Below are 242,546 nucleotides of genomic sequence, written 5' to 3' on the forward strand. Positions count from 1 at the left end.
TTCAAGGGAGAAAATGGACTGAATCCTGTGTCGTGGTGCTGCATCTTTAGAATTATTCACATTATTTTAAGTGTACTTAAAAGAATATTCCCATGTGTACATTGAGACATGGTTTGCTGACTGTAATCGTTCGTTCTGTTCATTCTGGCTAATAAAAGAACACCCTAAGATTTCTAGCACAAAGTTTCTCCTTCCTTTGCTTCCAGACAGTGTCCCCATGCTGAGCTGTGATGGAGGAAATTCATACTAAACAGACTGAACCTTTGGAAGGTCTCAGACTTCTGAAGCCTCATGTTCATTTCAGTATTAATTAACAATGTGTTTTTTCACAGAACAAGGACTGTGGATTTTGTCCCCTCTACCTTACGTTGACAGTGCATTAGAGGGGGTCTCTTCATGGCCTGTATGGACAGGTGAAAGAATTACAGCCAGAAAAACAGATGCAGTGTTCTTATGGGCACATGACTATTGTTGATGACAAACCTGAAGAAATGTGAATCCTTTAAAGCAATTTTTCAGCTTCCAGTCATAATCATGCCTGTTTTGTCCTTTAATATGAACTAAATATAAAATCTAATACATTTAAATGCGCATGAGTAAACATTGTGAAGAGAGGGGTCAGAGGTCAAGGGTCATCACACCACAGCCTGAGAGCTAGAGTTGGGTGTCAGTGTCAGCTATCAGTCAGCAAATCCTCAGTTGCTGGGCAGCCTCTCTACCTTATTAAAGTTCCTCTCCCGGCATTGTTTAAACCCCTAAAAACTCATCTCTGTTTTCATCAAACATGCATGTCACATCTTTTTCTCTGTAAAAAAACAAACAAAAATCCCTTCATGCCTTACATTGGCTTTGATGTAACTCTACACATTTGCCTTCATGTAGTATGCATGGATGTAAGTAGGCCCAGCTTCTGTCTCCACCCACCCCTCCACCACTCGCCTGCAGCTTCGACTCTGCTCATCAAACTCACAAACCTCATCAGCGGCTTAGCTGTCTGACAAAGTGTTTTGAGTAACAGCCCAACACCCCCAAGCATTATCAGATGTCCTGTCAGCGTTTGACATGAATCATCATGTAACTTGGCAGGCTAACGTTGGCTAACATTATCTAGCACACTGCAGATTTGTTTGGACACAGTCAACGGATAAACCATGAGAAAAATAAACTTACCAACACGATGGCTTGTTCTCACTGTGTCTCCTGGATAAATGGATGGAACATGTTGGGCTTCAGTAGAAGTTTTGAGGCAAACTTTTTACGAACCTTCTGCAACTTTGCAACCAAAAACAGAACACGTCTCTGGCATCATAGCCTCGGCCTGCAAATTGATGGGATTTGTCACATATGACACTCTGTCAGTTTGTGAGACTGTCATTGGTCCACTGCAGTTCCAATCTGGATATGTTAACAAGGTTAAAAACTTGATTTTCATTGGAGCAGGATCTTTAAAGCAGTGAGTGAAAGTGGACATATGACAGTCCACTGATCTGTGGATGCTTGTATTCTGAGATTAGATGAAACACTGCGATCTCTGATGATTAGCAGGAACAAGTCAACTGCACTTTCTCTGTGATCCTGCAAAAAGATTTTCGAAATGTTCTAGTATATGAAGATCAGGAATAACTCATCCACATGCACTGATCCAAAACACTTTGAAACTCCACTGATGAATAATGGATATTTTGTGCAACAAGGAACTAAAATAGTTGTAAGGAATCTGTCATTTTAAGAAAAACAGAGACTGACAAGAGACAGAAAGGGGAACTTAAAAGTCTATAAAAATGCACTTTTATGGATTAGTTTTAATAGGATTAGTTCCTGCCCTATTTTCTCTGGTTTGATATCTTGTTTTTTAATTAAAAAAAAAAAAAACTTTATACAATTCTCCCCATACATATTTCAGATTTTTCTGTCTTGCATCAATGTTAAACTCTTACGAAGATCAAGACACTTCGAAACATTTAATTTTCTGTCAGTTTGGAGAGTCATGGGAGGAGATGATGGTGGACAGTTTAATGGAGAAGATCAGATGAAGTCGATATGATTCAGTGAGAGCCGCTGTAACCGGAGCGGTCACAGTTGGCCACCAGCACAGGCTGCCTGTCTGTTGAAGTGACACTGGATACAGGACAGGACAGCCTTTGTACAGGCCTGCAGTGACACCACTGCAGCGTCCTCAGAGAGGATTGACAGCGGGACAGAAACTCTCTCCTGGCCTGTCCCGTCTCACTTCAGCTGATGAGCACAACCTGATAGGGTTCAGAAAACACTTTGAGGGGGTGCTGCCTGATATCAGCTAGCCAGCCGTTCAGCCGACAGCAAGCGAGCCGAGATCCTGGTGACAAGAGGCTTTCATATCTGTCCTGGGGAGTGTACGCAGCTCTTCACACATAACACACATACAGCACACCCACATGTGTGTGTGTGTATGTGTATGTGTGGATTTTTCTCAGGCTCAGAGATGGCGAGGCTTTGTAGTACATGTGTTGCTTTTCACAGGATCCAGGTGGAAGGGTGTAAAGAAACCGTCTGATCAAATGTTCAGACATCAGTATGAACTGAAACAAACTGAGGGAGATCATCGCAAAGTGCTAAACTTGAACATTCAGTATCATTTCTCTGCCTTGGTTGCATTGAGGATGTGGTTGGTTTAGGATTGCAGCCCTCCCAAGCTCTTTACACCTGGGCCAGTGTTTGTGAGGAGCAGTCTTTTCACCAGCCATTAGACTAATTGAACAATTATGATCTTAAGTGAAAGACAACACTCAGGTGGTCTCCAACACTCAATTAGTCTCAAATCTGTCCCAATTATCACATGGTTTGTAAAGTGATCTCTTTGCTTTTGTCTTGTTACGCGCTGTAGTTTAAGTTAGGGGCTTAGATCACATGGTTTCTTTTCCCAAATGTGCACATAATGAAGATTCAGGCCTGAACATTATATAAACGTTCACTAATCCTCTGCAGCTGAATCCCCATTAAGGGAAGATGAAAGAGTGACATTTGACTGGAAAGATTTTCTGTGCATTTAATCCTGGCAATTACAACCAATTTAGTTTTAAAGCACTGCAGCAGGCTGGTAGTTATTTCTTTGACCTTGGAGTCCCAAACGCAAGGTCGTCAATCAAATTAGCCAGGTTCGTTGTATTTCAAGCTCCTCTGGGTTTTAAAAGCATGCTCAGGGACACAGCGTAAAATGAGCAGAAAACAAAATAACAACAATAAACGGGCAGATTCCCAAACAGAACACAGGAGAGAGATGGCTCCTGCATGACAATTTACAAGCCAGCATTGTACCTTATTATGCCAGGCAAACCAATCAAAATCCACATGAATGTGAATGACATTTCATTTGCTCAGTGAAATTCAAAATCTAGGTTGATTGATCACCTGTCTGCATTTTAGCTTCCACTGCTCAATCTTTCCTTTAACACATAAAAGGAGAAGGAAGCGGAAGACAGCGCATTAGCATGTGGCAAACATTTAAAGTCAATGCAGCATGTCACACAGACTGACTGTTACAGCTGTGTTCTGTATGCATATTAAATTCCTCCCGCCATAACATCCCATTTCCATCAATTATGTGAGAGGTGCTGTTGCTTTTCCTTGCTGATACTGTACATCAGCACTCATTCTCATCTAACTCTGGTTGCATAGGCACACAGGACATCTGAAAAGCAGCATTCTTTGAGACGCAAATATTTGAGTGTCTCTTTGAGTTAGAGTAACAGTGGGTGTTGCACACTTTGCATATGTGTTGTGTGTGTTTTTCTTGGGGCTTCTTGCACTGAATTACTTTAGTTGAAGACAGCTGAAGCTTTTCATACATGAACTGCAGGCTGAAAAGCTGCAGGCAAATTAGTTTTGCAGTCATCACGTTCAGAATAAGCATAAATGTACAAAAATCCATAAAGTTGATGAAGTAAAATATTAAATATATTGTGTTTGTGCTGTTTCCATTGAGCATATGTCAAAAAAGATTAACAAGTTATCAATTTAGGTTTTACAAAGCATCCCAACGTTAATTGGGATCGAGGTTGGAGCAAACACTTTCTAATTTACACATCCAGACTCAAAGCAACATGATCATTCCTGCCACCTGATTGTTCAATATTCACCCTCTTTTGGCTCTGTTCTTGGTCTCTACCAGCTCCTGAGGGAAACATCTGGCTTTTGCTGCTAAATGCTCCACTGTGTTCATCAGATAGTGTTTAACTGTGTCAATCTGCTGTTTGGTGCTGTGCTGTAGTGTGCAGTGGGTTTTTAGAGCTCAGGGAACAGCTGCCTGTTGTGACTGAAAACATCACCATGAGAGCAGTGAGAGTGAACCAAACAGCAAAGCTGCATCCAGACAGCTAAACAACGAGATGAAACTCACTCGAAAGCTGTTGTGGACTGCTAGTGAAAATTTGGGCAACTTTCTGCATCATTTGAGTGGTTTCAGAAGTTACTGTGATTGAGACTGACAGGGCACTGAGTTCAGCACGCACAGTGATTTATAACTGACTGTCAAAACAAAATGTCATTTCAGACAACTTCTTTCCTGTTCAAATAATTAAAGGTTACAAGATCATAGCTCTGTGATAAAGGCTTTGTAGAAGTCTGTTCTTATAAATTTCCCTTTTCTTCAAATAAGAGTTTGATGTTTGAATAAAAGTGAAAGCCCCTCCTCTCACAGAGGCTGGCTGTCTAAATACAAAACAATTCCAGATTCATTATGTTAGATGTATCAGAGGTGCATTCAAAGAGGAGATGATTTTTTACTTTCTCTGTGATGTGTTGTTTGTCCACGATGATTTGATGATTTGCAGGTTAAAACAGCCAGATGTCTTAATTAAAGCTTTGCTGAATTTGGTTGAAAAGTGAAAGCAGCCATCTGGCGGCTTATTCTTTCCAAAGCACGGAAAAGATTACATTTCAGTGTGAATCGTGCTAATTTGTCATTAAACTGCTGTTAAATAACAGTTATAGCTAATCAAGACCTCCAAACATCTTTTGCTTTTCAACCAAATTTCGGTTTACAGTTTTGACTTAGGTGATCTTTTTAATATGAAAAATCACCAAATCAGTGCCTACATTCATCTGGAAACATTCTTGGTGTTTAAAATTTCCTTCGAAGCGATTTTCACATGTGATCCTAAATTTGAGGATTAATGAAAAGACTAGAAATGATGCTCCTTCATCATCACTTCAACCCAAGATCTACCTTCCTAGAACTGCAGATTAGCATACGTGAAATCAGTTCTGGTGGAAAGGAAAGCTAGAGGAGGCTGTGAGGGAGCTGTTCAGAGTGTTAATGAAGAACTGCTTCAGTCCAAACAAAACTCTAAGAGAAAGGCACAGCTGAACATGAATGGAGAGTATTAAGTTGTATTCGTTTTGCTACAGCAGTTGTTCGACAAGCTTTCTCGAGTTAAAACTATTGACCCACCGCTGTAGACAGCACCAATGATGCAATGACTCCCTGCATTAGTCTTGTTCGTCTTTATGTTGCTAATGTGCAACATCAATTTTTCATGTCTCATGTCTCCTATGAAATATATGATCATCAAAACACTGCAAATGAGGTGCAAGTAGAAATAATTAAAGAAGCTTCATAAAATGTTTAAAGGCAGAGGGACACTTTTCCTTTTGATATGCATCTATAATATTTCCATTTATATTATTATTTCATTATTAGTAAGATTAGTCACAAGCCAATTAACAAAGGAATGTGCCATCAAAAATAGTTGATAACAGCTCTTGAAAATAGTCTATGAAACAATCACAATTTAAAACATGTATTTCTAATGATGATATATTGATTTAGCAGCACCTGGATCCAAAGTTTAGCAGTCAATCCCTGCCTTAAACATGAGAGCTGAAGTGGTAATGCAATCAAATCTTATGTTTCACGCTGCATTTTAATCAAGCTGAAGGCGGATGAGTCGACTCTGGACAGACAGACAGTACTTTCAGTGCAGTCACAACAGTTGAGGTGGTTCAGTCAGTTTCTCAGGATGACCTCTGGAGGTCTCACTGTGGAAGTAGTCTGCCAGAGGGCCTGGAAACGCCTCAGGGTCCCCCAGGAGGAGCTGGAGGACGTGGCTGGGCGAAGACCATTCTGGCTGCTGTGCTGCTTCTGCAACCCACACCTGAATAAGCTGCAGACCACAGTTAGATTGTTATTTTGCTATAGCTGCAGTAAAGTGAATGGTTTTGAAACTGGCCAGGTTGTGCTTTTTTGAAAGCAAAACTTACTTGCAAAGCTAACTGCAAATAGAAGTTTTGTTTTTGAATATTCATTTCCTGTAGGTGCATGCTTTTGTGTGTAACTTATAATGTTTTAAGTGACTCTCAAGACTGTTGGATCCTTGAAAGTTACCAACGCAGATGAAAAGCAGGTGGGTGCCAGTGAGAACATCTTTTTTATTTTTAGCTGACAACAAGGCCATGAAATCTTGATGAGAAGTTTTGGTTACCAGGGACCATTTCTGTAAAGAGACAACTAAATGGCCGCGTGTATCTGTCGCCTGGATATGGCCAGTCACATCCAAGGCAGCATCCTCGCTGTGAATATTCTTTGTGGAAAGATGGTGCCTTTGATTCAGATGTGAAAACACAGCCAAGCTTTAGATCTTTTCTATTGACTTCTTTGGTTTCAGCCTCTCTTTCACCCACTCTGAATCCTACACACACACACACACACACACACACACACACACACACACACACACACACACACAGACACACACACCTACACACACACACACACACACACACACACACACACACACACACACACACACACACACACACACCATCATCATCATTTTATCCTTGGGATTTAGAGGTGACAGTTCCATTTACCCCATGGAGAGTGTTGGACAGTCTTCAACCATTTCCATCTATTTTGATGAGCAGAATGAAGTGACATGCCTCCATGGAAATTTGCTGAGAAATAAGCATTATTCTGCAGGATTCTTAATTGAATAGTAGAAACACTGCATACATTTAATGCCAAACATGTGCAAAACAGACACATTCAGATTTATGCAGCACCATGTAATGCTGATGCAGCAAAGAAAGGGTTTCATAAAATCACACGTGGCAGTTCTGGCTATCTGAAACTCATTATTAAATATATAAATAGTTACATTTCCAACCTATTTTTTCCCCCATAAAATGTTCTTTATTTGAAATATTTTGCCATCAAAGCTTATCTTGCAGGCCAGGAGGACTTTAATCAGAGGAGGTGTCACATGTTTTTTTCAGTGGCTATCTTGCGTGGGAACGGCTCCTCAGATATTCCCTTAATGTTAGTTATTTCATCAGACCATCACTTGCCAGCTTTTAGATGCAAAACCGAAATTCCAGCAGCACACACCCACATCTAACAGAGAACCAAATGAGATGGAGATGACATGCAGCAAAAATGTGACCCACTATGCCCCTGGGAAAAACACAAAACACTCAGACTGAAGACTGGTGAGATGCTCTATATCTATCTGCATTCCATTACTCACTCACACACACACACACACACACACACACACACACACACACACACACACACACACACACACACACACACACACACACACACACACACACTCACACACACACACACGCACGTGCCTCCGTTGCACTAGTCCCATAACTGTCATTAGAGGATACCAGCAGCATTGGCCACCCAGCTGGCAGATCAATATGCTGGCAGCCTCTGGCCCGCAGAACATAATAGTGTCATCAGTGGAAGCTGCAATCAATGCTGATAGAAGAACAGTGATTACAAGCTCAGTGTAATACTTTCTACTCTGCCACTGAGAATCCGCAGTAAAGCAGATAAAGATGAGGTTAATTGCCTTTCTCAAACACACCTTGAGCAGTGCTGCTAAGGAGGGCTCAATGATCTTTTCTGCCAGGTTTTACAAGCCAGTCTGCTCATCTACTGTAAACTGGCGAGGTCTCTATTTAAGAGCCAACACATCCTGATTTGGCCAAGTCACCTGCAGACAAATTGAAGCCTGTGCTGAAAAAGCTAAATGAAGTGTCATCCTTTACTTTCCAAGTCAGCAGCAGTATTGTTTACTGTATTGTCTTAATCCTTTAAACTTATCACTAAATCAGATATTTTCTTCAGAATAGAATTTTACCCTGGGATATCTTATACTGTTGAAAAATCATCCTGTGGTGTCAGTTTTTACACCTGGGTACTCCTTTAGCATAATTTTTCAACGTGCACAAAAGTCCAACACACTTTTATAGACAGCTCGTTCTCAGTCCTAAAGCATCAAATGACGTAGTATAAAGATCAAGAAAGGTGTGGTTGGATGGGTCAAACACAGGACTTTCACCCAGGAAACCAGAGTTTGTGTCCTGTGTGAAACCAAAAGGGAAGGTTGACTTCTCTTGTAAGTGAAGTAACTTAATGTACGTAAATGACTAACATACTTACTTTAGCTAACGTTGGCCATCTTGATCCTGTCCGTAACAGTGTTTTAAAGAGGAGTCTTTGTTGATTGCTTAGTCAGTGCACAAGCAGTACTGAGAAGACTCTGTTGTTTGGTCTAGGGGATTTAATTAATTTTGGCTGTTGCAGGTATTAACAGGCCACCTTGAATGACTTGGTTGCAAGCAGCAGTAGGGGATGCTGCCCTCGCATGAACCCCAGTGAGCTCAGCTTGCTCTCTGCAGTCACTCCAGTCGTTCAGGGATGCCTGCACTTGCCACATGGCTGGGCCAGCTCGCTCCGGTCGTCTTCTTGGTTTGTTTCACTTCATTTAGGTTGACAAATAGACGCAGACAAGCACTAAACCAAAACCTTTGAGGAAAAGCATGACAGTATCATGAATAATGACAGGTCATTTTCCAGCTTGATGTTTTTAGGTTAATTAGTTTATTTTAAGCTCTTGTTTGTTGTAAATAATACAAGAATAAATTCTTTAATGGTACATAACTATCTAGAACCTGCTGAGCTCAGTAATGGACCACAGTCTTGTTTTTGAGAGATTAGAACCTTGAGTGACAAAAGACAGAATCTCATTTCAATAAGTACATTTTTAAGTAAGTTCCTGTTTATTGATAGACGAAGAAATCAAGCTTTTATTTAAGTAAAACTACCCAAACCAGTGTTAGAATACTTGTGGCAACGAGTGAGTACAGAACTAGTGACATGTGCCAAGATGGAATAGACTTGTGCCTAATGAGTGCAGTCAATGAATCTTTGATTGAGTCAGCAAGTCAGGAGTCTTCCTCTGTCAGGGCGACTGGGAGTCTTCCTGATGTGCAATTGCACGCAGATGAGAAATCACAACACAGCCTAGCCATCATGCACACACGCACGCACACACACACACACACACACACACACACACACACACACACACACACACACACACACACACACACACACACACACACACACACACACACACACACAGTCTTCAAGCAAAAAGCAAAGGGTGAAATGCTAATTAATAATACATGGCTTTGCTTATGGGAATGCCTGCAAATTAGCATACATCACTCAATGCCCTGAAGGTACTGCCGGCAATCGCGTGCCACTGTACATGCAACATGCAGCCCAACACAATGTAATTAAACTTGTTGAACATGTACCCTCTGCCAGCAATTGTATTTAACCAGAAGCTGTGTCAACTCACTGGAAGACAATCTGTTCAAGTAGAGTTGATCCTGACAAATTGAGTGTGATCTACATGCCTTTGTTTGCAGAATGTGACAGTAATCTCACCCTCAACCTCCTGATGAATCTGAGGAACAAGACAAGACACAGAAGAAACACACTGTCCTCAGTTAAAGGTCGGAATCCTCATTTTGGCTTCACTCTATTACAATAAACTTGAGGTGATGCTGTTCAGTTTTCAAGGTCTTGGGGGGGTTTGACTGGGTAGGGAAGTCGTGCTTCTCTTCGTGCCCCTCAGTTATGAAGGGGAAGCATTTGTTGCTGAATTAATAAATGTTTGTTGGTGACTGGTGATAGAGATTTGATAGATAATTCCAGAAGAACCTCAGAGATTTATAGAGATTTATCAACACATCATTATGCCTAAACTACTGTAGGTCATTTGCTCCCAAATCGACCTTTAAACCGTATGTCATATATATTAAAGTCATATATATGTGATATATGGAGAGTAGAAGCAATATAACACCTCCATCATCACCTGGCTAACGTCATGAAACAGTTACCATTTGCTTGGGTTTAGGCACAAAAACTACTTGGTTGGTTTCAGGCAGCAAAAATATTTAGGTCAAGGAAAAGACTGTGGTTTGGGTTAAATGTACTTTATGTAACTTAAATACATTAACAAAACTAAAAATGTCAAGATTGTTTCACGGTTTCATAAGGGACATGATCAGCGGTCTCCTGGGTTTGTTTTGAGGCTTCCTTCCACCCCAGGACAACATGTTGGACAGTTTGGGACAGTGTTTGATTTGGTGATTTTCTCTGTATTCTTCTTCAGGTTAACAAGTCACACTGACAGATGGTGTGACGTGACTGACAGAGAGAGCTGTTGTGTGTGATTTTCTGCCAAGCTGGGTCTCCTCTAGCGCCATCATGAGGCCGACACTCTGTGACATGTCAGCCTGACAGAAAGTTGCAATGACCCGGGGCGTTACATTGTATTCTACCTTTCTGACAGATTTAAATAGGATTTACTTGAGGCACTTCCAGAAGATGTTCTATATGTGTGTGTGTGTGTGTGTGTGTGTGTGTGTGTGTGTGTGTGTGTGTGTGTGTGTGTGTGTGTGTGTGTGTGTGTGTGTGTCTCCAGGGAGCTCAGGAGGGCAGGTTTCCATGCATGGTGCTACTGGCCCTCACTTGTGTGGAAATTGTTGTGGCACGCCATGCAGCTACAGGAATGCCTCTCTATGGTGCCCTGTTTGACTGGCAGCTCTGCCTCACATCCAAACACACACATGCACACAAACACATACACATATCCCACCTGCAACACAAAGCTGTCCTGACAGGTCCAGACCCCCAGGACAACAGCATCTAAGGGATGCATGTCGAAGTAAAAATAAAAGTGTGCTGCTGTCATTTTTATTTTATTTTATTTTTTGTATTTCTATTTATGTCTATAATTCAGATTGCATATTTTAGATATTCAGAATATGCATGGGGCTGATTAAACAAGTGGGCATCAGCCAATCAGTGTTTGTTCATCTTCAATATGACACATGTGATGCAGATTGTTTGACTGACAGTTAATGGTAATTGTTGTCTGTGGGAAGTCATCATGAATTCACCCGACTACAACACTGTGATTAGATTCTCCAGAGTGTCTGTATTAATGTGATCTTTAATGTCCCATTGGTCTGCTGCTGAACACTTCAATCCTCTGACATTTATTGGAGAGAAAATGATTCGATTCAAAGATATTGATTGTCTGCACAAAATGCAGCTTTAATCTACAGCTTATATTAGCTATTCAAATCAATGAGAAAATGACACATTGTGCAAACATGATTCACTTGCATGTGAAGGCACATGGCTGGACAGATATACATCGACAAGCCTGACTTTCCTCCACACATAACCTGAGGAAATAACCAAATCATTCAAGAGCAAAGTGACTATAGAACAGCCTCCGAATCTACTCCCCTTAGTGGATATTTCATCAGCAACATGCGACTCAGGAAATGAACTCAAGTGGTTTCTTTTTAAATACAGATTACATTAGAAGATTTGGCATCTGTAAGCGAGGAGCTATCATGATAAATCCGAGGTGGGGAACATCTGGCCTCCAGGATGTCAGCAGCCCAAGAGGCATTTCATGAATACAAAAACAGCAACTCAGAAATAAACAAACTATGTAAACAGAATAATTCTCAAGACAGCATTTTTGTTTTATCTTATAAAAGAAAATAACATAAAATAGTTGATTACCATGTCCTTCCGGTTTGTCCCTGAATGCAACACACTCTGTTGCAGTTATGTTTCATGAAATGTATCATGGTGACTGTCAAGAAAAGAAAAGTAGATGCTGCATGTCACGACTATTTGTGCTGAAATCGAAGACGAGCCAGTGTGCCTCAATTAGTTTGTGTTGTGGACGAGCTTGCACTGGTGACAAAGGATCTTAAGTTTCAGTAAACATGCTAAACTGGATGAGCAGCAAGCAGAAGATAAGATTATAATAAAAAAAGGAGAGGGAGAAATGCACTTTGGTAAAGTTAACACTCTTTGGCGACGTTTGCGTGCCCAACAAGCAGCTTTCACAGACCACATTCTGACACAGACAGTGAAGTGTGAAGTGCCGTGCTGCTGCTGCAGAGCTGCTCACACTGGGCAAGGTACAGTAAAACTGAAAAGCTGTAGCAAGAGAACTGGAAAGACGAAACACTGTGCATTCAGAACAAAAGCCTGCTATGACGTCTGAATATGCTGGTCACTGCAATCATTTTTGTCATAATCATAAGGAAATCATAGAATGTCAACACTGGTTTAGTGAGGCTAAAAAAACCCTGTTACATAAATTTCATACACCCTGTCATAATGTCCACCTAATGACATTAATGATGACTGGGACATGGAATGTGTGACCGTGAACCAGCATGGACAATATGAGGAAACTGAAGCAGCCAAATGGAATTCAGCCATCATTCATTTTATGTTATTTACTCCTGTGCTTTTCCTACTGGTAGAGGACACTGCACACTGGCAGCACCAACTGGTAAAATCCAGTAATTGTTTAGAATATTGAACTTTCATTCTCACCAGTCAAAGGCACATGACACGAAAAAAAAAAAAAAAAATCTATTGGTGAGTCTGCACTTATGATTTCTGTCTATACACCACAGTTTCTTTGGGGTGTTCTGGCCCACTTTTGATTCAGGCTTGTACCACATCTCCTGCACATCTATATGTGTAACAAATACTTTGTTATACACAATAATTTGTCACTATAATTACCTATTTGCATTCCTAGCTGTATACTGTATACGTTGCTGTAGCTGTCATTAGAAAACACTGACTAAACAGTGAGGTTGAAAGTTCAATCCTGCCCTTGAAAACCGCATTTCAGAAAACATATTTATGTTCTCAGACTTATAAATTTCCCACAGACGCAGAGGATGTTATTTAACTATTTTCACAGGCTGCACTGAAACTGAATGAAACAGTGTATGAAAAAAGCACCTCATATGCAAAACTGATGTTAGTGCCCCTTTAAAATCATAGTGAAATCATTTTTTAAAAATCAAAAAAAGAGCAAACATGTAGACCCTGATCTCTTCTCGGTGCATTCAGACTCAGATAAACAGATGTAATTTACCTTAAAAGGAAGCATCAGCACCACTTGTAAAGGCTTGCTTGTAGATGTGCAGGTAATGATGCAGGTAATAATCCTGCAAGCAGTTGCTGATTAAACATGAAAAACTGAGATCATATTTATTTTATGCTCCATGTTTGTTCTCATGAGTGTTGTCTTTGATAAGCTGAGGAAGTGATTTAATTTTCCTGACTGAGGCTTTTTTGTGTGTATCCATGCATTTATGTGTCCATGCATATGTCTAAACACATGTAGCTATACTTGTGGGTATGTAGGCTGCACTGGGTGAGGTGTGGAGAGCCAGGAATCTTACTCCCGCTTTCACTAAACATCATATGCAAAATTCACTCCGGTAATGAGAGCATGGTCGGCTTCATGGAAGTTGAAGGAGACTGTTTTTCAGCCTGAGAAAATTAAGAGGCAAAAAATATTTTATTAATGTGCCATTAAAAATTGATTCATGTTCATTACTTTCTATGATAACTTTGCTCCACTTTGTATGCAGAAAGGAATTTCATTTCCTCCAAGGAAAGAGGTATTAGTGGTTTGATGCTCTAAGTGCTAAATATTCTTTATCCAGAGATGGCTGAATTAGGTCCAGAGTAAGAAATCTGCCAATCAGTACTGCTTTAATAATAGTGCTGGAGAAGCACTGATGCGTGCATGAACAAATAATATACAATGTTGCGTACCATAAAGGTTTGATAAATGCGTCCAAATATATGGAGGATTTAAAATGTCTCAGTAAAAACAAATGTATGCATTTGTGTCAGAATTAAATGGAAGTTTGTTATTGAGCATGTCAGGAGGTGCAATTGGAACATATGTTGGATGTGACCCTTACGTTATGTAGAGGAGGGATTTTTCAGCTGAACTGAAAGTTTTTTGCTGCTACTGAGGCGGCAGATATAACAACTGTTAGGTTGCTTAGTGAGCACAAAACAACATGTACTGTTGAGGAGTTTATTTAGCAACGGCTAACACTCACAGCATACCTGTCCCGTACTCTGTAACTCTGCATACAAACTTCTTCTTCTCCCTGTGTCTCCTCCTATCTGCTCTACATAGTCACACGCTGACGCCTGCTGGTGAGGAAGGATAGCGATAATAACAAAGCACAACTGTAACCTACATACATTAAACTTGTAAACTTGTACTTGTAGACACAACAACAACCTGCTCATTCGGACGTCGTTCTACTCTAAAAACCAAATGAAAGCATACACAAGTATGGAGGGATACAACTTTTTTGTTAGTGGTCGGGTCCACGACCTCTGTACTGAGGTGCTCTGGGATGACTGTCGTTTAGTTTGTGCTCAGGTGAGTAGCTTTAAATTTCCTGTGGTTTAACCTAGCAACAAACGCTTGGTAGGTTAACCACTTGCAAGGGTCTGGTGATACGCCACAAAAGACGTGGATCATCGTGAAACAATGGAGAAGTCATTGCAGTCCATTTCAATTGCATGGCAGGCTTGGCTCCTCCCAACTGCCCACAGTTAATAAGACATTTTTCTCTTGATTTTTCAGTCAATTTTGTGCATTTTTCATCCTTGTGAACAAAAAATCTTTGGTACCCAAATAAAGTTTGTCATGGTTTCTCGGTATAATCGATTTCAACAACAGAAAACAACGCAAAACACGCCACAATAAAAAAGTGACGTGATGTCATAGGCATACAACCTATTAGCATTTTAAGGCATATGTTGCACTCCTCATGTTCTCCCAGTCACTCTGGTTTGATTTGACCCCCTTGTGCACATTTTACAGATGCTGTTGCTCAGAAACCCGTCTACACACCTCTTCACTGTGTTTTCTAGGTTGTGGTTTCATTTTAACAAGCATGGAAAATTGATGTCACAATGAAAAGCAATTAAATGATTAAAGACTACAAGCTAAATAACTGTCCTTAACATCATCATATCTGTATCGTGTATTTAATTTTATTTCTTTGTTTCCTTATTCAGGCCTTCTAAATCTTCCATACAACTCACCCTAAGATAACCTCAAAAGTGATATTGCACACTACATACATACACTAAGGATGGTATCTGTATGGAACATAGAGAGCCTGCACATTTCCCCTTGGAATGTAAACGCTGCTACTGGCACACAGTACTTTAGCAAAGCTCCTTAAATCACTCTCTAATTCTCTCGGTCCTGGAGAAGAGCAGCAACACATATTTTCTATGCATAGTAGGAATGCATAAGGGACTCATGCCGGATTTGTTGGGTTTTGTCCCAGATCCAGGCATTCTTTTCTCACTGCTTTTCTTATGTTTGCTCCCTCTCATGGCTCAAACTGGCTGCGAGTGTTCACAATTGTGAGGGTAGAAGAGCTGGGAAAATGAATAAAGATTCCAAACTCACCTTAGCTCCAGTCCTCAAAATAATTCTCCCCCTTTTCTTTCAAAGCCGGAGACAGAACTGCACCAACCCCCACAAATATCCCTGGCTCAGATGTTTTCCAGCCTGCAGGCTCCAACTCCTCTTCGTCGCCCTTATCACGCTCAGGTAGAAGATTAGAGATGATCTGATTCCATCTCTGGAAACCACACTTCTCTAGATCAAAAGGATACCTACACATCAGGTATAATTTGGGCAGTTGCGAGGCTACAACGTGAAATAGGATTAAAGTGGATCCAAGCAATAAGGCTTGGTCCTCAGCCATCCCAACTTAAAGTGGTTTTTATTCCAAAAAGCTAAAAGGGAAAAGTTTCATGAAATGAATCAGTAGAAATATACTGCTCCAGACTAACCCTTGCAGTCGTAAGATGTTGTGATTGATGGCTCTGCTTAAAAAGGTGTCATTGACAAATTGATGAATGCAGTCAGATCCTTCAGTGTGTTAAGAGAATTTTAACGACCCCTCAGAGGTCAGTACAGATACCTCAGTAACACTCTGCCTTCTTTCCCTACACGCCTCCTCATGCAGAAACCAAGCTGGGACCCTTTCCCATTTACATTCTATTATTCAGATTTTAAAAGAGTGAATTAATGAGTCTTGCTTCGTGATGGGACGCTGTTGTCTGCATAGTTTAATTAGAATAATCTATCTTCATGGGTCAGGACACATGGAGTCCAAGCCTGCTGGAATGTTTCACTGAAAAATGTAATGTAAGGAGCTCCACAGGAGTGAATGGGAGACATGCAGAGGCTTCATAATGACACAGACCACCTCTGGATCAGCCATAGGTCACTTATACAGCACATCGGTCAGTATTATGACAATCCTGTTTGACACAACCAAACTAAGGATTACATCTGCGTTTGTTGTGTTGTGGTTCATTTGTTCTCAAAGGGCTGATATATTCTAGCACCTGTGAGAAAACCGTCAAATTCAACAGCAGTCAAATAGATCCTTTTCACAGCAGTACCTCCATGTGCACAGCCACAGGTTTAATGGACTCCCAGAGGAGTAAAAGCTTAGTTTGTTATGTGACTCTCCTGAGATGGAAAACAAATTGTGTATTATATGTGAATAACAATGAATGATTTTAAAACACGCAAGCTGTGTTTTAGGAAATAACCTTAAGTGCGGCAGATAAAATTGGCAGAACTTGGGACAGGAGACAGTAAGACATAAACTCCTTTGGTGAAATAACCAATTACAGTACTAATGACCTAATTATTATGGATTAAATATTTCGAACACTGTATGCCATTTAAACAAAAATAAGAGAACTGTGCTGCCTTGGTTGTTTTATGTGTGGTGATTGTGCCCTCTGCTTTTTCCATCTTCAAGTTGGTTTTTAACATTAATTACAGTGAATATAATAACCTATTATACTGTAGAGACATGGACGGTACCTTTATTGTGAACTCGATAAAAATAACACAATAACAGCAGCACCATACAAAGCAGAGCTTGTGAAGTTGCAAGTGTCCTTTATTCTTTTCTCAGACACATAGAGCACATAACCCAGAGCACAAGGGGACTAGAGGGTGTATGAGGTGGACCTGTGATGAAGGAGAAACGACCGGTCCAAAGCAACGTTTGGACAGAAATGTTGTCACTCAGGCTTAGCAAAGCAATTCGGTGGAGATTTTTTTTCTTTTGTTTTTTTTGCTGTTGTTGTTTTTGTTTTTTTGTTTGACTTGCAATAACAAATCATACGTGCACTTCTTATTTGCAATATCAAAAAACACATTTCTATAAATCGTTGTTAATGTTGTCGGTGGTGGAGCCTCTCACATCAGCTGGCGGCTCTGACATCAGCCAGCGACAGTGCGTTCTCAGTCCGTGAAGTTTCGTGATGATTTTTTTCCCTCATCCTCTACAGTACAAATCTCCAGCTCTATGTTCACGTGATTCCAGCTGTCAGTGAACACAGATGTCTCTGCAACAGGAGTCGAAGCTACGTTTTGATCGAACGCGGTTCTGCAGCTGACAGAGCACTGAAAATTACAGCAGAAGAAATCACCTCAACTGTAAACAGATAGTAATTACAAATTAATTTGATCCACAACAGTTATATATTATTCATTTCTAAGTTTCCTCATAGTTCTCATGTATACAACACTGGCTTTAAAGTCAACATCTTTGATTTCTTTACATGACATGTAAGAAAAAAGAATGCTACATTAGCTTCGAATAAGATATATGTATATATAGATATATATAAAGCTGAATTACCCTTTGAAACACTCCACAATAACACTTGTCTTTTTGTGAAACCATTGCAGTCCATTTGACCATATCTACCAACACATTCTACAAGGCTCTAAAGTGGAATGGATTCAGTACATGTGAATGTTCGACTCTCAACAGCAGTGTTAAATTTCACGAAAGCAACCAGTTACACCTCCCTGAGATGAAGAACACACTGAAATGAAAGCATGTTACCTAGAGAAAATATTTCTAAGCCTATAACACGGACCACATACAGTCGACTGTATCGGTTGCATTATACAGCAAAAGAAGTTTTTTCATTAGTGGAAATAATATAATAATATCTGTTTAAACGTCATTTTCTGTCTTGGTTTATGGAGTCTAAAATTTGTAGCATTGGGTATCGTTTCTGTTACAATGACAATGCCCTCACTGACGTAACCGCTGAGATCCAGGAGCGCAGTGCAATTACTAGAACAAATTGGGGTAAGAAACCTGAGCAGTCTGATGATTAGTCCGCTTGTCAGCAGTTTAGCCAGATTACCTAAACCACTTCACCTGGAGGTAAAACTGAAGGTGAGCACACCCATGATGTCAGCAATAATCCCTCACTGCACAGAAGAAAAGCTGTGCACCAACAAAGACCAGTAGGTACTACTGTGAGGACGAAGCTCGCAGCTGATTCACATTCCAGCCCTCACCGATGGCCATGAACTTTAGGTAACGACAGGCAGAATGATATATAAGTGGCTAAAATGTGTTTCCTTGGGTTGAGAAGGGCTCAGGATCCTTCTGGATGCCCTTAAGGACTGACGACTGGGAACAAGGATATCTGTGGTACCTTGTTTAGCCTGTTGCCACTGTGACCTGGACCCATGCAAGGAAATGAATGTGCAGTGTGTGGATGGAGCCTGCGTAATAATTCACTGTTGGTTTGCTGTCTGATCAGCTGACTGCTTGTATTTCTTGCCTTGTCAGACCTCTTTTTAGCAATGTTGTGGCATTCCCAGATCTCAGCAATAACTTGGTGAATGCAGTGTTATTATCACTGATAAGAATGTTGCCTAAAACCAAGAAGTTAATAAATCAGAATTATCCTTTGAAAGCTTTAAAAATGATCTTTTCTTCCAGAGTAGATGCACACGCATCATATTAATTCTGCTAGTCTCCCTTTCAGAGCCACAGACAGAAGTAATTTACTGTTCAGTACAGTCCATACAAGTTAATACCATTACAAGGTACAGTAAAAGAATCCCTCCAGCGTCATTATTGCCATCAACCCCTTTAAGCTGCAAGGGGATTTAGCTCCACTGCAAGCATGTATGCAATAAAAGCCTCATAGATGAGTTGCACTGTACAGTACCGTACAGAATCTGGGGGTTAAGAGAACGATCTACTCATACTTAAAGCCCACAATGCTAAGTAATGTATATCCTCTTTTGATTACAAATAAATACAGTACACTCTGTTTCATTCAAGTAAAAGCAAACAGAAAGAGTTAAAAACAATCCTCATATTCTCGAGTCAAAAAGCCACTTACAGTACTGAGCATCCTGTGGAAAATAAAGTAGAATTTAGTCCATGCATTTTTAGAAAGGCTGCCGTGTACCACATCCACTTTAATGCTCTCAGGCTGTCAGTGGATAAAAAACACAGTACACAGCTGCAGTGGAATGTCAAAGCTCAATGATTTGAGAGTGGCCAGCAATGCAGAAAAACTGTTTAAACTGTAGTGTATACCGACAGGTGAGAGTTGATGCAGTGTAGGGTGTTAGAAAAAAAAATCTCTTATTTTCCTCCTTGTCAGGGTGGCCGAAACAGACAGAATGAAAGGCTGGAGAGAGTGAGGGAGAAATTGAAATGATGTGGAGGAGAGCAGAAGCAGGGCAGAGGCAGAAAAAGCAGGGCAAGCTGACCACAGCTTGTCTGACATCAATCCAATAGTTGGTTTTTATCTTCGTCCCACGCTCACTGGACGCATATCTGATTCTTCAGACTGGTGGAGAAAGACAAAGAACAAGACAAGAGAAAGGAGAGGGTCAGGTTTATCAGGAATATACTGAAAAGCTCATATTCCCAGCTAAATCTGCAACAAGCAAACGCTGGCTTTGACCATCATGCCTTCATATTGTATGTTGTGTGCATGTGGTGGTACAGCTTAATGGGAACAATCAGATGATCCACCACATCCATCTGGTCCATCTTTGACCTGTATGACTTGCTGCAGTTGAGTGAGCAGTTGCATTAGATAATCTAGTCAAGCAGTGGGCATGCAACCTGTTTCCTCATCAGGCTTCTCATTTCTTACTCCATCTGATTGCCTTGTAGTGATGTCAACATGTTCCCAGATCACGTCGGTTACTTTGGGGAATAAAATGTTATCATAACAGAAATGATGAAAAAAAACAAACAAACTGCAAAAGTAAGAGCCTAATTGTAATAAAGCAGAATTATCATTTAAATGGTGATGGTTTGTCTAGTGCGTGCAGACATTTGAAAATGCAGCTCAAACTGCAGTTTAAAGAATTCGACCATGACTCAATTTCAGAGATGTCCTGCCAAGAAAAAAAACTATCGCCATGTTAGGAAATGCCCAAAAGGACATGCACCAGTGTGTACATTAAAGTAACATAGCAGGACATTTCATTTCAGCTAACAGATCCCCATTAATCCTCCACACTGGACCTTCAAAAATAGTAGTCACATCAGAAATGGTTTATCTTTGCAACATTGACTCGTAATGCTTTGGTGGCATGTCAGATCAGAATATGCTTATACGTGTTATTCTGGAGGACAGCTGCAATTGTATATTTTGTTAATTATAATTATAATCTATATTTAATTTATGTTGAAATCTTAGTGTTGTTTCAGGGTGATCTGTGTATGGCTCGGCACATCACTGTGAGTCAAAAAATAGGACTTGGATCAATTTCCCAGCTGCAGATGGCGATTGATGTTTTCATATTTGGCCTGCAATGTATTTTAGCTACAAGTGTCTGCATGCAGGGTTAGTCCCTCTCTGATGTGCCCCCAAACAAACACTCACAGGACACTTGTAGGCTGACCTTTAGAAAGCTGACAGCTATTCTGCAAAATGAACAAATTGCTGCAGGTGAGTGGCTGCATTAATTAGTAAAGTATATTGTTCCATTTCTCATGGAAAATAAAATTAAATAACCTCAAGGGAAAAACAAAATCTCCCCCTCCTTTCAAGACTCAATTATAATTGAGTAAAAACCTGAAGTGACTCTTAGTGGGGATTAGTTTTGGCAGTCTTATTCAGAGCAGTGATCCATTATTCTCAAAAGAAAAGACCTCAAGCTTTTTGGATGGATTGAAAAATCCTAATCGTAATTACAATTATACATATCAGCAATATGATATGAGCGTAATCAATAAGGTTAGCACAGCAGCGAGGACAGCAACAGGTTGCTGATTTTCTTTTTCCCTTTATGACAGTTTTATTGCACCATCCCTCTTCTTCTCTCCTGACACCCGATGTCAAAAGGTTGCCCTGTTGTTATGTTATTGAATGAGATGATGATGAGCAGGAACATGTATGGCCTCATCTCTCCTTAGCTAGTAGAACTCACTACTCAATCGCTCAACCCATGGATGACTGTGTCAAGACAAGCCAATGGCTGTTTTATCTCATATACACTATAAACAGTATCACCAGTGCGCCTGTGGTTTAATGGCTCAGACAGAAATAAATGGAGAGGAAACCTGCAGTGTGCCCCAGTGAGGATACACAGTGACAGTGTAACCAGGAACATGACAGCTTGACAGTTGGCATTGTTTTTGCCGCTTTATTTTTACTTCACATAATCAATGCAGTTTCCTCTGTGGGTGAAGTGGGAATTGCATGCTGTCTTCAGGTGAACTAAGCATAATAACCACAGTCTGCTCTGTAAAAGGAACATCCCGCTGTGTGTGTCCCGCAAGGACAAAACAGCTCTGACACAACAAACTGTCACGCTTATTTTACCGGAGAGCTTGATGTGGCAGAACGCACCAGTGCAGCACATTATACCGTCAGACACATACCTATACACACAAGATACTTTGATTTACTGAACTGAACCTAGCTAATAGACTTTCTAACCTTTACCTTTAAGAAAGACGCCATGCAGTTGTCACAAAAATGTAGGTGTTAAGACGCCACAGCATACGAATCCTTCATATGGCTCCAGTACAGAGGCATAAAAAGTGTAATAAACACGGCTTTCAATGCAACTTTATTCACTCTGCACAACTCCCTGCTTTAAACGCAGATGTAACTCAGAGAAAGAAAGTTAATAAAAGTGGTGGAAACTTTGCAATCCTCTTTTTATCTTTCTGTTATCTTAAAAAAAAAATTACTGTACTTTTGCTCCACTTGTCTGACTTTCTGGAAACTAAAGCACTATCACCTTTTTCTTGCTGGAGTGGATTTACATCTGATTATATTTTACTTGTGTGGTTCTTGGCCAGCTTTGTTTTTTCCTTTTAATGTTTTCCATTATTGTGCAGAAATACAAAATAAACCCTATGTTTTTATTGAATGTATTTACTTTGTGACAGTTTAGTTACTGAAACACAATGTAATTACAATTTTTATGATCAAAAAAATTGATCTCTTTTTTTATTATATCGGATTCAAAACTGGGAATTGATAAGAACCAGAAACGCTGCATAGAATCCAACTGGAATCCATGAAGTTCAGATGAAAGGCAGCCCTGCTTTTGTCCCACAGAAAACCATATTTTCAGTTAAATGAAAATCTCACCGACTGTCAAACTATCACAGCAAACAAAAGGCAGGTGCTATGTGTTGTAATCTCAGTTCAGCGTTAAGATGGTGATGCACTGAGTAGGTGCAGTGCTGGGCTCCTGACAAAGCTGTCAGGTTACACAGTGTTTCCATCAGCCTCTGCTCTATCTCCATTCCAGCTGACAGGTATGCACGCTCCACCAACCCTCCTGACTCTACAATAGTTTCCCCTTAATGATGTGAGGAACAGCAACATTTTCTGACTGGATTCAGAGTTTGTATGTATGGAATTTTCAATAATTCATAGATGTGTGGAGAAGCGTAAAAGGTCGTGTGGAAGTCTGTCATAAGGATATACTGGTATGCGTGGTTTATGCGTGTGCATGTTTGGATTGTGCCTGAGAACTCATTCAGGTCTTTGCTTGGACGCTTACAGCTGTGCTAATCAATATTTCACATTAATAGTGGGTCAAATGACTATGCGTACTGTGAAAGGAGTTGCCCATAGTGATGAACCTGAGCTGACCCAACTTGCAGTTCCCCATCTGAGCTTTTGAGTATCGTTCTGCTCATTGTTCAGATTTAACAGCCCACAGTTTGTTTGATTCCCACTGCTTTTATCAACCGAGTTCCCAGTGGCACACTGCATTCACAGAAAAGCTCTGGTAAACCCACTGTACACGACCAGCTCAGCACCAAACAACAGACAGAAAATTAGCATGGCGAGCATAGTGGAGCATTTAGCAGCTAAAGAGCCTGATATTTCCCTCAGGAGTTGGTGGAGAGTAAAAACAGAACCAAAGAGAGAGTGAACATTGGACTCACCAGGTAGATGGAAACACAACTCCAAATGAATATTAATATTCCTCTGTGTTTGCCGGATGTGTAGATACACTTCTGCTTGAGTTTTATCTATGTAAGTCTCTTATCTTGCACTCCTCTCTGTGTATGCAATGTTTCTACAAAGGAAAACTGTCAAATGTCCTTGAGGACACAGACACACATCGATGCATCTTTCTACCCTCACAGTTTGTAAAGTTAAGCTCAGCTGGGGGATACAGGCATATACCTACATGTATACTTAAAGAGCAAAAAAAAAAAACAACTTCAAGTGTAAATCAGGATTTTAACACACACACACACACACACACACACACACACACACACACACACACACACACACACACACACACACACACACACACACACACGATAACAGAAGATTTAATAGGTAGTCTTATGAGCCTACTTACCATAAAAGTCTAAAATCTCTGTGTCACCATCACACATGCACAGATATCTTTCTCTCTCAACATTCTTTATATTGGAAATGAGGTGGGTTAGGGTGATATTAAAATGGACAGGCTTTGAAAGACAGAATGTACAGAGCAAAAATAGTAGAAACAACCTTAAGACGTCATGAAAAAAGGCTTAAAATGGGGAAAAATGCACATTCTGAGAATTACAGTAATGGATTGCTTCCATTATATATTCTGCTTTAATTTGAGGGGCTTTCTGTGTCATTCATCAGTGTGAATGTACAGTCAATCTCACGCTTTACATTGCTGTAAAACCTGTCTTAATTATGGTGCTTTCAGGATTTGGTGGAATCTCTTCTTTTCATAATTCCACAGCAATGTATTTTCCCCTTCAAGGCATCATTACATTTCATCCATTCTCCATCTGACACCACATTCACTTTGACATAACACAGTTGGCATACCCCTGTTAAAACATAGCATGCTTCAAATATGAAGGTCTCAGGAGCAGAGATCAAATCTGTCTAATTTAGCATCTCATTACACCAGTGAGCAATCTTACAGCCGACAGCTGGATCACAAGCCACCTTTATGACCTGTTCTTACATTCATCTTGTTTGTGTAGCTAACATGGCCCGGAGTCGAAGAGGCTGCCTTGTAAACACCGGGTCAGAGGGTTGATCCCTCAGCAGTCACTGTGTTCTACCCTGTTCACCTCTAGTGGGCTCAAAATATCAGATACACTCACCACTAAGCCACAGCAAATAATGTGTTTTCATACTAGTTGGATTTATGTGCGTCTGAAAGTCCCTTGTTGGCTTCGAGCACAGATATGCTCTCTGTGTACTTTCATTTTCATGATAACCAGGACTGTTTGAAATGTAAAAATTATTTGCTGTAAACGGCTGTATTTAAGATTTATGATGGGTGATATAAATGCACACAGACAGAAAATAAATAAAATGAATTGCATTAAAATTCTGAAGGTGTCAAAATTATGACATAAAAATATGATCTAGCTATCTGTGAAATGTGTGTGGTCCAATACCTACAATCCATATTACTTACAAAAGCATTACAACCAGTAAATACAATAAGAAACTATTCACAACAGCAATAGAGGCCTGACTGCAGCCTTTTCATCCACTTAAAGGGAGTGAGATACAAGCAAACCAATGACCATGCAGAGGAAGGGTTACAGCCTAGTGTGTCCTTAAGTAAGCAAATTCAAAGTCAGAAAGAAGAGTCAAAATCTAACTTTACTCGTTTGATGAGCCGATGTAATTGACTCCATATGAAGTCTTGTAATTGCAGAGCAGTTAGAAAGATGGCAGGGATTAATGTTAGAGGAGCCACACGTAAACTGTCTATCTGTGAAGCACTTCACTCCATTAAATTTACGTTGACAGCGCCATGCACATTATGTACTATGATAAACACTGATGTACAGCTTTACAATTGTTATTTGGAATCAATGAGGGTAAGTGTGATTTTATGCTGCATTCACTGGAGACAGGAACTGCCCTTGGCAAACACTTGCTTGTAACAGAAACTGTTTCGCTGTTGACTTCAGCAGAATCTCTTTGCCAGGATGGAGCTTTTCCAGATGCTTTTGTTGATGATGTTCTTTTTTTATGACCACATTTCTCTGTGAAGCAGCCATCCTCACCTCAGTACAGTAAAAACATCCAAGCACAACAGAAGCAAACAATAAATGATCTCTGGATTATTATATGAGGCGATAGACAGACAAACACACGTTGCATCATGTGTTAGCTTGTTCACTTGCGAAAGCGTATAGCATGTATTCTTTAGTTAGCAGTTTCTCTCCCATTTTACTTGAATGCCTCACTTGGTGAAACTGACAAATCCAATCAAACATGCATACAGGCAGACAGACGACTGATCTGCTGATAGGGAGAAGAGGTGCGTGTAAGCCTCTCTTCAACAGTGTCCAGAACGACAGCATTGTGGCAGGTCTGATAGGGTTAATGAACTTTAATACACAGCACTGTAACCGTGCCAGCTCACATTAGAAAGCCAGACGATGACTGGTTGGGTTTAATACCATGCATTTACTGCAGACTGGATACGTCTTATCACTTTCATGGTTGTTTTCATGACTTATCAAACTCAGTGGCACAGCCTTTATGGGCACTTTTGATGTCAACAGAAAGCTTAGTGACGAGCGGTGTTTAATAAAATGATTATCATTTCTTAAGCTACTGGTGCTCGGTGAGAGTGGGAGAGGTATAATGTGTTAACTGGCTTATTCATGGCAGCAGGAATGCTCTGTCACAGCAAATGAAATGTTCACGCTAACAACTCAAGGAAGATTTTAAAGAGTATGACCTGTAGCCAGGTTATTCTCCGCATGTAAAAACACTTGATGCCAGTCAGAAAAACCAAATTCCTATAAGCAAGTCAGACACATTGAATACTTTTGCATGTGTGTGCTGTGACTCTTCACTTTAGCCACCTCTGGGTGACAGAGGAAGCAATGATTATTTATTAAACTCCTCTCCAGCGCAGCATGGTGTCTCACACATTACTAATGAGCACTTTGAATAGATTAATCAGTCATGTGAGAGCACCGAGAAAAACATCTGAAGGCCTTCTCGGTGCGAGCAGCAAGTGTAGATTCAGTTGCCGAACTCAGGAAACAGATTTTTGTCAGAGTATCTGAAATCCTTGCCGCTGTTTGCCTTCCTCTCCATCAAAATGTCAGCGCTCAAATATGCATCCTCCCTAGACTGACAGCAGGACAGGCTTTTAAAGACGCTCGGGGATGATACATGGCCTCAAGCCCAGCCTTTAAATCCTACTGCTCCACACACACAGATTTAAAGTCAAGAGTAAAATTTTTCAAAGCTACTGTATATCAAGGCTCCCAGCTTTCCTCTTAAGGCAAAGAAGGGTCTCATAAGTAATTCACAGTGCAGTCGGTGTAGGTTACACAGCAGCAAGACCCCCAACAGCCCAGAGAAACCACACCACCTAACTGCATCAAGTCCTCCAACATGGCAACTCTGCAACTTATGTATTCTTGTGGCGTGTGACAAATTGTGTCAGCACATTACTCAAGTGAAGCATTTTTCATGCATAATTCATCCTGGAGCCTACATTCCACATGGACATTTTCAAATCCCTTTGAAGTTAATTCCCTCTCCGTGATAAACAGGCCCGCTCGCCTCGGCTGTGTTGCAGCTTATGATTGTCTGTGTCGTCTGTGTTGGGGGAAGTCACCTGTCCGAAACAATTTTACTGTACAGTACTGGAGTGCTGGAGAGATTTACATCTAATAATCCACCATGCAGAAAAGCAGAAAAAAGCCTCCTGAGTACTTTGATGTGTTTGTACATTTAAGGAAAATTCAAGGATAATTTAACATCTGTTACACCACACACACACACACACACACACACACACACACACACACACACACACACACACACACACACACACACACACACACACTATTCTGATGATGAATCACGAACAGCATTGGGCTTGCCAATGATTTTAAAGGGGACAAGTGGGCGTAGGGAGGACAGGTAGTCTCAGTCACAGTGGCTTGCTCTCTTTCAAACCCTGTGCATCTATGCTTTCTATGTGGATATGGACTGGCCCTCTTTGACAGCAAAAGATGATTTTTAATTATAAAACACAGAGCAAAGTGGGAATATGTCATTACCCACCGTTGAATGACAGGGCATTAAATGAACTAAGGTTGGCATCAGTATCAGCAGACTCTGGGGAGAAAGAGAAGAAAGCAGGTGAAGGCACTACCCCCACTTGGAAGTTGACAATTGCCTCCTCTGTAGCCAACTGGGTCCCTGAGTTATCGCTCAGTGCACCAGGGAATTAATCAGTGGCTTGACGATGGGGGAAATGAGGCTGAATAATAAAAGGCATTACGATCCCTCTCTGTGGTGTTGCTTCCTTTGTCCTTTGTCATCCCCAGCCCATGATAATTTTATGCCTGGGGTCTTCTCTTGTCATCAATACCCACCTACCCTGCACACATAAAGTGGTTTGTAAAAATCCCTTCACTGAGCAGCTAATGGGTGCAAGGTGTAGAAATGGCCCAGCCCTTCACAAAGCTCCTGCTGTGCATTGTTGTAAATCACACAGCCATTACATGGGAGATGAGTGCTGAGAAAATATGGGCGCTGAAAATTCCCCCTGCCTCAGCCCAGGCTGTTTTCTGCTTCAGCTCACAATGCACTGTACATGCTCAATATTTAGCCTCCCAGCATCCTCAGAAGCACTGGTGCTCCAAATCATTTCCCACAGCGCTCCACTGATGAGATCATTTCAAAAACACTGTCTCCCCAAGCTGCATTTCTTCTCTTACCATTTTCAATGTGAGATGAAGTTGTTCACTGAAGATTATCATTCAGTAGCTCACGGGAAGAGGATAGTGTCATTTTTCTGGCCAAGCACTTGCAGTTGTCTGCATTATGTGGCTGCATGACAGCAGAAGGCAAGGCAAGAAACAAACTTTACTAGAACTTCCATACTCCAAAATCCTGTAGGTACAAACACTGCATTCAGGTTTCTGGACCCTGCCACTCTGTGATGCTTTATAGGAAAGAAGCAGAGTAGGATTTCACTCCAGTCATTCCCTGTGGGGAGCAAATGTCCATATCTGACATCATCTTCAAAAACAGGTCTCAATTTGTGGGAATACGACATTCTTTCCAGTTGCAGTTTTCTGAAGTACGATTGTAAATCATCTCATCACCACGGCAGAATCAGCGCCATCTTATGAGAACATGGCTAAGAATTATTCCAACAGCATAATCGCCAGCTCCTGGCACGAGCCTCACAGATGCCAAAAGTAATAATTCACTTGGCTGGCCTCATCAATTCATAAGGAACAGATGTAAATACATTGGATTATGAAAGCAGCATGCTGGTTTTTATCACTGACAGTAAGAATTTGACATTTTAACTTAGTCAACACAGATGACAAATTGCCTTTGCACGGTGTGACAGACAGAGGGGAGCTTGGATAGAAAATGAAAAAGAAAAACTCAGTAACCTTCACTTCCATAATCCATAATGTTGATCAATGAGTCTTTTTTCAAAGAGAACATATTTCAGTTCATACAGCCACATAGCGCACAATATACTCCAGCCGCTCCTCATGGTAAAATGCTTAAATTCTGAATTTCTAAAAATACAGTTAAATGTCTCAGTGGGTCTATGCAGAGAAGGGTGTCATATATGGAAAACACACCCCCCAAATCTCAACATTGAATGGATTAGTGCATCAGCTGCACTGTTGATCTGTCTCTTGTCGAGAGGCAGGTAAAAACTCTGCAGTGTAAACCCCACAAATGTCTTTCACTCATTCCCAGTTGTTGCAATTGATCCAGCCAAGATACAGCATAATCTCAATGTGTTAGCATCGAGCTAACAGACAATATGCTAGTTATTTATATGTTAAAATGATTCATGAATCGGAGTGGAGCAAGGAGGTAGTGCGCGTGCCTCACAGCAAGAAGGTTGCCTGTTTGATCCCTGGGCGGGGCCTTTCTGTGCGAAGTTTGCATGTTCTTCCCGTGCATGCGTGGGTTCTCTCCGGGTACCCCGGCTTCCTCCCACAGACCAAAAACATGCTCATTAGGTTAATTGATGACTATAGGCCCCTAGGTGTGAGTGTGAGTGTGAATGGTTGTTTGTCTTGTGTGTTGCCCTGCGATCGACTGGCGACCGGTCCAGGGTGTACCCCGCCTCTCGCCCACTGACAGCTGGGATAGGCTCCAGCCCCCCTACAACCCCCAAAGGGATAGTCGGGTATAGAAAATGGATGGATGGATGGATTCATGAATCAAAAGAATCACAATACTTAAGAGAATCTAATGTTTTTCCCCAAGCAGCCTACTTACTGTACGAGTGACTCATCACCTGAAAGCACCATTACACATGACCAGCATTTGGGTGACTCAAAACCACAAAAGAAGTTTGTCCTCTAAAGGGAAAGCCCCATTTCTCTGTGACATGGGAGTGACCTGTTGCAGTTATGATATATTTGATCTTGAAATGCCAATTTTGACAGAAGAACAGGACAAATAGGACACAGTTTACTCTCCCAAGGATGCCCCAATAGCCATTTTGTTTCCATGTCTAAATAAGCAGCATTCAGTTTCCCAGAAGAGACTGCAGCCTCTCAGCAGCTGTATCAGCCAGTGCAGTCAACAAACGCTTGCAGCTGAACCTTGCTTGCTTTTGAACAGACAGAGTAAATACGTTGGCTGAATCACAATGAGAGGAACTGTCAAGGTTTATTAAAGAGTGTTCTTTAATGCTTTGAAGTTGTGATCATTTGTATGTGCATGTTTTACTTGTTTGAACTAGGTTGAATGGAAGGGAAGAATCATGCTGCTGGTGATGTCGATTTGTGGCAGGCAGGATGGAGCCTCAAGGGGCTGATTGCTCCCCAGGCTAGCCTCTCACATTGACTACCACGCCTGAGAGAACAGTAAAAGAAGACTGTGGAGAGACCTGTCAATGGCACCCAAAGGAATTCTCCATTGCTGGGTTGCTGCAGTGTGGCTGCCAATTATAGTCAATGAGTGGCAATTCACTGAAAAACAACATGCATTCGAGAGACTTTCAGAATTAGAAAGCTGACTGTGTGAAACTACGTTAACAGCACATTAATATTTGTAAAATGGAGAAAAGCAAATTGGATTGTGATAGCACAGCACTGTTGTTTAGCAGCGACCATGAGAGTTTGACATTTCAATGTATTCAACCTCAGCCAGATGACAAATTGCCTCAAGCTACAGTGTGACAGACAGACGACAGCTTCCCATTCTTTGACTGGAGATATAAAAATCAAAATGAACAACTTTGTTTGAAAAGCTCTGTCCCATGCAGAGAGTTGCTGTTTATTTTTAGAAGTGAAAGCACTAACTTTAGCCGATGTGTAACTTTTTTTGTATTCATCATTAGTGAGGACAAAGCTCTGAATAAATATGTCACTGTGTTTGAGTCACAAGCATTTAAAGTGGAAAATATGCTTAGAATACTTGAATTTATGACTGTTTTCATGATAAAAATGGAAGTGAATTCCCCTTTTGGGAGCAAAGAATCTTCTATCCAGCATAACAATATGAATTGTCTTGAGAAGCGAGCCACAGATAACCTGCCAGTAAATTGGGTACAGGGAATGAGCAATGCAGAACAATTGTGAGGAAATGTCATGAGGCTGAGCTGAAGTGGAGAATCCGTATGCTTGCCTCCGTGCTGCCATGGGCCTGTTTCTAAAAGAGGCATGTGTGACATGTAAGTATTGGGTGCTAAAGTGGACAAATGAGAGCCACTTGTTCCTTTTTCTGGCCATGGAGAAGAGACACAAGGCACTGCAGGGGAGAAGCAGGTAGGTATGCATCCAGGCTCTGCCATTACAATATCACATTCTGTTTCATGTCTCTCTGGTGAGCGTGGCGCAAACTAGCACAATAAACACAATAAATCGTGTTGCTCCTGTCAGAGTACAACCAGCTGATTTTAACCTAGCTGAGTACAATATCATTTTACAGCATGTTCTCCTGATGTAGCGAGGACACAGCATGAGTCAGAGTATAGCACCCTGCACATAATCATGTCATGTCCCCAGTCACACCACCATATTGCATTAAAGTGACACCATGAAATGAAACACAGTGCCTTCCTAGTATTTATTTTTAGCTCAGCTAACGCTGTGGCTCTTAGCATGACAAAGTTCTGACAATGGTCTGTCAGAACTGAAACATCCAGAAATATCTTAAAAACCATTTGATGGATTGCCGTGGAACTTTGGACAGACAATGAAGGTTCCCAGAGAGCGAATCCTGCTGATTTTGGTGATCCGCCGATGCTTCCTTTAGTACCATCGTGAGGTTGAAGTTTGTGTTTTGTATTGAAATATCTCAACTCTTTGATGGATTGTCTTGGAATTTGGCTTACATGGTGCCCAAAGGATGAACCGTAATGGCTTTGGTGAAAGCCTGGCTTCTCCTTTAGTACCACAAGCATGTCAAAAATGTCCCTTATCTGGTTAACTATCGCAACGTCAACACTTTGACACATTTTTGATGGACTTAATGAACTGCCAAAGTACATGGCACATCACACTATAGTTTTCACTGCTGCAGACTGTCTGAGTGATCAGGAAAAATCTCTGCCCTCATGCTGTCATGAGTATGTGTTACGATGATGACCAATAGCATTGTGATGGTACACAATATTTGTTTATATCAGGCTGTGAAGGCACACAGTGAAGGCATTTTGACCATACGTTGAAATCCTGTATTCTCCACAGCTGCGTATGATTGCACATCTGCAGAGACAAACACTCCAGTAGAGAAGGACTTGCCATCCTGTCTGTTTTTGTCTTGTTCTGCTATTCACTTATTCAGGTGATGATGCTGTAGTTGACATTTTGTGGTGTGTTTCCACAGACATACCCAACTTCAGCTGAACAATGTCACCACACTTTCAGACTAATGCATCATCCATTTTCATTGTAACTAACCCGGGACAATCACAATGCTTCATACAGTGGATCTAAATGTCACAGGAGGATCCTTCGGCAGTTCATTATAAGGTTACTTCCTGTAAAACAGAGCTGACAGATTTAATGGTTTAGCAATCGTGCTAAAATCACATACAACTATGTGTATGTGCTACTATCACAATATCCTATGGTTGGCGTGTTTGTTTCCATATCACACTGAGGCCACTTGAGAAGGACGGTCTCAGCTGTTTGGTCAGTAGCAGTGTTTGACTGACAGCTTTCACAGCAGCCCAGACTGACTGCACTAACCAGACAAACGCATCAGAGTTTGTTTTGACTGAACATCATCAAACAGCCTCACAGAGGCCCAAGCAAGGCAGCAAGTGCTGTGTGATCAAACAGGTTGGTGATATTTTGAATTCCATTCAAGGCAATGTTTTGCATGAACTGATGAGATACAGCATTCGTAGTATGCACATCAGTCAGAGTGGCTAATTGTTATTAGATGGAGGCAAATTTTCTGGAGGCATTAATAATCTATGACTTACCATTCCCTGAGTATTTTTCCAAATGAGTGGTTTACTGTCACAATACGCCAGAGAGACTTAAAATCTCACATCTAGCTGGTAAGAAATTCTTCACAAAAGTGATTTATCAGGCTTTCTGCTGGCAGGGTCGAGGCATTCAACTTCAACGAGCCAAAAGTGTTTTTCACAAATGAAGGATTCATCTTCACTGTTGTGTGGCTGAAATTATACAGCTCGGTTTTTAACAGTTTTCAAGTGCCCAAAGGTCTGGAAAGCAAACCAGCAGTGAGAAAAACAATACATCTACAGCCGCATTGCTTTTCCACAACAGTAGCCTCAGATGAATATGTGTCAGACTTGCAAGGGTAAGAATACTAAATACAGTATCTTCAGGTATTGACTCTGACCAGCACAGTTATACTGCACAGAGCTTTGGAAACAAACCCGCAACTGCTGTGTGAAATGTGCAACAGATTGCTATCAGCCGTGAAGACACATGTGGCTAATCAGTTTCTGGGGCCAATCAGCATGGTTGGATCTAAAGCCCATTTGTATGCACGTGTGTCTGTGCTCATGCATGTATGATAACACACACACCTAGTGGCCCTGATGGATGGCTATCCTGGGAAGAAGCGATGGCACAATAATTACACTGTCAGCTTGATTTGACCTATTGATAGCAGCCGAGTCTGAATACACTACAGGATTGCTCATAGTAACAAGCAATTTGTCTTGTATCAAGTTTCAAAGTGATACTTTGAGCAAGAAAAAGAGCAATTGAAATTGATTCAATTGGAGAGGAATGTGGAAATGAATTTTTAAGAGGAACGGAGACTGCTAAGGGAACAAGTGTCACTTGCATTCTGGTAACAATTTACAAATATCCAAACACAAAAGACTGTGTTTCACGTTAAAACAAAGTGGCTGAGTCTTGCTAGTTGAGCTCTTACTCCACTATGCTGTAGAAACAAATTTTCTGTCTTTATATCCATGAAATATAATGAATGAATTAATTACAAATTTAAGCTTTATAGTTCTATGGATGTCATTTTTCTGTGTTGCCGTATGATGCAGGAGAACCTTTGGCCGTCCTGGTTAATCCATTTTATGGTAAGGTCATGCATGTTATTAAAGACACATTATTACAAAAAGATACATCAGCACACCTTATTAAAAAGACAAGCTGTGCAGTACTTTTACAACCCGACATGTGGCTTGAAATGCTGAATCACTTTATCTGTTGGACCTTTGTCAGAGAAGCTTGCACATTTGAAATATGGGAGGCCATTGAACCTCGCCATTAATTAGAAAGTAAATGTGTACCAGGAGAGGACTTTGCTTATTTTCCAATGTTTTTGGAACATTAGTCATGAATGTTAGTTGTTATCAGCTCTCTGAACAACATTAGCTAGCTCTGTTACCTGGTGATGCTGGAGGAAGTTCCTGATGTATTATGAGAACTGAAGCGTTCCAACACTCCCACTCATTCCAGTGACGATGTTGTACACTGAACCCAAACACTGGGTGACTGAAATCACTGACACTTGCTTTCAGTTTCAGTTGAGATGACGCATCAAGTTGCACGACTTGTTACTAGCCAGTGTAGATGTACAACAAGAGTTACATATGTAACTCTGTATGCAGCTGTGTGGTGAGCCTTATGCTGCAGAATGGCTGCCATGCACTGCCCAGGCTGGTGCTACACTTTGGTGGTGGTTGAGATGAGCTTCCCCGCTTCACTGAAGTGCTTAGAGCATCACAATGTAATCCATGATTACGGTTCTGTGAAATCTGGGTGGCCCTCACAAGATGTATTTTGGCATTAAAATCAACTAAGATGTCAACAAAAAACTAAAAGTAAACAAAGATTTAGAAAGTACTGCCTGGAAAACCATGGTGGTATCATCCACTGAAGAATGCTTGAGCTTCCCAAGCCTGCTGAAGGCGGTCATGTTCACTGTCAGTGTCAGTTGGCAGTAATCTGAGAGACTACCTGTTGGCTTGTCTGTATGTATCGCATTGTATGTGCTTGGTTGTTGTGAAATATGTGAATATTCAGTCTTGAGTATTTGCTTCTCTTTTCCCCTTAGTTAACACTGACCAGTCACACCAGTCGAGCGTCTCTTGACTTCACTGCTGCACTCAGCACTGAGCTCCTCCTCTCCTCCTTGGCTGGGGACCACAGAAAGGCGCTTGGCTATTTTTGGGTGTACTGTAATGCTCCAACAAAGTCAAAAAAGATAAAAGCTACTTTAGGTTTTTTAGGAAAGAGCAGAGGTGAAAGCACCAGCATGTACAGTGTGTGTGTGTGTGTGTGTGTGTGTGTGTGTGTGTGTGTGGGGGGGGGGGGGGGGGGGGGGGGGGGCTTCTTTATGTAAAGTCCATCAGGTTATACTTTCCTGCTTTGGATGCCAACAGCAAGTCAGCTGGTTTAAGCATCGGGGTTGTTGTACTGATGTAGCTGGCTTGTTAAAGGAGCATCGATCACACTTCTCATTAGTACACCTGTCATGAAGGGGCAATTTGTTCCCCTCCTGAGTCAAAAATTGAATTTCCTCATCACTTCCCTGCCCTTAGTTCATCTTAGCAAAGAGCAGCATCTTGTGCTCTTGTTTCCTGGTTTGGAGTACATCGGTGTGACCCTCTTCATATTGATGTGACATAATCAGACCTACGCACGCACTCAGACACAGACACAATCCAACCTTACCTAACCTGATGCACCATGCAGATGATAACGCGAATGGATAAAGATTTCAGTAAGAGCAGAAATCAACGGACTGTAAAGATGTGAGGATAATTGTGATTGTTCCGACTGCGAATGTGATTTCAAATGTGAAGTCTTTCTCTAAGTTCAATTCAAGGCTTGTATTGGTGGTCTAAACATTGATGAATGCGTTACAGCTTCGTTTAAAGCCAACAACAAACTTATCGTGTTTTCACATGAAAAGAATTAGCTAAAATAATTCACTTGCTTTTCGATGATGTCCTGTGTTCTTTTCCCCCAATGCAATGACTTTAAGCATTAACACATTATGACTGCGCAAAGTCATTACAGTGAACGTGTCCAATTACACATCCAACAGACAAGCAGCAACACTGGCTTTCACTTGGAGTTTTTCGTCCGACCACCCACCAAATTCCAATATTCAAGTTCAGCTCTGAAATACTTCTCATATCAAATTCTTATGCATAAATTTACTGCAGTACAAACACAGTAAAAGTGGTGTTATATTGTGCAGTCTGTTTGGTAAATGGTCACAAGTATTTCATTGTAATAGGACACAGATTATTAACTTTGTGTTAATAATGGGGTTTGATGAGCCTCATTGAACTTTTGCTAATAGCTCTACAGTGTTGGATAGATTCAGAAATCACACAAAATCTTTCACTTTTTAGGGTCTCAGAAAAACACAAAGTGCTTGATAACATGAACAGATGTGGTGACTGAGGACAGACAGTCACTGCTGGCTGCTGATGCTACAGCTGAAGCGGGTGCCAGGCCTGACAGAATGGACTACAGTACAATAAGCATGCTTTAGAAGCATTGAGAAATCATGCTAAGAAAAAATATCACATTGAAGCCATCAATGGCAAAGCTAATGGCTTACTACTGAAAAGACTGTGACAAGAGAAGGTAAAGAAGACAAGGACAGACTGAGGAGTAACTGAAAGCAGAAATTAATTCCTGGCAACACCACTGGCTGCTCTCCCCCAGCTCCTGAGGGAAATATCTGACTCTTTACTGCTAAATTCCCCCCATGTTCACCAGCTAGCCGGTAACTTTTTCTCCCATTTAATACTGGACAAGTAGCCGTGGATGGTTTTTAAAGCTTTTATGCTGAAAACAGCAGCTACCTGCATCCGCAAATGACCATGATGAGAACAATGAAACTGAAACCAACACAGTACAGCTGCATGCTGTAAAACCAACAGAGCTGAAGATGCTAAATGTTCCACAGAGCTGATGGGAACTGGACTATCTGTGGTTTCATCCACACGACCCCTGTTACATTACACTTACTCATTTAGTCCATTGTTAATATAGAAAAAAAATACTGTATTATTAGTGCAGCTATAACTTCTAAGAGTACGATGCTAGTTGTAAACATTTACCAATTTGAATTAACTGGATAAAGACTCACCACTTTGCTTTTTTGAATGGCAAAAAGTCAACACTCCACTCTAAGTTTCCAATATTTAAAATTATGCAGGGTGGTGTTTTTCTTCCACAAAACCGTCTTTGGCTAAGTGTAAATTGCACTGCAGCATGGACATCAGGCAGGAGTGAGGCCAGCAAAGAGCTCTTTTTTTTTTTTAGAGCTTGGTCAAATCATAGAGTCATTATTAATCATATCATCATTATTATCATTATTTTCTTTTAAAAAATACAAGTTATACAACAACAGGTTTTCCAATTTCCACTCCTTATTCTAAGGATTAGATAGACTGTAGAGGCTGCTGTGTAATTCCTTTCCAGTCCTGTAGTGAGACTGGACACCAGGCGCATTAAACATCATCATCAGCCCCTCTCTGGAGTTTTTAAAAACAGATAAGCCTTTCTTGTCTGCGTGTAAACTGCAGCAAATGTCCTAAATAGACCCGAGGCAGCGTTATGGGATATGTGGATGAAATCAGGCTGGTTAGGGTGGAGGTGCAGGCTTGGGGGGTCACGTGTGGTCTGAATTCCCTGCAAGAGCTGTGCCCTTCTCTGTGTAGGGTGTGTGTGCGCAGTGATATGATGAGATCTGCATGGAAACCCAGTGCCTTTGACAAGGCATTGCAGGCATCCGTGACTGAAGCATGGGGCTGTTAAACGGCATGTCACGTCTCCTGATGCCAGCATCCCTGTGGATGTGTGCAGCCAGAATCTGGCCAACAGGGGGAATTAATTCCAGGACATGCACCGTGTAAGCCCCAACTATTCACACCTACTGCCCAGGGCCCCAGCAAAACCCTCACAGTTTACAGTTCTCTTGTTCCTACTGAAACTGCTTGAGGTCAAAGAAGACGCCAAGAAAATGAAAGAATAAATAAGCGCACATGGGCCTGTGGTTTGAGTTGAGAAGAAAAACAAAGTCAAGCCAAAACACTTTACACGTTCCATCTTTGAAGGACATGAACCCCCCTGAAATCACACATCATCATGTCAGTTGCTGCTAGCTGTTTTCATGTGACTCTTCCTGTCGAGTGACCACAACAATACCAGAATTTAACTCTTTTCTCTTAAAACTTTTCTCAACTCATTTCTTTCATCAAGACAAACCAAGTATTCAGCATCAGCCTTTGCATCAACATTTGGGCCTTTTTGATCCCTGCAGTGCCTGTACCCTCATTACATAAATACCCCGTCATCATGACATCTGATAGATGGGATGGCTTCATGGAACTGCAGATGTGACCTGACTGCAGAGCAAACACACGGGCTGTGGTGGATCTCTAACTGTATGTATGAATCTGTACAGGATACATTGATGCTGTCAAGGTTATTAGCTTTGGACACTTTCCTGCTTGCATGCTAACTAGTTTGAACATCCCCTCAATCAAAACATGTGGTCTTCAGGGATAGGTGGGCTTTTTTTTGGTAATACACTTAAATTTGCTGTCTTGCAGACAGTTAGTTGAGAAGATTGATGTAACTCTCATGTCTGTCAGCTAAATACAACCACAGAGCCGGGAGACTGTTAGCTGGAAACAGTGAAACACGTAGCCTAGCTCTGTCCAAAGGTAAAATCCTACCAGCACCCCTAAAGCTCTCCGATTAACACGTTATATCCTATTTGTTGAATGCAAATGTGTCTTGTGTAGTCAGTCTATTGTAGCTGCTATGTTGTACATTTTCTTCTAAATGCAAATGTGTATATATTTAATCAAATAATGATTTCTATCTGTCTGTCGAATGGGTATTTAGCGTACTTAGCATGAACTGCTTCAACAAGATTAAGAATACAATATCAGACTGTGAAGTGGAAACAAAACAACAATCTTATTTTTTTTGCTATGTGTTTATGTCTTATCATGTGTTATTATGTGTTTTATAATTTTAAAAAAGATAAGGACTGAACAGAAGGGACTCAAATACATTGCAAAAGCAGTGTTCACTTTATTACCAGTCCCATTTGTTTGGGAAAACTTGTAGATTTGTTTAATGGTGCTTGAATTTTCAAAAGCTTCATGCAGTTATTCATTTAAGATACCTGTTGTGACTACCAGGGGACGAGCTGTGTGCAGCTTTAAATGAGCTTTTGTTTTATAGCTTCTTTCTAGACAGTGGAGAGTGAGCTCCAGCAGGCTGTGTGTTTGTAGTGACTGCACTGTAAGAGCTTGTTGATTCTCAGACTGAGATTACAGCAGCCTGTGGGTGTCTACAGTGTAAAAGCAGGAAAAGGCTCAATTAGAGACTTTTCCTTAAAAGTGTCGACTGAAGTTAAATCGCAAAATGAACTCACAGGATCCCTTCAGCAAAATGAGCCTGTCTGAAATGTCTGTCTCAGCAATGCGATTCTCTACAATACTATACTCATACAATGCATAATGAACTGTATCTGAAGTGCATTTTCCTTAAAAAACACAGGATTTCAAGGACACAATAAGAAAACAACATAATTTTGTGCCAAAAATGAAGTGTTGCATTTAGCATTTAGCACTGCAGCATTAATAGTTAAAAGGGGAGATTAGCTCTGTTGCAGCAGTGAACAGCAGCGTGATCCACTCACTTGTTTTGGTGCTTGGAGCCTTGCAGATGTGCATGGTACTGTGCCACCGAGTTCAGTGTGACGCTGCAGACTTCACAGGTATAGCTCCGTTTCAGACCTGGAATCAAAACAGAAAATATACTAAATGAACAACTACGGGACAGCTCAAAAACACTGCCTGCTTTTCATCCACGTTGTACAGTGAGGAATGGAAATAAATATCTGACATTTCCACATCATTATACAATAGACAAATTTTCATTCTCCTGCATGCAATCAATACAGAATCCATCAAATCCGGACATTCCTCCTGCACAAACATTTCGTCCATGGAGATGCATTTCTTACTGTAGCTGAGTATTCCTGTGTGTTTTCAACACAGCCAAAGCTAATAGAGGCAGATGGTGATGGAGTGGAAAAAATCAATTTGAACTAGACAGACAATGAAATGTCATGCATTTCAAATCCCAAGGAAATAAATTTCACCGCTGAATCTGAAAACTAGTACTTGAGACACTTCTGTTTCCAGGGTTTTTGCAGGTAGAGGAGTGTTTATATACACATTTTGTAATACACTTGAACATTTTATCAATGCGCCAAGGATGACTGATGGCTGTCCAATCCAACCTCAAGCTTGGCATTAAGCCTGTACTCAGACATCAGCTTTTATGCTGTTTTCAGTTATTACAATTCATCCTGGAGGAAAAATTAATGTCTGTATCAAAGTCAATGGCAACCCATCCAATAGCTGTGGAGACAAATCAGAAATGTGAACCTCATGATTGTGCTGGAGGAAAAGTCAGGAGATCTGTTCGTCATTGCCACCCAAAAAGCCATGTATTGAAATCATTCCTTAACTTCAGCTTAATTGAATCCCAAAAAATAGGAAAAGTCGCAAAAGTCATAGTTTAGAATAAAGAATTCACACAATCTCACCAGGCCACAGACAGTACCTGAGACCTTGAGGTGTCTGAGTTATTAGGAATAACCACAATTTTAAAAAGCTGTCTAAGTTCTTCAAAAGCATTCATTAACAATGTCCTCAGTGTCTGTGATTGTACATACTGAGTGGATACTGAGTCAGCGCCCTGTTGCTGCAAATTATAAGCCCCCTGTATAATCGCTGTCATGTTGTACTAATCTTATTGTGGTATGAAAAATGGCCGTCTTCATTGCCTCGCTCTTACAATTGAGTTAACTCCTCCATAAATATGCCTCAGAGCAAAAGGCCAGGAAAAAATAAATGTCACCCTGCACTCATTGAATCACATTTCCATATCCTCTTCAATCAAAATTCCCCCATGAATGATCATTTAGTCTAAATCGTCACACCAAGGAACGAGCGGCTGAGTCTCAGAAAGGTATTTCCTTCTTTCAGGCCAGTGGCAGGCAATGTCTAAAATTTGCCATTCGATCACAACTTACTTCTCAGAAGTTGATGTCAGCTGTTTCCTGCTAACGTTTTGATGGAGGGCAATATTCCCCTGAGAGAGAGGGGCAAATCTCTCCCTTTCACTTTCCTCCTGATAAGCTGTACAATAACCACTCTGTCAGTCGGCCGCCACCAGGATTGAGATTTCAATTTTGCGCCGTCGTCCCCAGACGCAGTCATGAGCTGACATGAAAGTTCTGCAGCAGGCAGCGAGGGTCTGCTCTGCAGTGGCCCTTTGACAGCTTGCTTCTCAAACAATTTTTGAAAGGGTGAACGATTATACAGCGGCCCCGGTATCCATCACTGCCAGCCACCTGCGGCTCTTCCCTCATGGCGCTGCCTTGCATGAGCGATGAAGCACCGGGAGCCTTCGGGCCCTTGCACTGCTTCCCCTCGATCACCTTTACTTCCTACTTTCTGAGGCATCACCAGCGAGTCATTGGGGACTCGTTTGTTTTGGTTAACTTGTCCCTTAGCTGAGAAAAGAGAGGCAGCTCAGGAGAGCATGCAGAAGAAGAAGAATGTGCCCTGCGGTCTCATTTATTTGGGTTAAGTTGGAATTGCATAAAACCAGAGCAAAAGGTTGTGGAGGTGATGCATGCAGAGGAAAATGTTAACTGATTTCTTTTATCTTCATTTGATTTTAAAGTCACAGAGGAGACTTTTAAGAAAGTAGCCAATGGGTAAACTACAAAAAAACAAGAAAATGCCAAAGGAATATGAGTGAATGTAATGAGAATCTGCTCATTTCAGCCCCTCATTTAACTGACTTTTGTGTGCTGGGTCTGTATTTTCAGAACATCCTAAGGCTAAAAGTAGCTCAATGTGCTGAGCTGGGAGCGGCGTGTCACCTGCAATAAATAATTGAATAAATAAATGAAGCAGATTTCATGGCCATTGCAGGATCAACTGGTGATATATCCTCCAGGTTACTGAAGCCATGTGCAGTTTATATTAAAGTTAATATCATATTAAAAATGTGAAAATATTAGATGGAATCGAATTTGAGTTATAAACGAATCTGTATTGAGTTTGTATATGATTGTGGACTATGTATATTTAGATATGTATTGCATCGTATGAGAAACAACCAAAAGCCCCCTTCACTTTACAAGCACCAGTGAAAAGTTAATAAAGCACAATCCAATCTCATAGAAAGCTCATAGAACATGATAACTGGCACATTGGTCTGTACATTGGCTCACCAATAAGCCAGAGATTGGGGTGAGTTGAGTTATTTCATTTGCTCTGCAGTAAATCTCTGGTTGTCTCTCAGCTAATTGAGACCTATTGCCTGAGCCGTTGGGAGGGGACATGGTGGCGGTATGACTGAGTGTAGTCCTCTGTGTGTGGACTGTTTATGAGCAGGAAAAAGGTGGTGCAGGTCCAGGGTTCATGCTAAATTAACCAGCAGCCATCTGCCCCACTCAGATGGTGCAAGTTTAGCTCATTCCCTCCCTGATTGCAGCAGGGCGCCCAGGCTGAAAAAGCATATGCTAAATCTGAATCTGCATGAAACAAATAGTTTGTGACTGTGAGAGATATTGTAATGAATTGCTTTGTGAAATGGACTTTCACAATGGAATCGTCACTCAAAAGTGTTTTCAACCCCTTCAAGCAATAAAACAAGCATGCTCACCCAATCATGAATAAGATTGGTGTCTGAAATTGGATTCAGGTAGGAAATGGGCAGTCAGTGAAGACATTATATCTTGATGAGAAGAGGCACTAGCTGGAAACAAATGGCTGGCCTTCTGCTGGCCCAATCTAGTGTTTAAAGTGAACCAGTTAGTGACAGACTTTGCCCTGAGTTTCCACTTGAGGAGGACCTCGTGGTACTTTGCCAGTCTCTGCCATTAGCAGGTCTATTTAGGGTCAGGGGGAGTGTCAAATATAACACACAGACAAGAGCAACAGCTTGAGAGCTGCAACTGAAGGGACCTATAGAAGGAGAAGAAGTGAGAAAGAGGGAGACGACGTGCTGAATCACACATGCCAGAAATGCAGCTGTATTAATGGCAATGATGGAGTCTGGAAAACAGAATTTGTCTGTCAGGTGTTTCACAGGCGAGACTGCTGTCTGAATTTAGTGTTTTGGAGTGAGCACTGACATTAAAGGGAGAAAGAACGAGGAAGCGGCTCCATCTATGAGAACAGGACTGAAGGTCGAGTTCATGGTATCAAGAGGTCAGGTAAGCTCAGGTCACTCAGCCAGGTTGAAACAGTCCTATCTACAGTGTTGCACCTGCACACTTAAACTACAGCACTATCTGTGCTGTCAAACTACATTATGGTTAAAGCCCCATCGCAAACACCTTCTTTTTAGTGTAATATGACATGCCTAACACAGAACAGCTCATGTCCTCGATCCCTGCTGAATACAGACATGATCCCACTCTCTGCTGAATGGTAACTTTGCAGCTTACTATCAAGAAGTCGAAGTGATACTGAAGCCTTTTTCTTCTTGAATATTTGTTTTTTTCCCCTTCATTTTTAAAAGGATTATGCCTGTAACTGTGTCTGGTGAGTTTAGAGCTATAACAGAGCTATAACCACGATTGGACACAACCAGTTCCAAATGTGGTGAATTGAGCCAGGTTTTGTGTCGGCGGACAACCAAAATGGTCATTTGCAGAATGATGTGAGTGAGTTGTAAAATACCTTTTATATTTCAATAAAAATCAATAAAACCACACAAAGTACTCAAAAAACGATTCATCTGTTAATAAATGGCCACTGTGAATATAGAGAATGGAGATAAGGCAACGCTAACACAAAGAGACGAACATTGTTTGCTCAATGGAAACCTGCTGCTTTGCCTGAGCCCAGCAGAGTGGCAATGTTACTGGCTAAAATGTCTGTCAGTCGTCCCTCCTGAATGAAACTAAAGATCACTGGCAAGAACATAAAAGTAATCCGAGGTCTTATAGATTTTTCTCAAGGATAAAACATTCATGACACTTAAAGCTTTGGGGGGTTTTGTTCATCGGACTCTTATGATGAAAACAGTTTGGACTTCAGAGTAACTTACATCTGTCCTCACAGACAGTGAAAAGGGTCAGTTTTGCTTTATACTGTTTGCACTGCTGTCATAAATCAAGAAACTGTTGCACTGCTGGAAGCGTGAGGCCACATCACATGAAGGACGTGTGTTTGTACAGAGCATATCTGTACTTTGTTAAGCTGCACCTACTGTAGTTAATAAAAGGAGTTAAATTATATATTATCATCTAAATTCAACATTAATTATGAATTTTTCACACTATTTCTGCTAATTTTCACACAACTCCCACAATCTTTCTCTCGTGCTGTGCTGACAAAGAAAGGCCCCGTCCCTGCCCTGAATAAACCGTGGTGCTTCTTTAGATTAATCATGCTCTCTTAGCACTGAATTAATCGCGCTAAGCTCCATAAACTTCTCTTGTGTCAGTGCTTTTTAATAATATTCAACAGGAGGACGGTGACTTGGGCCAGCTGGCTGCTCATACCTCAGTGTTTTTTCTTCACTGTTTGTGCTTCTCAGTTCTGTACTGACCCACTGCCCTGTCGCTCTGTGCTGTTTTTTTGGAACAATCAGATCATTTAAGGTGCTTTCAGCTGAAGTGGCTGCTTGACTCGCTGACATCCACTTTAGTTATCAAAACCAGGGCAGGTGTCTCCAAAAGCTAAGAGGTACAGTCAGTGAGAGATGGACATGGAGAGTGTTTCAAGTGTTTCCAAGCAGACTTCACAGCAGCTTAATTTCACAGCCAATGAGACTGCTGGAAGATGATGTCACTCTACATTTCAGACTTAAAGCTCAGAAGGGGAGGTGTTGGCAACAAATGCATGGACTGTTCAGTATCAGTAAATTGTTTGTTGCACACTGTTCTTAAATAACATTGCTCTCAACATGAATACATCCCTCCCGTCCATGTACAGAGCTTCCTCCCTGTACTGGAGCAGAGCCGCCTCACCAGGAGAAGCACTTGGTGAATATGTGCCGGTCATTCTGGATCCATCTTCAGGGCCTGATGCACCAGACACAGAGCAGACATGAAGCATGATGAACTGTTGAAACTGCAGTTTAACTGAGTTTATGTTTCCTTTTTTTTTTTTTTTACATTCATTTAACAAATTGCCAGCTATGCTCCCAGAGAACACAGCGATGTTTGATTGTATTTCGTCCAAAGGAAAGGGCTGAGCAATTTATTGATTTCATATTGAAATCTTGATTTGAAAGCATGCAATTTTCCAATGTGAAGAGCTGTGGTTATCATTAGGCCAATAACACAAATAACAGCTGTAGTGTGTGTTTAAGCCAGCAACTGTTGATTTCAACAACTATAATGAGAATTGTGGGTGACAAATGTACTCACTGCAGTTCATTGATGCTAATAGAGTTCCAAAGTGGGAGAAGCTATTTTGGGTGCCCCTGATTGTGAAAGTTAAAGCCCCATTCATTTTTCCCATAGACAATATCACATACTCACAGTGTGATCAGGGTTAAGCACATTGCATCCGCTTTGCTGACAGTCTTCTGATTAACCTATTTCTATGAACAGATGTTCCCACACATGAAGAGCACTCAGCCTCTCCTGCAGTCGTCTGACTGGCCACTAAGCAACTAAGTATGACACCAGAATAATGGAGCTCAACAAAGGACAGCTGGACCATTGATCATATTGACTGGTAGGCACCTGTGTATTTGTAACACACATGGCTTTGAATAATGGAGCTCCTTGGTCATGGTCTCTGTGTTCATGAGGATGGGAGTACTTTTGTGTAGAGCTAATAGTTCTGTTTGTTACATTTAATTCTCCCTTTTTGCTGCCATTGCAATACTTTGTGAATGATCGAATGTCATTGGCAGCAGAACACTGAAACAGGAACTATGCGTTTGGAACCACAGGGGGTAAACAACACACAGCAATTTGTCAAGTTTCTAATTAAATTAAAAGTATGATGTTGATGTGGCACACTTATCAACAAGGAAACGGAAAAATGGCATGTCATGTTGCCGACCCCTGACCTATATGTGACCAGCCACGAGAAATCAGCAACAACTCTCCGGGGGGGGCATTTTGAGTTATTTACGGATTCTGAAAGTGTAGTTTCTAAGCTTTCCAACGATGTCCAATGCATGGAAATCTGAAAATATTTGAAGAAGATGTGGCAATTTGAATGTAGGCACTCCTCAAACTAGTTTTTTTGAGAAATGTAGCCTGAAAGATTCTCACCTACCAGGGGAGCCAGGTAACACAGTGCTGCTCACTGCATCTCATTTACATAAGTCCAACCCCCTAACCATTCTTCAAACTATTGTAGGAAAATATGAAAATCACTAATTTAAAAAAAAAAAAATCGATTTTTCTTTGTTTATACAAAGAAACATCCTGTGTTTCTATGTTAAGTAACATTGAGGATATCACTTAAAGTAAACAATAAAATGGGAAAACACTTCCAGAAACAGCACCTCCTCCCACTTTGCAACTCTATTCTGTAAGTTGATGAAACAACAACAACAACAAAAAAAACTGTATGCAAGTGTCTGTATATTCACCCTCAGCCATGAATAAACAGAGTGCATTTATACAGTATATGTCTCTTTTACAATTGCCCACTCTGTAGAGCTTTAATGTCTGAAAAAACAAGCTGCAGGCTGCCTTTTGCTGTCCAAAAAGACCAACAGAGCGCTGAGTCTTCTCCTGCACAAACAGGTGATCACCTCACGTCAATGTGAGACAGGTAGCGGTGGCTCAGTAGCTGTTGGAGCTTCCAGAATGTCTTGTTACAGACCAGGATCCTGTTTGTAACAATCTCTCTGAAAAGTTTAAAGCATTTTCTAAGAGTGTTCTGCGAAGGCTCTTCAATTTCTGCATGCGTTTCCTAAAGCAGCACTTCAGAGCGAGTGTGCACACACACTGTTAAGAGCTTCTTAAAGTCGGCTGGTGCTGAAATACACTTTGAAGCAGCTTCACATTTTTAACTGTCTGAACGCTGCGCTTTAAGTTAAAAATACATACATCACAAAGGCTAAAGAAAGAAAGAAACACAAAGAAATGTTCTATACTTGGAGTTATCAGTAAGAAAATGAAACTTAATGTGCAGTAAACAGCCTACATCTTTCTGCTAGATGCCCTTTATAATTCATGTTACTGGGTGGAATAATCTCAGACAAATGCATATGGAGCAAGTGTGCAACACTTTGTTCCTACTCTCAGGCCTGTTCCCAGTGATCAGCACCTCACTACAGCCGAGGTGTGTGTCTCTGGTTGTAAGATGTGCAAAAACAATAAATACTTCAATAAATCATGTCGTTTTTGGCACCTCTTGAAACACGAGGCAGGGACACATGCCCGCAGCAGAGAGGATCTAAACTCACTCTGCCCACAGTGAAGCTGTGGGCACGATACAAGGATGGAAAATGTGCACCTGTTGTAACCAACTAATCAATCTAACACCTTTGGATGGCATGAATATATTTGAATATTGAGTAATGTTATGTATACCAGTCATGTAAAATCTTAAAATATGTCGGCTAAAGAGATCACTTTTTCTATAGAGAGAAAGAATTTCGGTGCTTTATTATTGTTTGAACATCCACCTCATCTTGTTTGAGGCCCACATACATTTAACAATCACACCAGTCAGTTGTCATCATACAGAAACGGGAGTCACAGACAAATGAGGCAGTAAAAACAAAGAGAAGCTGACCCTCGCATCAAACAGCATCTGTTGGTGCCAGCATGCTTTCTTGCTGCACTGTATAGAACATACAGACCCAAACTCTGTGAAATAAACTGACTCGTAGCTGTAACACAGTCTGCAGCAAAGATTGGATCATCTTGAGAAGGCTGCTATTCTGTCAAAGCCTTTTAAAATCACTCCAATCATTTGCTGAACTTGTCAGAATAGTAAAGAAGTCAGAAAGTCAGACTCAATATGTGCCTTCAGATTAAAACAAACATGTTAAACGTTAACAGCCTGAAAATAGTACTTCAAATGGCTGCTCCCAATTGCAATACACAGTTAGCACATTAATTTGTCCTGCGCTCTTGTCTACTTTGCATTATTAAATACATAAAACCATCCTCTCTGGCAAGAAATTAGACTGCTAGTGGATGTATCTCATGTCTGCTGGTGTTGGAAATCACATTAGGTAAAGTACACAGCCTATGTAAGAATGATTAATAAAACAAAGGAGATGATTTAGGCATTTAGGCATATTTTATGATTCAGTGTTCACTGATAGAGACTAAACAGCAAACAGCACAGCTAAAATTACTCTAAATGAGATCAAAGTTGAGTGTGTATAATGTCAAACTACTGCAAAGTTAATGCTGGGCTTCAGACCAGCCATAATGTTTCTGACGTCCAAGGAATCGCAAAGACAACAGCAAACATTGAGAGTCGCCTGAACCGAGCTGCCTGCTGTCTGTTCCTGTCAGGTATCAGAGGGTAAAGCTGGGATGCTTTTTCACTCAGACACTCCCACCATTGAAGCAGAACAGATGAAGAGGCTGCAGCTCCTGTTTCATTTCGCTGCTGCATGGAGACAGAATGTAGGAAGATAAAAGAGTCTATGTCTGATGTTTCAGCCTCATTATATCCCCATACAATAAAGAGAATTAAATAGCAATCATCTCTCTGTATTCCTCCAGTTTCAAGATGACTAACTAATCTCTACGTGCCATCAGTATCCAGTCCTATGCGAGAGAAATACTCTTGTTTAGAATGACACTCCATCCTAAATCTATGCTTTTAGCTTTCAACCTTACAGGACATGAATGTTTGATACTCAAAAGACTTAAGCTTAAGTATAAACCAAATCTGCAAGACAGAAGCAGTGGTTTTCAGAAAGTTTACAGTATTAGGTAAGCACTGATGTATAGTAGTAGTTACTTACCATCAGTGCAGCCCATCCAGTACTATTATCAAGACCAGTATCAATAAAATCCTAACTAAAGCCATCCATACTAAAGTACAACATCAATGTCAAGAAGGCCTACAGTATGTCAAAAAAGACCTTAATCTTTATCATTTACAGTATATTGGGTTCACATGGTCAGTAAAGTTGTGCTTAATCAAATCACAACAGAATCATTTATTTGAGGAAACCCTGGAGCGGAGTGGTGTTATTCCAGATTAAAAGTGATTTAATGGAATGGGAACTTGGAAGCGACATGCTTGTGGGAAAATGTGGGGAACAGCATTTTTTTTTTTTTTGGCACTGGGACCACAGGTTACTCCAAGAATGTTTACATTTGGATGACGGACTTTGCTTTAAAATGTAGTAATTCTATGCACCAGTAAATAAGGTTCCACAGAGTGATGTATATTGGTTTTAAATAGGGTTTGTATCTGCAGAGACCCTGAGCTGAGGTATCAGAATCAGTATGAGAAGAGACAGAGTTGGATTGGTGCAACCCAAGTAAGAAACACTACTGAACTAAAAGCTCAGTGATAATAAATATCTATAAAACATGCTGATTCGCAAGTAAAACTGCACATTTGTCTTCATTTCAGGAAAAATTAACGCAATTATCTTTGAGGAAAAGACATCATCACCATCACAGCCATAACCAGGGAAAAGTCCATATTATTGCAATTCTGCAAACATTACAGTCCTCACTGTTACAGCAAATGAAACATCTCATCTCCCCAATATTCACTGCAAGCTTTGAACAGAATGAGCATCAGGAATGAGAGGAAATCTGACTCCTTGCTTATTGGACACTGCAAACTCTACAGCGATGAGCAGCGAAATGTGAAACTTTGACCAAAATAAATTAAAGCCATTTGCACGAGCGCAGGTGAGCAGTTACATTTGCAGTATGCTGCAAAGTATTTTCTCACACAGTTTGGCGAATACACATACCTCTGCATCATTTCTGTATCTACAGATAGCTCTAAAACTTTTAAAGACCCCCTTTCAAAGAATGTTTTTTCATCATGTGGTGGTCAGAGCTGCAGTAAGAGCTGGGTGGGCAGCAGCTTCATGTGACCCCTGAAGTGCCTTCTTATCCACAAGTCAAACACAGGAACAGTGGGACGTTAATGGCCAGCCCATGCGTTTGCTTTCTTTCCGTGGCTGCACAGTGCTGTATACACAACAACAATATGCTGCTGAATATTTCATCACATGGCAATCTCCAGAGCCAGACTGCACATTTTCTCAGCAAGTTGAAAAGCGCGCGAGGACCCTGCTGGAAGTTGAGGAGAGGGAATCAGAGGACGGGCAAGCAGAGGACGAAGGGAAGAGACAAACTCAGCAAAAAGGAGATGAAGAAAGATGAAAAGAAGAGCACTCCCAGTCCTCCAGCTGCAGCGTCTCCTGGCTCTCCTCTCTGTCCCAACTGCCTGGCTGCCCTCGATGCCTGCTGCGGTCCCATTCTCTTCTCCACAGGCTCACAGTGCTGGTTTTGCCTGATAGGATGATTTGCCACTTCATTACTAATTGATAATCACCGGAGAGAAATACTCATTAGCCCAAGTGCTGAATAGTGCAGCGAGCATGCTGACATTTTCAGCCTCTTCATAATGACGGTGTTGATGTTGGCGAATCTGTCTCCTCCTTGCAAAGTGTAAAAAAGTTGAAGTCAAACATGAAGATGGCTTTAGGTTAGATGGAGAGGTGGAGCAGGAACCTCTGAACAACCCAGAGTTTTGCTCCCAGCAACACCAGCTTTACTCCAAACCTTTAGTGATTTTGTTTTTGAGATCAATGCTTTCTCATTTCACATATTTCAGTCCCAATCAACCAATCAGGACCATCAAAGTCTGATGACATTGTGGGGTTCTCACCTTGTGTCAATAAATCTAAAATGAGATAATCTGAAAATAAATTCAGTTTGAAATGTCCCTTAAAAAACGATAAAGCTAATGACAGAAAATTGAATAGCTCCCTTGGCCCATTAGCATGCACTTTTGAGGTCCATAACCTCAGCTCAGTTTCCCATCTGCTGTCACGTTGCACACAGTGACAGGCTTCAATATCAAATCACAAGGTAAAAATGACACCTGTGGAACATCAGTCAGGCTTTAGCCTGCACTGCACAGCCAATCTGGTAAAAACCTGCATGTTTTTAGTCCATAGCCTTTTGGTTTTAAATTCTGGCACATCATGAAAAGTCATGATGCTTTGACTGTTCCTAATCCTGCTGCACACACTGGACAGCCACCTGGATCACACTGAACAAAAAGTGTGAATCTGATCATTAAGAGACAAGATCTGAGGAAGTCATACTGTAACAAACACCTTTTCAATATGATTTTTAAATTGTGCATGTTTAGATTTGAGTTATTACTGTAGGAAGAAGTGGTGTTTATGAAGTTTATGATAAATTGTGTCAATTGGGAGACAGCTTGGGAGCACACACACACACACACACACACACACACACACACACACACACACACACACACACACACACACACACTGTATGCATGAATATGTGCACAGATTTATGTTCAACCATATGTACAAAAGAAGAAAAAATCAGCATCATATTAAACTATAATACCGAGCAATGATAAGTACTGCATACTTGCATAAGTACTGTAAATGTACTGTATCTGAAAAAGACATCATGTACTCAAAAGCTCAGCAGCCAACCACTCATTTTGCCCTCAACCAGCCACAGTGCACCTATGGGCATAAAGAACCAATCAGCCTGTAGTTAGGGGTCCGTATCCAATCATCTGTGAGGACTTGTTTCTCCCATTCGTTGTGGTCACGCACTGATGCCCTTTACAACACCTCTGGGCTCCCTCTGCTCTTCTGGCAGCCGGCCCTCCACCAGCTGGAATAATATTGTGTAATTGTTATTGACATATTGTGACTGGGAGAGGATAAGCAAGAACGTTCTCTCCTCCTCTGTTAAATTAACAGCTTGTGACACACTGGTGGAGTGCAGAAGGAGTCAAGCTGACAGCTCCAGCCAAGTGGGCTGCCTTTCACTTCAACAGTGGAGGACTTAGAAATCATCTGAATTCTTTCCAAATGTAACTCTGCTCCCTATCCCTGATCAATACTACACATGTCACATTATTGACTACAGTGTCTGAAAAGTGATTAGAAGAATTAGCACTTAACCATCTTTTATATAAAATTCTACTTGTTCTCTGACAGCAACCCACTGTCAGAAAGACATATAATTATTACAGACCCCTAAGCCTCACACTGCATTTTAGCTTCTTTCAGCTCATTATTTTGGTTTTACAGCCCATAACTTTACTGTTTTGGTTCAGTCTCATTAACTGCATGTCCAGCTGGTTCAGTGAAAAATAGCTCTAATAACCCAACAGTCAGCGGCCTGTTCAGTACCAAACAGCAGACAGACAAAGTTACCAAGTAGCTGGTGGAGCACTTAACAGCTACAGAGCCAGATATTTTTCTCAGAAGTTAGTGGAGACCAAAAATGAGGTACAATGAGAATTCAGAAATGAGCCTGACTTCATTTGACTGACTTTATTTTTATCCAAAGGGGGGGAAAAGTGCACTCGTGTGCACTTTATGCATTCTTCATTTTCTGTTGTTGGTATGTGTCCTCTGCTCAGCCCCAAACGTGTTTTTGAATATCTGCAGTCTTGCCATGCCTATATGTATGAAGAATGTACAGGAACAGAAAATGTCTAAAAGCCTTCACATTTCATGAAGACACTTCCCCCAGCAAAACTTTTGCTTAATAACAAATAATGAGATATGTCATCGAGCCCTGGGGGAGCTGACAGGACAGAGGTCAGGGTCAGCCAATGAACAGCACCCCTGGAGCCTGTAGGGTATCAGGGTCTTGCTTAAGGACACTTCAGCTTGCTTCAGCTTCAGTCTGCCTGCTGACAAAGCGCTTGAATCATGAAGATCTTTCTATTATTGGATATTTCTCCTACCACTAGGTCAGTGCCTGTCCATTGATGCATGTTATGTTGTGGATGAGAAGCTTTAGGGTCAATAGGACTCTATATCATTACTTAACACCTTGCCATGGCTGCCGTCACTGACATAAGTTTGAGTGTGACACAGCCATTGGCACTGGGACATAACAGAGACAGCTGTCCTGGACATTGAGACCTAGGGCCCAAAGAGCTTGGCAAAGAATCAATATTAGGCTGTCATTTTCGTCTTATAAGACGTATATTTTGGTGCTAACTGCTCCCCCTTAAACCCGACGTCTAAACCTGGAAATGGCCACACTGCAGCCTTACACTAAATGCATATGAGTATAAACCAAATTCTGTGATGTGCTTCATATTAATAAGTCATTAAAACCATTTAAAAGAAGCATGAATCTGATTTAAAATGCGCTGAAAATTATATTACAGCAATCAAAATCTAAAAAGTGCTTCATGACTTCAGCAGTGTTCTGTACCTTTCATCTCTCCCATATCCAGGGTCTTGCCCAGCTGCTCCAGCAGATCTGCTCTGGCAGCGTTCTTCTTGTGCTTTTTGCCATCATAATGTTGCTGAGCCATGCCTGGGTTGTTGAACCAGGCGTTGCATAGCTGGCAGTAACGGTCCGAGTCGCGGCGCTGTCGCGGGGAGGTCATGGGAGAAGTTTCTGGGGAGCTCTTTACAGGACTGGGAGATGCCTCTGAGAGAAAAACAACAAAACACAAGGGTGAGGTTCAGTCAAATCAAACAGGGTTTGGTGTTTAAATGTGTACCAAATTTGATAAACAAACAATGGTCATAAGTTGATGTAACCCCCCCCCAAGGAAAAGATAATAAGACATTGACAAGGACAGCTTCTTGTTTGAATACATACAATTCATCAGGTGATCTATAAGCTCCACTCTCAGTGTCTTTTGTTGGCTTGTGAGAGTCCATCCTCCTCTTGCAATGTTTATGTGAATATGACAGATTATGCTATTTTATATTTTATGCAGTGCTTTTATCCAATAAAATAATGCTTCAGGAGAAAATAGCTTTACTGTGTAGTGCTTTAAAATCCGTTGTTTAAAAGTGAGTTATGGTAGCAATATTTTTAGGTTTTTTGATGAGTATGCAGAGCACTAATGGCAAGTCAACACAGCCTAAAAACACAAGGTGGCTTTTTAAAGTAGGGATTTGTAGCCAGTGGACAGAGGACAATCTAAGGGCTTTAATGAGCACTGATCAGCAGCGATGTAACAATGACTGCGGCCCTGCTAGTGCAGCCCTCTGAATAACAGGCTGTTATCTCCATTAAATGCCTGAAGAGGAAAACCTAAATTCTACTTGGCAAATGGATTAAAGAGCCTGCTCTCCTCGTGGCTACCCACTTGGGCCTTCATGCATGGATGACAGCATTAACCCTGAACGAGCGCTCCCCGACACAAAACAGCACTATCAACTTAATCAGTTTTAACACTCCAGCGCTCGGCCCACCCTGAGTCAACATTTAGTGTTGTACCATTATGTCCCATTTCACCAGTCAACATTATAAAGCGGCAGCTCTCAAACCTTTAACTCTTCCTTCAGTGAGTCAGAGCTGAGATACAGGCACAGCAGAGTTCACATTTGCATTATATTCTACATTCAGTACTTGGTTGATGCTCTCCTCCACAGCAGCTGGCTATTATGTAGGATTTGAATCTGCACTTTGTGGTTATAGGGTGACCTCTCCAACTAATAGGCCAATGTAAACTGTCAGACTTAATTTAATCCCTGTAGTCCCCATTGCAAGGAGGTCAGAGGTCAGTTACAGAAAAGAAGCCGGAAGCTGTTTTGGATATAATGCGTTTCTCAAAGCACAGTAGCTTTTAGAGATCATGTAAGAATCTGGCCTATACTTCAGCAGCTGAATCCAAGGACTCACAGTTGCCAACCCAACAGTGCGAGACCCACCAGCACCTTTGATCATCAGTTAGAAAACTACAGTTGGTGGCTTGACATGCATTATTATACAGTAGCATTAAGCTAACTATGGAGCTAGTGCCTGAAGGAGGTTAGTTAATCTTAGGATTAAGGAAAGACAGAAAGCAGAGGGAAGCAGCTAGCCAAGCTTTTTCCAGATTTTCCAAATATCCCTCTAAAACTCACTAATTCACAATTTCTATTTCATTTGTGGTAACTGTCACTGTCTGACTGCTGACAGTCACGGCACATAAGTCCCTAAAGCTACAACTTTGTTTGCATACAGATTAAACCAACAAGTAACTAACATATTAATTAGTGTGAGCTTTTGATGTCCTGGTAGGCATATTAGGAGACATAATTTTGGAGTGAGCCAGGCTGGCTGTTTCCCCTACTTTCAGTCTTCATGTTAAGATAATTGACATATAAATAAACCTACAACAAATTAGAAATGTCCTGCCAGCATTCCCATCCTGTGTTATTGTCTTGTAGTGACCTATGAGCAACTGAGTTGCCAGTTTTACAATATTTCCAGACTGCTTCGCAATCACATGAGAAAATGCAATCAGCATCAATCTTAGAACAGCTAAATGACAATACCACCTCACTGAGTCTTTGCGGGTTATCAAAACACTTGCAGTGTCCTCTAACATTAATTTGCTGTACTGACGTTAGACAACACTTGAGCGACCCTCATGACTGCGTCTGTGCCTTTTGCAGTGCAGATTCAAAATGTGTGGCTTACTGAGGCTTGGCTACTCAAAAGCATGCTATGGATATTAGCAATCTGAAACAAGTCAGGACCAACACGTACAAAAAATGTCTATTTGGTACTTCTCGGCTTGACTCTGTTAAAAAGCCATTTGTAGTCAATAAACACCAACAATTTAAGAGCTCTAGCGTATACACTGGGGTCCCATCACATTCAAGCAAACACTTAAGGCTTTAAAGTGAAGCAGAAATGACAAGAAGAAGCCGAAACAAGCCTTTTACATAAAACTACATGACAGCATGAAATCATTTGAATGTGCTTGTGCAACCCATATCTTCTTGAAATTCAGTTTACGGACTACAAATTTGGAAGACCAAATACATTATAACAAGGACATAATGCCAGCCAAATTATGTATTTTATCAACATAACAAACACTTTTTATGAACGTACCTGCAACCTCACAAAATGTTCATACTGAAGGTATCTGCAGAATGTTCCCAAGCTGTTCCATTTGTTTCCCTGCAACATTTCATGATGCATGAAAGCAGTTATATTGATATTTTGAGCTTTGAGCTTGAGCCAAAACTATGTGTTCTGCAGAACTGAGGGGACCTGCAGAGAAAGTCTTGCAACCACTTTTGTGAACATCTTGGACTGGAATACATCTTGAAGATAGAATAAGCATATGGAAAATGCAGATCAGAGGATTTATTGTTCAGATCTCTTGTGTTAAAGATGGCCGAGAAGTTGAGAGGAAATGAGAAGCAAAGAAGTGAAACTCGGCCAAACGCTTTCCTGCAAATACTCAGGAATTAAAGGCGCATGATTACAAGACCGAAGCAAAGATCATTTGTCATCATCAGTGCCATGACCTTGCTGTACAGCATCCTCCTCCAGCAAAAAGTAATCACACTGATATAATATTCTAACTGCTCGTATGTCACAGTGTCCCGGTCATTTGACTCGCAGACCACCAGTTTTACCTAAAGAATTGCGGTTATGAGGTGGCAGACTCCTCATTCATAACAGGCTGTGTTATTGCAGGATGGCTCTCCAGTCTCATAGATAACCCAGCAGGCACATAAAGGAACCAAACCCTTTCCTCCCATTTAGTGCATCATTAGAGCCACACTGTTTAACACCCCTCTGTGCTTTGATTGAGGGTTCAGCTCAGTTCAGAAGGCGGGGCTCGTAGCCATCGCCAAGAGGCAGATGGTGTCGACTCGGTGTGGCACCTGCTGCGTAAAAGGACACTTTAAACTCTGTGAAAAGGCCCTCGCTTCTCTACATTATGGGTTTAAGTGTGAGAGAGATAAAAATGTGCCTTATTTTGCTGCACAGAGAAGAATTCATGAGCTCTGGACACACACTGCTAAGCACTGAGAACACACCAAAAGCCACTCTGAGAGGATTGCAGCTTTTTCCTGAAGCCATACAATTTTTTTTGACATTGATGTCTGAGAAAAACATTTTTGGGGAGAATCAACAGTACACCAGGGTATGAATCATCCAGGCCTGATGGTCTTGATTTATCATCATCAAGTCAAGGAGACAGTACACATGCCACATTTCATAATGGCAGCCATGTAGCTGGTTAGTCAGAGGACACGCACGCACGCACACACAAACTGCAGCATTGTATTGGCCTGATAAGCTCTCTGCTGTCTGACCAAATGTGAGGGTGAAGGGTCCTGCCTGTTGGTTCAGATTGTAAAGAGGAGGAGAGGCTGAAGGAAGCTAGCTCACAGTCTCACAATACAGCAATGCACCTCTTCACTTTCAGCTGAGAGTTCATACAATTTTGCAACAGAAGAGCTAATGTTAAATTTATTTAAAGGGTTTAACCGAAGTGGGTATTTTGCAAATTTTGGATCAAAACTTCTTTCGTCGCTGCACTTACCTTTGCATCCATGCGAATGCACTAAAAATTTCATGATTGTGAACATCACATCACTTTACAGAGGGACAACATTTGTCACTGGAGGAAAAGTCAGGGGAAAGCACTGTGAGAACTATTTATGGGATATTTAAGCAATACATCACGACAGGCTACGCGTCAGGCCGAAGAACACCCCTTAGCTGTGGTATAATGAGCGTATATCACGGACTGGAGTGATGTATTGCTTTTATAAAATGGTTACCAATAATGGCAATATGAAAGAGGAATACAGAATAATTTTCATGTAGTTTTTATTAAACAGAAATACGTATTATCTAATGAAATAGCCCCACTGTGAAAAAAATAGTCCCACCTCTCCGTACGTTAGCTCTGCATGTCGTCTCTTCCTCGCCTTTTTTCAGGAGAAAGTCACTGCTCAATCAACTCTACCATTGCTAACCCTATCTGGAGGTGAAAGTTAACCTTAAACATGTGAGTTCAACTAATTTAGTATATTTGTTAACGTTGTCAAAACACCGCAGCAACTTTTTGCTACCTACTGTAACAATTTGTTGTCATGGATACATTGTTGCTTCTCTTACAATCAGCTCCGTAACGTAAACATGCGAGGCCCCCCCGCAGTTAACTATGAGTGAGTGGTCCGGACGAATCCACCCAAAACCTCAATGAATGAGAGTTTTTTTTTAGCTTTGAGTGATCACTGACTTTATTAAGCCGACTATATGTGACATCGCGGCAGGCACCTGGAGACACAGCAGCGGCATCTGAATATCGTGACTTTAAAAGCACCAAATTACTTGCTTTAACAAATTTTGTTAGTAAATAATGTAAAGAATTGTAAAATATCATTTCCATGAGGCTGTTCAATCAGACAGTGACAGATCACCCTATAAAGCCCTAAGTATCATAGTCGCTGTCAAGTTGGTTGTTGTCATGGAAACATTGTTGCTTCCCTGAAGAGGAGCGATATGCTGTGATAAGGATTTTTAGAACAGTAGCTGTGGTATACGCTCATTATATCATGGTTAACAGCCAATCAGATTGGCGGATTTCACCTTTATGTTTTATAACTGTGGGTGCCTGACACAGTGCAGTACAGAATGACGCAGGTTTCATCAGTGGTTCTAAAGACTGTTGCAGGTGATAGAGCTTCCCCGTCCTTCAGTGGAGACATTTTCTATGGCAGTAATTAGTCATATTGAAATCACTTAGTTTGTCTCCAGGGAGATGCATACCACTCCTGTTGGATGAAAAGCTTACATTTCAAAAGGCAGCTTTACATAAACAGCCATATTTTTACATTCACGCAAATGCATTTTTAAACTACAGTATGGAGCAGCATTTGGGCTTTAGTGATGAGGAGGTTAAAATAAATGGGACTTGTGAGGTTTCGGGATTGCTCTGCTGCTTGGACTTATTGCTGCTCTGCGTAGCTCTTCTGTTGGCTCCGTCAGTAAAGCTAATTCTAATGGATTTATTCAGCTCTTTTATTTGTCCTGTTTTGTGTTTTAAGAGGGAGTTTGTGTGAAGATTTAGCCCATCATTGATCAGCCTCTGAATGACAGAAAACTAAAAATCCATTAGTAGTGGATTAGAGCATGTCACTATTTTAGAGCACTGAGATGTGTTTAATAGCCAAATCCCCTCCTTGCATACAGACAGAGAAGCGGTGCAAAGTAGAGCTATTTAGCATGAACAGAGTTATAAATCTGAGGCGATTCAGGGTCTGTGAGGAGAGGGGATCAAAGTGCTCTGAATCCATGCAGTTATCTCTTCCTACAATGCTCCCATTTGGGCTTTCTACTCAACACACTCTGCTCTGCCTGCATGTACGACTCAGGAAACGCAACATCTTCTCATATTTTCATTTTGTGTCTGAGGAGGAGTCTCTGCAAACTGTGCAGGTCACAGAAAGCAAACAAACAAAAGATCTCCATCTCTGAGATTTATTACTATCTGTAAGGTTGAAGTCCTACAAAGCTGAGCTTGAACTGCAGACTATTTATCCTTCAAACTCTGGAAAGCTGGGAAACAAGGGGGATTTTTACTAAGCCTGGTGCACATTACTCTCAGGGGTGCGAATGTGTTTTGCACCCCCACAATTTCTCAATTTAGTGTTCTGCATTTTAGGTATTTAGCGTTGTTTAATTAGATTTAATGCCAGCCAGTTTTGCCACATGTTGCATATATCTGGAAAGTATAGCGACAGACAGCAAAAGAAACTCTTTTCTGCTGTTGAACTTGGAACATTGGCTGAAGAAATGACACTTTTGGTTGAGGTGACATTATCAGACTATTTAACTAATACTGCTTCTCATAAAGACTTCTTCTTGTGGGATAAATGCATGCTTGAAGTACAGAAAGTGTCATTTCTTTAACCAATTCCATCATGCCAAGCTGTGAGTGTGGCTAAAAGGCACTTTCATAATACATTTATGGTGAAAATGATGAAATAGAAGAAACACATTAATATAACCTACCTCATAATTTGCTCATTCTTATGCCAGTCAAACCTTCATTCTACCACAGATTTTATTCCATCTCTGTTCCCAGCACCATTATTCCAGTTACTCTACAATTACAGTAGTGTAAAAGCTGCTGCACTGCACCAGAATGTCAGCAAAATATGAAAATATTAAGACTGAGGCAGCCAATTAGATGGTTTGAACAGCATGGAACCAGGAGTGGGCAATTTAAAAATACTGTGACGCTTTAAATGTTACTGTTATGATTCATACACTTTAATTTCTATTTAACTGTCCACACACTGAGACATTTAGAGTCATCAGATAATCGTCTCTACCATGGTCACGTTACCATATGAACATTTTAACTGCAGATTTCTCCAAATCACTTCCAGTAAATCAGTGCAGGGAAAATATATCTCCACATTAAGCTGCAGATGTTACAGGAAGTGACATTCATGGCAGCTACTGCGCTTACAGCCCAGACGATTGGAAAGAGGCCAGAATGTGGAAATGATGCTTAGCCAGACCATGTGAGGGCATGCAAATACACGTGGCTGATTATATAAAAATACTAATGATATATTAACATTCATTCAGCCCGTGCTCGAAAATAGAATCTGAATAACAATTGCAGCACATTGCAACACTGTCAGTCGATTTTCAGATTAAAATGCATGCAGACGAGCTCGTACTATGTGGGTCACTGAAAATATTCACTGCGCCTGAGTAAAAGGGCACAGAGGGGTTATTTGTTAGTGTATAGAGGCGGTGTGTGATACAGTAGCTGAGGATACAGCCTGTAGGAACAACATTAAACATTTATATCAACTATCAGATGAAATTCTTGCATGTTCGGAAAGTTAATTTGAAATTCAGAACAACAGCTTGGCAGGGCTTCTCAACACTAGGAATTCAGTTTGATGACGGTGCATTTCTGAAATGTTCATCATGGGTTTTGGCTGGAGCTTGCGTGGACCCAAAAGGATGATGAACACCGTCTGTTCAAGGAGGAAAAAAGCAGTTTACGAGGCTCTCCCGTGACAACAGAAATTCTGTATATTCTCATCAGTGTTTGTTGAGGCTTTTGTTTCAACAGCCGCACAAGCAAGGATCTTTGGTATTTGTGGTGAATGAGGAAAAAAAATGTTCGGCAAGCTCAAGTTTTTGCAACTGTATAGCGGCTGAAGGCAGGCTGGAACGGCAGCACGTCCCCAGAGGCAGGCGGATCAACAGAGGAACTCGGCCAGTTTGCTGACGTTACTTATGTAGAAATCAATAGCCCGGGCCTGCCGGTGCCCTGGATTTATCTTCCTGACATTTTCTATTTGTGACAGATCTGGGTGCCTGAACAGTAGAGGTGCCCTAAACAACCGTTTACGTGGAGAGCAGCTCCTTTATTACGATTGGAATGTGGATCGTTTGCACAAGTGCAACACATTGAACCTTTTACTGACAGACTTTTTCTCATTATGAATCTTCTGATGGAATATTTGCAAGTAATATCTGCATTAGTGTTGAGACAGAGAACAATAAAGATCGCTTTTATCGTATTAGGCGTCAACAGATTATCAGTTAAAAATCATCATTTCAAAACTGGCTGTAATGCAGCCGCCTCTCTCTGTCTGGAGTCACCACTCTGTAGCCTTGCTCAATGTCTGATTGGTCACATATCATGAGTAATAGTCCATCAATACTGAAGGCAACTGTGCCACAGACGGGAAGAGCCTGGAGCTGCCCAGGTGAGCGAGTGGAGCTGTGTGTCAAAGTGAAGGCAGCACAGATTGCCGAAGTTGCAATAAACATCACAATCTTATGATCTATTTATATGACGATAAGCATGGCCGGTTCCCCACTTGCCACTGAAAATGGCCGAAGTCACAGCCTACGGGATGTCACTCAATGAAGGCGAAAGCGACGGCTTTTAAATCAGACACTCTTCTGCCAGAGTCCCTGAATAATGCACTTTGTTACTGTGATATACAGTGATATACCCTCATCCGTTCCAAGTGAGCACGCCTTCACTGAAGTCTCTGCAATTTATGAGATGAACAGAAGTCTGAGGAGCAACTCTGCTTCCTGCACCACAACCTGCTGCTGCTGCTGCTGCTGCTGCTGCTGCTGCTGCTGGACTGGGACCACTACCTGACGACAGGGAGCTCAAGAAGAAAGACTCAAATTTCAGCACAAACGATGCACTTTTTTAAACATAATGTTGAAAAGTTCTCTTTTGCAGTATTTAATTGAATATAATGCTTAAAGTACATAAACTATTAATACCACAGTGTGCCATCAAAATATATGTCAAGCAGCAAAAGTGAAAGTGCAGAATGGCCCATTTCAGAATCATATTATGTTACTGCAGTTGCAGTTTGAGGCGTTTCCTCTGTCAAAGGATCCATGAGAAGTGTTGAATAATTGTACTTTTTGAAATTCTTACTGATGAAAATCTAAAGTTAATGGAATCAGGCACAAAAGCTGGGTATCAGCAACTGCAATCCACAAAATAAAACATGTTTTCGTCTACTGTGTCTGTTACACATTATGCAGGAAGAGGCTCCTCAGCAGTTTGCTGGGTGTCAGTGAGATTGATGGCAGTGTCTCCCCCTCTTTGGGCTGGGACGGAGCTGCCTCTGTTCTGAACCATTGGCCACAGATGGCATGCTTAATGGCCGTGTCTGTCACTGACATGTGGCAAAGAGAGCAAATAGCAAAAGGGCGCTGTCTAGGCTCTACACCACCAGACTCCAATCTGATTGCTAGAAAGTAAAGCATGAATGCAATCAAACAGTGTCAAAGTTGTCTAAAGCTAAAGCCAAAGTATCTCTCACTATTGATAAATTACTAGATATACTGGTAACCAAAGCATCAGTTTGGAGGAAAACATTTGTCCTGGGTGCTTCCAAATAACTGTCTGCTGGATCTGGTGAGTGATCTTCTTGAAAGAGTCCTCTATAAACATTTATTTTTTGAAAAATTCCTTACACTAATTCATATGGGCACCTTGAGACTTCATTTAAATGTCACACTAATCACTACCCTTTGAACATTGTCATATTAGTTCATTTTTTTCATACCTGTCATAGTTTTTCTGTAACCACATAGAGTTAGTTTGATTTTTTTGTGAAGCTTCACAGTTGACCAATGCTCACAATAAACAAAAATTCAATAATACCGAGCCCCAAACTTTCCTCCCTGAAAATACATTTCTAAATAAATGATATACCTCTATTCTAACCTCTTAAGAGAAAAACATGGGAAAAACAAGACTGCTGCTTTAATACACACAAGAAAGAAGCAAAACAATGTGCATATTACGTGCATGTATACAGCATTGTTTAGTATAATGTGAAAATAGCTTTGGCCTTCAGTAGTTCAGCCATTAATTGAAAAGGAACGCTGTATTGAGAATTAATAAAAACTTCAGCTCAGTCAGCCTCTGTTTCGATCTCTCCCTAAGAGCATAAATATTTCAACCAGCCAATGCAAGAGCTGAGTGAGATCGATACAAACCCTGGGAATAAAGAAGAACAGAGCCCACAGGTGGGCTGCAAATGCAGCAGCAGGATGGTGCAACATCTTGGTGAACATTTGGTTGTGACGATTGTGCAGCCGACAGCGTCCCAGAGTACAGAGCTGCTTGAGGTTTCCAGCAAAATCGGATGAAAATTAAAGCCCTTATTGTCATTTCCTTCACTCCTCTTTCAGGTGTCCAAAAGAGATAAAACTAAGTTTCCATTTGGCTGCAATAGTGCAAAATAGTGTTGTTTAGTATTTGGCCTGAACTAGCTCTCCAGACTTTACACCTTCTGTCCTACTTTCTATGCTAAAATGCTTTTCTGGTGCTGCTGCAGAGAAAGGAATTATGCTATTCTTTTCAGAGATTTCAAGGATTTGTTTGACAAACATTAACTCAAGACAAGAGCTTTGCGCGCTAATCTAATGATTCAATCCGAGCACTTTTGAGGGAAAATGGCTGCGGTGGCTGAGGCAATGCTAATGCAGGATAAATTCAGGATGGTTCAACAATGGGAGACTTCAGATAATACCACTATAAAAATGCACTGCCTTATCAGTCAACAGAAAACTTCCAACAAATTAAAAGGAAAGTAGTGGTGAGAGATGTCTGAGAGCACAAAGTACAACAACAAAGCTGTGAAGTGCATATAAATGACTCGGCCAACTGGAGCCAACGAGCCACAGTAAACAAAGCTCAAGGCTGATCTATTCACATCCACACTGCTCACTGTGGACTCAGGTGTTGGGCTCCAGAACAATCTGAAAATACAATGTTTGCTATATTTCTCATTGGCTGTTTCCCCTGTGATCTTCACTCATTATTCTCACACAACTGCCAATTTGTAAGTAGATTCAAGGTGAGCAGCTGTCAGCAGATTACAGCAGCAGCACACTTGAATCACCCCAAGGTAAAGCGCAGTTGGTGATTAAATCTAAATAGCACACGCATAGACACACATGGGCTCTGGGAAAACCAGCCAACCGCTCCAGCTTGTTGGGCTGCTGTTAGTAAGATGTAATTGGCCCCAAAAAACACGACGTGCAACATTTTCATAAATATGAACACGAGTCTACAGCCACGCTAGCAGCTCTGTGAGGCTGTACTTAGACACAGCAGTGCTTTGGGGTAAACGACAACATCAGCATGCTAACAACGTGCTATAGTTTAGCATGAATAATGCATCATGTTCATAGTCTTAGCATACTAACATTTACTTATTAACACTAAAAACAATGGAGGCCCATGGGATTGTCATTAGTTTTGAACCAAATTCCATGGCAATCAATCAAATAGTTGTTCAGATGTCAACCTCATAACAGTGTTAGAGGAAAAACCAGGGGTTCGCCAAAGTCGGTGCGACACATCATCTTGGAACCATAATATCTGTAAAACCTTTTTGCCAACTCACACAGGGTAAGTGAAAACTTGACCAGCTGGTAGCCCCAGAGGAAAAGTCAGAAGATCATCAAAGCTCTTAGGATTTCTTCCTTGGCGCACTATGAATGCCTGTACCAAACTACATGGCAATCCATATAAAAAGTGTTCAGATATTAAAGCTTGCACCAAAAGGAAGCGATAGGTCCACTTCAGGCAGAAGTAACTGTTAGGTCGCTTAGGTCTGAGTTTCAAGCAGATGAGTGATGCTGTCCTCTCAGATTGTTTCATTTCAACAGTTTAAAGAGGCCAACAGAAGGAAAACTGTGCTGCTTTTTAGTAGGCAATAAACATCATTTGTATAGCAGACATGTTTTTTTTTTTTTTCTCTGTGTTGGTAAACATCCTGTGATACCTCAGATTTATCTGGGGGGGGGTTAGGAATGAGTAGTGTTGACTCAGAAAGTATGCAATACCACAGCACATGACATTTGGAAAATTGGTCTTATTTCCCACGAAAGGTTACAATCCAGCAGCGATGTTGATGAGTGTTTGCACACACTGCATCATTCAGCTTCTGTCTTTACTTTGATTCTTAGTTGACTTTGCCGGAGAGTGCAGTAGGAGAAAGGATGGTGCTCTCTGTGAGCTCAAAAGTAATGGTGGAGGCAGGGCAGTATGAGGGCAGAGACTGAAAGAGGATTGGAGACAGACACAGTAAATTGGCAACTGACCATCTAAAATGATAATCTTAATGGAAGCGATGTGTAAATGTCAGACCAAGGTGACCGGGTGTTCCCATACTCTTGGAAAATTCCAGCATGTCATGAGCTGTTTGTTGTTCTTTTTCCACTCAAAACAGGGTGAGTTTTCCCAAAGGAGGCCTGCTAACTTATGATTTTAATGTCAACACCACTGGGTTGTGTCCAGATGCGATTAGTACTGCAGGATTTGAATAAATACGCTTCCTATACTGTAGTACATGTACTGCTTCATTACTTCCATTAATTACTCAGGTTACATGTCATAAACATTCCAATTTGATCTAACAGGCAAAGTGTCTTTAGTTGATAAACTGCATACATATAAACTGAGATTGTAGAACAAAGGGGGAATTATTCTCACGGGACAGAGGCTGTGCAGAATTCACACATAAAATGATGCTAACAAAACAAGATATAATGTGTTAATTAGTGAGCTTTAAAGGTGCAGCTAAAGGTTACCTTTGGACAGAGCCAGGGAGCTTTACCCCCCGCTTCCAGTCTGAGCTAACCAGCTGGCGGCTGAAGCTTCATGGCCCTATTTACCACACCGACATCAGAGTGGTGTCAATCCTCTCATCCTCTGTAACTAGCTGTAAGACAGCCAATAAGCATACTAGGAAACTATTTCCTTAAAGTAAAATTGTTTCCATGTGCTAGTATAGCTTTGAGAAAATTTATGATAGATACAAAATAAGGGTGTAATTTACACTACTCACTCTAAAATGTGTGATGTTAGCAGAGAAAAGACTCAAAACAGAGCACGAGTGCACAAACAACTGGAGTAAAAGTGTCCCACCTTTGGGCTCCTGCAGTATATTCTGACCCTGCCACCACCTCTGTGTGTATGGTGTTTCACAGCACTGAATCAAGACAGCGCACTTGCACATTAATATATAAACGAGACAATATCAGACACTGGCAATGCTACTTGTGAGCAGTCCAACTGAGGAACAACAGTGGGAGAGATGAGGGGAGGACACACTGAGTGTGAACCGAGAGCTTCATATTTATTTCAAATCAGCTACGAGGTTCTACTCCACTTCACACGTACATAACAACACCATCAAACATTATCATTAACACATATGACATCCTGTGTCTCATCACTTACTTATTTTTCTTCCCAATAATAAATCTCTGTTGGACATATTTAGCTCCTCTATCATTTGTACCCACAATGCATTTTTAACAGGGGCTATACCTTTGGTTGTGATGGCAGGCTGCTCTCCCAGTAGTAGTTTTAGCCTCTTGGCGTGGATTTTACCCTGGTAGTGTGACTGTGCCACCACTGCTGAGGTGAAGGACATGTTACACAGTGTGCAGCATTTATTCTTGTCCACGTCGCCCTCGTCGCTGCCCTGAAGAAACACACAGTAATATCTTATCAATGATACATCAAAGAATCTTGAATACCTATCTTTTAAAACATGATTCAAAGCATTGCTGTACAAGCAAGACAGCTGCACACTGAACACATCACTACTTGTGCGCTACAGAAGAGGGGAGGGGCGCAACACTCCTCCCCTTAAGTGTTTGCATCCCGGTGGGATGCAAATGGAGTCGACTCTGTGTTAGAAGGGCTGATAGTGGGGCCAGAACAGCCAATGGTGGACCGCTCCCTGAGCCTCCATCTGTGCAAGCTGCACCAAAACCCATTATCCTCAGAGAGTGCGGAGGATGCAGAGTGGCGCGCCAGAGATGGATGCTACTGTTTGTACTGAGAAGTGAGAGGGACGAGGGGAAAACAATGCCTCACCAGGCAGGCCGGGTCAAGGGAGGGCTGATATTCAGAGTGGAGGAAGAGAAGTGGCAAGTGAACTCCACGACCTCGTTCAGATGTCTGCTCCTCTGCCTGCTGCACTCTAGCAGATACAGTCAGCAGACAGCGGGCCTGAGCATGGAGAAGTGTGTGTGCGTGTCTTTCACTTGAATTGTCTCAGCTTGAGACAAACTGAGATAATGAGCCCATTCACCTTCATGATACACATACCTCTAACACTAACAGTGGACTCTGTTATGTTTTTGTTAATGTAGCGAGAGGGCGAGACTGATGTGCTTGGATTGAAGCTGATAGCCCATGTTTTGAATTTTTAACATTATTGAAATCAGACAGAAATCTTTTTTTATAGGGTCTTTGAGTATATGTTATTTCTCTTCTGTTTTAAACCTGCTTCACAGCACGCAATGGATCAACCAATCAACTTGCTTGTCCTGCAGACCCACTCATGTTTGAGGTGTGCACATCAGCTCCGCAAGCCTCTGCAGCCTGTGGTTACCCTCAGCCATAGGCTTGCAGAGACATTCGCATGTGTCTTCACAGAGGCATAATTCCAGCTTAGATGGTGTTCCAAAAATATGTACAAAAAACTTAAATGGCAAAATGGAACAATATGCTGTAGTAGTGTTATGATTTTGTAGCCATACTTACGGTCACTCACAATGAATTCTAATGTAATCAAGGTCGATTTACCTCATTTGTTAACTAACAGTGGTCTAATTCCGTGTTAACACATGTATCTATCGTTGCTGTCAAAAATCATTTGGACAGCAGCCAAACGAATTATAAATGCAAACATTTGATTTAAGCCTTCTTTAACGCTGCTTGCAGTCATTAAGAATGCAGGACGCGAGCCAGAACACAACAGCTGCTAGTTTATACTGACTTTATTTTTGAGCTCTTGAAACAGCATTTGCTTTTTACTCTGATCAAACACACCAATAGGTTATTTCAGTGCTACTCAATTACTCTCAGCTCCACTCAATCACATTCAATTAGCCAACAGAAGGACACTTGTATTCACTGCATTAGTCATACAGAGAACACTTTCTTTTCTGTCTGGAGGAAGGCACTAATGGACAATTTGCCATTCATCTAATGCAGGCAGAAAAAAAATTCTTCTCATTTCTCAATAATTGCATCTTTCATCAGACTGTAGTATATATAGTAAACACTTTTGAATTTTACATTAAGTGCACTGTCCTAAAAAATGACCTAGTTCACTTTCATTTATTCCATTTTCCTTTTAAATGATTTGCGAAGGCTGCAGATTTCCTGCAATGTAGTCTAGTAAGTTGCAGTTCTGTCTATTTGAGGGTAATCGGTCCTTTACAAAATGTTGTGAGTCTGACTTGGCTGTTGGCTTGTGGTCTCACCCTTTGTTAACGATTTCCTGTCCTCATCATTCACTCGCAGATATTTCCCAAGACTGGTCAGATGCCTCAGCTCGATGTGTTGTTTCAGATCCGGAGGGCACAATTGGCACAGAAATGTGAGACTTTTTATGTTACGTTTTTACGTCCTTCAGTTATTCATAGCTGCATCTGAACTGTGAGTTTCACTAGCCATGCTGGCATGCCAGGTGTCATAAAACACTGTGTGAGCGTTGTTAACTCTAGTGAGAGATACTGACGCTCATGTTCACATTCATTAGTTGCAACCTGATATGTTCAGTTCAAAGCAGGAGCACGCTCAATGAATGCACTCTTTCGCACTCTCACTCGTTTATTTGGTCATTTTCCCTTGATTTGTACAACACTATCCATCTAATCATACTACTTTCTACATTACACAATGAAACAATATAACAAGGCCTCTGCTCTATGATGTATAGTACGCAGAGATAGCCATGCCACTGACCAACCTCGTTCCAACAATGTGACTAGGAGGAAGAAATGCATGAAATTTCTGAATTGTGACGTTCTTAATGGCTTGTTGCAGCTATGAAATTAGAATAACCCAACAGCATTCTTTATGCTTCGATGCACTGGATCAAAGCAACATTGATTGACAGAGCTACAACCCTGACAGGATGTGACATGACTCATAATTATATGCCAGAGGTGCAAAATGTTTGTTACCTTTTAAGTATTTGCATACAGTCACATACTGTAGACTGCACAAGCAGTCTCAAAAGTTCTCATCTGTAAAAGTCTGCAACTATATTAACACAGGTTCTTCACCAGACAAGCTATTTTCCATGTCATTAAGTACCCAGTAATTCCAGTACAGGGTCATGTGGCTTTTCACCAGTGCCCCACACAAACATTCAGCTCGATCAGCCAACATGTGTCCATAATTGCAATATATTCTGTGTAACACGTACACTAATGAGGCTGGCAATTAAGCTAATTAATGGTTTAATGATGAAAGCTGCGCACGGGATTGGATTTGAAGCAGCTTAAACAGGTGGGTGAAGTCACCTCTTGCCCACCTTTTAAACATGTTGACCTCCACGTCACAGCGCTGTGGTTTTTCATGATGGAGGAGAAGTGTTTGGCTCCTACACAAAAGCTTCTCCCATGAGGAACCTAATCATTGTGTAGGAGGTTCTGAATCACAGTAAGCAAAGATCCAGCGCTCTAAATAAGCTCAATGATAGAGTTGGTTAATGCGTTTCTGTGGTTGTGTCAAAGTGAATTTGGCCAGTGTATCATCCACAAACAGGACAGTACAGAACACTGTCTCTACCAAGAGCTTTATACCTGGTCTGATTCCAAAGATCCTTGACATGTTACTGTGCTGGGATCAGACCACGCAATGCTTTGCCTTTCGAGATGGCCACTGTGTCAGATCAGGCAATCAAACAGTTGGGAGGCCAAGATATGATGGCAAAGGCAGACGACATAGTAAACCCAACCAATCACAGCTTGCCACTTGTCACAACTTTCATGACACACATAGATGACTGAGAAGAAGGTGCGACGGAAAACCAACCGACAGCACCAACAACATTCCCCCTTCACCTCACCATATATACCATTTACATACAGTATCAGTCTGTTTGTTAGCAATATAGCACTGCTTGTCTTTCACTACAGTCAGATTTCCATCCAAATGTAACCACATTTAAACAAAATGTCCAGAAAATTAAATATGTATTAATTAATGTGTATTAATACAATTCATGTGCATTCACATCCACCACAGTGACACATACTGTAAACATTCGGCAGTAATTCTCCGTCAAGAGGAGGACACAATGAGATGCTTCCCACATGAAGCTTAAATGGTGGAAAGTCTTGTAGAAAACATGATGGAAGTATGACATTTATGTCGGTTCAGACAGACTCATCACTATTGCACAGCTGCATTTTTCCCGCTGCAAAAAAGGACAGCATGTGTTCACCTCTGCATCACAAGGTCAGTGCCACAAATTATACGTTTTTGTGTCCGAATGATCTTTTTATAAGCTTGGTGTTATCTAGAGTTCCAAAACATCTCTCTTCTAACGGAGCATCTCCGCGCAGGCTAGTACACCTCTGGAGCTCTCCTTAATATTTGCTGAGATACGAGTGGGTTCCTAAGTTACAGTAAGAAAGTGGATGAAATGCTTTAACTCCTAAAAGGAGCACCAAGGACCAGGGTTTCTGGCCTGGTGGGACTGTTTTCAGTACAGGTCCTGGACATTAACACAAATAGCTGAAAATACATGTCTGTCCGATTTTGTTGATAGTGTCTACACCTTTGAAATGTTTGTCAAAGCATATTAAGCCACATCAAAATATATGATTCCATTTGAGGACTATCTTGTTCGTAAACAAAGCCAGTGTGGGCGCGGATGTGTTTCACCAGTGGGGTTCCCAGGCGTCAATTTCAAATTGGACCCTTTACTGAAATGCTATTTGTAGAAAACTGTAATCTAGTGTAGATCGCTACTGTGCATGTGCGTGTGTGTGTGTGTGTGTGTGTGTGTGTGTGTGTGTGTGAGAGGATGAAGAGAAGACAAAGACACAGCTTTTCCTCCCACAGTGTGTGATAACTGAGGAACACTGCTGCACACTGAGTCATTCACACACACACACACACACACACACACACACACACACACACACACACACACACACACACACACACACACACACACACACACACACACACACACACAGCCCCTCCTTCTGCCCTTGGCCATGTCCTTCAATAACTCTTAGCACACACATGCACACACTCTCACACTCACACTCACACACACACACACACACACACACACACACACACACACACACACACACACACACACACACACACACACACACACACACACACACACACTTCCTTCAGCTACCAAGGTAGCAGCAGAACAGCCACTAGATTGCTGGATTTCATAGTCATAATGAGCAAATATATATTCAGGAAGAGACCAAAATACACCAGGAGATGAGACGCCACCTCCAAGTAGGAAGGATCCATAATTTCATGGTTAATTAAAACTGCATAAACGAAGAGCTAATTGCAGGGAAATGTGATTAATGAAGCAGTAGGTAGGTGTATACTGCCAGACTGACAGTCACGGTTTAATATACAGAGAGAAACTCTGCAGTGGACTGTATTTCAGATCAAGGATGGTTACAGCATGTGCAGCAGAGTAATAATTCAAATGTGATGTGATTACCTACGTTTAGGGATGTGGGGGACTTTCTGATAAGCTCAGCAGCATAGTTTCAAATATCTCTGTTTCTTCCTTTTTGGTTCCTAAAAACTCCATGAGTCATCTGAAAAACAACACATCCAACCTCTGCCATATTCCAGCAGTCATGTATAGTGGGGTTCATTTTTTTGTGTGTAGTCTCAACCCAACAGTGAGAAATAATTGGAGTTCTGCATTGGCAGAATATACTGCTGTGCTGCACTTCTCTGAATATGTAACTGATGAAGGCAGGGAGACACAGAAAGAGAGAGAGAGAGAGAGAGAGAGAGAGAGAGAGAGAGAGAGAGAGAGAGAGAGAGAGAGAGGAGGGGTCTGCATCATTCCCATTCATGTGAGGCATAATAAAGTAATCTTTTTGATTTGCAAGCAGTAAATTCTCTTTGCTGTCAGCACTGTGCTGCACATTTTCATCTTGGTTTAAGTGAAGCAGTGTGTCCTTGCCTGTCTGTGTTTGTGGCGTAATATAGATGGGCTGTATGATGTCTCCTTGCACTAGGCAGTTGTTGTTTTCTTTTGTCACTGCATCAGAAATGGCACAGTGTCAACATGCTCGGGCTTGAAGAGACAACATCTCAGATGCAACATTTTCTTTCTCATACACAAGCTGCAATGCTTCTTGAGGTAACAGCGTGGGGCGGAGACTAGCCTGGACAAGATCGGCCTGATCCTGGCCTGGCTTAGCAGCGTATAATGGCTGGGATAAATCTGGAGGTCAGGGAACACTCACTACTCGGGCATCTCCCCGAAGGCAAACGCAGAAGAAATAGGACAGCTGGCAAGCGCAAGGGTATCCCTGTAAAAAAGGATAAAATGACTTGCTCTCAATATAGCTGTGGACAATGCAGTCTATTGCTGCCAAGCGGAGCATACAGGGGAGCACTAAACAGGTCTGACAAAGTGGTGCTGCTGCTGCTTCAGCCACACAAACATTAAGTGACCTTCACATTAAGCAGCAGGCAGTACCAGACCCTGACTCACCTAGAAAGTGTGTCACAAGGCAACGGTGACAGACACTAAAAGTAGCTTTGCACATTCTACTCTGAATGTTTTTTTTTCTTCATTTTGGGCCTCATGCAAGAAGCTCTTGTACAAACAGGTTAGTCCTTGAATGATATATAGCAGTGACTTAAGAGATTTTCTTGCATTCACCAATTGTGTCACAGACCTGTGTAAGATCACCTGTGAGAGAATATCTGTCACATCCCCATGGCCACCTAATAACACCATACTTTAGTCAGATCATCTTCTAAATTAAAATTACATTTTATTACAACTCCGCTTTAATTGATTCAGTTATGACAACAATGAACCCACCAAAGTGATCCTGAAAATGTCACTTTATTCTGTGGTAAATCTGGAACCACGGGTGCGTACAACTATGGCAAGTATGGTAAGTTACTGCCATTATTTTCACTAGTTTTGCTGTGTTCTGAGAGCTCAGCAGTGACTTTGCTGAATTCAGTGTTGACTCAACTGATAGAATCAATGGCTACAGCTGCCAAAATAACACTGCTGCAGTTCTCTTTTATTGACACAGTGTTGACAGTATAATTGATAATTACTTCATAATTTCTTAGAATATCCATTCTGATTGTGCACACTAACGCACACTTACGACCTGGACTATGTCTGGAATCAGTCCCTTCTTATTATATAGTGTTGCTGTTGATCGACGCAACAAATTCAAGTGTGACAATTGGCTTAAACGGAACTCGACACAAAAGATTTGAACTTCACCTCGTAAATGAATAATCAAAATGAATAGATTTTACAGCATTTTGCTGTGTTAAATGCTGGTGTGAGCAGGTCTCAACTCACGTACAGGTCACTTTCATCATATCGACATTTTAAGCAAATTTGTGCAGTTCAGAGGGCTTGCTGAATGTGACGGAACACTCGTATGAGCACCCCTCAAAGAGGAAAAGAGAGATTTAGGATAAGAATACAAAAATGTTCTTGCATGAGTCCTTTGATTGACAGATTTGTCTTAATCCAACATCTGCCACCTCGTCTTTGTCTCTTCACAAGGTTAATTTCCTGCTCATCCTTATCTAAGCTTTTCACAGTGTAACATAATTGTGAACAGGAGGTTCACACTATGGATGACCCAGCTGAGGACTCGGAGGATATTCTGATCAGTTACACCAACTCAGCAAAACCTACAGCTGTGATGACTGCACGCTCAGCACTTTTAATGAACAGTATGAAGCTGACATTTTCACCCAAATTAGTTTTCCATTGTTGGAGTCACTCCTCACCTTGATGATGAGGTCCAGACAGCTTCCTAAATAAATTCATAGTTTGAAAATGACTTGGGATGAGAGGCGATTGTTTAAAGCAGCATGACTTTACATTAAATTCCCACCATGTTATCAGAATAAATCCCACACTGAGGCTGCAGGAGAAGAGTGCTCTATTCTCTAAATCACAGTAATTGAAACCCTATAAATTCAGGACCAAACCTTTGTACTGAGCAACACAAGGAAAGCTAAAGCCACCAACATTAGATCTTTCCCCTATCTCTTTCTTTTGGAATTGGAGGAATTGGAAGCAGAAAACATCACACACCACCCAGTCTGCTAGACGTGCTCATAAATGGTTTCCTCTTGCTGCGAGTAGGGTGCAAAATCGAGCAACGTGTCTAGAGTGGCTAATGAGTAAAAGCTGGTAGAGTTTGGAATGCAATTTTTAGAAGAATCTGCTGTTAAATTGCTTCTTCTGACCCATTTTTTGAGCTAATTTGAGATTTGAACTCTCTGCAGCCCTGGTCCAAAACCTGCTTCTTTAGCTGTTCATGTCCTCCCACTCTCTTGAAAAAGTTCACTGTGAATGCCAGTGAATGTTACAATGACTCTGATTATTCAAACTTTGCACAGGGGAAATGAGAAATAGAGTCCCATGTGGTGTGGGGATCATGTGCAGTTCCAGTGTAACCGAGGAGGAGCAACACTCTCAGCTCTCTCAGCTCTCTGGCTTTCTTTCTACAGACATTGTTCAGATCCTTTTTGGAGGTTCTTTTTTCAATTGGTTCATTACCCTCAGATCTGTACTGTACCTCTGGGCTCTTCCCTTCATTCTGCTGGACTTTGGACGCCCTTCACTGGGAATAATGGCCCACCTCCCTCACAGAGCAACAATCCCCTTTTCAAAGATCAGAAGACATTCACATATTTGGAGAAGAGATGGAAACGTGGAGTCAAGGTTCCACACTAAAGGGAGCTGCAAAACACAGGCATCATCCTCTCCTCAGTTCATTTTTCAAAGAGCAGAAGATTGACACTTCAGTTCTCTGGAAACATTTGATATAATATCTAACAGTCTGAGGTGCCTTTATGTTTATTCAGCTTTGTGTACAATAGAGTCTGTGTGCATTTATCTGTCAGAGCTATGCCTTAAAGTGATATTTAACAGCTCCTTTTTGAAATGTCACACAATACAAATGAGATTTAAAGAACTGTTTCCAGGCAAACGTGGCTAAAAACGCTACATCAAAAGCACCGGCTTGGTCTAACTTGTTCCAAGCAGTCTTCAAACCCAAATCACATTCCTAATTGGCTCAACAATCGAAATGCTTATCTCTGCCATACAATGATAGACTATATTCCATATGTATGTATATAAATATATATATGGCAACTTTTTGAAAAGCATTACAAATAATAGCCATACAGCTCTTACTGTCGTGCAAGATTCAAATCTTGTTCTCCTCCTTCCCTGCTGTTGTTCACACTAGCTGTGCATATCTTTGTTTTTATACACTCTATAGAACAACCTGGCAATAACTTAGAAGCAAAGACACATGAGACAGTCAGTGCAGTATGTTTTGCACTGTACATGTGGTACCTCCATCTGCTGTTTAACTCAGGCACATTCTGCACATACATTATGGCCATCTATGAGTAATAGCTTTCAGACACTTTGTGCATGGTACAGTCATGTGCAGACCAGACTATTTTAATATCCTTGTGTCTCTTTAACAGCAACTTATTTGTTTTGGTGTACATTTTTGCTGTATCCAACATGGATGTAACGATTCATGCCCTGTATCAGTACTCAAATACTTGAAATATTTTAACATTTTTGGTATCAAAATGTGGTTTTTAGTACATTTGGAAGGTAAAACCGTTAGTATCTTTCATAGCTTTTGCATTGATACCACCACATGTTTCTTCACTATGACCAGTTAAACTCAATAGTATGTCACCTTATCTATAAGCTAGTGTATGTCATCAGTATTTAAATCTGTTTTCTGCATGTGATCCCACAGTGAACTTTTTTTCTGTCCCTGGTGCTTTTATTTTCCATATTTGTATGCATACATGCCTAAAGAAATGTGCGTACATGCTAAGTGGGTGTGTGCCATGTGCGCAGTCTGTTGGATATTGCTGAAGGAGAGGTTAGGCAACGAAGCATAAGACTGCAGTCACTTCTTGTTCAGTCAAAGCAGTGCAGGACACCTGTGCCATCTCCAGTTCAACTGCTCCGTCTCTCCACCGAATCCAGTGGCCACGCTGCAGGCCTGATTTAATAGAAACTGGCAGTTGAATAAACTGACAGGCAACACCACAACCAGCCAACCAACTGCACAGATCTACACACATACACATGTGTTACTTCTGTTTGACAAAGTACTAAATTGTGCATTGATTAGAAAGTATAACATATAATGCAATAAAGAAAGAGGAATTGTACATGCAAGAAATGTTCTGACTAATCAGAGGATGGTGAAGAAATCATGGATCCCTCATGGGTTATGCTGCAGAAGTGCTGTGATTGTCCTGCCGTATGGGAAGATTTAGGCATAAGATTAAAAAAGGTTCACTTTAGGTATAGTGTATTGAAGAAAATATATTAACCACTTTTAGCCAGCTTTGATCTATATCTCAATATCTCCACACCTACTGGATGGATTGGCCTTACATTTTCAACAGACATCCATAGTTCCCAAAGGATGAATCCTACTTCACTGATGTGCTGACTCTTCCCATTACTGCCACCAGCAGATCAAACCTTTTTATAATATGTTTCTAAAAATCTCAACATCTACTCGATGGATTGCTATTAAATTTGGTGGAGCCATTCATGGTTCCTCAGGGATCCATCCTACTGACTTTGGTGATCCACTGACTTTTCCTCGAGCACCACCATGAGGTTGATAGTCCTTATGAGTGAAACATCTAAAGGCTACTGGATTAAATGTTGTTTTTGTGATACAACAACTATTGGCAACAGAGCAGCGTTATGGAAGCAGTTCTGGGTTTAAATGCTGTGTTCAAGGCCACCTTAATAGCTATTTTAGAGATAGGGTGCTTTCCGCTGCTGTGAGGATCCCCAACATTTTTCTCAAAAGACAGCTTCTTAGAGGTATTGTATTCCACCAGTTTATTATGGTTTATGTTGCAATTGAGGCAATGTGCAACATTTTATGGAAGACCTCAGAATGAAAACCAACTGCTGCTAATGCACCCATAGCACAACAGTGAACACACTCATATTAGTAGTCTAACCTGCTCTGACACCTGCCAAACCAATCAATGCCATGTTTTGTAGCCATCATTAGCTCCTACTTATGCAGCAGTGTAGGAGAATGAAGTCTCCTCTTGTGCTGTTGTAATGTGATGAATACCATTTCCATACTGAGCTGGGAAGAACCCTGGGGATAAGGCAGTACAAAGTATATAAGGTACTATCTAAGCAAACTGTCCAGAGCTTTAATGAGTGTCTACAGCAAAGCTTTCACAACAAGCAGAGACAAATGAAAACATGTTCGCTGTGTTCAGAAACTGAGCTGCTTCCTGGGAGTAAATGTGTAAAAGTGGAGTGCCTCTCTGCAGGGGGTGGTTTCATCAAACATCAAGCTCTCCTGATTTACATTAAGCTGCCTATTCAATATTCAAGTTTATTGCTTTAATGTAATTTGAATGGAAGCAAGGGCATCAATTCAACAGATTCTTTGGAGCTCAGAATCAACGCTACGTTTGGTAACTTCCAGGCAATTGTGAGCACCCACATGGAAATTCTACAAAGAGGTGACGGTACAAGAACTCTATTTGTTCACGGACGCAATGTCAAAGCAGAGTTTTAACTGGGAGGTAAACCTCTGTCTATTCATATAAGTGCCTTTCATGGTGTCGGCCAACAGTCACCTATAGGACTTGATAGCGGTTCTGTACAATCATACAAAGAGCATCATTTTTGAGAATCCTGCATCATGCACGTTGATCACAACTTTAAAATCAAGGCTGTTGCAAAACCAGTGACACATCCTCTCTATTAAATTGATAAGTTTTAAATAAAACATAAAAAGACATTTGGGGAAGCAGTGAGTCACCAGCAATGCCATTTAGTCCTTTATACCTGTGGTGAGTGAGCCCATAATTCCAGCTCTATTAGAGTGTCTTTATGTGCTTTATGTTTAATGCCATTGTTCTGTTCCTCATTTTAAGAGCTTTAGATGTACTGATCAGATGCCTGGTTGTATCTATGTTTTTTTGAAACCCACTTAGTCTTGTTTTTTTGACTGCAAACTCTTTTTGGTATTGATTTTACCTGGTTAGCGGTAATTTGGCTATTCATTCCTATCTAGTGATATGATTTGTGTGACGGCCTTTGCACAGTGTTTCCTGCTTAAAAAAATAATCTGGCAACAATGAATGGAAACAAATGAAAATATACTGAAAATACCTCAATGCTGGTTCAGCACATTGTCCTTCTGTGGCACAGTTTAGTGTCCAGCCATAGCATGTGTGTGTGGGTGTTATAGATTGCAAAAAAATACCTATATAGTACTATATGTGCATTGCCAATTAGGCCGCTGCACACACACACACGAAAGCTCATAACAGAGGAGTTGTTAAAAGCAGATTGAACAGCTTGACGTTAATTTCAGATAATCTCACTGTTCTGTTGAACAGGAATAAAACGTTTAACAATGCCAGCAAGTTTTATAAAAAGCAACGAGGTTCTAAAAACAAGCTCCATATTTAGTCTGCCAACATTTTCAAGTGACTTTCAGGCTTTGGCTGGCTATATTTACATCTTCTAACACAATCAAATGCGAGATCAGCCCTTAATAGACTGCGTTTGATCCAATAATGAACAAAAAAAATAATGCACAGGCATTTCAGTTAGAGGGGACTGCTTCATGCAATGGTGGCTATATTTCATGTTGTCTCTCTTTTTTAATGAGTGTCTGGCTGTCAAGCAAAGAGTAAAAAATAAATAAATAAATAAATAAATGATCAATGCAAGTTTCAAATCCCACCGTTATGCCTTAGAAAAACTTCTGTCTGGGGTTCAATTTACTGTGATCTTGTATGGAGAAGCAAGAAGCTGTAATCTCTGAAATGACTTACAGTATAATCATTTAAAATCATTTAACCAACTTACTGATTAATGCACTCATCATTTCATAACTTTTATAATACATAAATTAGCTCACAAATGCATTTCCAGCACTGTTATTGACCAAAAGCCTTCCTGCCACAAGCAAGCGTTCAAAATTTTTGCCTTGCTGAGGACATTTAGCTAAAATGTGCTTTCTCATACAGCTATACAAATCTGATATTTCATAACTTGCAAACAAGTCTTTAAAGGAAAATCAGCCGCTGTCTTGAACAGAAGACTGAATGGACTGCAATAAATAATTAAAAACCACTCAGTTGAATGAAAACCACAGACGTAAAAAAAACATCAGCCCAAACCAGAGTCCATAAACCAAAACATGCTATTTTAGCAGCTAAATCCTAAAAACTACAAAACCTTGAGAACATACTTGACTGACACTCCCTCCCTACATGTGAGCAGGTTAACACAGCAACTAGCATGACCAGCAGCGCGTACAGTTGTCAGATGTCATCAGCTCAACCAGGTCCAGACGCCGGGCCATGCCAGGCCATACGCGCTGCCACAGTGTCTGGAGGCGGTGCTGCTGAGTGTATTTTTAGACAGTGCCACCTTATCAGCACAGCCCGGTCGCATCACATCTGTGTAGTTTAAGCGGAGCCCTCTCCCATAAAGGCAATATGCCCTTTTACCAGGAGCCTAAGGTCAGCCTGCAGACCCAACGCAGATTTATTGTGACACATGAAAAAACAAGGATGAAACAATGTGTGAGGATGGTCCTGGTCTGATCACAAATTTAGTCATCTGGTTTCAAAAAAGCCAAAGTCAATGTACAGTAGAGTGGTTTAGAAGTTTCAAATGAAAAACACGTTTCCTTCTTTGTACTCAAAATAATGGACACATGCTTTTGAAATGGATTGTTAATAGTTTTCTATTATTAAAAGGAAGAGACAATGTCTTTGTTGCTGTTTAATGTGCTGCAGCTGAGCAGTTAATTAGCTCCGGTATCTGGCCTGCAAACTGATGTGAACAGTGCACTGTTACCCGGTGAATGTTTGCTCGGTGGCTCGTTCAACAAGCTAAGGTGCATGACAAGATGTGTGTTAATGTTAGATAAGAAGGGAGATTTTAGCAGGAAAGCTACAGTATTGTCGGCTGTGGCTTTTGTGTTGTCTAGCAGGCTGCTGTCTGGCTCAGTGTGACCTTTTGCTCTGCCTGTGTGGGAACGCTGACATCCATCTGACGCAGATGGATGTCAGAACAGTATTCCCCTGAATTAATGCACAAATAGGGGGCGCCACCATGAAACCAAAAAAGTAGAAAATAGAAATTTCACCCTTTTGGTTTCTGATTTTTTCTCAAAGGAGAACACAGAAGTGATTTACGAGCAGTTGGACTTCAACATAATTTCATAGTCGCTATTTCAGATTCTGTATTACTCCTTCCCTTAACAAGACTTTATTTATGGGAAGAGTAATTATGTACTCCATAGGAAACACTGACGTTTCCAGTAGATTGCAGGTTTATTCAAAGCAGCAGAATGAGCTTTAGTCGAGCTAAGCCATACACTGTGCAAACATAAACAGCCCAGCATGCACCAAACACCTGAGCAGCTAACTTGATATCTGATGCATAACAACACAGTTTAATTGTCCTTCACATTACCATCAAAATGGATTTAGTTTGATTCGGCATTGAAATGAATCTGGATGTGTTCCTTGAACTGACACCATCAGACCACCAGACCAGACACTTTCTGCAAAACTGCATTGTTATCATCATTCAACCTGTGTTTTCCATCCGATAATGATACAATAACATTTTCTGTGAAATCAGTTTGACTAAGAGGACAAAAAACTAATGGTTTTGGCTACACTGACTGAGATGTTCAATGTAATCTGATGACTAAAAAGACAAACATATCAACAGTTTTCACTGACTAAAACTAGACTAAACTAGTTAAGGTTTTCTGTGACTAAGTTAAGACTAAAAAGGCCAGACCTTTATTCAACTACAACTTGACTGAGGTTGACTTAATATGATAACAAGAGGAACAAACAATTGAGAACAGAACGACAAGAACAACAAGAACATTAGACTAAAAAGACAAACTAAAATAAAATGACTGACTAAACTGGTGAGGGTTTTGTACTGACAATGGGACGAGAGGAACTGTCTGAGTCATCAAACACATAAGCATTTATATTTTGAGGAGCAGGAACATCCACAGCAAATTATGTGGAAATCTGGCTGCTAGGACTTGAGAAATCTTTTAAGGGACCTAAGCGGCGGTCTGATGTTGGTGTTGGATGAAAGGTCGGAGCGTCATCATAATTAGCCTTTAGGAATGAACACAGGTGAGATGTGGGATGAGCTGCTGGTTCTGAGGGTGTCTTTCCTCCCTGTAAATTTGGGAAACTTCTCTTTTAATTAGATCCTCAGTGTTTCTTAACTCAGAAACATGCATAATTTAGAAATACTGGAAACGACATTCATGTTGGACAAATGTGCAGCGCAAGTTTTACATCAGTGCCAACTATCAGGCCAATACAGGAGTTAAATGTGCCCTTTATGTAACAAGTGTGTGGAAGTGAGGGTAGTGGATGGGTGTGTACTGTAGCAAGTTCAGCTGTCATGCAGGAGGCCATAGTTCTCATCCTGTCACTATCACACGGATAAGGTTCACTTAACCCAAAGCAAACAGGGGGCTCAGCAGTTCACGGCTGGTGCCTTTAGCCCTGGATTTTACAGAATCATCCCATATCATCATTCTTTTCTGGTGACAGGATTTTGGTGGCACATGCAGCAGAAATCAAGGCTCTGTGACTGAATATTACCAAATGCATCGTTGAAGTCATTGTAAACTCCTCTCCTTGTGTTTAAATGTACACAGGCAAATATCCCTGACTCTAGATTGTCTCTGCATCTTTGACCAGAAAACAAGACATTTTCTAACGTCAAGCCTTGAAAGCTCTCCAACTTCCAGGACACTGTTGATGCAGAAACTGAAATGGACCTTTACTTCAGAAACCATGAATGCCTGAAACTTGTCCCACATTGCAACTGTCTCCAACCCACAGCTAATTTAATAGCAGCTGACCAGCTGATCAGTGACATCCTTGACGCCCTGCCACCAGTGGAACCAATATGTCCCTCCGTGACTGACCCGCTTCCTGTAAACGGAGTGTTAAATACAACCTTTAAAGGCAGCTATTGATATTGTGGTTCTAACTTTATTCACCACTCATGTGACTACTCATCTCTTGGACCCCAAACATGCTCTTGTCTTTTCAAATGTTAATGTATGCAATGTAAAGCACAGGGTGGAAAACTGAACTCATCTGCATGATCCAAATACATAATAGATGACACAGAAAGGAATCAAGGAGCTGCAGACAGCAAACTCTCAGAGGGAAGCTGAGCAGCTGCAGCAGATATGTGTGTGTGTGTGTGTGTGTGTGTGTGTGTGTGTGTGTGTGTGTGTGTGTGTGTGTGTGTGTGTGTGTGTGGGGGGGGGGGGGGGGGGGGGGGGGGGGGCAGTAAATCCCAACCTCACAGCCCCCCACCCGTCCACCCCCACCCCATCTCCCTGTCTCCTGGAACACATATTAACCCCGAGGTTGATTTAATTTGAATAGCAGTGAGGCTCAGAGGGGTTGTTCTATCAGCTCCAAACTCCTCCCATGGCTCTCACTCTTGTTTCCTGGCAGGATTCTACAGCGAGCTACACGACTTAGAGATTTTCCTGTCCTCATCCTACAGAGGTCCGTGTGCCTGTTAGTGAGCTGATGTCGCTGGTTGATTTGTGAAACAAAGATGGGTAGGGAGCGTGTCCCTTTGGGCACATTTGGTGGTTGCTGTCCTGGTGAATGGCATCTTGTTACAAACAGTACACTCACTGTCAACAATGGGTGTCAAATGGAATGTGGTGTAGCTTAATTTAGGCTTGATGGAGGCCTAAAAAAGACATTTTTACTGTATCCCAATGCAGTCATAGAAACCAACTTGAGTTTTTTTAAGGATAGAATAGCTGGGAGAAAACTCCTGAGGACGCGGCATTTGCATTGAATTTAAGTTAGGCACGAGGCTTTTACATTTAATGAGCTTCATTTTATTGTAGTTTTTATTGTGGCTCCCTGAATACACAAATAAGTCCCTCAGTTCATAGCATTATTAAAATAACCCGGCCTTTGTTGTCTGCAGCAGTAGCAACCTTAATGTAAGCTTTAGAAAAGACTGGCGAATCATCTGAGTTTATAACCTGACCTCTAAAACAAAACACAACCTGAGGCAAATACAATACAAGCTGATTTATTGAATAGGCTTACAGACTTTATGGTCATTGACTTAATCCTATTAGTTGAGTTTTCCTTTAAACTTTAACTGATCTGTCAAGGATAATTTGCAAAACATTTCCACACAAAGCTGCTGCAAGTCCACGTTCTCAAAAGTAACTCTGGAAGTTTAACCCTGAATTATGTTATGGTCAATCATGGCTGCACAATTAATTGGAAATAATTACACAGTACTATAAATTAGAATTCATTACCATGTATCTAGTTTGTATTGAAGTGTATTAAAGTGGAAAAGATTGGATCAATGAAAGGTCAGAATCTGTGGAAATTGTGCCTTAAGTTTAGAGATGCACCCCACAGAAAGGAAGTAATAATGAATTATTATTTGAGGTTTCAGATAATCATTTCTGCATAAATGATGTAGCCATATAATCATGCATGAGAACTCCTCAATTAAACAAAGAGGCAGAAACAAAGAGGCAGATCACAGGAAGGTCTTCATATGCCTGTGTTTTACTGCCACATCACTGAAACAAGCAGCTGAAAAGATTTATACTGAGAAACCTACTACATAGCATGTGATGAGTATGAAGTGAAGGCACATTCGAATCAGCGGATTGTTTAATTTTGAGCTGTGTCTCTTGCCCTTGTTGCCATCTTAATCAGCTGTCCTGATAATTTACAAACCCACATCAACCAAGCTTGGTTATCAGCTTCTTTAGTAATTGCAGGAAGCACAGACGTTCCACAGCAGGTAATCATGCAAGCAATCTGACTTTTAAATTACTAAAAGGCAAATATTTGGTGATATTCTGTATTCTATTAATGAGAAACACTGTTACACTGGCTGACATGTTCCTGCATAACAATACAGGAACACACTCAATCCCACTGATGCTGATGAGACAGCCAGAAAAATGGCCACATAGGTCATCTGTGCAAGTAGGTTATTGTGACCCATATTTACGTTTATTATTAGGCTGTGACCTCTAGTGCCCATAGTAATTATGATTGGTGCAAATGAGCAAGTCAGGTGACATAGTGTAAAAAGCAAGAAAGTCTGCATATGGAGGTGGGTGTGGTGGATGGATGGCCCAAACAAACACAGGACTTTCACCCAGGAGACCGCTGTTCATGTCCCATCTGAGACCGAAAGTCAATGTAGCCCGTTTTAAACTTATGTAATTTTCGTAGCAGTAACGTTTTCTAGTGACCACTTCTAAACCTAACCAAGTAGTTTTGGTGGCAAAACCTATGGAAACTCAAAACAATGAAGGAGCAACAAATTCACTTTAATTTAATCCAGTTTGAGTATCGCTTGCTAAAAACTACATGTCCAAGATGTTTTAGGATATTACTGAGCTTTTTAAAAAGCAAGCTCAAGGTAGATATTCATGGAACCACAGCCAAATCAAGGATTTCAATGACAAATATAAAATATCTTCAGCCTTAATTTTTCAATGTCACTTTTCCTAAGATCAAATATTCTGTCACAAATACAGGATTTTACATTTAGCGTACATTAGGATGTTGCCATGATAGCAACTTTTGCATAGTGATCAGCTACTTACTGAGAATAAGATGTGTGTATTATTAAAAAGAAAATGAACAGGAATGGTCAACTATGTGCGAGAGTAGACGTTTTTTTTCCCAACCAAACACAACAGCATGATGATAAAGATAAAGATTTGCTAATCAGTGACATCAGACACAAGGATTTTATTTCAAATCAGAACTAAATGGTTTTTGGACACTGTGGGGTGGAAAACATGCCTCATCTTCATCTTTACTCCAGCACAACACATGGCACAAATTTCCAAATTTCTATCTTTTATGCGTTTGCTGTTATATTCCACATCCAGAGCTTATTTTAGGTCCAAAAAGATAAAAGCAGCTCCCAGACCTTTACATCATAGACTTGCCGAGAAACACTGAGCTCAACCCTCCCCCACACCAAGGCCTTTAAATGACACATGGCATCAAGGTCATCTCATATGAACTAGCAAAGAACACCTAACAAAAACCCTTATTCGTTAACTCTCCTGCTCAGTGATGCTGCAGCATGGACAGTGATTCTGGGAAAACATCTGTATCCATGTAGAAACCAATTTCCCTGCTGTCCTTACCGCCAGCACAGGCAGTACAAAGCAGACACAGATTCTAGCTGACAGACATACACAAAATACAAACAGCTTTGATACTGAGAGTAGTTGGAATAATAGTTTAGGCCACAGAGGGACAAATACATTGGCAACTGCCTCAGACACTTTACAAAGTTCTGAATGATTCTACATTAATACGTTTTATTAGCATGACAGTATTGACTGCTGCAGAGCTGGAAAGTAACTAATTATGAACAGAACATTTACTTAAGTATTGCCCTTGAGCAGGGACTTGTTCTTTGTTTAAGTATTTCGATTTTATGCTTTGTTATACTTCACTCAGAGGAGATCATTCACACCGATCCTGTCCCTGGATGAATGTGGTTTTAATGTGGCTGCTTCCCCTATTGTTGACACCGTTGTTGCAGCAACGTTGACTGCAGGAGAGAGTGTTGTGTGTTGTTGCTGCTGAGTTCACACATTAACATTACACCAGAGCATTTTCTATCAGCTCCTTAACCGCAGATACAGAACATGTCTTGTTTTCTCTAGTACCCAATTTATCCAGCTATTGTAAATGTAGCTGTAAGAACATGTCTGAGTCAGAAATAAATGTAGACTAACTGTCTGCTTCGGTTTCATGCTGACTCCTAAATATCAGATGCAGACCTTTGAGTAATAAGCTTGAGAAGTGGTGGAAATAACATTCAACATATCAACTTTATTTTAATTAAATGTATCTCCAATTTATCTATTCAGTTGAAATTTAGACCAGACATTGGTATTAATTCAAGAAAACTACATGGATCAAGACAGTGTAACAATCTAGTCAATTAAAAAAAAAAGAAAAAAAAAGACATGTAATAGGGTGGAATGAGACAGGAGATAAAGTATTGAACACAGTCAGAAAAGGCACTAAACCAGCTGATTCCACTGATTAGTTGTCCTACCTGTGCTACTGTGAGAATCAGCTGGGTTAGTGCATGTTGGTAGGTTACTACTTCCACTCCCCACCTCTGGATGCAAGGACTGCAAATAAATCATTTCTAACCAAGCTGTCACACAAGATTCATCTCATGATGGGTCAAGGCAAAGTGCTTCAGGACCTTTGCAACAGCGTTGTTAAGCAGCATAGCAATGACACTGATTACAAATGCATTTCTAAACTAAATGTTGTTAGAAGCAAATAAAAACACAAGTTGACCTGAAAACATTTAATGAAAAGGTGAAACAGTGTCTGAAACCAACCCAAAGCTGTGATCATTAATCACTGATTGTGTACTTGTGCACGCACATGTGTACATGGACACGTAATACAAACAGAGGAACAGATCCACATAAACAATCATACCTACACACTCATATAGAGTGTGTGCATGCATGCAGTCAGACACACACACCTAGAAACATTCTGCACATAGACATATATTGCCATGAATTAGAGAACAAACACACGTCCACACATGTAATATGATGCAACATGTAAAAGTCACTATTTATTATGTGCTCAATTTAAGTAATGGAAACTTGGTAATGCTGATATGTTATGACTTTTTTAAGATTAAGAGAGATTAAGACAAGAAGGTTAGATTAATATTTGTTCCATTATTTTAGATATTTGGTTTTAGATATTTATTTTGAAAGAATCTCGCTGAGAGGAAGAACAAAAGCTGGGTGGTGGATGAGAAGTGTCTTCAGCACAGCATAAATGTTTGTGGGTAATGTTTAAAAATACAGATAATTTGTTGGTTTAGCACCTGGCTAATTTTGCATCATTTTGCATCATAGCATCATTTTGTTTCTTGTTGTGTTTAATGTTAAGTTAATTGTAATGTTTGTTTATAGTTTTGAAGAGTTATATTCTGGTCTGGGCTAGCAAGACTGCTAACCTCCTGCTATATTAGCATAATTACATGCATTTCTATTGATCTTGAAGGCATATGTCTTGGTAGATCATGCAAGTATTGCAGAAATACAACAATTCCTGTTAGAGAGGAGAAGCTCAGAACAGCAAAGGGTTGAGTTTGGCATTTGGTTTCTAATATAAGCCTGGTCCAAATAAATGCCTCACTCTGCTCTCATTCATAGGGTGTTGAATACTTTGACTTTGACATGCCCCTCAGCTTAAGGGTACCTTTTGCATCTGTGTGCGACCAATACTTGGTGTTCAGAGCAAGGTGACATATTGTAAAGGGCAAGAAAGTCCACAAATGGAGGAACGTGGGTTGGATGGATGGGTCAAACAAACACACAACTTTTACCCAAGAGACTGGGGTTCGTCTCATAAAGACAATAACGGGTACCCTGTGCATCTGTATGACATGCTGAGGGGCACGACAACGAGTCTGGATTTGACACTTTGAACAGGTTGTATTTTATGGAACAAAAGTCCCTGACAATTAAATGCCTGTTGTTACATGTGCCAAATAGTGGGGATTTTGACTTATCCACATTTAGATCAGCAATTAATATTGTTGTCTACTCAATATCATGAATACAATTTATAATAAACTCATATAATGAAAGAATATAATACAGTATGATGTTGTGTATTAAATGGTCAGACAACATTTACCTGTGTTACCGTGTTGCCTGACAAGAAGGTAACGGGAAGCACAAACAACCGGTTCCTACAACTGAGTCTCATCGCTGTGATCCCACATGGTTTCAGAGCGAATGATTAAAGCATCACCACATCACAGACAGGAGATAGAGCACAAGTCTCCTGTGTCTGAGAGATAGCAAAAAATCTAATCAAAGAAACAGTCACAGAAAGACCTTCTATAGAAATGTCAGGAAGGAAAGACAAGCAAGGAAAAGAAAAGGTGGGAAACATAGTGGAAAGGTGAAGAGGATGAAGATGAAAAAGAAAAAGAAGAAGATGTGAGAGGAGAACTGAGGGAAACAGAAATTAAATACAGAAGGAAACAAAAAATTGAATAAGAGAAACAAGAGGATGAGGAGAGGGGATGACAGGAAAAGATAAAGGGGAGGGGAAAACAATATAAAAGGAGGGGAGAATAATGGAAATGGATGAGAGGGAGGATAGAAAGAGAAGGGGAAGAGCAAGAAATGAAAACAGAGGTAAGAAAAGGAAAGGAAAGGAAAATGGAGGAAAGAAAAGGCAAGAAATGGAAAGAAAAGGAAAGAACAGAATAGAAAATGAACAGAAATGAAAGGAAAGCAGAGGAGAGGAAAGGAAATGAAAGTGGAGGAAAGAAAAGACAAAAAATTGAAAGAAAAACAAAGAACAGAATAGAAAATGAACAGAAAGGAAATGAAATGATAGAAAAGTAGTGGGAGGGATAAAGGCAGAGGAAAGGAAAGAAAAATGAACAGAGGCGTGTGACAGGGGAAACACAGGGCAGATGAGAAGATGAGAATAAAAGAAGACAGGGAGACAGAGAGCGCTGGGTTAGAGGGGAAATGTACAGTGAAACAGAATAGCATGATTGGATGATGAGCTGAGGCAGTGAGAGAAAGCAATAGTGTCCCTTGATGTGTCCTTATCTGGTCCAGAGGCCCAGATTTCCAGAGTGATAGCTGGCAAACTCCTAGTAATCACAGTAGAGACCAGAGTCCCTCCACTCCAGTCCCTCCACAGCTCCCCTCACCTCCTCCTCCACACCATGCCAACCCTAAACTGCACTTGAAAGGAACTTGGAATAGAAATGCCTCTTTCACTGTGGCACAAACCTAAAATCTCAGCATGCACCATGAAATCCCAACACCGTGATGCTTATCAGAGTGTGAGCAGAGCTGCAAAGTGGATGTAAAAACCATGTATTTGTCTTTCCCTAATGGAGACAGAGAGGAACACAAATTGCTTCGAGTGGTAAAGACTACACTAACCAAACAACACACATCACCACCCAAACACTTATCGAACAGGGAATGACAGGACACATAATTGTGCCTGTCAAACACATCATGTACTTCCAATTTATATGACATGGAGGGCTGGGAGGGCTGAATACCTCACAATGTGTCTTTGTGTTTGATGAAAGGTTGGCATCCACTTGCATCCAACCGTAGCCCTGTCACTGGTGCATTGTTCATTGGTCTAGAAATGTGGCACTATTGTTTATCCGTCAGCCATTGTCAGACTTGGGGGGGTCACACTGGTGTTGGGGAAATCAGGAAAATCCATTAACAATAAAGGTTTCCAGATGAGACTGGCAAGCTGTGGATTGATGTGTGCATGTTTCTCAATGATTACTCAGACCATGGGGAACCATAGAGCAGGATGGACCAAAAGATGTATAATCCACACAGGACTCACATTGTCTGTTCTGAGCTTCTTGGCAGGGCAGCCTCCATCCACAGGATGTAGCATGTAATACAGCCGCACTTTGTTGGCGTGTTTCCGACTCTGAGAGAAAAAACAGGAAAAATATGTTATCAGTTAAGCAGAATTAAAGTGATTAAAGTGATTTTTCTATCATGGAACATGGTACCACACATTACTCAAGTGGCCACATAAATAGTCAACCTGTAAATTCCTACAACCACGAGTGGACTTCTGAGCATACACTGTCTTTTTCTTGGGAAAGGAGGATGATACAGCTACTTCTATCACATAGGATGTACCCATAGTCACCTCACTGGGAGATATCCAGGAGACGTTCTCTTGATGCTTGAACCACTGCGATCCCACCATTTAAAATATCCCAAACAACCTCACTATTTGTTAGTGCCAAAACAGCAATAAAAAATTTAAATGTAGTCAAATAACAGAGTAAAGTATCCCTGAAACTGAGAGTTTGAACTATCCGTTGATCTGGTATCAACAAAACTCAGTGTGTGTGTGATAAAGCTGGTGGAGTCAGCCCTGCAGACACTCTGGGGAATCACCATCACGTACTTATGATATCACAGTGACACATCACCACGTTAAGTGCCTCACTTTCAAAATTCAGTTAGCTCCCTCTTAAATAACAGTTTTAGAGCAAAAGGCCGAGAGATGTGTTATACCATAGAGCTTACTTGAAAAAGCCTCACATTTTCAGCAAAGCCTGCACCTGAACATGGCCCTTCCTGCTGCTCCAGTACACACTCCTCTTTCAAAGACCTGGCCTACGTTTGTGCTAGGTTGAGGTACCATTAAAAATAGGAGAGGACTGTCAAATGAAGTGCACCCTGCCGCTCCTTGAACACTGGATTGAATTGATAATTAGCACTCGGTTCACTGAGGGTGAAGCAGGAGTCTTCTTACCAGCCGCCCATCGATCCCCCACGATCTGATAGCATAGCCACAACAGGGGGAAGATGGGATTTGGAGGGACAGAGTAATATATCTCAAAATGATTCTGCTTTACAAGCAGAAGCAGCGTATGTCAAGATACAGAAAGCAGAAGGAAAACCTCCTCTGATACTGTCATGGCATCGTCAAGGGGAGCCACAGATGAGGGAGAGTTTACGGTTACAACACAGCACCTAGTGAGGCATGCAGCAGCGTGGACAGGTGCCCGGCACGGTACTCCATCAGGCAGAAGGACAGCCACCGGCCTCTCCTCACAAGGGCATGACAGACAAACTCATCCTGCCTGGTTGGAGGGTGAGAGCGAGGCTGCGGGAACCTATTTGTCTTGACTGCTTTCCTGGCAGAGATAGTGCAACCTGAGTGCTGCCGCTTCTTTGAGGGGAAAAAATGATCCAGCTCGAACAGCATGGCAGTTAACTCACACAAGTTTTGTTAAAACTGGTTCTAGTTTGATCAACTCCCTTTAAACAAATATATGAGAAGTGACTATGACACTCAAATGAACAAGAACAAAGCATATACTGCCTTAAAATAAAAGACCTGTCTTGTTACTTGTGTGTTTTGGGAATGTGAAGTGGTTCTATTCATATCTTTTCACCCTTTGAATGTAATATGCTCACTGCAAGAGCAGAGACTTTCAAACTTAGTGTGAACAGAGAAGACAAGGGAAAATTTCAGCATTTGAAATTCAGATTTTCTCCCCATCCTACCACTAAATATCCATAATAAAATAAAAAGCAAAGGGATTTCTTCTTCAAACAAAGGAAGAATCGGCTTTGTGCAGTTTAAACATTTGCAAAACATGCTTTTTAGACCTTTTAGTGATTTTGATAGGGAAAATGATACAGAGAAAATACTATTCCACATTTGCCATTCATGGAGTACGAGAACTACCAGAATCAAGAAGAGTTTAACACCAATTTCCAGTGAGGTCACTGTCAATAGCTGCCACAGAGGCACTACATGCAGCAGACCCATCATCGGATCAGTGCTGTTTTTTTTTTTTTTTACCTGCAATCAACTTCACTTCTGGTGCTCAGACACATTATTTGTTACACCACCCTAAAGTGCCTTTTATGTGCTGAGGTCACATCTCTTCTTTGCAGCAGAGTGCCACTTGGCTTTCTGCAGTGAAAAAAGTTCCAGCTCCAACCTGGATAGAAATGTTCCACTTCACCAGCCACCACCAATTATTTGCTAATTATGTAGAAGTATAATGAAGAATATATATGAAAAAAAAAAAAAGAAAAGAAAAAATTATATATATATATATATATATATATATATATATATATATATATATATATATATATATATATATATATATATATATATATATATATATATATATATATTGCTTATGCAATTACTACTGGTTTTGCACTCTGCTCAGAGTCAGTACTGTAGGGTTTTTCAAGGGGTAACCACTGCACTTTACAGGAATAGTTCATCTTTGATGGAATTATTCATTCCTCAAAAAAAGAAGAAAGTATGTCATACATTTTGATTATTAAATGAAATTAACACATTTTAAGTTTTATGGCCCCCTAAATCAGAATTTATGCTTTTCACACTTTGGTTTTTGTAGACATTAAATAAATGGAATCTAAATTTTTAAGTAGTGAGCTTTAGAGATGCTGGTAAACAGATCTTCACCTTCTAGGAGGAAAGGAAGAAGTAAAAAAGCATGATGGTGAGCGGTGCATACCAATCCTACTATTTGATCATTCCTCACTCCTCAATCTCTGACACTCTGGACCCAGAATGTGATTAGGTCCACCATCATTATTAAGGATGTTCCAGTGCTGTGTTTTTTTCTGGGATGAGCTAGGATCTAGGAATAAGGAAGCTTCCCAGAAGAGTCTTGAACGAGGACACATACATCACTGGTTTTCAAGTAAGAGATCCTTAGAGAGGTTCCAACTACTTTACTTCAGATCTTCATCCCCTCTAGTATCACAGTATTTTAAATTGTGCCATTTTACATTCCAAAGCAAAACCTGCAGTTGTCAACATCTTGTCTTACTGGCAAAAAATGTAAAATGCAACCTGGTGTGTTTTTTTGTCCCTCAGCCTGCTTCTGTCTGCATACAGGATCTCACTGTGCTTGTGAGGTTTTTTCCTCTGGAGTCAATTAGAACTACCAAACAACATTATTATGACTCTATAGGCTCATGACAAGAAACAAGAGTGGTGCTATTGTTTACTTTTAACAAAAATATAAATGGCGTGGTCTCTGCCTACAAGAACAAGGTTATGGAAAATAAGTTATGACTAGTTCGTCCCGTAACTGGTTCATTTGAAAATTTGATGAAAGAGTGTATTTGTAAAGCTGATGTAATTCATGTGGGACTTTCTATCTTAGCTCTAGTTTGTGCCAGCAGGTCTTTCAAAACTGCAAAACAAGCAGAGGACTACTGGGGTTTGAGCTCTGTGTACATGCTAAAAGTAGCTTGCACACGTGAGGTGAGTTTGAGCCAGATGTGATGAAAATTAGCCTCCTACTAGTTACAAAAAAGGCAAAAAGACCCAGGTATGTTGTATTGAATATGATGAATACACAGAAGGCGTACTAAGGTATCAGAAAAAGGACAAACTTTAGATTTTTGTATTGACATATTGCTGCTTGACAACCAATTATCAAGAAGTTGGGTTCACACTGGCACATTTACACTTTCAATGTGTCCAAAGTGTCTTGTGGAAATGTGTCTAACTGTATTACTGTGCAATGATAGTAAATATTTGACAAAAATGAAACCAAACCGGAAATTCATTTTTGATCTGCATCTAACAATTCTTCTCATTATCGATTCACCTGCAGATGAATCTCAAAATTGAAGTCTTATATATGTAATGTAAGACAATGGCATTGTCTTACATATATAAAAGACATAAATATTTTGTCCAACCACCAGTCCAAATCCCAAAGACATTCAGTTCACAGTCATGTATGACAGAGCTTCAAATCCTCACACTGAAAAAAGCTGGAACCATGTTCGGCATTTTTCTTTAGAAAAGAGACAAACAAACATCCAGTTATCAAAGTAGTTGCTGATTGACTTTCTGTTGATCAACTAATCTGTGATTTGATTAGTTGTTGCAGCACTAAACTAGCGTATTGGTTAACCTGCTGTGCTGTATGTATAGCGCTTCAACAAAGTTTAAGCCTCTGCAAGCTGACTTCCATGCCATAGTAAAATATACATGAACAAAAAATGGAATTAAATGGACTGGAGGAAAGGAACAATTCATTTCAAGACAGCACAGCATGTTTGGACAGGGCCTGGAGGTTTGTGTAGTATAGGCATACTGTATATGTGGTTTAAAGTAAATGGGCCAAAACAAGCAAAAGATTGCAAAGGGCCCAGAAAACCAAGTGACTGGGGAAAAACAGCAGGAAACATGCTATAGGTATCTCAGTGAGAGGACACACACTCATGAGATGCTGTCTAATGGATACATTCAGCGGGTGGGCCTGCAGGCTATTAGTGTAAATCTGTGTATACTGCAGATTTACAGCTGTTTGGGCATGTTTCAGCTGATCAGAAAAATGACCACTAACTGAGAGTGTAAATTAAACTACACTGGAACAGGCCCACTGTGGGACGTGTTTGTATGAGAGGGAAGCTAAGTGCACACTTGACGTATTCAGCACTGAAGAAAAATCCATAGTGCATTACCACCACATCAGTGAACTGATCAGTGCTTGTGTGGCCGCAGATATTCCCCTCCCCAGGGTCAGGCTGGGTACTGTACAGGACAGGGGACAAATACTCCCAGACCCTCCAAAGCAGACTGTTAACACTGTGGTGATTAGAAGCTATCCTTGTGCAAGTTGGAAATAATAAAAAGTGACCCTTTGTCATATATAACAATGACTCTTCAGTGTTATAAATAATTTGTGCAGGAGGCAGAAGTGTAGTAGAAAGTGGATGAGTGCACACTCTTTCCATCTAAACAGCTGCCAGCCAGGTGCTCTTGTGCAAAGAACTTGACCCCACACTGCTCTATTGTAGCTGTTGAGTAGCTGCCAGCAGCAGGCTGTATCTATACTGGGCACTCCACAGTGTCAGTGTTTTCATTTGTACGAATGTGAGGCAGGGCAGCATGATAAATAATAATGCACCGTAATGATATGTGCATACTGACACTCCCTGAAATAAATGCTTGATACAATTGGGCTGAAGTTCAAAATACTATCATTACATGCACTTGGAAGCACCACAGAATGGGATTTTAAATGGCTGTGCTGTTGAAAAGTCTTTTTTCCTAGAGTCAGAGTTTTGTTGTTCTGGAAAATCAGCTTTCTGTGATGCTACACGAATGGATTATTGAGTATTATACAATCGTGTTGAAATTAAATTAGAAATCAAAGCTGACTATCCGGATTAGGTGTAAAAGAAAAAAAAATTACCAATCATCATGATGTTTATAATAAGAGGACAAAATGGTAAATCTATTCAGAGATGTGGGAGTGATGAGTCCATCTAGGGATGTAGCATCAAATCCAGGGCATGTCCCCAGTGAACAGGTGGTGTAATCAGCTCACAGCATTTCTTATCAGATCATTGTGCAGAACGACTGTCGCAGAGGGCACAGGAAGTAATACAGTCAGTTAGTTGAGAAACTGCCCATTAAGGACATATTTATGCTCACAATTATTCACTATAACGATTTTCTTGGCAGCATTCTCTTCCCCTGTGTGTTTACTGGGCATTAGCTGCCAAAACAACGGCCCGTTTATTACATTCTACAATTTAACATTAACTTTTGTGGTACTACTGCCCAGTGATGTGAAGGTCTGCCATGTAAAGCTAAACCACTGCAGTTTGGCTACAGCGTTCTTTAATAATTAATGTCTCTGCGCATATGTCAACACTGAAGAAAAGCTGGCACAGTACAGTGACGTGTCCATCGGTGTCCTTCAGTGACATGTAAAAGTGAAACTAAAATGTTGATAGGCTGCATATAAATTAGCTTAAGACTACAAAGCCAGTTTCTGAGTGTCGAATTGAGCAGCAAACACACCGTATGTGTGACGTTGAAAGTAAAAGAGGAATCATTTGATATAAAGGCCCTGATCTGAGGGTGATGGTTAAAAGTGAAATGAAACATCAGCCCTTTTTCATTCGCCATGTGTACAGTTGAGTCACATAAAGCCCCATTCAGACAGTCTTTATGTCTCTAGGGGAGGTGGGGTGATTTTAACATTACCTCGATAAAAAAGTTTTATTCGGTGAAATTTTTCATTCCTACCGCCGTAAAAATTACAGCCTGTTTTTCAGCAGACTCACCGGTCCTCCTGTAATTTAAATCCAGTCCAGAACAACATCCTCCTTCAAGCAGATCTCTGAGTTTTTCCCCACTCCTCTACTGTGTTTTATCATTTCATTCTTATCATAATGAAACACTTAGTTTTAGAGTTTTAATAATGTTCAATTGGCGGAGTGATCTATGAATCCTTCCTAGTGGTTCTCAAATGAAGGTCTAGTGAAAGAACTTTCATTCAGCTGCAACAGGGCATTTCATTCATATGCTATGACGTTTGAATACTCAACAGGCAACAGAAATAATTTTAAGACATGAATGTTGTCAAAAGTTGTTTTAGCTACATGACAGCACATAATTGCATCACTCCTCTACATCGAACTGAGATGTGCGCTGTCACTGGCTGATAAGAGTAAACAAGAAACAATTAGCAAAGAAGCAGCTCTGCCATGTAGCCACGCTTTGACAAGAAAATGTCAGACAGTTAATATCATGATGAGAAGCTTCAACAAGACGACTTCTACAGTTTCCACGGAACAACTGTTTCAGTGCGTCCATCCAATCAGGAGTAGGAAATGGTGCTGAGAAAGGACAAGAAGGGGAACACTTGAACACATCATCAGATCAACCAAGACAACGGTGTCTGAAATCAACAGGTGGCAGCTGCTGGTGTTGCTGTAACATGTGCCAAACCATACAATCCATAGTTATGGTTACTGTGAGTGACTGTTAGGCAGGAACGTCGACTGTTGTTCATCCCCTCTAGCTAAAATGTATTGATCAGAAATGCAGTATGCTTCATGGAGCAGAGTCTGTCCAATCAGAACTGCTCGTAGATTGTCCTGCTGACAGCGTGGAACTATGCAGAAGGAATGCACATCTCCACCATCAAAATTCATCTGCAGGTAAAAGGAAATGGAACCAGCTATAAATGCAGGCATGATCATTTCATTTTATAAGCCGAAATCATTCGGGGGCTGCACGGTGGCGCAGCAGGTAGTGCGCGTGCCTCACAGCAAGAAGATCGCCGGTTCAATCCACGGGTCGGGCCTCTCTGTGTGAAGTTTGCATGTTCTTCCCGTGCATGCGTGGGTTCTCTCCGGGTACTCCGGCTTCCTCCCACAGACCAAAAACATGCTCATTAGGTTGATTGGTGACTCTAAATTGCCCCTGGGTGTGAGTGTGAGCGTGAATGGTTGTTTGTATATGTTGCCCTGCGATCGGCTGGCGACCGGTTCAGGGTGTACCCCGCCTCCCGCCCGTTGCCAGCTGGGATAGGCTTCAGCCCCCCCGCGACCCCAAAGGGGATAAGCGGCATAGAAAATGGATGGATGGAAATCATTCGGCAAAATATTACAAAACTAAAGTGTGGCTACATGATGGAAGGTGGAAGCAGATAGTACTTGCTTGGGCATAAGCATGCAAATCACTGGTATGTTCCTTTGAATGACAGGATAACTTGAGTATTTTGCCAACAAGTCGGGTATTTCTATTTCATTCCACCTCCAAAGGTTTGCCTACTCTGTGCCTCGGAGGACAAGGTCAGCATCATTTTTCGTGCCATCTCTGCTCATCACAGCACTCTAATTGCCTCGTGTTGATGCCTGTTATACAACTTGGATGCATCTCGCTACCTCCCTGGCAATTCTTAGCCTTTTACCCAAACACAGCCCTGAGCATTTTGTGACTTGGAATAGACCAGTGGCTGTGTGCTGGCAGCCTCAGTGAGCCCTCTAATTATAGAAAGTCAGACAAAACCAGTTGTGACAGAGGTCAGGTAAGCTCCAAGATACTCAGGACCCAGGCTGAGCTGTCTTACTTAGCTGTGCCTGGATGATTTAAGCAGAGTGTTTTCTGTGCTTACCAGTCAGCCCAGGGCTCTGCGTTGCTACTACTACTACTACTGTTGTTGTACCCCTCCAGTCGATGACAAAGCTCTTCACTGCATGGAACCATGGGAAAAGCACCACAGTCCCCACTCAAACAGGCATTTATCTCATGAATCATCACTCACTTACATCTAAACAGCAGGCTCATGCAGGGTTCTGTGGGGGAATTACAGTGCATTTACTCAGAAAGAGCTCCAAGGATTTGACGCTTCCAGCAAAGAAAGAAGAAAAGTTTTGCTAAAGTTTTTCAAAACACAGCAGCAGAGTAGATGGTTTAGATGTTGCTTAACCCGGCATTTACAGTACCTGGTGGTAAAAGGCATCAGTGGTCCATGACTGATTTCCATGAATTGGCTGCTTCCAAATAGAGCTGTGAAGAAACCAGTCTTTACAAGTGGGCACTTAGAATTAAGGTTAATAAAAGGAAGCTCAACCTATTAAATGAACTGCATTCATTTACTCATATTTTCAGGTTCTTCAGTCTTAACAATAAATACTTCAACCTTTTTGATTCTAGAAAATATTCCATACTGTATCAGAGAAGAGTCTCTCCTCCACAGTATCAAGTGAAATGCAAGCCATGCAACAGGAGCAAGAGAGCACTTTGTCCCGAGAAAGCTTTACTCACCGAGTACAAAGACCATCGCCTTGGGGCTTGTGGCCTTCATCAGGGTAATTTTTTGAATACCTGGTCGTCTGCCTCTACAGTATTCTACAACTCTGACACACAGTCACCATGGAAGAACAACACCACACCAGGGGGGAACCTTCAGGGCCTTCTAGGCCTTCAGAGAAGGCCTTAAAAAAATCTGGACCAAAAAATATAAGTATTAAATTATTATATATAATCTATCTAATTTAATTTAATACAATACATTAATACATTTTCTCTAATCTATGTTCTAAAGTGAAGTTTACTGTCAAGTTCACATCAGCAATGAAAGGGTTACTGTCCTGAAACATATTATCCAATCAGAATCTTCCGTCTCTATCAAAGCCCGGTTAGCTGGCTCATTAATTGGTTAGGACTTCATGAATCCAGGGGAAGGCCAAGCTATGTGTTTTGGTTTGGAGAGTGATGGGAAAATTGACCAATCACGGTTTGATTTTAAGTGGGCGGGACAAAAACAAAAGATCATAGGCCTTCGTGAAGTCCGAAAGGCGGGCAGAGCGGTGAGAGACAATTAAATGGCGGAAGACGAGAACGAAGTTCTGGCTAGCTTGTTAGCATCGCCTTTTTCAAGGCGGCCTTTCCTCTGTGGAGCGCTCTTTCTTGGCTCTGAAGCGCATCAAGACGCACGCCAGGAACAGTACTGGACAGGATCCCTGGGAGCTTTGGCACTGATGTCCATAGAAAAAGGACTTCTTTTGGAGCTCAAGTCAAAGGACAAACTTTATGACGCTGCCATCACCCACTTCACAAAGAAAGACCGACGAATGGACTTCGTTTTCATGTAAGGTAGGCCTATGTTGCAAGCCACCTTGATTATTATTTCAAGTGATTCATTCGGGCCAAGTGGACATTCAGTAATTTGTATTTATTGCGGAGGTTGTCTGTAAAAAAATCCAGCGCAATTTGCGCCTTTAATTCCTTTGCCTTTAATTCAATATGTAAACTTATCAAACTTATCAGAAGTGTGTGGTTGGACTTTTGTTTTTTAGAGGGTTTTTAACCCCCCCCATGGCTCCCCCCTTTCTGTCCCTTTTCGAGAATTAAGGAGGTGTAGTGGAACCTATGAAAATTGTGACTTTTGACATAAGTATTCATTGCGCCGTGCGTAATTGCGCATGGAGAGGTATTTGCACTTCAATTCAACTTTAAAAAAAACTCCAGCTACCAGCTTTGTGTAACTTTTTCTATATTGTGCATTTGAAATTGTATAGTTTGACGATGCTCGTGAATTTATTTGTCAATGTGTGTATGGCTTGCTGTGCGCCGTGATTTATAGTGCTGTCCATGGTGATGAAGCCTCAGTGTCGGTGTCAGCAGTGTCACATTCTGGGTTACCTCATTTTATATTTCCAGATTTTGGCTTATGTTTATTTAATGTAGCCTCCAGTTTTATGAGGGTACTGTTGAGAATGTTTCTTGTTGCGGAGAATATTATTGATGTTATGGTCTATTTGTTTACATTCTTGTCATCGTTAATTAAAGGATTGCAGTTGTTGAACGCTTTCAATTCATCGTACTGTTTCTTTTTTTCCGCGATGATTTCTTTTCTTGGCAGTGAGGGCTGAGGTGAAGGCCCAGCTGTAGTGCTCACAGTTCGCCACTGCACCACACCAACAGTGTCCAGTCTCTCTGGATGACCCTGATGAAGGCCACAAGGCCAACTTTGACCTCTTTACATTTCTCCATGCATCCTCTGCTGAACTGTGGGAGCTAGAGTAAAGTATCCTAAGTACCCCTGTGACATATCACAGGGGTTAGGGTACTTACAAATACTGCTGGACGATGGTCAACTACACGACAGTACACATCAAACACAAGAAGCCATTTGGCACATCACCACCCAGAAAAGCTGACCTCACAATAACAACATACTGTGAGAAAAGGCCAGGCCAAAGGAGCTTAGCCTCCCCATAACAATCCAACAGCTGAAGAAATAACAAGATGCATCAGTGAATACATAGCCAAAGACTTACAGGCATTTTCTATGGTCGACAATGATGGATTTCAGAGGTTAGTAAACACGTTGGAGTCCAAGTATTCAATTGCATCAAGGCCACACTTCAGTCGCACAGTAATAGCAGCTCTGCACCAAGAGACAAACGCTAAATGGCACAGAGCCTGAAAGGAGCAGAGTGCATCTGAATAACCACAGATGGGTGGACTTCACCAACTACTCAGAGCTCTATCACAGCTCATGTTATGACCAAAGAATGGAAAATGAAAAGTTTTGACCTACAGATGCAGCCTCTTTTCCAATCACAGACTAGACATAGCTCTTTGAATTATTTCCTAAAAGGACTGCTACTGACTGCTGCACTGCTTTTATTTTGAAATTGTACATGGTTCAATCATTCAAGTTTTTGCTTCGGTCATGGCTGGCTACTTTATTTTATTCTATGAAAGACGGAACACAGAAGCACTTCAAGTTAAAAACTAATTTCATATGAATAATAAAATGCTGTATACAGTAAATTATTTACTGTATACACCCTGTATACAAGTATTTTTTCTTTATTTTTTTCATTTTTAATGTTACAGTACATATCATATCGTGGTCTTAATATCAAGGTATTATTGTACTTTGAGTGTTTGGGATCATTACATCAGTATTTTAACAATGAGGAAATTCAGCACAGTAGTTTTTACTGCCACAGTATGAAGACAGCAATTTCTGATGCTCTACTGTACTGCATATTCTGAAATGAAGACTTAACTTTGAAAGTGTAAAAGACATTGTGAATAATTCTGGAGATTCTTGGCAGATTTTCTTTTTATTGTTGTTCTATTCTGTTAAAAAACAGAGCCACAGACATCTGATTTGACTTGTGACATGAATGATGGGTGGAGATAAGGAAAACTGTTATTGTAGCTGCAGCACAGTAAGAAAGCTGTTCTGTGCACTCAGTGGTCTTCCTAAAAGTTGTGTCAATGTGATTATCAGTAAGACCCCCTCAGAAGTTCTCAGAGCGGTGCTTTATAAGGAATTAATCTGACACCACGCAGCTCTCCTGTCACTTTAATGGATGACCACTGAACAAGCCAGCATGCATTAGTAAAGCTTTGCCAGCGCTGGGGACTGATGGAACTTATTACTAATATATAACATTAGAAGCATATACAGATGTAGCATACATAGATATACTGTACATTGATTCTGGCTGGAGTAGATTCTGGCTTGGCATCCTGCTTGTTCTCTCCCCATTTTTTCCCATCTGCCAAACTAAGACAAATTGCCAAAATAATCATCTTTAAGTGACTGTAGCTCAGGTGCTACAGTGGGTTGGCCATTAAATGTCGGGGCTGGTGGTTCAAGCGCTGCTTTGATTTGTAATTCGATGAGGACAAAAGCATCTGCCAAATGACTGTCTCTAAGAATTACTGTGCAATGTCGGTATGTGTTCGACAAAACTAAAAAGAGCCTGGCTGTTCACTGCGTTGGATTAGCAAGTTAAGATACAAACAGGAAACTCTTCTCTTATCTGAACTATAGTTCTCAGCTCTAGTCTCAACAATCAACATTTTCATATTAAAAATTGATGAAATGACTATGTGGAATGTGAAAGTTGTTGCTCGTAGTGATGAACTCACAGTGTTATCCCCTGACTCTGCAGCTCCCTTCAGCTCTAGGGGGCATTTAGCTTCTTTCAGCTCATTGTTTTGGTTTTCCGGCCCACAGCACTATTTTTTTCTTTCAGCCTCCCTGCTCTCATCTGCATCTTTCCGGCTGCTGCGGGAGACTGTTGTCAGCAATAAAGTTCTAATAAACTACCAGCTCAGCACCAAACAGCAAACAGACAAACTTAGTGACCAGCTGGTGAACACAGTGGAGCATTTAGCAGCTCAAGAGCCAGATGTTTCCTCAGGAGTGAGTGGAGACCTGACAAGGGCTGGACGAAGAGTGAATATTGGACTGGCAGCTGTTTGCTAACATGTTAGACATATCAAGTTGAGAATATGCTAGTGTTGAGTTGCTTTGTCCACATGTGACTAAAACAAATCAACTTATGCAGGTTTGAAGTTTTTTGTAAAAACCCAAACTGTCTCCTGAACAACAGAAGTGCAGCAGCTTCACACCTTCTTTCCTTTGGATGGTAAGGAGCATCACAGACCAGCTGGAATTAACAGAAGCAAACACCTTGCAGGACTCGTGCTGTATTAAAGTTCAAAATGGTTTTACAGCCTGCTTTAAAAAAGACATTAAACTAAATGTCTTGTTCTGCAGGGCACTTTTCACACTGACGCACACATTTACAAGGATTCTGTATGCATGAAATGAGAAATGGTGGAGGACTAATGGAAGTGGCTGGGTTCAGGAGCATCCGTGCTCCTGCTGAGCTCCAGTCGGAATAGGCCTATCTATCAGCACAACCTGCACTCTTCCTGCGAGCAACGGGAGAGGCCACACACTCAGATCTGTTACTTCTTTTCATGACTCTGTCACCTGTTTATGTTAAATGTACTTTTTTTGTTTTTGACTGCATTTACCTTCTTTTTGAATGTTTTAGTTCATAGGTGGACTTTGATATTATGTAATTTAATTTCTTATTGGTGTTGTGCAGATTGTGAGAGGCCTGGTGTTTGTGTTCTATCAGTCATTTGTTGCACTAATACCTGCCAACCTTATCCACTGCTGGAATAATAAAAGCCACTTCAGCTGGCTCATACCAACACAAGCCACTGCAGCCAGAGCATACATCAAAGCAGAAGTTCAATGTGTTTCTCGGGATAGGAACCAACTCAATTCTTCACTGTTGGCAGTCTGATGTGAATAAACAGCAGCCTCGCGCCTCATTGCTTTCACAACAAGTTTGAGATGACTACGAGATGGATTCATGATCTTTTGTTCTTTGACTTTTTCTTCTAAAGTTTAACCCTTTCCAGGCTGAGACAACACACCTGAAGCTGACTGGGCTTTCTGTACATGAAGCAAACCCACTTGGAAGCAGGCAGAGGGATCGTTGAGCAGAGATCAGTAGACAATATGTGGAGCAAACCCTGAGACGGCTGGCAGAACGCTGTCACGAAAGTAGGCCATGCAGTCGATTCTCAAGCTCCCAACTGAAAACACGTTATCGACCGCGAACAAAACCCTGTGAGATCAAAGAGAACAGGCCCTTCGGCTTTATGCAACACCCCATATTAGAAAGCACAAATGCAGCTGTTTCACTGGCTTCCAGAGAAATGACATCATGCGGATATGCATGTCGCCTCAGTTGTACTTCTACACCACTGACAATGTCACCTGCTGCAGAGACAGACCAGCCCTGTCAATGTTTGATGATACACACTTACAGGTCTGCCTGTACCTGTCTGTCCATGACCGTGCCATGACAGCCGCAGTTCAGCTTGTGACATTTCAAGGAAACAATGCAATGTCAGATTCAGATGTAAAAGACTAAATATATTATGATTCTGTGGGCCATTCAAGCACAATGTCTCCCCACTAAACCGTAGTACATTTCACTCCACTGCTTTTCTTTTTGACAGCTCCAAACATTATATCTCATTTCTATTCCCCAGAGCTTTAGAAGGCTTTTGTTCTTCTTTCCAGCAGTGGATTTCAAGATGATTTCTCATGAAAGATGGACTGATGGCACTGTGAACACTACAATACAAAGTGGAGACTGCTTGCTTCTTAAAATCCTGTCCCTCACAAGCCTCCAAAATACCTTCACCAAAGTCCCCAAAACACAATAATGATTAAGATTTTAATTTTTGAGAGGTGGCTAGTAGCGTTTTGAGTAAACTGTACGTCTAAAAAATCATTTCACCTTGAATTTTCATTTTCACTTGAGTGCATTCTGGATACAGCTACAGTCAGTTCTTTTGCTTTGTTACATTCACGCTTGACCTTGGTAATGTATGTGACGCCCCATCATGACTCAGCTCAGCCCCTGGACAAAGCTAACACATCCTGGACTCGCCTAATCACTCAACAAACAGACAAGGAACTCACACAAACTCTGCTGCAAACAACTGGTAAAAAGCAAAAAATGTTTTTACTAATTTATAAACCCAAAAAACATAACCAACGTCAACTACATGTTTACTGTGATTCACAGCAAGCTTTATTTTAAAGGTGTAACCGGATGTGAGTGTCTAAAATGAGACTATAAATAATAATGTAATATATAATAATAATAATAACAACAACAACAACAATATACTAAAATAAGCAACCCCTCTATAATAGTCTTTGGAGTGATGTACATGTTTGTCTCTGAGAGAAATAAAGAGAAGTATCCTGAAATTCGACTCTCTTGTAGGCTCATTAAACTGTCAGCAGCTTTTGCCTTAAAGGATGAAAGAGGGTGAAAGGAAACATCCTCCCATCCTGCTTCAAAAAGTGACATGAGGAATGGGGAAAGGGACATGGAGAACAGGGAGCCTAAAGAAAGTATTATTTTCTCTGTTGTGATTAGCTTTTCTTAACCACCATCACAGAGAAATATGCATATACAACTGTTATTATGTTTCAATAAAAAAAGGTTGCAAACCTCCAAAAGAGCTTGATCAAAGCCTGTTAAATGTGAATGACCACAGTTTTATCACTGTGTTTATGATGCACTACATCCTCTGTATTCATGCAGCCATAACACACAAAATGATCACTGCATGCAAAAAACAATTCTACCACACCACCGAAGGCGAGATCCACAATGTTAAAATGCAGCCTGTTGTTTTGAATTTGTGCCTCACGGGGCTGGAAGCACATGTGGTGAGGAAGAGGGGGGTGTTATATTGAAATTAAAATCCTGCCTGGGATTATGAGCTGAGTCATGCTGAAACTGTGAAAGAATTCGATCTAAGTGTGAGTGGAATCTGCATCTTGCGCGCTTTTAATTTGACACGCTTCATCGGCTAATCGCCTCCCTGTCAGAAAGATTCCGGGCTGTTTCGAACTCGTTTAATCATCTTTTGAGAGCCAAAAGGACCGTTTCACCTATCTCTCTCTGTCTCTGCTCGCCAGTGCCGCTTTTTAAAGGGTGGACTAACAACTGATCTCTCAGGACTATTTCCATTAATAACCCCTCCTTCGCTCCACTGTTTCCCAGTGAGACAGGCTCATAATTAAACTGTGTAAATGCTGCTGCATTAGAGTGAACTAAATAAAAAGGGCTAAGCATCTCAGCGGTGCAGTTTTTGCTTACCAGAGAAGCTTTGGGCCACTTCTCTTTGTGCCAACATGTTTGGAAGCATTTAAATTTCCTTCTTCTTATGTGTGTGTTGTTGGTGCACTGCATGGAGACAGATTGCTGAGGAGGACATGTTTGTCTTTTTCCATTTTAATTTAATGAGAAGGACTTGTATAAAGAGGAAATTTAGCTTTACAGTTGATTACGTGTTCCTCACTAAAGGCTCACTAGACCAGCACTGTTCAGCCTCTTCAATTATCAGCAGGCACCATGATGATTCAGTCTCATTTCACTACTGCAGATTATTTTCTGTCAGCACTAGAAATGGCTAATATTTCCATCCCATTAACTCTAAAGCCTATGAAAATGACAGGAGATGATCGATGGCTGTAGTGTGGACATCACTCCTGCAGACAAGAGCGTGTATAAACTCTCTGACCGACCTGCTGAAACTATTAGAAGACCTCACTGTGTTAATGATGCATGAGAAGTAATTAAGAAGGGATCATGGAAATTAGTTTCTTTCTTTATCTGTCAAACACGACAAACTGATGACAGACTGCTGCAGGGACCAAGCAGGGCCACAAAGAAATCACCAGCAGTGCAACTGTGTCAGCTTCCTGCACAAGTACACACAGTAAAAAGACGCTGGTGCATGTTTCCTGACTTCAAACCAGCGTGTCAGTTAGTGCATTTACAAATGAGTTGCAGTGCATTTTTGTTTGTGTGTGTTTAGAGTGATGGTACAATTTGAACCAGAGGGCAGCTACTAGTACTCGTACTGAGCTCCTGTGCTCCACTAATCCTCTCCTTCAAAAATCAATATTTGCAAAGGTCAAACAGAGCGGGCCTGGAAAATGCAGATTAGCTCATCAATAGCTGACACACTGTCCTACACCCACATGCTACGGGTTGGTGATGAGCTGATGGAGCCATGTGAGTGGTGGGAGGTGTAACAGCTCCGGGTTTGTAAAACGTTAAAATGATGCCATCTAAGGTCACCTTGGAAACAATAAAAGAGCTGATGTTCAGATTTGACTCAACCGGCAGATGACTGCTTACTTCATGTGCAAGTGCGTTTAGAAGGATATTAAATAACGTGATGCTTTGGTTTATTTGTTTGACGCGGACTCAACTTGCTTTGCTGTAGACGGGCTCTTATCAAGCCCAGCTGTTTTTTGTTGATCTGTCTGTTGGTCTGTCAGATATTCATGGTTCCCCGATGATACATACGCCTGACTTTGGTGATGGCCAGACTTTTCCTCTGGCGTCATCATGACATTGACATTTTATGGTTTTGAGTGAAATATCTACTGTTGGACACATCGCCACATAATTTGGTACACACATTCATGTCCCTCTCAGAATGAACTATGATCGCTTTTCGTTAGCATGCTGGTGTTATATATATAATATTTAGCATGGAGGTAGAGCCTTGTCATTGGTTTGGCCATCGTCTCTATCAGTTATAATAACAGTTTGCACACCAGGTTAACTGTGATTGTCACTATCACTAGACAGTGCATTTCCTTTTCAACATATTTTATTATTAAATCAGTGAACAAAATAAGAGAATTGTGAAGCTTTGGCAGCTGCACGGTAGCGCGTGCCTCACAGCAAGAAGGTTGCTGGTTCGATCCCCGGGTCAGGCGGGGCCTTTCTGTGTGAAGTTTGCATGTTCTTCCCGTGCATGCGTGGGTTCTCTCCAGGCACTCCGGCTTCCTCCCACAGACCAAAAACATGCTCATTAGGTCAATTCTCTAAATTGTCCGTAGGTGTGAATGTGAGTGTGAATGTTTGTTTGTCCTTGTATGTGGCCCTGCAATCGGCTGGCGACCGGTTCAGGGTGTACCCCGCCTCTCGCCCATTGTAGCTGGGATAGGCTCCAGCCCCCCGCAACCCCGAAAGGGATAGGCGGTATAGATAATGGATGGATGGATGAAGCTTTGGCAGAAGTCATTTCCACGTCTCTCAAATGCAGTATCAGATGGGGGCATTATAAATTCTGATCAGTGGTAAAAAGCTGTTTTTACTCTCTTTAGAAAGGTGGCAAGATGGAGAACAACACCCCGAACAGTACAAAACTAGGTCTGGACATTGTAAAAATCCAAATGTTTCAATTACACAAAACAGTTCTCTGAGGCAGATCAACAAACATTTCAGTCTGAAGGTATCTGCTCGAAATGGTCAGCCTGTCTGACTCACCACAATCGAACAGGTAACATTGGTGTACTACTGTGGTCACTAAGGCATCCGTAGCTGACCATCACAGGGTTCATGCTCACAAATAAACATATTAGAAAAAAAAAAAAATCATTGCTTTTTCTTTTTTTACGTTGACCACAGCTCCGTTGCCATTTCAATTTGCCCTTTAGGCAACTTGCACTCCAATGAACTGTGTTTCTTCTGCACCATCCACCTACATTTAACTCAGCCAGGGAGATTATGTCTTTGTGCACAGCTGCTCAGCTTCAGACTCCATTGTTCAACTAACTGAAACACCACTCTGCTTTTCTAAGTCTTCATTTTGGATTTATGACCCTTATATTTTCATTCAAGATGAGAGGATGAAATATGGCCGTCCCCATCTGACAGCAACAACATGGTTTTCAATCTAAACCGCCAACCAGGTGCACAGGAGGTAAATATCTTGACACACTGAGGGCTGATAGGATGATAATAAACAACAACAACAAACAACATGCAAGTGTTGGGAACTGGGGGAAAGTGAGGATGAGACAGTCAGGCAAGCATCTTTCAGGGCAGACGATGTCAATGCAGTTATCAGGCCCTGCAGTCTCCTCCACACATCTAAAACTCCATACATATTCAACACCCTGACTGGACTGCTGAATGTGGGAATACTGCACACAAAACACCCGGGACAAAGGGTGAGACAGTGGGTCACATCCAGTGGGGAGAATGAGGGAGAGGTAACATGATACTGCAGGTAGAAGAGGTGTGTTCCTACTTATTCCCTCATTCACTTTCCCAGTTGGTTCATCACAATTTTGTTCATACACTGTAAGAGTATTTCTAGACTGTCAGCAACATCTCTTCTGCCATAAGGGCCATTTTTCAAGACAATGGCCAAAGTAAAATGTAAGACATGTCACGTCACCTGCCAGTCCACAACACACCTTCTCTGCTGCTTTTCTGTTCTACATATAATGCACTGTCTAACAACATGTGACCTTAATGTGAGTGCAGCATAAACAACTACAGACATCATCTGGACATTTATTATTGGTCCCATTCTCCCATGGGTTTTCAACATTGCTGCTGGCCAATGAAGCATCTATTTATCACAGCAGGGTAATAGTCGAACAATGTACTGAGAGCCATTATTTTTGATGATATGCTCTAAGGTTACACTGTATATCTGTTGATCTCCTAAACCTTTCCACTCCCTCTTGCAAACCAACTAAGAATTGCTGTAGAGTCAGCAGCACAAACAAAATTGCATATAAAACATTGATAGACAAACTCATTTTGCAATGCATCCAAGATAATGGAAAGCAATTAGTGAAGACATGAAGTGGACAAAGAGCACAGCAGTCAGAATAGCACAAGTCAGCTAAATGCTAACATCAGAATCTCCCCCAAGCAGCCAAATACTGCCGTTATTGTCACTGTGGCTGCTGCATCTCCGGAACACCGGGAACATTATTATGCTCCGTTTTGTGAGCAGAAGTTTATATTAGTATGGTGGTATTTTGCAAAAAAAAAAAAAAAAAAGAGTCTCTAGCACTGTTCCTGGATGCAGGGAATGAGATTATTCAGGCTAAAATGGCTGAAATACACAATACTGTAACTGGATGAAAGTGTGCTGAAGAAAGTCTGCTGTGGCATGTGCACTTCATGCTGCTGAAAGAAGAAGGTAAAAGGATCTATTAATAATCTAGAACTCTATATGTAAATGTATTGAGCATCCAAATGCAAAGAGAAGATAAATTCAATGTGGCGATTCCAATTTGGGTTGACGAATCCCAGCATACAGAACACATGAGAGGGATGCAATACAGGCTGGGCACAGGAGGACTTTCTTGACCTCATTTGAAAAAAAAGTTTTGTTTCTGAATTGTTATGATTTACTCGCAGTTGGAATAAGGACTTGAAGATGCAGCACCTCAAATATGACACAACACCAAAAGTATGCCACACATCCTAGCTACAAGCAGCAAAATGAATTGCCTGGCAGTAATGCATTCAATCAGTGTTTAAAATGCATTCTAACATGGGTTTGACTTCAGTAAAAGAAACATTGAACACTTCAGAGCTGTGGTGTATTTGTTGGAAAATGGTTCCTCAACATTAGCGCACACACATTACTACTCCCACACCTGGTTTAATGATTACTCCCGGGTCACTCCCCATTCTGTTTTCTCTGTGAAGTAACAGGCAGTGATTTTAAAGAGGCTTTCTTGCAGGGTTTGGAGCAGGGCAGCCTGTCAAAGAGAGGCAGTAGAGTACCCAATCCAGTACACATGCAAAGAGACGGATGCATAAATTAACATGAGCCACACAAGTCTTTGAACTGTGAACCAGAGACGGTTCTCATCCCCTCTGCAGAGGAGCGCTGGCTTTGATGTGTTTGAAAAGGAGGTTTAAAGATCAATTACATCTCCAGTTTCTACTGTCACCCAAGAACTGCTTTAACTTTAGCAGTTTAAAATTCCATTAAAAGCAATGCATGAAAATTCAAAGGGACTTGGACTAGATCAGAGATCACCATATTAGTGTGAATTAGATGACCAGTCTGTCACGAATGTTTCAGCTTGAAGGGGGATATGGAATTAATCCTCAAGCTTTAAAAACCTGATGCTTGATTTAAGGTATAAATACTGGGGTTAGGGAGGAAGATTTCACTATCAATTCTTTTTTGTTTCCAGTAATGCACTCATCCAGATGTAGCGATTCACTCTGTATATGGAGGCTGCTCAGCTCTACTGCAGACATGCTCTGCTTTCAGTCATTGAAGTTTCAGGTTTTTTCGAGTTTGAGAAACACTAAAAGCAAAAGTTGCTGTGATAGTGTGTGAATATTTAGTGATATTCTGTAAGACTGTTTTCACCACTGTAGCTACATGATAGCGGATGTAATGTTTCTGATCACACATCAATCACCCAGTGACCCAAAGCCTACATGCTACTGCGTACAGTCAACCAGTCTGGATACTCTTCTCACTGCAACATATCAAATGCATCCCCTCGATCATGGCAGTGAGCTTGATGTGTCAGTGCTCTGCACATGCTATTGCTGTCACAGCTGGCCAGAAAATATACTCAACTCAAAACAGTGCAAACATTTTACACTTAATTTTCACCTCATCAACATTAATTTTTGCCAATTTCTGCTTATTCTGAATTTGATGCAGCGACACGTTGCAACAGGAGCAACTACAGACTGGGAAAGATGTGATCTGCTCCAAAAACACCTGTTTGGAACATTGAACAGGTGAACAGGTTCATTGGTAACAGCTGATAGTATCATGATTGGCTATGAAAGGAGCAACCTGGAAAGGCTCAGTCATTCACAAGCGAGGATGAGGTTCACCACTTTATGAACACATGATTGGATAAAGAGTATGAAGGATATGACTACATGGGCTCAGGAACACAACAGTTTGTTTACAAATTCTGTTTCTGTTTTTATTTACATTCTACAGAGCGTTCCCTTTTTTGGGAGTCAGGACTGTATTTCATGAGCTCCAGTTCCAGCACAGAATGCACCTGTCGGCTCTGAGGCTAGATTCCTGAAGGGAGGAAATCATTATCATCACTCTCCCTGCTGTGCTGAGCTGCTCCCTGGATGGGAGTGAAAGACCAGCAAATATCAATAATGTACATATTCTACATTCACATAGTTAATTCACTCCAGGAGAGCTGGCTGATTGAAACAGAGTTAGCACACCTCACCACACCTGCCAGTCCTGAAGTAAGGCGGGTCAGATTGTCTGTTTCAGTGAGTTATAAAAATGATTATGTGCAGCCTCGTCCAATTAGCCTTAGGCACTGTAAGACAATCCAGCCAGCTCTTTATTTGAAGCAAACTTTACTTTCTGTGTTCTGTTTTTGTTGTTTGACACAGCTACGCATGATCATTATTCTGATTTATTCCAAACAAAAGATGTTCTCGTGCTCTGCTGAATCACTGGACTCCACATTGAGTTGCATGTCAGGGACAATCCATACTTTTATTATGACTGTTCAAACCACTGAATATCATTCAGCTTGGTCATCACATTTAGTAGAAATGAAAAAAGATGTTTTGGTCAAAGGCATAATCTATAGCACAGTCTCAATATTCAACAAAGCAGTCTGATTTTGCTGCTATGACTTTAAAGAGTGAATCTACAAACACAGTGCAAAAGGAATAATTCAGACAAATATATGCAAAGAAAACTGAAGCAACTGCTCTTCTTAGGTACAAAACGCCCTCGTTTATTTGAAGGAAAGTAAAGTTAGCAGATCCTTTATTCCCATCTGTTTTTTTGTTCTCACTGTCGTCACCGTGACCCAAACTTGTCATGATGCATTAGAGCCTAACTGTGCTAAAAGAGAATCCAAATATGCCCCCTCTCCAAGAGGCAACAGGCCAAGTGCTGTATTCAGCATTCACCACACAATAACAAAATGAATATTTGATTTGGATTGGTACAGCCACTTCCTGTCTCCTGCAACGCCCTGAAGAACAAAGCAGTTCTCCTGTTACCCATGGACAGTTATGACTACTTTAAATAGCACTCCACAGCACCACAGTGAGCACAGCGCCCTGCAGGAAGCAGAGTCTGACTTGTTAAGAGCTGCAAAAGGAAGGTTCACTCAGAGACAAAGTAAAGCCAACTTTGAGCATTCCACATTCAAGACACAATGTTACATAGAGTAAACTAAACTTTATTTCTCTTTGATGAGCCTTCACCTCAGCAGCAACCTGGTCTCTATTCGGAACAACAACAGAAAATCAATAAAAATGTTAAACTGACTCCAGGTCCCAGACATTTTTCTTCTGGTCTGTAAGGAAACAATAAACAGCCGCCAGTTTCTCAAACTTTAGAGTGGGCCACACTGTTCATACGAGTCCTTTCAACCCCTGTTACTGCAGATGTCCAACGACAGCAGGCTTTAGTCAGACCGCTCTCATAACTCAAAGTGACAGTGAGTGAGAGGCAGCATCTGCAGAGAGAGAAAGGTCCACTACCTGACAACACGGAAGGAAGGAAAGCAACTGGCTGCTTTACTCACACTGTCCTTGAAGTGGATGATCAGGGTTGTTAGAGTGGCTTTTGTGTGTCAGGGTATATTGGATCGTGATATACGGAGGCATATGACTCATGCATACCTTCTAGAAGGAGTATTTACTGTGCATAACTAATTCAGTCAGAAACATCTCAAGGAAGTGACTGTTAATTTAATGATTTTATACAGTTGGATTTGGTGGATGAAGCTGGCTTCTGCTGGGAGAACTAATCTAAATGATAAACACCAAAAACTTAAGCACATAAGGATGAGGCAGGGGTGGCGGAGGGAGCTGAGGGAGCAAATGGCGCTAGCATTAGAAGAAGAAGAGGAAGAAGCTCTCCCATCCTCAGTCTGTTGATCCTCCGCGGCAGGCCAGGAGTGGTGGGCTGCCAGCTGCCAGCTGCCAGCCGACACAGACGCTGGCACCCAGTGCTTCTCCGCCACCATTGGTCAGGTGGTGATCATCTTGCATGTTTTTAGTGGGGGTTATTAAGGAGGAAACCCCGGGTGAACACGGGGTGAACACACAGAAAGGCCCCCTTTTTCCTCGAGCAGGCACCGAAGGCATGGTGGAGGACACACCACCAGCGCCCACAGCGGGATTTGAACCGGGGACCTTCTAACTGTGAGGCGATAGTGTTACCACTTGTGCCACCGTGCACTGTGCATTAGCATATCAGCAGAGCGGTAGTGAGTAACAGTGAGGTGTTAAGTTATAATGGCTGCACTCTACACCTGAGCATGATTGGACACTAACAGTGAGCTGGTGACCAAACAGTGAGCCAGTGGTTGTGACGCATGAATGAACAGCTGATGCAAATCAGCTAATGTGAGCTCAGTGCTCTGCTCAGTGAACAAAGCTTAAGCTCTATGAGCTGCCACAGATATGTGTTAGTGTCCGTCACACAGAGCAAGGCTGCAACCAATCACGTTACTGTCTTTTATGTAACAAGTGTGGTGTTTACTGCGACACAGAATGTTGCTCCCTGACTTTCGCCTTTAAGGCAGTGACTGCACCCTGGCAACATAATGTGGAGAGAATCACTGTTTTAAGACTAAACTCGGTCCCCTCCATTGCATTCCATCCTGAAACCTTCATGGAGGGATTTAAACTGGATGAGTATTGTAAGGCACACGCACAGCTCCAAATATGAGGTAAAGAACCAAAGAAAGTTAATTAGTAAAGAACAAAAAAGTCCAGTCCAACAGCAATGACACAGAAACTACTTTAAACCATCTTAACATGTGTAGACACATAGAACAAGACAGAGCTTTAACATGGCGTCTGCATGTGACTATTTACTGACCATCAATAGCAAACTCTGCCCTGATGACACACTCCAGAAGTACTCTCCTCACAGTGAATATATAGGTTTCAAACACCCTCAAACTCTGAGCAACACCAGGTGATTCCTGAATACAGGATAATAAGTTGCTGGCTGGCAGCTGAGAAGTGTAAATAACACAACTTTAAAGTTACTGGGAGGTGTATTTATTCTCTTTTAGTAGAGGCCAGCTCCTTCCCCACAACTCTACTGCAGCCCTTGTGCCAAGCTACATGTAACAAATGCCTGACTCGTCTGTTCACTGAGCAAAATTTAGATCAACTCTTCACCAAAGTTCTGGTACAACAGCGTACAAGCCGACCCTCAAAATGTCAAAGTAATGGAGCGAGACTGGGATTAGTAACTGTAATGTAATAAATGGGCTGTGTTTCCTCTCGCGCACATCAATGTCAGCGAGCTCTCATGCAAGGCGCTGGCTTATCCATCGGAGGCAATTTAGGGTTACGCAAGAACACGTGGACGGAAGGGGCTGGGGACCGATCCACTAACCCTGTGAGCTGCCACCCTGTAATTAGTGAATTTAAAATTGTAATCCCTCACACTACTCCTTTCTAAAAACAAAAAGTCATCACATTACCGCAACACATTATAAAGTAGCCCAACATTGGACGTTACAACAGCAAGAGCCAGGACAGCCATTTATCATAAAAATGGCAACATAACTCACACAAAATGTAGCATAAATGGCTTTCAGTGTGTAGCCTTGATTACTCTTGTGTAAATACGACTGATCGTGATGGTTTCTATTACTTTCTGGCTGCTCACATTGCTGAATTAGCTGTCATGTTTGCAGCCTGTGTTTTAAACACTTCCTCAATTTGCAATACAAAGTGAAAGACAGAGTGTAAGAGCGTGGTGCCACACAATGGAGATGAAGTGGAGGTTTTCAGTGGTGGCTTCGCGTGTTTGCTGTAATTATACTAATGAGTCACATAGAATATGGACATCTGTGTTTGAAATTATACAGCACACAACTTATGTAGCAGCAGCAGAGAGGAAATTGCGGCCAAAGTTCAATTTCTACCACTATGGTATTTTCACTTTGATTGTAATTCTCTTCTTAATGGAAAAATAAGTGGTTAAACTCAGGTGTGCTGTGTTTATATTGACTGTATGTCAGCTGCTGGTATCACATGTATAGATCAGCAAAGTGTCTCTAGGGGCATAGCCAAAACAGCGTGACCCCAAGCCTTTCATTAACTCCAAGAGTGTAGTGTGTCAGAGGCATGTGAGGTAATGTGAGGGGGCATCTCCACCTCATAATGGGCGACCCTCTGGGACTCAGAGATGAGCTGAGCGCTGCACACTTTGCAGTAGCTGTCTGTGAAAAGCCCTTGGTCCACCTCTGTTGACTTCATCTGGAGAAAGACACAAACACAGACATGGTTACTGACCTGGATGCACTTTGTGGCAAAGCCTGGAATTTTTAGCAATATATTCCAAGATAAACATGTTTCAGATGTGAGATGATCTGTTACTGTGCTAGATCACTGGCCCACAGATTGATTTAATTAAAACTGTCTGAAATACTCTGGTATTCATTAACCGAAGAAGTGCTGATAAAGAAATTAGTATAAAAGTTATGACAACAAAATTGACTTTTTATACAAAAAGCCTGATATGCTGCCACGATGGCGCAGCCTTGCTTTGCACAAGACAAACCAACCAAGATGTAATAGAGCAAGTGAACAACAATCTAATTTCATACTTTCATCACTGTTAATCAATATTTCATTACCTCCAGGATTTGAGTTAGTGACTGATGCTGAGCGGCTTTTGCGAGCAATGAGTCAGAAAAAAACATTTAATATTAAAGCTCCCAAAATTGTGTTTGATGATGATATATAAATAACAATGACAGATCATGCTAATATTCCTGGAAATTCATTAAAACAAGGCTGAACTGGCTGCTGTGAATAGGAGAAAATGGGATTCAGAGAGAGATGGCTGCAGAACACTTATTTCCTTTCTATGGACATAGCTGAGCCATCTCTGCTTTCCACTACTACTACTAGTACGCAAGCAGCCCAGCTTCCATTAGGAGCTCACATTTCATATTTGGACGCAGTCAGGCTCGACTCATCCTCATTTACATAGGCAGGTCTTCATTAGGAGCAGCACGACACATGAGCACTGAGGTCATGTGGGTATAAAAGCAGACTCTCCGACTTTTCTGCACTGACAATGGACACAAAATGACCAGTGGAAAAGAACTTTTAGAGCTAATGCTAAGTTCTGTCATGGTTTGTTCTGTGGCACATACAAATGATGTTCTCAAATGTCTTCCAGGCAAAATGTGACAATCCACATAGCTGGTAGTTGTGGCACAGCAGAGAAAGAGGACAAACTGCAACACAGTTCAAAAGTTCCTTATAAATACCAAGCCACCAGCAGAAACATCTGATTTCATATTCTGGCCCATTCATTTCTTGAGCTAACTAGACGCTTGTTTATGGATACACCAAGAGATGTTTGACATTAGCTACATAAATTGTCATTTAATGGTGTTATAAGATGTATGGTGCGCTGTATATTTCTCATATCGTCTCCTGATGATGTGTAAATAAATGATGAGCTCTGTTGGTTGGAGACACTTCCAGCATTGTGTTTTCAGGCAAGGTGCATAATGCCTATGAGAAGTGCAAAATGAAGAGTTGCTTTTGTATTTTTGAGACCACGGTGCAGCTCTAAGTGACATGTGCCCTATAAGTCTGAGTCACACCAGTCTTGAAGTTTGTCCCCAAGAGTGATTTTTCTGAACTACTTCTGCGACTCCTCACATAAGTTTTGAGTTAGCTCACAATAACATTTGTGCTCCCTCACAATATTTTTTACATTTCCCTGATACATGAGAACAGTTAGTGTGTTGGACCAGTCCAGTTATATTGTCAGTATAGGGCAGGCGTCTCAAACTCATTCCACAAAGGGCCGTGTGGCTGCAGTGAGCATGCAGTCTGACCAATCAGCTTTCTGGAGACTGAGATCAGCTAATGAAGTGAGTCAAGTCTGGGGTGCTGCTGCTTGGCTGGAAAGAAAACCTTCAGCCACTCGGCCCTTTGTGGAATGAATTTGAGACCTGTGGTTTAGGGAAATGCTGTGGATGTAGTACAGAAAGGAGAGATGATGTGACACTTTACATTACGCATTTATTGCTCAGTCTTCTTTTCCAAAGGCCAAGCTCCAACAGCTGCAGCTGCTCAGCCCGGCCGTGCTGGCTGAAGCTGCGGCTGTGGAGATGGTTCATGCTCAGGCTGCGGCTGCATATGTGGTTGACTCTTTGATTATGGCTTAAGCAGCTGTACTCACTGTGCAACCAAAACAGAAATACTGCTCAATGCAACATTCAGTCAACACAACCACTCGTCTCAGCAAGTAGTTATCTATCAAGCTGCAGTGATGGAGACTTGCACCTTAGCCAGCCAACAGCTGAGGGTGCGCCCACTCTCACTGTGGTCACAGCATAATACATTGAGTAGTCTTAAATCATACTGTAGGTGAGCTGAAGAATTTAAGAAAAAAACATTCCCACTGGATGTATAGAAAGCAATATTTGAGAGGTTGAAATAAAAAAGGCATATTTTTGAAAAGCTTCCTGAACAACAGAAGGTGTTAGTTAACATAAGAAAAATTGTAGTCAAATATATAAAAATGCAGCCTATAAAAATCTGAGCTATGACCAACATTAAAGGACACTCTCACTGCATGGAGTATGACTCAGTCTGTGAAAATAGTTCAATAATGTTCCTGATAATGTCGTCAGGGTTACCTCAGCTCAGGCTTGGAGTCCAATTTTTAACAGAACTGGGGGGTACGGAGTGTGAAAGACCTGAGCATTAACCAGACAGCAGAGGTCTGTGCAGACGTGAGCCCATCCTGTGCCTGCATCTTTAAGAACTAAACTGAACCCAACAGGCTGTGCTAAATTTGAGACACAAAGCTATAATGCTATGCTTTTGCTTTGATTTATTCACTACTGATTGTTAGTTTGCCAGGTCATGAAACACATCGGCTACATTTCCTCACGCTCTTCCCACTGGCCACAGTATATCTACATGCAGCACACAGCACGCATGGGTCAAACAGCTGAGAAGAGTCAGAGAGCGGAAGAGAGAAATTTCTTCATAAATTACATTTGAAAATAACCAAACCTGAACCCAACTCGAGCCTGAAGCTGTATGCAACAAAATGTTCCTAACACTTCTCAGAAACCAACACTTTGTCAGTCCCCTCCTGGTCAGGTAGCACAGCTAGACAAAGAGGAGATGATCTAATGAAAGATGCTATTCAGTTGCATTACACAAAGTGTAATGCACAGCTTGACCCACACTGGGGACTAAAAGTGAGGATCTTTCTTCCTCTGCTGGACTACTTGTTCAAATGAAGATGATGTTGTGGGCAAGCCTTTATAAAGAACATTAAAGCTGCGCTAATCAACGTTTTCCCACATGGGTGAAATGATGTGTGTTATGTGAAAGGAGTCGCTTGTAACCACTGAGTATTATCACCAACTCTGCAGTTCCCCTCAGCTCTACAGAGCGTTTTTACATCTTTCAGCTCACCATTTCAGTTTTAAGACCTGTAACTTCACTTTCCTGTTCACTTTACACTATTTTCACAGAACCTACAGCAGGTGGCAGGTGATAAACGCACTTCTTTTCAGCACCAAACGGCAACCAGACAAAGTTAGCGACGACCTCGTGAACATGACAGAGCAGATAGCAGATGAAGAGGCAGATATTCCTTCAAGATTACATCTAAGCTGTGTTTACATCTTGGACAAAAAATCAATTATGACTCCTCTAAATATGTTGAATATGCAAGAGCAACACTGTCCCCATGTCACCTCAAACATATCATTGGCCTTTCTGCACTGCTGTTACTTGTTACAGTGATACTGAGGCCAGCCAGTGCACTGAACAGGCCCTGCTCTAAATGTTATTTTGTACTTACTTTCATTCTGTTATAATGGAAATTGTCACACTGCAGGGTAAGCGCTTTAGCATGCTGGTTTTGTGTAATTTACTGAACTAAATCAGTGTATATTATTCATCATAACAGGATGACCTTCAAGCTGCAGACTCTCTCTCCATCTTCAGTATTAGTTGTAGCGTCACCTTTCTGGGATACGACATGACCTCAATGTACTCTGTCTCTGAGCTGCAGCCCCTCGGCTCTCTGATAACCAGCAGCCCAGAGGCCACAACCAGAATGACGGGACAAGGATAAAACATGTCAGGGACCAATGTGTCTGAAGACAAACGACTCGGGAAGAAGAGAAATGTAAATGAATCAGTGACACCACTCCCGTCCTCAGTTTTATAATCAGTCAAGAACTGCAGCGTTTCCTTTTCAGATTGTGCAGGACAAACAGCATAAATGAGCTTTGAGAGCTTTATCAGTTTGTGCCGGTGTTGGACCCGCTGCCTGTTTTACCAAGGGTGCACAGATGCTGGAAATGAATGATTAATCACCCTAAATTCTTTTAAGAAACAGAAGCATCAGCGGCAACATCAGCAGCTGTGCGAAGAGATGCAGCAGCAGCAGCCTGGGAAAGAAAACAACTCTAATCTTAGATTTTATTTTCCACAGCTCAAGGAACGCCTCATTCCTACTCGTTTCATTGTTACATTTGCATTTTCACCTCAGTTTGAGAGTGAACATTCCTGACCCAGGAATGTGGAATATACAGATAAAGAAAATAATGGACAGCTTGTGTGTTCATTTCCCTCGTATGTCTCAATAATGCATCATCATGCTGGAGTCCCAGAAGTATTTAGTTATATCCATTGTTAGGATGTAACCTCTGACTCTAACTTTTGTCTGCATGTAAAGTCAGTAATCATGGGAGTTTATTGGTGTTACCACAGAGTGCACAGCTCTGGAAGAATTACTACAGTGGATTAATTATTTGCATGTTTTTGGCCATTATTTATATCAGCCTTGACAGCCCTGTATTTATCAAACTAATTGCTTCAACAGTTTAGCCAGAAACTCTTCAAAAGCAGTTCCCACAGTGGAGTCTTCTAACTGTTCTCTGCTGACCAGCTGACAGGTTTTTGGGGGTATGGATGGTTGAATGATGATGTCAAAATGATGTCAAACATTTGGATATCATAACACTTATGTTGGGTCTTTTATCTCCCCTTCCTTTCCAAAGAAACCTTTAAGTGGGGTTAGTTTTTACCTTCCCTCCCATTAGTTCCCACAGTAATAGCAACACGCCATACAGACATGGAGTAGCGAAGTGGAGAATGATTGACTGATGACCTTGCGCAGATGATCTGCTTTAAATCAGTATCCTGTTGTGGGTGTGACAGTGACTAATGAGAAAACATGCAGGACAGACAGACCTTGCCAAGTTCAGGGTAATTAAAATCCAAAAGTTAAGTTTTCTAATTATTAAGCCTGCTTGCCAAATCCAAATCAAGTGAGAACAAAGTTGAACTAAGACTTAATTTCTTTGAAGTAATTTGAATGCAACACACAGTCAAAAATACACTGTAGAATTCACATTCACAACAATTGTGCTTTACAGAGTCAGCAATCAGTCTTACATTTATCCAGTTTCCATCTATGGTGTCGAATCCAAAATGCTTCCACGCTTTTGGTGTCATGATAATCCATTCAGCATGGCTCACTGAAAAACAATAGCCTAGCTTACTCAAAGGGCAGCAGGGCATGCAGTGGATCGGAACAGCTGGTTTTAGGAAGTTAAGATTTGTCTTACAAATAAGTTTAACGAGCCTGGGGACTTTTTTAAAACATGTCTGATCGGCCCATTTCTTGCTGTGTCAGACTTCTTTTCAGCAATGTCGCCACAGTCTCAGATCGTAGCGTTTAACTTGTTGAGAAGACAAACGATGACCAGAAAGACCAAAATATACAATAACTTTTGTATAGAATTATCTTTTAAGCTTTTACTTGACAACAGCACTTTCTTTTCATTTCTGAATGTGTGCATCACTCAGCAGCACGGGAAGGAAAGCAAGAAAAGTCTTGCTGAGTGTGAAGTACATCTCTCCAAAGAGCAGCCACTGCTCACTGAATTAACATGTCCTTCTCCATAGTGATCAATTCATTAAGCTAATGGATTTTACTGTCAGATACACTGCTGTAATTGCAAGAGGTTGACTCTCTTCTAAATGAGATGCTGAGAAAAATATTCATTTTCACCCAGTGTAATTGGATAAGGGAAGGTATCACAATCATAAACCAACAGGGGGTTCTCTACACAATTCAATCATCAATATCTGATCAGAGCAGCTGTTGTCAACATCATTACAGCCTGGCTCTCTCAGCACAGCACCGTCAACTCATTACAGAAGTCATATTGCCACTTTGGTGAAGGAGAAACACGGGACAGAGAAGTCATAGAGGGAACAATGTGGCGTGTCTCGCGTTGACGATCAAATTAGCAGGAAGGCAGCTTGATTCTCACACCTAGTCAACACTGTTTATCGTCTCACTTTGACTATGACGAGCTGCCAGCAAATCAGCCAAAGCAAGCTGCGTGGGGCTGGAAGCTCGATGCTGGGGGGGGGGTAAAAAAGCCGATGAAACAGTGGGAGGGAAGCAGTGCAGAGATGAAAGGGAGGTCACAGCAGTGAGTACCCAGCAGATGTTGCAGCTATAAAAGGTCAGTTGTAATTCATTAGGGAGGGTGCTAAGCTGGGAAGCTGGACAAACGCCTGCACAGACAAGCTGGACTTATACTGGCCTTTCCAGTAGGTGTTCCTTTGGCTGAGAACAGCTCAGATACTGACTTGTGATCATTAGCTCCACAGGGCACAGCTGCAGCCATGGCACAAGAAGACTGACCTTGATATCAACAACAAGGCAGTATTTTCAACTCGGATCCTATGTTCACCTCATTGTCCATCACACCAACACTGAGGTAAATGCTAATGTCAGCATAAAGGTGAGGCAGATGGGAATCTCATTAGTTTTGCAGGTATTTGAATGCAAGTAATCAACAAAATGAAATTTTCACCAGGTGATGCCTTTGGATGAGAAGTTAGCAGAACATAAATCTCTGTAGCACATTCCATGGTTACCCATCCAATAATATCCCCAAAATTTCAACATGCCGGTAAAAATAGATGAAATAGGATCAACAAAGGTGTTAGGGTTCATCTTCTGAGAACCATGAAAGTCTGCACCAAATTTTGTGCTAGTTCAACTTGTACATGATGACTTGTAGATATGCAATAGCATAGGTGAAAACTGTTGGTGGTTGTAGATGAAAAGTCATTAGGATTCATCTACTGGGGACAATGTCTGTACAAAACTTTTATGGCAGTCCATCCAGTTGTTGTAGAGATATGTCACACATGGTCAAGTAAGTCAACCTACTGGTGGCGCAAACAGAAGGTCATTGGATCAAATAAGACAATCAGCCTCTGAGGATCATGACTGTACAATGCTTCCCATCCAACCAGCAACCGGCAACCCATCCAATCATTGTCAAGATAGTCAAGATATATTTCAGTCTAGACCAAAGTGCTGTGCCGACCGACCAACTGGCTGACATTGCCATCCCTGCAGACCAATGCTACCATGGCTAAAATCAAAGATACAACTATAAACAACACAGTCATGCCTGTCTAATACGACTGAGCCTTTTCTACACTGAACAACAATCTTCTAGAACCAGAGCAATATGAAAGCCAAATGTGTTGTTTCCTCTTTGGCTAATTTAATTTAAAGTGCTACTGTATTCACTTGGGGTGATTCTGCACCTCCCACGCAGAGACCTCAGTTTCCTCTTGTGAGAAGCTGTTGTGGCAGATCAGCCGCAGACTGTTCTCCCCATCATTAAATTGTCAGAGAGCTGTAGCACAGAGCAAAGTGCTCTAAAAGGAGAGGAAAAGAGGCATTTTAAAGGTCATGACCGACACCAGCCCTGAACACTTTATTCCAGTCTGTTTCCAACTCTGCCATAGCTGCACTGTACATGTCTGGCCACACTGGTACCAAACCAAAGATGATTATGGGCATACTTTACAGGACTCATGGCGAGTCTCATTAAAATACTCACGGTGGCCAATTAAAAAAAGTTGCAAGTGCAGCATCCCTTGAAATTATTAGCCCTGTCTGTCATTGCTTTACAATGACAGACAGGGCTAATAATAACTAATGTTATGGGAATAGCATGTATTCAAATGAGACGTTTAGAAACCTCCTGTGATTGTTAACTGTGCACTTATCTGATGTCTTGCTGTGGCTAATGTACCTAATGCCTGGTCACCACATCAGAAACTGTAGATTACAGCACAGTAGCTAACAGGCTCAGAGTTCATTTAGTTAGTTAGTAGCTAACTAACATTAGTCTGTTACTAACCTTAATCACATAAGCGTAAGAAGCTCCAGCCTGTTTTAAATCCTGCACAACATCAGTGTAATTTACATGCAAATACATGAATGAATTAACATACAAATCAAACAAAAGTAAAATACATGAAACATTAGCTAAACAACAACACATCAAAATGCCAGTGCCTCCATCACCCAGAACAATAACCTGTGAAAGTGATAGGAGAGAGATGAAGGAGTGGTCTGCCCATCCACCACTCCGCTGACTGAGCACAGAGCACCAATGTGCACTGATGCACAATGCAGCAACATAATGATCCTTCCTTCATTTATAGTTTCTTTTGTACAATGTAATTTAGATCCTGTTTGGAGTGTCCTTCTATTTTAAAGTGGATCTCTGAGTTTTTCCATGGGAAGAGCTGCTTTTTCTTCTGCCATTGTCTTTCTTTTTATCAGCTAGCGTGGAATTTGTCTTTTGTGAGAAAATGGAAAGCAAAAATGCTTTGTGCTAATCTGATAAATGGAAACCAATATGAAGAAATTAAAGCGATCAGGAGAGCATGGTCCTGTAAAAGCTCATCAGATGTGTTCTGCAAGCTGATTTAATTAATCTGTGTGCTTCAAAAGCTGAGCACCACAGAGGGCCCTAAGGTCTGGGCCTTGGTAACTTTTACCACAGGCTACTCTTTTTTGGAGGGGTACAGATATCAAGTTATGGGACAGCTATAAAATTGACAAATAAAAGTGAAATCTAAAATGTGTCCACAGGAAGGTTGTAGGAGGAAATGTAAGGCATTCATGTGGCCACACAAATGTGCTGTTTTGTGTAGGCCTGTACAGTGTACATATAGTGTTACAGAGTGAGCTTGGACTGAAAGAAGAAAGAGGATATTCAGATGAGATGAAGGATGAAGATACAGACTTTTTTTTCTGTAGATAGTGATACTGTATATTTCAACAACTTGAAATCTACAATAATCTATAAAAAGATAAATGGGAAAAAATATTTTCAGAACAAAATTAGAAAATGACAAGAAAAAAAAATACATATGTATTCAAATCTACAATATATTCTTGAAATGTTGTGATTTCACAATATTTAACAATATTCTTTACATCCATCTGGAAAATAGTGAACCAGACTGCTGCAGTGGCTGCCCCTCAGTTCAAAGAATAAAGAGACTCTCATCACTAAAGTGTGGACCTGTTAAATGGAGAATGATGACTACACATGGACCATCATGGTAACTCATAAATCAGAAGCTGGTCATTCATTCCATATGCAGTAATACAAGTAGTAAAACTGGCAATTAATCATAGCAGCTCCATACATTAAGAGTATCAGCCTCGGCGAGAAGTGCTGGGAAGCCATGGCTTTGAGCCACCGTCACAAAGAACTGCTGAAGCACTCAACGTAGTAAAAGTCGTAATGAGGTCTATAGTCTCATAGTCTGCACATTTCTCACGACATTAGCCACTGTCCGTTATTGGTGGCTGTTAGGACTATTCCTCACGTCATCTGTCAAATCTGATATGAGATGTTTGTAATCACATGGGTTCAAATTGCAAAGTATTTCCCTCCAGGCACTCAGACACAAAATGTCCTTACAATACTATCCTACATAACATAATAAATACAAATAAAAGGCTTTTCAGTAGCATGGAATTCATTCCACTCACATTGAGTTGAGCTGTGAACAACTGTGACCATTTAAGATGTGTTGGCACTATCTCACAATAAAAGCCTGCAGCAGCTTCGCCAGCGGAAATGCGAAGCGGCAGCATCAGGAATTGTTCATTTTGCAGTTATAACTAAAAGTTAGCAGAGCAGCAGCAGCCTCAGTGCTCTGTGTCTCCACACGATGCATTCAGGTGCAGTGCTGGGTGTTGGTCACCTGCACTTTGGCAGCGCTCTGAGCCCGACAAACAGTCAGTAAATAAACTAGGCTACGCAAAGCACAGTTTCATAAGACATTAGTGTAATAAAAGGTGTAGAAGAAAAACAATGTTGAAAACGGGAAAAAACACGAGTCACCTTAGCCCCCAGAGAGAAGAATGGAGAGAAGTCTGCAGGAATTTATTTGTACACAGCAGTCTTACCACTCACCATGTGTCATCAGCTAACCTTTTATCTGAACGCAATTATGAAGGAGGACTCTCTAACGGAGGCTTCGAATCACCAAATTCAAAAAGCCAGCCATAATTATAGTTTTAGTTATGTTTATAGTTAGGCTTAGACGACCTGGACTGCAGTAATATAGCAGTTTGACGATGTGGCCTTTTTATTAAATATCCAGTATGTGCCAGTGTGGTCACTGAGTAGCTCCTTCCTGACCACAGCTCCATTAAAGTAGTCTGTAAATCACCCTAAAGAGCTTCTAACCCTGCTGAGGCAGTTGAGAGCTGCTAAAGAATTGATTTATTCTGGATTTCTCTGCATAGTTTTACAGCTCCATGATGGTCTGAATGTTGTTAGAAAAGAATTTCCAGCTTAGCAGATGTCTGAAAACCTGGCGCTGACAGAGAAAATGTTGTTAAAAATTAAAAGAGATCTCTTTGGAGCAGCTCCTGAGATGTAGATGTATACTTCTACAATCAATACATCATCCACTTTGGTTAGAGTGCTGATACTCAGCAAATGAAAGCATCCAAACAAAATATGCAGTCTATACAGCCAGTGGTGATTAAGTTGTCAGAGGTTAAGGTCCTCATAGGCCACCATTTATTCATATTCTCCAAAAGTCATTTTCACACACCTACATTTTTTCTCATTTTGCCTGACTTTGCAAGTGAAACAGATGAGTTTTAAACGCCCAGCACAGCAGAACGAATCAATCACTGATATGGCACAATGGCCAGAATTGTCCTTTTGAAATGAATGGTAGTTATCTTTGCTGACCTGTTGCTGACAGTGAATGATGATAAGGGAAAAGTGAGCTTGTCGGTCATGAATTTTGGAGGGCCTCCAATGCATCTCTCCGGGGCCAGATATGAGTGTAAAGCCCAGAGTAGGCAGGAATCCTCAGGCTGAAAAAGATGCCATCTAAAAGTCACAAACTAGTGCTGAGAGACAAACTCTTCAGTCCTGAGTGCAAGACAATCAGATTGTGCCTAAAACTCCTGGACTGACACCACACCAGAACAGATTTACAGAAGCAACTGTCAGTCCGTGTAACTATTTATCACAGTTAGACTGAAATGTCATTAGTCATACAGTCAATGGTAGATATGCGAAGGTGAGTAAATAAAAGTAAGTACGGTATCACGCCTGTTTAATCACAGTGTCACCAGAATATGATGACTAATTTGACTTATTGTCTTATGTGTTACAATCAACTGTGCCACTTCAATATACAGCTCATCTCAATGCCTGTAGTGTTGAGTGGGCTATTCGTGTTGGGTGTATAAAGTGAAGCTGATAATAGCATTACACTGAAGCCACTAGCGCATATCTTTTGCCAATTGTAAATGGATTGTACTTATGTAGTTTTTTTCTACCTTAATGAATAAAGTGCTTTAACAATTTTCATCCATTCACACACACACTCACACACTGATGGAGCTGGCCTGCCCATTGGGAGAACTTGGGGTTCAGTGTCTTACCCAAGAACATTTAACATGTTGACAGGAGGAGTCAGGGATCGACCTGCCGACCCTGGGTTCAGTGCACTGAAAACTACAAAACTATGAAAACTATGAAAAACTATAGAAAATGTAAGAACAGTGTTTTGTTTTGTTTTTTTTGGTTTCTTTGTGTGTGTGTGTGTGTGTGTGTGTGTGTGTGTGTGTGTGTGTGTGTGTGTGTGTGTGTGTGTGTGTGTGTGTGTGTGTTTCGTGTCAAGGTAGAAAATCCTGTACTAAATACTTGTACTAGAATCCTGGAAATTATTTATCATGATCACCAGAGCTAGACCACTAAATCCGCCAGGCCATCATATGGACCAATATTTAGTTAGAAGTGTCACCATTACATGGTTTAGGCCATTTTTACACAATAAAATGCCTCACTAATGTCGGGATCAGACTACACAACTTTCTTGCCTTTGACGATGGCCACCGTGTCAGATGTAACGATCACAGTGTCATAAACTCTTACCGTGTCTTGGTCGGGTGACTGGCAAGACTACACATATGACCCCAACCAATTCCTTTGATGTCTTTGGTTGTATAGACCATTTTGAGCAGTGTGCAAATCAATGCTCAGGATCGCTTTATGGGGTTTATGAGGAAGTACCTAGATATACCTGCCACTTCATTCAATAAAATAGCACAAAAAAACTGTTGTACAAGTCTTTTGATGATAAAATAATTGTTGTATTAATTTGTTAATCAAAACATGTATGTTCAACCTTCTCAGATGTGAGGATTTGATGCTGCTCTTCATCATACACAAAGTTGAGCTGAGTATCTTTGGGTTTTGGACTATTGGTTGGACAAAACAAGACCAATGAAGCCATCACCTTGTATTATGGGAAATTAAAATGGGTACTTTTCACTATTTTCTGATGTTTTATTGACAAAACAATAAATCAAGAAAATAATCTGCTGATTAAACAATAATAGAAATAATCCTTAATTGACGCCCTAATAGTGATGTTAACTTATACAAACTGTGAAAGAGGAGTTTATCCATAGTGCCCAGTCCTAACTATTTGCATAAAATATAATCAAACAAATTTGGCCCGATCCATTCTGGTTATTGGCACTGCACCAATAACAATAGCTTTAATCATTTTCATAACAGTCATTCATGATGGCTCACAGTCACACTGTCCTGACTTACTGGAACACTTAAGAAGAACAGAGCCATTGTTAAAGTCTTTAATAACACCTGCTCCTTTGCTACAAGTCAAAATGTCTACTGTGAGCAAGGCCTATTAATTTTAGCTTTACTTTCAAATAAAGCAGTTGCTCATCTAAAACCCTGGCTGATACCCTGCTGAACCAATTTTCAGCAATGTTTCCGCAATATCAGCATTTACTTTAATGAGTACAATGTTATCCTAACTGTCAGCACCAACGGCAGCAATAATATAACCTAAATTGTAATAAACCATGGTGGTATAACTTCAAGTCTTCTGTTCTGCACCATATGCCATTGCTGGGCACAAAAGTTGACTTTATCTACCCTCACGGTCTTCATCATCAACTTCATCAACATCATTGTCATCACCATCCAGTCTCCACTGCAATCAGTAATTCAGCCCATCTCTGAATCTTGATTACCCTGCCACTTGATTGCAACAGACCTCATTCTCTGTCTAAGAAGAGGTGACATATTCCCCCTAATTGAGGGTCTTGTTAGCCAGCAGGGTTGAGCTGGACCATCGCCAATGCCAGACAGTCCTCTACCATCATAACATTGTGGGGTTTTTCAGATTTTTTCCAAAGTTCAGACAGGCTGAGGCACAGAGCGTAACAAGGTTAAGGCAGCACAATTATTTTGTGGCCGAGCAACTAACCTGCTGTAGAGTAGAGCAAGGCTGGACAGACTGCGGTGTCAGCATTATTCCAAGCGTGTGGCTCGCTACACTAACGTCAGCGTAGCTGACCACAGATTTCAGTCATGTTTACTTGACAGGTAGCAATGGTCATTTGTCTAATTTCACATGTTCGTAAGGTGTTACTCGAGGTCCCCACCCCTCTTTCTCCCAGAACAAATCGCACTCCAAGCTGAAGTCTTACAGTGACTGTTAGCATATTTGAATGATAACCATGACAATCCCCTTACTCAAAGTAGTTGTAGTAGCATAATTTTAACAAAATTTTAAATGCAGAGAAGGCAAATGAGAACAGATTTTGGACGGCACTGAAAAAAGATTTGATACAAGCCCATCGATCATTTTTAAAGGTAATAACAAACAACTTATTGCTTAAGTTGGAGGATTTGTGCTTCTCTCACTGTACTCCAATTTAGTTACACTATGACTGGAATTAATTCATTATCCCATCACCTCGGAATGACCCCCAACGAGGCCAAAACTGAATCCAAAACACTATTACTGTTTGTTTTGGTAGTTCCATTTTTCCTTCAGGTTCCTTTTGGAGTTCTGCTCTGACAAACTTACTCATCTTTAGTGTGAACAAGTGACTTAACTGCTGGGTCAATTACAGGCCATGCAAGCCAGGGGAAACAGGTGACTTTTAGTTTGATAAATGTCATTCAGTTTCATTTTATAGTTCAAAATTAGCATGTCTTTGAGGAAACCCAGCTAAGAAACAGTTATCTTCCACACAAATGAGTCTCGCTGTTGGTCGGTGATTGAGCAAGGACAGAAAAGGAGCTGCAGATACAAGGATGAGGGCAGCTGTCTGCCCGTCTTGTACTCACTGTCACCTGGAGGATCGATGGAAACTGTTACCTCTAACATCAGCATCATTTTGTCCAGGTGGTGCTCAAGGGCCAATGAGAGACTCCAACCCCTCCACCCTCATACTGGCCAGACAGGATGAGTGAGGCTGCAGAGAGACTCTCATAGCAGATAGACTGTGCTTCCTATCCCAGAGCCCTTGCACTGATCTGCCTCCAGTTCTGTCTCTATCATTCTGCTGCTTTGGCTTTTGGGGAGGCAAAGGCAAGCCAAATTGTAATGCCATGCCTCAAGGTCAAAACAATGAGCAGTTACTTTGTGTTTGCTGCTAAGTGGCCTATTCCCATGCAGTGTGACCTAAGCGCTGTCCACAGATCTGCTGAGTGAAAACATTAGCACGCACACTGGGCAAAGTGCCTGCACTTCAGTAATATAATCAGCTTGGTGTTCAGCCAGAGCAGACATTTAGGGCAAATGTTGAGTCGGTGCAACAATAAAATTGTGGTCAGCCTAATGAGATTAATTCTTTCCAGTGCGGGCACAGCATCAAGCTAGACGATTCAAACTCAAATCATCTGCTGTCAAGGAAATATTACAGCCCAAATATTCCAGCATGCACCTGTTGCACAGACTGTTGATTCAGTAGCTCTTAGATCTGACCCAGCACAGCTGGCTAATGTTAGCTTCTTTCTCTGATAAAGGCCTCTAAAGCACTAAATCGTATTCACAAAGCACTTAACTGTAAGTTGAAGTGTGTAGATCCATATATTGAGTAAGTCTAAGATTTAAAAGACTCTCTTGTTGCTGCAATAGCCAACCAAGGAACACAAAATAATGTATTTTCTCCTGCAGCTTAAAATACAGCCACTAAGCTGTCTGGTTAATTCTGTGTCGCATTAGCTCAGTGTGTGGAATCATAACTTAAAGGTCAGTTGGTAATCTATATTTTTTATCGACCACTACTTGTGACCAGTACAGACCGCAAGAGGCAACTTTAGTCCCTCTGAAACAGCCGTCTCTCAAACACACACATCAACCCTCTTTCCCCTTGAGCAACAGTGTCATGGGCAGTAACTGACTTAAGCAATGAAGACACATTCTCAAGATCATATGATGTGAGGCAAGATGTGGGTTGGAGCTCAGTTTACAGGTACGAGACTCTGTCAAACTGCCATGCAGTGATGCATTCAGATGCTTCCACTGACAGCACGCACAGCACCAAGATTATTCAAGTCATTGACATTTAAGGTCTATCAGGACGCTAAGTTTATTAGGACTTTGTGTACCCGAGATGAGGCTGAGTGCCAAAAAGAAAGTCATCACATCTCCTCATGCATGCGTTCATGCACCTCCAAATTTATGAAACCCAGCTTTTAATTTTAGGACGGACAAGTTCATCAACACAACAGAGAACATGACTGCCACAACTGATACTGATAAAAGCAAAAGAATTAAATTGAGAAGAAATTGATAAATTTTTACTCTATAGGACTTCAGTATGTCCACAAATAGCACCGAGGAGCTGTATAGCAGCGCTCTTCTGGTGACCCTCATTGACTTGTTGCTTTTCTACAGAATGTTTTGCTTATATGCCCCCTGGTGTTTTGCAGAGTACTGCAACAGATGATGCTCTGAGCATCGACGCCTCTGTGCATGTTGAAGCTTTGCAGAACAACCATCCTCCAGGCTATAATTTATATAGGCTATATTTATTTCTGAGGACATCTGATTGTTTTTTTTTTTTTTGCTTGTTTTTATTTTTTTAATCTGCAGTTGTTCCAGGAACATTCAGACATGTTACAGTACATTTGATCAAAGTCTGCAATGCCTCAGTCTGCACATCCACAGGGTCGACATTTGGATTCAGCTGATATGTTCTGAATGTGGTGCATCAATCTTTTTTTATTTGATCTGTCTCAAGTCCACCAACAGGAGCACTCCTTTAAAACTAGCTGGCTTATCATTGCCTTATTGACTTAAGCATGAGGGCTCTTTGTTAATCATTCGGTGGTAAAAACTCTCTTTGTAAGGAAGCTTTTTGGATGCTTCATTGGATATCTCTTTTAGAAACTACAACTGCTGGCCGACTTTGCATGTTTAAAAAAGATAAAGTTTGTTCTGCAGATCAGAGGCCCCTCTGGACCTTTTTAAGCTTATCCATCCTGCCATTATGAAAAACTGGAGGAAATGATTCACCACCTTTATGAAGCACAGACTTCCTTGCGTGATACTGCTGACTTTGCTTGGTTTTTTGCTTCCAAACAGCTTCTACAGTCTGAAAATAAACGTGTTCCGCTAAGATTATTGGAGCTGTTTGTTACTTTGTGTGCTATTTATAAAAATCCTCAGACCCATCTCAGTTGACCTTCTATGAAAGAAATAATGGAGATAGATCTGCAAATACTGCAGTAAGGCAGTGGTAAGGAACAAAGAGGCACGGCAATTTTAACTTTACAAAAGCAAACAATTATTGATGACATCGAAGCACTGAGCTTCAAAGTCTTATATTTATAGGCATCACAAATTACAGACAGCAGACGGGGGAATAATGGAAGTGTTTTTTCCCCACTTGAAGTTTTTTGAAAATAGAAAGGATGACTAGAGGGCCTGAACAGATGCAGGAAAATCACTGGGACATTAACAAAATGGTCAATGAAGAGGCTTTACCATCCAAGGCCGTTCATAACATGTTGCTGTTTAGTGCACAACTATCAGGCACCGTCTTAAATTAAAGCAGAAGTGACGGAGACGGGTTTGTCACAGCAAAAAAAAAAAAAAAAAAAAAATTCAAGAAAGCCTCAGCGGTGCCAAGATGGAGCCATCTTGTGGTTTACTGGAGGAGAGGGTGATTATATCATGCAGCTTCTCGGGGGAAAGAGTCAACTTAAGTGAGGCAGATGGAGATGGAGCTTGGAGCGCCTGCTTGGTGAAATGCTGCATTATTCTTTCTCTCATCGTGCTGGAGGCTGCATAAAACACTTCATCCATGTCTGGATCTTAAGGATGTGTTGAACTGGTGCTGCAGGAGGAAAGGAAGGCTCCTCTTTCAAAATGAAATATCTACTGTTTGAACAAAGTGACACCTACTGTACTCATAAAACACAATGATGAGTAAAAAGAAACAGTGGTGCTTTACAAAGGGTATTTCTCTGTGTATCTGCTTGTGATTGCACAGGTTTTGGAGCTGCTTTTACAGTTAATGTGGCGATCCATTCCTGAAAGAAATCTGATCCCTGGTATACTTATGAAACAATGAAATACTGCAGACTTGAAGCAGTTTGTCTGATGTCGACAATTTTTTAGAATAGTTAAGCAAAAATGTCTTATTACTTATTTTACTGTCTCCAGCTCCTCAAATGTGACTATTTACAGGCTGTCTTTGTATTTATGACAGTAACTGAATATCCTTTTGGACTGCTGGTTGGACAAAACTGATTAAGAAAAGAATCAGCAGATTAATGAATAATGAAAATAATTAAGAGTTGCAGCCCTAATGTAGAACACCGAAGTGTGCATTCCACTGGGTGGAAAAAAAACAAACATTTTGGGGCTGTGCATAAGGAAAAAGAGCAACAATTTTAATGTTGCATCTCATAAAAAAGCCACCTGAGAGACATCAAAGCAAAGACCGTAACAACCATTTTCTGCTTTGTTTGCTTTTCTGTGCAAGAGGGAAACAGATACTGAAGTCCTGAATTGCAAATAAATCAGCAAAAAGAAAGCTGAAAGGCAAAATGGATGAAAAAATGGTTGGGTTTTTTTTTGTTGTTGTTTTTTTTTAACTTATTAATATGCTTTAGAACTGAAACCATTAGTTGATTAATTGAGGAGCCAATTAAGAAAAATGAATCACTAACTATTTCTGTAATAAATGAATCATTTTCATGTATGACAGATGACTGAGCATCCTTGGGAAAAAACAAGCTCTTTGAAACTGACATCTTGGGCTCTGGGACATTATACTGAACAGTCCATTTTCTCCTGTTATGCTACACGTAGTCCATTAATTCCACACTGTCATGTACATAAACATAAATAGGTTATAAATTCTGACCTGTCTGCTGCACCAACCACCAATAAAGAGAAAAAAAAATCAATTAAAGAAAGTTACTAATCTCCTCAGTTTTACGATGTGACCCTTTGTGCCGTTCACCCTCCCGCAGAGGTGAGGCAGGTGAGCTCAGCTCCCTCAGCTACATCTCTGCCTCTAATCCCCCTTAATGTCACCTTGAGAGATCGACCAGCCGTTCTCCTGCATGCAGAGCAGCCTGGAAGGGCATGTGGAGGGTGTTGATGCTGACATTGTTACTTTGTTTCATATTCATCACTGTTTGTCCACGGTGGGTATAAAAAGCCACAGACTGCAAAATTAACCTTATTTTGAAACTCTGGAGCGGACTGTCAAGGCATCAACTGGAGAGATGGTTTAGCCTGAGAGTTTACACTGAGATCATTCCTGCCTGATGTCCGTCTCGGTCATGCTCGGGGCGGGGGGGTGCTCCCTTAGGGAACCCACTGGGGTGTCCCAGACCAGACCCCCCTCACAGACCCGCCGCTCTCCAGCATGCACCAGGCTGCTCCACTCACTTTTAACCCCCCATGTGCACCGCACCGCACCGCGCCGCGCAAGCAGCCACCGCGCCGCTCTGCTCCGTCTCTCGGCGGTAAGCAACAAGAATCTCGGTGAGAGGAGAAAAAAAAAATCAGCATGCAACACGACAGCCTTTCCCCCGCAGTGAAGCATCTCCATAAAGTCACACTCACTCCTCTGCACGCATGCATGCACGCCTCTTATCATGCATAGTACAGAAGAAGAGAAGAGAAGAAAAGAAGAAGAAGACGCGACTGGCAAGTGGAATGCAAAATAAATATACCTGTAACTCCACACTGTAGCCCTGATAGAAGTGCGTCGGGAACACCGCCAGCTGATGTTGCACTTGGAGGGAAACTGTATAATCCATTAACCAGAGGATGCTGAATAGCGCAAACTGAGCGAGAGACGCGTCTACTGTTGGCGGCTGTACTACACTGTAGTACAATGTGCCGCTGCTCTCCGCCCTGCTGCGCTCTCATTGGCCGCACGGCGCACATCAGCCGCGTCAGTTCACTCCAGGCAGGGCAGGAAGTGGCAGCTCGCATCAGCAAATATCAACTGGTCTGCACCCAAACTATTCAGAATGGAAACACGACTGCTGATGAAAAGGTCTGTTGTTCAGTATCATTAGCAGCTGACCATCATTAACCTCAGTCTGCTATAATAATAATAACAACAATAACAATTATTATTATTGCTTTTTTAAGAATTTCGTTTATTTAGTTTATGAGTACATTTTATGTCCCAAAATAAAGGTCCAAATGAGGCAAATTACTTGTTATATGCTGTAAAATTCTCATTACTCATCACTCATAAAAAAAAAAAATAATACCATTACTAATTACTCAGTGGCAAAAGTATTGAATTCCATTACTCATTGCTTTTCTTGAGTTGCTCATTGCAGCTCTGTCAAAGGCGCCTCCACTCCACACGCTGCCTCTTTTGGATTTAACACAGTAGAAAATGAGACATTGTGGTTTAACTAGCAGCTAGCCCTACAATTTGGAGCGATTTAAGGTGTATTCATGTAAAGGAATGTTGTACTGCCCCCCAGTGGCCAAAAAAGTCTGAACACACTGGAGTGAACCAATCAAAAATTAATGTAGCCACAGTGAAGTCCTAAGGAGTAGTATTGTTTTTTTTAACAGTTTCTTCTTCTTCTTCTTCTTCTTCTTGTCAGAAATATAAAATGTACAACTGACTATTAATCAATTTCTGATATATTGATGTTTCTATATATACAAAAGCCATGACAGTAACAAAGCTAATGTCACCATTCAATAAAGCCACAGTGTAATAAATGTATATTTCAGTTCACAATTTAGCAGCTAGTTTTGCAGTTTGCTGCACTGCATAATTTAGCATATTGTTGATATTCTAACTATTAAAAGGATAAACACGCAAGAAAAATATCATGTACAAATATGAAAGCAGAAAGAAGAGAAAGAAAAATGACTGTGAGAGCCTGATGAAAAATGGGCATTATATATGGACAACAGTGGTGTCTGCCCAGTGGCAAACCCTCACCACACCTAACGTACTGAAACTCATAGTCAGTGTTATCTTTACCATAATAAGGAATCAAGAAAGATAAATCACCACCTGCAGGGCAGACCTAACAAAAGAAAATTACCTCAGGAAGCATTCAGACCTGCTCTCTTTCAACTAGACCATTTGGTGATCACAAATAATAATGCATCAATATCCTTCCAGTCATCAGTCATATAAAGAAACAGGTTTGAAAGTTATGGTAGCAAATGACAGAAAGTGCAAAAACATAACGAAACAGTTATGGATTTCAGCTCGTTCTATGACCAAAATGACAAAAGTGACAGCTCCAGAACTAATTACATAAAGGGCAATAGCTTTTCACATGGGGACAAGGTGTGGGGAAAAAAAAAACAAAAACAAAAAAACAACAACCTACAATTCATTCAGTTCAAAGCAGGTACACCTCAGAGTGTTTAGCACACAACTAGTACAAAAGACAAGAGCCAACAGAATGCAAAAATAGAGAATGCCCTCCAGTCAATTACATCTCTTCCTTTTTCAATCCAGAAATTAGAAATAAAGCAAATGGTCATTTTAAAAGTGTAACTACTGAGCACATGATGTCTCCTACTTGACTGAGAAGTCCATTCACGGTGTTCTGCATGTTTTAAGTTTCCACATCACACTTGCGTAAACTGCATACTGGACCATGAGTGGTTTCAGGTGAGCAAAGACAAACTTTCCTCCGTCAGCAGATGAACTGCAAAACAGCCTTCTAGTGTCAAACTCTGCACACTCTGCATCGTTCTGCACACTCTGCATCGTTCTGCACACTCTGCATCGTTCTGCACACTCTGCATCGTTCTGCACACTCTGCATCGTTCTGCACGGTGGAGCTCAAACATCAGAGTGAAGTAACATTAAGCAAAATGCATTTCGGGGTGGAGCAGAGCTTTAATTTCCTCCAAGATGTTTGGTATTCAGCAGTATTTTGTTCAGGTATTTGTCTAGATATTAGGTGCGTTAAAATATGCATATATTAAACACAGATTTTTACAATCCATGGAGGAAAACAAACTTAGCCGCAGGGGCCTCTTGTTTCGATTCCGAAGTCAATCTGAAGTTTAGATGAGGGATGACCACAGTAACAATGTTTTGTGGTAAATGTAAGGTTATTGCTGCTACAGTCTTCATCAGTGGGAGAAGTCAGTTGCTGTAGCATATGGTGGAAATAACCCACAGACTATGGAGCCCTTAGGTACCATGTTCCTCATAGGACCGCATTAGAGTGCTGATGTTTGTGGTGTGCAGGTAGCGTAGCAGCTGTCATGCTACATAAACAGCCCGAGTCAAAAGAGTATGAAAGAGATAGTGATAAGATAAGATAAGATGGCACCAACACTTCCACCTTCAAGGTCTGCTTCAGAATGTGGGTTGTGGTTTAAAGGCGGTGCATAGCTGCAGGGCAACATTTACGTGCAAATAGGGTCGGCGATGCAATTTGCAAAATATCTCCACTGCTGATTATTTGAACTAGGTCAGATTATCAGGTCAGAAATCAGTACGGAATTACATTCGGTGGAGGAGGGGGAAAAAGAAAAAAAAAAAAAAAACAAAAGAGCGGGCAAATGTCTTTCATCTGCCCTTGAGGACACTGCCCATGGTCCAGATGGTTGGACTGTCATGACAAGCTATGTTTGCAACAGGAAACATGTCACATCCTTGGGGGCTTCTGTGCGCCACATTTACATTTCGGCATTTATCCAGAGCACTTTGCAGTGAGCAAGCAGGTAGGCGTTCAGCTGGGTACCTGACTGATAATTGATGGGCCGGCTGCTGTGGGAATCAAACCTGTGACCCTCCGGTTAGGAACAGATTCAGCCTCTCCACCAGGCCACCCTGCTCCCGCTGGAGAAGTGCTCTTTGATCACAGCTGCATGTTCACCACCAAATGAAGCTGTAAGAAGAGAAAATATGTCAGGGCCAGATGATCTATTTTTGTTCATTTGTAGATTTCTTTGCATCTCATTACTCTGTAGTCAACATGGAATATATTCATGATATGCATTATGGAGGAGTGGTTGTAGCTGAGAACTGAATATTAATTCTTCCTTCTTTCACGCTATTTCCAAACTTGGATTTGCACCTCCTTTACAGGTTTAGCACACTAGCTGCATATTTGCATGAAGCTGAGTGTATTTTAAGTACACTTTCAACAAGGACTGTCACCAACTGCTGTACCTAGCAACAAAGTACATGAATGCAATGACTCCAGTAGAAATGATGCAAAAAGCATTAAATCCCAGATATCTTATGAAGCGCGATCAGCTAAATATAGGCCATTCCTAAAGGTTGTGGATTTATGGGTGAAATCTCTGCCTCTGGTAATAGAATACAATTTCACCACGCTCCCTGAGGAAAGTAGCAGGAACCATTTTTCCAAAGACAGTGGATCCTTATCAAAAGTTCAAACACGTGCGCTTGAATGAGGTTATATTATTCTAAACACAGCAGGCAGCTGCAATTAAGCTTTACAAACCTGGCCCAGTTTCTTGTGGGAAGCCTCCGTGTCAGCCTGCAGCACACATGCCTGTCTGTGGCTGGCATGCTGTTTTGGCTCCTGCCTTTCCTCCTTTTTTTTCAGTTGGAGCTGCCACACAAAGAGAGCGAATGCCACCATCAGTCAATCTCTGCCTCGTAGCCCGTAGCAACCAACCAACACCACAGGCATCAAACTGACTGTGACCCTGAAAGCAGGAACAAAAGCCAGCCAGCCCTCATCATATTTTATCGTTAACAGAAGCTGTTTTTGGACTTTTGGACATATATTATGAATGTTCGGTGAAAATGGGTTTAGTTGATACTATTTTATTATATTGACATGCAAAAATAATAGTAATCAAATGGAGCTTCATCATCTCAACTGGAGTTACATGTGTGATCTGTTTGTGAAGAGATGGCAGAGAGTCGAGGCAAATTAAATGTTGTTGCTGGGTGTCAGAAAAAAAAGTACTTTATGCACAGGAACTTGCAAATGCAACATCGAGGACAAAATACAAAACTGTCTCCAAACAAAGTCATCTTAAAGGATTGATGCGCACAAATGCATGTGTGCTTTACAGATTGATTTAACCAACTGATTTAACACAATGATGATTCAAACTACATGTAAATCCAGTTGATGAAGCCTCTTTATTCTTCTTTAATCACTCTGTGATGGTTAGGTCTGTCCTTGGAAGCATCTTCTGCTGAACAGGAAGTGACATGGTTCAATTTTTCCGCTATATTCATAAAAGGCCAGTCTCTAAGAACAGCACCGAGCTGTGTGGGGATTTTGGCATTATGACCACAGTCAAAATTGCAGGTGACACACACAGTGGCCCAGAAAGATGAATGTGGTGGAAATTCTTGTGAGCTGAAGGAGGGAGTTCACCAGGAGACTTCAGATGTGTTATGCAGAAGAATTTGTTGCAGGCCTGATGCATCAAGGAGAAGCTGATGAGCAATACAGTGTCCACAAGTGAACCAAGGATCCTCCAGATGTCCGTTCTAATGGGGTGTATTAATACTCCCAATGTCACATGTTTCTTGCCTCTACTCTTTGAATTATTCCCTATCTTCCCTATCTATCTTCTACATTTGTGTCTATTTTGGATAGTCAAAACCAAACACTAGCTCCTACCATTCCTACATATGCCCTGACTTCCACTCCTCTAACTGAGGACACTTTGACCTAATTCCTTATTAAAATGTGAACTCGAACAATTCTCCTTGAGTGGTCCTCTCTACATGTGTACAGTTTATCTATAAGACCTTGGTTAGGCTCTGCAAACTTCAGCATGCTAAAGATCACAATGACAGTATCTTGAATAAGAAAACCATGTTTACCATCTTACTTTAGTGTATAAGAAAATTCTACACCAGGACACAAATTACAAATTTTGTGTTTTGAAGGTTGATGATGGTCATTTTTGACTAAAAATGACAATTCTCACATGAAATGAAACAGGCTATACTCAGGAAATTTGGACCACTATGCCAACAAGTCAGTATTAGACTAATATTCTCGCTTTTTACCAACATGTATGGAGCAGTATTGTTTACACATTTGTGTACCAGGAGTATTAGGAAATATATCCACGGTGGGAAACGTCAGGGCTGAATCATCCTTGGCTGACATCACTGCAGAATGTTCAGCACAAAGTAACCAAATGTCAAGACACAAGGGAGTTACTATATTGTTAGTGTTAAGATCTCTACGGAAAACAAAGCCAAAAGCTCAGCCAGTTTCATTTCAAATCCTTTGCTGCTATTTGTTCAGATCCTGCTACTGATCCACTACCACTGTTCTGCTGGAAGGCGGGATACTCAGGGAAGCTGTCATGTGCACATATTGAAAGCAGTGGCTTTAGACTAAGTTAGACTGAGTGCAGAAAGACAGAATTGCTTTATATGCAGAATTTCATTTGATTATGCTACATTTGACCTGCATCGCTGTGAAGTAATGACTGGATAAAATTTAACATGCAAAACAATTTAAAGTTGTCATTTTGATTGATGATATGTTTATACCTTCATATACTGTCAGAGTGTGTGTGAGAGAAGAGAGAGGGCCTGTTCCGTGATTCAGCCCGAGAAGACGCCTCTGTTAAAACATGCTCCTGCTGGCCTGCAACCTGCTGTATTCATGTAGCTGGAAAAAATGACACCATGCGTTACATCACATTCTGACTGCAGATATTGTTGCCAAAATCCCCACTGGCATCAACAGCCCCAAATTATCTGCTCGGAATTAAACATCTCCATATTTGTATACTCAGAATTTGGACGGCCTCACACAGTGTGGGGGTAAACCTGGTGCATCTGTTTGCGCAGTAGGTGTGAGCACGCCACTGTAGCTACACAGCACACAACACAACAGAGACTAAAGTGACACCTCTGACAGTGAGCAATGACCCCTCTTTTATTTAAGAGGAATTATACAACATGTCATTAAACTTTATTATGTAATGATGCATTATGTACAGATCCATGTCAGCCCATGGGCAGTAGGAATTATGCAGTGTGGACAGAGCTGATGGTGAGGTTTCACGGTGGGGTGTATACCCTGTTGAGCATAATGTGCCCAGAAGACTCTATTCAAATGTCTAAAGGAAAAATGACTTTTAATATAGATTTTAGATCAGAGGGGAATGCCATTACAGCATATGTGAATTGAGTTTGACTGGGTGCTTTTTTTTAATAAAATGGCAAAATGAGCATTGTGCATTGGTGCTACCTTAACATACATATGCATCTGCCAAAAAGGCAGAGAGAGCTCACACAAAGGAGACAATGGGCTCTGGGGACTGGCATGACAGCGGTGGAGATGACAGATCATGACAGGTGAAATATGCATTCCACTGGTGCGGGAAGCAGGGAGATAAGCCAGCAGGGTTCACACACGCACATGTGCACACACACACAACCTTAACCCAAGTCTGCACCTTAAGATTTACATTATGGGGACCTGCATTTTATTCCCATAAGGAAGGCAAGTCCCCACAGCTGTGACTGTGTAAACAGATTTATGTCCACAACATGAGTAATACATGTCCACATGTCCTCACTCACGCACGCACATTGTGTTTTTATCATTTGTGGGGACATTACATAGATATCACTGTGTAAACAGATTTTTGTCCCCACAATGTGAATAATACACAGGCATGGGCACACACACACACACACACACACACACACACACACACACACACACACACACACACACACACACACACACACACACACGCACACACACGCACACACTCGCACACACACGCACACACACACACACACACACACACACACACACACACACACACACACACACCATACTGTATCTTCCCCCAAAATTTCATCATCTTCTTTCACTCAAAGTTTTCATACATCACTGCAGACACTCACATGGTGAGGCTGTTCAGGCGCACAAAGAAGAGATGTTAAATCATTCTTCTTTCATCCACCTTCTGTGTAAAAACAGAGGGAGGGAAAAATGGTGGTGCCAACAGTCACTGGTCTCAGACCAGATGATTCAGTGGACGTCTGCCACTTGAATGCTTTCGTATTTATCAAATGTGTCTTAAGCCCCTTTCAGACTGGATTTATGTCTCTAGGGCAGGTGGGATGATGCTAACATTATCTGCTCTGGTCAGTGATTTTAATCCCATCCTGAGCGTTTGTGTGGGTAATATCTTACCTCCATAATTATAGCCACAGCCTTGTGACTTTTTTTCTCCAATCAGTCAAACATGTTTTGACTAATCATGTAAACACAAACATACAGGCCTCCTTGGGAACCGGTATGACAACAGAAAAACATTAAGCTATCAGGAGAGCAGGACCCAATTAAAGTGCAGCAATAAACAGGAGACATGAATAAAACACAAGAATGATTGTGGAGATCTTGATATAATGTTAAATGGTGCAGTTATGGGTTAGTAAAATGATAATATACACAGAGACAAACATAGCAGATTGTTAATGAAATATAATAATGGTAGATATTTCATACATATCCACGCCATGCAAAGCTAGCCACCTGGCAGCGGGGTGAGGATCAGGGACAAGTTAGGAGCAGGTTAGCCAGTAAAAAGCATGATTGACAAAAGGTGCTGAACCTGAAAGGATTACACATCCCCTCTCAGAGCAGATCTTGCAGAGTTAGAGCTATTTAATTTTTTTAGCATAATAAAAAACTAAGTGGTCGGGGAGCATAGGATCTTAAACATCAGACAGGTATCAGTGTATCATTACATTTTCCCAATGAAGGATGTCATGTTTGTTATTTGGTAAGTATTGGGTTTTCTATCTAACGCTTTGAGAGCCTGCTTGGACACAGATAGATTGGACTTCAGGGTCGTACGTCTTGTGTGAGACCAGCTTGTGACACAGTATGTAGGGTGGGGGATGGTCATTGGATTCAAAAACAGTTTAGCTGCTGTAGTTGTTGGGCAGCTTCATATATACCTAAAACTAGCCAGGCTCTATTTGATTATTCACATTATTTCATCTCTTGTTTTCTGAAGGACAAGTTCTGCAGTATATTTTTTCTATTATTTCTAAGCAGATTTATGGAATTACAGTGGACATCAGTAATAATGACATCCTCAGGGAGTACAAGTCATGCTGAATTACATCCCATGTGTGTGTTTGTTCAGATTTGACTACGGTATGATGGAGAAGGAGAGGGATTGTTTGACTGAAATTCACCTCATGCAGTATCTTTGCCTCTCTCAACTCTCCCACGCACCCCCTGGGGAGGATGGAGGAGCGCAGTGAATATTTCATCATTAATCCTGTCTGAATGGGGCTTTGCACACCTGTAGGATTCGAGCTCCTGAATGAAGATGTCACATTCAGGGGAACAGTGTACTGTGATGGGGCAGGAATGAACTGCTGAACCTCCTAAACTCTCTGTGTTTTGTGTATTAGTCAGTGGTCAGTTAGTTTGTTTGTGGTCACTCGATTCAGCACAGTTTATTACATTAAATAAATAAAGGCTATTCTGGTGGTGCATTAATAAACAAATTTAACAGATAGACACCAAATTCATCCCTATGTCCTCTATGTGTACGATCATATCTGTTTTAAAAGACAGCAACCTTGTAGAAACTCTAGAGCTACAATTAATATTAAATGCTTAGTGGGCAGGTTTTTTGTGGGATTGAGCAGTTTTATACATATTATGACAGAAGGGCAATGCACTGTTCTGAGCCAGCAGACTGCATTGCCTTTCCCCTCTAAGTTAAAACAACAGGCAGAGTTGAATCCTCTGTGTAGCTAAATTTCACAGCAGAGAGGATGAATACACGTCTGCTCACCTGAAACAGGTCTGAAGATAACCTTACATTACATCCAAATAATGATTTAATTGAGGTGCATTTCAAGCCTGAGCTCTGCCTGCATAGGAGTACACCAGTATTTATTTTCTGCAGTATTTTCATGCATACACATCTCATGTTTTCCTCCGGAGCTTCATTGTGTTGATGTCATATTTTTCTTTTTTGAGGCTAGAAACAGGAACGTTAAACACAAACCATGTCTGTTGCTGTAAGTTTTGGAGCATTTCACTGCTCTTTCCTAGCTTCTTCTCCTTTTCATGCGCTCCTTCTCAGCTCTCTTGTCTCTTTCTCTGCGTCTCTCTTTCACTTTCGCTGTCCATTTTTCCTCACTGCTCGACCACACGCTGGCCTGAAGTTCAGTCTGGTCTATCACTCCGGGCCCGTCAGCTGGTCAGGCCACAGAGGATGCTCCAGGTTCTCCCAGTGGCCAGTCTGGGCCTGCCGATAAGTTTATCAGCCCTCTATAGAAAATACTGTTTTTTAACGTTGCGGTTCTGTTAATAATGCTTTAGTTGTTACAAATCTCTGTCATAGATGTTATTAATTGGGGCAGCATTACACATCTCTCTAAAAGCATTTCCTGTTGCAAATCAGTAGTATATAAAAATGATTTTCAGTAATAATCAGGTGTGTGTTCTCAGCTACGTTGTAAATGATAAAGATTCCAGGACCACACATGTCAAATATAGTGTCGTAGTAGCAGGTTAGCACTTTTCCCTCCTTTAAGATGCCTGAATATAACACAGACCACTGCCAGGCTGATCACACAGGGCCACAGTTGACTAGTGAGTTTGATTGTATCCTGTCTCTGCCTCTTACTAAATAATGCAGGCCTTCTGATTTATATTCTGCACAGAGCCTGGTGGTAAATGGGCAGATATGGTAAGCGGACATAGATGGCTGGACACACTAGTGCTCCATTGTTGAGAGCTTGATTGAAATTGCTTGGTGCATCACAGGAGCACACCAGGCAATTACTCACACACATTGCAATTATGAGACAATATGTGTTTGCTAACAACAGCACAGGGGGTTGAGAAGAAAACAAGCGCAAAACACACTGAAGGTGCATGCTCACAAATGAATGAGGAGCTTTTAGGTGACCACACTGGAGATCTCCAACTGTTCACAATTAACCACTCATTTTTATATCATGTGGGAAGCAAGAGCTTTAAACTCTGGATTTTTTCAACATTCACATTCAGATTTCCAATCAAACCTAAGGCAAGACAATGGAAATTTTGAAAGAGGAAACAGCACACACTGAAGCAGGACCCTGAGCCCTTGCTGCAACAGCCTTGCCTGGTCTGGCATAACCCGAAGCTTATGGTGTAGCTAATGTTAGTCTAATCTATGTGCACAGGGGCTGCTGTCCTGCAAAAAGCTTAATTATAGTCATTAAAACTGAAAAAAAGGTCTAATATTAAACAATCGTCAAGTATGTCAGTATGATAAATATTTCAATGGCTTTATGGGAGAGGGACAACAAAGAGTAAACACACCGTACCTCACCACAAGACGTGTTTGTTGGAATTGTCAGTCCTCGTGATGTGTTTGGATGGATCCATCAGCTTTCACTGTTTCCAGATGCTTCATGCTTCCTCTCTGAAACGGGAAAATGTCTTGTTTGTTTTCCTTGACCACAGCACGAATGACGAGAACAAATCGTACCTGATCAATTCTTATCGTAGTTACGGCCAAATTTTAGATCCAACTGTAAATACTCTCAGCGCAAATTTGTTTTTTCCTGCTCGTGTTGATGAAAGTGTTTTTGTACTTTATACAGTGGGCTGTTATACACTGTGTGTGTGTGTGTGTGTGTGTGTGTGTGTGTGTATGTGTGTGTGTGTGTGTGTGTGTGTGTGTGTGTGTGTGTGTGTGTGTGTGTGTCGCTCTGTGTTTAATAATAAAGATTGGTTAAAAACGAACTTTCCACTCACTCTCAGTGAGATCACCGAATGATGATGATGTTATCAAAGCAACTGAGATGCTTGCAAACAAAAGGGAAATTCAATATGGCATTACTCTGTAATAGTAACTTTCAGCCCGATGCTACTGCTCACAAAAAGCTGCATAGTCAGTGTTCAGGTGAGGCCATTTGATTCATTTGTACTTGGGTTTGGTCACTGCAGCCCAGTTTGTGCTTCTCTGTTTTACCCTGACAGAGAAAGCATGTTCAGTGTAACAGCAGCATGAATTAGCACTGCATGGGACTATGACAGGACAGTGAAATGTAAATACTTCAATAGACGAGTTTTCAGGGGTAACAATTTGCAGGTTAAGTCAGACAACTCTTCTTAAACCTGCTCGCATTGACTGTTTATTTGACTGCTTGGGAGATGCTCAACAACCTATCGCAATATTGATTAGAGGAGCTTTAAGACGTAACTCTTGGATTAGAGAGTATAAAGACAAGACAGTAAGCCAGGAGCTGAGTGACACAACATCAAATCCTCTGTTCCCTAGTAGTTTTTTTTACATTCATCAACACAAAAGATAATTAAAACTAAAATCTATGCTGTGTGCGCCTCAGAATTTTAACACATCTTCAGTAATGACATGAAGGATGTTGCGGGGTAAGGATTGGATCTGGTAATCCGTGTGCTGTCACACAGACTTTACAGTCTGAGTCAAACTCTTTGCTATCTGGAAGACATGTACTCTGAGCCCAAAATAAGACTGTCAGCCCAAACACGCAGCTTTGATTCAAGGATCCTTCAGCGGTACACTGTCGCCCCATCTTCACCTCCCAAGGGTGAGAGTCTCTGGGTCATCGCAGGCATGACTCTACGCACTGTACTGTATGAAGCTGGAGGCCACTGCTGAGGGAGTGATGACTCCATCCTGCTGTGTGGGTGTATGACAGAGAACAACCTTCAACTTCGTCCTGTGTTCAAGACGACTGCAAACGCTTGTCCCCCTTTGATTTATCCTTCTTCTACATCTGTTTGTTTTTACAAGGGATGATAAAAGACAAAAGATTGAGTTTCTGAGCTGCACAGAAGGATTCATCGTCCCCAGACTTTTATTGGCATCAGATAATGGAGTTTAGAAATGTTTTGACTTTATGTGCATTCATCTTTATTAGAGGAATTTTGGGATACATTTTTATGTCTCTGCCTATGTTGAACTCATTATCCCAGTGTCTTATTTTAAGTGGAGACAGTATTTGTGCACAGGTTCTCGGGCTCATGAGTATGTGTATAAACGCACCTGGCATGTTTCCAGCCATTACACTGCTTTAGTATGCTTAACATGGTGCAGCTGTTTGCATGACAACACACGCATGCAAACACATTCCACTTAGGTGCACTCATAAAAAGAACAGGCACATTCACAGACACACATACACACACATGCTGACAGGGGCACATACACGCACTCAGAGACAGTGTTGAATACTGAGACAGACAGTAAGAACGACATTGCTTGCTTTTAATTTTGCTGCAGAAAATCAATGGTACTGACATTTGTTTGCTGCTGTGATAAATGTGTCTGCCGGGACGTCTAAGTCATCTCTACCTGGAACATTTCTGGGAATCCAATTTAAAAAAAAAAAAGCACTGCAACCCTTGGTGCTTCATTACAGTACCGGGCTCTGTAACACAGAACACAATTACTACCACTGGTGGTTCTACCACTGGTGGGGGGGCACTGCGTTATATGGCCCCAATCCTGATGCAAAACAGGAAACAGTGCACTGGTAAAATTTCCATAGCCAATATATTCCACTGGAGTTTGAAAAATTCCAAATTTGACTGGAGAACCTTTTAATCAAAATATTTTTCTAGCACAGCTCCACTATACACGCACGCATGCATGCACGCACGCACACACGCACTCACTCTGCACAGACAAGGATTTTCTGTCTCTATGCACATTCCACCTTCAGTGGCCAGAATCCACTCCCACTTAAATTACTAGTAAGCTATCATTACTGCACCCCACTACTACTTATTACAAATACTGTTATACTGTATAATACTGTAGTGAAATTGTGTTATGTAAACATGGTATAAACACAGTTTTAAACCTACTGCACAGATGTAAGTTCAGTATGTTGTTACTGAATTGCTCTCTATTATCTTGTTTAGACATATTTAGTGTTGGTATTCTGGTATCAGGTCATCCAGCTAGCCCTTCAGGCAGCTGCAGACGATGGAGTTGAGAAAAGAGAGAGGAAGAAAAAGAAAAGGAGAGCGAAGATGTAGAGAGGGAGAGAGAGGGCTCACATTACACAGTCATTTGTTCATATTAAAATATTGATTAGAGCACAGAGGCAATTTTTCACCAGAGCACGCATTAAGTAGAACATACAGCATGTAGTAGGGTTACACATTACTGTGTGTTGTCCAAAACTACACAAGGAAGAGCCTGATGTGGTTCATCCTTTCATCCTCACACCAATCTTACACTAACATGAATTTCAGATGCCATTTGTCCTCTTACTGTTTACTTGATGGACTAATCAATAATATGGATTGATTTAAGAATCAACCGATGGCATCCTGTGACCACGTGCATCTGGCTTGCATTGTTGGCATGTGTAACAGTGTCTGTGGGAGCCTCTGCCACACTGTGCCCTCAGTCCAACAGGGTGATTTATTAGGAAATACATGCTAGATCAGCTCCCAGCAGCAATACATGGACCTGTGCGGCTGGCTGTGGGCTATGTTTGCAAATCTCATTCATCATGCCCCCCACTCTGCTCAAACAAAGGGAGGGAAACTAACATTACCCAGCAATTATGCGCTAACAATGAAAGTCCAATCAAACTTCTGACACTCATCCCACAGCAGCATTGCCTGATGGCAACGTTACAGATTTAATCCTCATCGACAGCCAATATTCATCAAGAGTCTGGTGAAATGCCCTTTAGCGAGGTACTGAACGTATATGTCATCCCACATTGCTGTGGGACAGACACTAAACGTCGAAAAATGTGACTGAAACATGCATGCACAGATGCTCAAATTCACCACACACACCATGTAGCATGTGTGCTGGGTGTTATCATACTCATGGCATGCTAGTGCAGTGGAGGCACAGCTTTATGCTTTACGCTACAGAGCTTAGGCTCAGCATTCACAGACATTTTTCATGCCACCCCCATTATTGGAAACATGCGATGTGTAAAAAGCCAACATGAGTTAGCCTGACTTTTATGGGTTGTTAATGGCTCTCTCATGCCTTATCATGCAACGGCTGCACAGGTCACCTCTGCCCACTGCACTGATTCATAGCCTTTTGACAGAGCTGCACTTATCAGTTCATTTCCTCTTCATTCATCGGCTCCAAGTCCTAAAACGATAGCAATGAGAGCCGTTAGCTTGGATGGAACTTTTTGGAGTTACAGACCATGATGTTTTCATCTGCAGAAGTGCGGTGATCAATGGAAACCTGGCCGAGTGCAATTTTTCAGAGGGTGTCTGTGCTGGTGGAAAGCGCTCAAGCCCCTGTGAAATTGGGAGCAGGGAATCGAGCGCTGATCAGCCAGTCTGTCGACTCTGGGAGGATAAACTATGGGCCCTGCTGGGTTATAGCACTCTATATTGCACATTACTAATGGGACTAGCCAGTCAGAGGTCAAACTTGCAAATGACCCACTGTTTTCAGCCTGCATCCTAGATTATGATCCCAGTGAGGGGGACTGAATCTTGCATTTTATTTTATAAAAAAGCACAACCCTCCATCCTCCCCTTGACTTAGCAACACAGCAATACCATTCCTGCCACCCAATATCTCAAAACAATATGGTGACAGTATGGCAAACAAATTCAGCCACCAAATGTGCTCTTTGGATGATGAAGTGCTTGAGCACTGCAATAATTTCTCCTCATCCCGATTAATAAATAATAGCCTAAAAAAAGATGAATTAGATGGTGTCGTAGCAGATGTGGATGAGATCAGATGTCTGTCCTTCATAATCACATCAAGGCCATAGGCCATTTAAAATAGGCAGTTAATTATGAAAACACATGTTAATCACCGCCAGTAAATTAAAGTTTAGTGCTTGCTGACATGCGGCAGAGACCGTGTGTAGTATGCTCTTTCACTCTATTGACTGATAAACTCAGCAGGCTTTAACGCAGGGTGACAGGAACAGTTGTTATCACTGTACCTGATTGATCAAAACAGAAACAAACACCCCAACCTGTGTACTTCCCCACCTGGAGATGGACTATCTAAACGTCTGTCGCATAACCAAGCATGGTTGGAGTCTAAAAATTAAGTAGGGTGTGGTTGTTTTAAGAGGCAATACATGAAAATCTTATGCCTGTGTCTAACATATGCCATCACTGTCATAGACGGTTAAAGTCACTGCCTCCCAATGCGCAGGTGAAAGGGAGCTGTGTGTGGCATGTACTGCCATGCTGCGCCACTGTTAACCTGTCATTTTATGCACAAGGTGATACGATTTTATCAAAGTGACACATGAAAACAAACTTTTAAGCGTCTTGGAGCCTAGCTAACTGTGAGGAGCAGATGGTGAGGAGTCTGCCCAGGTTTCCCATGTGCAGAATGAAACATGCATATAGAGCTGATCATGTTTCAAACTGTTAGCCGCCACACTCAAAGCGTTTCATTTAACTGATTGATGGAATAAGTTAGCAACATGAAATGCTGAGTGTGCATCATTTTAGAAACTAAGTTTGTGTGGCACATTTATAGCAACAGTACTGCAGTGATGCTTTCTGATTTGATGCAGAATGAAGGAGCAACTGTGCAGATGAGTGAAAAATAGACATAATATTAATCTGTGCAGTAGTTAGAGTTGAGAAATATGACACCAATGACAGCGAATCTAATAGCATCAGGGCATACTGATAATAACTACAGTCATAGTAAAGAGATGTAAGAAGCCTTATTGGATACATTAGTAACACAAGGTGCTGCAACATGTCAGGAAAATTTGCTCAACATCAGCAGCAAATGATCACTTATGATTCAACTGCTCACGTATTTTTTCCAGTAGTCACTAGTACACACTTATTAAATGTCACTTTGAATAATGAATGGCCTATTGGTTATATTAGAACTTCAGTTACTCAAATGTTTGCTCCATGTGCTCCAGTGCTCCTTACCTCCAGGTCCAGACAGCCAAACAGGAAATGGGGGCATCCCAGGTGCTTTATGGTAGGTGGAGCCTGGACTGTACTATGTTGGGTAGAGTACAGAGGGGGGGGTTTATTTATTTCTTTGTTTGTACAATTAGAAGAATGCAATGTTGGACAAGCTACTTGGCAAGTGTAGTGAACTCAGCAAGCAGTTGCTCTACATTAAATGAAGCTTATGCCTGTGTATGTTCATCTATGTGTGTGTGTGTGTGTGTGTGTGTGTGTGTGTGTGTGTGTGTGTGTGTGTGTGTGTGTGCACCATATTTCCTTCAAGTAAATAGAGGTTGCAGGCATCAGATAAAGGATTGGTACGTGATGTCACAGTCATCTGGAAGTTCTTCTGTCGGCGACACATGGCGTTGGCATCACATCTTGATCCTTAGCAGTTTTATTTCAGAGTGCAGCAGAAATCTCCGCCGTGTTAACAGATGCCAGGGAACATGTAGCTTGTGCAGATGCTACTGCACTACTATCAATAAAAGAGTTGAGCTATGGATAAGCTGTTTGATTCAGAACACAGCGATGCTACCACCATGCCATTGAGAAATGTAGTGAAAGTAGGCACTCCACTGTCACTGCCCACCACTGGAGCTTCATTGATTAACTCCTAGTATGATTTGTCTTGTAAGTGGAGCCTCTTGTATGAAAACAACACAGCACACAAGTTGACAAGTTTTATTTTTTTCTTTGTTTTTCCTTTTTTGTATAGCTATTTTCTACAAGCCACATCAACAGCCAGGCTGAAGTGGAATGTTTTGAATGAGAAAAAAGGGCAAATTAACCACATACCAGGTGAAGACTGATCGTGCCTCCATGTGTCCTTCCTCCATTACTCAGCCCGTCCTTACACAAACTCCACAAAGTAGCTCACAACACAAAAACTGCTCAAAAACACACATGTAGTATTTCCTCCATGGTAGAGCCTAAACAAGATCAATTGGACACCCTTCAGGTTGGGCTGGTCGTCTCCTTTCTGTTCCTTTTTTGTTTACATATATTTTATTCTATTTATTTCGGAGATACAAAGTCCTATACTGTTAGGATGAATAGGAAGTTCTCAGATAAATAAATATGTAAGCCAATTTCCCACAGTTCCGTGCTGCTGATGGTGAGGGCAGTGGTGTTATCTGATTTATTGCTTTAACTGCCCTCCATCCATCTGCTCATTTGTTTGTTCTTTGTTCAGTCTTCAAGCTGTCTGTCACATGCAAACTACGACACCCTTCCAAAGTGATTTTGATGAAGCTTGATGAAGTCATGCATCTCATGACTCCCTTCCAGCCTGTTCAGAATTGTTTAAACGAGGGACAGTTTCAAGTCAAACAGTGTGACTTATTTCTACCCGACCTATTTCATTCCTACCTTGTTCTTGGCCCTCTTGCTGGTGGCGTTGCTGCTGCTGCGAGAGGAGATAGAGGATCACATTTATGTGAAATCATCCTCGGGCTGTTACCTTGCACTTATCCTCACCTTGCCAGACAGACAAAAACGAGAAGAGGATTAAAGCTCAGTACCTCTGCCACGGTGACGAGAGAGGGAAGAAAACAATGCCAGGTGAAAACCACTCAGCAAATCCTTCGCTAACCTCATTATAACCTCAAAGGGAGATAACTGAGGCAGAAAAAGAAAATCCTCCAGCTCTCAGCGATGACAGAGGGCTGTTCACTCCTTATCAGCAACATGGACCTTCAATTCTCTTGATTAAGGTTTTAGAAGAGGACAAACTGCCATGAGCCAAAACAGCTCTGCAGCTTCTCACTGCGACCAGCCTGGCTAAAATGAATCAGATGGGTTCATTACAGGGGTTATACACCCACGTGTCAGACTGATATTGGCAGTTTTGTAAAGATCTGATATTGGTCTGTCAGTGCTGTGCAGCACTGATATGATTTATAGGATGCATTTGGTAATATATTGAGTGCAGAATAGATCAGTGGTTCACTGGTTGTCTATCTATGAGAAAGCCATCGGCATGGTTTAGTCCAACGATCAATCAGTGACAATGCCGCACATGTAATAAGCTTTATTATTTGTATTATTATTGGTGGTAGCTTTACAGAAGCAGCTGGAGGAGGTATACATTTTGGTGAAAAGGCTACATATTTAGAAATGCTTTATATGGGGCTTTCAACAACATCTCAATGTAAGCAGATGTAAGCAGAAAAATGATAGAAATTCAAAATGCTGTGCAAACTGTTTTGTGCATGAAAACTAGTAAGTGGACCTTGAATTCTTTTTTTCCTTGTGTCAAAAATAAACTTTCACACTCAGCAGAACATTTTATTCTATTTTTCTTTGCATTAAAATTATTATTTCATTACATCAATTATATGTTTGGCCACTTGGGGCAGCACAACAAGCTGTAAACTCAATACTGATGTAACGTCACCTAGTAAAGTTGATATGGCAACAGACAGAGCAACATAAGCATTCATTTGGGGTCATAGCTGTGTCACCTGAGAAATGTTTGTCCAATAATCACTCTCCTTTCAGCTTTTATGTTTTGGTTTTTACTGAATCCTTAAAATATCTGGCTTCATAGCTGCTAAATGTTAACCAGCTTTTGGCTCTTTTTTTTGTGAGTCTGTCACTCCGAGGGTCCCCATTCACATTTCTTGCAGTCATGTGATCTTTTGTTAAAATAAATATATGATTTGTTGCAGCTTTAAAGAAGATATGAACTAGTCAGAGATACAGTGTATCTCTCTCTTGTCTTTATTGTTCTGTAATTAACACTTATGGAAACAGTAACCTAAATCATCCAGTTTACTTTCCTCGATTCTTTCCATCATCAGCTGAAACGACCATCCCTATACTCCCTCTGCTTGTGGTGAGCGCCAACCACGCAGCTGCTGATTAGCAGTTCACCCGGCAGAATGGCTTGTGGTGAGAGGATCAGTGGGCCTCTGGGGAGGATACAGTCAACAGAAGATGCGAAACCACCACATCTACATGTAGCAACAGATCAATAGCCCATAGTGAAACATACCATCAATCACTTACACACATGGGACCAGAGGCCTAGTGCTTCCACCTACCCTCACCCATGATGATGAATAAACTACGACTCCTGGGACAATCCATCCGAACCTCAAAGGCTTCTGTCTTAAAAGGAAGTGATCCTTGGTTCTGCGTTTCTTTTCTTGTGTAGTGTTTGCATGAACAATGAGATACCATGAGGAGTATGAAGAGTGTGCAATGTGTTGTTTGGCGTGTGGTGCTGGGTTATTGATAAAGATTTGACAGCGGCTTCAGTGATCAGTGGAGAACAGCACCATCTTAAGGTAGTTTGGCCACAAGACATGCAATGCAGATCTTAAATCTTTTATTTAAGTTAACTAAATCTGTGCATTGTTTTAGTGGCGACAGGGTTTTTTTGTTTTGTTTTTCTTTAACAGATGTCCTCCCTCATCTGACTTAATTACAACTATACTTATTGCAGTTAAGTAATTTAATTCCAGTTGGAAAATAAGCATCCTTTAAGAATTCCTTGAGACCTGCTGTTGCTGTATTTAAACCTTGATGTTAGTAGACAGTGGCTTTACGTCCTACATATCCTGGTGCTGTAATAAAACACATGTACAACATTTTATCATACAGTTTGCCCACCATCTATTTTTTATGTACTGAAAAATTGCACAGCTCACCTACACACCGAACAAATATAGTTTAGCATATTAATACTTATTTTATATACAGTATATTGACTTTTTATCTTTGAAAATGTATCATTCATTGCACATATCGTACTGTTGGAGTATGTGATAAATAATTGACCTTATCAAAACCCAGTAAGTGGAAAATTATGGAGGTAGTAACCTTTGCTTGTTGTAAACTGAGATTAAACATTTGTTGAAGGCAATAAAATATTCAAAGCATACGGCATTGTCGGAAATATGTCATGTTTTATATGTTACAGTATGGTCCATGTATGAAATATTTATTCCTTTTGTTTGCCAAAAACTAATTCACAGACAAGTACGTGCACAGTATGTTATCCTAGATAGTGATTTTACTTATAGCTACACTTCCTAAGCCCAGGCTTAAACTTCCTGTTTTAACTGTTATGAAACTCCAATAAGAGCTTTGGATTTGGTGGAGTAGAGCTGCATAAAAAGTACTGTCAGGTGTCCACAGCAATCATAGATATCAAGCATGTTTTGCTGGTGTATCTGAGACTACAGTGATGCTGGTGCCAACTCATGTGCTTGTGTTTGTGTATGTATGTACGGTATATGTCAGTGCAGTTATGGGTATCTCTACTTTTGTTAGAGTGACAGCTCAGGTATCACTTCTGTGACATCCAATAAGGTCTGGTTAAAATATCCATCAACATTGTGAATTCCTCCATTCCTCCATTCCTCCTCCAACCCCCTGGTACAGTTTCACCAGGCCTCAGTCCAGTGTTATTTATTCAGAAAGCCTGCTAAAAGAATTAAAGCTTGTTCACTTTCTATAAGCAAACAAAAGATAAACTTTTATCATGGTTATTTTAAATGCACTATAATATTTAACTTACACACATATATTATATGGTTTGCCCTTTTTATCCATCATTGTATTTGATAAAACAAATAAAACAAAGTGGACCTCTGCGACATCAAAGCTTTTACTCTCCTCGACATCAAACAGAAGTAATGTGTCATTTTCTAGTGGACTCCTGAAGCAGTTCTCATTGAGATCAGAAAACTGATGCAGTAGCAAGCTGATAAAACCATGTTTGAGCAGTTAAAGAGGGCCCGGGGTCCCCAATTAGGTATTACTGTTGCAAACAAATATTTTACAGCATCAAAAGACATGAACTTTGTACCTTAAAGTTAATTTGTTTGAGCCTGGAATATTGTCACTTTCTGAAAGTTCCAAATGTTTATTGGAATGTGTTAATAATGTTTATCATGCTGTTAAAAGAACAAACTAATATTTTATTTCACTTTTCCTCAGATGAAAGGAATCAAGTAGAGGAAGAAAAGAGTAAAGGAGGGGAAATATATCAGGGTTCACCCCTCCACACCTCATTTGATAGCATTTCAACCTAAACCACTGCCGCCCCTTTCCAACAACCACAGGCAGGCAATTAGGACTGTTTCCATTTAAGAACCAGATTCCAGGAGGGAAAAGGGCAGAAAAAAGCCTAACCTTAGTAGGGAAAGAAAATGAAGCTCACAATGAACACACATGGCCGTCACCTCTCAGGGAAGGCTGGGAGAGGTGGTGGGGGGTTGCCCACAGAGATGGAGGGCTGCCAGGCAGCTACATGTTTGTCTTGGCATCCTGGTGTGCAGTGAATAGAGAATAAGGAACCTCCTGTGCTGCCAAGCGGGGGATTGAATATCAGTGTAAATGTCCAACAGCATCTCACCTCATCTCCTCCTGGCCTGAGTGTAGGAGAAGCCGGTATCCAGAGACCAGACCTGAGGTCAGGCAGTATGTGAGAATCATTTTATCATTTGGTTCAAGCTACTTGGAGCCACCAGCTTGGTGGGATTTACCACACTGGAGATCGGTTGTCAGCCAGCAAAGCATCTTAAATTCAAACATTTGACACAATTTTCGAACACATCTGTGATTTTCCCTGAGGGAACCCCTCAGTCTGATAAACACAAGTAATTTAAGGAAATAATCTGTGTCATTTTCATAAAAATCACTGATTGATATAACAGGGACTTCAAAAATGAGAGCAAAACATCCATCCATCCATTTTCTATACAGCCTATCCCTTTCGGGGTTGTGGGGGGGGCTGGAGCCTATCCCAGCTGTCAACGGGCGAGAGGTGGGGTACACCCTGGACCGGTCGCCAATCGATCGCAGGGCAACATACAAGACAAACAGCAATTCATACTCACACTCACACCTATAGGGGCAATTATAGTCACCAATTAACCTAATGAGCATGTTTTTGGTCTGTGGGAGGAAGCCGGAGTACCCGGAGAAAACCCACGCATGCACGGGAAGAACATGCAAACTTCACACAGAAAGGCGAACCGGCAACCCTCTTGCTGTGAGGCACATGCACTACCTGCTGCGCCACCGTGCTGAGAGAGCAAAACAATAGTATGTAAATATATGCATAGACGTACTTTGAAATCAAGATGTTGCCCTTCTTCAGATCTTAAAACAGGCATTCACGTCAATAATCATATTCATATCACTGTGATAATAATAAACCCATTTATGCCCAAGACATGCAACAGATGTTTATCACACCCCCCTATGATGGGATTCATCTTTTAAAAATCTTGTCTGTGAATTAGTTGGCAACAGATACTAAAATAGCTGCATAATGGAGCATTATTGTAACTGCATAGAAAATGAATCTAGTCCCCTTCACCCAGGACCCCACCACTGTGTTTAATTGCATTGTCCATGTTGTCTGGTGACGACTCTGACTCTCATATGGCACTAGAGGGAGCCCCATGCCTGCTTCTCAGACCAGACTGCTCCAGCCTCCCCCCAGTTAACTCACGAACAGACACATTAACACACTTATTACCGGTGAGTTGAAAGAACAACTGTTTCCAGAACAGCCACAGCACCATTATAATTGGCTCATGTGGAGAGACATTCATTTTGGCTCATAGGAACACTAAAGTCCCAGTGAACATGTGAACAACAACACAAAACATTTTAGACAAATAGATAATAGCGTAATTTGTGAATGCTTACAGCTGGTCATTGGCAAGTATTTAGGCCCTAAGTAAAAGCAGTCATGTATAAAATAATACACATATAAGCATTCAAAGTGCAACACAGCTGTAAACACAGCACTGTAGCATTACCACCTTAAAAGCTTGTTGTGGCCTACAAATAGACTGGCTATTTACATACCAAGCAGACACAGAGGAACATTAACTGTATTTGGAGTTTCAAGTGACCTGATGTCAGTCCAATTCACTCTTCTTTTAGCTCTGTTTTGGTTTCAGCCGACTTCTTACAAAAATGCCTGTCTCTATAGCTGCTAAATGCTGCATCATGTTCATAGGTGGCTCACTTTATCTGTCCAATACATACAACCACAACATTTTTACATTTTGTGTTGAACAATTGAAATACAATTGCTGGTTGATGGATTTGTTTCCTTTGGGCAGAACTAGGCCAGTCTTTCTCCTAGGCTAGCTAAACAACAGCACAGTAAATGCTGTGTGGCATACTGTAGCTGAAAATGAAAAGGATGCATAACACCGATTCCCAGATTTTTTGATTTGATGCCAGCAACACATTTTAAGTCAAGGAGCAACTACAGACTGGGAAAGACGTGGAATGCTCCAAAAACTCCTGGTTGGAACATTCCACAGGTAAACAGGTTCAAAAGTTTAAGAACAAAGTGATTTAGTGATTTCGCCATCTGTAATCAATAATATCATTAAAACAGAACCTCTGCACTAAAGGGCCTGGAACCAAACCAACACTGACTGCCCAAGACCTTTGACATGATTGTATGAATGATATTACTACATGGGCTCGGGAACAGTGCATTGGGAACCACTATCGGTTAACAGTTCATCACTGCATCTATGAACGCAAGTCAAAATTCTACCAAGTGAAAGCAACATCCAGAAACACTGCTCATTTCTCTGGGCCTGAGCTCATCTGAGATACACAAGTGGAAAAGTGTGTGGTGGTCTGACGAGTCCAGATTTCAAATTGTTATTGGAAATCATGGACATTGTGTCCTCCAGGCTAAGGAGAAAAAGACCATCCAGATTGTTAGCAGAACAAAGTTCAGAAGCCAGCATCTGTGATGGTAGGGGGGGTGTTGGTAACCATGGCATGGGCAACATCTGTGAAGGCACCAATCACGCTGAATGGTACATACAGGTTTTGGAGCAACATGTGCTGACGTTCAGGGACGTGACTGCTTATTTCAGCAAGAGTATGCCAAGCCACATTCTGCACGTATTAGAGCAGCGTAGCTAATAGTCAAAGAGTGCAGGTACTAGACTGGCCTGCCTGCAGTCCAGACCTGAAAATGAAGGGCATAATACGACAATGGAGACCCCGGACTGCTGAGCACCTGTGGTCATATATCAAGCAAGAAAAGAATGGAAAAGAATCTCATAACTTCAACATATTCTCCTCAGCTCCCAAAGCTGAGTGTCGTTAAAAGAAAAGGTGATGTGACACAGCAGTAAACATGGCAGTGACCCGACCTTTTTGCAACATGTTGCATCAAATTCAGTTTGAGTGTATATGAACAAAAAACATTAAAGTTAATCAGTTTGCCTGCAGTCCAGACCTGACAATGTTCAGTACATTATGAAACACAAAATAAGACAGTTGAAAAGGATTCGCAAAGCATACAGTGTCCAATTTTTTTTGGAATCGATGTTGTAAAGCAGTCAGAGATCATCACAAGGCAAAAATTAGTTGTCTTCTTAGAAAAGATGATTTATGTTTTTTTCCACACAAGAAACCCTGTCCTTGTACAGCCTGCAATCCTTTGACTCCACTTACTGTGATGTGCACTATGCCTTCCCATAATTAAGATTTATGTCAGCCTTTAAGGTTGGAACAGTGATTTTTGGCGGGGTTTTCCCTCTCTCTACGTCAGCGTACATCAGAGAATGATGGAAAATGTTCGCTTTGGTGAAATGGCCTTTGAATAGGAAAAGAGAGAGATAGGTAGAGGGTGTGATGCCTCCAGATTTGTAGAAATGTCAACTACATTTTATGATTGTTCAGCCACATTGTATTCCCCTCCCATAATCTGATACGCTCTGTCACCAACTGCTATTGGCACAAAATCCATCCAGGGATGCATCTACAGCACTTGTATCTAGACCTCTTACTATCTTCCCTCAAACCCAATTGCCAATGTTGGCCTCATATGTTTCTGCAAACCACAGATATGTTGAAATGTTATGTTTCTTCACCATGGATATACTGAAAGTTTAGTTCACATTTTCAATTTTATGTTTGGACAACGGTGTGATTAAGCTCTGGTTAGGTTTAGGGACAAAATCCACTCAGTTAGGATCAGGAGAGATCATGTTTCGACTTTGTTGCCATGGACATGGCTAGAAAATGCCCTGATGTCTCAAAAGTGGTCTGCTGCTTGGCAATCACCTCGCCTGGCTGTCAGGCACCACCATCATCTCCTCCTCTTTCAGATGAAAAACTCAGCTTATGTACATGTACCAGTAATATGAACTACATCACCTTGATATCTGTTTTACAAATGTTGATATGATGCACATGAAGCGTATCTGTGGTTTGCAGAAACGCACAATGGCAACAGTTTAGTGACTGGACCGTCCTCTCTCTCTCTGCAATTAGTTTCCATCCATCCATCCATCCATCCATCCATTTTCTATGCTGCTTATCTCTTTCGGGGTCGCGGGGGGACAGCCGGAGCCTATCTCGGCTGTCAACGGGCGAGAGGCAGGGTACACCCTGGACCGGTCGCCAGCCGATCGCAGAGCACATACACACAACCATTCACAGTCACACTCACACCTAGGGGCAATTTAGAGTCACCAATTAACCTAATGAGCATGTTTTTGGTCTGTGGGAGGAAGCCGGAGTACCTGGAGAGAACCCACGCATGCACGGGAAGAACATGCAAACTTCACACAGAAAGGCCCGACCCGGGAATCGAACCTGCGACCTTCTTGCTGTGAGGCACACGCACTATCTGCAATTAGTTTCATATTGGCATATTGATATTGACCTTTTAGTAAATGGCAGATATCAGGCAGTTAGTGCAATCAATTTCCACTCCATCCATTTGATGGATGTTTCCTTGAATGCTTTTTAAAAGCAGTTTCAGAAGTTTTGTTACACATGTCCAAATATTAAGATTTACTATCAGCGGTGTCATTTTAAAAACACCACTATCGATTCAGGCTTTCAAAGACCCATCAGAGTTGAAGCCCAGTGAGCGATGTTTTCACTGACACTGCTGATCTATGACCTGATACTGTTGACCTAACAGAAACACCATGTTGTTCATTATGAGCCTTGAAGGCTTGAACAAATAGCAGTTCAATCTCCCATTCAGGCTGAGTGAAATTCAAGCCAGCCTGTTCTCCTGACCCATTCTTCAGATTATCCTGCTGTCCATGGTTTACACAGGCTTTCCTCTATTTCTACTGTAACCCAGTCAATAATGGCCACCACAGCACAAAGTACACAATATACTACTAGACTGGGTACCAGCTTAACAGATGTTATTAATTTTTCAAAAGAACGTTTGGGATGTTGAATGCTGAAAATCTCTCTGTCTATTTTTTGTTCAAAAACGAACCTGAACCACTGCAGATGTACATGGTATCATTCATTTATAATCTGCAGGAGAGTTTCCCATCCTTATGCCTGTGATGCTGGAAACCAGTAGAGTTGCTGGACATCATTATGCAATTCTGTGACAGTAGCAAGAGCTGTACATACATTTAAGTACTTACATGTAAGTACAGCAATGCTAATGTCAGCATCCTAACCTGTTTGCAATGATAATGGTCATAAACCAAAGTATTGGGCAAGATCAGATTTTGACCTATGCTAGATGAAAAGTCACAGGAAGCAATCATAAGGACTTTGGAAAACATGAATGCATGCACAAAATGTCATGGTAATCCAGCCAATAGAGATATTTCAGTGTGGACCACACGACTGATACACTGACTGACTTGGAGTCCTGTCACTAGTGTGGAAAAAAAACTAAAATTATCTTGCTTGGAAAAACTTGAATTAGCATTAGGATTAGGTTTAGGATTGCGGTTTATGTTTTGAGAGCTACAATTTATTCCAAGTTCACTGTGTAAGCTTCTGGTCATCAGTGAAAAAAAATCCCCACCAAAATTGTAAACTTAAGTCTCAGAAGAAAACATCCTGGCATGAGGTTAGAATTAAAAGCAGATCATCAGAGTTTAGAGTAAATGCATCCATCCATTTTACCTCCTCAACATGCTTTCATTTCAGTGTCAAACTGCTTATTTCTCAACATCTCTTTCATTTATTCTGTTGGTGATAGGAGAATGTGTTTTTACAGCATGGACCACACAGAGTTCTTCAAGGATTTGTGGATCAATAGCTGTTATCTGTCATCTGTCAACACTGTATTATGCAGAAATTCAACATTGCCGTATGATAATTAAGCTGGTAGAAGTTTAGAGTCTTGCTCATTTTCACTTTTGGGCTAGTTCCATTGGCATGAATACAGAAACTGAATCTCTGGGGTTCTGACAGTTTACATGTGCTTATGAACCTGGTTTACTGTTACTGTAACCAGATGTTTTTTAAAACACTACGTGGAACACATCTTCTATAATCCTGAAACACCTGATTTCCCCATCTAGATGTCTCCTGAGGAAGGTCAGCATCTTAGACATGCTGCAGGTAACTGGGTTTCTAATCTGCTTTTTACATGTGACCATGTGCATAAAACAATTCTGGGTAGCACGGTTCAGCATCTTCACTACCTTCACAAAGAATTTATGAGGACACATTTTTGAAGAAGAGTTTCAAATTCAAGTTCAGAACCAGTGAGAAGATTGATGCCAGTGGCATCAATGAAAACATTTCAACATTCGATAAATAATAATAATTTCTAATGTTTTTTAATCAGTTCACCACACATAATTTACCTTTGATCTATGCAGGTTTTGAAAAATCCGTCCAAGTTGGATATCTAAGAAACAAAAAACATCTGCAGAGCTTGACGGCACAAGAAGTGAGGAAGAAAATTTTGTTTTTTTGTGATTGAACTGACTGTTAAAAATGGCTGTATTTTGAATGGCAACTTGTAAACAGGAAGTGATTAGAAATTTCCCCCTTCCCTCCACTAAGTTGTGAAACTGGCTCTTCTCAAAAACACAGTGAACACAACCCAACTTGAAGCCACCATTGCTTCCCAATTGCTTCCCAGAACCTACTTTTGGCCCAAGAAGATATACTAATTTGGAGTTCCAGGAACCTATTGCTGTGGATGTTCTCATCAAGAAGATGTGTCATCACAGCTACTCCCAAAAGCAGGCTACGACCACTACTCTTAATGAGTGCTGCAGGAAAGTGACAGAAAATTGTACAAACAAATCAAGTGTTGAGGAGAATACAATATTCAGTAAGAGTGAAAATATAAATGTCATATCGTGCTTAGGACGCATTTCCTGCTCTTCATAGTTCTTGAAGTCCAATACAACTGAAATGGAAACAAGAACCACTCTCAGAGGGTTTAAATATGGAAACTTGCAGGTTGGCCTGAAAATGGCTGCTGACAGGATATCAAACCCCTAATGTCGTGATATGGAACACTGGAGTTTCCTAAACTTGGGGTCAAGACCTTTTGTGGTTTTGGTTGATTGTGTCATTATGCACATTTCTGTCACTATTTGGAGCTCCATCTATGGCATTTATCAGTGGAATGATGACGATTTGTGGACTTCAAAATGAGATGATGGGTCAGAAAAAGTTGAAAAACTCTGGACTGGACCATTAGACCACACTGTATACTGTGTGTGTGTGTGTGTGTGTGTGTGTGTGTGTGTGTGTGTGTGTGTGTGTGTGTGTGTGTGTGTGTGTGTGTTGACATGTATTACTCACATTGTGGGGACATAAATCTGTTTACACAGTCACATTGTGGGGACTTGCATTACTGGTGGGGACAAAATGTAGGTCCCAATAATGTAAATCATTAAATTTTAGGGTGAAGACTTGGGTTAAGGTTAGGGTATGGTTAGGTTAAGGTTAAGGTTAAGGTTAAGGTTAAGGTTAAGGTTAGGGTAAAGGTCAGGGTTAGGCAGGCAGTGGTTATGGTTGTGTTTAGGGTAAATCTCCAGGAAATTTATGTAAGTCAATGTAATGTCCCCAAAAGTGATGAAAACCTAACGTTTGTGTGTTTGTGTGTAGGTGTGTGTGTGTGTGTGTGTGTGTGTGTGTGTGTGTGTGTGTGTGTGTGTGTGTGTGTGTGTGTGTGTGTGTCGGTGTGTGAGCACCAACACACATGAAACACAAGCCCCCAGGGAAACTTTTTTTTTTTTTTTTTTGCTTAAGTGTACTATATAAACAGATAGAGCTGGAAAATCCTCCCACTGAAATATCATTCTGACATCAAATTTATGAGTGGTTTCTGAGCAGCTTGTGATTTCAAGTTTATTTAATCAGAGTGAACACAAAAGCCCAAATCATCAGACATGTTGTGAACAAACCACTGTCAAAAGCCATGCCCAGACTTGATAGGCCCATCACAAGGTGCCAACCAGCCTTAGGTTCTTTTTCATGAGCTTTGACTTGGCAGCAGCTCGCGGTGTGAGCTGTGGTGGTGAACAAACACTCACAGAATAAAAAGAATACATGCTTTTGTGTGCTGCAAAGTGAAAAGATGACACCTCTGCTGTGTAAAATGGTGTTTGCACAAGAATAATGTCAAGAATGTCACATCGAGTTCACGACTGTTAAGGCTGTTAACATGATTAAATCTGCCCTGAAGTCGCTCACCATAAATTTGATACATTGGTCTTAAACAAACTTAAACATATCATCACATATAGAAATCTAGGCCTTGTTCCTACTGTAGGGTGAGAGGATCTCATTCAAAATTACTTTTCTAAACACTAAAATTACCAAAAATCTTGTTCTGTTGTTGTGTTTTGTGTAACATTTCAGCTACTTTTAGCTACTTTAATGACCACAGTTCCATAAACCGTCATGGGTTAAACATCACCAGCTTGACAGAATGACCAGAATGACATTGGGGTCACTCCTGTGTTCCCAGGCCTTATATTTCACTGCTTAATATAGCACATAATGGGAACATGACAAAGGGCCCTATGTTACCAGGGCCCTTGTTCCACAGCTCTATATGACACATAATGAGAACCTGAAAAAGACTCAGGAATGAAAATGAAGGGTGAAGAGAGGTGCTGCAGCAATGAACAGGATGACAATGAATGAAATGAAAAGACTTTGTAGTAGACTAGTTGTATGCAGTTAGTGGAGCAACAGCGAGCATGCATCAGGACTTTGACTCTCTATTAAGATTCAAATGCACAGCATTTTTTAACCCCCTTGCTCTGAAAGAGATGTGCAGTGCTTTGGGGCTGAACAGCTCATACAGCCAGCTAAAACAACCAATTACATCATGCCTGTTAAGCGACCATTTTCATTTCCTGTCACACACAGTAAACACTCCATTAGGCTACGTTATGTTTATGGCTGTAATCTTTCACCTCCTTGTTCCAGCTGGTTCTGTAGGATGAAGTTGGTTTTGGGTTGAGGGTAAAAGTCACAAAAGCAGGTTTTATTTCAGAAAAGAAGAAAAAAAACTGATGAAACTGGGATGCATGTAACTGGGAGAATTACATTTCGACATTTTCGCCTGTGCAGCAGCACAATCCACATCGTGACTCTCTGGAGCAATCCAACTCATGCACAGAATCAGAATATTGAAGTTAGCTTCCATTTGGTGCAACAGTGAGAATTATAGGCCTCAAAACTCTAAATTGTAGGCCATTAACCAAACAAACATTAGACTGTGTTTCTACCATCACCTGCAGCCATTATCAACCATAATTTTCTGAATTATATCTAACAATTTAAGATATCTTTGCCCTTTCACGTGTCTTTGAGCAGTCCAAGAATCCACTTTTTCTCAATAATTGAGGTTTTTACAGTGACTGATGTAAGATAAGGTCCTTGATCCTGTGTATTGGTGCGTGGTTAAACACACCAGACATACAGCATCTGTATGCTAAAGTATAGAAATATTTGTTGCTGCAAGAAACACATTGTGCATTTGCTTATCTCACCTTCCCTGAGTGACTCTTGCACCCATAGTTTCACTTGCTACCTGAAGAAAGAGTACATTCATAATTACAGCTCCTAAATAGTATGTGCATTCTTTTCAAAGACCACCTTTACCTTCAACATTTTCCAAAAGGGACCCATGCCAGGAAAACTAAATATGCAATGTGTGTTCATTTCAGATGGAAAAACTCCATAAAGCTGTCTTTTTTGCATAAATATATCATGATAACATAATAAGTAGGCGGCCACAGTTCAAAGCCACCCCCTGGAGTGTTAGAAATTCAACCCAGAGAATAACCACTAATGTGCTGGAGTTACGAAGGGCATGATTGAACAAACCTGGGAGAAAGATAGTAGTCAGTGAAAGCTGCTATTATAAATGAGTAGCTAACCCTCAGTAGCTGCTCTCTTGATGGATCCATTCCTAATTTTCCAGGAGGCTGTTTGAAACAATCAAAGATTTACAGCCTACGGTTCCTGGCTTCATGAATTTTCTCATTGATGTTTGATGAACAGCCATTCCAGGAGACACTTGTCAATTAACCAACATGAGTTCATCGCAGTCATATGTTTTTTCTTGGTTTTCCATATTGATGATCTCCTGACCTTTCCTCTGGTACCAACAGCATGTCACTTTCTTCATTTATTCTGTGAAAAGTCTCAACATCACAAACAGCACAAAATTTGAATTTGTGGTTTTGAGTGCAAGGTCTCCACAATTGTTGGATGGATTGCCATCAGATGTGTACCACACATTCAAGCCCCCTCAGGATATACTGTAATAACTTTGTCGATCTTTTCATCTCATGCCAGTATCAGGTCAAAATTCATAATTGTGAAATACTTCAGTTTATGACAAAATACATGAGAAACAGAATCAGAATCAATCAGTCCCTGCTGTGCTTTGTGTTCAGTGCTAATTAGCGAAAGGTTTGCACGCTAACATTAAACTAAAACGATTCACATACTAGTAGTAAGCATTATACTTGTTACACATTAGCATGTTAGTGCTGTCTTTGGGAGCATATTAGCACTCTGACGTTAACACGGTCTCACTGTGGGCAGGTAGCATGGCTGTAGACTCTTAGTCTTAGTTGTTTGACAGTTGGTGGTAATCACTGCTCATGTTTACAACTCAGTCCTTCTTCTGTTTATTGCACAGTGAAAGGTTTAAAACACATTTCCTGCCGACGGCAATGACAAAGTGAAACTAAGTGCTAAAACTGTCAGGAGGTGAGGGAAAAAATAAAACTCTAACCCTTCTGTGAAGATTTGTGAGGTTATTTTAGACATTAGTGTGATGACTGGAATGGATCAGAACATAGAAAGTTAAAACACTAAACACACAATGCATTGAAGCTTAAAGAAAGCCTTTTGCAGTTGACAGTGAGAGCAGTGTTGAAAAGTTGTAGTTTGACCACAAGACAGTTTTGCACTTATCAACATGTCAACATGCATGGAATGACAGTCAGATTGAGCAACAATACCTGTCCTCCAAGCAGCATTAAAAATGGTAAAATTGTCCACTGGAATTGTATGTTCATGGTAGCTTGTTCCAACTCTTCACTGAAGCTGAGTGAAATATAAGACATGTTTTAATAGCTGCTCCATTCAATCAGAAGGAGATCTGTTGTGCATCATTTTAGAAACATTTCCCTAAAATTTAATCTAGTATTTGGTATCTGTGGAAACTCTGGGATATGCACTGGAATTGAAAATGAAGTTCTGTGGATTTTGAAAGCGTTTGGCTGGACAGCATGAGTTTGTTCTGACTGGCCCAGCAGCCAGCGGTGTTGAGCCAGAGGCCAAAAAACATCACTTCCTGTGCAGCAGAGGACAGCTACATCCAACAAGACCTATCTGACACACAGAGGGCAATATCTCAACAACAACTGGATGGATTACTGTGAAATTTACAACAGATTTACAACAGTGCCACGAGGACACACTCTAACAATTTTGCTGATGTTTGAATTTTTTCCTGCAGCCACCAGCAGCTTTCAGTCACCCTGTCAAATACATGCATATCAACATCTTCTCCATGCATTAGCACAAATGTTGAGCAATCTGTTCATCCTCGTGGTTACAGCTGAGACTTCAGTGATCAACTTGGTTATTTTTTCCTATTGTTTGCCTTGCCTTGCCTTGCCTTGCCTTACTTGCCTTCCTGACTCGTGTCCTTTGTGCTCAGGTGTTTAGCTTCATGCTCCAGTCTATGCCTTGCCAGTCTGTTGTTGTAGTCATTTATAACTGGACTCTCTCCCTGCACTGTTCACTCACAGTAGAGCGTCAGTCACCAGCCTGGCTGTAGACTCTTAAGGCTTCTCTTACAATAAAACTCAAAACACAAAAGAAAAAATAGAACAAAAGATGCAATTTTCCAAAAGTGATTTGTAAAGGTTTTGACTGAAAAAGGACCTCCTGCTGATAAGGGCTTCGGATCAGAGAACGCCTGTCTGTGTCATTCTAGAGTGCATGTATTTTGGAGGATTTACATATGGTCCTGTCAGCAAAAATAAAAATACATGGCTCTCCCCCTTTTCCAACCCCTCTACCCACCTGATCATTTTTTTAGTCCCTCAGTACTAGTTCAGTGCAACAAGGGCACATTACTAACATTAGTGGAAGTGTATAACATGTAGGATGGATTTGCTTGAAATCACATCACAGTTGCAATGACAGAATGATGTCAGTATGTGTTACAGTAAACATTACTTAGGCAATGAAGATGCATGTCAGAGGAATGAGTAAACGCCAGTGTGCAGTTAAATCCTGAAATCGAGCTTAGGTGGGTTAACCCTTGCCTACATCCTGGTCATAACTTTGCTAAGGAACAGCTGCTTTGCTAACAGTTTATTGGGGGAACAATTTATGAAATTCACTTAAAATTGTTGGCTTTGCGAGCAGGAGAGACTTTATTGAGCAACAACTGAAGTTTTAACAGGCTGTCGTGGTGGATTTGGCTGATTCGGAGCCACAGAGCTCTCTCCTCATGCTTCAAGTAAAACGTTGTACAGCTGATGCAGCCGATTTGTTGTAAATATGCCTTATGTGTGTTGCAAACAGGGAAACCTGCCCAACTTAGTTTGCCCACAGTTTTATTTGCGGAATAGTTTGCAATGTTATAAATCTTCATGAAGTAGCAAAGTGATGTGACGTTATGTGAATTTACAGCTTTGTGAGGAAAGATTACACAAATGAATGCTTTGTGGGAATGTAGAATGAATTTCTTTTGTTTTTGTTGAACTGAATAACCAGCTAAGAATGCAGCAGAAGCCAGAGAGCAATCCACTGAATAGAACTTTAGTTTTTTACATTTTAATGTTGGATTCCTGTTAAAACCATCAGCCAAGAGTTATTTCAAATCAATCATCCAAAATATTTTAATATCAGGTCCCCAAAGTTGACCCAGCTGCTTCCATTGCAGCACAGCTTTGCATTACCCTCTGTGGTTATTTCTGACAGGTCTTCATGTTTTTAATGACCAATCATAAATCCTCAGTTTTTCACCAAATGTTTTTACAACTTGTGGCTGGTCACTGGTGATTGATAGTCAGTAAAGTGCTCCCAAAACAGCACGGCATGTTGACACTGGCAATACGCAACTTTATCCAGAGACTTGTATTTGCTCACATCCTCACCCAAGTCCACAGGCAGAGGCTGAGACTCAGTGAAAGTTTTCTGAAGAGGAAGAGGTTTAACTGCTTGCTGAAAGCTATGAATAAAAATCGGAGTGAATCAAAAATCTACCACTACTGGAAGGAGACATGATTTTTTTTCCTCATTCAGACTAATCCCTGATGCAACAAAAAGCCTGATGTGATCAGAAATGTGTGCGATCAGGCTGAGGAAACACTAACCAATCAATCCATTCTTCCTCCTCACTGAAGAATCATGCATTGCAGGAGTCATTTCAGGGATCTGATCCAGGACTGCAGGAATATAGTTACTGGAACAGCAAACCTACAATGACATCATCCTCTTAAAACTAATGGCTATTATTCAAAAACATATGGCTGCCGGCCACATGTGTAGTCCATCCTACACCCCCTCTTCCTGCCCCTTGTGGATTTGTGTGAAAAGAAAACAATTGTTTCTCTGTTTTATTTTATTTTCAGGTTATCCTCTTCTCCCCCAGGATTTCAATGCTGTTACAGTCATAATCACGATGTGAGCTGCACTAGCGAGGCAAATAGCCTGAGGTTCTGGCTGGTTAACAGCCAGAAGATTGATATGATTAATCTGCCAGTTTGACTGTGATCCCAGAATTCCTCAGGAACCTGGTCTCTAACACAGTGTGCCGACTCATCTCTCTTTCTGAATCCTGCAGACAAGCTGGAGATATTAATGGTTTGCTCTGCAGCTCAGGGTCAGCAGAGGAGCCAAAAACACGTCTGTATTTAAATGACTTTGTAAATTTATGCAGTCACACACTCTGGAGAAGCTCTAGTCATGTTAATGTGTTTTAGGGTTTCAAAATCCAGTCCAAACAGTGTTAAAGATGATACATTTCATGTTAATAACTGCAGGAAATTGTTTTAATGTTACATTCTAAATGTCATTTGTATACATGTTCCTGTTTTATGATGGCATATATTGTGACTGACTGAGCTGCCGACACAAAGTTCTCCAAAAATCTCCCTGTCAAGTTGCTGGCTACTGATGATGAACCATAAAAGACAGAATACAGCTATACCATTAAATACACAGATGATTTTACAGCAGTGGGGAAAATAGAAGCAGCTTTGAAGGCACATACGTGGATTAAGAACAGAGAAGTGTCTCACTTTTTAAAACCTCAAGGCTCAGCTATGGTTCAGAGATCCATAAAACGAAACATTTGGACCTGGTGAAGAGAACTAAAAAAAGAGAAAGTCATGTTACGATGGCTTATTTGCTGCCAAATATTTGCACTATAAGTCTTAATAACAGTTTATTGTTTCCGCCTGTTAATGTGAGGATTTGGAGTTGCATCTTAAATAGACAGTGGTATCCAAAAGTTCCCCAGATGTGTCTTTGAAACACAGAGGGGAGAAGGAGGTAAGTAGAACCTCCTTTGGTATGGAGTTATTAGTCACAGACAATGTTCACTGTGATCTCAGAGGCCGGAAAAATCTTGGTGAGGCAGTTCTCTGAAAGGGTGGTAAAGTTTTAATAGGATGTACTAGAACTGTACGGAAAATGTTTCAACACAAAATAACTCCAACATCTGTACAATTTAAAGTTCAAATGCTTAAAAATAAGACCAGAATTATTCTGTATTTTTCTTATTGTAAAAAACATACTGAAAAGATATTAGTTCTCTTATCAGGACTCTCCAACTGCCCTGCCCTGTCTGTGGCACTCATCAACAGTCCCAATGGTTCATACTGACATTCATACATCTATGTCTCCAAAACAGCTGGGCACTTTATTTTTCAGCAAATGTTACTTAAATAGGAGTGCGCTTGCTCAGGACTCTTTCCAACTGCACATTAATACATATTTGGTGTCCTTTATTATTTTTATTTACAGGATTGAGTCAAATAAAACTCTTGTGTTTGTTCATAGTCATGGAGGAACCCAGTGCAAAAGTGGGGGTCTTTATGTGGCATCTATCAGGCTTTGGATACAGAGTATAATCTACAGGTACTTATTTAGTGAATCAAAACAGTAAAGCTGCAGCATTTAAAACCAAAATAATACAATAAGACACAAACATGCTTCATAGAGCAGAGAAGAACTACAGTGAGAGTGACAGGGAGACGATAACTCAGCCACACAGTGACTGCATGAAGCTGTTGAACTGGGCTGCACTGGATTGAGCTGTCATTTGAAGTAACATTGTTTTTCTGCACTTAGCATGTGATTTTGTATTGATCACTAAATATTGGGAGCGTTACTTTAATGTTCTACATGAAATTAACCAGCTGTTGAGTTTGCAGCTAACAACATAAGGAAGTGTGTGTTTTCATCAGGTCAGAGGTATTTGCTTAAACAGAAGCACACTTACACAGGTTCCGGTGTGTATCAGTGAGACCTCGATCCCGTCAGACTTTCCAGTTGTCAGCTTAGTACTGTGTTATCACACAGACTGAAATCAAGTGTGTGGTATTAATATTGGAGGGATAATTGAATACCTTCCTAGCCTCTGACGTGCAAGCAATCAAAATAGTACTTCATCAGCTTTGTCAATTTGAGGTTTTCGGTGAGACGACGAATCCAACAGGATGTTTTTAGCAGATCATCTCTTAATGGGACAAAGCTGGATCTTGGCCCTGGCTTTTCTGGGACTCTTTTGAAGGCAGCTGAAGTAATGATTAGAAAGCAAAGTCCACATCTGAGATATATTTTCCAATACCAAAGCCATTACTGGAACCAGATGGCCAAGACGTTGGTCCGTTTGATACTTCCTGGTTTTTAACAAGCCTTTTTATTGACAGAACGGTTTCATGTTTTGTTGTTTACGCATGTTGTACTGACATGATAGACTTCAGCTCATAAAAGTATTTACATTAAAACATTCATCAGAGAGTGGTTCAAACACAATACACTGTGCCTCTGTCAGTGTTTTGGATTCGGTGCACATTTGCATGTTACTGTTCATGAATCAGATGAAATGGCATGGGAAAGTCATGGCTGTAAATCATATCCATCAGCACAGACTTTGTGAAAATAAATCTTTGTAGTTTGCAGATGACTAGACAGCGCTGCCTTTCTGTTAAGAAAGCATTAAAGTTCACTATCAGCACGAGCTGTTAATGATGTATATCTCAGGATTAGCGTTTACACACCACATACCGAGGCACCAACAGTCTGTGAAACCACAATGAACCTGCATCAGAAGACACCCAGACAAGAATTTAGCATTGTCAGAGAGATATGGGGAAATAAAAAACATGTGTGCGTGAGAGATCCTTCAGTGTGGAGATCTGGCAACTTGATACTTCATCCTGCCAAAAAGCGTGAAAATGTTAGTTTGGCACAGCTAACAAAAAGTGCTGTCTATTTGACGTGACTGTCAAAGCAGAAGCTCGCTGTTTGGCAGCACATATGCTACTTTGTTTTAACAGCATCACACATCACATGTAAAGACTGAAATGATAGTTTATAGAAAGATTAGAGGCTGCATAATCCCCGCAAGACAATTTTAATGTTTCAAAGGCCTTAATAACATAGTTAGATATAGCTCTTATGCATATGCCAAATAAGTAATAACCCTCTGCAGATCATTTCAAAGCTCAGGTTACCTGAGAGAAACACAGATTAGGAACTTTTCAGATGCAGGTTATAGTTTCTCTTACTATTGATATTACATTAATATTATCACTGAATGTGATATAAAAGTATTAAGTCAAGCCAAAATGGCTCTGACCAAAAACTGAAGCCACACACGGTTTGCTGAATGTCAGTTAGTTTGTGACAACTTCATTACATTTGTTTCAGGACATGCAGTAAAACATGGTGGTTTGTGAAACACTCATGAAATTTAATAGCATCCATGTACAAGGTCATTAATTTTCCTTTATTTTTGTGATAGTGAGCATGACTTTCATATTAATGTATTTCAAGTGGAAGAATCTTTCATGCCTGCATCACTTCCACCGTCTTTATGCCCACCTGTATGCACATCAACGGAGCTGATGGCATCCTGGCTGAGCTCTCAAGGTGTGTCAGATGTCTTTGCAGACATTTTCAACTCACGGCTCCAGTTTGTAGTCCCCATGTTTCAAAAAGTTCATCATTGTGAAAGCCATCTGTTTGAATGACTAGTGGTCAGTAGCTCTCACCTTCACAGTCATGGAGTGCTTTCAAAACTTTCATTAACTTTCTTGACCCACTGCATAAATAAACAGTGCCATCGCCTGGCCCTCCATGCTGTCCTCTTCCACCTGGACCAGAAAAACACACATGAGAATGCTGTTCATTGACTGTAGTCCAGTATTCAGACTGAGAAGGCCCAGCATGGACTCCTGGATACTCTGAAACTTCTACAGGTGCAAAATTGAGAGTACCTTGACAGGCTGCATCACCACCTGGCCCGGCAGCCTGAAAACTGCAGAGCACATCACCAGGACAAAGCTGTCATCCACAAATGACCTCTAGATGCAGCAGTGCAGGAGGAAGGGCAACAGGATCATCAGAAACCGTAATCGCCCCAGCCACTAACTCTTCTGCCTGCTGCTGTTGGGAAGACGGTACTGCACCCGGCCCACACCACCAAGCTCAGTGACAGCTTCATCCTGCAGGCCATGAGACTTTTGAACTGTTGAGCTCTCAGGTTTGTCACCAGAACACTTTCCTCACACCACACTGATACTTGTATTATACTTGGTGGTACTGTACATATTGTATATGTTCTACAGCAATGGCTCCATCCACTTACTTACCTGGTTACGTAGTGTTTATATGTTTATAAGCCTGTTTCTATATTTACTTGTTTATATCTTTACACATCATATATATATTATTTATTTATTTATTTATTTATTTATTTATTTATTTATTTATGTGCACGCCTGTCTACAGTCTGTTCTCATTATGTATGTATTTTTTAGTGGCCTTTTTAAGTGGTGCCCCCAGAAATTCTTCACAGGGCTGGCAATCGCATGTGGTCATCTGACAATGGTCACCATCTTACTAACAGTCAAGGGTGATGGGAAGGTCATAAATTTTTCTCAAGTTTTGAACAAATTTTGACCTGATGATTATGCTAGAGGAATAGTAATGGGATCATCTACATCATTAGAATACACCATCTAGAAGCCATAAATATCTGTAATCAATTTCATGGCAATCCATGGTGTGCTTGGTGAGACATTTAAGCAGTGGACCAACCAACAAACAACCACTGCAATGTCTATGTAAATCTATGAAAGAAAACTAAATAATATAAGCGACACCATTCAGTTTTTCATATTTATGTAAAATTTGTATGTACATGTAATAGGCAGCAATGCACCACTGACATTCAAATCTGAAACAAAATAGTGCTAAAACGGACCAGCAACACTTGAGCAAAACAAACCAGAACACAGAGTTGGTTTGCACTTTGCTAACTTTTGCACTTTTAAACATGTAAGGCTACAACACATTTTCATTACCAATGAGTACTGATTACTGCAGTTAGATTGGATGTAAAGAGAGAGGAAAGAGGTAAAACTATTCAGCCAAATGTCAGGTGACGACACAACAAGAAATCAAGAAATCTGCCACACAGGCCTACACGTTATTTCATGATGCAGATCGGTGGTTATGATTCTCAGAAGATTCTTTCAAGTAACAAAAAAGACATGTAACGATGAATTGAAGGATAAGGAAATCATCAAAATTATTGGTAGTGCAGTCTTTACTTTGACAAAGCAGTCAGCTGCGATAGCACTCTCCCATATGTCTGTCAATAAGTTATTCAACAGGAACCCCATGTGGAGCTGCTCTGTACAGTGTGGCTTTTAAAGCTCAAAACACCTCCAAATGCCAATTCTGCAGTCTAGACTATATCATTTATTGTTATATGATCAGAAAAAGAGAGAGCTTTAAAAAAAACTTTTTTTATTTCAGAAATTTAAAGGGGAAGATCAACGCCAATCGCATGCTTGTAACACTAAATATGAAACGAGAGCCAGCAGACTATGTTAGCATGAAGACTGGAAGCAGTAAAAAACAGCTAGCTAGGCTCTGTCAAAATCAATACACCTGACAGTACCTCAAAACCACTAATTAACATTTGATAATTAATATGTTCAATCTGTATAAAAACAAAAACTGAAAAAAATGACAATTACTGTTGGAAAGTGCTGTTTCTCCCTGCTTCCACTCTATAGTTGAGACTAAGCCGGACGTCTACTGGCTCTAGCTTCATATTTAGCATACAGGTACATGAGTGCTATCAATCTTCTCCACTAACTCTCAGTCATAAAGTGAAGGTGTATTTCCCAAAATCTCCAACTATTCCTTTAAGCAAAATCCACTGACCTGTTAAATGAAAGATCAAAGTAGGCTATCTACATACACATAGTGGAAATGATTTCAGTGAGGAAGGGCTTTTTACTACAATGTCCTTTTCTTAAGCAGAAGGAAAAAAAAAGGAAACCCAACCTTTGTCCGTGGCGTCATCACTCACCACATTCAACTAAAACTCATCAATGGACATTTCAAAGTATATTTGTGAATATAAAAAGATATATAGGTATATAAACAGGACAATAGAAAGCAAAGTTTGGGATTTTAATGCTTGTGCAAGTTCATATGTAGGATGAGATGCGACCAAAGGAGGTGGGGTGGGGGTCTTATTATTTGAAGACGTTCTCGAAGGCAGGACATTTGTAGGTCTTGAGTTTCTTGATGGCCTTTTTGAACTCTTTGCTGGACTTGTCCCACTTGTGGATGCCTGTGAGGAGGTACTGCTTATCCACCTTGCGGCCCATGATTAGATACTGGTTTCCCAGGTTGTCCAGCTGCTGGCAGGGGCAGTCTGCACCGTTCTTCAGGTACAACACCAGTGTCTTCAAGTCCTTCTTCTTCAGGTTCCCCAGTTTGAGCATCTTCTTCCTCTTCTGCAGGATCACCTTGCGGTCCATGTTTTCTCGCTTCACCTCCTTGATCTTGGTCCTGAAAGCTGTCAGTGGAGAAAAGGAGAAAATACAGTTACCTCATGCATAAGGCTGGCTGAGTTCTTGTACAAAACCTTTGGTATAATCTAGTTAATATTTTATGAGTACAAAATGCCAGACACAGTGTGTCACCCTCTGTGCTAGCAAAATGAAACGTGATGGTGGGTATCTATGGAAAGTCAGCACCATCTCTTCAGGGATAAGAAAGTAATGTGATTCTGTAAAGTTATACTGGTTTGGTAAAACAATCCGTGCCCCACTACTGACTTTCAGTACTGGCATTTTCCTTTACGGCATTGAGTAATATTATGTGACTAGCATTATCCAAAGCTAGCCTGGCCCTTTCGCTGTTAAGGGGCTGAGTGATACAGATGCAATTCTATATCCTGATACATGTAATTGTATATCCATCTACATTGTGAGAGAACACAGTTACTATTAAATTGTTGATGGATAAAATAACCACATTAAAAGGTAAATAACCTGAAAAATCCATAAATCCACCATGCTGATGCAAAAATCACACTGAAATCCTTCAGTCCTGACCATATTTTTTTTGGCAGAATGGCCAAACACACCCAGAGATATAAAGGTTCTATATAGGATGGCAGAATCTCTCACAGGAGATAAATGAATATCATTTTGCCTACTCCTACACTATTACAAAGTTGGTTTTTATTATATGGCCTGATCCAACAATGACACATTGGCTGATTTTTACACAAAAAGATGAAAAGGTTTTTAATAAGGATCCTGTGATTTACTTTTTAAAGCACTGTGACCAACATGTGTTCTGAACAGGACATTTTTACAGAAATAATCCTCAAACATAAAGAATCTTTGGCATTTATGTGCTGCAACTTGCTGTCCCTTCAACGTAAAATGATACCAACATACACGAGCAATAAGCTAGTATTGGCCAACATACCAGCCTGGGCTATTTATCAATCCAGCTCTACACTTTACATAGATTCATTTTCTCCTGTTAAATCACTATGATTTAAAAATAACTCCATGCAATCAGGTTAAAGCTGCTACCTGAGCCCTGCTTATGCTCTGTATAGATGTAGTTCTGCTGTAAATCTTCATGCACAAGAAGCCCTGAATGATCCTCCTAATACCAAGACATTATGCAATATCTGTTTTGGAGATTGTCTGATACTAAATCCAGATACCAAGAGCCATGTGTGGCCTCAGAGACTGAGTGAAATTATGCACAGAGCCACTTCAACTTTCTGTCTCACATGGAAAAAACACTGCATCTGTGTAATGAAGGAATGTAAATTGTCAGTTTGCTTGTTAAGTGACTGTAAACTTACAGTCTAGGTCAGTTTTTATTCAATTTCAGTACTGTATCCATCTGGTTAGGATTAGCAGTTGCTTGAAAGTTTTTAATCAGAATTGTCTTGCAACAATAAATCAGTGCGCAGCTTTGCTTTTGGCTTTAACCTCCCTCTGAATCTCAGGCTGCTTTCTGATTGACCATAATACTCCTGATCTTTCACTAAACTCAATTTAACCTTCTAATCTCTCTGTTTCCTCCAGTTCCCCTTCTGAAACAGAGCACGAGTCAGACTTTGGTGGTCCAAATCTCCATATGCCTCCACACATTACGTCCTCTGTTTTCCACTGACATACAGTGATGTTTGTGCAGTGCAGACAACCTTGTGACACGGCAACTAGAGAGAAAAAAAGCGCAGGCTGCTATGTCCGATCTAAGTGACAGAGCTGGTGTTGGGATAAATCACTGAGTCATGTCAGACATGAAGTCTTGTGACTTATGTTACAGGGAACAGGCTGATTGAGCATGAATCATTTCACACTCCAGCAAAGATCTGGACTGATAAAACTGTCTCATTTTCTCCAGTTTAAGACACAAAATCCCTCCTGACTCACTTTTCACAGAATCCTGCTTGATATAAAAACCAGACCTGGTGCTTAAAGAAATTTCCAAATGTTTCATCTCTTCCTTTGCTCCCGTATCTCCCATTGTTAATTAAAGTGCTAAAAAAAAAGCTGCCCTGTTTTTCCCAGTATTAAGAGTGCACATGGTAGGGATTAAGACTTTTATCCTCTGTCTCTAGTCTCTCAAACGGTCTCTATGAGGAGGCTTAGTGTTCAGTGAAATCGAAATGGGCAGCATTCATAATTAGTGAGTCATAAAAGAGAAGGCCTTGCCCACCCCTGCAAGGACTTCATCTTGATAAATCCTCCATCCTCGATAATCCTTTGACGCTCTGAACTTTCTTTGCACCTCGTGTTGTTTGAGGGTTTAATCTCTTCAGCAGCAGTGCACAGTAAGGAGTTCACATCAAATAATTGGTTGTTAACAATGCTGTCCTTTACTTACAGCCGCTGCAACTGTCCCTGTATCCACTCATAATTATAATGTGCAACAGAGGAGGGAGATGTTTAAACAACTGTTTTCACTTTGACGAGAACATCCATCCAGTAGGTGGTCTACATTTGTATGCTCCTATTCTCCTTGTACAGGATGCATCAGCTCAGTAAGCTGGCATTGCTTCTGCACCGGTGTGACCAATACAAAGCTATTGTGCTGAGAGAATCATGGGATTCAACTGAACCAGCCAAGAACTCAAAACATTCTAGCCAGAGCTGCACTATACAGCTGAAATCACTTTAAAGATCCATCCATCCATCCATTATCTATACCGCCTATCCCTTTCGGGGTTGCGGGGGGCTGGAGCCTATCCCAGCTGCAATGGGCGAGAGGCGGGGTACACCCTGAACCGGTCGCCAGCCGATTGCAGGGCCACATGCAAAGACAGACAAACATTCACACTCACACTCACACCTACGGACAATTTTTTAGAGTCATCAATTAACCTAATGAGCATGTTTTTGGTCTGTGGGAGGAAGCCGGAGTACCCGGAGAGAACCCACGCATGCACGGGAAGAACATGCAAACTTCACACAGAAAGGCCCCGCCTGCCCCGGGGATCGAACCGGCAACCTTCTTGCTGTGAGGCACGCGCACTACCTGCTGCGCCACCGTGCAGCCTCACTTTAAAGATGTTAATACAAATAACTCTCCAGCATCAGTAAATATCCTAATATGGCAAAGGTATGCAAGATCACATAAAAGCAGTGATGAAAGGTAAGAGTACACAAGCAGCCATACTTTGAGAAACATCCATCTTTAGCTACTTTCTAGCTCCACTCCCCAACAACACTTTTTTGCTTCACTGTATTTAACTGACTGCTAATTTTAACTAGGTACTTGGCTGAACTGAATTCTACTTGCAAACATCTGATCCTCCAATACCAGAGTGATGCATGTCTATACATTACATCAGCAGCTCCCAACGTCTTGGCCAGTGAACTCTCAAAATGAAGATATCAGCTACTTTTACTACAGGAAAAATACACTGACTCATGTCATGTCATTAAAATGCTGCTGAATGCACATCACATTCTGAAAAGAGCCATTCTGCATAATGAGTACGTTGACGTACATTTTGCTAGTAATGCTGCTGTTCGCTTACTTAAGTAATGTTTTGAGGACTTTTACTTGTATTTTTACTTGTATATTTCTATAGTGCCATATTAAATGACTGCAAATAAATTACTTAAACTGATATTTAATCCAGTGGCTGCCAACCAGTAGACATATGAACCCTTTAATAAGGGGTCAAAGCTGGAATTGCTTTGTTTTAAAGGATCACCAGGAAATGGTTTGGGACCACTGATTAAATGCAATGAGCTGTGTTTCTTTGTTTTGGTTTAGATCCAACAAAACTCTTCAGGAGTGAAACAAAAACCTCAGTCACTCATTTTGCTACATTTTGGCCACAATTTGCTCAGAATCATTACTTAAGTAAGAAAAGATAACATGATGTCCTCATTTTATCATGATACCTGTACAATTATACTTAAAATCAGTATACAATGATGTTGAATTATGAGCCAACTCTAATTCAATCAGTAGAATAGTCAGAGGACATCATACATTTCATTTTAATCTCTTATCAACAAAAACAAGATTTAATTTTATGTTACCTTGACTGTAAATTGGTTTTGCTTTCTATAATCTAAAGTAATGTAACATTAAATCTGTTATTCTTGTAGACATTCCCTCCTCTATTCTGGTCCCTCACCCCTGACCTGATTTCCTCTGCTGGTTCAGAGACTCAGACAGGACCTCCAGCTCCCAGGGCATCATAAACCCAGCAGGAGGGCGTGTACTGCTCCCCATGCACAATAATGGAAACACAACTGATCCGATAAGGTGAAGTGATCAGTCCTCCAGTGCAGGGCTGCCCTGTTGTTTACTGCATCAGCAAAGGGAAGGAGCAATTTGGCAACGACAACAAAGAGAGCTGTCCAAGGCAGAGGAGAGATTTAATTGAAGGGTGCTGGAGTTTTTTGGGACAATGAGGTACCGTAAAACCTTAAGCACGGAGATAAATTGCGGTGGGAACAAAGTGTTGAGCTGTAAATCTGTTACCAGCTGAGTGCCACAAAGAGGATATGTGTATTTGGTAGAAAGAGATTCATCAGGATTTTGCAGAAATCAGGGAGTGTCTGTCCTCGCTGGAGACACTAAGAGCGCTGGACTGAGAACCTGTTACTTGATACCGCAGCTCTCATGTATTAGCTTGAAAATGCACATCTATCTTAGCAGTGTCTTTCCTCTTCTGCCAGAACAACCTCACATCCAACCACCTCCAGTCAACAGCTGTCTTGCTGCAGCATTCTCTGCTTCTTTCAGGATCAAACTGCATGGAAACGTCAGATGAGCTTGTGCAACCGATGGGAAGCAATTATACAAATGATTGCAAAAAAACAACTTCACACTTCACTCTTACTTTAACTGAGAACAGACCTTTCGCAACTTCCAGTAAGTGAGGACAAAAATGCTAATTCCCTGCCAGGGTGGGGACGTTTTTCACGACTGGTCCACGCAGATTAATAAAGACTCTATTGTTGGTTACTGATTCATTCCTCAAGCCTCTCTGTGGTTTTCCATCCCAGTGTCCATCCATCTATCATATCTGTTTTGTGGTTAAGACTTGTCTGCTCCTCAATCTCCTGCAACCCACCGTGTCCGCACACTCGCAGTCAAGTCAAAACTAGCAGAGAGCAAAATCAGGATGATGGTCTTATCTTTCCTTGCTGGGATAAAACACGTCATGATTAAAGCTTGGAATTTTTTTTTTTCATCTGCGTATTTTCTTTTTCCTCGAGACAGTACATTAACTGATGTTTGGCTTCAGCTGATGTTAGATATATTTATAGTTGCAGTTTTCTCGTCAGACCAAAACTGAATTCCATCAGCCTGCTGGAAAAAGCAACAAACAAATCTTTAGCCTGGCTGGAGATATAACCAGTGATGCTATCTCGTGTCAGGCTGTGCATTAGTTGTTTACCCGCTATAATCAACTCATGTGCCACCCTGAAATCACTGCAGCATTTGTGGCTTTCCAGAGGAGGTCCGTCCCTTGTGCGTTCAAACATGCAACACACACAGCGTCTCATCCTCAGCCCGATACTAAATCTGTCTGTGTATCCTCACATGTCAGCTGCTTAGGGGGCTTATGACAAGCAAGCAAAACAACATCTGTCTTCATCCGAGATGAAACAAGCCAATAATGTGCCACTCTCCTCTTGGCAAACCAGGACGCAGACTGAATAAGGCAACTCCCATCACCACAGCATAAACAACAAGGCAATTCGTTAAACAAATGTAACTTTAAACTTTTTCCTGAGAATTGGAAGAAAGTCTGTTTCCAATGTGCATCCAGTCTATGTTTGCTCGGCATGGCACCTGGAATTCAAGCTGCCACAACTTTTGGTCCAGCCAGTGAATAAAACATGAAAGCCTAACATCTTGCATCTTGTGTGCATCATGCACATATTATTCCTGGAAGTCCTCCTAACTGCAATTCAGTTGATGTTTGTGTTTTTAATTGAACTCTGGGCCTTCAATGTCCTTTTCAAGCGCAAGGCTCCTCATGCAAAATTTCCAAATTTCCACTGAATCACTAACTAAATCAGCTAACTAAATCAAGTGCCCAGTCAGTGAAACATGTTCCTCCTTTCCTTTTTTGTTAATGTTGTTTGGTTTGTTTCAGTCTGGTTTCCCATCCAGCTGGATTGAAGACGCTCCAGTGAAACGAATGTGTGAAACCTACAGCATGCATTGTCCTATTTTCACTCCAGAGGTCATGAAACCCTTCAGAGTGAATGATATGACAGGTTGTTTATCTGAAAATGTTGAAATGCAGACTTTTTAAACCTGGCAACGAGATATCTTGTGGATACAACACTGACATATCTTCACCTTTCAAGCTGCTATGGTGAAGCAAACAGTTTCAATCTAGCAGTTATGGAGCATCATTATCATTCAGTTGGAGTCATGTTTCTGATCACCTGATGTCCAATATCATTCTCTTTTTACTCTGTTTTTGGTCTCTACCAACTCCTAAGAAAATATCTGGCTCTTCATCTGCTAAATGCTGTACGCTGACCAGTTAGCGTCTGTTGTTTGCTGGCAAAACAGTACCAAATGTAAAAAAGTACAAAGGATGCAGCTGAGAGGAGCTGCAGATTCAGGTGATTATTCTGTGTAGGTTCATCACTACAAGCAGCACCTTTCACATTGTCATATTGTTCTCATTTAATTTATTGTTAATCATCAGTTAGAACCACTTTATGAAACAGGCTGTTCAAGAAACCTGTGTAAGCTCAGGGCAAACATGTATTTTACTTGGGAAACTGACACACCTAACTTCTCAGGTTGATTGGTGTTATGATGAATGGTTCAGCACAGCTCACTGGTTTTATCCATTTTGTGTTTGCAGAGATGACAACAATAATTAGGAAGATGGCAGCAGGGCCTGAGTTAGATGGACGGTGAATTATAGAGTACAAGACATGGCCTGTTGTCTTTATACACTGTGGATTTTGACTTTGAATAGATCATTGCAAATCTGATGGTTATTTTTTTTTTACCACTTATGAACAGTAATTTAAATATCAGATAGAAAGTGAAAGCTCTATTTGTTTACATTAGTCAATATGTTCCACATTCCCCTGATGGTTGTTTGCATGTGCAGAGGTAAAATGCACTGTAAACTGATAATAGTCGTAGTAGTACTTATTCCCTCATTTCTATTTATGTATACATACATACAGTGTGCCATCCACATTATATGGATGGCACACTGACAGGCCTGAAACTCTTTTTTGCACTTATGCACTGCAGCACTTCTTTTAAAATGCAATCTATGCATTATCTTTTTAAACTTTCCATTAACCTCTTTCTATTAACTTGTAAAATCCTTATTTGTATCTTATTCTTACTATTATTATCAAGTGTGCTTTATTCTCCATCTCATTGTACATTAATTATGGCATTCTGTCCCTGTTTCTATGTTCTTTTTTTGGCTTTGTTTTGTCATGTGAAGCACTTGAGCATGTGATTTCTTTGCTGTTAAGTACTTTGAGCTGTATTTCTTCTACTAAAAGTGCTTTACAAATAAAGTTTTATTGTTATTATTATTACTACTCACTGAGCTCATTAGCCAACACAAATTAAGGATCAACTTAAGCTTTTTTTATGTGTTTTATCACATCGGGATTTTAAAAAATATATATTTGAAATAGATGTTACTGAAGCAAAACAAATACATGGTTTATCATTAACTACTTGATTCAGGGGCACATTTGATGTGGATTTCCACCCATGTGCAGAAGGTATTCTGCAACAACAGTCCGCCCAGACAGCAGAACAAACATCCTACTTTACTACTGCCAGGACCTACCACATAAAGACTTTAATGACCCCAATTCATTAGTCACAGAACATCATCCTCCACCAAACCAGACAGACCTGCTACATCTGACCAAGACACAAAACTTCACATGAGGCTTTTACATAAAAACTCTTCAGTTTCATTGATCTAATCAAGAAAACTGCAGGCATGGAACAAGTTTTATTGAGTTGACTGGGAAGGAAATGGCTAAATATGGTAAGATGCAGGGTAGACTTCAGGAAAAAATGCAGCTTTACATACTTTGTTAAGAATTTATGGACTGTTTTAAAGCTTGAGAATAGAAGACACAACTGATGCAATCGCATGGTGCTCTGGTTTCCTGGACCACTGTGATACATGTCAAGGCGTATCAGAGCTGTGGTGTGCTGACAGTACTTCGCATGTTGTGCTGGCGCAGTGAGTGTGAGGACGCTTACCAAACTCGCTGGCACACATGTGCTCCAGTATGGCGTCTGTTTTCATTTCATTGTCACATGGAGGGCAGATGGGAGAGTAACCTGTGGATAAAAGAAGGGACATGGTTAGAAAATCACATGTCAAGAAGCAAAATATTGAATGCAAGTTGCAATAATACCAAACATGAGTCATTCACATGGCTTTACATTGGAATTATTCACATCGCCACCCATTTGGGATGTGGGGGACACACAAGAGTCATTTATCAGTTGAAATGAAGAGGGAGGAGTTCAAGTTAATTCTTTAAAAATATCACCACACTCCTTTAAATTCCAATTATAAATGATTTATCCTGCAAACCTCTCCACACCTAAGCCCTCTCTGCATGTCGAGATCCTATCTGCTGTCTGGTGTCAGTCGCCTAGTCTCTTGGGCTCATGTGCTCTTGTGACCTGACCTCGGTGAGGAATGTCTTCAGCTTTTATAGCCAGCTGTAACTAAGAGCTGCAGTAAACACTCTTCCTCACTCTCTGCTACATTTAGACAGTTTTCAAAAAGCATCTTTCCGTAATGCTCACCCACAATGTATACTCCCTTAAATGCAAAAAAAAAAAAGCATTAGAAATGTGGAAGGAATAAATGGTAATGATATTCAATCCAAGCTTAAAGGAATGCTCTGACATCCCAAAAAAAAGGTAATAATAGCCGCTGGAAGACTAAAACCCGAGTGAAGACTAAGAGCCAAAATGTGTTTTTGCCAAAAAGTAATTCGGTCTAGAGGCATATCTGTGAATATTTTACCAACACAATTTTTCAATTTTTTTCTAAAGCCACAAATGATCGCTTCATGCCAACAGCTGAGTTTGCTTTCCAAACAAACTTGGACCTGCAATGCAATCGCAGCATCCTGCAGCATTTAATTCAAACCGACTGCATTTCAGTGTCACAGCGTGGACCAGGATCGATGGAGCAGAAGGGTAAATAAAGGGAAAACAAATAGTTTTCTCTCCGCTGCCAGTTGTTCATTACATGTGTTTAACGAAAGCTTGTCAAAGTAACGCCCAGGTGTAAAGAGCTTGTGAAAACAGACACTATTTACAGAGTCACAGGGTCCCTTTGCTTTTTTTGAGCCTGGTTCTCCTTTAAATCAATTATCACCAAGTAGCTGACCTCTATTAACGATCATTAAAGAGAACGGCTATGAGGATTAGGCTGCTTTTAAGATTTAAAAAAAAAGTCTTAATCAACCTCAAGATCAAAGATGACCACTGATGGCAGCGAACGAAATTCTGTGCCGCTCTGAGTGGACCAAGTTCGGCTCTAACAGGCCGGACTCTGGAACTTATTTCTGATCGTCGCTGACAACAAATGATAACAGGTGACGTCTGGAGAGCGTGGAGCTCTGTGTGGTCCCCCTTAGTCTGAAAAGGGAGTCCTTTTCAGAAAAATGGGCCTCCGTCCATACCACCATGTCAGTCAGTAACACCCCCCCCCCCTTAACACACACACACACACACACACACACACACACACACACACACAGGGGACATATTCGCTCTATATACAGTGAGCACTGTGTAATTGCTGGAAGATCCACAGTCTCCCCATTTATGGCCTACATGTTCAGCAAAAATGTCTTCAAGTGGTGTATTTACAGCTTAAGATTGAAATAGAAGTAAGTTGATGATGTGATGATGGAAATTCCCCTCGACTTTATGGTTTAAGTGAATGAGGTGATTGTACTTTCCCTTCCCTGGCGTACACCTCACGTAGACGACCGGCAAGGACACTGAACCGAAGCTTCAAACCAAAACTAGTCCGCTTCAGCCCAAGCTTTATCTTCTCAGGGCTTTTGTGAATTTTCCAGGGTTCTCTGGTATTTGTCAGCTTGGCCCATCGGTTGAGTGCTGGAAGACCATTTATCTGGACTATGTTCCTCCTGACTTCACTGATGCTGCATGAGGAGTCTGACTCTGCTGCCTACCACGTTGTTGCCACGTCCTTGGGAGAACTGCTTCGAAGCCGCCGGCTCTCGCTCTCCTCCAGACTGGATTGTAATTCACATTATTTGAACAGTGTGTTTTTCAGGTTGGGTCTTCATCTCACCATCTTTCATCCGTTTCAAAGAAATTTTCAGTAATGGTAATAAAAATGGGGATTAATAGATGCAGGTATTCACTTTTCGGTGCTGGACTTCCTCCCAGCATTGTCCTCCAGTTCAACAAACACCTTGAAATAAATGACTACCATCTGTTGGAGCTTTTTCAATGTTGCAACATGGCTCCAAGACAACAGCGAGCAACTTCACATTCACATTGAAGCCAGAGTTTATGCAGAAGATTACGGATTGAAAAGGAAATGTAACCACATAAGACTTTCTTTAAGGAGCGTGGTGGGGGGAGGTGTGTTGACATTGTTAAAATTGGATCATGGCTAATTTCCCCCCAAAAGGTTGTATTTGGCTTGTTTGTGTTGGGATTTGCATCTGCAAACACACCTTCACCCCTGAAACAACATTCTCAAGCCCATTTAACTGAGCGGGTGTCGACTTCGACACAGTGGCAAAAGTGGTGTCTGTTTGTTTTCTCAGTCAGGTAGTTTCTCTGAGTTAGGGAGATCATGCTTGGTTATTTCAAATCCCAAATGGCTGCACTGAAGTGGGGTTACACATTCAAATAGAGGAACAAATTCATCGTTAACCATTTTGGAAACGGATTCACTGTTTTCAAGCAAAACATGTAAAACATTTTCCTATTTCTACACAAATGTACTGTGAGAATTTGCTGCTTTTCTCTCTTGATTGTGAATTGAATCATTGTATTTTGCCTGTTAGTCAGAGAAATCAAGCGATTCAAGACAGCATCTTAAGCTCTGGTAAGGCAGTTGCTGCCGTTGAGGACAGTGAGGACATGTCCTGTGTATTTTTCTGGGAATTTTAGCAGCCTGGGTTAACATTCCAAAATGAAAGTTACACACGATGTTATAACACACAGTGTTTTTAGACTTAATATAATGGCCAGTGTGGAGAAGGCTTCCACACAGCGTTTAGACTTTGATGTCGGGACATAAAATTTACAGATAATAAAACTGAATACATGACTGAAAAAATACCATTGTGTATCTGGTTAATTCTTTTTGATGAGAGGGGACATGTCAGGGGGAGTATGGCCCTTAATATTTCATGAATCTGGTTACGGCCCTGGGCTTTGGCAGCTTTCAATGGATATTTTACTGGCGTTTGGAAGAAAAGGAGTAATCATGAAACACTTTTTTTTTTTTTTTTTTTTTTTTTTTTTTACCAAGCATCAGTCAGAGAAGGAGTCTGACCACAGGGAGCCCTTTCCCATCAACAACCATTAATACGCTCTTCGACCAGGCATTACACCCATCTCACTGACCATAGAGACACTGTGGTTTTACTGTGCAGCTACATTTAAATAACACGTTGCTGTAAAGTAGCATGCACGCACACTTGGCTTCTCTTCACAGTTTGAAGAAGTAATACAAACACATCGACACTGAGGAATCCATCAGTGACACACATTACCTGTCGGCTTGGTGGCCTCGGTCGCATTGGGCTGCGTCATGGCAATGCACACATCGTCTTGGGGAAACTTGTCACAGGTGAGCATCTCCGGCCAGGGGAAGCCGAACGCCTCCATGATGGGGATGCAGCCGTCCCGCACGGCCTCGCACAGCCAGCGGCACGGGTAGATGGGCCGCTCCAGACACACGGGCGCAAAGAGCGAGCAGAGGAAGACTTGCGTGCCCGGGTGGCAGTTCTTGTGTACCAGAGGCACCCAGCTGCTGGCCTGCTGCTTCACCTCGGCCATGGTCTCATGTTCCAGCAGGTTGGGCAGCAGCATCTGGTTGTAGCCGACGTTGTGACAGAGCCGCAGGTCGTCCGGGATGTCCACGCACTGGGGAGGCTTCCCGTAGCTGCGGCCGCCGTTGTACATGTCCGACTTCCAGCTGAGGTACTCGTACTCTGACGCCCTGCACGCTGACATTAGAGCTACTGTCACCGCCAGCCGGATCATCCTCCAGAACGACTCAGGAGCAGACCCCATGTTCTCTTTTTGCAGCAATAAAACGAAGGCAGCTCAATACGGCTCAGACAAGCGATTCACTCACTGCATTAAGAAATTCAGAGAACTAACAAGAAAGAAATGTAGGAACAAACGTTGGGGTCTGGAGGTGTGGAGTTTCTGGTTTGGGTAAAGTCCACAGGCAGGCTCCTCTAGCTGCAGCCCCGTCGCGCTCCTCCAGTGCGTCTGGCTGCTGTGAGAGTTTGGGGAGGTGAAGCGCTCTGCCTGTGCGGAGCTTGGAAACAAGAGGAGATTGTAAAGTGCGCTCCGGCCAATCGGAGTGCGTCTGCGCCTTTTGGCACTCTGCTGTCAGTCAAAAAGCTTAATTACCCAGTGTGTAAAAACCCTCCAGGAGCCTCCCTGTCCCTCCTTTTTGTCTCCTGCTTATATTTCCTTTGTCCAAGCATAATACTGAATGATAAAGAAGAAATCACAGAATGCTAAAAGGGGGCACACACATACTATAAACCGGGATAATGGTTGACGTTATTTTTATGCAAGTTTTGTAGAATTAAAGTGCAGCCTTTCTTTGGCGTGCTTACACTCCAGTTCCCGAAGTGTGGTGCATGGAACAACACGAGGCAATGAGAATTATTAAAGAAGTTTTCTTCAGTTAAGTCAGGAAATCCTAATTTAATTAAAATTGATTAACTAGAAATATTCGTACAAGAGAATGTATACGGAGAAAAGTTTGTGCCTCTCGTGAATTACTATACCATTCACATTACAGAACTAAGCATCCGTGTCAGTGAAAATAATACCCGGCAATGTCTGAAAGAGCCAGAAGGTTGTTAACAAAACTTTCTGCAGTTCTTACCATCAAGTTGTGACTGTATGTACAACACATGAATTACTTTGTTTGAAAATATAACAAAACGTAAAAGTAACATCCATCCAGATGAATATAGATGATGGTAAAAGGAGACTGTCTGAGTAAGGAAATATGTCATTTCCAGCTACTGTCTTTGTGTGGGTTAGCAACAGGAGGAGCAACTTGGGAAGTGAGTGAAAAATCTTCTTTATCTCGTCAAAGAAAAATATTTTGTCATCCAGATGTTTAGAAGAGTCTGTGAGGGTTCTGGAAATATCTCTAGAAGTGCATTAAGTTTTGATAGACTACTCTCTGGTTTTGAAGATTGCAGAGTGTTTGTTTTTTAAGGAATCTGACTCTTAGCTCTCTGACTGATGCAGTGATAAGAGGGACAAACCAGGTGACGGCCTGCTTTTTTTCCAGTCGTTCCCAAAATGTCTTGCAGGGAACACAGTGAGTCCCTGAGGATACTGAAAGAAGCCCCCAGATACACTGAGGAAGAAGTACTTTCACTAATATTAAATGAATTACTCCGGTAAAGAGAATGTGTAAGATCAAGCTGCTTTGATCAGGGTTGTGTAATAAAGTTCTAAAGTGCTGATCCAAGTTGTATCTGACACTAAACAGCTGTCTTAAGGAGTTCTTGTGGACATTATCCTTATCAATTGGGGGGGATGGATGATCTAATACAGCTCTGTTTGTGCTTGCTGGACATGCAAACTTTGGGGAAGTGTTTCTTTATCCAACCTAATTACACATTACAGGCTAAAGTCAATTTGCAGAGCCCAGAGTGTCCATCTCCTCCTGGCTTCGGCCTGCTCCATGATAAGCCTGAAGGTGTGAAATCCCTCTATTTAAATGGAGGCCAATTTGCATTCCATTGTGTTGGTAACAGTTCTTGTGAAGCAACAGAAATAACAAAGCCCTTAATTTGATTTTAAGTGTGGATGCAGAAAACACTGACCTTTTAGAGTGATAGCTCTCTTGAACTTATCTATCAAATCAATGTGTTTTACAGCTGTCCCCAGTGCAGTCCTCCATTCACCTACACATTTTCTTCTTCTTTCTCTTCTTGAACTGAGGCCAGGAGAAAACATTCTGCAACAGCATGCAGAATGTTAAATGCATTATGTAGTTTGGATGGACGGTGACAGATGGCACCTTAATCAAAAATTGACTGTAATCTGCTGGGTGCAAAAGTTGAAATGAAAATTAAAGTGTCAAAAAGTCGCTGTAAATCATTGTTGAGCTATAATCAAATCAGAATCACAGCAACATGAAATGTGAAAAAAGAATACAATCTTAGATTGTTCATCAGTTAAATTATCCATTAACTAAGACCTCTGCGTGCCAAAGTGGTGATGTGTGTTGAAAAGAAGGCCAGATGATTCTCCAAAGTACTTTAAAGACGACACCTCTGTTAAATGGTGATGGTTTAATAAGGGTGGCTGTGTTTGTGGCGATGCTACACAGACTGGTTTATGGGCTGAAGGCATCCAGCAACAGTTTGTGCATAGATGGTTGCTAAAGCAAACTTCAAATTCAGGAGACAGGAGGGTTTTTTCCTCCTGACTAGACCTGGCTTTGCTCAAACGCATGAGGAAGCCTCCTGCCAGGACTGATAGGCCTGCTAAAAACCACCAGAGGGACAGCAGCAAGCCAAAACCTCAGTGAGACAAAGACATGCAGTGAGTGGAGAGGTTTACATTCATTTTCCTTATGAGTGTACAGCAGATTAAAACTTCTGCAAACAAAAGCGGATATGAACATTTAGACGTGGATGTCATTGTTATCATGACCAGATTCACTTTCCAAACCGTGTGCTTTAACAGTGTGACTAACAATAGAGAGACTAAATATTTGGACTTTCAGGCCTCTGCGAGGACGGAGTTTCCCAGTGACGGGCTATCCATCTATATTCACTGCTGTTTAAAGTCGCAATCTTAACTACTTGTGCATGTACTGCCATGAAAGGGCATTTTGGCCCCAGCAGAGCGAACATGTATGTCATTAAGCATCTATCATCATTGGCCAAACACTGGACCTGCTCCAGAACACAACGTCAGTCACAGACTGACGAAGTGTATGTACATGAAGGATGCTGTGAGCGAAAAAGCTCCATTATAGAAAATAATACAGAAATAACAAGCACACCTGCTTTCTGTCAGGTAACACCGACACAGTGCCAACAGCTATGTATGGCATTGCTTTTTTAATTCTCAGATCCTATGGCATCATTTCATTTAGTGACATATGTCCACTGGTTTCATTTTGTTTTCTCTAAAGTTTCTTGAGACATGCTTCATGGTGAAAAGATGTGTACTTGACTTGATAATTGCTACATTGTGGGTGATTGGCTCCAGATGGTGAAATTGTGTGATTCTTAACATTTAAAGTGTTGAAAAATGTCAGTCTCTCTTACAGCTTACCTCATCATCAGAGCGTTCCTGATGCAGACGTGGAGCTTTTTGGCTGCCCACTCAGGACAGGTATAAACACTTTTGGCTGAGTTTATTTGAATCATACTGACTTCACTGACCTTTGCTCTGACTCAGTCTTTTTTTATTGTTTTGGAGGTGCAAGTGAGGGATTTCTTTATGCATTTAGGAATCCAGGATTCTTTTGGCTTCTGCAGTCACCAGATTTCTTAAACCTGTAATTACTGATTGCAGCTGATATGGTTTGCTGTTAGCACTTGCTAACTAGTTAGCAAACATCGGCTTATTTACACAACATGAGCATTCATTTGGACTTGTGTTTGTGTACACCTGATGAATGCAAGTCCAATATTTGTTCTATCTTAGCTCTATTTTTGGTCTACCGAGGCCTGAGGGAAATATCTGGCTCCTAAGCTGCTAGATGTTCCATTCTGCTTACTAGATAGGAGGGTTGGGTACCAGACTCAGCACTTTTATGGGTACTAACCAAATCATGTTTGTGCTAATGAGTGCTGATTCACAGTAAATCAATTGCTGCCAAATTTTGGTAACTGACAGCACATTTGGGTGAGAGAGTTGCTTATAGGGCCAGAGAGAAAGACAGAGAGAGAGGGAGAGACTACATCATCCCTGCAGTTTGTTGTCACAGGAAGTGCCCATAAGTGTGGTTGCACTTTTCAAAAAACTAGATGTAGACAATGCAAATGCAAAGCTGGCCAAAGCAACACATCTAAACAACACATCCTCATAGCTAAACAACTCAAAAGGTTGATTACAAATGACTCCCAAAACAACATATATCACTGTTGGAAAGTACTGTGTGCATGTGCATAATATAGACTACCGACCAGGAAAGTACCACTGTGACAGCAGTGTGATGGGATGAGCAAGGAGATCATTCCACATAAATAAATGTAGAACTGAAACTGACACCATGTAGCCTATTCAGCTCTAAATACGTCACTTTGAACAGCCCAGCATTTCACTGTAAAAGCACATATTCCATAAAGAAGGAAACATCAGAGAGGCACATCTTGTATCACTGAACATGGAAATTAAGTAAGCAATGGTTGCAAAATGCAGTAATGTCAGAGGTAGAGGGGAAATCACATTACTGACCTGCTGCACACTGAAAACATAGGTTTAACTGTACTCAGGTTACTATAGTGCATGTCACCCAAATTCCTGCATATTCTGATTTTTTCCGAGTTATCTTGAACTTTATACAATGTGTGTGTATGTAGTATTTTGTACATGTGTATGTGTATGTTTTGTCATTTGTTTCACAGTGGAGCAATTGTGGGAGCTAGGCTTGATGTGTGGGTGGTTGGCGGGTGTTGGCTGCAAATATTGGCCATGGTCATTGGCTGTCAACGACTAATTATATGCATGCCTGCTTTGTTTTTCATAAGTTGCACTACCAGATGGTAAGTACAAAGAAGTTGAGAAGATGATTATAGCTATTCAAAACTTACCAGATCTTTGCAACTTTTAGCTGAAGGACAGCTCAAATGTATGTCAACAAGATAGTACAGTTACAAATAACGCAGTTGTTAGAGTTTAACTTCTATTAAAGGGCCACTCCACCAATTTCAGAACAACATGAAGCAGTAATGCTACATTCCTCACTAGATATACCACATGATTTGTATGGTGAAAAACAAAACCTGTTTTCTTCTGCTGTAGTAGGAAAGAAAAATCAAATAATAGGCACAGATTAAAGTTCTGTTATATTGACTGCATATGGGCAAGGGATTTAGGAAAGCCTTTGTTTTTCATGCTAACTCATTTAAAGATTTACATAAACAAAGTTGTACAGTCTAAAAACCAAAGCTACAGTTCAAAATATTTAGTTTTTCTTGACAGTATAATGTGATAATTGCATAAATGTAGATTAAGCTCTAAGTACAGGCTAGAAAAAACAGATAATGGTGTAAATGACAGTAAGCAAGGGAGGGACAGATATCTGCATCAAAAAGTAACAATAATGTTCAGAAAGTACCTTTTCTTAACAAAGGTGCGAAGAGAACCGTGTCTATCTTCTGTGCCAGATGAGGGGCTGAAAACTGTATCACGATTTAAGTGTTTTATATCGGTCAATATCAATAATAATTGATATTTTTTATGACCTATTTAAAATAAGGACCAGGAGAGAAATACATTAAATTTAAATATTTTTATTTTAAATTTAACCTTCCTCTGATTATAATCCCCTCAGCTATCAAGGCAGAAAGGAAAGGAAATGTCAACACAACCATGGAAAACACTCAAATAATAAATGTAAATAAAAGTGTAGAAATGTAAACAGAGAGAAACCTGAGAAGTTTTTTTCTGCAGGTTTAGTGCAGGAAGTTCACAAGCTGATTCACCTTCTGCTGAATAAAATGTTTTCAGATATGTGCAGTGTTTTGTAAACATAGCAGAAACTGAGGTAGACTTGACATCTGTAACATACAAACAAACAAACATGATAGACAGCACAGTAACACTGACTGAACTATAAAACCAGCCTAGACATATGAACAACTTTAGTCACTCGTCTTACTCTAAACATACATGAACTATTCAATGATATTTTTATTGCAAATGTTAACCAAAAAAAAAAAAAAGCACTTGTAAGAGGTGTTTATAACCTGACTTCTCTTAGCTATATGATATGCCACTGCCTCCGTTACGTCTTCGTGCCTTTTAGATGATTTGTCATCAGGCACTGAAGCAGATACCTCTGCATGGTGGTCTGCTGCTTGTGCGGTGGTGCTGCGGTTGTAGATGTTGTTGGACGTTGGCGAATTCGGCTGCGCTCCAAAGAGTGAGCGTGGCTAAGGTGGTTAAATAAGTTTGTGGTATCACCGGTCAGTCTTGCATAAGTTACAGACCACATTGGTCTGACTACGGTCCGACTTATAAAATCCAAAAAACTGCCATACTGGCGAGCTGACTTTCACTCACTCTCTATTTCTCATCTGACAGCTTGCAAAGAATTAAGCACGAGACAACGATATGGTGCAACCGAACTTGATACTGTTACATGATTGGCGTGTTAGCATGTCACTCACACTGATCAGTGATTACTCCCTACGTTGCTCGGTTACCTGAGAGCGAGTGCCTTTGTTCATGCAACCAACCTTGCTTCGCAACTTGAGGTTTCTTCCAACGAGGAAAAAAAAAAATCAAATGTTTTATCGAACACATATTTTATTGATATTGATTACGTGTCTGTCGTGAGACATATCGTTATCGTTTTATCGCCCAGCCCTAAGGGCGGGCTTAACCAGTTGAAACACCTGGTGAAATACACTGCATGTTAATCCATATCACAGGTCACAGTACTGACCTCCAGACTGCTTCATCTGCAGCCGCTCTGCTAACAGCTTATGATAGAGACGAAGGTGCACTGCCACAACCACCAGCCCTGATTTCTAAAATCAAAGCGAGCGATAGTCTGCAAGGGAGTTTCGCAAGACGATGAGCCATGGCGCTCGGCTGCCTGTGATGACCTGCCTGGGTGCACTGCCCTTGCCATGACTAATGCAGGCAATTTGTGACATTTGGATGCAGACGAGGAAGAAAGTAAGAAAATATCCTGCAGTTACTTTAGCTTAATGATGCTTCTGTGTGCTTGAAGACTGAGGGCAAAATACCTCTCACATAACTCATACCTCATGCTGGGGAGGCAGCATTACTGCTCAGCGGGGGGGGGGGGGGGGGGGGGGGGGGCACAGGCCCACAAAGAGTTGAGAGTCCTACTCAGAGACAGCTTATTGTAGGTTTGAAAATGTCGTGAAGCGGCATCCCATATTGATATATTGTTGTTTGTTAAAGTTAGCAGCAAATTCTTTCATACTTTGTCTGTTCATAAATAGTTCAAGTAACTGCTACAAAAGTGGAATGGAAAACAGGAGCTTCTTTTGTTCCTAGTGGATGAGCGCAACCATGGATTTCATAAAACACAGAGGAAACCTCAGGGTGCTGCTTTGTAATATCTGTTTCTTCTTTAGCGCTCGTCACATCTTCACCCACATGTTTTCTGTCTGCAAGCCAGAAATGACAGATTGATTTGTGTCAAGGAGAATGAAGTAACCAAACAAACACTACTTTTCATTTCTATCACACATATCCAACTCTATATATACCATTACGATGTGCAAAAGTCTATCTGCAATTCTGCAAAACCACACTGCCCAGTAAGCAGACCGAGCCAAGCCACTTTAAATATGTACGTCTCTCCAATTTGCAGATATCTAAGTTCTGAGCCAACCTTCCTCTTCAGATGCTGGCTGTGTCCACTGCAGTTATGTAGTTGGTTGGCTGAAATGGATTCATCACGATTAAATATGTGCTCTTCAACCTGCTAGCCAAAAGTCAATGAGAAAACTATCATGAATAATCATCTTGAAAGACACTGAGCACTAAAAAGTGAGACATCACAGTGAAGGAAGCGCAGTGACTGTGTGTGTGTGGTTGGGAGAGGGGGGACTTCAGCTAAGTCACCCATCTGTGTATAATTACGTGGACTTGATTTCAGATCCAGCAATGCTCTATTCATCATCATAATTTATGATATTAATTTACAATTGGGTAATTATCTTCCACTCACTCAGCGTGAGTCCTAATCAGCCAAACTATTCAAAAGTTTAAAGCTGCACTTGGTGACTTTTGAACTTTGATAGAGCCATGTGGAACCAAAGGAAACTGCTTGGAAAAAGTTATCTTCAGTATCCAGAAATGTGACAAGGTGACATTAGATGTCCTCTAACATCACAGTCTGGCCTGTCAACCAAGCTGGTCTGTGACTCTGTTTCACTTTGGACAACAAGGAAAAAATTGGAATGGTGGTGAGCCCAACTTTCTCTGAACAGAGTCCTGTTTTTCTGCTATTAGGGCACTGTCTCTTCAGAATACAGCAGAAAAGATGTCAAACCAAAATCAAAGGGAGTCTTGTAAACAGTGGATTTACTTGTGGAGAAGTATAATTATGAGGTGCTTTGGCACTTTGGAAGTTTGAGCAACTCTGACCTGAAAATTTGTACTGTCTTGTGCTCTCACAGGCAACAGTGCTGACCTTCCATGGAGTATCCGAAAATAGAGGAAGCTATTGTTTTAGCTGTGTCGCACCACTGAGTTTAGTCAGAACCACTGGATGCGTTCTGTCCGCCACGTGGCTTCAAACCCCACTGGGGCATTTCAGAAGCAGAGAGCTTTGCCTGCCTGAGTTCGCTGACTCATTCAAATCTTGCAGATTTGGTCATTTTTGAGAGATTTTTGTGCTTATTCCATGGTTAGTCGGCTATGTAGTTAAAACGTTTCTTTTTTGGTCTGTTTTAATTGTCGATATATGATCAAGAGTCTCCACAGGGTGTTTTATTTTGAAAATTGATGGGATTCTCTATCTCCATCCTGTGCCTATGTCTGACTTCCTGCCTGACTGTGCAGCTTGACGTGGCGTCTGTCAAAAAGTCTGAACAACCACTCAAAGTGCTTTCACAACACAAATAATCACTCACCCATTAACACACACACCGATGACTCAGCATTGGGAGTAATTTGGGATTCAGTACCTTGTCTGACAAGTGGATGACCAGTCAACTTCCTGAGCCACAGTCAATTTGCTGTGCTGTCTAGCATGGCCACAATCAGCTCCAGCAGCCATGCCCAGTGGAATTTCGACATAGCTTTTGTATGTTAGCATCAATTCATGCTGACACAGGTGAATTTGCGTCTAGCTCCACTGACTTTGTATGCAGTGGCACCGCCTCTAAAATTTGCTTTGTGTTTTGTCTAAACACTCAGTAAGTACACATAAAAGTAATTGTGTAAAGAATGAAAACAGACAGCTTGAGAGACAAGTTCGAACCACAGCTTCACACACACCTAGTCAATTGATGTGTGAAGTGGGCGTTTGTTGGAATATTGATTTTGGAAAGCTGTTAAAAGCAGCTTCCTCAATTCTAACCCAGGAAAAGTGTTGGGGGAGGGGTCTCAGGCACTGTTTGACAAGCTCACAGGCACTTTCCTTGAAGTGTACGAGCCTCTTTACAGTCTATTACTTAACAGTGACGGAATGTTCTTGCCAGTGCTAAATGTTGTGATATGAGACGTGAGTTCTGTGGTTGTGGTGTAGGCTTATAGAGTGGGTTTATTTTTACATGTTAGAGAAGCTTCAACACTCTGTTTTCCATTTCATGCTGTAACAATGTGTTCCACATTGACTTCACATCTAAACATTGTGACTCCACAACAGTATTCACAGCTGAGATGAATAGCTCTCTGGAGGTGCTTTACAGAGCCTTTTAACAACTTTCCATCTTTGCAGTGCTCGCTGAAGGTAGGTGAAGTACTTGAGTGAAAGCAGTCGAGGACCTCTCAAATCCACTGGGCACACGGTGCTGTGGACTCAGAGATGGGCTCTGTAGCACCCAACTCTCTCTCATTCACACACACACACACACACACACACACACACACACACACACACACACACACACACACACACACACACACACACACACACACGGACCCTCCGGCCTCTCCCATAATGCATGCTGTCTGTTTGACACAAAGCAGGGATCATGGGGTGTTCTGGCTAACATTAACATGCATAAACATTACAATTAATGAGCCTTTGTGACAGCAAGTTAAATGCCCATCACCCTGCCCTCTCCATAATAAATTTAGAGCCATTTTTCACGCGATCGATTATGTAGGATAATGCTGCAACTGCAATGCGCAACGATAAACAAACCCAGCTGCACTCCCCCTCCTCCCTGACACACACACACACACACACACACACACACACACACACACACAGTCCTCAGCTACCACGACTTTGCTTCCTACCCAAATAGAGACTGTGTGGGGCCTTTTCTTCTTGCTCCCACTGAAGAAATGGAAACTGCCCATACTGTGGTCACTGAGAACAGCCAGTCGCTTTTCAAATGCAAAGGAAGCCCTACATCATTACTACTTGAGCACCAGCTCACACGCTGGCAGAAAACGATTCACCTAAGATACACACATGTCAGTAAAGCCACAAATCGCAATTATGAGCTACACACTAGATTAGATTAAATTCAACTTAAATGATCCATCCGGTTGTTATAGCATTAAAAAACAGCAGTAAATGTAAGTAAAAGCAAGGTAAGAACAGCTACAGCGGTGGGCATGTACCAGAGAACGTGCCTGTATGCCAAGTTTCACTGTATTTTATCATGAGCTGTTGCCCATAGCTGGAGTGATGCAGGCCAAATGCATCATTCAGCCTTAGAACAACCAAATGGGAATCCTTCCAGTTGTTTTTCCTTTTTTCCCCACCAAACCGATTCTAGTGTGGGTTCAGCAGGGACCCACTGCAGTTAATCAGGAAAGCATGTTACCCTGAGTGCACCACTCCACCCTTTCCCTTTTTGACACTTTTGTTGGGAATGTCAAATTCATAACTCACATTAACCTCCTTCTCTTCTTCCAACCTTACTCCTTACTCCAAGCAGTCGCATTAATACAGTATGTCATAAAACAGAGAGGTGTGCTTGAATTGTTGTCTCATTTTTGGGTAACAATATGCTAAGAACGTTTAAAAAGTCACAAGCCCAGAGCTTAGCTGGCAGTGTGTTTAAGTGGCTGATAAAGTGGCTGCTAATCAAAATTTTCATTCCAAAAATGGAAGGAAGACTCATGTGAAAGGGGCGATAAAGCTGTGATAGATGCACTGTACACTACCTGCCCAGCATTAAATGGCAGACAGGCAACATCAGCAATAAGGTGATGGAGCAATTACTTGCTGATCAGCCAGTTATTTCCCTCAGAAGTTAGTGTAGACCAAAATAAAGTTAAAAGGAGAGAGAAAATTTTGTCTTACATCGGACTTACATTCCTCACACATAACTCCAAATGAACGATAATGTTATTCTTTGTTGAATCCTAATGTTGCAGGTTTTACTCTGCTGAGGTGGCTTAAGCCCGTGTTCAGTCCTCTCCTGCTCTTCGTGATCATCAATACTGTGTTTTAATCCTGCCAAAATCACAATTTTGTTGCTCCCATTTACATATGTTTCTGTTTCTGTTATCAGGCAACTGAGTATGAATGAGTCATTTTATTGCACTTCATTCTAAATGCTACCTGTTAACCATCAGTAATTCCCAGTCTGATGCACAGTGGTGGAGATCAAATCATTATTTTATGATTATGTTGTTGAATAAAGAGAAATACATCACAGCTGTTGTCACAGAGAAAGGTGCCCGCCGACACACACACCGTTAACGGGCTGGGTTATGTGTTGGTTGCTGGTGTTTTAAGGTTTGAAGAAGCTGAATTTCTGGCTGAGAAAAATGTCATCTTAGTGAGGATGGACTGTTGAAAGAGAGAGAAGAAGATGTAAATGAGGACAACTTAATGTTAACGTAGATGTAGTCAAGTCAAGCTTCCCTTCAAATCCAAGTACCAGAGGCAGAGACATGGAGATGACGAGCTATTCCCAGCCATTCACTTCCCAGCCCCTTCAGCACCATGGGAAAGCCAGCCAAGTGAGCGTGGGTCAGGTCAACCTTGTCTCCTCGCCTGACTGTCAAAATAACAGTACCTTCCCCTCCGGCTTCCAGCACTGTCCGTCAGAGCCGGGCTGCTGAGAGCTGTGGCACAGAGGGGTGGAAAAGCAATTAAATCAAACATGGGTGAGTAGCTGCAGGACAAATGCCTCGTCAGCGTTTTTCAGCTCAGCCAGAGAAAAGCTAGGTTTTTGTTTTTTTTTTCGAGAAGGGGTATTGAAAGAAAGAGTATTGAAAGTGGAGAAGAAAACCGTCCAAAAGAGAGCCAAGACATTTTGTGTCACCCGGTGACCAATGCAGGAGTTAGCTAAAGGGTTAAGAGACATTGGCCCAATTCAGAGCCTCTTTCTTCCCCAGTGATGGCCTAAAACTTGGGGTCAGACACATACTCCGACCCCTGACCCCCTGGTTCACGTCTCCTCGTAATTACCTTTGCGCATCAACCCCTTGGCCACCCCCTCCCAAAGACAATGTAACAATTTGTCTTTTCAATTGTCTGTCAGTCACTCTCTTACAGGCCTTTTCAGTGGGCGTATATGGTTTCTTTTTCCATTTGTATTTATTTATTTATCTTGCTTGCAGAGGTGGGGGTTGTCTGGCCCCAGAAACAGGGAGTCTTTGTTTGGGCTGGTTTCACATGGATATAACCCCCTCCTCCTCTGCTCCCCCTGCCTTCTATCCAGCTCCCCATAGTCAGACCCCATGGATTTGTTTGGGGGCTCGAGGGTGGCTGATCTCAGGGTCATTGTACATGGCATTTCCATAACCATTGACCAATCAATGAGACTTTTCTCCTACCCGTGGAACACCGAGGTGCTTTTTAACTGCTCCCTAAGGTACATAATGTCTGCTGTAACGCCCACGCTCAACTTTGTCTCCAACTTTACCTGCAACCAAACAGTAAGCTGCCTCAAATCTCCAACATGCTGGATCAGATCTTTCACTTGGTGATTTTGTGACATAATACTTTCAAAATCACAAATGAATGCAAAATGCTTGCTTTGCAGAAACCCCAGACCACAGAACTCATGATGTTTGTCTCATGGTTACAGTGTGGTGTGGTCTGGTGCTTGGACTCAGGTATGACCTACTTCTCTGGACTCTGGCTCTGATCAGCTGGAGACAAGTGGTGTTTGGTCCCACATGAGCCACTTTCCTGTATAATTCACCACATAGTCATCTAAAGAGAATTCTACACTCAGACTTCTTGACTCAAGGTACACTTTCTTAGCTTTTTCCATCTTTTAGCTGCATCTTACAGTCTTCGTTTGTGGATGGAGTTTTCCCACATGTCATGGAGGTGGCTCAGCTGTCATCATCTGACTTAAGTATCTGAGTATGTCAAGTGGTGACAACTGAGCCATGTCTCTGACAACTGATGAAGACCTTAAGATGCAGCTGAAAGCTAGCAAGTGGGCCTTGATTTGGGATTTTGTCACAGGACTATAGATCAGTAATGACCTCTCACGCTTAATAATGCTTTGTGCTTTAGATAACAGTTAAAGTGGAGAAGTGAACAAAGAGCCCACCAGTCACCTGAGAGGTTCAGTGTTGCAGGCATGCAGGCGCTCACCCTGCTGCAGTGCCTTTGGGCAAGACACCACCATTCTGTAGCTGAATTTGACTCTCCAGTCTCCAGTATGTCTGAAATCTGAAGACATTTCCCCCTTTTTTGGCTTATCTGTCAGGTTTTAAGAGCTAATCTAAAGAACATTTTCAAGTCTATATTTCCTGTCTAGTGTTCCTGTTCTTCAAATTCTGCTGAATGCAGCATAACAGATGAGAAACTGCCTGCTTCTTTGTATCAGGATATGTGAACACACAATAGGAAATATCCACAGTCCTCAATACGCACAGAAATGCATTATGGAGTTTAGCCAAAGTAAATATGAGGCTTCAGCACTCTGAGTTAGCCAAATCAGTTGGGTATATTCCATAGTTCCAATCTTTTTACCATGAAAACCCCTCTTTGTGTTGTCATCCTTTTGCTGCATCTCAGCAAGGAAACAATGTCATTGAGGAAATTCCACACATGAAAGATTGTAACTTTGGAAATGACCCACTTGATTAAGTTAATCCAGACATGGATTTTTGCACAGAACAAGGACTTTTTTATTCTTACAGTACAGATGCACTGGGATGGTATCACTTCATAGCCACTGATAACTCCTAGAGTACTGTACATATAGGCATGTTAGTATTGCATGACGACAGACTTGAAAGAATCAGAAAAGATCCTGTGACTCTTTGGCTCATCCCTTTTAGCTAATTAAATCTAATCATGTGTTTTCTACAGTTTCTCAGGGTGAAATTATTGCTGCTCCATTGGTTTTTATTTAAGGGGTGGTCATAAAGTTTTAGCACTTTGGGTTTCATCTTGGAGCAGTTAATATATTGGAAACATGACTGCACATCAGAATCACCAGTTACAACTTACTGGATCCAACAGATTCTCTTTGAGTACTCATTGAGAGAACTCTTAACATTACTGGCAAATTAGAATAAAAAAAACAAATTGTCTCAAGATACGGAGGAGCTTCTTAAAGGGTAGTGATTTATAACAATGGCCCCTATGTGAGCCTGCTCTGACAACAGACTCCTCCAGCACCTTATTGTTTGGCAATCACTGCATGAAATTACATGGAACGTACCACTTCCCCACAGACGACTCAGAGTTCCAAGGCGAGATAATGAGAGCCAGAGGAGCGAGAAGACAATTCAATCTTGGACTGTGTGATGTCACACGGTTTTTGAGGGATAAACACGATCAGTCTTCCAGACAGCTTGGTTTGCGTAAGTCACTCATTCTAATTGTATATCATGTTTCTTATGAAGCTCTGAATTACAACAGTGTTGAGACAAAACTGCGATTTGCTTTGATCAGACTAATTTGCTCTCTCTGAAAAGGGTGAGAAATTGTGCGAGTGGTTGCAGTTGGTACAAGCAGAAACAGAACAGTGAGAAGTCTTAACAACACAATGTCACATAATCCCTTGTGGTATTTCAAATTGAGCAACAGGTATACATTTACTGTGCTGGCTGAATGCTCTCAACGCTTCATATCTGATGAGGGACAGATATACAGCATGAGTGGTGAAAGCATTGGTGTATTGAGGGTAGCCTGGGCAGATTGAAGTTGTACTTGTACAAACAGAGCTGCTCTGGTGGGTGAAATAATCCCATAAACTGATTTAAGCCACAAAGGCAGACCAAGACAACTATTGAAGAAAATGGTGTGACATGTACTTTAGGGGATTGAGGCACAAAAGCTAAACCTTCCCACTTTCTATGAGCTTGACAAAACAAGATTCTGTGTAGAAGCTTTCCTGTCCTCTAATAATTTATTTTTAGCCACGATAGCAGCATGGCTCTAGGGATGGCAAAGTTGGTTGGTCAGTCAATCCTCTGCTACAAACTGAAATAGCTCGTCAACTATTGGACAGATTGCCATCAGATTGTGATACTCACGGTCCACAGAGGATGAATTCTGACTTTGGTGATCCCCTGACTTTAGTAGAAAATGAAGGATCATTCTCATTCCCAGGTTGTCAAATACCAACGATTTCTCACAGCCCTCTGCGTCTCATGCTGATGCACAAGGCATCCTTTAGCTACTGTATGAGATGCACCGGCGTTTTGAATTCTGATGTAAAATGCGACAATATTAGTAACAATTGATTTCTCTTGTAAGCGATGTGCATAAGCAATATGCAACTAATGTGCTTGTTTTAAGCCAAATCATGGCATTTTCTTAAACATAACAAAGTTGATTCGGTGCGGAAAACCACAAAGATAGATAGATAGATAGATAGATAGATAGATAGATAGATAGATAGATAGATAGATAGATAGATAGATAGATAGATAGATAGATAGATAGATAGATAGATAGACTTTATTGTCTGTCCCAGACGGTGACAGAAATTCTCCTTTGACAAGGCTCAAACAAAAATACAGCACATATCACACACACAGATGACACATTGACGTATTATTTTTGTTTATTATTGTTCTCACCAAGCTCTATTTTGAAAGTGTAACCAGACTTCGCAAACCAGACATTACAGATATTATTGGTAACTTGACCATGGAGCCCTGCAGGTTGAAAAGTGATGAAGGGGTATTCGATGCTTTAAAAAGGGATGCCAAGGGGTCCTGATCAAACATCCGTATGTGACGAGTTGGAAGTGAGAATGTGCTGATATTAGATGCTCAGAGCAAGGAGATATAGTATAAAGAGTGAAAGGGGCCACATGTGGAGGGGGTTGGCGGTGGATGGATGGGTCAAACACAACACTTTCACTCAGGAGACCAGGGTTTATGTCCCATCCAAAAGTCAACTTGTAACGTACTGAAGTAAGGTCATGTATGTAAGTAACATCACATACCCAATACACTTAGCTTAAATCTCGCACGTAAACACTTATTTAACCCCAACCAAAACCTTCTCCTAAACATAACCGAGTAGTTTTGGTGCCTAAACCTAACCAAACTGCAATCATTTCACAGTGTTAACCATGTGTATGGTAGTCTCATACAGATGGTCAAGTGTACCTGTGAGCATGCTAACATGCCAAAGTAAGGTGTTAGCATTGTCAATGTGAGCATGTTAGCATGCTGAATTGCTAGCTTAGCTGTAAACTCTTAGGGCCATTGCGTGGCTCTTGTGCATGCCTCTGCAAACACATGCAGCCACCCGCACGTCTCCACAATTACAAAATTGTGTCCAGCGCCCGACCCAGCGCACGTCTTCCAAAATTAGAATTTGGGTCCTTATTGTGGATTGGCTCTTTAGTCACTGAAACCTAACTCAATCATTTCTTCTTCCATCCTATTTAAAAATGCACAGATGATCAGAAAACCAACGTATCTATAAAGACTTGCATATTATGGAAACATACAAAAAACCCATCAGCAGCGACGCCGCACAGATGAGAGCATGGCTCACGCAAGTCTGTGTACTCTGATTGTTGTGGACAGTGCAGAAGAGATGCTGCACGGGTCTCCACACAGGCCGATCTGAGAGCTTTAGCCTTGCCTCTTTCATCACTGTCAAACATCAGCAGATCAGACGATCAGTCGAGGCCCTGTTACAGCAACCTGAGCATGAAGAACTAGCACAGACAAAAACCGACTGATCAAACACTTTCCTTTGCCTCACATCCTGTGTTTACTTGAACTAACCACAAAGACTACAGTGACGGCCAGCTTGTGGACAGCATGCATGTAGTGCACATTCTGTGGCTGCATGAGACAAAATAGCTAGCCAGTCATTTGTAACCAAAAAATATTCTGGAAAAGCAAACAAAACAAACTGTTTTCATGCCACTGTGAATCTGATTAAACACATGCTCACGATACAAATTGAGCTGTCAGCCTGCAGGCTTTTGCTTGTGGAAAGAAGAAAAGGTGGAAACAAAAACAAGGAGAAACTTCACCACGGAGGTAAAATCACTGATATACTTGACTGAACAGCCAGTCGGACGGCCGTCAGCCACTGATTGCTACAGATACCAATTCAAATGTTGGCTAAAGGCTGACCAGAACCTGCCTGATGTGCTACAACAACAATGGACGACAGTCACTCAAAGACAGTCCAGTGATGTGTGAAGGCCCAAATTTCAGCTAAGCTCTTTTACTGCTAACACAGATGTTTGTTGATGTTTTCAGACTTGGAAAACATGTAGGTGTGGACAGATATTTATCTGTATGTTTATGTGGAAATAAATTATTAGACCGCACATAAAGCAACCATGATGAAAGTTGATATTTTCTGTGTTCATAGAAAGTGAACAAGTTTTAGTCCAAGGCCTCGAAAAATGAGGAGGAAGCTAATGAAGTTTGAGCACCTATTTAAAAAAAAATGCTAACCTGATGCGCCAGATGGTTTGTTACCCAGAACCATGAGGGAAGCCGTACTTGGAAACTGCTTGAAAAAGGGCAGAAAATACTTGGTAGATGGATGGACTGTGTGTCTGTCACCATCATGGGCTAACTTCAACCTGTCAGATCAACATGACATAATATGATGTAGCAGAGCGGAACTCTTGCCGAAGCCAGTCGGGAGAAAGGAAAGCCTTTGCTGCATTTTTCTGCTCTTCTTTCACTGAAGAAAAACTCTTCAGTTCTGATAGAACTCTGCTAAAACAAGAAAAGATGTGGAGGGTTGTATTACCAAGATAGGCTTATAATGACTGCCAAATTAAGGCTCATTTCTACCCTTGCTGGCTACTCCTCCAGTGTACTAAACATGCAAAGAAACTCCCACGCTTCTACTGTCAGTCTGCAAAATCTGCATTCTAGTCACCTGCTGCAGGGGGAGAGCTGGACGTTTTGAATGAAAATGAAAAAGACACTGAAAAAGACAAACAAGAAATTTGTGTTGCTGATCTAACATTTAATGGGAAGATACAACTTTTGATTAAGGATATGTTTTTCATAGCAGAATCAGTTTTTGCACAAAGTCTGCTTTGTTAAAGGCAGAGTAAGCATGTTGCCATAGGCTACAACGTTTATGTACAACATCTGTGTGTATCTAACCAATCAGCACCACATGATTGTTTGGTCTCTTCCCTGAGATACGCTGCCAGCTCATTTCTGCCCTCTCTTTTTAGACTAATTGCAATACTTCGGCTGCAAGACAAGTTTTGTCCTGCAGCACATTTGTGCGCACTTAAACTTCAAATGCAATATTTATATTGTAAGCATGTGAGCCGACCAAACTGTCTTTCTAATTATATTTAAATTATTAAAAGTCTCTTAAGCAATATGGCTGTAGAGTTTATTTGCAATGTATTGAACAATTAGCCAAGCAAAACTCCATAGCTAGAGGCCTGCAGGTGGTAACATAGAAATATTTCAAGTTACAAATAAAACAAATAAAAATAGAATATTCATTCAAGGTCCACTTGCTGCTTTCCTCCGCAGAGGGGGAAGACTGTGGGATGCATTTGAAAGCTCTGTAAAAAGCTTGTAGGTAGACCACGAGTAATAATGAGCTTTAATGAGGCACACTGAAGTGACTTTCTTTCAGTTCATTTCACTATAGTGCACACATTACATGAAATATAAACATGTATGCTCTTTATTATTATGCAAATCTATAAAACTAGGAAACCTCTTCCCAGATCTACTGAAAACATACCAAATGAAACAGAACTTCATGCTCTAAAACACTTTTTCGTGGTGCTTTATTTTACAGGTCTGTAATTTCCCTGAGTTTCTTGGAAATAATCGTATAATTTAAAACAAATTACAAAGATTTTTTTTTCTCCCCAAAGTAAAGCTCCATTTGAATCCAAGTAATTATTTAGTCATTATTCTGGTAAAGCTTTATTTTATGGGTTCATAATTTCTGAACAATTTTCAAGGAACTTTCCTGAAAAGAACAACGTAATTCAGGATTAATTACCAGGAAAATGGAAACGTCCTTGAAATAAGTGCTCTAAACCCCAAAAATAGTTATTCACTATTGCAGAAAAACTTTATTTTACAGGTCTGTAATTTTAAAATAATTTATTGATAGTTGATAATTACAATTAATTACAATTATTTGCAAGAATAACCTAAAGTCTTAAAGTTCATGCATAGCAGGTCAGCTAACCATGCAAAAAATTTGTCTGCAGGACAATATTCTTGAAAACAAACTAACAAACAATAAAGATAAGGACGACATTTCCTGGTCGACAACCAAGTTTGTGTGAGTAAGAAAAAAATCCAAGTTATAATCAAATAATTTTCAGATGTACCAAACACTGCTATCTTTAAGTGCACTGGAAAGCTTAATTGTGACAATATTTCTATGCTTCTTCAGTTAGAAGCTGTTTCGCATCTATAGTTTGAACCGACTCGCTATTGTCTCAGTGTTCAAGAAAACTAGTTAGACGGGCAAGAAAAAAAAGGTTTATTGGTGAAAAAGCTTTGGTTGCTGCTTTTGAGAAGGAACGTTTTGGTCATTGAAACTGTGAAGGAATGCCCAGCTGTTCAGACTTCAGCTTGTTAAGTTGGGCATTTGGGTACATAGGTCTTAAGTGAGCAGTGGAGTTATGTGGGTTATAAGCACTCTCACACACAACACTATAAAACTGTCTCGATTTAACGGGATGATTAATGCCTCTCAGACTGCTGAATGAAATATGAGGTAATCTGACTCCCCGATCCCAGTCAAAACATGTCCAACATGAAGGCAACCTACATCCTGTTGCGATGAATAGGGAGCTTTTGCCACTCTGTTGTATTGTGCACCACAAAATAGAATTAGCATTTTCTGACACCAGAAACAAAGTGTAGATCCAAATTTTAGGCGCAAAGGTTGTGTGTATCTGCACATACCACGCCATGTGACTGTACACATTTTGTCTTAGATCATTTGTATTTCTTCAACACCCAGTGGAAGAGAGTTTCAGGAGGAGGGGAACGCTGGTACCTACAGGAAACTGAGACTTAACCAAGGGACTTAACAACACCAAACTGATAAAAGACACCCTAAACAGGATATTAAACAGCTAATAAACATTTAGAGGCATGTATGTTTCCCTTTAAATCCTTCCAAGGCATCTTGAGGAAAGTGATTGTTTGAATTTCCACGGGCTGTTGAATGCATACTGTCGACCACATCTGATGCAAGTGAGTCATATGGAGGTGAGCTAATAACGTCATGTCATTACACTGGTAATTTGGGGTGGCATGAGAGACTTTGAGCGGTGCGCGTAAACCATGTGTGACTGAAGCATTCATGCATGAAATACAGCAAATTTCATTTGTGAATTTATACTTTGAAGCTAGCTTTGAGCAGCTTTGGAGAAATGTCACAACTCTTTTTACTTACCGTTAAAAAGCTAAATTATAAGATTAAATGGTTAACTCTGAGTTAATTTGCCTGCTATCTGTGGTGGTTACTGCGGTTGTTGATGAATAGCAATGACTAAATGATTATGTGGGCAGGTGCTGAGATATCTGGCTTTCATTTGCCAGCCTGATTTAGAACAAAAAAAAGAAAAGAAAAAAAAGAAGAAGTCCATACTCGCCGGACCTTCAACACACTCCTCCACATACTGTACTGCCATTCTCAGCTGTAGAGCATGAACACAGAGGACGAAAAATTACTCAATCATTAATACAGAAATGAAAAAATAAACAAATAAGCATTAAAATTTATACAGAAGAACTATAGATTCCAAAGTAAACCAAGAGATAGCTAATAATTAAATGCATGAAACAGAGTTTGTAATTAATAAAAACAGAAATCTAATCTTCAAATTATTTTTTATGCATTAACATTTATTTATTTCTGCTTATCTACCTTAAGTAATTAATTTAGTTAGTTAGTTAGTTAGTTAGTAAATAAATAAAAAATAGGAATGACAATATACAGAAATAAATATCTGTAAATGTACACAAATGCAGAAATAAACTGTAGACATTTATTTATGTTAGCGGTATCAGTTTTTCTGCATTAATTTCTGCATTTCATTATTTATTTCAGCATTTAATCTTTTATTTATTAAGTGCCATGTTGAATTATTTATTTTAGTATTTCTCACTGACACAGTGATTAGTGATTAAAAAGCCTTTTGCTCCAATCAAAATAATCTGTTTTAATTTCTTTCCAATTTAGTTGAAATTGCTGCAGTTTCTACAAGGCGCCCATAGAGGTCACAAAAGGCACAGATTTCTTGACAATAACTTACAGTATAATGTTAATAAAGTAAAATACCTGGAGCAAACGAGAACGCTGCCTTACAGCTCAGCACTGTTTTGCTGCTGCTTTTCCTTGGCTGTCAGTGCATGTTCACAGGGAGGTAGTTTGGAGCTCTGGAGCCAGACAGAACATTAAGGGATATAAGGATTTCAACATTGCAGCACAAGAAGCAGCTTTGACATTCTGTCTAGGACATAAATATGGCAGTGCAGTCCACTTTTAGATCCTTAGCTGTTAGTCAGTTGGCTGTAAATCTGTGTTTAAAAGGAACCAGCTTGTGTCTGGAGGAACTCCTGTATGAGTGGATCTCCGGCCAAGGCATGAAAGGCGTCACGGTGATGTGGATGGCTTCAGCATGAGAAGTCCAAATGAGAATATGGAGGCCTCTACACAAGCTTAGTGTGGAAGGAGTTGAGAAGTTACTCAAATAAACATTCAAATATCACAATGTAAAAATGCTCAATTACAAGTAAAAGTCCTGTAACCAGAATGTTGCTTAAAGTCCCAGACCACACGAAAATGTGTTCTGCATCTTGTCACTTGGATGTTTGAAGTGTGTGTGTGAGGAGTTTGACACCAGTCGGCTGTTTACACATTCATGTTCTGAAGGGGGAAAGTTCCTCTGCGGTCATCATCAATCTCAGTTTGAACTCATGTATGGAGAGGATGAGCAGAGGGGACTTTTCAGGGAAGTGAAAAATTCAGATATCATTTTTCACCCGGTAATTGAACTGTTTTGTGCAAAAACCACACCAGACGCAAATGAATGCTATTTGTAATATTTTTAAATGTTTGAAGGATGTCTTTATATGTGAAAGAGCATTAGTATTATCAGCATAATGTACCTTATGCATCAAATTTTCTATTATTTTATTTTGTATATTTTCAGATTATTACTGGTCATGATGTAGCTGCTTGACAGGGAGCTACTTTTAATGACTATAGTGTCTGTTAGTTTAACCTACAACATTGTGTCATATTTTATTAGCTGATCATGTGCTTTGTGCAAAAAAATAAAAAAAACCTTAATCTGAAAATGACTGTAGCTGTCAGATAAATGTGGTGGAGTAGAAAATTCAAAGTTTCTCTCTGAAATTTAATGAAGTGTAAGTGTCCAACAGGAGACTGCATCAAGAAGGGATTTGATCTTTTGATACAGGGGGGGGGGGGGGGGGGGGGGGGTGGGGGGGGGGCTCTGCTCTAAAAGGGTAATGAGAAGATTCCCTTGTTTATTTTTTCATCTTTGGTGCTTCCTCTGCTCTTTGGTGTGAGGTGTTCTCTTTAATTTGTCTCCATCTTTGGGAATAAATGCTCAATACTTGAGTCAAGATGTGAGTAATTATGGTTAAAAACAGGCGCTTCAGGCAGGCTCATCAAATGACCAGAAAAACATAAAAATTTAATTGAGCAGATTTTCCCTCACAGACTGAGGTTAACCTCTACCCTGAATGTTCACACAATGCTGTCTGGTGCCCAATTTCATTTTGCTTTGCAATGTGAGAGTGCTGGGTTTTTTTGCATTGTCCCACTGGAAATCAAATACATATAGCTTTCAGTCTCAGCGCCACGCTATCCCTTTTGTTTGTGTGGACTACCTGCTCTCATTAATTTGCATGATTCTAACAAAAAGGTTGTGCCCAGAGGGGCAGAAGTGGCAATATAGGGAGGAGGTGTGTAGTGTATGGTCCATTAGAGAGCCACTTCAGCAAGAGCAGCCTCACCAGCAGTCAAAACCATTGTCGTGGGCTGTTAACCAGCATGTGCTGTAAATGAAGGTCCCAAATTGTGCTGATTATGGTCTCTCCCACGCTGGCCATCACAAAGGAGAGGGGGTTTCAAGGCCTACCCCTTGCTAGGAGACCAACAAGTTCAGTGCTGGAGCAATAGCTGGATTTTTATGTGTATACAGATCCACTAATTACCCTTTGAAAGCCAGGCTCAGGCCCCATGATGCACGGGGTGACTATGAAAATACATTCCTCATGAGCACCACTCAGATCTCCAAACTGAACCCCAGCTCCTAACAGGCTGTGAAACTCTGTCTTTGACTTTGGCTTTGCAAAAGTTGTTCTCCTGTTGCTGTAATACACTAAGTGGCATGTAGTGAGGATACTTTTCCTGCTGCTAGCTCTCAAGTTGAACAGCAAAGCAATCTGGATCATCCCAATGTGTTTTACAAATATTAAAGTAATTTAATACGTTAGTGTGGCGGCCTACTTATTTCTCGGTTCAGAGCTATTTTTAAAGACGGATTTTTACTCAAAATTGCTAATTTATCTGGTTGCACAACTGAGGCTTTTGGAGTCTGTGATGGTACAAGGCCAGGAACATCTGCCACTCATGGGTATTACAGCTTCATTTTGTTGTGGAAACAGAAACCCAAACTGATGTCTGTCTAAAAGAATGCTGTATTGTTTTTTGTTTTTCAGTTGTCTGTTTGTGTTCCTCCTCTCTTCTAGGCTTTTATTGGTGTTCATTCATTTCGGTGCCTTAAAATTCAGTCAACTAGCAAAACTGTGAGATTTGCTGGAGTTGTTACAATTACTATATGTAGATGGAATCCATCACAATGATAAAGTCTGATTTAGCATGTTATTAAAGTCACAATGTTGTATTGTCACATTGCATTGATGTATGATCATCCAGTTGAAAGTGTCTTTATTAAGTATAAAGATGAGTCTTCTTTACATTACACATTGGTGGAGGAAGTATCCAGATCCTTAAGTAGATGTAGTAATATATAGAAGAATATATAGAAGTATTCCATTTTAGGTAAAAGGCCTGCATTCCAAATTGTGCTTATCTTAAAGTACAGAAGTATTATGAGTACAATATGCTTGAAGTAGAAAAATAAAAGTACCCACTCTGCCATACCATTACATTATTATGACTGATGCATTAAGATGTAGGTGATATTTTAGGTTGTAGCTACTTTTACTGCATAACACTGCATTGTATTTTATATTTTTGAAATCTTAATCTGCAAGTAGGCAAACTATAGCCATAAGCAGCATACACACATAAATATTGTGTAGCAAAATGTGCAATATTTCCTATATAAGTATGTAGTAGTAGTAGTAGTAGTAGTAGTAGTAGTAGTAGTAGTAGTAGTAGTATAAAGAAGCATAAAATCAAAATTCTCAAGTATACCGGAAGTACATGTGGTTACTTTACACCACTGGTTATATTGTGTTGTAGTAAGAACCCTTCTCGTTTGAACGGCCCTCTTTAAGCGGAACCCTTGTTACCTAAAAGTTCCCCCCGGAAATGTTAGTTCGTAGTACAACCTAAAAGCTGCTCGCGGAAGGTAAACAGAAATTTTGTTCAACATGGCAGAGGTAAGTTAACGCTGGTTTTGAACCGTATTTTTCATACGTCAAACGTGTGTGAACAGTTCATTCTAAATGTGACAGTTTGTTCTTGTTTCCGGGTAGTATGCCTGACAGAAAAGCAAAAGGAAAGTTGACCAGCGTTAGCCTGCTAGCTCACTGGTCGGTCGGTAACTTGACTGGTAATGTTTACTGGTAGTAGTTGTATAGTAGCTAACAAGCTAGGGAATTTATAAAACAAGTCATATGCGGATCTGTGGGCAAAACTCTACTTCAATGAAGAGCTAAGTTGGTCGTGTCAGCTAGCTGGGAGTGAGGAGTAATTGGCAGTGTGCTAATTACATATCTTTCTCCACAAGTGGACCTCAGGGCAACATAGTGGCACCAGGGAGGGGAGGACTGCCGGTGTATCATCAACCTTTGACCCCCTGATAGTAGATGGTGACGTTAGTGGGGATAATTGATAGCATGCTGCCATGATCTTCTGATCGTAATCACAAGCCCACAACAGTTCTCAAAGGGTAGGCAAACCCAGTGTTTAAATGCAACTTCTGTGGAGACTAAATCATGCTGAACACATGAGATTGTGCTCCTGTGCAGAAAGAGTTCATCAATCAATGAATCGATGTCAACACTCATGTTTAATTTAAATGTGAAACATCGCCTGTTTTCCAAATCAGTTATTACTTGTGCTTTTCCTACCCTGACATGTGAAAATGTCTCATTACGAAGAGCTGAGTATATTTGGGTTTTCTAATAACTGATGTTCAGATAAAGTCATCAGTTTGAAGAAGTCGTTATTTCTTGGCAGAAACTTCTCATTTACTCAATCAGTCAAAACAATAGGAAGGAGTAAGATTGCCCTGCATTACAATACCTGTTCTTTCTTTTGATTGTATACATAAGACCATGATTTCATTTAATTGACAAAGATTGTGAGTAACATATGTGCAACGTGCAATTGATTATTTATTTAATTGCAGTACCAATAGATTGTAGAGATAATTAAAACTGTCTGGAGTCCAGGTTCATTTTGATGTTTTTTTGCTGACTTTTTATGCATTAGTTTTTGTCTCTGTGTAGCATATTTTAAATTGTCCTTACCCGAAATGCATGATATCCTTTTTTCATCATAAATCTGCCAGGAATTCCAAATCTAACGAAAATGACACAGACGCCTATAAATATACAGTATACAAAACTTCAGTGATAATCACTCACAATATTTTACGCTGTAAAAAATACTGTTATGCTCTTTATACTGATGAAGACATCAGAAAAAACCTACAAAATATAACAATACAGTCTGTTTACACGTAAAACGATTTTATCCCAACATGTTTTTACGTCTTTCCACTGAAAGTCAATGTTTCTCTCAATGAAATGTTTATGGTCTACAAAAAAAAGTAAGTGCTACTGTAAATAAAACATGTTGAGTGTATTCTCTGATGAATAGACAGACTTCAGAGGGGTGTTGTATAAATACATGACCCTGTATCAATTGTAATCTCCTGTTTTCACAGACTCACAGCTTACAGGACATGAGGCAACAGGCAGCCATCGCTGCCAAAGTCTTCATTCAGAGAGATTATACCAACGGCACTGTGTGCCAGTTCCAAACCAAGTTCCCTTCTGAGCTGGAGAACAGGGTAGGATACACCTCTTACTGTGTTCAGTCACACTAACGCATCTCTGTCTTGTGGATGAGTTGATACTGGTGTTCAGACTGAGTTAAGGACGACAATATGACTATCACATTGTATTTTTTTTTTTAAGTTTTTGTGTGCCAGATAGTTAAGAAAGAATAATAAAAGAGCTGCACCAGCTGGCTGTCATTGTTATACATATTCAGAAAATACAGGTTATCTCAAACAGCTGTGGACTGTGCTTCAATGAAGTAAAATGTGGACGCCCACATATACAGCAGAAAAGTGTGCACACAAATTCATTTGATTCTGATATTTGTGTTTCTTAACACTGTCTTCATATGCAGAAAGCTGACTAGACAGCATTGGTGTTAGCTATCCAGCAGGTCGCTGAACAAATCTGTGCACGGCTCCGTCGACTCCCTTGGCTTCATCTCTTGAGATGATATCTCTTCAACAAACACAAACCAAGAGCCCTGATCGGGGTGCTGAGTCCTGAGCCATATCATGTGGACACAGAGAACATTCAAACCCAGAACCTTCTTTCCTAGAAGCAGCATCATAAACCTCTGAACCACTGCTCAGAGATCAGTTTACTGTTTAAAGCACAGACTTCACCTACTCTTAACCAGGTTATTGTCCATCGTTCAGGAGCAAAATATTACCATGGCTGCTAAAGAAAACAGAAAATTAATTAAACATTTAAATTTCAGTCCATGTTTCTCTAAACACTGTTTAAATGGTGTATTTATCTTGGCAAACTATCCATATCACAATGGATGCACTTTCTCTGCTCTGGCGCTGGAACCAAAAAGGACGTCTGAAACCCGTGTGAACATGGAGCCAAAAGCGAAGAATAATGTCTCCAGAGGAACCCTGCTTGACTTTGTCCTCATGTGAACCACAGTGGAGGTGTCTTCAGAGCAGACATGGGTAATGATGTGGAGGAGGAAGAGCAGGTCGCTGAGACTGAACAGCCTCCACGCCACATTAAAGATGGTGCCGGCAAAACAGTGCAGAGTTCGCAGGAAAGCTTAAGTTTTGAAATACACACACCACATGAAAAGAGCAGCTCCACAACACTTAAATCTCTCACTGGTGGTTTATTGGCACTTCCCTCTTGATTGGGTGGTCTCCCATGATTTCCTGTAGGGTTCAGCTCTCTCTCTCTCTCTCTCACACACACACACACACACACACACACACACACACACACACACACACACACACACACACACACACACACACACACATACACACACACACACACACACACACACACACACATGCTGAACTGCTGGACAAATGGAGAATGCATCCTCTCTGGGATGTCAACACTTAAGTCCCCTATCATATAAATCATCTTTAAAATTACTGTGTATTTTGTCATGTTTTGCTGTAATCCCAGTTTATGGAATACGCAGTATAATGCCAAGCTGTGTAGTGGCTTCCATTTTTAGGACATTTGTGTCTCTCCGTGGGGATTGTGGAACGTACTATTAAAAAAAGCCTTATGTTCATTTTTTTAACACCAGCATTTTCTTGGCTGTGGGGTTTATTATTTTTGGTTGCTCTTTCCTGTTTTAATGCTGTTGGAGAGTGTGCCAAATAACTGGGAAAGCACTCAGTGTTCTAAATGTATTTGGCAGCTGGATTGCCAAACTATTCAAGAGAGTTTCATTAATCGAGAACTGAACATTTTCATTGATCTGTGTATAATATTTATTTCCTTGGTTCACATTATATTTGGTGACAGAAAGCGAATATTCTCTTCCTCTATTGAATTTGTAAACTCTAGTAGTCTAGTAGTCTCTAGTAGTCTTCTAACATTTTTGGAATGCTAATATGGCTGCATCAGATGTAATGGAAAGATGCTCATGTGGAGAAATGTGGTTTGAATAGCAGTCTCTGAATTGGAAAATTAGAAGGAGAACAAAGGCTCTCAATGGCGGGTACCAAACACGCCTGAGACCACTGATGTGTTGGAGCTTGTTGTTGCATTCCTCGGGCACAAGGGAGCAGAACATTGGAGAGTGTACAGAGGCTTTTCCTCTCTGTATCACAAAGAGATCACCAGAACCACTTGGGACACCAAGTGACTAGTGTCAACACCCCAGTCAAAACAGCCTGTGGGTCCAGCAGCTCTCCAGCCTCCATCAGTCTTCCCTGCAGCAGGCCTTCAGTTGAGGAATTGTTTAGAAACTCTTGTTTGATTATCAGCCAGTTTGTCAGCCAAAAAGCTACGCGTAGTCTGCAGAAGAGCAGAGATACGTCTTTATCTTATTAAAGGTATGCCTGTGCCACTGGGGTTGGAGAAACCATCAAGATTCCTTTCTGGATTGTCACTGTGTGTGTCCGGCTTTCAGCGCGTATGCCCCGGCAGTTATTAAGTGAAAACATTCACAGAGCATATGGCCAAGGCATCCTAATAATTCCAGGAGGTGTTTCCAATGTGGGAAGGACGCCCAGCATTCCCCTGATGTATGACCAGTCCAAGAAAATTCAGCCCCTCATTTATCTAGAGACGGAAAGAATGGGAGAAAACGATCTGGTGCTAATAAGACGAGTTTCCACTTGAATATCCCAACAGAGACAGAATGCACTCGCACACTGCTGTCCAGATACACACCTGGCTCCGTGCCCTGTCTAATGATTTTAACCCATGGATCGTTCTTGATGTGTTCATGTGTTTCAGATTGACAAACAGCAGTTTGAGGAGACGGTGCGGACACTGAACAACCTGTACGCTGAGGCTGAGAAGCTGGGAAGCCAGTCATATATTGAAGGCTGTCTGGCCTGCCTCACGGCGTACACCATCTTCCTGTGTATGGAGACTCACTATGAGAAGGTGAGAGACATTTCGCCTGCATAGACGAATACAGTGATAAGGAATGGGGCTGGGTGTTGAACTGCAGTGCTGTTGTGGTAACATACAAAACGAGGTTGTATCAGGTAGAGTTGCTTTCTTCAGCCATTAGTCAGTTTTACTCATGTTTAGTCATCTTCATCCTTCTTTCTTTGATTTATTTTTGTTGGGGAAAGAAGTTGTCATATTACTCCATTTACATTGACAAAAACATTGACATATCAGTTAAATTATAGTCATCAAGGCCAACAATGTGGTGTAGTAGTGTACTACATTACATGTAGTGTAATGTAGATATAGAATATGAATGTAGCATCATCACAAGCTCCACAATGGAGGATTTAGTGGTAAAAAGAGGATCGACCTCAGTAGTGTGGACGTGGTTGAATACAAAAATCAGATGTACAACAAACCACAACAACTCTGCAACAAGACTGGAAGAACAAAAGCGGGCAATACAGCAAACTTATTTCACCACCTCTAGCACATCCCAAAAGTCCCACAAGGAGAACTAAACAGCTATTGTGAGGTCTGAACCCGAAATATTTTTCAGTATTTTGTCAGATCAACAAGAACACCATTGTTGCAGAAATACCCTGAGATATTGTGATATTAGTTCAGGGTCGTATTGCTCACTCCCACTTTCAAGCATCCAAATGAGTCAGGATGTCCCTTTGATTCAATTGTTGGTGTCAAAATCCCTCAATTTCATGCATGAGTCCTTTTTAACTTTTCAGTGAGTATCAATGATCTCATCACCACTTAAAAGTGTAGTTTGAGGCGTCCTCAGACCTGCCTGACTGAAAACCTCACAGGGCCCTTTCCCAACAGTAAATCCAAGAAGTGTAGCAACCACAAACAAACACTATACAAACCCAACTCCCAAATTCATTCTGACAGTTGCAGAACACACACACACACACACACACACACACACACACACACACACACACACACACACACACACACACACACACACACACACACACATATATATATATTATACAGTTTCCAACCAATATGGGCAACAACAGAGCAGCCAGAGAGTGCGACACATCTTTTCTACACTCAGGTTTGATTCCACTGATCAGCGGCCCTTGGTGTGTGTTACTTTACTCCATATCGCCATGTACGAACAGGATTCTCTGACATAAATCAGCCCTCAGACGTGTTGATCTCACCTCTGCTGTTGCTCCTCATTGTAGAGAAACTAATCATTCTGTTTCCCAACTTCAGAGTGTCAGTGTAGAAAAAGTGATCCAACCACTTAGAGGCGGTAATCTTGAAAGGCTATTATGTCATTGCGAAGCTTCGTGGATTTTCACATGAAACGCCGTGTCTCCAGTTAAGTGAAATGAGGACGTCTCCTTTCCTGTAACAGCTTGTAGAACATTTACACTCATCTTATACTACAGTGATTCATGCTGGATGTTTTCACAGGAGTGTACCACAGACATGTCTGCTCATTATTGAGTTGTTTTATTGTCGTCCATATTGGTTAGAAATTGCTTTAGATTTTTCCACATGCTGATCTTAATATACATTACCATCTGTTTGCTTGTGGATGCATGTACAGTGTACGTTCATTTTTGATTGATATGCTTCTGAGATTTAGCGTCTGCTTGAATAGCCAAAAATTACATCCTGTGTCCTTTCCTAACCACTTTTCCTTGACCTTGATGGAAAACACCTGTGGTCAGGGAAAGATGTGAAGGAGAATTCATAAGGACTTAGGAAAAAACATCCACGGTACCAAGAGAATCCGAGTGCACCTACGCTGTGATACATAAGTATCACAGCGTAACGGTGGATGTTACTGATGTGGGTCTGCTGTGGTGAAACTAAACTACAGTGTTCTGAAGATGGACTGTTAAAAGTATCCTCTGCCAAAGGAGGTACGAAAGGAAGCATTTATTTAGTATTTGGAGGATTCTAACAGCTCATACCATGGCTGCTGCTTAGATGGGTCATTTCACTCAGTTAGGATCCTTCCGAAGCAAAAAGGCCATTCGACCGCACCGTAAATGTTGGGAAAGGGCACTGTGAGGTTTTCAGTGAGGCATGTCTGACGACGCCTCTAACTGCAGGCATCCACTCGGGGCATCTGTTGGTAATAAGTTGACTGATACTCATTGTTGGTGAAAAGTCACAAGGGCTCAACTAGGACTGTCACACATTGCAGAGGGCATAGCTGGAACATGTGCACATTTTTCCCCCATGTGCTGCATTTGAAACATTACTTGGACAAGCCCAAAAGACAATGAAAAACCAAAAAGAAGGTAATTGCTGAAAAAAATGGGTTTGTTTTAAAAAACTTTATTTAGCCTTACTGAAACATCTGAAAAGATCTAAAATAGATTTGGTTAGACTGTGAGTCCTAACAAACAACATGGCTTTACTCCCAACGCTGCCGCACGCTCATTCTTTCCACAGCAAGACTTAGTCCAGATATCCGCCTGTGCTCTTCTGCAAAGCCCTGCTGTTGCTGTCATTTAGTTTTTTGTCACCTGCTCACGAGTCCACCCGCCTGACACCCAAGGGTGCTGTTAGCCTCAGGGTCCAGCTGTGTTGGCGCTGTGCTGCTGCTGGGACGATAACGCAGGCGCGTGGGAAGAGAGGTCACGGCTTAGAAAAGTCTCGGTAATCTCATCTGCTCTTTTTTCAGCAATGAAAGTATATACAGTATAAACATAACTGTTTTTCAGTTTTTATCTTCAAATCCATCCATTCAGCCATTCTGGTCGTGGATATGTTGCGTTGCGTTGCATATTTATGTGTTGACAAGATTTAATATTTGAAACATTTAGCCTCTTTTGTTCAATCAAAAAAAAAAGGTTTGTAGAAAATTATTGTAGGTACCAAACAGAAAACTCGTGCAGGTTTCTATCATATGGTTCACTTATAAGAGTTTCTGAAGCAGAGGAGAAAGTGTTAGAAAGACAAAGAGGTAGAAGAAATATTCTCCAAAAGCTGAATGACAGTGAGTTAATGAAACGCTGCAGATCAGATCATGCAGGGATAATGTTTGTGCTCTCTCATTAGAGATGTCCTCGCATCTCCCACTCAACCCTGAAATCACAGACTGATGAAAGCTGAGCCAGTTTTTCCACCATCAACAGGCCTGTCAAATAGACAAAGTACTAAAATGACCAGCATGGTAAATAAATGAAACAACTATCATCATGTGAACAGGTTTCTGCACAAGTAGAAGCGTGTGTTTTCAAACATTTTGTACGCTACTTTTAAAGTATAGTTTACAACGTAATCAAGAGAGATTCTATGATGAGGCCTCTATATTTCACTGTCCGTTATGACTGAGAGAGCTTTTTTATTCTTTTTTTTCTTAATCATCCAGTCACACCTTTTAAAAGAATGTGTCATCCCTAGCAACAGGGTCAACCACACCTCCTCACAAGTTTCTGTCTCTTGCTCTGAGAATTTCCCTAAATCACTCCTGAGATGGGACTCCATGCTGGAAATGTTTAGGCTAAGGATGGAGCTGTCTGAGCTTCTCCTGATGTTTGTGAATATGGTTCCATCAGTGACACAGTGTGTGGGTGGCACTGGAGATGATTGAAGTGGATTAGTACTGTAAGACGTTATGTTGCTGCTGTGTGGAAGCTTTCAGCTTGGCTCTAAATGAATCACTTCATGACTTCTATGACAGCTAGTAGATAACTGATTTGTGTTTGTCTAAAATCCCTCTTGGCTCAGTTCACGTCGACTACAAATGGATCTGTCTGTCAGTGTTTTTTTTTCCTGCTCTATGAATTTGTCTTTTAGTGGACAGGAGTGAACTGGGATAAAAAAACATTTGGTTTAGTTTGGGTTTAATGAGCACTCATAAAGGCATGCAATTTAAACAGACTGCTACCAAAGTAAAAATGGAGCCTGTTATTCAACTTCAGCTCAAGAATGCTTTGGATTGGCAAGAGGGATCATCTCACTGCTTACTCAGCCAAAGATTTGCTACTTTGATTCCAGGTAGCAACTGTACCTACTCAGAAAAACAAGAGCACTGACACTTCACTGGACCTGCAGCTGAAATGATTACTTGATTGATTGATGAACAGAAAATGAATCCTTAACAATGTTGTTAATTATTGGTCCTTTAAATCAGTTAACTAGCAAAAATACCAAACATTGTCTGGATTTTCCTTCTTAAATGTGAGGATTTGCTGTTTTTTATCTGTTTTCTATCATTGTAAATTGAATATCTTTGGGTTTTGCTCTGTTGCTCCGACAAACAAGACATTAGACAACGTCACTGAGGCCTTGAGGAAATTGGCATTTTCACCATTTTCTGATGCTTTACAGAACAAACGATTAATCAGTATGGCTAGACACTACCTGACTTTTTGTACCAATACCAAAATACTTTCAGCAATGTCTTACTTTGAAGAATTATAAACATGTTTTTCCTCAAAGACCAAATTTTCATTTAACAGAAGAAGCCAAACTTTAACAAGACTAAGAGTCTATATCTCTGCTAACAGCTCTGTGACCAACTTTGGCTATCCATGTGATGGATGCTGAGATACTTCCTTTGTGTGAAAACTTTATGACCCCGATTGAGCCAACATTGTGCTGTAAACTATTGTCATACCTCACCTGGAATGCAGTAGCTTCACAAGAACACAACTCAAAGGTCAAGTATTCACAGTATGTTAGTCCAAGTCTACTTGTTCAGTATCATAATCTAAACATGTATACATCCCAGGTGGAAACATCTGTCATAGCACCACTTTCTCAAAGTATAAACTGGAACATCTTCATGAATTTTATGTGTGTGGTTTGAGCAGACCACTTGATGGCCAAGTAGCCATCGAGAGATTTATTTATAGAAGATGTCCCAGATTTGTAATGTAAGGACACATACAGTGCACCGATCAGTCAGTTTCACGTTTGTTTGTTTTTTGTCTGCACCCAGCAGCAGTGGTCACTCTGTTGGTTAGTACCCACCTTTGGACGATTACAAAAAAGCACATAACTTCTAAAGGGATTCACATAACATGACCAAACAACACACCCCACCCCCCACACTTTAGCCAAGCCCCTTCCATAACTTATAAACCCATTGCCATACATCCTTGCAAGACGCGTCATTGGACCAGTAGATCCATGAAAATCTGTCCTTTCATTGGTCCACTAAACTGTGCCCACCCTATAGCAGCAGCAACTTTCTATCCATTAGGCTGAAAATTACCATGGAAGGAATGGTTTGTTTAGTATGTTGCTTATTGTCTTGGAAACAAGCTCAACAAAGCTCGCAGTAGAAGAATACAAACAGAACAGTATGTAGCATCTCTCCAGAGCAGAAAAGTTGATTCATCGGTAAATCAGTCAGCAGAAAATGAAACCTTCACTTGAGTCTTGTGTAAATACCAATAGTAGGTTAAAAACCGTGATCTCCCTGATCTGGTACAGTGACACCAGTGGTCAGCTGAGGTTGTGTTTGCTGTCCCTTTTTAGGTTTTGAAGAAGATTGCGAAGTACATTCAGGAGCAGAATGACAAGATCTACGCACCACGAGGCCTCCTGCTCACCGATCCCATCGAGAGAGGCCTGCGAGTCGTATCCTTCTCCTCAGTGTCTGCTGCAGCCAGAAAATACTGTTTGTTCTCTTCACTCAGCCTTAACTGTTGAACCGTGTTTAGCTGTAAATAAACTGCGAACAATGATCCCCTAAATAGATTAATTTCAGGCATTTATCTGACTCTGTATTTCATGGGAAGCACAATGAAAACAATAGTAAGAGTAAACTCAAACTCAGATTACCAACCTTCCAAACAAATTAGAAACACAGTCAATGTTTTTACAATAAAAACAATCTTGTTACGCTCGAATGAGCATGTGCGGGAAAGAGGAATGATATGTTGAATATTTTGAGTAACTTTAACTTGTTAAACATACTCTGAGATCAGAACACGCAAATCTAATCTCACCACAGCTTTAAGCAGAACAAGGAGCTTTCACAATGACCTAATAGATGTCGTGATTTACAGCCCCCACCGCGTCTCTCCCTGTAGCTGCTGGATGAAAATGGAAAGCAGCAGTCTGGGCAGCTTACAGGAAATCCAGCGCTATGAAGGGATACCCTGTAAAAACACCAGATAAAAGTTAGTATGTAATCCATAGCATCTGCATAAAATCAGCGGGTGCACCAACATCCTGGCTGTACCAGCGTGTGAGTTTGTGTGTGTGTGTATGTGTGTGTGTGTGGTGACTCAACTTCCACATTAACTGTAACTAGGCGGCAATGGGAGATTAAGGATAACAAAATATGACTGAAATTGTTCACAGCTGAGCTTTGTTCCCCCTCTTGCTCTATGATTTTACAGGGTTGACAGTGATCTGGATTATTTCCCTGACACCGTCGGGCTGCTGTGCTGACTTTGGCACAGGAGCGCCGCGAGATTGACAGAAATGTCTCACCTGAACTTGTTTTAATGTTCGAACCGAGGAAACATGATGATCGTATTTGTAACTGTCTAATGATGTGACTATTTAATAGTACCACCTGAGTATTTACGTTTCTCTCCAAGTCCGAGGGGTTTTTTCTAGTCCCTCCTCACATTCAACAGAATCTGCTGTTTTACTAATGATGGTGATGGCAGAGCATGATTTTCTTTTTAAAGAAAACCAGAATAGGAAATAGATGTATTTATTTATTTTTAAGGCCAAAAGCCAGACAGCTTTTGGCCTTTTAAGGTTACCACAGCAGTTTAAGTTCAGCTAAGATGCTCAGTATTTATGCAACATTTACAGCATCAGTGTGTTTTGATGGTGTATTTGGTCCAAGTCTTTATGTCAAAAAGAAGAAATTTAAGTTTATTCATTTTTTACGCAGCAGCATAGAGCTTTCTACATCATTGTTCTCCAGGTGGTGTAGACATTTGGTTCTAGTGGGCACTGTTGGCAGTTTCATTTGATTGGTGCAGTATGTGTTTGGGCAGACATTTGTAATAGTGTGTAATATTACTTTAATTCCAACAGCTGAGGAAGCTGCCAACTAGCTGGCGGCCCACGTCATTTAGTCTCACCTGTGATTTAAGCGTCCCTGTTGCTCTGTGAGTGCATGTTCACTTCTCAATTGGAATCACCGGGTAGTGCTTGCTCGCTGTGCATAATGCATGTTAGCTTGCTATTGGGCTTGTTTATAAAGGAACAAAAACGTCTTGTGTCAACATCCCTCTGCTTCACAGGGCTGTGACATGCAATGCCAGCCCTCATATGTCAGTCAGCTGCAACCAACATCCACCAGAGGCTCGAAGAAGCTGACGCCGTTCCACAAACATGTCCAAAGATGGAAAAATATGCACAATAGCTGCACTATCGTTATAGTTTGTATTTCCTTACGTGGACAATTGAAAGTTCACTTGGTTTAAATTGAATGTAAAATGAACCCAGCCTTGCTTCACATGCTTTTCCTTGACTGAATCCGATTAAGATTGAGGTCACCATCTTTGAAGACAGAAGCCTGACAAGATAAAAGCTGGAATGGTGAGTATCATGATTAATATTCCAAGTATAATGAGGACTTTTTTGGACAGTTTTTTTTACCCTGATTGCACAGACTTAATGTGCGCAATCAGAGTTCCCACACATCCTTGAAGACCTGGAAACCAGTCGACCAATTTTCCAGTCATGGAAAACACATGGAAAAGGAGAGAAAAGTCAAATGTCCAGGAAAATCTTGTGTTGTCCTGGAAAATTAGTTAAACATTTAATATTTTCCTTTAGCTGAGAATGAACTGCAAGACTATCAGAGATCCCAAAAATGGATAAACTGCCATCTGAAAGGGCCAAGTTATGGTCAGGGTCATTATAGCTTTCAAATGGTAGTTTATGGACGAGAGTACGTTGAATAGTCAGCTCTTGGTTATGTTGTGGAAATGCTGTGAACACACCCCCTTCTCCCCAACTTTTTTTAAATGTTTGACTAAAGTTAAGCTGGTTAGTGTGTTGGGTTCAGTTGCTGAAGCTGACGTGGTTTCCAGCTTGTTTTCACTGCTGTAGTTTAAGGTTTGTGATTGAACTCAGCAGTGGTTTCAAATGTGTGGTGTTGTTGAGAGAGCTGGACTTTAAATCTTATATTTAGGTTTGTAAAATATTTAGGTTTCATTCTATTTAACACATGGACACGTCCAATGTTATGGCTGTATGCTCTTTTAAATCAGACTTCCGCAGAGAGGAACACATCAGTATATGGTGCGATCCCAGCTAGATCATCACTGGAAATGTCCTGGAAAAGTCCTGGAAAATGAGTGGGAGACCCTGAACACAAACAGCATATTGAAAGCGTACAAAAACACTTTTCCAATAATGAAACAGACATTTATCTCTCATTTTTGGGAAGTATGGAAAAGGGCTTGAGTCAAAAAGCAGTAATAAAGGAGGGTTCGCTCTTTATGTGTGCCGTTGCTTTCATGCAGCATGCCTCCTCTGCATTCAAAGAAAAATCCCACATCAAAGTTCATCTGTGAGTAATATTAGTTAAGTGCTTTACAGTCAGGAGGGCTGTTTCACAAAGCATTTAAAGGGCTTTATGACTTCATGTTGCTCAGTGCTCTGTGTTGTGTCAGTTACATGCCCGAATCCAGAAAAGTTGGGTTGCCGTGTAAAATATAAATAAAACAGAATGGGATCATTTTTGACAAATCCTTTTTGACATGTACTCTATTGAAAACAGTACAAAGACAGTATATTTAATGTTTTACCTCGTCAACTTTATTGGTTTTTGTAACTATATTTTATTCTGAATTTGATGCAGCAGCACACATGTTGGGACAGGAGCAACAAGGGAAAGACTGGGAAAGATGTGGAATGCTCCAAAAACACCCGTTTGGAACATTCCACAGGTAAACAGGTTGATTGGTAACAGCTGACAGTATCATGATTGGGTATGAAAGGAGCATCCTGGAAAGGCTCAGTCGTTCACAAGCGAGGATGGAGAGAGGTTCACCACTTTGTGAACACATGATTGGATAAAGGATGATATTACAAGTTTCAGGAACACTTTGTAAAGCCAGTTTTTATTTACATTTTATACATCCTCACATCTTTCTGGACTTGGGGTTGTCCTTTACACCCTGCAGGTGAAGCACTCTTGGAGCACTGTTGTCCAGAGTGCATGAACTAGCCAAACCCAGCAGCTGAAGTGATTCAGTGTCCTTTCAGCACAACAGCAGGCTCACTGCAGTTACACGTCCTTTAGTAGCTGTAATCAAACAATTATCACATTTTAGTTAAAATAGCCCATTTCCTTGTTTGCTTCGCTTTCCGCCAGGCTTCATTCAGGAATTCAGGAATCGGCATAGTTGGAGTTTATGGCTTCAGTTTGAGAGAGCTGCTCGTCCTACATTGAGATACGTGTGGTATTTGTGTATCAAAAGCTTATGTTTTATTTACTGAACTGCTCTCTTTTGTACTGATGCATTTAAAATCAACATAACCAAACTGTAGCAGATATTTCTCTCTTTTTATGTTCTCATTGTTCCCATAAATTATGCAGTTGATGGGACTTATTCCTCCCAGTCAGATGTTCATATCCACTGAATGTTTGATAAGAGCAATAGCAAGAGGACAGGAAGCTGAAAGTAGTGTTAATGTTACATCCACATTGACAGCAGTTGATAGTGTTGGCTCACCTTTTCCTGAATGTCAGCATGCTGCCTGCATGTTTTCACAGTTTGCCCCAGCTGTTTTATTGCTGCTTCTCGTCTAACTCTCAGTGGATTGTAGATCAATTTAGCCCATAAATCTGGTTCTTCTGAGAGCCAGTAACATCAGATAACATTCCTGACAGAGACAGAATGCAAGGTGCTTCTTATTAACGGCAGTGCAGCAGGTCAAACAGCTAAATCAACTTCTGAACTAGAGACAGTTTTGGGCGATGGAGGATCTGGTTTTACTATGTAGGGGCGAGGCTGCAATGTGTGATTCAACAAATGCCTGCAGGTCGTTGAGTGGGACTTACTCATTTGTATGTATTTCACATTATTTTTATTTGTATTTATTGCTGAAAAATGGGACACATGTTGTCATTGCTCTCGATTTCAAAGGTTGCGTTTTTCTTTAGTTTTGATCTTGTTTTCAAAGTGCGCAAAAGGCTACCAACAAAATATTTTGCCATAGTTTTCATTGACGAAATTAAACCGGTTTATTTTCACTCTGTCCCCATTTTGTCCATTGCTCAGAACAGCCACTCTTTGATGTGAACCACTGCTGTCTGCAGCGGTGCTGTACTGGCTCATACTTCTGCTTTGTCTCAACGCTTGATGTTTTCTTCTGTCTTTGCCGACGACTGTGAATGTAAGGAAGGTTGCAAGTGCGAAAGCCTTTCATGGAATGTCACCAAAAATGATTCAAATATGAGGTCCCCTCCTGTATTTCAAAGGAGACATTTTCAGGGAATTATTTTCAACAAAGAATGTATTTATACTTCTATCATTTCCATAATTTGATGTCATGAAGAGCATTCCTCAGTCGTTATCATTCCATGGCAGCTATGTTGGCCTACCCACAACGCACATTGCTTTGTTCGAATGCTTCAACATTGTGAGACAGCACGGAGAGATCGTCAGCTACAGATGGCTTTTATATATGTGCAGATAGTTCGCCCTGGCTGACGCCTCATGGTTTTTGCCTCAGGAGCACATCTCATCCCATAAATTGTTTCAATCGCTGTTACAGTAAATCCCTTCTTTTCCGCCTGTGGACAGAATAAGACAAGGAAGCTCATTTTCATGGTGTCATCCTAGGATGTGCCGGGCCCAAATCATACTGAAAAGTACTTTGTGTAGACGCTGGACAGAGCCCAGTTGCACTGTAGCGTAGACACTACCATCAGGGGCAGACAAGACATACCCCATTAATATTTTACCTTTGTGGAATGTTGTGTTTGGCAACATTTGTCAGACCACAGACCCCTGTGGATGGATAAACCATTGCCCTACTACCGTATAGACCCATACAGGGATTAATCTTCTCGTTTGAAATTCTTGCGGAGCGCCTTGATACGCATACATGTCCTATTGAGGAATGTAAACCCAGGACTTTTATAAGTAGCTGTTGAGAGAAGAGTGCATTGGAGTTTTGCCATGGTCAGACAGGGTAAACCACAGCTAGCATGCAGCCTGAGCACATATACAGTATATCCATCGCTCCCAGTGTTTAAGCCTCTATCCTGTCAGGCTCTCTCCTCTGTCTCCTCCAGGCTTAGACTGATTCATCAGTGCATCAGCTCAACATCAACCTTTTATTAAAACTCATACTAGCCCTGAAGTCACCATTAAGCTCTCTCACAGTTTGATTGTGACAGAGCTTCCTCTTGTGCTGGTTCCCCATCTTCAAAGGTGGCAGCAGCATGCCAAATACCCTGTGTATTTCACACCCAGGGGTCCCCCCTACCATGTGCTATGCTGAAGTCTTACACAGACAGAGTCAGTAGCCCCCAGGATACAACATTTCATGGATGCAAGCCAAGGCAATCAACTAGGCTGTACATGCTTTGCACACTCATCACCTCGGCCGATATCTTTAACAATAAGGCCACTCACACAGCTGCACAACCACTCAGCAACTGTCCATACAGCACACTCGCCTCTCTCTAACCCGACACATGCACACTTGTGTGTCGCTGTACAGCTTTTCACCTTATTCGCAGCAGGTCTCTCTCCATTCAGTCACAGCAAACGGAGGCTAGAGATCGAAAAATATCTCACCTTTAAAAAGAATGGACCGCAGAGGCGTTGACTAAGCTTCTTCTCATTGCCATCCTGGTATCCAAGAAGAGGAGAGCAAGCTCTTTACTTTCCAAGACACTTAACACCCTCATTTTCCAGTCTTGACCTAAAGCCAAGCCTTGTGATCTTTCCATTCACCCACCTGCTTCTTTGTCCAACCAGCCAGCAGGTCACTTATACTAGCATCTGCCGCATCACTGCCATCTCCCTGAGAGGACCTCACAGCTTCAACTTGACCTGGTTCTGGGGGCTGACTGGGTGGGACAGGAGCCCTCAACCTGCCTGTGCATGTGCCACTAGCTGCAGAGGTGCCAGCATTAGCTCCTGCCTGCAACTTTACTTTCAGCTAAAAAGCACTAAAAACCCAGCGTTCACTTCCTGCCTTGCACGTAAATGGCGGTTAGCAGCCAGTTGGTGAATGTAGAGGGTTTAGCTGCGAAAGAGGACCTCATCAGGTGGCCAGAAACACGACTTCAGATGAGTGCTCATTTGTGGCCATGTCTGCTGGATGTGTAAATAGGTACTTGGCTCCCAAGTGTTCAAACTGCATTAATGGTTTTGTTTGTTTTCATATTTTTGTGCTCAAAGTGTCCCAGGATTTGGATTTGGATTCAGATAGAAATGAGTCTGGGGTTAATACTTTGAAATTACAGCATTGTATGTTTTTCTCCAACTTGTTATTATTTTTTTAATTGCTTGGGAACAGAAAAAAGAAACATTGACTTATTATCGGCCTCTGGCTGCTCCAGAACCAAAACATGCCGGTCTCGACCCTCATCACGAGTCTATCAAACTGTTCTCTCACATCCTCTCCCCTTCCCCATTATGGCTGAAGGCCTAGCAGGCTTAAAGCAGGGGTTTTTGTTTGGCTGCGAGTCTCCCAGGTGAAGGTCTCACAGCATGACGGATTAGCCTCTAGTGGGATGACTGCATTGTAGAGAAACCAGACTTGGCCTGAACGGCTCCTGAGCATTGATTCAAAGGCAGATGGCACTAAGTCAGTGTCCTGGCATCTCATACAGAAGGCATCCTTCTCCTGATAAGGTGTCTGCGCACAAACTCGCTGTCTGGCCACAGCACGCCAACAAACCTGTAAACTAAGCTGCACACATGAGAATATTTAGTGTCAGTGGGGAATGTTGGACAAGGCAAATACATAAACGGTATTCATCACTGGTTTGTTGTTCTTTTCATTGTTTGAAATTAGTTTTTTCTCAGCTGCCAAGAATATTTTTCACAGGCCAAGCCAAGAGATATTTTTCATTGAAATGTGTCACTTTTGTATTGCCTGTTTTTGTACATGTTGTACATGTTGTACATCCTGAGAACATTTGTACAGCACTTTGATCAGCATTCACATTCTTTAAAGATACCTGACAGAACTATACTTGCTTTTGATACCAATACTGTACTTTATATGCCGTGCAAGCCACACCACCTCTGCTTATAGTGAGTGAACAAACAGTGAAGGTGTGCTTGCTTTTGCTCAAACGTTGGAAACTTTTGAAAAAATGTACAAAACTCAAAATGTTTCAAATGTTAATTCTTTGCATGTGAGATGTTGTTATTATTGCAGTTTATGTGAGTTGCAGCTGAAGCGTCTAAGGATTTTGAATGTTAGTTATGTCATGAAAGCACTGAAAGTCTTCTGTCTTCTTAATTTAGTTGTACATACATCCAAATCAGGGGAGAGATGAGCTCGACAGCAATGCAGGAAATGCTACATTTCTTCATATAATGAGGCAATTACAGAGTGAAAGTATCAGCTGAAGCTCTGAAAGGAGTTCAGGTGTCAGTTCAAGTGTTGACAGCAGTTGATGTGTCTGGTGAAGTTCCTGCTGGTGTGAAAGAGCTTACAGTTGAGTGAGTAAGATATGAAGCACTGTTAGAGGATGAGTTGAATGTTGGTAATTTTAAGTCTCTCTGCCTAATTTTGTACTTAATCCAATGAATGACTGCATTCAGTGAACCTCTCCTCTGGCACTGTAACTGTGCATTGTGACTACTGCCATGCTTTACTGGTCCTCATTATCATGAGTTACACATGAGCTTTTCTTTGTTACGACAAATCTGAATGTCATGTCCTGTTGTGAAAAGAATGCACTGAATGCTCCGTGATGTCATTAACCAAGCTTTCTCTTTCTGTAGCAGCTGATTGACTGAGCGGAGCTTCAGGGTGTGCTGTATCCCAGCACCAGTGCCCACCTCCCCGAGGACCCTGCAGACCTGTACCCTTAATACTGCGTCTCTACAATCTATCCCTTTCCACTAACGATCATGTGCATGTCCCATGTGGAGTATCTGTTATGAGATTTCCAACCTGACCCTGATTGAACTATTGTTTTATCATTGTTTGAGACCTCCCTTTTCCCATTCATCATTTGAGGATTAAAGGCTGTTGCTTGTTTTTGGTTGGAGTAAAGAAAAGGATGTCATGGAAAAACTGATAGACTAACTTACTAACACAGTTTATTGACCTTCTTCGAGCCGTGATGTTGTGTTGGACTAACAGCAGCCTTTTGGATTGATGAACTTTTGTATGTTTCTTTATTTTTTGACACTCCTTTTTGAATGATGGAGCTAACACAGGGTAACTTATTTTTATGAAGGACTATGGAACTCACTCACACCTATGCTTTAAGTGCTTGTCTTTGCTGAACTGTGGATATGATTTTATCAAGAAACAGAGAACCCTCGTTATTCGTGTCATTTGCTGCATGTGCCACACCTCGCTGTTTGTTTGCTTTAGTCTTACTCATGTACTGTTGAACGGGTGCTCAGTAGTTCATGGTCTTTCCTGCATGTGTCCTTTGTAGCACTTGACCTTATAGCTGACTGACAACTGAACTTCAGGATCCAAACATTCCAGTCAAACTGTCACATTCTAACCTTAATATACATCTTTAGTTTAAGAGATTGAAAAATTGTGCTCGCTCTGTATTCAGCATGTAATATTGTTGATGCTACTCCAGTCATGCTTTTTTTTCCTTTGATAAACTGTGCTATGCATAGTGATGGTGACTACTTTTGGTTTGTGACTCATGTCTAACGAGTATATATTCATATATTGTGAGATTGTCTTTGACTGAAGTATTAAAAGTGCTCTTGTTAGTTGACAGTGCCTGTCATGGCTTTGAATGTTGCCTTTGTTCAAGTCTAAAGGTCCCGGTCACAACAGAATCTAAAACAGCAAAACTTTGCAGCAATGACAGTGCATTCCAGTGGAAACTATAATAGCATAGCTTATTAACCTCCTCTGTCGGAGTATTGACTGCTCCACAAAACAGGACGGGTTTGCAGGCAGTGGGAAGGTAAGAGTCGATGGTGCAAATGTGAGTAAACAACACTTTGAGGGAAAATAGAGACAATCTCCAGCCAGCTGGGCTAGCGCCAGAGTTAGCGGTTATCTCGCCAGCTACAGTGGTTCAGCAACTAGCCCCGCAAGTAGTCACTACGTCAACAAGCTTCTAGACACAAATATTTAGCTGTACCGCTTTCTGGTGTGACCGGGCCTTTGCTCTGAAATCATGTGAGTCAGATCTTGGCTTTGTTCACTTATTGCTAACAAGCCTCCAGAACCAGAACATAATGCTGTTGAAACCGTAACAACAGTACACTGTAGTACTGTAGTCTACATATGGCCGATAATGTTTATGAAAGTACTTCATGTACAAGTTTAGATTTTTGAATGCCATAGCTAAAAGACCAAGTATCATGATTTCTAATTATGTAAATAACGTTTCATTACTAATTTTTCATTTAGCTTCGGTTAATTGAACTTTTCTATGTTTTTTTTTTTTTTTTCAGTTTAAATCCAATGTTTTATTAATCAAAAACGTGTATGCTAATAAATGAAATGTGTACATATTTTACACCATGCTTGCTTGTGTTGTGTTGGTGTCAAGAGTTAATGCACATTTCAGATTTTACAAACCCACTCACACTGGAGACAAGAGCTACAAGACACAAGGTTCCTGATGGCTGTTATGATTTAGAGACCAAAAAGTTAAGAAGCGAGAGCTGAACAAACTCCAGGGCTTCATTTCAACTTGGTTTGCTTTCAAGGGCGGTATTTTTGTGTTGTCTCTAAGAGTTATACAGCAGGAAAGCTCTCCTGAATCCACCAGAGCTGCACTATTTCTCACAGCGGAGGTGAACCCTGACTAGATGAGGTTATATTCTCACAGGAGCAGCAGAGTGATGCATTGAGGAGGCGAGCCATCCTTCAGCTGTATGAACCGAAGTTCAGCCGTTGGATTTGCAAACATGCAGCCTGCAGGAAAGTGCACGAGCAAGACGAGACATTTCCACCACTCTTCACTGCCTTGTCTATATTTTTCGAACCTCTGACCTTTGTGGAGGGAAAACAAGATAAGAAAAACAAGCCTAACAATGATCAGTAAAGTTTTGTTATGTAACATGTCCCACATTCTTCAGTGTGGGTTTTTAAATTATGATATGATATTCACTTAAACTGCAACCCATTATGTCAGAGGGCTTTTCCTAAAGAGATGAAATCTGCGTGTTGAAGAAGGGAAAGTCTCATGATAAAATACCAGGAAGATGCCCCAAAAACAATCTAATGGATAAGTGCCATATCAAGTTTGCAGTTTGAAGAGTGCTTTTGATATAAATTATGGTTGTGAAAAAAATCCTCAAAATACTGGTTCTGTCTCATGCTAGCAAGAGTGCTTTGAGTGGCGTTAGTTTTACCCAGAAGACCTATTAATCTCTGCAGAAAAGAAGAAAAGGCGTCTTATCCCTTTTTGATTTGCTGAGAAGAACAAATGTGTTGGAAGCTGTGTTCAGTCTGTCGTTCACTCTTTCTGCAATGAGCTGCTTTTCTCGAAACTGGTCCCCTATTATATCAAGATCACCTCTTCACAGTAGACGGTTTACCAAGCAAACAAGGGGCGCCTCCGCCCCAGGACCTCAAACTGTCAGGGGCCTCAGGGCCATGAGATAAAGGTGTCTGTGAGCCAAAAACGTTGCTCTAATTTGAATAATTGCTCATTTGTATGTAACAGAGATCAGGGGGTCCATTACCTGATACGGTAAATAAATGTTTGATTATAGGATTTGCACTGCACAATGTATGCCAGATGAATAAATTACAGAAATGTGCTGGCTTTTAATTCTTTTTTCCACATTATTGGAGACATTACATGATGAAGGAGCCAGATTTTGACAGGGCAGCAGAATGCCTGGAGTGAAAAATAGATTTCTGCTTCTGCTGCATTGATGTTGATCCTTTTTTAACTTGTCGATTGTGAGTGAAATACCTATACAAGCATAGAAAAACTGGTTTGTTTTGGCAGCCAGGGATTGGCATACACCTTGGTGCCAACTTTGCAGGTTAATTTGGCTCTGACTGCACAACACGAGTGTTATAAAGGTGATCAATCATCCAAACAGCACCAGAAGAACAATGCCTTCTTTCTGCTTTGTTTTAGTCGAGAAAGATTTCTAGCCAAGCTCAACCCTGCGACCACCATCAGTCCAGGGAGTATCGCACCTCTTACCCAGTGCATGCTGGCACAGGTTCCAGCAGAGAACCTGACCTGTCACCAGAATCAATCACAAAACTTCTATTTCCTATTTGTGTTTCACACTTTCACATTCAGACATTCTTCTGTGTGACAGGCACTGTGACATTTATCATTAAAACATTACTGGCAGCATCTTTACCGTGAAAACATTCCTCACTGCTTTCTGTTTCATGAGGTTTTTCTTCTCACATATTGGTTTTTGTGTGTGTTTCACCTCATTACTGCCTTTGCTTTTTATTTGACTTTACAAACCCATAAAGCCCCCTTTGCAACCTGAACCGGGAACAGAGTGGCACACTGTTCTGTTCTGGGTTTTCTGCAGAAATCTGATCTACTGCCAGCCGACTGTGGAAGTCTTGGTTGAGACAGTCAGTTCTGCTACAGAATAAAAATCAAATGTTTGGTTTTAATGTTGATGTTGCCAGAGAGAAGAACAAAAATAATACCATTCATATTTCCCAACCAGGATTTGCCCTCATTAGTGTTTTTTGGGAATGCTTGGAAAATCTGCCAATTTGATAAATCTTCCTTAAATGATTCATATTACAGGGAATATAATGTATCTTATAATTATTCCCATACATTCACCACAATACAGTGCGGTCCTCAGCTGTTTATGTCCACTGTGGTGGACCCCAAAATGACCATTTGTTACTTTTCTGAGATGAAAAAGCAAGTCAGGAGGGAACAGCGTTTTAGGATATGGAAGCACGCCAACTTACTTCTAAAAACTCATAAAATGTGGACATCAGGGCCACAGTGGGACCCCCGTCCTCTGTTTCCTTCCAACCACACACATATAAAGCATGAGCACAGCTCTCAGTGGCCTCATACAACAAGATGTGACATTTCTCCAAGCTTGTCTGTCAACCAAACATCTGTTGTTGTTGTTGTTGTTGTTGTTGTTGTTGTTGTTGTTGTTGTTGTTGAAGTCCTTTAAATATAAAGGTATAAACTTCTCACTGCTCACTCTCAGTGTTCCTTGACATAGAAAGGCTTGGACACAGACTAAAAAAGAAAGTAAGGGCAATGTTTAGGCTTGTATTTCATATAATTAGTGTCAATAGTGTAATACATGTAAAACATCACAAATATAAGGAGACATTGTCCAATAAGACATATGCACATAAAATGTACATATATATAAAACCAAAATATCAATCGTAACACTAATCATATATTTACAGAAATTCAGGTGATACATGGGTGATAAATTACAAAGGTTTATCCTGAGAGAGCTTTTCCCCTCCAGTAGGCTTTCAATGATGCAGAACATCATTCTCAGGGCCTGATTCATATCTCAGCATCTTAAATGTTTAAGTTTACTCCCTCTGTCAGAAGCCTGCTGTTCTTTACTGGTTTTCTTCATATACAGCACATACAAGCCATCTTTTATGAAAAATAATACATGTACTGCATACACCCGCATACTGCATATAGAGACATATCTGTATCTCATACTAAAAAGTAACAGATGGGCTGCTTTTTAATACATACCCCTCAACTGACTCATGAAAACAGGACCCTGCCCACTTACTCACCTGCATCCCATTTCCCCTAATCAGTCCTGTAGTACAACCTTCATTTCAGAAAAGTTGGGATGCTGAGCAAAACATAAATCAAACAGAAAGTGATCATTTGATAATCCTTTTTGACATGTAGTCAACTAAAAACAGTACAAAGACAATATATTTAATGTCTGACCTCATCAGCTTCATTGGCTTTTGTAAATATCTGCTTATTCTGAATGTGATACAGCAACATGTTTCAAACACATTGGGACAGGAGCAACTACAGACTGGGAAAGATGTGGAATGCTCCAAAAACACCTGTTTGGAACATTCCACAGGTAAACAGGCTCATTGGTAACAGGTGATAGTGTTTTGGGCATGAAAGGAGCATCCTGGAAAGGCTCAGTCATTCACAAGCGAGGATGGAGAGAGGTTCACCACAAGCCAGTGTGTCCAAGTCAGTTTGTGGGGACGCACTGTTAAACTGGATGAGCTGCAAGGAGAAATGTGATTTTATAAAGTTATCACTCTTCAGCAGAGTCTGAATGCCCAACAAGCAGCTTTCACAGACCACATTCTGACAGACACAGTGTTCTGCAGGCACATCCTGCGGTGAGCGAGCTAAGAAGCTGAAACCTCAGTCAGAAGGTGAATGTATGAAGGAGCGCCTCGTTGCTGCTGTGGAGCCGCTAACACCAGACAAAGTAAAACTGTTCCAGCATCAGTTTGTCTGGATTAATTCATAGAAATGAAGGAAAAGCTGCCGTGGAAACTCAGTGATAACAAGTGTCTGTGTGATGTGGCCCTCGTGGTGGACATTACCAAGAACCTCTCTGAGACCTGAACCTTAAGCTCCAGCTGCTTCTCAGCTCTCTGCTTTCAAATTTGAAGTCAAATTGAAGCTGTGGCAAGTGCAACTGCGAAGAGGAAGCACTTTGCATGTTCCTGCTCTGCAAGAACAGAAGCTGCTATGACATCTGAATATGCTGCTGACAGCGAAAACTCCTTCAGGCGTTTGGTGAGAGGTTTCAGGATATGAACAGTAAAGGAACTGAACATGTTTGCCGTTTAATGTGGAACGTGCTGATGTGCTGTGTGTGAACTGTATGTACGTCCTGAAGATTTTCACTTTCTGAGGAGACATGAAGTCTCTGCAGTGAAGTTTGTCTGTGTTTAGGACAACCCACTGCTGAGCGGCTCCTTTCAAAACAGACTCTTGCAAAGACTCAATTCAATTTTTCTGCCTCATTATTCTGTAAGCCTGTTTACAGTAGAGTCCAGTATTTTTTAAAAATAGTCCCTAAACTGTGACCATTTTGGTTACATTGTCTGCATTTGTGTTTTCTGTGCTTATTGTCCTACTCACACCAGCTGTGACAGTAGTTAACATATAGGAATTCTAATGGCATCTGGCAACAGTGAGACTGGAGGGATTTTCAGTGTCGCCATGATAAAATGTTGGCATTGTATGTTTCTGCAAACCATGGATACAGTAAAAAATGTATGTTTGTTTTATATGTATGAGACATTATGAAACATTACTACAGTAAGTATAAAAGTGACGTAGTTCAGTACTTGTAAGCGATGGTGGTGGTATGACAGCGAGGCACAGTGACTGACAAGCAGCAGAGGACTGTTCCAGCCTTGTTTCTTGTTACAAAACCAGGCATTTTTAACAAAACCTCAGGATATTTTCTTGTCTTGTTTGTGGCAACAAAAACGGGTTTTTTAAACCACAACATGGTCATTCCTAACCCTAACAAAGTGTTTTTTGTGCCTAAATCAAACCAGACCCTGACCACAGCATCGTCTCCACATAAATTGAAATGTAAAGTCTGAATGGAACAAAACATAAAGTTTCAACACATCCGTGGTTTGCAGAAAGGTACAATGTCAACTTTTATTCTGGTGATCTGGTTGTGGTTGCTGTGTAATTCTTTGCAAGATCATTTCCAGCAACAACACACACACACACACACACACACACACACACACACACACACACACACACACACACACACACACACACACACACACACAAATCTCAAAAAAGAGCAGGGAGCATGTGTGTGTTGCCTAATGTGTGTTTAAGGGGGATTTCAGCAGTAAATTAGAGCGTAATGGAATAATTCAAGCAGCCTTGTGCTGCATGCGTGGTGACAAAAATCCACTTTGAACCACAGAGGATCATACAAAGATCAGATGGTTCCTTCCTGTGTGAATGCAGCATTTACACAACAGAGCCTGTCCATTTGTCTGAACCTGATGGGCTTCACATCTCAGCAGTCCCCTAACAGGTCCTCCTACTGCGTGATTCAGCGCAGTTGACAGTGCAGCACAACAGATTGCCCAAACAGAGAAATGTCTGGCTTCAGTCCAGCACACTTAGTGGTCTCCAACAGAGAAAGCAGCCATAATTTAAAGACTGCATAAAGATTTGGGGCAGCTTACTGCTTCAGTTCTAAATGACTGTACTTATGACAACTGTAATTCATTGGCTTTATGGTTTATTGGATGTACTCTGGCAGAAAAAAGTATAATTGGACTTTACTGTAAACATCCCTCCCCCCTGCCAGTGGGCTTTGAAATGAGATCTGTCTGTGGCAGATGGGGAAACAGAAGATTGTTCGGTATGTAGACGCACCGCTCATGTTGTTTTGATGAGGCATCTTTTACTCACAGCTATATTTTTTCTCTCTGTGATTGTGCGGGTTTTCCTCCAACAGGGCAGAAACATGCAGCTTAGGTGGCTTAGAAACTACCTGTGTCCTTGATTGTGAGTGTATATTTGTCTTTAAGCCTTGTAACTGGCCATGGTGCTCCCAACTTCTCTCCCAGTGCATGCTGGGATAGGCTTTGTGAATGGGTCACAAATAGCAGGTAACAGTTAAGCATAACTCACTTCCACTGCAGCTGCTAGAGGAACAAAAATGTAATGTGTGTTTGAGGCCAGAAGAGGTCAGTGTTGTACCATTTTAGGCTTCTGTTGAAAGCTACAGTAAAACATGGATCAAGGCTTTGTTCTCTGCAAATTTCAGTTTGCATTTTAGAATTTCAAATTACACGCGGTAGGTTTATAACATAAGGATTTCAGTATTTTTTTAGACTCAGTGTCCTTTAACTAGATAAAAAATATCTACAATGAATAGAATATTTTACAGAATGTTTGGTTGTCATCAATATGATGTGAACAGGCTGCCTGGACTCTGTTTCTACAATATGGGCACCTGACGTGCTACTATTACTAGTACTACTACTGCTTGTACTACTACTAGACTGCTCTACCATTACTGAAGCCAATAATATAATAAATAATAAAAGAAAGAACAAGTACTACGTCAAAGGCAACTAGCAGTGCTGGAAAGTAATGAAGTACATTTATTCAAGTACTGCACTCAAGTACAAATTTGAGGTATTAACTTACTTTAACCTTACACTCATTTTAGGGGGAAATTGTTTACAAAGTTTATATAGTTAGTGGACAGCTGTGGCTTAGGTGATATTATTATTTAAATATATTTTATTTATCCATCCATCCATCCATTTTCTATGCCGCTTATCCCTTTCGGGGTCGCGGGGGGGCTGGAGCCTCGGCTGTCAACGGGCAGGAGGCGGGGATATTTTATTTATATGATTTAAAAATACATCTTTAGAGAAATATATATTTCAACAAAATGGCATATTGATGTCTAAAAGATGTTTTAAAGGCTTCGCCACATTGCCAAGAAAAGTACAATTTTTAAGCAGATTAAATGTAAAAAATGTAAACACCTGCCACCCCCACATACCTTCTACCCCCCAACAGACGACTAAACTTGGTCCTTGGCAAGAAAACGTGCCAAAGGGCCAATGCAAGGAGCCGAGTGTGCATGTAAGTGCTGGCCATATTGTTTATGTGATGAACTGCTCGCCACTTATTTAATTGGTTAAGTTCAGTTTGCTTTTCTCTTTAAGAAAAATTAAGTGTAAAAATAATGTAAAAATGCTTATTTTGTTCAGTCATTTCTTATGGATGTGGAGTCTGAAAAGTACTTTTTGAGGACATTGTTTATCTACAACCACTATGACTTCTAGAATGTGCATAGAATCTGATATCTGAAGGGCTCACATCTCTTCCAGTGTAAACGCTGCCACAGATGACTGACTTTGTTATTCCCACCTTAAGAAAAAAGTGTGTGGGGAGGGAAAACAAACAAACAAAAAAAAAAAAGCCAAGGCTTTTGGGAAATCAAGTGCAACAAGAAAGAGAATCTTTGAGCACACAGTCTGTGTTTCAAAGACACCAGCTGATGGCAGTGTGGTGAGCTGCAGTCAGTCTGTGCATTTCAATGAGTATTCCTCTGTATTGTACCTTATAGCTGTAAATGTCAGAGTGTGACATGATGGTTTGAATGCAGTGTTAGAGCCTTTTCCACATGTGTCAGGAAAAGATATCAAAGACATGCACAAAAAAGCCTTTCCTCTGACAATGAAGGAAAATGACACACTGAACAGCAAAGATGTGGTTGCTCTGTAACTCAGACCTTTATTATAGCTTAACACACAAAGCAAACTGTTTCTTCCGCTCAGTTCAAGTATACTGTTAGTATACATAATGTAGCTGTTCAATGTAGCTGCACCCTCAGAAAACAGAGGACCAGTTTGATAGCACCATTATAAAAAGTACAATAAAACAGAATTCACACACATTATTGTACCTAATGTAACTTCTTAAAACGAGGAATAAAAACACAACAAAACAAAAACAAACCAAAAACTTCAATAACACTTAGTTACACATGTGTTGTCTTTTGAACATTTTAAGAGGAGACAACAACATATCTGCAACTTTGACTGTCTGAACAGGAGGAAAGCTGTTCCATCTCGGTTAGCTGTGAAAGGATGGATATCAGTCCGGTGATCCTCCTGTAGAGCTGCTGGCTGTGGAAGACTTAAGACACACTTCAGTGACATATAGATATGAGGTTTAAATGTGTCATTAATGTTTTAATTATTCATAGGAAGAAAAAAAAGCCCTTTGGGGAAACATCAGAAATGCTTGCTAGCCGTCAAGGTGTACATGACTGATGGCTGAGCCAGACAGAAACATGCACACGAAGTGAACAAAGCTGCTCTGGTGACTAAAGTTTACAAGCCGAGGTCAGACAGCCATATGTTAGCAGTGATGTTGGCAAGTCTGTAAGCTGTACAATGAGCTACAGCTGACAGGCTAATTAGCCATTTGACCGGCTAATTATATATATAATACAAGCTAAGGTCCTTGCTTGTACAGGAGATATGAAGAAGACAGAGTATGAGAAAACTAATGTGAGACTGTTCAAAGTTTGTCTTTTAGGTTGTGTGTCAGCCTATTACAGAGCAGTGATGTTACTGCTTTAAGGTCTGGTCACAACAGGCAGTGGTACAGCGGGAAAACAAAGCTCTCTGAGCTAATTTGAGCAACACAGCTAATAAGCTACAATAAGATCCTCCATTTTGGACTC

The 242,546-nt window shown here is 41.0% G+C and overlaps 3 protein-coding genes across 4 annotated transcripts; 1 reads left to right on the plus strand and 2 right to left on the minus strand.

Moving 5' to 3' along the window:
- Positions 1-17,142: 17,142 nt before the first annotated feature.
- zmat4a (zinc finger, matrin-type 4a) lies at positions 17,143-135,258 on the minus strand. The gene is made up of 7 exons (XM_070965387.1): positions 135,097-135,258; positions 115,856-115,957; positions 90,066-90,155; positions 66,819-66,975; positions 53,414-53,635; positions 39,653-39,749; positions 17,143-19,882 (listed from the first exon to the last, which is right to left on the minus strand). Exons 1-7 carry the CDS (start codon positions 135,181-135,183, stop codon positions 19,855-19,857), a joined length of 783 nt encoding a protein of 260 aa, XP_070821488.1. The 5' UTR covers positions 135,184-135,258; the 3' UTR covers positions 17,143-19,854.
- Positions 135,259-174,933: 39,675 nt separating this feature from the next.
- Positions 174,934-189,150, minus strand: sfrp1a (secreted frizzled-related protein 1a). Its single transcript, XM_070965355.1, has 3 exons — positions 188,382-189,150; positions 184,855-184,935; positions 174,934-176,644 (listed from the first exon to the last, which is right to left on the minus strand). Exons 1-3 carry the CDS (start codon positions 188,902-188,904, stop codon positions 176,319-176,321), a joined length of 930 nt encoding a protein of 309 aa, XP_070821456.1. The 5' UTR covers positions 188,905-189,150; the 3' UTR covers positions 174,934-176,318.
- A 24,542-nt stretch (positions 189,151-213,692) lies between these two features.
- LOC139333107 (golgin subfamily A member 7-like) lies at positions 213,693-233,879 on the plus strand. 2 transcript variants are annotated; one of them, XM_070965384.1, is made up of 6 exons: positions 213,693-213,753; positions 215,268-215,393; positions 218,086-218,238; positions 223,729-223,830; positions 225,707-225,759; positions 232,152-233,879. In XM_070965384.1, exons 1-5 carry the CDS (start codon positions 213,745-213,747, stop codon positions 225,746-225,748), a joined length of 432 nt encoding a protein of 143 aa, XP_070821485.1. In that variant the 5' UTR covers positions 213,693-213,744; the 3' UTR covers positions 225,749-225,759; positions 232,152-233,879. The 2 variants fall into 2 exon arrangements, with proteins under 2 accessions (XP_070821485.1, XP_070821486.1); XM_070965385.1 differs by having other exon boundaries at positions 232,155-233,875.
- Positions 233,880-242,546: the final 8,667 nt, after the last annotated feature.

The sequence above is a fragment of the Chaetodon trifascialis genome, chromosome 6 (genome assembly GCF_039877785.1).
Source record: "Chaetodon trifascialis isolate fChaTrf1 chromosome 6, fChaTrf1.hap1, whole genome shotgun sequence".
NCBI classification, from domain to species: Eukaryota; Metazoa; Chordata; class Actinopteri; order Chaetodontiformes; family Chaetodontidae; genus Chaetodon; species Chaetodon trifascialis.

What these genes read in the sequence shown, in the direction of transcription:
- sfrp1a (XM_070965355.1), bottom strand. Translation starts at nt 188,904, where the DNA reads ATGGGGTCTGCTCCTGAGTCGTTCTGGAGGATGATCCGGCTGGCGGTG. An exon ending in CGAGGCCACCAAGCCGACAG is followed by an intron (nt 184,936 to 188,381) that starts GTAATGTGTGTC and finishes TTTTATCCACAG; the next exon opens with GTTACTCTCCCATCTGCCCT. An exon ending in CATGTGTGCCAGCGAGTTTG is followed by an intron (nt 176,645 to 184,854) that starts GTAAGCGTCCTC and finishes CTCCACTGACAG; the next exon opens with CTTTCAGGACCAAGATCAAG.
- zmat4a (XM_070965387.1), bottom strand. Translation starts at nt 135,183, where the DNA reads ATGGATTATACAGTTTCCCTCCAAGTGCAACATCAGCTGGCGGTGTTC. An exon ending in AGAAGCTCAGAACAGACAAT is followed by an intron (nt 66,976 to 90,065) that starts GTGAGTCCTGTG and finishes GTGTTTCTTCAG; the next exon opens with GGCAGCGACGAGGGCGACGT. An exon ending in GGATATGGGAGAGATGAAAG is followed by an intron (nt 39,750 to 53,413) that starts GTACAGAACACT and finishes TTTTGATTCCAG; the next exon opens with GTCTGAAACGGAGCTATACC.
- LOC139333107 (XM_070965384.1), top strand. An exon ending in TGGAGACTCACTATGAGAAG is followed by an intron (nt 218,239 to 223,728) that starts GTGAGAGACATT and finishes GTCCCTTTTTAG; the next exon opens with GTTTTGAAGAAGATTGCGAA. An exon ending in TCGAGAGAGGCCTGCGAGTC is followed by an intron (nt 223,831 to 225,706) that starts GTATCCTTCTCC and finishes AATCCGATTAAG; the next exon opens with ATTGAGGTCACCATCTTTGA.